The 288,358-nt window shown below is 41.7% G+C and overlaps 1 protein-coding gene and 2 long non-coding RNA genes across 8 annotated transcripts; 2 read left to right on the top strand and 1 right to left on the bottom strand.

The window, feature by feature from the left end:
- Positions 1–4,399: 4,399 nt before the first annotated feature.
- LOC128075341 (uncharacterized) lies at positions 4,400–143,084 on the top strand. 3 transcript variants are annotated; one of them, XR_008203781.1, is made up of 5 exons: positions 4,400–4,587; positions 39,202–39,318; positions 59,361–59,531; positions 134,124–134,215; positions 143,031–143,084. It is a non-coding gene; the product is annotated as an uncharacterized LOC128075341 (long non-coding RNA). The 3 variants fall into 3 exon arrangements; XR_008203783.1 differs by lacking the exons at positions 134,124–134,215; positions 143,031–143,084 and adding an exon at positions 73,445–73,517; XR_008203782.1 differs by lacking the exons at positions 134,124–134,215; positions 143,031–143,084 and adding an exon at positions 65,793–65,906.
- ARRDC4 (arrestin domain containing 4) lies at positions 136,151–145,229 on the bottom strand. Its single transcript, XM_052671967.1, has 8 exons — positions 144,746–145,229; positions 143,501–143,567; positions 143,072–143,219; positions 141,285–141,387; positions 140,425–140,681; positions 139,712–139,874; positions 139,012–139,166; positions 136,151–138,838 (listed from the first exon to the last, which is right to left on the bottom strand). The coding sequence occupies exons 1-8, from the start codon at positions 145,212–145,214 to the stop codon at positions 138,782–138,784; spliced, it is 1,419 nt and encodes a 472-aa protein (XP_052527927.1). The 5' UTR covers positions 145,215–145,229; the 3' UTR covers positions 136,151–138,781.
- LOC128075336 (uncharacterized) lies at positions 143,878–200,826 on the top strand. Of its 4 annotated transcripts, XR_008203775.1 has the most exons (4): positions 164,475–165,123; positions 165,318–188,325; positions 191,972–192,087; positions 195,363–200,826. It is a non-coding gene; the product is annotated as an uncharacterized LOC128075336 (long non-coding RNA). The 4 variants fall into 4 exon arrangements; XR_008203774.1 differs by lacking the exons at positions 164,475–165,123; positions 165,318–188,325 and adding an exon at positions 143,878–144,119; XR_008203777.1 differs by lacking the exons at positions 164,475–165,123; positions 165,318–188,325 and adding an exon at positions 145,224–145,332.
- Positions 200,827–288,358: the final 87,532 nt, after the last annotated feature.

The raw sequence follows: 288,358 nt of genomic DNA on the forward strand, positions 1-288,358 counted from the left end.
GTCTATTGTTAAAATGAAGAAAGACTTGCACAGTTGTCCGTATTGGTACACCCCAGTGCAATGGTACTTACACCATAACAGTATTATCTCAGGGAACATAAGTCTGCTACAGCATATTGCCACTTTAACCACCTGAACTGCCTTTTAGTTCCAGTTTCAACTCGGTGTCAAAAATATTATCCCGTTTAAGATTAATTTGTGACAAAATGTCATATTAATACAGCTATATTTCCCAGGGGATAAATATGGCCTTTTGAAGAGCAGCCATGGCAGAGTGCTATATAGGACTATAGAGAATTATCAACAGGCTTTTTCTTTAGCAAATGTCATGCTACCAGAAGAATGGTGCAGTTTGCAGGTAAGTGCAGTGTATGGACTGCTCTATTATGAGAGTGAGGTTATGATATTTTCTTCCTATTAATCCATATCTCATCTCTAATTATATTAGCGCCTCTCAATGACACCTGATTAAGAATCTGAGGAGAAAACTGTCAGTTACCTATAAATCCATCAGCATTGTATCACATTTATTTTTTGCACTTCAGCTATTTTGGGAGGGTGATGTTTACCTTGAGGTTTGCACATCATTGGAGGAATTACTTCTTATTTACACCACAGGGTATGCAGTCACTGTTGAGCCCTATGTAATATGGAGGTGTTTGCTTCTAAGCAGCTAAATCCAGCACCAGTACTAAGCAACTGTAATTCCAGTGAAACCAATGCCAACTGCACCTGCAGGTGCTAGGGCTGACTTTGGAACAGTATATCAGGTATTCTTGTACTGAAGTAGAATAAACTTTGTATTTCATTGCACCTTCGGTACCTGTGGAACACCATGGATATGTCTGAGCTATTGAAAACAAAATTCTTAACAGCTCTCAGATGTAAGGAAAGTGAAGATGAAAAAAGTCCTAAAATGAATCTCTTGCCTCACAGCATTCCACCAAGATGACTCAGAAAGTGACAAGGGAACCAAACTGCAAATTAGGCTCTAGTGTTTGTTGAAGACATTTGCCACTGGTAAAAATGAGTTATTGAAACACTAAAGCTGAGGACTTCAGAGAAACTTTGATTGACAACAATAATTATAGCTATTCTTGTTCCTGTAAGCAATGCAGCACAGGCTAGGCGTAATAAATGTATGAAAATGATATTCTAAATCTGAGCAGAAGCAGATATAAATCCAAACAGTTTGTGTCTCCTGTACAAATGTCTATGCATTCTTGTGTCTTAAAAGTAGCAGTAACTACCAGGCAGGTGTGTAAATGTGCTCTACAGAGATTAGCCAGCTAACCAGTGATTGTTTTCTAAATAAGCCTCTTTGAATACAGACTTGAATCGGTAGTGTTCAATTCAGTGAAAGAGCTGGGGTTCAGCACCCAAGCCAGGCTGTGTAGCAGAAGCTCAGCCTGGGGGTTCTGCAGAGCAGTTGCAGTTCACGGGACTTCTGCTTCTGTCCCTGGAGGAGATGCCTAATGAATGCTTGAGCCACCTTCAGGCACTTCCAGTGTGCTCACATGGTCTCTATCCGAGGATAACCCTATGTTTGGAGCCTGAACTTCTGCAGTGTTCCTTTTAGGCAGAGGGGATAGAGCTGAAGAGCACTGTCTTATGTATCCACAAGCAGCTTTTAGCCTCAGGTGAGGAACTACTGCAAAGACCTAGAGCTGGAAACTCTTCTTTGTGGCTAACCAGCCCCCTCACACATGATATTTACGTATTACTAAATACTAGTTTCTTCTCTAGACTGTGCCATAGTACAAGTTGGATGCAAAAGGTTCAGGAGTACCTCAGCCTCTGGTTCTCATTCTAGTGTCTGGATTTTCTACTGCTGTGGAAGTCTAACATTTGAGAATATAAAACAAATGTTTTATAGCCAATACCTTTTGTTTTTGTCTCTCTAGCTTGACGTCTGCCTCATATTTCCTTCTCCTGCTGTTAAAATCATGCTTGTTACTGAAAAACCCTGCATCCTTCCCGACCCTCTGACATAGTGAAAGCAGGCTTACAGCTGTACTTTGCAAGCAAGCAGCTCCAATTGCTCCACCAGATGTGTATACTGTGAGATCACTTTCCTTCTTCTCACTCCTGGTCTGAGATCTGGATTCACTTAATGACACCAGGCAAAGTGTGGAAGAAGGCTGTAGCTGTTCCTTTCAAGGCTGCAGCAGTGCAAAGAAAGTGACTGTAGGCTGTTGGTAGTTTTTACTGAACTTAATAGATCACATTGCTGGGAATTATTCGGTAGGATTCACATTGACAAGAAAAGGAGAAGTATGAAGTTACTCAATCCACAAGTGCTGAGAAGGAGTTAAACTGGGAGGGAGGGAGGAGGAAAAAAATAGGAAAAAGAAAATCCTTTATGCTGAAGAAAGATTATGCTGGCTTACTTATCAGGTTCATGCTGAGCCCAGTTGTAATTGGAATGTACCCTTTGTAAAGTTTATTGGGTCCTGGGGCAGCTTGTTACTGAACCGGTCAATTAATCTATTTTTTTTTTTTAATGAGTTAGGGGATTTCCTTTTGTGGAAAATCACCAGGAAACCTGACCAAATGCCCACAGCTTGGGGAAAGCATGGCCTTAACATATAGAAAACCCTTCCTACATAATTAGGAGAGGAAATAGACACCTCCCCTTACGGGCAGCACATTTGACCAATCCAGGGACAAAATAGATGGGATTTCACCATTGACTTAGAGGTTGTCCAGGGAAGATCACCATGAAACAAGATTACTTGAATGCAGCTTGGTGTTGGAGGAAATAAAACTGTTGAGTCTCCCTGCTGAGAGACAAATGATTTCCTTTTAAAAACCTGTTTGTTCCATGCTGTAACTCCCAATGTAGCAATAATTAATGATATCAGAAGGTTACTAAAGACATTCTGTTATGCTTGCTCTGTTCTAGGCATGAAATTGGATTAACATGAAGATAAACTTAGACTTTAAATCTGTTGAGGAAATCAGTAGTTATGTCAAAATTCACAAATATTAATCTTTTTAAGTGTGTCAGGATACTGTTCATCTATCAGCAAAACATTCTGCTTTGTCAGAATTCTGTTGAAATGTTAATTTCATTAAATACTTGTATTTCCAATAGCAGAGTATTGTAAAGATGCAGCTTATTGAGTAAAGGAAAACAATCTCACCTCCGGAAACATGGTTATTTCTGTTGCAGTGGCATCCCGCCAGTATCCTCTCATGAGGAAGAATCAATTTGCAAGGTATTGAATAAACCCTTGGGCTCTGCCTTGGAGAGGTGACCACCCATGAAACCAACTGACATGAAAGCACCGCAAGGTATGACAGTGAATTAATAGTGTACCTTTGCTGCAAATGAGCACATGGAAACACTATTGGCTTTAGGGGCAAGCAGCAGGGCAGTTATGAAGACTGAAATTAAGTTAGGTAAAAGATCACTGGGTAATTGGGAAGGGAAGGGACTCCTTATCTTCTCAAACGTTTGACAAGTTCAGTGCTGGCCTTGATTCTAAGGTAGCTAATATTAATCTGGTTGTTATTATAAAAATAAAGAAGTGAAACAGTTGTGTGAGTATGTGAGCAGTGGAACAGCCTGCACTGAAGTCAGCTCAGTTGTAGCATTGTTGCTACTGATTCTCATGAGATGAAAACTCTGCAGGGTGTGCCTGAATATATTGCAGCCATACCTTCCCATTGCAATTTAGCTATACCCTAAGGGGACACGTTAGCTTTGAATGCCCATTTAATTAAGTAGCCTGGTAGTACAATTGTAGTAGTAGAAAAAATAACCTTCAGTGATAGATTGTGGCCCTCCTGTGATGGGTGGGGGGATTGGAGATTCATGATCCTTGAGGTCCCTTCCAGGGCCTTCCCTGGGCCATTCTGTAATTCTGTGATTCCCTTCACTGAGAGGGCATCATCCAAAAGGCTGACAAGTATCTTAGCAAAATGTTAGTTTGCTTTTGTGATGGCAAAAAAGGAAGGTATTTGTAGCAACAAGTGTGTATCGAGAGAGAAGGGCAAGTTTTCCAGTTGCTAAAAGTCAGGTAAACCTCAGGTGAAGGCTAGCAGGTAATTCAGTGTTTTCCTTGAGCATATCTTGAAGCAGATGTGTTACCACTGTTCAAAAAATCTGCAATTTTGTGCTCTTAGATGGAAAAAACATTATAACAAGGAAATATTTTTACAAACAATGACTATTTTTAATGTGTACTCATAAAAATTTTAAAAATATTTTAATAACGTTTAGGCTACCCATGTCCAGACTTCTCTTAAAAATGTGGTGAAAAAGAGCATTCGTAAGTATTTATTATTGACAGCAAATGTTTTCTCAGTACTTCAAAATTTCTTGTTCTGCTTTTTGAAAATGTTCATCAAATCTTGCGTGTTTTTTCTCTCTTCTAGATAAGCTGCCCATCTTAATAAATCTGGGAGGGTATGAAAACACAGAGTGGCCGTGGAGGCGTTTCCAGTGTGGCTATGGAGACACACAGCTCCCATTCATCACGACTGTTTGCATCTGTCTAGCCTGACCTGTTGGCAGAATGCGGCTGTTGCATTTCTTGTCCTGCGCTGTTAAACTCGGTGCTACGCCATGTGATCTTGCTGGTGAGTTGAGGATTTCTAAATTGTGCCCTGTGTAGATGTGTCTTTAGTGTGACTGACTGGAAGGAAAATTAAGCCCAGGCTTAACCTCTGTGATAATCAGAAAACGTTTCATGCTGCTGTCGACTTGAGTGGGAACCACACCATCTTTGCGTGGAGGAGATAATTAAATCTCTAATGTTTATAAATTATCCAGGCAGTTTTATATAAAGAGTTTTCTTTGATGACCAAGTCAAATATAAAGAGGTTGTCTCATTATTTCTCATTTTGTTATGATCTATTTCTCTTTACCAATTTCTTATTCATTTTTTCCTATACCCCAAATTCTTTTCTTTATCGTAGGCTGCTCGCATGGGCTTAGCTATAAAATCACCTCTCTGTGAAAGAAACATCCTTCTATTTATTGTGTCTATTTTTTTATGATGACTTTTACTTTGAATTTATTTAACAATAGTGTACGTCTTTCCTTTCACTACATTGTAACTGCTCCTTCCTGTGTCATTTGGAACTGGCCAAAGTTGGCAGATCTCAAATTTCTTTTTCCTCTTTGAATTGTGCAGATTCTTTCTCCTTCAGTGATAATGGGCATTGTGTTCCCTTAGAAATATTTTTGGGGGCCTATTATTTCTCAGCCACTTCAGTTGGCAAACTGAAGGCCTGGAAACAAATTAGCTTGGATGGCAGCCCAAGCTGTCAAAATGAGCCTTCCATTCATTACTGAATCATCCACCTCCTGCATTTAGATCTTCAGTCCCACTTTTCCAGTAAGCTTCTCAGTTGAGTTATTGGAATTCTTTTTTTCTGTCACTTTTGAACTCGCTACTCCAGTCTACTTCACTTTCGACCACACAGCAAAGCTACTTCCCCATTATCTGGAAGTAATGAACTAATAAATGCTGGTATAAAGGGCACAGCTGGGCATTATTTTTGGTAGAAGACATTAAAATTATATTTTCCTCACATATTATTTCTCTGTGAGTTACCAGAGTCTGAGGCCTTGATCACTTTATCAGGCAAGAAACTCCATGTAGGAAAACTGATTCCTACAACGGTATCATTAAAATCATGTTATTAGTCTTGCTCTGGAAAGTTCTGGGGATGAGGTAGGAAGGTCTTGTATCCTTTACATATTTATGTCCCTTTATTCTCTTCCACTTCTTTTTCTTTTCTTTTCTTTTTTTTTTTTTTGTGTGTTTGTGCATTTTGGAATTTTTCCCCTTTTGTAAACAAGCATTTTTTAAGAAAAAAAAAATATTTCTGAAATAGATGATAGCATCTTTTTCTCTCTTAGTGTGAGTGGGGCTGTTGAAGGGATTTCAGGATGAAGTGTTTTGGTTTCAGATAGGAATTTTTTTTCCCACTGTTCTAGCCAACTTTTTGGTACTGTTATTTCAAGCAATATTTCGAAATTCTGATTGTTAGTAAAAGGTAATTGAAACAAGATAACAAATTTGAAGATTCCAGTGCTATCTGGAAATAATGCTGAACTATGTTAGGGAATTCATAAAAGGGAGTAGTGTGCAGGCAGGATCATATTGTTTACATGTTTTAATGAGGTAGACAAGGAGAACTGGTGCAGAGCTTGCAGTATCCTATCCTAAAAGTTGCCATCAATGTGAGCTACTTTTCCATGTGTCTTTATTGTCTTTCTGACAAGCAATTCTGCAGGAGGACCAAGATAAAGCCTTCAGACTTCCACTGAAATCTCATGTAAAATGTATGAAATTACCCCTAATTCTACTGTGCAGCTCTAATGGACTTACCTCATAGAAGGAAGAAAGGAGCAAATTTCGTGGCCAAAACCCATATTCTCATGTACAGCATCACTATGATAAACTAGAGAAATTTCCACTGGAGATCCAGCTGTTGGGATGAGGTGTACAGGGAGGAACAAGCATTAATCCTTGTAAAGTTTTAGAAGATTAAGTTAGAAAAAATATGTGTATGTAACACAAAAGAGAGCTTTAGTGATTACTGGTCCAGAACAGGTCAAAGATTTCATTGGGGGAAGGTCACGGCTTTCCTGGTTACTTCTTTCTAGAAACAAATATGCCCCTCCTGTCTGAATATCTAACAGCACAGTTTAGGACTTGGACATTGAAAACCTTCCCAAAGATTACAAGGACTTTGCATATCTGCAGAAAAAAGGAAAGAGCTGCTGGCTTGTGTAACAGTCTAAAGGAGGTACCTATTCCCTTTGCTACTGCTATCTTCTTTTGCTCTTAGGCAGCCTTTTGCTGCTTTGAAGCAGTATTCTTTATTCAGGCACTCTTGTTATATAATAAAAGCAGATTATGAAGAAACAGATTTTACAATTAAACGTAGCATGTGCATCTTCACCAACACTTCAAGTTCTGGTATATATAGGTACAGCACTCTTAAACTGGGTTGCAACAATGACATTTTTCAAGGACATCCACAAGCCTCTTATCACCAATAAACATAGAGCTGTTCACAGATGTGACTTCGAACATGTGCAACACCAAGGCAGGAAGAGCTTTCTTATTCTGAAATCAATTAACCATCAAATTGATAGGGAAAAGAAAAACACCATGACACACTTTTTTTGTGATACAGTTTTTAAACTGGGGTTGTTTTCTATGATGCTTCCATAAAGATGGACAGGCATGAGCTATGAGTTAGCAAGGAAAATTTGGTTGCTGTTGCATTTACAGCTATGAGACTTCATTTCTCTTGTTTAAACAACTTATTTTGAGTTCTGACACAATTGTAATTCTGTTACATAATGAAAAAAAAAACTGGAAATGTTTTTAGGATTGTTCTTCAATGCAAGATAATACTACTTACCTTTTCAACATGCAAGGATATTGCTTCCCAAATTAAATATGCATTTATCATACACTGTAGTGATTATTACAATTCAGAGACTAATGATTTCCTTCTTCTGTGGCTTTCTTGTTATGCAGTTGGTTCTGTTTTCACACTTATGGTGGTGAATTAACTCCCTGTGGTTAATATAGCTTCCCTTGTGGCAGATGTCAAGACTCTTAATCAGAATTTAAATAGCCTCAATTACATTTACTTTAATTCACTTTGAAAGTGAAGAAAGTTAAATTGAATTAGGGCTGCTTTAATTCTGAATACAGATGTCCACACAGATACTCAATGTGTTTTAGTTCATCTGTTCTAGAAATTAATTCAGATTCTCTTTGCAAGTGCTCTCCAAAGTACAGATATCTGTGAATGATGAATCCTTGGTTCTATGATGATTTGTGTATGGAATGCTGTGATGGTCTTAACCCCACACCCGAGCATGGCTTGCATGACCATTTCCCATATCTGGATTGGATCCTCAAATGGCACAAGGTCACCATTAGTAGGCAGTGCTAGCTAGCATGTTTGTCTTGCAACCTGTGTATGAGTTTGTTACCAGTGACTAACTTCAGAAAGTTTGTCTTGTAGCCCCTTGGTGTGCAGTAGGACCTGTACTTTTCATCATAGAACAGCTTTACTTGGAAGAACTTAGAGCATAAGCAGACAGAAATGGCCTGCCTGCAGCCAGAGAACAAAGGGGAAAAGACAGTGTTAGGAATGATTAGGTAAGGTGTAGACAACAAAATGAAAAATGTCCTTATGCAACTTGCAAACATGATCCACCCATGTCATGAGCAGGAGTACAATTGTTTTGAAAAGCATATTTCTGAAGACAGAAATACGAAAGGTATAGAGAAGGGCAACAAGGATGAGTATAGTTATTAAATGACTTTCCTTGGAGAGGTTAAATAAAATAGATCAGTTCAGCTTGGAAGTAATACAGGTGTGTGTAAAGTCAGAAATGACATGGGAAAAGTGAATTGGAAATGACTGTCCCCTTGTAATACAAGACTAAGGGGTCAATGAAGGGAATTTTCAGGCAGCTACTTTAGTGCACAACATCTAGAAGTGCTTTTTCACAGAGTGCATAATTCAGTTGTGGAACTTATTGCTGACAGTTATAGATTCGAGAAGCAATTAGACAAATTCATGGAAAATGGGTCCAGCAGGGGCTATTAAACATGCTGATGCAGATGCAACCTCTGGCTCAGGAAATCCCTAACTGGCAGATTGCCAGAAGCTGGAAGTGGAAGAAGCATCATGGTAGGCCTGACGTGCTTTTCTTTTTCTGAGTGGCCACTCTGGGTTTGCCAGCGTGGGTTTGAAGCCTAGATGGAAGATGGTGTCTCTCGGGCTTCTATTTATCCTTCGGCATTGCTCATATTCCATGTCTTATTTCATTGAATTCCCTCTCTTTACAGAGCTGTATTATATTGTGTGGGTTTGATGTCTGACAATAGTTGAATTATGCAGTAGAAAGAATAAAGTATCAGACTGCTCTCATGTCAGTACAGCAATGCATAAACCACCATAATTAACCCTGTGGCAGACCACACAGGCTTTCCATCCCATCCCTGCCCAAATGGCTGAATGGGAAGGATTAGCATTTCAGCACTTCCAGAAAGTTACACAATCAAGGGTCTGGCAGAAAAAGGGAGGGAATGAATTCCAAAGTATCTACCAGTAGAATTTCATACTTTTAAAACACTTTCAGATTAACAGTGAGTGATGAGACTACAGCCAAACTGCTTTGCCACTTTATATACAAAAATGCTGTATTTCTAGGCTAGACTTTGCTCCTCATAATTTCCAGGTGTAGAACTCATGGAGTGCAATAAATCATCTGTTCGTGTCCCTGTGTAGCTGAGAATGCTCACTGTCCTGACACTGACTTCTTGGGCAACATCAAGCAAATTCTCAGCCCTTTCAGCAAACTGATTTCTGAGGGTGGGTATGCAGGGAGTTGCAGTACGGCCACAGCTCCATCCTTTTGTCTGCCATTTTCTTTCTCTTGAATTAGGGCTTTTTCTTTTTTTTTTTTTAATAATAATAAAAAAAGCTACTATATCCAGGATAAATAAAAGTGGAATACATGCCAAATACATGAGTCTGTTCCTCAGGGAGGTAGTGGCCACCCCACTACATCTGTGCCCATATGCACTGGGCTGCTTTTACCTCTGAATGCTATCAGCATCTGCCTCTTTGTCATCTAAATGCAGTTCCTCTTTCATCTGAGCTCTATGGTTATTTCCATAGTGCTAAGGAAAAAGGAAAATCTTTTCTGTAACTGTATATGTGCCTGAGTCAGTCAATAAATATTGGTTTAAATGAGTGATACTCATGTGGGCAGGATGTGAACTGGGCAGAAAAACAGAAACCTTGAGAATGCAGGTCTGGTCCCCCAGGAGGTGGCTCTGGCTACACTTTTTCCTGTAGCTTCTGTAGTGGAAATAAAAACCTACATTCCTTTAAAGAGCTGAGCTTCTATTAATTTAATACGAGATGCTAGTGCTTATATGAGGCTGCAGCAGCAATCTTATTGATAACTTACTTATTAAAAACTTAGTTCTTCAGCTAATCTTTCTATTTTTCAGGTTATAAAATGGTGATTGTGAGAAATCAATGGTTTAGCAGCAGGACTGTAGGAAGAGCCCAGAACCATCAGCTTTGGGGAATGAGTGAGCTTTTCTTTTGTTGATTTGAAATATAATATTTAGCAATGACCAGGCAATCTTAATGTCTTACAGGACACTGAACTACATGAAAGCAATCCGTAATGCTTTCTGCCCAGTTCAAGTGAATTCACCTGCTGTATTGTTTACAGGAATATTTCCTGTCCTCACATGAACCTGTCAGATTCCAAGGGGAGATAATGAGAAAAGAGAGGGAGGAACAAGCTATCAGCTACGGGCTCTTTTGCAGCGTATGAGAGAAAAGTAGCAGATTATGTGCAATGCATGTAGAGAAGTGAAAGTGCCTGCTAGATTAATCATGAAGGCCAAAAAGACTTCCCAGTCTTTGAAGAAGGTGCTTGGGTAAGGAGACAGGAAAAGAGCTGGGTTCTCACCGGCGCAGTGACACACTCTAGGGAGGAGCCACAGCTCACAGTGTGAGGCAGGGGTGATTCACACAAGGCTACCTACAAAAGAGACATCAGGTCTGACAATCTCTTCACAGTAGTTCAGCATGTTACCACACTGCAGTAATAATTATTATTTATTGAGAGCCTGTTCATCAACCAATGCCTCAGGTGCCTCTTGTGATTAGAATACAAAACAGATTGGGCTGCTGCATGCAGAAAAAAGATTTTTAATCTGTTTCTATCAGAGCTACTATGTGACATCAAAGTCAATTAAGGTTAGGTGAGAGAGAGTTCCTGGAAGCTGAGGTTGTAGGATTAACACATACAAACAGTATATGCCTCCAAATACTACCAGTTTAAGGGCTATACCTGAACTTGCTAAGATGGAACAGCATGAAAAGAGTTTGAAGATTGGAAGCATATCTTAGTGCCTATTCATTACATTCCTGAGATGTGAGAAGCAACTTTTTAAACTCTACTTTTATGAACATCAAGTCTGTGACAGGTCAGTGTTTAGTCTATTATCTTATCAGCTAGTGGCTGCATATTCATTGGAGAGAGATGAGCTGTCCATTATATGTATTTTGTACTTTTATGATGAAAGATAATTTGTGTAAAAGCATCCAGAGCATAGGCATTTTGGGATGCTTTTAACATATCAAAAGAATCTGATCTGTATCTATCTTTTTCCTCTAGCCAAATTACTCACTAGGAATACTGATTCTTTTCTTTCCATTCTCTCTCCATACTGTATTAAACAGAACGTTTTATTTTTTGCATAAGAGGAGCAGGACAGGGAGTAGAAGTAAAGACAGAAATGAAAGAAATAGAAATAAGAGCCTCTTAGATGGCTTTTTTTTTTTTTTTTGCATTAAAAGAAAACAAAGAATTTTCTCCCTGGTATACATTTTTCCCCCGATGTTCGCTTATAGTTGTCAGATTGGGAAAATTCAAAGGAGCAAAATATGGAAGAGAAAAATTCTGCTTTGTTATTAGGCTTATTTTCAATGTATTAACCTCAGTATGTGTCTCCAGTTATCCTACAGACAGAATGCTTCTCTGGCTTCCAGATGGGAAGCTTGGAGGTAACATTAAGTAGTCAGGTGTTCTGTGTTTTGAGGTTGCAAATCTCATTTTCCTGGAGATGCTGTGGTGAAGCCAGATATGCCATAATACATTCTTTGAGAAGAAAAAAAAGTTATTTGACTGGGAAGCTGTCTTCCACCTTTTCTTCTATTTCATAGATGCAGTGGTTGTATACTGCACACCATTGCCTCTGTTGCTGTGGAGCTGTTGCACAGAGTGAGTAACACTGGAGTTGTTAGTTACTCACTTTTGCAAGCACTTCAAATTGACAACTGCTTTCTGTTTGCAAAGTTTCCCTGCAATATTAAAAACAACAACAACAACAAAAACACGAAAAAACCCAACTACATTTCATTGACCTATTTTGAAGGGAGTCATGGAAACCCAGGGCTCTGAACACCAGAGAAGAAAACCACCAAAAATGCTTATTGTGTTTAATTTCATGTGATTTACAGAGTGTTTATAAGAAGTATAACACACTGTTTAGAAACAAACAAGTGGCTTGCTCCCATCAACTATAAGAATGGCTGATATACAGATTTATGTTCCAAGGAAATTCATAGCTATGAGTTTGAAGTGTTTGATTGTATTCAGGGTCTTTTCTTTGTGTTTTAAGAAAATGTTTCATGCTCCTGTAGCACCTTTCACTTCCAAGGGCTTGCTCCTGATCTATCAAGATGAGAAGTAACTAGTAGATTTAAGTCAGAGATTTATGACAGTATAAATCCATGGTGAGATCAGTAGCTGCCTCAAATAGCTGAGTTTCCCCAGCAAACTTCAGCTGCAGTCAGGCAGACAAAACAGTTTTAGTGGAAGAAAGGAGAATAAGGAACATCTTCTTTGGATCCTTTCCTCTCTCCTTTTGTTTGCCCTTTCCCTCTGATTTGTGTTGACAATCACAGTGTCCTTCTTTAGTCTCATTTTCCCACTGTGTCACTTCTCTTGATTTCTGATTACCTCTTCTCCTGTTTCAGCATTTCCTGCTGTTTACCTTTGGAAATCAGTTTGCCTGGTTTTTCTTTTCCCTCCACAAACTTATCTCCTTCTGGAGATAAATCTCACCATCCCTGGAAGTTTTCAAGAAAAGAGTAGATCGGGCACTTAGGGACTTGGTTTGGTGGGCATGATGGTGAGGGGTTGGCAGTGGGACAGTTTTTAGAGGTGTTTTCCATCCTTAGTGAGTCTATGATTGTAAGACACACAGTCATGCTGCTGGGACTTCTACATCACCCCTACCCTCCTCCAGTGTGTGCACACAGCTTGGGGTCCATTACATGGTTCTTCCTAAGCTCTTTTTAACTCCCTGTAGCTCTTTTCTTGTTGAATTCAATCTCATAGGCCAACTAACAGATTTTGGAATGGCCTCTCCAGTTCTTATCTCCTTTCAGAAAGTCGTCCATCCATCAGTGCAATTAAACCAAACTTGCATCCCATTCCAGTCAGGAAGAAGGGTGTTCCTGTCATTCTGTACATGTTTCTTTTGCATGCAAAAGTGTATCTCTGATTTTGCCTTCAGTAAATAATGCTGCATTTTTAATGATCTTGTCCCTAAGTAACAGATTGTGCCACCAAAGGCTTTAACTTCCTCTCTTTTCAGGTTCTTAAATAAGTTTTTGCTGACTTTTTGCTGATAATGGCTGGAGGGGATGGTTTTCTAAGTATGTATGGCTAGCACCAGCTGAAGATTGCTTTTTACTTTACTCCTGCTGAGTGTTTTGGCTCTTTTCTCTCATTTATTCTGGGGAAACTTGTCTTAAATGTCCCTTGCATGGTGTAATTGAAGTGAAGCTTGTATCTTTCTCTGGGCTTGCAGAACTTCCTGAAAGTGATAATCTGCATTTAATGATGAACTTTGGAGTCTGAAGACTTCTGTGAGAGACCATTTAAGGAATACAACAGGAAATATGTTGACATGCTCCATTTTAATTCGAGAGGTAAATGAAGGTACCGTGAGTCGTGGTGATAGGTGTTAGGCCAAAATGCTCAGTGCATTGGCTCAGCAGTTTAAGTGTCAGCATAGTACAGAGCCTCTGCTTACTGCTTGCTCTGAACTAAAATCAGTATGTAGAGAGAATGTGATTTTTACTCTTTGGTTTCTAAAAGAGATTTGGCCTTGTGAAATCTCAGGAGTTAGATGGTGATTTTTGAATTAAACTTGGAATCACTGGCTTGATTCAGTTTGAATTTTAAGCTGTGGGACCAACATTCCAGCTGATGCTATTCAAAGCCATAGAGCCACTCACATTTAATGAATGTCCCCAAAGCTGTACTGGCTTACGCTTTTTAAGAATCAAGTCCTCTACTTACAAATATTACTTTATAAATGTTGTAATATAGAAAGATATTTTAAGATTTGGTTGCAGAATAGGATGCAATTTGGTGAAATAAGAAGGAGTTTTCAGGGAGATCGTGCACAGCCACGGTACAACCTACAGCCCTCACGTTATGCCCTAAAGATGTGAAACCCAAAAAGAACTGTCATCTGAAACCAGTGTGAGCACATGAGAATGGGATGTAACCGAGGGAAGCAGAAAAGTGTAGTTTTTGTCTTATTTCTTGTGGTGGCAATGGTTATTGGAATGCTTCAAAGGGTGGAAGAACTAAACTTACTTATACACTTCTGTTATGTGGATCTGACCTGATAAAAGTTCTGTAGCCTGATTAGAGAAGAGGTTTCTTGCATGTGCTACAAATTCCGGTGTGAAATTGGAAGAAAATAATGAACAAATTGCGTTCTCAGAGGGCTGAGGATATTAAGGATGAAAGAAAAGAGTGGGAAATGGAGAAAAAAAAGAAGTTGTGCAAGGTGCTGAATGTGAAAACAATAAGCTTTGATGTGATGAGCATTTGCTGAGAAGCAGGAGGATCTGAGGATGGCAGAGAAGGTAGATGACTCTGGATAAATGGACTGGAGGGGATGAGGGCAGAAGCCTGGAGGGGAGACAGCTTCAGTGAGATGAGGCGTGAGATGACTAAGACTTGGCTGAAAGGCTGCAGCATTATAAATTGGGCAGGCAGATTTAATGGTGGCTTTGACGTCTGGGAGAAGAGGGAGAAAGAGCTAAAAATGCCCCTAAGAATATGAGTCTGTGTGAAGGACATCGCCACTGGCAATGTGGAAAGGAAGCAGAAAATGCATTAATCCCCCAAAGGAGAACAGTTCAGAGGCTGAAATTCTGAGCGCACACAAATGGATGGGGGAACAAGCACCAACTGCCCCATTATGTTCCACTGGATCTCCTGCAATGTGCAGGTAGTACACAGTTCCTCCTTCAGTGCTAAGAAGGGGTCACACATCTGTCAGTATGGCGTGGCAGCCATTGAGGTTGCTAGAGAGGTAGGAAGTAGGTATTTTAAGGCTGAAGTGAATTACTTCTTGCAGAGCAAAAGGAAATGTCAGGGAAATAGTGTGGTTTCTGTGATACCAATTTACTGCGCAGAAGACCTGAAGTATAGTATCTCTTCTGTTGCCCTTATCTCATTCAGGCTCTGCCCTGGAGCTCTTTCTGGCCTGACTTGTACCTGGTCCCTGCAGGGCAGGCTGCTGCCTGTCAGGGCTGGAGGCAGCTTCATGGGGAGGCTGTGTCAAGTCATGGCCTTTTCTCTATTGTGTGATAGTACTTCTGAAGACTGCAGTCCCCTGAGTCTCTGCTTTCTTTCTCTCTCCCCTCCCAGTTAAATCTGAGAGCAATGTTCATCCCTTTTCTGCATCATATGTTGCTGTGTGGGCCCCATGAATGTGCACAGAGGAAGAACGTTCTCCAGAGTGGCCATAGAACTCTCCTCTCCCCTTTGGCACTACCAGAAATTTGTATCTTATGGGTACACCACAAACCCTACACCTTTCTTTGTGCTTGGAAGTGTTCTGTGGCTGTTTTTAGGTCACACGCGATGCATAGTTTAAGATAGCAGCTGTGAGGAGGAGACTAGGGTTGACCTGATGTGAACTGAAACTGTGTGCTATGACTGAACGAGCTGCGGCTTCCTCTATCCTAATTGCTCCTCAGTACCAATGTGTTTCCCTACTTTACATGGGCCTAAGATTGTTCCTCTACTTTCTACAAAACACACTGCAGCACCTGCACCTTGTCTTGCCCAACCTCTGCACAGCTCTCTTTTCCAGTGCAGGCTGATCTTGCATCTCCATTGTCAGTCCAGGCTCTTTAAAACTCAGAAGTGGGATGCCCACAGTTTGTCAGTGCTTTTGAAAATCTTGGACAGATGGCTTTATAAATGCAAGGAAATAAAATGATAAATGTCAATATGGTGAAAACGTGGCTGTTCAGGGATATTAAAAGGATGGCATTTCACAGGGAGTCTCTCGCTCCCTTTTTCTTTTCTAAGAATGCCCAATTTTTTCAACAAGCCACTTTCAGATATGCAGACGTTGAAAGATTCTGAGTTAAATTTATCCCTTCCACAACTCCTCAGACTTCAATAGAGTTGCACCAACACTTGTCCCGTCTTTTGTAGCTGATTAATTTATGTTCATTTTACTTCTCTGGTGCCAATGAAAGAATTTAATAGACCCCTATTGTTCCTTGCAGATACCCCCCCCTCTGTGCGGGGAGGCATCCAGCTCTTCTGTGAGCTGGCATTGTTGTTTTTTCCCTTTTTGATTTCCTTCATGTAGCAGAAAGAGATTACACAAGGGGAGCTAACTGTGTGCTTGGCTCTCCAGGGAATTCAATACACTCCTGCAATTAACCTGCATTTAACTGGCCATTGGATGTTGCTATTCCTCTACAATAAACACAGATGGTAGGCAGTTTTGACTGAGTATTTGTATACTGCAGGTTGGCACAGCTCAAGTCAAAATAAATACAATTTCCAGACGGCAATCCTTGCCTCTCCTTTTTGCTTTTTGACTGAGGAGGGTAAAATCTGAATAGCATCCAAGAAAGCTTCTTTTTGGCCCCTTAGATAAATGTTTCACCTAAAAACTGGAGTTGATTTCAGATCTCAGACCCATCAGTCTGTCAGATAGACAGTAAAGGGGGAGAAATGTTTAAAGCAGGATTTAGCAGGGAAAGTAATTCAGTGGGAGGGAAAATATATTTTGTATTACACTTAATATCACAAGCTCTCATCTTGCTAGGGCTTAAAATGTTACACAGCTTTACTTCTGTCATGGGCTGCTTGAGTTCTGTGGATTAAAATAAGTTCTTGTAGGTTTGTAGGCAAAAATACATCTCTATGTGTTTCTCAGCCCAGAAAGCGAGGAGAATATGTTTGTACTGGAATAGCATTTTCTTGCTTGGAGAGGGAAGGTTTGGGGCTAGAATGAGCACCTCATTAGCTATTAATTATTTTCCTCATTCACAAAAACAAGATATTTCCACTGTTGCCAAAAATGGGCTGTCTGTGGGAAAATCTGAGCTGTGAGAAGATTTAAAAAAATAATAAAATAATAATAAAGAAAAGCGCAGTTGTTAAGTTTAAAGAAATTGAGCTAAGCATATAAAAAATCTGCCACCAGGGTCAAACTGGATGCCATGTGTATTTTTTTTTTCATTAAAGGAGTGCAGATTTTGAGCCCGAGCTATTATTTCCGGTGACTTGAGGCCCTCCGGGGGCAGCAGTGAAATGGAAAAGAGCACGGCAGCCTGCTCTTGGAACTGATGCTCACTGAATCTGAAAGGTCATGTCATGTTTTCTGGCAATTGACTCAATGGGTTTGGATTCTACAACATAAGGTCGGGCCGTTTTCACTCAGCACATGTTTACTGGGGAATGTGCCTTCCAGTTGTTTTCACATTGACCTTATTACCCTGCCACACTGATGAGCCTGGCACAAAAACTACTTTTTGTATTGCTGTGTGTACCACACTCCCTCTTCGGCTCCCGCCTCCCTGTTGTTACTTTGGGCTGCAGATGGAGGATTTAGTGTATGCATTTCCCCCACTCGAAACCCTCGCTTTCTGTGTCCCCACGATGGCTTGGGCAAGAGCCCATTTACTGCATGCTTCTGAAGGACAAGAGGGTGCAATGGGACTGAGTGATGCTTGCTTCCCCAGTCTTGCATGTGTATGAAATAGGAAAGGATGTGAGATGGAGAGGATGCACAGGCTCTGGGCTGTAGACTCAAGCAGGAGGATTGGTGCAATAGCCTTGATCTGTGCTGCTGAAGTAAATGTGGCCACGAAGTGGGTATGTGCTGGGAGGGCAGGGCTCAACCCAGGGCTTGGGCATGCTCTGTTCTGAGCGATGCTAAGAGGGGTAGAGGCAGCAGATCCTTCTCCTTGTTGTAAATCTGCTCCTTCAGTGCAAAATATATTGGCCAAGCTTTGCAAGAATAAAATACTGCTGCTATTTCTGCAAGCGCATTGGCAGCTCTCCTTGCAGCCACAGAAGTTCTTGTGCTGAGAACACAATATGCGTCTCTGCCACCTTTTCAGGCTTAAAAATGTGTTTTGGGCTTCTGTCAATTTTAGGAGTTATAAGTTAAAGACAAGGAGTTTATTATTACTTGGAACTTTCCCATGTTTTAAGCAGTTTGAGATAAAAAGGAGCCGAGACATTTGTAAAAACTCATAAATGGAAACAAGGAAACAAATACATAACTACTTTCTTCTACGAATGCATTGCTTTACCTTGCCCTGCCACCTGTTTGTTGACCTTTGCTGCCTCAGTATGAAAAGAAATATTGCACTGCTTCGTCATTGTTTGAATATTGCTCTTTCAGTAAGGTCAGGGGAGATGTGCAGCAAATCCACTAGTCAGAGAGCAAGGCACACTGTGATGTTACGTGGGAGCATCAGGACTCAGGAAATGAGAGTTTTGATTCTGACTTGGACTTTGCTGTTCGGGAAAGAAACTTCACAGTCTGCTGAACAGAAGCACTGTGTAAGAGCTAGGCATCTGTTATTACCTTAGTACCAACGAGTTCTGAAATGGCTCAGGTGCAAGAGCCACAGAGAGGACTTTGGGCATGCTTCTGTCAGTTAAATGAGAGCCTGCCTCACAGGCTTCAAAGAGCATCTGTTGCACTCACCAGGATGTGAGTTTGTCAGGGCACTGTCAGCAGTGTTTGCCACCACACAGTTTGATTAAAAAAAGAAGAGAAGAAAAACACCATAGGAGTTGGTCGGTATTTTCTATCGGGATAACTTTTGTCTAGGAGTTGCACTTTAGAAGGAAACTTAACTGGAGAACCATGAATAAGGCTTTCTTGATGCCATGGGGAACGTGTCACAATTGGATTCCTCACTTGGGTATCTCCTTTATCACATCCTTGATATTTTTCAGGATAAAAAGCACCAGACAAAAGTATCCACCATAACTTTGGAACAGGAGCTAATACAGATGTATCAGACTGTTATTCTCTCCAAGATTCATAGAAGACTAAAGGGGGGATGTAGCTGAGAAGGAGGCTAACACATTAATATAGCTCTTCTAGAAGGTGCTGGTCATGCTGTATAGACATACCAGCTTACTTGCTGCATAACCAGTGGGAATTGCAGAAAAGCCTGTCATGGCAGATTGACTTCAAAGTCTCACCCAGAACACGATTGATTAAGCAATTTCTAGAATCTTAATTTTTGCAAGGCATGCAAGCTTGTCTGATTTTACAAGTCCATCTTGGATAAACAACTGCCTGATCTAAATCCTCAAATGAAGTTTTCTTGACCAAAGTCACTGCTTTTGTATTTGGAAATTGAACATGCTTACTGAAAAGCAGGAAATGTGCAAGTATAGCAGCTCTAGAAAATGTTTCTAAAAGTGTATTTGTTGAAGTCTGGAAATTAACGTTCATCTTAAATAGAGGATCAAGGTAAGGCTTGAGAGTTCACTTCACCCTGAAATAGTCAGTGATACAATGGCTCTGTATGAAATTCCCTTATTTTACAATCATACTAATCAGAGTATTTGTATTGATTCATACACTTTGAGTATTTCCCCCAACATTTCTGTAATGCTGTGTATGTGCTTTGGCTGGAAGCCCTTTTAGTGGATCAGACTGCTGATTTCACGAGAGCATCATCCTTAAGAGTAGAACTCTTGGGAAGAATATTCAAAACTTGAATGGTTTGTCTTGTAAGAGAGCATCCAATTTAAACTGTGTGATACCCTTTTTTAACTAAGATTGCAAATGACCGATGGCTGGCTGTTGTGTTCTCACTTAAGGTGATGGCTATGGATTAACAGCCTGAGGCTTTGGCTAACATCTATAGGCAAGGCAATGAATCCCCAGGGTCTAATTCAAGGAAAGTTGTGCAGGTGTCATAATTAGCAGTTTCCTGTTGGAGCTCCGCAAATAAGCCATAATCCTCAAGGCACTGGTCTCCAAAACCCCTTGCAGTTTTGTTTTCAGACCAAATAATATTCATCTGTAACCATTTTTTTTTTTTAATTGCTCAAGCTGCATATTTAACTACCCTGGACACACTGGCTTAGACTTTGCTGAAAGTCAGATGTGAACAGGGATTAATGGTTGCAGTTGCTCATGCTATCTAGCCACCATGCCGAGTGCAACTTGCCCTTAAATGAGTCAGAGGTACACAATAGGTGAGTCAGAGCTGAATGGAGGATTTCAGTTTGCTATGTTATCCTTCCTCACCCTTCAAGGCCAATAAACATGTCATAACGGGAGAAAAAATGTGAAAAGTCAGGAATCAAAACACAGCCCTTAATGGTCTCTACTGCTGCAGCCACCTTCAAGTGAAAGTTGAGGTACCCTATTTCTAGCACTTGGACAAAGAATGCCTCTCCCTCCCAAATGCAGCAGCACACAGGTTCCAACACCAGTGTTGGTGGACTAAATAATGTTGGCAGTAAGTGTGCAGGTGTGTGTGCATACATCTGCAGTGAGAGAAAGAGAGGGAGGAGCGTGTTAATTGCAGCGTGAGTACATGTCAGGCAGATACAGGAAAGTTTCTCCGATCCCATGATCAGCAGGGCATCTGAGGACTTCAATGTTTTTCACAGTACAATAAAACTACCAGTGCCAGCTGGAGCCTTCAGCCAAACTGTGTGCCTTAGAGCTTATATGTTTCACATCACTGAAGGCTACATAATACTTTCAGCTGGCATTGCGTTCCATTTGATATGTCTGGGGATGGAGATAGTTAGTTGAATAAGCACACTGGCTCATTTGTTAGCTCAAACAATGGTTCCTTCCGCCTCTCCCTAAATGCATTTTGGAAGTATTAGTTTGGGAAGGGGAGCACAAAAGCTTTTCATCTCTGTTTTCTTGCTGTTTCTCACTTTGTTTAGCCTCTAAGTGCTGACAGGTTGTGATGATGTTACTCTTCTTGGCATGAATTTTTGGGAGACGAAAAGAAGGATCTGGTCAGGTTTTTAAAACAATCAGAGATAAGTCAGAGAGAAATGAAAGCTTCAAGGTTTGTTTGTTCTTAAGGGGAGAATTTAGCCTCAGTCCTGGATAGCGTGGGTTGGGGCGGTTGAATAGAAAACCATTTAAAATAAACTCAGTGTGCTATTCAAGTTGCAATTAAAAAACTCAGAAGTTATATGCATGCAAGGCAGATGGGAACAGAATCATAATTTTACTATTTAAGTGTAAATAAAGCATACTTTGGCCAGACAAGAAAAATCCTTGGTCTTCAAAAGTGTCTTTAAACCATTAAAGCAGCACCTGGAGTACTGAAGTGTTTGAGGCCATACATACACATACCTGCTGTTGTGACTTAGTGGGTTTGGTAATGATCCTGCCATCTTCTATGTGACAATAAACTACACAGATCTGAAGAAGCTGCTGCAGGGAAGAAGGACTAATCATCACAAGTACTCATGTAGCATTTTCTTTACTAGAGCATTTTTAAAAGTCCAAGATACTTTTTTCAATGATTCAAGTGTGTACAAGTGAAACTTTAGAACCAGTTCTGCATTTGGGTCTGCCACTTTTGTTGTATGGATCTAGAAGTTAAGGCCAGCATGTGAAAGTTAAAATAACACATATAAACTCTCTGATCTTTCTGATCTTTTCACTTTGGAAGGGAAATCTGTACAACCAACCAGATTTTAGTAATATCTTCTAGTTATGGACAGTATAGGAGACTGATCTTGCACAGCAGCGGTGTCTAGGTCAGAGAGAGACTGAAGGGATTTTTGAATCATTTTTGCAGGCATATGGGGCACTGATGATGCAGCTGGAAGAGAAGTTCAAGGTTCAAAGAAAGTTGTAGAAGTCAGGCTCAGTGATACCACTAGAAGGCCCAAGTGTGCCTTCACAGAAGACTAAAAAGCACCTGAATTATTCCAAAACAGGGGTTTTCACTAAATGCAAAGAACGTCCATCACATAAACAGATTTCATGATATAGAAAGAAAAAGCACAAGTTTTTTGAGGAACCCACCACCACCAGAACCCAGAAAGGAAGAATAAATAGGAAATCCTTTATTAAGCTAAAGGAAAATAAAAATGCTGTTGAATATAGTGAATCCTATTCCGAATTTCCAAATACTAAGTTGTTTTGCTTTGAAGTTCATAGAATTTTCTGTGCTTGTCTACATGGGTGCCTAGTTGCCTGATACCTTTCACTCACAGCAGTCACAACCAGCATTTTCTACCATACAAAGGATTAGACAATTCTTAATCTTGTAACCTTATGTGTCACACACAGCAAAAAAAAACAGGGCAGATGCACAGCAACAGATTCCAGCTCAGCTGGGCACCTGGAGGGCAAATCTAACACCTTGTGTTCATTTCCTCTTTACACACTTAGGGAAGCAGCAGTATGAATGCTTGGGTGGTGGTGAGGTTTTTCATATGGATGTAAAAGCATGAGGTTGAAGGATGAGTTTAGATTTGAGTACCTAGTTTCATTCTCGTAATGTGTGTTACATACCAGTAGGCAAGAGCTCAGGTTCTGCTTTGTTGTTGCAGTGCCAAAATTGTGGAGTAATGTCTAGTTTGATTTGAGGATCAGAAACCATAAGGAGGGCAGACTGTCAGGGTTTACTTTGCCTGTGGTAAGGCAGGAAGGGTAAGGTATGAAGTGGAACAGTCACTCTACTCTCCTGCTTACCTGGAGATTGAAAGGGATTTAATGTAATGGATTTCATCCTCCTAGACGGAGCCTTTGCTTTCAGAAGTATTGATCTAGTCCATCTTCTCCATTAGCAGGATTATCTAACTATGTGTTTTTCTTCTCTTAAAGTTTTCACATGAGGAGCCTTGACAACATAATTTCCTGGCAAACCTATACAGATACATAAAAGAAGCTATCTAATGCCGTGTGTTCTTGAGCTTGCTTCCTATTTCTTTCTTTCTTGACTCCAACCTCAAGTGTTGTTAAAATGGAAGTTATGTCTAAGTTGTAAACTTTTCCCTGACACACAGAAAAATTGCAAGTTTTTTTTTGTAAACTTGTGGCAAGGTGATAAAATCTGTTTTTCTTTGTCCTCACTTTTTTGTACGGTGACGTGTGATTGCATGTAAGAAATAATAATCTAAACCTGTGTTGTGCGTGTTGCTCTACAGCTTCTTGATTCCTTTTTTCTATAGGAAATCACTACTGTAAACAAATTTTTACTACAGTATTGTGAAATATTGAGACTACTTACAACACCTGTAATTGATTATGTTAGAACGCCAGTTCCTCACTGCTTCCTACATCATCAGTGGAGAATGCTGAACTCCTTCACAACATTCTGTGATTCTATGAATATAGGTCTTTGGAGGAGCACATCTCTTTCTACTGTCTGTGTGATGAATATGGCTCCCAAGTGGCATATATGGCTCAATTGGAGTTCATGTTTCCATTGTTTTCTGTTGTTACTATCCATTCCACATCTGTCTGAAGAGAGTGAAACTTTCCTGTAATTATGGAGATGGTCCTCTGCAGAGAATTAGGGATTTCAGTGAAGAAAGAGCACTGTGCGTTGTTAGAAGTTCAGTTCTCACAGTGGCATGGCACAGCAATGTGCTTCTCACTCTCTGCATTGCAGAGTGCATTGTGTCAAACAATGAAGCCACCTTTGCACATGCAATCACAAGCTCTGTTGAGCTGTAATGTATGGCATGCTGCTGGATGATGATATTTAAGAAAAGCATTAAGCATTATGCGTATAAGATGGGATCTTTTTTATTTCTTGGAGGCCTTTCACATCTTGACCTTGTTCCAGGTCAGTCAACCTGTGAAAACATCAGCTCCTGTCAGCAGTTGCAACTCAGGGAGAGCAGCATGTTCTCCATTTGCTGGAGGAGTTGTGAAAATTCATAGAGCACTGTATTTTTGTACTTATAAAGCAGCTGTCCTTGTACCTCCACTCTGATAGCAATGTAAAAGTTTACTTAATATTCTCCAGGTCCTTTGTGCAGACACTGTGAATGCCACACAGGTGTAAACTGGGCTCTACATTTTGGACTGTTGTAATTTCTTCACCACAGTTTTCAGCAGGAGTGTGTACCATCAAAGACCTTCTCATTCAAAGTAAATATTGAAGTGGTAAATTGCTTAATCCATCTTCTAACTGAAAGCTACTGATACTGAAGGACAAAAATGGGAGATGAGTTGACAGGGCAGTCCTTTATCACAGAAATGTGAACAGAAGACCTCAGATTGTCACAGTTCACCCTTGATATCCATCTGGAATTGGGAATATCTTCTCCTTCAGACTTCAACAGCTTGTCACATTAGGCTATATTATGTCAAGTTGTGTCACTCTGGAACCCCATCAGGTACCTTTTTTATTTTTACACTAAGTGATTTAAAGGAGATCAATCAATGAAATCAATGGCAGAAAAAAGAAATGCTTTCTCACTCACTGCAGGAACTTTCTGTCATAGGAGGTTACAGAAGCAAATGCTGTGGATGAATATCAACTCCTGAACCATTTAATGAGATTGCTAGGGTGCATTAAAAAGAGTGTGACCAGCAGGCCAAGAGAGGTGATCCTTCCCCTCTTCTCTGCCCTGGTGAGACCATATCTGGAGTACGGTGGGTAGTTCTGGGCTCCTCAGTTCAAGAAGTTCAGGGAACTTCCAGAGAGAATCCAGGAGAGAGCCACAAAGACCATTAGGCTCCTGGAATCTGTGTTTCTGTAGTTCTGTGCTGATGGTTGGAGAAGATGACACATACAGGAATATATCTTGTGTTCTACCTTTGTTCTTGGTCGTGGCTCTTTTTTTGATACGTTTTCTGCATTGTGTAGCAGAGCATGTATGTACGTTAGGAATAAATATTTTTATTCTGGATCTTTAGGCACGGAATGGTCTAGGGAGCAGAACAAGCTTCACATCCCCCGGAGCATGAAGCAGGGAAAATGTGGCATGCTTGTTCAAAACTTATTTGTGCTTTATTAGTGATAGATCTTATTTAACCTCCCCCTCCCTTCAAATCTATACAAAATATTCCATCTCTCTTCCTGCATTACTGAGATACTTGTGTAACAAAAGGCATCTTTTGATAAAATTGTACAATATTGCAAGTACTGAGTGTGAGTGAATAGTAAATCATTTTGAGCCCCGTAATGAAAATGGCTTTATGAGCTCCCAAATACTTGAAAAATACTGTGTTTAGGAATAGTTGACAATTTTGAGTTATTCAGTACCTCCCTGCATATAGTTCCAAAGTTCATGAAACTATTGTGGCAGACTGGAAGTTATCCTACCATGACCTAGACACTATTTTGCTTTGGGCTCAGTATGCTCTTTGTTATTAAACTTATCATAGAAAGTCTTGAATAACCTGACTTGAGTTTCCCAATGATGAGCACTACTGGGTTATGCACTGTTTTGGTCATGAACTCTTGTCCATGAAAATAACCTGGCAGTGTCTTCTTTGAATGTGCATACATATGGAACAAGACCCATAGTTTCTGCCTTCTGGAGCTACAGGGGAGGGTACTTAAGTTTAGCAGAGAATTGTGCCTATTTTTTGTATTAACTGAATTAACTTCTAGATAATAGTAAAGGGCTTTCATGAGGAAGGGGCAATGATTTATTACTTTAGAATTTATTCTCCCTTGTATCTATGTGTTGCTATATAAACATGCCACCCCAATGCAGTTCTCTTGTGACATTTTAGTAGGGCTTGTTTCTAGCTACCTTTCAATGAGTTTATGGTTTCAGAGAAGAATTAACTCTTCTCCTAAGTCATTTTTGTTTTGCTGAAGCCTCCTTCTCGTGCTTGAATACCAGTAGTCTGCTGCTGGTTGCTGAAGTTCATTTTGAAGTCTATAACTGTTACATCAGTGTGTGGCCTCTAAGTTGCAAATATTGGAGCTGCTATACAAGTCAAAGTTGAAAAAAGGAAACCCACTTCTTCGTAAACACGGGCTCTGGCATTTTGGATAGTCAGGAGACAGAGGTACCATTTAAAAGAAAGAACAAGGGAAGTGACTTGGATTCAGATGATATGCTGCCAACTTTGAAGAATGCACTGGCTGGCTGTAGTGCTGGAGTCACAGAAAGAGGCGGATGAAATCAGAATGCCTGGACTTGGAACTCTGTTCCAAATCCTAAACTCCCTTTGAATCATGTAAATTCTTTACATCCACAGTGCCTTTGGCTGAGTTCCGCATCTGTTTCCAGTTATGTAAACAACCACCTCCTTTTCTTTGTTTGAACATTGCTTTCAGGTTTTACCTAATGGCCTCTCATTCTTATACTGGAAGAGATGCTGTATTGTCCATTTCTGTCCAACCTCTCCATACCACTACTGATTTTACTGACCCCTAAAATAATTTCTAAATCAAATCTTTTGCAAACCTCTGCTATACAGAAGTTATTCATAATGCCTTTCTGAATCTTTTCCATTCTAATATATCCTTTCTGACATGAATTCTCACTGAGGAAAAATGGGATTCAAATCTGGATCATATGGGTTTTAATTACAAGTCCTCTCTAATATCTCCATTTCAGCATTTGTGCAATATTTCAGTGATGTGAGGGTGAGCAGCTCCTCTCCCTTACTATGTTATTCTTCATCTGTGTTTTAACAAATAGAGGCAACTGGGAAGAAGATGAAGGCAAAAGCTCCAGTTGCTTCATGATCACAAGTCCTTGAAAATGAGCTGATGTTGTTTTAGAGGGAATGTACTAATGATCTTAGCAGGTTGCATCTCCAAACCAGTTTTACAGGCGGTAATTTCTGAACTGTTTCAGGAAGACCTGCTAACCAAGCAAACGTCTGCAGTGTAGATATTCAAAGCACTAGGTAAACTCAATTTGTCTTCTGAAGTTTAGTTTCAGACATCTGCAACTGTTTATCTTGGTTCATCACTTTGCATGCAGAACATTGTAAAAATGCAAAAGCCTGTAACCAGTACAATTTGCTGCCAGTACATCCCTAAATGTGGACTCAATGCTCTGGGGTTTTTTTTTCCACTTTACTATGGGAGAATTCATTCCATAGAAAACAAAACACAACTGGATCCCCCCCCAAAATCCTAAATATTAAATGACACTGAGTTTTCTGCTACCAAGGGGCAGACCCAGCCCGTATGCTGCTTGTTAAAACCCTTAAGCTAATAAGGCACTCATCCAAAGCTCTGACCTTAGGCTGATAAACACAAAAAGTCACCCAAACCTGATCAAGCTCATTATAAACATCGAATTTTTGAACAATTAAAAAGATAAAGAGCTGGAGCTTGAAAATAAAGACGTAGCCTAAGGTAATGTTCACAATTTAAAATGGATTTGAAAACACGAAGTTTTCATGGCAAAGACAATTATTTTAGCTCTATAGCTAGCACTGAGAGTTAGTCTCACTGTTACTGAGCTGAATAAGATGACTTGCATAGTGGCATTTCTTGAATAATTTTAAGAAGCAACCCTGGACCAATAAAACACAGGGTTGTTTCCATTAATAACGTCCACTGATTAAATGAAAGAGATAAAAGATAAAGGGCTTCAGAAATGGAAGTCATTGTAAATGGGCCATTCAGACTATCTTTCCTCTGTTTCTGAATCTTCCTTGGGATTATGAGATATTACAGTTTTCAGATTTACAGACAAAACATGAACAAACAATGCCTGAAAATGCTGCCTGCAATTCTAATCAGCCATGTGCCACTGGTCTTACAAAAGGATTCTGACTTCTCTTTTCAAAGCTGACTTATTTTTCCAGTCTCAGCTGTGTTTGGGAACCATCCACAAATTCATGATTTAAGCTGCCCTGTGAGCCCCCTCATCTTGACTCTTGTCAATTCTTTTCAGTGCTAGCTGGATAATACCTGCATTGAGTTACAGCAACCACTTCGAAACCCCTTTTCCACTTCTCTGGGCATTTCAAGTCCAAAAAGGCTGGGGAAGATTGGGCTGCTCCATGACAGTACTGGTGCAGATCTATTTCTGTAGTAGTAATAATAAGGCAATGGGTACTTAGCAGAGTGTGTTTGCCAAATAATGCTGTTGAGACTGGTTATTCATCATAAATAGAAACTATTTATTTATAATATTATCAAAACCATCTTATTTTCCAGGAAAACAACAGTTCTATCCAAACTTCTTTTTGTTAAAAACCACATCTCCACAAAGAGCTCTTTCTCTTCCAGGCAAACTGGTATCTTTTAGCCTGACCTACTTTTGCCTTATCTATTAACCCCGCTCATATTTTTGTTGCTATGTGTGACGTTTTGGTACTACTTAGATCAAATTGTAATTTAGACACTTTGGAGAGAAACTGGGCTCGACTCCCACTTTTCACCAGAAATTTTGAGTAATTTCAGTTCTTGTTCTTCAAAATGGGGAAACACTGCCTGTGTCATCTTGTGTGGTTAAAGCATCATTCCTCAAGGTTTTACTGTCTTTCATTACGTGTCTGTGTGGCGCCAAATGCAACAGGGGCTCTGTTGTTGGTTCTTCTGTGTGCTATTGTAACCTTAAATAAGGACATTGTGTGTCTTTAGCAGAGAGCAAGAGCGAAGATAGCTCTTACCTTTCCTTGAAACTGTTGCACTGATTAATGTTGATGAGCTTTCTGCACTTGGAAACCTAGCAGTCCTCTTTCACAAGTGGCATAAGTGAGGTGCAAAGGAGCGCAAGGCATTGCGCAGCCCCCTGCTAGGATGCCGGGAAGAAGTTTGGCATCCCAGTTCAGTTGACAGTATTTATTTCACTGCAAAATAGTTTCATGGCAAGTAGTTTCTTACTGTCAAAGGCACTTTCCATTCACTTCATAAATTACTTTGAGCTTTGACAAGTCCTTCAAATTTGTTTTCCCCTTTCCTTGCCCCAGTGTGTTACAAAAATGGCTTGATGGATATTTTGAAAGTTGACAGGCCAGTAGATCTTTCTGAACTAAAATACATTCTCTGTTTAAGGGCATCACAGAAGCCAAAAGGGAGAAGAGAATAGCACGGAATTTTATTCAAGGGTAGTTTTTTCTTCGGCAACAAGCTGTGTGCCTTACATATTATCAAAAACTTTGGAAATGGGGTTTAAAAACATGGTTCTTCCAGTCCTATCAGTAGGTTCTGGTGAAAATGTAACTTGTTGTGGCCTTACTATATATTCCTTTTTAATGACATTGTTGCATTTTATTAGTATTTTGTCTATTTAAAGCAGGGGGATTCTTACTCATTGCTTTTGAACTGTTATTTCCCTGTTGCCTTGGAATCCTTTCCAGCAGTGTGCTTCGTGTGTGCTGTGGGTTTCATTTCTTCAACTTTCCCCTTTTTGATTGTTGTGGGTTTTTGTTGTTGTTGTTTCAGGTTTTTTTTTGTTTTATTTTTTTGTGTGAGGTTTGTTTTTTCACATCTAATGTATTTGGGCCGTTGTTACACGTCAGGGAGATGCTTGAGTTCTTGATTTTCTCTCTTTTTTTTAAAATCAAATCAGAGCACACACGATCTTCTTACAATTCTGTGTTTGATGACATTAAAATAATATTCTTTCCTTAAAAAAAGATTTTTTGAATGTTACTGCTTACGTTTGACAAAAATTTAATACCTTAGATATCACTTTTGTTAATATAACTGGATGCAATGCATTATAAAATGCACTGAGGTCAATACCTGGCAAAGATTTTTATGAGAGAAGGAATTCATAATGTGATTTTAAAAAGTATTATTTATTTCTATTATTTCTAACTATTATTTCCTTACCGGGGTTTCTAATAACACTTTGGCCCAGTGGACAAACTTGAGTGAGTTCCCCAGCTTAAATCTTAGTCCCAATATCTTGTGATTTTCTTTCCATTTCAGGTACCTCCCTGTGAAAGGAAGGTACCTGAATGTATTCTGATTGTGGCACACTCCAGAAATGGGGCATCTATTAAGATAATGAGTCAGGTAAAGGGAAAAGAAAATTCTCAGCATTTTCTGGGAGTTTCACCTGAGCAGAACGTGAGTAGGAACATCAGAATATATCCCATGATCCAGATTAATAATGTTAATAAATCTTTACAAGAGCTAGCATCTGTTTCGTGACTATTCATTGTCTATGAGATAAAGCCCTGCTGTTTTGAGTAGGGAATATTGGTCAAGACACTGGAGTTGTCCCCCGTGCTTTGTGAAGAGCGTTGTGCTATCTTTAGTATCCACCGGGATGATTAGAAAGAGTTCAGATGGGATGAGTGTTGAATTTCTCATCTAAAGGATGCCATTTCCAGTATTGGCTTCACTCAACATAATGCTTCACAGATCTGAGCATCTGTGAGATGTGCCATCCATTTCTTCTTGAGCAACAGGCAGGGTATCAAATAGAAGCGATGAGAGCAATTGATTGCTTTTACTGGTTTTGGTTAGTTCCACACATACAGTGTTCTGCAGCTGATTTTAAAGGAGGGTAAGGGGTTACAAATCAGAAATATCAAACCTTTGTTTCCAGATTATCTTCCTTAGATATTTGTTTAAACTTCCAATGTATAGAAATATTAATATGAAAAAAACATTAATTAAGTCAGAGGAGAAACTTTTGCTGAAGTTCGTGGACCAGGGCAAAAGAGAACAGAACTCAGTAACTGGTGTGTGTTTGCTGAGAGTCCAGCCTCTTTTGTCCTTTGCTACTCCTTTCCTCTATAAATCGAAATTGAGGCTTTTCTTGTTTTTTCTTTCTTGATTTCATTTGTTACCTTGGCACTGTGGACTGTATGACTGTACATCTTTCATAAAATGCCTTGAGATGTCTCAGCATGATAAGGTGCTAATTAAATTGAAGCTGTTGTCAAAGTGGAAGAGGGAGTAAGAGTTCAGGGCTACCTGGTTTATACACTAGTTTAGTTGATGACTTCAGTGAAACTGAACAGGAAAACTTCAGACACTTATGAAATCAGAAAACTTATGCTAACTCATATTAGCTAGCTCTCAAAATGTTATTAATTGAGTTTGGATGTGTACACAAAAGCCTGGGAGGAACCCGAGGTAAAATCTCTTGAGTCTATATGAGTGTATCACAAAAATAGCAGTTCCAAGGTCTTGGTGGTATAGCTAGTTCTTCTTGCGTTCAGCATAGTGTGAATTTGCACCAAAACTGCCCTCATTTTACCTCTTGTGTTTTGTGGCTGCATTGCGTACTTTACACTGCTTGTAGGATTCTTCATAATAAAAAAGGTTTTGTGATTGGCTGTTATTAAGATCCAGCTGAAATTCTAAGATCTAAGGAGGGTATTCATTCCACAAGTGGTTTTGTTCATATCTCTAAATTCCTATCAGTTCCTGGAATCATGTTTTACATTTGGCTTGTCTGTCTTTATATAACAATCTAAGGTTTCTTTGAATGCATGACTAAATGTTAGGCTTCTCAAATTGGAATTGCAATCAAAAGTGTTCTTTGTTCTGAAAGCTGTAAGGAGGAGACATAGCCACTTATATTTTGCTAGAGATTTATAAACAATGCTTTACTCTTGGGTTAGTTAGCATAATGTCTTTGGATCAAGATGAAAATCACAACTTGCTAGATAGAAAAGGCGAGGTAAACATCATAGATTCTGAAGGCTTTATGTGAAGGCCTTATGTGGTTTTCAATTTTTTTCAAAAACAAATGGATTTGTGAAAATTAGGTTGTATAACTTAATACAAACGTTGGCGCAGTAAGAAAACTTTGTAAATTGATTGAAGGACATGAATTTATCACTGAGCTGAAAGAGAGAAAGAAAAAGGTAGAGGAATTCAACTATTTGCAATTTGCTTTGAACTTTAGAGAGATTTTGTCCATTTCTGAAACAAGTTTTCCCATTCCATATTTAAATAAACCCAATAGTCTAGTATTTGAGTCTCCATCTCAGTAGTACTTGGTGCTCTAATTCTGTACAAACCCCAAATTTGGCTGAACTCAATGTGTTATGTAGTGCTAATAAAGAAAGTTGTAAAAGATGGGGCATTTCTACACTTAGATTTGAAGCTGGTATGAGGGGACATAGAGATGGCTGGAGACATGAACCAGAATAGCTGTGGAAGGCTAGCCCAGTAGTTTGATGAACATCAAGTATGACTGCCCTTCAGAATAAATGGAGATGCTGTCTTGCTTAGGCAGCCTGCCCCATTGTCACGTAGGTGGGGCAGCTGTAGGCAAATAAAAAAGGCTTGTTCAGCTGTTGCTAACAAGCTGCACCTGAGCTCTTTAGCACCAAGTGCAGTGACTCTGACAAAGGTGCCTTTAATCAAATGTTTTCAGAGGAATGATGAAGATGGTCTAAAAATGATGTTTTGGAACTACTGTCCAGAAAGCACATATTTTCTATGTGGAAAGACATGTTAAAATGGAATTTTCTGTATTTCAGTTTGTGCCTATTGCCTCCTGTCCTGAGAAGTGTTTGGCTTCATCTTCTTTACTCCCCACAGTTAAATATTTATACACATGGGCAAGATTCCCCCTGAGATTTCCTTTCTTCAGGCTGAACAAACACAGCTCTCAGCCTCTCCTCATAATGACGGATGCTTGAGTTCATTCATCAACTTTGGGGCCTCACTCCAGTCTATCATGCTCCCATTCCTTAGTTATGCATGGCTGAGATGGTGGTAGCTGTGACCTTAATGCCTGGACAAGGGTGACTTCACTTGGTGTGGCCTCCCAGCTGGAGAGTATGTTTTGACCATTTGTGAATCTGCCTATCAGCAATGTTGGCTGAGAAGGATCTTTTCCCTTAGTATGCATCATCTAATAACTAAGGAGTTTCCTTCTATCGTGTTAGAGAGATAAATGTAAGTGATGAGTTGAGATGACAGAGCAGTAGCGTGTCATCTTGAAATCCAAGATCAAAAATCAAACAGAAATCTAGGAATCTACTTTGAATGTGCCACTGTTACCAGAATTTGGGTCTTGCTTTAGTGTTTTCCATGCTCCCTACAGGACTTGCACCTTTCTATCACCTCATCTTCTTAGTGATAGATATTATGTTTGCAAAAAGAAAAAAAAATTAGAGTGAGAGAAGGAGGCTTGGTATAGTTTATTCCTCTGCAGTGCTTCCAGGACCTAAAATCTCCTAGATAGAGGGTTCTCAGAGCTGTTACATGAGGACAGGATCGATTCAGTCAATCAGACGGAAAACCTACTGTCAGACTCTCAGACCTTTAACCTGCTCCTCAGAATTATTAGAACTCCCAAATCTCTTTGCAAGCCTTTTCTATTAGACAGATATTCCCATGTTTTGATTTTTTTGCTCCAGAAGTAATTTTTTTTTATAATTACCTTCATTGAACTGCACTTACCATCTGTGAAGTGAGAGGCACTTAAATGATTTATTAGCCTGGGTTCCTAAAATGTGCTGAACAGCATGAGATTGATCTGGCTAGTGACAAATACAGGATACATGACAATGGATAGGTGGTCAGTGTTTGATGAAGCATTATGCTGCTCTGGTGGGGGCTTGCTCTATGGGGGCATGCTGGCTCTCTTCCAGTTGAGCAGTAGATCGATAGAAGGCAGGTATGCTGTGACTCAGAAATACAAAGAAATCTCTTAAAGCACAGTTCTCCTCTTGAAAAAATACTGTGCCTCTTGTTTCTGAAGTAACTCTCCATTAAAAAGGCTCTAAAAAGCTTTCTGGCAGCCAGGAAAACCTTTTGAGAATCCAAAAGTTTACTCAGATTCTTTTTTCCTTGTGCACTGATTGAAATTCTGCAGGCTGATTTTGGTCCTCACCTTGTTTCTCCCCTTGCAAGTTATGTCCATGATATGTAAGATGCTTTCCACACTTTTTCCTCAACCCTGTACAACACGGTTAATGTTCAGTAAGGTTCAATAGAGGCAGCACAGTATGGAAGAGAAAGCTGAGCTGTGCAGTTCTAGCTACAAGCATAATTAGTAGCACTGAAAGGCTGTAGGCATGAGGACTACCTAAGTGGGGAATATGGTTCCTAGCTAAGCAGGAGTTGGGAAGGAGGAGTACGTGCCTTTCATGCAAGTAAAATTCTGTCTGTGGTAATAGGCAGGGGCTCCAGGCTTACATCTCCAGCTGCATTCTCATCTGAGCAGGGCTGTGAAACCCTGCCACTCACAGAGCAGCGTTTTGCTTCCCCTTGTAGCAGATACTCACAACTTCTGCTGACCTCAGAACTCGGCAGGAGCCTAGATGAAGCAGCTTCATCCCTTCACAGTGATGAGGTGCCACCAAGCAGCTGATCTCACAGATGCAAGGGACTGCAGGTGAGCCAGAGCCTTCTCTGTGCAGATTGCCTGGAGGATCATCACAGGAACACTGGCAAGGAAGAGTAGGTTGCAAAGCTAACATCAGTGGTGTGCTCCTGCTGGGGGTTAAGCATCTGCCTTCCCCCTTTTCTCAGCATAAACGGAGAGGAAAAAAATCCAGTGCAGACACCGTGTTAATCTTTTTTCCCAACACAATTTAACATATGCAAAGAAGCACAGGAGAAATTAGGGAGAATAATAAAAAAGAATGTGCGTGAGTTGGTTTACTATAAGCCCTAAAATAGCTTGGACCAACGCTGATTTAATGTGCTGGGTTCCAGATCTGCCTCTGTGTTGCAGTAGTAAATAGAATCAGTGCCGTGCCTGGCAGCTGGCACTGGAGCAGGAGGGCTGCTTTCAGTAGCAGCTAACTCAGTGGCCAAGCCTATGCAAGGTGACAGTGGCCAGCTACCAACCACCCCATGGCTTTTCTGTGCTCCCAGCACCTGCCTTGGGTGATATGGACCACGTGTGAGATGTGAAGTGTGTTCTCAGTGCAAAATTAGGCAGCAAAGGAGCCAAGAAGGCACAGAGAAGGAAAGGAGGTGAGGGATGTTGGAGAGCTGCCTGGGAAGGATGGGGTTTGTAGGGAATTTTCCCTGTGTCTTGGGCTCAGCCTTATCCTGATTAATGGCTGGCAGGTGGACAGGAGGAAAGCCCTACCATGGGGAAGTTACAAAGCATGTAGGGAACTTTGGGACTGACCTGAGTACCTGTAATTTCTGGGGGTCAGATATCATTCGAAATTAGACAAACTAGCATAGCTGTTAATTGTGTTTGTACTCTGTACTTTGATGACCTTGAGCTCAGTTTTGGAGCCAGAACATTAATTTCTATCTATGTACAGGGTGTTTCTCTGTCTTCCAGTTGTGATTGCTCTTAGCAGTCCTACTGCACTGCTTTTACTTGAAACACTATCTTCTTCATCTGCTGTATGTGCCCCATATTGTAGATGTTGAATTTGTAACTTTACTTTTTCCACTGTTCTCTCCTAAAACAAAGGTTCTCGTGTCTCACTACCTGCACAGTAGTTTTTCTCCTCTACCTGACTTTTTTTTATCCCAACTTTTCCTGGTATCCATAGAACATCAGTAAAATTGAATCAGATCTACATTCTGACCTACCATAATCCTGGAGTAAGTTCAAACTCTGGGTCACATTTGTTGGTAGGGTAGGGGTGGTGAAGAGGACAGACTTTGGGAAGCACAAAAAGAGTACAGGGAGAAGGAATCCTCACGTATTATTCCTCTTTACTGGCTGATGATTTCGTATGCCCTGAAGAGCAGCATGTGGTCAAATGGAGATGGTGAGAAGCAGAGACAGATGGCAACATGTGATTTGGAAGGAACACAGGGTTTTACACCCAGTCTGAAAAGCAAAATCAGAGCCCTGAATGCTCATGATTCTTTTGGTCTAGTTGATATCGTGTGTTTCATTATCCAAATATCAGGATTTAAACTGGCCTATATGCCAAAGATTTATTTTGATTTCCTCTTTATTTTGAACCCGCATTCCTTCAGTAGAGTGCTATTCCTTCTGACCTCCAAATGAGTGAATAGGGTCATTTTTGGTGGGCAGACAGCCCAAAGGAGCTGGGCGGAGAAGAGGACAGACTTTTGCAGGTGGCAGCCCTGGGCATAGGACAGCTGCTTTACGCTGCATTGATAAATGCAAAGAAACTTTCAGGTCAAACTCGTATCTTCTCTTCTTTATTTCCCATGCCTCCTTCTGGGCCTACAGCTTGGGCTGCAGAAGCTGAGATAGAGGTGTTTGCTGGAGTTTTCCTGAGCGACCCAATGCTTCTCAGCTCCAGGCATGGTGACAGGCACACTGCTTGCTGCAGCAGGGCCATTCCTTCTTCAGAGCTGTGCCAGGAGGCTTCACGAACTGTTTCCTGGGAGCACCCTAGCGGGGCTGGGATGATGCAGCAGGCTGGGGCTGGGGCTCCACGCCAGCAGCAGATAAGTGGTGAGGCTGCCAGTTCTGCTTACAGCTCACTCGAGGTGTTTGCTGTCCTCAGATTCAAAAGGCTTAGGAGTCCAAGGAATTAAAATAAATGAACAAGCAGGTGGGAAAGAGCTAGAGGAAAAGACCAAAATATTTTTAAAGCTCTTCTTCATCAGCAACCCATAAGTGATGAATCTGCAGGGTACAGTCCGGTTTAAACTGGCTTTGGGAAACTGAGGTTAGCTCACTTAGCTTAATAATTAAAGGAATGAAAGGCATTCCTACACACTGCACTAAAGATGAGTGAGGTTTTATCTCTGTGCTGCTAACAGTTCCACTGACATGTTCATAATGCTGTAACACATTTCTCTGCACATACAGCAAAGAAGAGGGCTGGTGGCAATGGGCCAGAATCACTTAGATCATTTTACCAGGGGCACACCAGAGACCAGGGGACCCCATCAAGGAGATGCTTTTTCCAGTCTGTAGCACCCCGTGCTGTGACGTTTCTCATACTGTTGTCCCCCCGTATTACTTCTGACAACACAAAAAGTGATTGTTGTCTTTAGATATAAAAATCAGTTTAACTCAAGCCAGGGTCAAACTGCTGTCACTGTATTCATATATAGGTTTCAACTACTTTTGTCACCGTGAGAGTTGGAAAATTGCAGCTCTGGGTAAGGTCAAACCAGGGTTACAAACTTTCTTTGTGAGCAATTGAGTATGAAACAAAATCTGATTTGCTCACATACAGGTAATGTTTGTTTCTCCTCCTCTTTAAAGTGCAATCCTGCTTCTCCATGTTCGTTTTAAATAATTCAGCGTTGTGAAACAGGAGGGCTTGAGAAATTTCAGAAATAATGCATGCAAAAGGCAGGCTTTTATATTTATGATGTCTGTGGGATTCTGCAGCATCCTGGCATGATGTGTGGGTGTGTGTGTACATGTGCTTTTTTTGTACTCGCTTGCATACTCACACACCCGCACACTGTGTATGAATTGGTTATGTTACCCAAATATCTCCTAGGGATCTCTCTCTCTTTCTGTGGATCTGGTACAATTTGTACTTGAAATTACTCTAGGAATTGTACAGTTTTGTGTTAAACACCCCCACACTGATACAGACACAGATTGAAAGCAGATAGGCATTAAAAAGTGATGCTTAAGTAACTGCTGTTCTGCTCTAAGAATATTTTCTTCCGATAATTCATTTCTCAAGAGTGATGTAGGTCACATCTTGGGCCAGGAGGAAGAAGTAGGTGACTGTGTAAGGAAATGTGAGCTGTCCAGACAGAGCCCAGTTTATCACTTCCACACCTCCAAGACACAGGTCAGCCCCAGCTCACATCATAGGGGCTGAGGCTGGTTATCTGAGAGAGTAACACAGGGTTTGCAGCTTCTCATTCCAGAGGAACCAAATGGGGCAGCTCAGCTCCACTCAGGCCACTGAACAGGAAGGAATGCAGAAAGCAAGGAAACAAAATGGAGAAACTTCCCAAAAGATTGTTTCTTTCTTGTCAGTGAGAGGTGAGGCAGAAACGTATGCCTGTATGGAAGTGTGAACTTGCAGGCTCTCAGTTCTCTGTGTCAGTCCCCTCTAAAAGTAAGCGTTAGTTTCTCATCTCCTAAAGCAGAATACCTGCTGATTGACTGAGCCTAACAATAATTTCCCACTCTGATATGTTAGCTTCTTTACTTGCTCTATTATTTCCACTTATGGAATTAATGTATTCCCAGAACTCTTAGAATTCGTCTCTCAAAATGGTACTGCATGTAGTATTTGTTCTCCAGATAGCATAAAAAGTGTGTTGTATTCAGCAGTGATGAACTGTGCACGCAGAGCACAGCCCAAATGGTAGTTAAAGGTGGCAGTATCTCCCAGGGGAGGAACTGAGTGCACCCAGGCACAAATTCTGTTTTTGTGCCTTAATACTGCTGCCAGAACACTGCTGATGCATCTAGCTTAGAATAAATATTAGCCATTGGGCATTTCTCCCAGAATGTCTTCTCTTATACATAGTGGAAACCACACAGTATTTGCCTGATTTGTATTTATTTATTTATTTGTTTGTTGGTCTCAGCATAAATAGAGTTAGGGAGATGTGGGCGAACTCACAGGTTGTTTTCAAGTTTTTGAAATATCCATTTAATTGATATTCTCACCTGGGAGGCATTTCAGTTCTCTCATTTGTTCCCTTCTGGATTTTTTTTTATCATTGGTTTGGTTCTTGTGGCACTTCACTCAAATGCTTCCTAATCTGTTTTCTGTACTTCTGTCTGACTTGTTCTATCCTCTGCTGTGTTCTCTGCGTAACTGCTTTTGAGTTTAAAAGCCTGCTTTCAACCTTCCTAATTTTAAGTACTCATAACATTATTGTCTGGTATGTCAGAGATGTCTGTCTCTCTAGCATGGGTCCCTTCCCTTCCAGAAGTGTCCCCACGTCTGAGGAATCTGATCTTTCAAGTATCTTCTCAGCTAGGTATCAACCTTAGCCTCTCTTTCCAGACCAGTGTAAGGTTATTGGGAGAGTTTTCAGAGAATGTTCCTTGCTCTGAGATTTTTTTCTCAAGAGCTTAAAGGACTTCCAGAATGGCTTTCCTGCCCTTACGTATGTAATTTGTTCCAAAACAGAGTAGGCTCATTACCTTCTAAAAGGCCAATACCTCCTAAAAGCCAATTCAGACTCCTATGAGGTCTGCCACGTTAGTTGTGGCAGTCCAGTTGCCACGTAATGCTCTCTGGGGTCACAGCCCCACGTGCCTATTTGTGGATGCTAAGAATCAGCTTCAAGCCTAAGGTACAGTTTTATAGAGATGCCTGGCTGGTGGCAGGAGACTATTGTGTAAGTCTGTAAAGAGGCCAGCTTTTGGATGTGTACTTTTTCTTGGTGTCCCCATTGTACTGGTACTGGCTCATGTGATCCCCATCAAGTCCTTCCCAAATGAACACATTACAACACAGGCCCTTGCTCAGTATTTTTAGTCCAAGGCTGGATATCTCAATGGCTAAGGTTCCTTCTTGAGTGCTGACCTGACTGATTTGGAACCAGAACTGAGTTTGTCATGTTGTTTTTCGTTTGGCAGAAGGCTATGTGTTTAACAAGGCATTCACTGTATTTTCTGTTTTGCAGATGTCTGACGGCACTCCTGGATCAGCAGCTCTTGCTACATTGTTCTGCAAGTACAAAACTTCAACTAATGGGCATTAGGAACTCATGGACAGACTCCACCTCACACGCTTTTGGCAGGTATCGTGACTTGACATCATCTGCTCTATGTGGTTGAAGCCTGACACCTGTGTAGCACGACTTGCAGTTGAGCTGTGAATTGAGCATGTGAACATATCCATGACAGCTCAAGCATTCTGGAAGTCAATGATTTGCTGTGTGATTCAGTTGTCCAGCAAATGTGCTGTAGACTGGATATAGTACATGAGCTCTATCTGTTTTAGGATTTCTGATTATATCCTCTTGGCATATCTGATTTTTTTTATAATGGACTGATTTACAGTCAGATATATCTAAATTAGAAGATCCTCTGTTTCTAGACTATGATGTGGAGTTTCTTGTTTCCTTTAATTTCTCACTCCTAGGCCCGGACAATCTTCAATTTTCTGTGACAAATCTATGTCACTGTGCAATTGTAGATTTTTACACTTTCTCTTCCTTCTGTAGCTACATTCTCTTCTCTTCCTCTAAGTGGCAGATTATGTATGAAGCACCTAGTGTAGTCCTACCAGCTACGAAGACTCATTTAAATTCAACACATCCCACTGTCCTGCTAAGTGTTCTATCAATGTGCCAACTTTGCTGTATTAACCTAGGAGCAAGGGAAACTGCAAGTCTCTCAATCCTTGGGCTACAGCAGGTTTCTTTTATTTAATGAAGTTTGAGTCATTTTATAGCAGAACTGGGCTGCAATTCCAGCTGAGCCCTTTTCAGCCTGTATATCCCTCTCTGCTGCACACCTCTGGAGTGTGCAGCCAAAATGTAAGTTAATGAAGACAAAGAGGAAAGATGTTCCTGACACGGTGATTTTTCTCTCCTGTTAGGGCACTGATGCTCAGGCAGTGCTGAAAAAAGCTGCAATGCTATTGCTTCACTCTTCACAGTAACTTTTATCTTTTCCTCAGGGACACATGGAGCAAGTAACTGTTGACCACCTTAACATTTCCTAGAATTTCTGTCTCTCAAAAAATATCCCACTCCTCCCTGCAGTATCGACTTTGGTACAGACTACTCTGAGTCTCACATTTTTTTTTCCTTGTTGCCACATCTAAAACATCTAAAGTATTTCACGGGAAAATAAAGCAAGAAACAGTGGATCAAATTAGAGAGGTCCACAACTGGCTTGTATCGGTGATGACTGTGGCCCAAGCACATTTCTTTTTTAACTTTGCCATCCTTCTGTCTTCTACAATCAAAAATAAGTTAAGTGCTTTGCAATCTGTGGAATGTGGTTTTTTTTTCACATGACCACCATCTGGGCTGCAATTCCTCTGGCCTTTTGTACCTCTCTTTGTTGTTTGGGTTACTGATAGTTGTCTGTCCAGTGATGTTTGATTTTAGCTTTCTCCCTCGTCTCTTCAAGAAGTTACACCTAGAAACTTTCCCTAATTTTATCTTTGAGGTTTACACTTGTCTTGGCCTTAACAAACATATCTGAATTCTACAGTTTATTCCTGTCAGTACACTGTGCCTCACTCTTAACATGTGAGTGTTTGTCTACAGGAGGAGATACCAGTCAGGAATAACTAAGGATTATCTGTTGGAAGCTCACATGTGGGGTCCATTGCTCTTTGAAAATGGATGCAGATTATTTGTGCTGTTGTTCCACAATCCATGTCCCGTCAGGGAGTCTTCAGACATCCTTTTATTTTTCTCCCTCCCATTTGAACTCAGTGTCCTGTGCAGTGCAAGCCTTAATTTCAGCTGTCATCAGACCTGCTTTCTCCTTCATCTGAGATTTCTTCCTAATGCAGTGGCACTTGAGGTTTCTTGGAGATAGGTCTGTCAGACTGGTGGTGAGTTAAATGCTCACTGAAATTGATGGAAACTACTGTAGTGACTTCAAGGCCTATTGGGCTGGTCCCTGAGAACACCGAACCAAACAAAATCCAGATCTATTCCAGGCTATATGCAATACTCTTTTATTGCATTTTCTATCCCCGTGTGTTACAAGTTTTTATTTTTTCTTTTCTAAACAGTGGATTCTTTTTCTGTCCTTTGTGATTCTGAAATGGGAACAGGTAATGTTGAGCACAGGGTCATTCTCTCAGGCCTAATCTACAGTATTTCTTTCCCCTAGCTGAGAACAGAGTGTTCTGAAGCTTCCTGCAGGCCTCGGTTTGCTGTGTGTCAGTGTGATGTGCTGCTTCACTTGGTTTGCTGTGCTTGTGGGTAATTTGATAAGTGATAATCATGGCCTGCAAGGAATGCCAAACCCGTTGTTCACACTGTTCCAATTCATATTTTCATTTTGCCTGGAAAAGCCACTTTGCCTGTACCAGTGTACTTTTGAGACTCTCCTGCTGAAAATAGGCACCTTTTTTTTAACTCTTTTGTGTAGTGAGTGATATTTTCTGATGCTTTTAAAATTGGATTATTGTATTTGTTAAATCATAGGCAGTGTTACCTCAGTTCCATGGGGTAAGAAATGGGTATCACTGGCTGCTTTGCTTTGTGGATGGTGGAAGTCTGCTGATAAAATAAGGCAGCATGTCGGAACGTGGTGTGCTCTGTGTTGTGCTTATAGATGAGGGTAAAAGAGAGAGACAAAAGGAAGTAGCTAAAAGTACAGGAAATACCAGAAGAGCATCTGTACAACACCAACTTCAATCCAGCAGTGAAAATCTGCCTTCCTCAGTACTCGATCCATCTCAAAATACTTGCAGTAACGTTTATTACGGAGTAAAATGAAGTTGTGAAATTATGTGATGACAGTAACAGCCAGTATGGCAGTATGCCAGGGTGTAAAAAAATTCTAATACTCCCATGTAGCAGTTAGCAAGAGCAACAAGCTGCTTTCACAAGCAGGGAAGCAGAAGACACAGCAAGGACCAAGGTCAAAAGCATTAGGCTTTTTGGCGCTTCTTTTCTGCAAAGTGCAGCACAGACGGAGAAGCCTCTAGGAACTATGCCATCAGCTGGCTTAAATGGACTGCTGGTAAAATCAGGGGGAAGGCACCACTTTAGCCCACTTGAGAAGCTGGTCTTGGTTGGGCTTCGTGCATCATCTCAGGGGATATTGCTTGTCCCTGTGCCTGCTCTATGCCTGTCCTCTGCCTGTATCCGTGTGCCTGCCCTGCGCCGCTCCGTGTGCGTGCTGCAGGCGACACTAGAGGTCACTCTGTGACCAGGGATGGGAGCCTGCCATTCGGGGGCCTTGAGAAGGTCAGCAGCTGCTAATCCGTATAAATTGCTGAACTACAAGCAAAATTTGTACCTAATTATGAGCAGCTTTGATGCGGCATTGCTTCTATCCCAACTTGAGAGCCAATTTCCTAAAGGAGAAAAACACACCCTTAAGTGGTGTGTCTGTCAGAGCTCCCAGAGCAAGGCTGGTGGTTTAGGCACAGACTTGGGACATCTTTGCTGTGTGGGCAGCATTCCCCACGGCGTCCTCCTGGCTCAGATCTACCTGCCTCCCTCCCCTCCCCACACACTGTCAGCTGTCTTATCAGCATGGTCAGGAATTCATTTGATGCTGCCTAGCAAGCCTAGGGGGAAAGATGGATTTAACACAGTCACTAGACATCTGCGTGCTAAACTCAGTGGCTGTGAACCTATATCGAAAGGATTTAATTTTATTCCCTAATAATCCCTTTTCTCTCAAACAGGTCAGACTAGAGAGGCTGCTGCTACTGCTGTGGCTTTCAGCCTCGCTGGCATTGTTGTTGGTTTCAGAGCTGGGCAGCCCTGCAAAACATCTGTCTCATCTCATGGAAAGTCTTCCTTGTAGTATCATTTTGTTGAATTCATTTACTCTGGCTCCTCAGAAAAAATAATAATAAAATAGGAAGTTATTTCTGCTTTTCAGTTCCCCGAAGTACCTTTGTAGAAGTTATTCTGAGAGGAAGATTTCACTGGTTTTTCCCCATGTCCCTGAGAGCCCTGATAGATTTGGCTTTGCAGAACCTACTTGAAAGTTGCTAGCATAGTTAGCAATAAATTCTGGATGAAAGTAAAAGAATGAGAAAAATAGATTTAAAGAAGTCATTTTAGCCTTTTTTTTTTTTTTTTTCCCCATTGCAAAATGTGCCTCATTTTGCCCAATTATAAAGCATGTTCTCACCCTTCCTCCCATCTCCCAAAGGATGAAAGGTGACACACCTGATATGAGGCTGAACAAAACATTTTAGTTGACCTAAAGCATTTTTGCTAAGTTTATTTTTTCACTTTGGCCATAAAAGGCAAAGCCGGTTATTTGCACAGCTTTATTTGTAAGCCTTTCCTTAGCTCCTGTGGAGGCCAGGTGCCTGCTGTCGGGGGAGGGAAAATGCCCAACATCCCTTTTTCTCCATGGAACATACCATTAATGACCCAATTTTGCTGGAGGTTTCTAATGCTCTCGCAAGGGTTTTGTGGCATGGGGAGGCTTTGCACTTCCCCCATTAGGGCAGGTACCTGGTTGTGGCTGGATTCCACGGTAGTGCAAACATCTCACAAATCTAGTCAGAAATAATTGGGATAACAGGGACTCCTTAGTCTTCGTTCACTCGAGGGTCACAGGACGTCAGATTTGACTTTGTTATTGAAGTCAGTTAATGTACTGGAAATGCCTTCATTTTCTCCCTCTGGAGCATGGGTTCAAATCTGCCATAAATTACAAGTGACACAGGTTCAGTAGTCTTAATTAAATCCCACGAGGTTATTTTTGTGTGTCAACACTCCTCTTCTCCTCCCTTCTGTACCATTTGGAGCAGCCGAAGGGCAAGGAGGACTCTGGCTTAGTGGTGGAAGTTCTTGGTGCTGCATACAGCTGTGTAGATTAGCTCAGGGCTGGGCTATGCCCAGGCTCTGTCCTGGTGTCAGTCTTCCATTGAGCTTGTAATGTAGTGTATAGTCTATGTACATTTAAAGCGTTCAATTCTGAGCAAGACTGTTATTCCTTGTAGGGAGATAACTGACTGTAGAGGATTTCTGTTATCTACAGCATCTCTTCAGCCTGGGATTCATTGATCTCTGATCTGCTCTCTAAAGGTGCCAAATAGGAGTGATCAATGCAACAGTGCTGATGTGAATAAAGCATGGCCCCTAATCTGCATTATCAACGGCCCACTTCCTGATATCCTGAGCTGACCTGGTCATGACTGTCTCTTACACGGATAAATACGCTGGCTGTTGCTAACATGGCTTGAAAGCCTTTAAAATAGGAACGAATCACATGCAGTGTAGCTCTTCCAGGGAGTGGCTAGTGTGATTCAAGCCCCTTTTAAGCTAATGCTTTTGTGAAGGCACTATACATTGCAAGCATTTCGCTTAGCGTGGATTTGAATTAAAAGCTTTAATCGATCTGATTTTCCTAGCATCGTGCTGTTGTTTTTTGTTGTTGTTTTTCTTTTTTTTTTTTTCCCTAAAGAAAGCTAGTGAAATAAAAGAGCTCCAAACATGCCATTTAGAGAAGAACTGTTTAGAGAGCAGGTTTTTATTTAATAAACAGTGATCAATTGAATTGATTAACCATGAACACATTACAGCAGGGTTTGTTGTTGCTTCTGCTGATAATTGCAGTTCATGTGCATGAGAATATTAAACGGCTGTTTGCAGGATCATTTTCGTGCGCTTTTCATTTAACAGAATGGAGAAAACAACAACTGTTGACAGTGATTTTGGTTAGGACTCAAGTGCTGCAGACTGTGCCCTCAGGATGCCTGTGCAATAACTCTATCAATTGTGGCCATTTACTCTGCACTTCCAGACATTTCTGCAAAACTTACAGCTGTTTTTTACTAATTTGCTTGGTAATTAGATCTTATCACACTGGCTCTATAGCTTTACATAAACTGTAAGCATTTGGAGCTGCCATGTATGACATTAAGAGTTGTCTGTGTTGGTTTGTGCTGCTCTGCAAAGATCAGGGTGCTCTCAAAAAGCAGTAGAAATAGGGAAGCAGTTGTAACATATGAGTTCCTGCTGGCTTAGGAAGGATTCCTCAAAGGAAAGGAGTCCCTTCACTTACATTAACCACTGGAAGCCAAGCAGCATTGATGGGTTTCATCCTGCTGGATGCTGAACACAAACAGGAAGCTCTGCTTCTGCCACCTCCTTCGCCCTCCAGTAAGAATTTTTGTCTCCAGTGGGAGCTGAGGGCTTCAGTTGAAGTATTTTGTTGTTATAGGTATCTCACTGATGTTAAGGAGAGCAATACCATGGTACTGTGAGTTCAGAGTCAAGAGGTGGCACGAATCGTAACCAAACATATAGATGAAAGGCAGTGAGTCCTTCTATGGCAGCAAGTCACTCTAAAATGGCTTCATGCAGTGATATGTGTAGCATAATTTGGCAATTCTGAATCTAGTTGCCACTACTGGTAAAACAGCCTTACTTGGGAAGATCTCAAAGGAGACAGTGCTCTGCCCTAACTTCACACGTGTGTCTGATTCAAACACCATTGTGTTTTTCGATGACAAAAACAAAAGATTAAAATCAAATAAAAAGGGTTACTCCTGTGCAAGCTTACAATATGCAGTGAAACAATTTTATTCTGTGGCTAAAGATGTCAGGGCCTCTAAGATCTTTCCCAGGGCAATCTCTCAACTGTGGTGGGGACAGAGCTTCTCTATGGGTTTGTCTGTACTGGTTGGATATAGGCACACCAAAACTCAGAGCAGGCAGGCAGAAATACTTCAAGAACTGAATGCACGTCATCTCAGAGCCTGATGCAGTATTGCCAATGTGAAGGAATTCTGTTCTTTGTCCTCATTGTCCTTGCTGTTTTGTTTTGCCATGTGGGTTTACTAAGAACCATTTCCCAGTGCTGGCCCTGCAGCAGACGTGCAGAGTTCGACAGCTGCAGGCTGAGAGAGGGCCACGTGTCCCTGATGGCTGAGAGCTAGCAATGAATTCAAAGACCTTTTATTTTCAGTTCTTGTTCTGCCAGTTCTATGCTCTCCTAGGGAAAGACAGAATGTGGTTTGATTTCAGGATTATTGTTTGCTGTCTGTAGATTACTTAAGTTGCAATATGGTTTTCTGTTCTGTAGTGCGTATTTCCCTTTGGGAATATAAGATAAGCTGTGTGTGCTGCAGGAAGGTGTCTTTGCCGCTGTGTATGGAGAGAGGTAGCCTGTTACATCGGGGAAGTTCCAATAAATGACAACATTGCAAGGTTTGGAGGTCTAGAGTTCCACCTAGTTAATGACGAAACTCAACTAACAGGACCCCAAAGAGAGTATGAATGCAGTAGATGTCAGAATAACGTATAAATCTTGAACTTTCTGTGTTTAAACAAATTATTACCAAGTTTTGTAAGAAAATCTCATGGAGGATGCAAAGATATTATGGGAAGAAGCAACATTTCCAGATGGACTTTGGTGATTTTATCTGTCAGGCGATACTGGCAGATGTCATCGTAAAGATGCTTCTACTGCTTGTAAAGGTAGTAGTAGTAATACAATAGCTATGGAGATTGTAACAGGTATGCGAGGAAACATCTATGAGGAGGGGGGATAACTTTTATTTGATAACTGATACAATTGGGAAAAAAGATACAAACTTTCAGTCACACAAGCCCTACTTTATTGAGATTTTCTGGAGTTCTTGAAAGTCACAGCTCAGGGACATACATGTCCTCAGGATTCACCTTTGATTGCATAGTGAGACTTTCGAAAGGATACCATGCTTGTTTGTGTTTTGTGAGGTATAACTTCTATACCCTTTTATCAGTACTGTGGGACACAGAGAGTGAAAAGGTTAGGGACCCCTAGTGCTGATCCCTTGAGGAGGAGTTTTGCCCTGACCCCCCGCTCAACAGGAAGGATGCTGGTAAAAATGGTCATTTCACTGGAATTAGAGATGGGTGGCCTTTTGTCCTCCACTACTTCAAAAAAGTTGCTGTGATGTGTTTTATGCACTGTCTTCTCAATGAAAATCATTACGGTGTCTTAGTTTGTACTTGCACCGGAAAAGATGTTAAGGGCCCTTTTTAATTTGGAGGCAATGATTTGCTGACACAGGACAAGGACTGCTTTCTCCTGAATGCTGCACAGAGCCATATGAGATGTAGATGTCCTGGGTCATTTGAATTGATGTGGGACGTGTGCATGGAGCAGGACGTGTTCCTGTGGATACAGCGCTCTGGTCTGAGCCTGGCACTTTAATCAGCTGTGCACACCTGCAGGTGGCTGCATGGCTCAAGCTCTGGTGGGGAGAGTGCTCTTTTTCCCATTATAGGAGAGCATGCAGAGAGAGAATTTACTCCTCGGGCTCTGTGTGAACTTCAATACGATGGTGCCAATTTTAATCAAAGAAATGTTCTGTGGATATCACCTGCATTTTTATCCCGTTCTCTTTGACAGAAATAGAATTTAGTGCTGTGCTAGAGATAGAAAGGGCAGAAAAACTCATTCCTAGATTCATTTTGCTTGCTGTTATTGTACTGCCATACTTATCTCTAAACATAATTATGGGCAAGACAAATGACATTTTTAGCTCCAGTCTTTAAAAACAAGAGTTAATTTTGGGCTCTGACCAGAACTATGTTAATTAGCCTCCACTCACTCTCTTTGTATGGAAGTACATCAGCCAGGACTTAGCATAGGTTGCCTTTCCTGTATCTTTGAGTAATGAAAGGACACGGCATGGCAACCAAATCAAGGGCTGCTGCATTAACAAGGCCACTTTTCTGCCCATTTATCATCTATTAGAGGTGCACTAGTTTGTAAAGTAACACCACCTTCAGCAGGGCCGCCAAGAACGGCTCCTCATTTATTTTCTGCATGGTTTAAGTTGGAGTTAGACCCACCTTGTAGCTCAGAGGTGACAGCCAGTAAGAAAAAGTACACTAATTGAGACATCTCAAGGGAGAAATAGAAGAAAACTGAAAAGGTAATTAGAATGAGAGGGTTTCAAGCTGGGTAAGTAAAATCGAATGGAGGTGCATATTAGGGGCTGTTACAGATGGGAAAGAAAGTACTTGGAGAATAAAAAAAAGAAAAATGAATATTAGAGAACAGAGCACCCTTTTCACACTTGAAGAATAGAGGAGAGAGATAAAAAATAAAGTAAAAGTGGAGATACAGGCTGGGGAAAAAAAAGGTCCGGAAATATGAAGGACATATTAAAATGTAAGAGAGAAAGAATAGGGAAAAATAATAGAGCAGATCAATTACTAGAGCTGTAGCCAAGGAAGGAGAAACTGTCAAATGAATATTTCTGGAGCTGTGGAAAAGTCTCCTTCCTGTGTGGGGGATACGGAGGGTGTATTGTCTGTGTTGGAGGGGTTTCTTTTGGGGGCTAATACAAACTTTGTTGCAGTGTCAGTAGCCTAAATGGATCGCTGGGATGAAGACTTAGCTGGGCAGAAGTGGATTAATTAAATGTTGTTTAGTGTAGCTTGTAAGTAATTCCAGACCTTTTTCTGGTCGTTCAAAGTTTAGCCCCTCTCTTTTGCTTTAATTTACATAGTTAGGCACATGTTAGGTTCTGAATTTTCCCATACTAAGCATTCCCATAACTGGTGGAAAAGAATCATCTGGGCTCCCCCAAGCCATTTGCATCTCACACACAGGGAAACTGATGTTCAAATCCTTTCCCTCCAAGAATGGAAGATGACGACTGCTTTCCATTATGGTCACAGCTAATTGTGCAGGATTTCCCCTTTTGATCCCTTCTCAGAGGCAGAAGGCTGGAAGTGAAGATGATCTTCATTGGTAGTGGAGATGGAGCATGGTTTCCTCTGTGTGTGAGACAGAAAGGTGGGACTCTAGAAACAAGGATGTCACAGATGAGTTATTATCCCTAAAGCAGAGGTGGCCTGAAGAGCCAGTGGGCTGGAAGGATCGAAGCACATCTCTTTATCAGGAGGCAATGCTGCACAAAGGTTCCTGATTTAACTCTAAATAAGAAAAAAGTCCTTGCACCTTCAAGTAAGCACTTTAAAGGAAACCAAGAGGAGTTACACGTCTGGATGTCTTTGTGGGATTGGATCAGTGGTGTTTGTTCTCACTAGATGTTGTTAGTGCAGGGTAACATCCAGCATCCAACACAGTTATTGTTATATCCTTGAAATTAATATTTGCTTACTGTGCAAATAGAATTTCCTGATCCAAGTGAGGTATTTGTGGCTTTAATTGTTTCACTGTAGCATTTTTTTTCTGCTTTTTGTCTATTAGATGAGCTTTGCTGATAAAATAGTCAGGAAAGAGATTGCTGTTTCATGAAAATTATACCAGCTTCTGCTGAAAACATTAAAAACTTTGTAGCTGCTAATAACGCACTGGGACTTTTCAACCACTTGAAAATTTTGTGCACTTGGCCATTTCACATTATTATAGAAGTCTTTTGAGTGGCAAAAGTGTTCATAAACAGTCAGGATAGACGTCCAAAGAAAGAAAATGTGGATCTGCAACCCAAGTTAATTACCTTAGTTATGGAAATACCCTAAATGTATATTTCCAGGATAAAAAGTGAGTATCTACTTTTCATTTTCAAGACACATTCAGCCTTCTGCATAAGAAAACAGTGGCAAGTTCAGTGGATAGTGACAGTGCTCTTAGTACCAGGGTTTCACAAAGATCACAAACTCACTCTAAGGACTTGAAAAACAAAGAAAACCCTGTGACAGAGAATATTCTTCTTCATTCATCATTTGAAAGCCTGCTTCTAAAAGTGCTAAGAACAAATTATTTTCAATATGAGTTAGCCCCAGGGGAGTGGATAAAAGGGGCTTTTCTTTTCCAGCTGGTAATGAAACGTGCCCTGCAGAAGACCTTAGTGACTTGGATGGCAGTTCTGAGATTCCCTGAGACTCAGTGAGCTTTTCTGATCCGGGGAACCAAAAGACAAAGATGTGTCACAGATGTGAATGAATGTGGGAGCTGGGTAGACAGAACTCATTCATCAGCTCTGTAAGGCTGGAAATCTCCTGAGGAAAGGTGGAAAACAAATTAATATCCCATCTCCAAGCTCTTGTAGGCTCTCCTTTGCTGAACTGTTCCAAGTGAGGAAAGTAACTTTCTTAGCTGGGACAGATGTGTCTCACTTCCACTCCATAGAGTTACACAGATGGTTTTCCTGAAAAGGGAACTAGTGAGGAATTACACTTTTTTTTCTTCTTTGTTTCCTTTTTTCCTATGTGGTCTATTCTACCAGTGTTAAATTAGATTTTATCAGATCCACCTTCTGAGATTCATATAGAACATTGGGAATTTAGGAAGTTGGCTTTCACTCCCCGGAAGGAAACACAGCCCTCTGTTGTCACCTACTGTAAAGAAAGCCCTATTCTATACCTGGATATTTCCTCCTGGCACCAACTGATGATATGCTTGCAAGCAACAAGAGTGTTAGCTCTGAGGAAAAGCAGTAACCATGAAGGACTGGTTTTCAAATGAGGCAGTCCTAAATGCAGAAACTGTTTTCTCTCATTCAAAAATGTTGTTATTTTTCTGCTATGCTTCTCTAAGGTGGTCTCTTAGACTATGTGGTCAGCCAGTGCATGGGGTTCACTTGAATATACTCTCATTTCCTTCAGAATCAGGCCATCCAGTTAAACCACTAATACAACTGTGAATGGCCACAGATATAAGGAAACCAATTCAAATTAGCTGTATTATCAATAATGGCATTGAGTCACATGATTCTATCTTCAAAAATAATTACCTGGCTACGCTCACAAAAAATCAGAATTGAAACAACATACTTCAGAATAAACTCAACGCATTTCAGCATTCAGTTATGATCCAATTTATATTTCATTATAAGGAGTTACTAGATGAACTTCACTGTTCTTAGAGGAGGCATCTGCTTGGCAGGAACTGCAAACCTGTCACCAGTCTGTCCCTGTTAACATTCAATTTGCATAAAATCTGCAGGCTACATTCATGAGAAGTACCTCATTTTTCCAGCTTGTTCTTGCTACCTGTGTTTCTGATAAGGAGTCTCATCAGTTATTTCCTGACTGTTGGATTCTGCTTTCTATTTGGTTTTAATTTCTCATGTATGATTAGTTATGGTATATGTATGAAATGTTACGTCATGTTTAAGTATTTATTTTCCCCATGCAGTGATATTATTGTCTCCGTCAGTGTCCAGATCTAGGCAGAGAAATGAGTTGAACAAGTGGAAAAGAGTGTCATGAAATATCCCCAAATGCTTCAACAGAATTTCTAAACAGCTAGAGAGAACAGATAACACATGCCCTCCATGCAATAAGAATTTGGTATCTTGAGCAGATAATCTCTGTGATTTCTCATCACCTATCTGGCTTTTGAAATTAACCTGCCATTCAGAAAAAAATACAGTTTAATTGGGCTGTTCAGCCTAATAATAATTAGTAATACTGGGCACAACTGCCTGTCAGCCTGTTTGTTCCCAGGTACCTGTGAAGAGCCCGTCACAGCTTTTCTGTCTATTTTTTTTCTTAAGCAGTGGGAAAAACACCTGAATAATTCAGGAAGAACCTTTTACATTATGAAAAATATAATCAGCTGGTGAGGGTGAGATACCTTATTTCTACAGGATGCTAACTCAAGTATTACAAGTGACTGCAAGATTAATGCTGAAACACAGTAGGTATGGATACACATTTTCCTCATTGTTCAAGGCAGACTCACCCTGCACAGAAGGCTAAGAGAAGACCATGTATTCCTCACCATGCCTACCTAATGCCATTTAATAATTTAAATCCATTAATCGGTTAAGATGCAAACTTAGTGTTGCTTGGCTCACCGCCGCCAAGAGTTTTCCCAGCCTGAATAAAAGATCTTAAAATATTGTCTTATGGCAAGGGAGCTGAGAGTATCACAGCTTTCCTCTTAAGAGGCTTTATCTTTTATTGTGGGTGGGGGTTTAGCTATGCCAAAAGTGCTTAAGTAAACAATAGTGTCAGTACATCATAAGTAGATGTCTGAGAATATTAGCTGTTTATTTCGCTGACGTGCTCTGAAGAGTCTATGGGGGGCTCTTTCAAGAGTCAGGACCTCAATGTAATATACAAGCTTTGATTCTGATATTTCCCTTGATAACTGTGCTCTACCATATTGGGGTTGGAAGTCAGCAAAGGTTCATTGGCTGTTGTAATGCTTACTGTCACCAGTAATAAGTACAAAGGGCTTGCTTTAAAAGCTGGCTTATAAAACTTTAAGGAAACTTGGACTGCTTAAGTGAACTTCCAAGGCTCTTCAGGGGCCGAGTGCACTTTGGTTGTCTACTTATATTAATTTCACAGAGTTTAAAGGGTCAAGCAATGCAGTTGGTGATATTTATTAATTTATGAAACACAGAATCTTGCACTATCTTGCTTTGACCACTTTCGCTCTCCTTTTAGAAAATTTAATATACATTAAAGCTTGCTAGACAAGGGCGCCCTAAAGGATTAAGCACAAAGTTCACAGCTGGACTAAAAGGTTCAAAGACATTGTATCTACAACACTGATTTGATTCCAAGTGACATTCAAACAATGGAACTAAATTGTAGATGTTTGAATGTGTAGGGAAACAGCAATTAGAGGAATACCACAGAAAGGCAAAGGATTAGAATTTATTTTCCTTACAATGGTAACAATTGATTACAATCTTGTTCTTTCTTTTGTGGGGGGATGTGTTTGATCACATCAGCTTTTGGGGTCAGTGGTTGTCGAGAAAGTATTTTGGTGTTACAGTGAAGCTTGCCAAACTCTAAACGTTCATGCAGTCTGAGTGACTTTACAGCATATATTTGGCTGTAGTAGCAATGCTGAACTAAGTTCTGGGTAGGAAAATATTAGCCAGAAGGGAAGAGGAAAAGAGAAATGGATAGCCACTAAAGTAACAGGATTAGGATTTGGAAACCTGAGATAATCCTATTCAGGCGTATTTCGGCATTCTGTTTACTTGCTTTTGAATTGCTTTGGTGTCTTGTCCAGGGGAGATAATTCCAGAAGTCATTCACACCCAGGCTGCAAATTCGATACTGCATTCAGGTGACAAATGGAGTGTGATTGCAAAGCTGCCCAGAAAATTGGAAATCAAATTGGCTGTGATAGTTGGTCTATGTGGTCTCCTTTTGGAATCAACAAGAGGGAGAAGAAAATGAAGGGCAGAAAAATGAAGTGTGTCCTACTGTACAGAAGATGAGTTTATTTAGCCAGTGTTGGTAAAGGGGAAAGCAAATTTCACATTATGTCAGCTCTGATTCCTCAGGCCTTAGGGGACACTCACCTTGTGGAAGCAGTTGTACTTCACTGGAAATTTTCTGTTGAAAAGAGAGACTCTAAACCCAGTAAGGGAGCTGCAGTGTTGAGGGCAGTTTACATTACAGCTCAAGTCCCAAACAACTTGAGATAAGATTGAGGGCTCCTGTTGTGCGTCACATGCTGGGAGAAGGTCTGTGGCTGAAGAGGATTCATAGATTTCATGTGCAAATGTGGAAAGGTAAAACAGCTGGGAGGAATTCTGTGTGCTCCACAATACCTAGTTTACAGCTGGAGAACAAAACACAAATGTCCATTTGAATTTAAGCCATTTGAACAGAGAGAGCAATGCAGAAAATCCCACAGGACAGATGAGAAAGGGGTTTTTGCTGAATCCCTGTTATCATTTTTTTGCATTTACTTGCCCACAAAAAAATATTTTTCTTATAGAATAACCTCTGAGATTGTATACTATGGGGTATTTGGCTTAGAATGTACTGCAACCTTCTTTTTTTTTTTTTAATTGATCGGATCAGTCTTGAACACTCAAAGAAAAATCTGCCTGCTCTGAATATTGCCTGAGGATTTAGAAAGGTCTTTCTTGGAAATAGAAGGATGAGATGAAACAGTCATCTGTAAAGCACGGTGAGAGAGAAAAAGAATAAAGGAATGAGTTATGTTCGACTTGTCTTCTTCCAAGAGAGGATCTTTGCGTTTTTTTGGAGTAGATTTCAGATGTGGGAGATGTTGCAGGCAATGCTCTTTGCAGTGTTGAGATGCAGATTTATCATGGCACCAGTACCATTGCAGGCTATGGACTTTGAGAAGTAGCTATGTGTGGAGGTGTAATTGTCTTCCCAGTGCTCTGCAAGTGCTGATTATTTTGTTGTGTGAAGGAGCTGCAAAATGCTATGACTGCTACTCTGTTAGGAACTGAAGAGCTGGCTCTCTGAGATCAGAAATGAGTGACTGCTGAGAGGTCCTTGTACTGCTCCATGTGCTTCCAGTGTTTCATTAGAAGAAGATTCAAAAGAGGTGGAATTTTTCTCCTGCTCTGGTAACCTGTAAACCACAGCCATTTCTGTGTTTGGCAACTTGATTTGCAGCAAGACTACATCATTTACCACTTGAGATGTATGAGAAAGCTTTCTAATGACAGGTGTCAATCAAATAAATATGTGCTATCTCCCACCTGAGCAGAAGCAACCCTACAATTTCAGCTGTGTCATTAATAAACAAGGAGCGAATGGATTTGAGACCAATGAAAAACCTATGATCACTCATTCTGAAAGGGATGATTGTCAGTCACACCTCGATGGCATCTGCTCGCAGATATAATGAAGAGAGATTATCATTGCTGTCAATGGCTGCTGCAGCTCTGGTCAGCAAATAATAATGACATTGTCGCAGTGATCAGACCTGCCGCCCAGGGACCAACAGTGCTAAGTGGTGTCTCAGTGGTATTTTGGGCCCTCATTTATGTAATGGCAATAGAAAACTAGAAGTAAAGTGCCCTTCTTTTTTATAACGTTAATTTCATGCTATTTTTTGCACTTATAAACTGAAAACTCTGTTAGTTATGACCAAAACCAGCTCACTCGTGCTCTGATGACTGAGAAGAAACAGTGAAAAACCTTTGAAGTAGAGAGCTTGTCTTGGTATGACACCCCTTTGTGAATTGTGGCTCTGTAAATATCCTCCAGTGCCTCTTTTTTGAATCCTGACAGGGGAAGGGGAGAGAGCCACTACCTGTGCCCTGTGTATGTGTAGAAAAAAAAATATTTCCACTAAGGAAATTGAGTTCTAGCACCTCTGATTAGGTTGGACTCTTCCTGCTAGTGACTGATGGGACTTGTATGCAGAATCCCTCTGTGCCTGTCCTTCCTTGCCTTAACTTATGACTGCAATTAAAGGTGATTGAAAGGTGTAGATAAATGGCATCATCTGGACCAACCCAGATCTGCTGGCATAGCTAAAGCGAGGAGGAACAGGACATCAAGACATGTTTCTCTTTTATGAATCCAATCAAGCATCCCCAAAGCGGCCTCGTTTAGCTGGCTGTTGCACCATCCTGAGTAGAATGGCTTAGGAAGTGGACTGAAAAATATAAAAGGTGCCATAGCAAGAAAAGCTTCTGTCTTTTGTATTTTCTTAACAGCCTTAAATTTCTGTTGTGTTTACAGGTAACACAATGCAGCATTAATACATTTACCTGCTCTTATATCAGACAGGTGCAAACATTCTGAATTTTGCTTTGGATTCCTTGCATTGCACAGGAAGCATATTCCATCCCACTCAGTCCAAAACAAAGAGCTAAATCTTGCTGAAATGATCAGTCCCCAGGGGCTTGAGGCTATTCCCTCTAATGTACATATAAAAACCAGTCATATCAGCTGCAGATGAAATCATAGATGAAATCTTACTAATTAATTGCATGAACTTTGTTTCTGCCTGGTTTGAGATTCTCTCAGCCTTGCATAAATATCTGGGCACCCACACTGTACACCTCAACAAGGCTGCTGTTTTCCAAGGAGGACTATCAATTTCTGCTCCTGAACTAGCCACACAATTACTTCTGCTCACACGGTCTCAGGGTAACAAAATGGTTTCTGAAAAGTGGTTTGTTTGCAAGTGATTGAAAAGTCACCCTATGTTGTTCTGCCAAGTTAGGCGCTGATTCAGGTTTATGACCATATCATTAATATTTTAGTACCGCATCACTAACTGGTTGCTATTAATATGCAGTGAAACAGTGATATAAAAAGAGAGATGTTCCCACTCATTTGGCAGAATTTGCATTACAGCTGGATGAAATTTATAACACGTCTTCTGCAACCTACTGGTCTAAACTCCCGTTATTAATTTCTGCTGTGTTTATTTCTCCTTTATGTTCACTTTGGGCAATATTCTATCAAGTTTCCTGGCAGGCACAACAGTGGATTTAGCTAATTTCAGCTGACTGCAGGAGGACTTTGTAGAAAGTGAATTTTGAATTAGCACTAGTATTTGCAGCAAAAATCTCCCCCTGAGAAGTCTATTCCCCTCAGCCTAGCGTCAGCAGCGCTTAAGTTCATGTGAATGGCCCTATTGACTTCAGGTGGGCAGCTGTTTAATTACCTTCCTGAATCGAGGCCAGGACCAGGAAACAAGCCCCCAGCAGACGACCTGGGTGCCTAGCCTAAGTGCTTGTCTCCTGAAAGCTGAGCTCCTGTGAGCGACCCATGGATTGTTTGAGCGGGTAATTTGGCAACTACTTTTCGGTTCAGAATAAATTTGAGGAAATCATTATTTGATGCGTAAAGAGAGGTGAAATTTGTGCAGTACGTTTTTCATGATGAGGCAGCTATTGCCCAGATTTATTCAGCCTGCCTGCCTCTTCCTGTTCCAGTGCTCCCAGCAATCTCATTTTCCCCCACGTTTTATTTAGGAGCTCTGAACTGACAAGTCTCCTGCCTTTCTTCTGGGAGAGCGGTGTGCTGCATGCAGCATGCTGTATATGGGTGGAGGAGGATAAAGAATGACATACTGCTCTGTACGCTACAACTATTTTTTTTTTCAGATCCGCATCTGCTCTTGTCCCTCTTCTGTTCTCAGATCACTCTTTGGCTTCCCTTAGGAATCCAGCTGTGTCATCACATTGTGTGGCATCCTAATATTTCATACTAAGCTGTAAGCCAATTAGGAATGACTACTTACCATGCTGAATCATAGGAAGAGAAAAGGATAATGTGTCCTTCATATAACAAACCACCTCTTTTTTGTCAAGACAGATAACCTACACGTTATATTTATAAGCCCTTTAGCTTTTTGCTATACCCAATTAGGATGCAGCTTCCTTTCACACTGCTGCAGTATTTTAAGGGACTTGTTTACAGATGGATGCTTACTGAAAGTGCTGACCTGCTACCATTATACCTCATGCCACCTTTCATCTTCAGAGACTGAAGCACTGGGCAAAACTTGATGTTGTAATCACCTCTAACTGGATGAGAACACGGGTACAACAAAATATAAATACCTTGTCCTGAGTTCCTAAATGAAATGGTGACCTGGATAAGGGTGTAAACGTTACTACAAGCCACCCAGGTTTGAGGGAGATGTTGATTAAAGTCAAACTGTAAAATAAAGCGTGTTACATCTAGAAGGAAGATGGATGAGCCAGTGGTGTGGGTATTTGCCTGAGGTTGTGAAGAGGCACTCGGAGGACTGGTGTACTTGGGAGTGTGTGAAATGTTTAGTAATGAGTATCAAAGAGAAAGATATTAAAATTTATTTCCCATGCTGAAGTAATTAATGGGCCATTAATGCCAGGTGTCTAAGCTGCCTGGAGGTCTGGGATAAGAAGCATTATAGCAGAAGATGCAAAATATGACTTAGGATTAAATGGAAGGATCTTAGTTCTTGCAGAGCACTTAGCATGCCCCCCTTCCTTAAATTGTTCTTTCTTTTCCTAAGTTGCTAAGAAGCTATTGATAGTATTTATTGTGTGGGAAGAGAAGTACTCCTTTACATTTGTCTTTGGATCCTAGTGGTGTTGCAAACTGAAGGCTTCCATAACCTGTGCCTGACCCCTGCATCTTTCATATCTTGTCTAATCTCATTAGGCTTCACTGCAACGCATGCAGGGCAGCACCCTCACACTGCAGAGGCCAGTCCACCACCACTCCTTGGGCAGTGGGTTTTACATACAAAGTCACGTTAAGGACTACATTCAGATAACAGCCCTGGCTGTGGATACATCCAAGCAGAAAGGGCTGTCTCAGATTCAGCTTCTCAAAAGCAACTTGCAAACCAAGCCCAGTCATTTTTGTTGTTTCTACTGCTAATGGCTACTAATAGAGATTGCAGTTAAACTAGAGGAGCCTCAGGGTTAAGGCTTCTTCAGCAAGACTTGGCCATTCGTTATTAGGGTTCAATTTGCTGCTTCACTGATCGCATCCCCTTGCTTTCCCTCCCAAATACCTCTGGGACAAACAAGTTTTCCCTCAACCTGCCAGGAGAGCAGTGGGGAGTCACAGCTGTGGCTGAAAGCATAGATGCCAGCAGCTGTGGGCCATCAGGGAGGTTCTGCCCTGCTTTGCAGTGTAAGTGATCCCACCTGTGCTCAGCAAGTTCGAGGGCTCAGAGCATCATGATGAGTTCTGGTAGAAAGAGCTAGGGAAGTTAAGGTGTAAAAGCTTCTACAAGAGGAGGACAAGAGCTTAAGGTACTTTTCTCATTAAGGGGAATTTTTGAGAAGCTGGAGGGAACTTAGTTCTGCTGAAAAGGTTTTGCATTTCATCTGAAGTGATGCTTCCTTTATAAATGATGTGGTTTTGAAACCTTTTGACCTTCAAGAGAGAATGGTCTGTTTAGGAGCTGTAGCTTTTTTTGTAATTCAAAAACGTCTCAGTTAATCACTGCTAAGGGCCTTGCTGGTGTGTGTCACAAATTTTTTTATTTTTTATTTTTTTTTAAGTGCAGCACATATATAATTCATGTAGCTCTTCTCTTTGTAGATAAGGACTCGTCTCAAATGTCAGGGTGGGAGAGGGGGAAAAGGATACCTGACCCAGAGGGCAGAAATATTGAATGTGCTGGTGTTGGACTTGATGTTTCCCTAGAATTCACTGAGATAACATCCATCTCAGGGAACCTTACTTACACAGCTACAGAGCTGTTGCATTTAATATATATTTCCAAAGGAATTTCATAGTAATTGAGCATTAAATGATGTCGACTTATCATAAAGCGTTACCATTTTCATTAAAAATTATAAATGTGCTTCAACAGAATAGGATATACCAGAATCATAGCACCATCTCTATTAGTCTTTATGCTGTACTTGTCATTGACTGCCTTTACTGTATTATTTCTAGACAGCGTTCATAATGTTCTCAGCTGAACAAATGAAGATTTGTGAGCGAAGGAAAGCACTGACTGGATTATGTAGTGCCACTGATTTTTATTCTCCTTGTTTCAGAGAAGGTGCTTAAGAATCATGCTGACCCTGTGGTGGGCCTTCATAGAACTTCGAGGAGCTGGTGTGACTTGGATGGCAGCTGTTCTGGTGCTGCTCTGCTGTATGAGAAATCCTGTCTTGTGAGAAGGAGATGTCAGAGCTGCCTTTGGCACGAAGCTGCTGGGTGTCCAGGTAGGAGCCACGCTGTGTGGGTTTTGGGGGTCTTTGTGCAGTTCAGGTTGGAGTAACCGTGCAAATCAATTTCTGCAAAAGTGAAAATCTGCATCTTTTTCCATAACACTTATTTCTCAGAAAGATGATGGCAAATATTGACGTTTCCATTTCTATAGATAGTGGCTATTGAAGCACCTTCACACATAGCCTCTCTTTGCTGAGGCTTTCAAAGCTTTTCGAGCTTGAAGAGCAAAAACTTAAGTGAACAGTGACTTTTCTTTTGCCTAGTTTGTGTGGAATGTTGTGTACTAAAATTTCCTGTAAGATAGATTTGCTGTAAAATACTTCATAAACTTGAAAAAGAGTAAGATTTTTAATTTTTTTTTTTTCAATTCTATTAATTCAGTCCTCTCAAGGCAGCTCCCAAGAGTTAGGTGTTATGGCAGAAATGATCTTAAAGAACATCGGTGTTCCATTTTATTGTCATTAAACTGCTAACAGAAGTTATGGAAAGACTAATTACTTTTCAGTATATTCTTGTGGCTTATATTAAATGATATGTGTGGGCTATGAATACAGGACTTCCTATCCTTAGCTGATTCAGTCAGGTCTGGTATGGCATAGTATTTACTTCTTGAGTGCCTGTATCTTTTATTGGATCTCAATGCATCATCTGACTGAGATCTGTTTTTTTAATTAGCAGGCTTTACAGTAGCCTGTTTGTCTCACCTGTGTTATCTCTGGAAACACAGCCCTGTGGGAAGAAAGCCAGGAATGCCTAAGACCTTGTAGAAAGTATTAACTGTTGTTTGCGTACCAGGAAGAAGCAAAAAAATCCTCTGAGATCAGTCTATAAGATTTTGGGAATTCTCTTATTTTCAGTATAAGGAAAGAACGCTACAGAGGGAAATACCTGACCAGCTAAAATGAAAGAAGAACACATTTGAAATCAGTCTTCTAAGAAAAAAGTATCCCTTCTCTCTATGCTTAATCTTTGTTTGAATAAAGCAATTGTTAACTTTTCCCATGCATCAGAACTCACCAAATTTAATGTATTTGTATTTCTGACAAATGCAAGTAAGTTTGGGTACCAAAGGAGCCATACCCTTGCCTTTATTATTTATGAATGCAGGCACTGCTCACACAGCTTCTGCTTGTTCTGAAAACATTAAATGGCCTATGTGTTCAGGTTTGTCTATGAAGGGACAGAAATTACACACTTTCACTTCACAGACGAAACTTTTAACATAGCTGTGATGGAAATGATTTCCTGGGGACTTGCAGGATGCTACCTTTGCTCTGTGAGACTGTGTGATGGCAAAGCCCCAGCTATCAGCTGTTAATCCCAATGCGTCTTACAAGACACTTTCTATCTCCTCCTGCAATGTTAATGCAGCTGGAATTCCATAAATCAAGTCTCAGCAGTAAAAAGGTTAATAAGTTTACACTATCTAATTGAAAGCCATATTGGTGATTAAAAGGATTTTATATATCAGTTTTCTGGGTCACCAGCTAATTATTTTTGGTGGCCTGTAATAAAACATAGCACCATAGGCAGATAGAGGCTGTAATCACATAATATATGGTAAAATGCATTTACATTTATTTGGGATGAAGTTGCCTATGCCAGCTTGTTGAATAGTCTTTGAGATCTTTGTTCCTTACTTCAGGGACAGTGGAAGAGCTGAATGCTCCACATGCTTGGTCAAGTCTGTACAGAGTTACTGGGTTGAGTTTTGGGGTCTGGTGCTTTTTCTCCAGAGCTAAGCTCAAGGGAATCAGCTGTTACCTGTGATGGAGAAGTTCTGCTGAGGCACTGGGGATCAGATTGCTATTATAATTCATTTTAATGCATTCTGCTTGTCCTAATCATTTATTGGAACAAGAACTTCTGTAGCAGGGACATGGCTAGTAAGAGAGAGAGTGACAATTAATAACTCTTGAATAGAAAGGACAGCTAAAAAAACCTGTTCAAGGGGCAGATGTGTGCACAAAGGGATTGGGAATGCCAAGTTAGAAAGGAAAAAGGGAACTCCAAGCATGCACTGGAACTTCTACAATTCTAATAGGCTGAAATACCCCTTATAATTAGACACCCAGATACAGGGACACTTCTAACTGAGACCTTTGTTTTGCAGGTTGTGCTTTTTAGCATGTTTGTCTGATTGAGCAGGAGCTAACAGTGATGCTGGGTGTGCATGTTGGTTTGCAGGGAGGTGCTGCACAGGGTCTGCGTGCGCACAAATAGGTCGAAGGCTCCTTTCTCAGCCCCTGAAGACTCCTTAGGTCCTGTGTGAGGCACCACTACCCCTGTGGCTATAAAACACTCTGCTGCTGATGTCGGTTGCTCTGTCTGTAATACAAGGGGCAAACTGCATCTGGTGAACAAGGGTGCAGTGAGTGTTGGGCATGCCTGTCCCACTAGTGAGGCAAGGGTTGAGATGTGATCAGCAAAAATGGTACCAGAGGGCAAATCATTGCTGGACAATGCTTGCAGGGCCACCTGGAGAAGAGGATCTACTGTGGCAAATCTATTTCTGTCATATTACATAGATTGGCTGCATTTTTTTCATTGGCTAATTATTAATCCTTAAATGCTCTTTGCATGGAAACAAAGTGCCATGAAATTACACTGTGGTGAGTGAAGATTTAAGGCATTTGTCGCTAAGATTATTTACTTGTCATGTTCTCCTGTATCTAAATAAGAGCTTGTCCACACCAAAAATAACATTTTTTAAGTACTTAAGTGTTTCCTAGCAAGATAGCTAAGGGGATATTCAGTTTTAAACACAGGCTGGGGAGGTTAAAAGGAGAATGGCAGTTGTGTGAGTAATGGCGTGTGAGTCAGCTGCTGAACTTGACATTGCAACCTCTGTGTCACCACCGAGTCAGGAGGCATTTGTGTGACAGTTTGAGGGTAAAGACATAAAAAATAAACTGGCAGTCTCCACTGGTAGAAGGGCGTATCTGAGATTTCTGAACAAAGGCTGAGAAGGTGAAAAGTTAAGCAGTAACAGTGTAAATGAGGGAAGAGGGGCTGCGTGTTTCCTAGGTGGATGTGATGCATCAGGTGTGTTCACCTGAAGCTCGGGAAGAGCATTCTGGCTGAGCCTGGCTGCTGGTGGGGCTGCTGGGCCCTTGCTGAGTGAGCCCCTCGGCCAGTGCTCTTTGCCGCTTTCCTTGGGTAGATTTATTTGAACAATCTGGGGCTAAGGAGGAGCCAAATATCACACTTGCAATCTGCTATTGTTGCAGAATTTCTCACCTTTCTGTCACTTTGTTCAGTCTCTCTCTTTGGGGAACTTTTGGTCACCAGATTGGTAATAACACAGTTGTTATTTTCTTGCACATAAACAGCAGCAGAAAGTGTGGGGTCTCATTTCAGCATCTAGATGCTTGAGGATGACTTTGTTAATGGATCATTAACCGAGGGAAAAGGATCGTGAGGTGCTTCAGACAAAGCCTACTGGCAAGATAGTGCTTGGGAAGAAAGGGATTGCACAATGGGAAAGGATTTCTGCCCCTCATGCTGTTAATCAAGTTCTGAATAACATCATAGTGATATTTAAACAGAGGGAAATAATGTGTTCCCCATAAGCGTTGCTGTTCTGTAGCACTGTTAGATATATAAACGAAAAGAAATTCAAGCAGCTGCTGGGTATGGTTCATTCCTTGGGACGTGCATTTAATGGTGGACTCTGGATAGAGCTTCTACCCTATGTGGTAGCATAGGCAAGACAGGGAAGGGTCCTGAACACTGCTCTGTACTGCCCTAGAACCAGAGGTCAGGCCTGTAGTGAGGCCTCCAGTACTCCTTGTCTCTGAAATCCTTTCACTTCATGCCTTATTGCATAAGTTCAGTACCCTTTCCAGCTGAAGCCCTCCTGAGCACTTAGCTCTTCAAACTCCCTACTCAGCAGGTGGCTTATTTAAATGTGGCTGTTGTGCTGGCTAGTGGCCAGAAGTGAGTGGCTCCGTGTGTGAACTGCAGTGTTTGGGTCTAGTTCTGCTCGTGTCTATGCCAGCAAAATCCTCCTGGCTCCAGCAGGGTTGTGCAGGGTACAAGTGAGTGCAGTGTAGGGCTGTCTGCTCAACTGTTTGTCAAATAAATCTATGGCCAATCATTTGCATTATGTCAGCTAAACATTTGCCTAGCACTCTAGCATGTGTGAGGCAATGAGGAATTCTGGATTGTTTGAAATGAAAACTGTCGTTGTCAGCTCTCACTTAACCAAGAAGCATTTCTTCCGTAGCGTGTAAATAACTTATTTTGAAATCCGTGGCCTTGAAGAGGAAATGTAAAGTTTCTCTAAACATTCAGTACAAATAGGGACATTAGCTGCTGAACTGATTTTTCAAAATTCAGATCTTTATGGCTGAACAAATGAGAGGGAAGGAAAGCACATGGTTTAAATTAAATATACGGAAAATAACTGCTAATGAAAGAAATATATTTTAAAAGTAAGCAAACCTGTTTTATCTGCCTCTCCATTAAGTGTGTCAGGAAAGGGCCTTTACAGCTAGGTGGTAATTAGAGAGGAAAAAGCAGTGCTGGCAGAACAGTCAATCTATCACATCCTGCAAAGCCTGAATGTTACTGCAATTAAACAAGTTAGTAGGGGAAAAACTTGACAAGCAAGTTTTATCATTGAATCATCTTGGTGGCAAAGCACACAGGGTGCTCTTGTTAGATTCCCTCATGCAACACCAAAGATTTAAATTATAAACCCATGAAAGCACATTCAGACTCAAGTGACTATTTTCTTTCCCAGGCTATCCAGGCGCGTGGAAGATTAGAATGCTAAAAATAAAACAACCTTTCCCACCTCCCCCTTCCTCACCCCTCCGAAGTCAAATCTGTCCAAGTTGACTGCTCCATTAAATTCAAGAACAAAAAGTTATAAATTGAACATACGGAGAGCAGTGCCTTTTCTTAAAGTGATGTTTCCTCGCCTTAATGGATTTAGCTATGGCAGGGAGTCAGAGAGAAGCTGTCTTAACTAAATCTTTGACTGATTATGCATTTTTTTTTTTCTATTCATACAAGATAGATTCATCATTCCAATTTGTCAAGTTGGCGAAGTTCCAATTAATTACACCAGGAAAAGCTCAAGCTGCATTAGGCCTCTGTCAGGCCTAATCTAGTGCCTCATTTACTGGAGCCCCAAATGAAGAGATATCAGAGGTGTTGTTCCTCTTGGTACTTAATTTGATGAATGCCCTAGCAGCACGATTGGTGGCAGAGGTGTATATGTGTGTGTCTCTTCATCAGCCACCTCTGCTGAAGTCGTCATGCTTTCTCTACTAATTTGAGGGCTCATCTGTATACCGGATGTTTTTTTGGAAGGTCTATTCTTCATAGATATGCCAAAAGGCCTTTTCTGTGCGTGCATATGTCCAGGTGGGTTTCCAGATATGCCGGGCCTGATTCTGAACTCTGTGATGAGACTGGATTCAAGGCCTTAAATAGAAATGTGAAACAGAACAAATTAGGTTGGGTGCTGTAAAGGAGCACACGCGTACACGCTGTACCAGCACACTGGATGAGTCTATGCAGGTACAGAGACTTCCTGACAACGCAACAATGAGTTATTATTGAATATATACATCCAAGACTAATTCTTAAATATTTTATAGTAAAGTCACTATGGACTAAGAACATATGTTTCTTTTCTGCAGCACTTTATGTACGAATTATTCAGCATAAGGTGCCAGAATGCCAATATGTTTAGCTTACTTTTGGCTTTTAGCCACTGCTGTGATTAAAGATGTAACTTTAGCAATGCTGTCACTTTGCACGTAGGTTTAGGTGTCTCAGAAAGGATGCAGCGTTAGCCAAAAGTAAAGTAGCTGTGTACTTTGGCTGAGTATAATGCTGAAAGCCTTCATTTGCCAGCAGTTACCATGCTGGGATTCTGAGTTTATTTTCCACTGACTGTATTTGAGGTACTGGTGTGTGCAGTGATGATTTTTAATGGCAGCTATCAGACATGCATATGGTGCTCAGTAAGGGACAGTACTCCAAACAATGCAGGAGAAAATTGATGCACTGATGGCTGGAGTATGACAACTCCTCTGCAGACAGTTTGGACCACGACTTGTGCCCACCTTGGGAAGGGAGGCTTCAGTCCTGACAGTTTTTGTCTAATAATGCATCAAATTCAGTTAGTGTGTCAAAATGCAATAAGACCATGTGGGTACAGTTGTGTTGGAGCAGAGATAGCAACCTAACTTTTTTCTTAGATGTGTTTTTGCAAGTGTTCCTCATTTGTTTCACAGAAAAATCAAGTTAAATTGAAATCACCATGGGAAATCGGTGAAGATGGGGAAAAAATACAGTTGTAATCCTGTCTTGGGACTCTTCACAAGAAGGCTAATGCTGGACATATACATTTGAGGTTGGTTCTTATATGTTCTACTTAACCATATGTTTCTTTTCTACAGTACCTTATGTAGGAATTATTTAACATAAGGTGCCAGAATGCCAATATGTTAATCTTATTTGTGTTTTTTTAGCCTTATGTTTTATGTTAAGCAGGTTGCTTAAACTCACCTGTTGAACTTTAAATAACTAAGAGCCTTCATATGGCCAGGAAAGGCAATTCTCAGAGGCTTACGTAAGGTCCCGTGGTTTTCAAGTCTCCAGTCTGGGCATTTGGTTATTGCATTTGTACTGTATTGCATGGCTGACTGTTTTTACACCCAACGGTTCTTTTACGTATGTTGGTATTTGTCTTTGGTTGGCAAGTTTGTTGGGGTGTTCTGTGAGTACTTTCAGTGTATTAAAGCCAGAGGCACCTGAAGCTGTCCTGAGCTTTCAATTGCATTGCACCTCCTGTAGGTAGAAATTATCTCAGCTGGTTATTTTTCATCTGGACAGCCAGTGTGGTACTGGAGTGGTGCTCTGTCCTTTAGAGAAAAGAGAAGTGTGTTTGTATTTCTACTGAGGAGAAGCAAGGTGGGAGGCTTGAAGGATCTGTTCATGAGCTCTCTTCTCATTGTGTATTGATTTACCTGGTGGCTTAACAGAGATGTGTCCCTGGAGCTCTGTCTGACCCACATCATTTCAAATGAAAGCTAACTGGCCACAAAAAGGAATGTACACTTGATGTTACCAAATGTACAAAGGTCTATATTTGTCTCTGTTCTGGGCACCAAAACAGGATCTATTCAGTGTTTAAGTCCCACTTAACTTTTCAAAATAGAGCTTACACAGTGCAATGATCACACTCAGTGGCTTAAAGACTCTGACTCCTGTCTGAATCTTTTAGACAAGATAGAAGTGATCTCTTATGGATGCAGGCAGTCTTGAAAAGTCCGTAATCCAACAGAAGCTCGTTTTTGTAAGGACATGATCCAGAGACTGGAACAGTTCTTTGTCATGTTCTTGCTGAGTTTTCATCTGCATCCAAAGCTGAATTCAAACTCTGTGGTAGTTTGGGTCATCACACTAGCATCTATGTCTGGGGAGTGATCATAGATGATGAGTTATTACCTTTAAACAAAGGGTAATTAATGCTTCCCGCTCTGACTTTAATTAATGAAAAGTTTTCCTGACTGGGGGGGGAGAGGGGCCAGGATGGGACGAGGAAGATACTGTATCAGTAATACCCCTTTGGGAATTATTGGCAGGAAGTCTACAGTTAATAATTTGGAGTAACAAATAACTGTGGGTAACTTGTAATGTAAGTGTAGAAAAAGAGGTGTCAAATTATTCATTAATTTGCCAGTTCTAATAGTAGCCCAGCTGTTGAGGACAGAAAGAAAGCTAGATCTGTCTGTACAGACAGACCCTTTTGCAGTAATTCTATCCCTATTCCCTTCCTCTGGGAACAGAAAATTAGATAAAGCAAGAAGAATGGGATCTCTGCTCTAAATCTTTTTCTTTAAAACTTGATGTACACTAATGGATAATAAAACATGGTTGATTAACAAATACTGGTACACCAACTGGCTTAAAAAACACATTTTTCGCAGTCAGCACTTGCAAAATCCATAGGTAAAAGACATTCAACCTCTTCCACTGCTCCCAGTGTGGTCAGATGCCCTAATCTGCGTAGAAGACTTTTTATAGAGAAGGGAAGACTTTGGTGCATGTATATGTCTGTGGATGTATTTACACAGAGAGTGCCAATCCAGTGACATCTTTATGCAGATCTGGAGGACTCTATTTACATGTAATACCTGAACAAGCTTCACTGAATGACAAAAACCATGTTGGGCAACAGGAGTACAGGTGTGGGACTTGAGAGAGGTCAGTCTCATTCCTGGAGCACCCACCAGTTGCCATCTGACTGCAAACAGGTTCTAGCACTTCCCTTTAAGCTTTTTGTTTTCCCTTCCTCAAAGATGGGGTGAAGCATTGTCCATTAATATTTACAGGCTGCTTTCTTATCTTGTTGATAATGACAAGCGTAGCTGGTGCTTTTTCAAAAGGGGTGCTGTAATTAATATTTATATATCAACCTCAATGTCATTCATGAAGAATGCTCTCCTGAGCTACCAAAGTAACGTGAAAATGAGCGGTCTGTTAACCGTTCTGGATATGGCAACTTTCTCCTAAATGCTCTCAAGGCACCAAAAGAGATTTCACTGTGTTGCTAACTTTTAAGATACAGTTAACACGGCTTGAGCCAAAGCAGTACGCTGTGAGTTGAGAGAAGATAATCAGAAAATTTCCATAGGGCTTTGTTGTGTTTGAATATATTGTCTTTAAACATACAGAAAAAAAAAAGTCACATGATGCTTGGTGGTTATGGTTAACATTCTCGTGTCAAAGGGTCTAAAAATGCTAATGCTCCTTTACTGATGAACCCTTTCCCAAAATAATAATAAACTCACCTGGCAGCCTGTATATCATCCCCATTCTCTGTCTTGCACACTGTGTTCACATCTGATTAAAATGTGAGTTGTCCAGGGCAGGACCCGTGTGTTCAGTGCTGGCTTGCTTGCTGTTACTATTATAAATAATTAAGATAATTATCCAGTATATTTATGACAACTGACTGCTTTAGGTTGGCTTCTCTGAGGACTCCTGTCATCAATGAAAATTCTGCAGATGGAGGGGTTTACAGGCTCTGGTGCCAAAGATGGATTACCTAGAAGCTTTCAGAGCTATACAGCACAATTCCATTTGCCTCTTTGTACTGTATGGACTTAATAAGAAACTGTAATTTTATAGTGTGAGTAAATGGGTGAGAGACATCAACAGCAGGAGTGAGAGAGAGGCATTGTCTTTTGCAATGCCAAATCCCAGAATATTAAGAGTTTGCCAAAGGCATTTCAGAGATAAGTTTCCTATCTTCATCAATAATTTAATACATTCCCAACTCTCCGAGTAGCTCAGAATAAGAGCTGAAGGCATGGATGTCAGAAGGCAGAGTGACTCCCAATTAGTCAGGTAGAGCGCTTTCTTGTTGACTCAGCCAGGGCAAGGGTGTCTGTAAAACCCGGGCTTATGTCCTCATAGACTCCTTAATAGTTTTTTTTTTTCCTTTTTTCTTTTTTTCTTTAAATCTATGGTAATTTGTAAGAATGAGTGGGCAGTCCAGTGGGCAATCCACTGGGGTGCTCATTAGTGCCACTGAAAAAAACACGTGGACGTTAGTGTAAGTTGGTGGATACAGCTGCTAACAGGAAAAGGGTTGGAGAGTCAGGACCATGCTACATGTGAGTGAGACCCAGAAAAAGGTATCAGCTTTTAAAAGCTATTGGGAACAGTGACGTGGCTTTGGGACATTATCAGCCAAAGAGTGTCTGCCGTGATGCCTTCTAAATTGGTGCTGCTTTTTTTGAAAGCCTTGCCATGTATATGTGGAATTATAAGGAAGTGATGGCATTTTGTTCCTTGATTAGAACGTTTTTGTTGTCATGTAGGAAATTGCTTGTAAGGCCCTAGAAGTGGATCTCATGAATGGGTTGCCCTGAGTCAGCCAATTTGCAAGAACTCGGGCTGCGCCTATCTAGATGTGTCATAGAACTCTTCAGAGTGATATCTATTTTTGAGCATGCTAAACATGTTTACTTACTGTGCATTAAACTCTTCCTCACGGCAGGCAATTTTCTAGTGCTTAGGCCACTATTTGACCCAGCTGCCATGGAGGCTATATTAAGCCCAGCTGATCAGGACTGTCTCCACAGTGAAACGGGAAATTAGTCTCTATAGTTATAGAACTCTGTCAGCTTTTCTAAACATTTCTAAACATTTCTCATAGCTTTTTCCTACTTTTTTTTTTTGTGTGTGTGGGTAAGATTTTATTTTGCATTCCCTCATGTGTTATTCAGATCTTAAGCCTGACACTAATTACATTTTATTTTTTTCCCTTTCTCCTGACACTCCTTACTGCACCTGTTTATGCGTAGTGCCTTTAACTGCACGTGATTCCATCCAAAACATGCTGGTTTCTTCCTCTGGAATTGTTTTGGTGCACACTTCCACATTTTAATCACAGCTTCGCAGTGCTTCTCTGGCCCAGTGGTAGTGCTCAACTGTGAAGCTTTCTTCCTTTGAAAAACCATCTATTTCTCAAAGCTGTAACTTGTGTTGTTGAGATTAGATTGTATTAGATGGTTGCTTAGAAAAAGCAGCAAATCCTGTGAAGATAGAAGAAGCTGTTGAGTTCAGAGGAACTCTGGAAAACTGCAGTTTGAGAGGATGGAGTGGGTAGAATTGCAATGAAGTTGAGGCTTGTATTCCAACACTGACTTGCACTGTCACATCTACGGAGCATCAGGAATCTCATTCGGAGATGAACAGGTCTTCAGCTCTGCAACAAGATTTTCAAGGGACTTGACGTTCCTATTGGTGATGCAGGCTGTGATACAGTGTCTACACATGGCAAAGTCCTTCCATGCATGCCCTTAGCTCGTGACAGGTGAAGGGTGATTAATGAATCTTAGATTAAAACTCTAGATCCTTGATGTTCCAGCACTTGTCGCTGTTTTGTTAATATGACAGAATTTAGTCATCTACAAAATACATTTTGACATTCAGTCCTTGTGTCCTATGCCCTTAAACTCCTGTGAAACTGTGATTCCTGGCGGGACCAAATTCTCATCCGAATTGCACCAGTTTGAATCTAAAGCAACTCCACTGTGCTGTGGGGGCTTTTTGTCCCTGCTCTTTCCTGCTGGAAAGTGGCAGCTTGCCTGTGCTATGTGCCTTGGGTTTTACTGATCAGGTGGCTGGAGAGCTGGTAATGTGCCACTGGGCCACTGGCTTAATGCAGGAATTACTGGAAGCAGCAATCTTGGAGTGCTTTTTATGAGGATAACAAGGCTTTTGCAGACATGAAAAAGCAGGAGAAATGCTTATTAGTTATGGGGAAGGTGAAAGGCTTAGAAAACTGATTAGTGTAGCAGTGTGGTCAGATTGAAATGAAAGCTCAGTGGCATAATCGTTAATTGGGTGCTTACTTACCTACTAATTTGAGCTTGGATGTCAGCAGTACTGCACTTCATCTCAAACCAGGGGTCAGGCTTTAATGCTACATCATAAATTACGTAAAGGCACAACACTAACAATTAGATAATTATGGAGACCCATGCTGTTGCAATTTAACTGGGCAAGTTCAGGGCAATCATGACAGGAATAGTGCTTAACCCTGAATCTGCTGCCTTTCTTTCAACCTGACAGCCAAATATATGTGGCCAAGGAGGTACCCAGCTGTCTAGCAGCCCACAGGTTAAAAGCATCTTCTCCCGCTAGTCAGGTTCATCTGATGGCCTGGGCAAACTCTGAGGTAATATTATAAAAGTGTTAATTGTGGTTCAGAAAGAAGAGCCTGTATTTCAGTCTACAGATTGTCTACAGACATTCTGGTCAGGACACAACAGTCAGAACACTTTTTGTGTGCAAGACACCATTGTGGGTTTTTGATCTGTTTCTAAGCCAAGCCTGTGTGTATGTTTGGTTTATTTATTTTGCTTGAGTAAACCACCAAGCCAAAATAAAGTTATCTGTAGGATCTCTTTGAGTGTGCCTGTGCTACACACGACAGACCCACAACACCTTGTATTTCAACTGCTAGAGTCATTCAGTTGCCCACAGCCTTGCTATTGTACCTTCCAGCCAGCTGTGCTGCCTTCTGGGGCCAGCAGCAGCCCTGCACACCAGAGATGAGCCCACCACAGTCCTGAGAGCTTTCAGTGTGGCTCCCATTGATGATGTCCAGGATAGCTTTAATGGAGAGAGAGTTCAGTCAGTGCTGGACACCTGAAAATTTAATCCTCAGAAGAGATAGTGAAGATCAGGATGGAAAATATGAGTCGGATGGATTGGAAAGTGATTGACAGTGGGATGAAATTAATAATGTGTGGATCTTGGGTTGTTTCAGACATAACCAACATCCTCCCATGAGTGTGTAATGAACAGTGATTTCCATGGGGTCTTAGGAGTCTGTAGGTATTATTGGATTTGAGTCCAGGACTTTTTTTTAGTGCTGTCCTTTTGTTTCTGGTCCTTTCAACGATCAGGTAAATCACTCACACCATAATAATTTATTATTGTTGTAAACGCTGAGATTTTGTTTGTGGGTGGGGCTGAGAACGACAACAACAGAAGAATATTCCACTGGTGTTTTGGCACCATTTTCATTATTCAGAATATTTTATACAAATCAAGTAGGAAAATGGTCTCTAAAAGGAGGATCTCTATTAATAGTCATTACCTTAGAGTATGCTCTGCAGCATTGCTGAATGCTGAAGCTTTCATTCCTGGATTGAGTGTATGTGCATTAAGTTTAGCAATTTCTTCCTCTAGTTTTGGTAGCTAAAGTCCCTTCAGGTAGTGTGTTTGCTATAAAAGTGCAGAGAAATGCTTTGCTTTGGCACACTGCTTTGAAAAATAAAGTTATAACCTTTATATACATGCTGCTATATGGTAAGGTCAAGGAACAACACATCTGGTTACCTATTACTACAGGTTCAGCTATGGTATACTTTTTGTTTTAATTAGTCTGCAATAAACAAAAACTCAGGGGCTGTTCTGCTCTGGTAGTTCTCATTTCTCCTGCAGCCTTTTCTGCCCTTACAGGTTTATTAGTATAGAAAAAATGGCGTGTTGCACTTGCACTGTGTAGACCAAATGGGAGGCTGTAGGCTTACTCTGAACTGAATGTCTGCAGTACAGTGCTGGGTGCTCCGATCTACACTGCATCTTATCTGGTAGCTACAGGCTACTGGGAATGGCCTAATGCTGCAACAGCCTAACAGGCATGTTGGCAGTTTTGCCCTCCTAATAAGCTTGATCTCCTGCAGCATGTGTAGGTATTTATTGATATGCATCATAGCATGAATCCTTTTCCAGAGGTACTGCTGTCTTCCACGCTTTTTACCATGACATGTAGAGACCAGCAATTCCTCTTGGCAGGCCCTGCTACTGAAAAGCATTTTATGAACCAACTGTACTCTTAGAGAGGTTGGATGCAAAACTGTCCTCAAGGCAGTGCAGACCTAAGTGCCTTCTGCTGCAGGCCAGAAGGAGCAGTTAGTTCTGTCTGTGCAGGTTCTGCGCAGATGCCACGTAGGCAGCTGCTCGCAGCCTCAGGTCTGAGAAAAACACTGCCAGCCCTAGGAAGTTTGCTGCTGCAATATTTGGAACTGGAGTTGTGGTTTTTGTTTTTAAAAAAGCACCAGTTTCTAGAGCTGAGAAAGACAGCTGAGAGACATAAAGCACCCCTACTTGTGGCACTCAGCATTCAGAGAGCAAAGAGCAGAAGTTAGTAATGCATGTTGTTCGTCTAGGCACTAGCCCAGGCAATGCTACAGAAACTCTGTGCCTGGAGCCCATCAAACGTTTGCATTGTGGTGTAGAGGCTGATGGAGCACTCATGAAGCTGGTGTGCTGCAGCACTAGTGCCTGCTCATGATGTTGATTCTGTAGCAGTTAGAAATCCTGTCCGGGTTTTAATTATATCCCGTTCCACTCTCAGATTACCATGGGGTTTATCACCTGAGGACTGAGTTGAGCTGAGGAGCAGCAGCTGAGCCATGCAACTAGTAAAGTAAGTTATGTAAACTCTGCATGTTGGGAGCAAAGCTACAGGTCCAACTTACTCAGCATCTGCAAAGAACTGAAAGCAGTGCCAGCCCTGTCTCTGGGTTACACTTTGGCATTGGTAGTGCAGAGGGTCACCAGTTCTCTGGGAGCCCAGCAGCCTCTGTTGGCAGAGAGATTGACCACTGTGCTGAGAACATTTTTGTTTGCATCAGCATTTCGTTATTCACAGATATGGTGAGGTTCTGCTTCAAAATAAAAAGACCGTTTGGGATCATTGCTCTAGTGAGAAGGCACATCCCAGAGGCACTGCAGCATTTCATGCCCTATGCTTTTGCTCCTCTCTGCTCTTTATCAGATCCCATCTATGCTCAGTCTGAAGCTGAGCAATGTACCCCAGGTGTGCCCTGCATGGACCCTGATGGAAAGCACAGCAGTTCTCACTATAGCTGTGTGTTATGTTCCCTCCTATATTGCAGGACAAATTTCCTGGGACTCTGCAAAGTCCTGTGTGATGTCTCAGAAGTGTGTTTAAAGTCAGTGTGCCAATCTAGCTTATTTATATGAAGTCCTGGTTCTTCAGAACGGTTGTATCTTTGATGTAAAGTTCTGTTTGATCTGGATATTTTCTCTTTCTTTGGACATTTATTTACAATCAAATGTGAAATTTCAACTGCTTTTGTCTTTGAAAAACTCTAAGTAATGTTTTCTCAGAACCAAATTCTCTGACAGCTCTGTCATGCAGAGACATACCACTACACATGAGTTCATGACTAAATATGCACTGATTTTTATCCATGTCAGCTTCCAGTTGTGAAACCCATCATGTTACCACCTTGCCAACAAATAGTACTGCCAGGCACAGTGCTCATGTGCTGCAAACTTGTTATCTTTGGGAAACTGGGTACTATGTGACCTTGTCCATAGGTGTGTTCAGGAGCAGCACTGTAGTTGCTAGCACTAAAACAGCTCTATCTTGGAGATGGCAGTGGCCAATTTAAAATCAACTGTGGTTGCAGTCAGTGGTGCCCAGCTGCAGTAACTGCTGGTCTCCTAAAAGATCAAGGTGTGAGTACTGGTGCTGCAGCTGCCTTTAATCAAATAATCAAAAGCTGACTAGTCTGTCCAGGCTGGGGTTGAAAGTCCAGAAGCAGCATGTGGGGGCTTGATTTTACTTCTTGGTGAAAAAGACCCTAGGAATTCCTGTTGCATTAACTTTTTCTTTTTAAATCCAAATGGCAAAACAATTCAGCAAATGGAATCTTTACAGCTGAGAGATTGAGTAACAAGGGAAAGAAAATGTCAATGCAAGTTAAAGCAAATTTAATAAAGCAAATAAAAGCAATATACTGACACTGAAATATAATCTTAACGCTCTGACTACAACTAACTGAAGCCAGGAAATTCTCAGCTAAGTGTTCCCTCAGCCCTCTTAAATCAACCCATTTTGCTTAGGCATTGTTGCACATAAGCGCCTTTATGAGATGGCCCCAAAACGCAGGATGGTAATATGAACACTAAGAAGATATTTATTTCGTCAGCTGTGTGCTTGGATATATCTGTGATGGATGTATTGGCCCTGATTCTGTGAGCCATTTAAAAATAAGCTAAACTTTAAGTATATGTTTACACAGTCTGCAGAACCAAGGTCACTGTGCTCCAGGAAAAATGCAATCCATAAGGTGGTACTGAAGACACAAATAGTATTACCAAAGTCCCTTTGTAGATCTCTAGTGCAGCTTTTCACAGATACTAGAGAATTGATCTTCACAAAATCTATAAGTGAAGGAACCCTCATTTTCCAGATGAGAGACTGAAATATTGAGAGATTAAGCAGTTTACCAACAGTCTCAGAAGGTGACTGTGGCTGTGCAAAGACTTGAATTTACACTTTCAGTTTATTCAGCATTTTATCTGTGAAGTGTCCCCTTCATGCACTGAAAAATATTAAAAGATTCAAAACTGGGGGAATTTGATCTGCCCTGCAGGTGTATTGTAATTTGATGAATTTTTAATACAGCTGAGAGGTGGCCTGCCATGCTGTGCTGTGATTAGGAATTGGTTTTGGGAACTGAGGGCCTCCAGAGCTAGAATTGCCTGGAGTCCTGCTTGAAGCAGAGTTGGAGGGCTAGGTCAGCGTGGAGCTGCTGCACAGACCTGCTCTGGGAGGCTTTCGTGATGGATGATGGGCATTCCACATAGCATGGTTTCCTCAATAGCAATTTTTTTCCTCTCAAAAAGAAAGTCAAAGAAAGTGCTGGCCTTGAAAAAGGATATAAAGAGTGCAGCTTGCTTGTTTTTTTTTCTTCTTCCCCTGGAAGTCTGGTCCTTAAAATACACTTGGAGATCTGATTCTTTACTCTCATGAAAAAAAGAAAACACAGCTTTCTCAAGTTGTGATCCTGTGAAAGCCTTCAGAGTCTGCTTGAAGCTGTTAGATGTGGTTGTATTGGTGAAATTATATATGCAATGTTTGTGCTCAGTGCTTGTGCTTTTGTGCCAACTCTGAGCAGATAGACAAACTGTATGGGAGCTGCAGAGTCACAGCCTGAGCCACTGATTGAGCACCTGGGGAAAGGACCCAGTGGGTCCTGGGAGCACAGGTGAAGGCAATTCACTGAATGTGACCAGAAGGGGTGGAGCCTGGCTGCACCTCTCTTAGACCTCATTGAAGGTCTGACTGCCACTGGGGAAGGATCTCTGGTTGGAAATCCCTCCTGTGTGGAGTCTTCCTGCAAGCCGAGGTCTTCAGAGGCGGGTGAGCACTTTTCATTTTCTTTGTAACACTGTTCCATCTGCGCTGGTCCCTTTGCTGTTACCCTCCTGTATTGCCCTTCCACCACATTAATCTTTCTGATTGTAACACCAACCAAATCGAGCCTCTGGATACCATTTGCTGTTCAGTGAGGAAATGCTGATATCAGCCAAATCTGTGCCTCAGTTATTCCTCCTGCTTACATTCAGGAAAGGCGCCTATTGGTTTTCTTCTGGAGACATAGATGAAAAAATGTCTTGCCCGGTTTTGCTGTTCTGCTGGATTCCACATCCATTGACCCCCTTCTACCTCTCAAGTTCTCTCTGCTAGTCCTGATTGTCTCTGTATTGAAGAGCCTTCACAGTCCATATCCATCCTGCTTATCGCTCTTGCTCAGTATTGACAAATCTATGCCCACTTCTGACAAGCCACAGCTAATTGATTCTGTACCAGCAAAGTTTTCCAGCAATCACTTTTGTGGTCTCTGGCCTCATGAGATCCCCATGGACTTGGTTGAAGGGTAGTGAGTTTTTTCATAAACATCAATTTTTGTAATATTTAAACCATGCTTCCCTCTCCTGCTTCCCCAATGAAAGTCTGCTGAAGACAGGGGAGCGGCGACACAGTCCTGTCCAAGCTTTTCATTGCTTTTACTTATTTTTCTGGTTTATGTGCTGCCATGTGCAGGTTATCTCTATGTGATGTTTCTCATTACTGCGCTCAGGCCACCATTTTTGGGATTGGTGCTTTACAGTCTCCAGAATACTGGAATCACAATGTATGCATAAGACTCCCAGAATTTGGAGTATTGAAGTCTTCTCTGCTTTTGTTCATTTGTAGAAAAATCCAGTGAGCTCGTTATAACATAGCTTATCCCTGCTTTTAGTTCCTTGGTGGTGGTCTACACTGTTGTTGTCTGCTTTGGAAAGGCTCTCAGTGCTCCTTCTGCTGATTGTTAACACCTGGTGCTGTAACAGATCTGGTCACCATGCTGAAAGAGTTAGATACAAAGGAGATATCAGTACCTTTCCAGGATACAAGGCAATCTTAGCTTTTTCCAGTAGTTTGAGGGTGAGAAGGTGTTTTCTTTCCTGAAACCCCATTTATTCGCTACAAAAACTCAAGGCTTGACTTCTCTTAGCTTTTACTTTTCTGTGACTTCAGGGCTGGGCCAAATCTCAGCGTAACCGAAGCTGTCAGTCATTTTAATAATTATTATTAACCCCCTGCTGATGCTTTTCCATATGAAAGCAGGGAATCTCTTTGGCACTCTTCTTACTTTTCGTTGAAAGATGGAAGGTGGAATGATAAAATTATTAATTAGCTGAGCTGGTGTTGGAAAGCTCAGTGTCAGATTTCCAGGTCAGTGTTTGATGAAGGAATGATAGGGAGAAGTGATGCATCGACATTGATTAAAGAGCAGTGATGAAGCAAGATAGAATTGACATTTAATTCTTCCCAGCTAAAGTAGTGTGACTGACAATAGTTAAAGGTGAATGGTCTTCTTTCTTGAATCAACAATGCAACCTGTAAAAACATCCATCAGAGCGATCTTGTCTTAATTACTAACATCTAATTAGCCCCAAATCACTGTAGCACACTGATTAAAATGAAAGATGCCTGCCACTCTTTCTATTTTGGGTGTATCTGAGAAAGGCAGAGGATATAAATTAACTGGCACTTAAAATTGGCTCATCCAGAGACCTTGCAAAGAGTTCTCGGCTTCTCTCTTTATTCTCTGCTGTTTGTTCAGACAGAATTGTAATTCCACGTGAGTCCTTTTCTTTTTTTTTCCCCCCTGAATGCTGACCACGGACAGCTCTGGAAGTGCTGAGAACCCCCTAGAGGAGTGTGGGAACACTGCAAAAAGCCAAGCTACTGCCTTTCCTGCTGCTAATGATGGGCAACAATTAACATCTTGTGGGGCTAAATTTGTTACTGCTTTGTTTTTAAACGTAACGCATCCTTAAGCTTATTTAAAGCAGCAGTTCAGTGTTTCCTTGCTTCAGTCAGAGACCCATCCCTGCCTTCTAGTAGGCAAAAGGCTTTTGATGATTGTTTCCCATCCCTTATCATTATTTCCCTTGGAAGAAACAAAGGAAATAACAAATAGAAGTCCCCCAATAATTTATTTTCCACAAGGGTTCTGGAGTGCAGCTGATTACTGTGTGAATATGTTCGTATTGCAGAAAAGAGCATTCAGGTGATAACGCTTGAAGTAGCAGTTAATGCTCATTTTTGAGCTCTGATTGAGTTGAAATATTGCTTGCTGCACCAAGGTGACTAAGACAGCAGATTAGATTCCTGAGAAGTAGCATCCTTTTATCAGTAGATGGTAGTATAACAACATGGAAGGAATGTGGCTGCTGTAAAGTTGTCCCAAGATCCGAGCTGTTATACTTGAATCCTTAGTGAAAAACAAAACAAAGAGAGGCAAGAAATAAGTTTAGACTCCTGTTACGTTTTACTTTTCACAGTGGTGGTTTATGGCGTAGTGAATTAATGTATGTTTTTATTCATGATTTATTCATGGTTTATCTACAGCAGCATGAATAATTGATTATTTTTGTTTTCTGGCAGTCCAAAAAATTAAAATAAATATGGGTTTTTTTCGAAGCTAAATAAAATAAAAGTTAGGAAATCAAACAGTGAAAAAGGAAAGAGCAGACTCTTTTGTGTCAAAATAAATGTTTTATTTCTCTCCAAAACAACTGTTTTGTTCCATATATGCTTTGCTTTTAAGGATGGTTTGAATCGTTTAACATAAAAATCAAAGGAAATTGCCAAGCAAAACAGTTGTAGTTCAATTCTGGCTTGTACATATCCAAATAATGAGTTTTAAACGTTATTTCCTCTCCTGTCACAAAAACAAAGAGTGTGGTGAAACTGGGACAAGCTTCCCAAGAGATGGATGCTGCCAAAACTGAAATCATCTTGAGAATGTTTCAAATGAGGCTGTGACCCTTCCAGCTCTTGGTTTGGCCGTGCTGTGTTTTTCTGGTGGAATGAATGTGTTCTGCGGGTTGTGCATGAATTAGCAGCTATGAAAATACACACAAAGCAGAATGAAGATGCAGAGAGGCCTTATCCAGTTGAGTAAGCCCATATTTGCAAAGTCTTTTATTTTATTTTTAATTAAAAGCAGAATTTTCCTGGATGCGAGCTCAAAGATCCCAGGGGCTGGATTCACAACGCAAATGCACTCAGGCTAAAGAGATCTGTATTGATTTATATCAGTAAAGGATCTGGCCCAGCAGCAACAAATGCCACTTTTTGGTGTAGTACTGAATTTCTGTGTGTTGAATTCTGGGCTTTTGAATTAAAATCAAGGATTTGATAGCCAAAGAAAAAAAGAAAAGAGGAAGTTTTTGTGGAGATGCTGACAGCCAATGTTTTCGTTGGGTGATGCTGATGAAGAGAAATGGTTACAAGTAGATTCTTATCCAAACCTTACTTTATGTGTTTGGTAAGGGTTGACAAGTGACAGCTTTCCTTTATGAAATTTGGGTGTGAGGAAAATAATTAATGGAAAAATTCAGATTCCAAGCGTTTTCTGACCAGGCCTGTAGCTCATTGAGGAGCAATGCTATTTTTCCTTACCAGCAGGTTTTCTTTCTTTCTCTGTCTTTCAAATTCTTCACTGCTAAGAATATACTAGAAACACTATCTATTTAGAAGTCCATGCTAATAAATGCAGCCATAAATTAAAATCAATGATAGAATGTGAATGTATGAATGAGTAATAGAAAAGAACTGCTGACAGTGTATCCACAGTAAGGAAGGGTCCATCATCAGAAGCATGAGGTGTGAGTTCTTGTGTTGCTTTCTTGCACAATTATGCACCTTTGCAGTCTAATGCTAGGTTATGTGTTTTTGGCTGAAGTGTCATCTGGGTTCAGAGGTCACAGAAAAGGAGAGCAAAAAAATTCCATTTCCTCAGCACTCTGTGGGTACTTTGGGCGATTGCCTTAGGTCTGAGATCCATCCTGGTGCCCTTGGCTGCTGCCAAGGATAGAGTGACTTGTCTGTGGAGAGTTGAGAATTTGTCACTGTCTTAAAATGGCAATTTTTAAAATATATATGGTAAAGTCTGTAAGTCCAGACCAGGTAGAGCCCCTCCCATAGTGCTCAGGATTGGGGATGTTGTTGTCAAAGGGATGTGAGGGGATCTTGGTGGATATCCAGTGAGGGGAATGGTCTTTGTGGGGAACCTGGCAGCCAGGGGTGCCCTTACAGGCTGGTTTATGGTGGGATGTTTCTTTGTGTTGTGCTGGTGAACACATCCCTGCAACATAGCCAGTTTATGTATATACATATTTCAGGAAGAAGCTCGATGAGGAAAGCTTTGTGCAAGTTCTTGTTGTGTTTGTTCTGTTAAGTCGCGCCTTGTGCTCTCCTCTTGCTTGTTCTGCCTTCCAGGAGCTGTGCTGAGGGTTTGCTGCCAGGCACACGATGGAATTGCAGGAGCTGTGGAGAGCTGGAGGGAGTGAGGCAGGGGAGATCCTTCCCTAGCAGCATACAGTTTGCATACCTGATATCATGCAGAAATAGAACTTAAAAACAAGTCTATTCAACTCTGTGACTGAGTGAGCTCAGTAATTTAGGCTGCCCGTGATAAAATGTTTTAAAGTGAAGATGCATTTGGAGCATGTGGAAAGGGAGAAGGACACGTGAAGCTTTCTCAGAAGAATGGAGCCGTTGCAGTACTTTTGCAGGGCCACTCAGGCTGCATTGCCAACATAGTAATTATGCAGGTCATACTGCGAATTTGTTGTGTGTCAAAAGAAAACCTGTTTCAGGAAACTTTGTGTTTCCATCTAAAGGCAAAGACATAGACAAGAAGTTTGGCTGCCACATCTGAACAAGTGCTCTGGTGTTAGGTTAATCATTTTCTGAATCAATTGTCTTATATTTTACATTTAAAAAAAAAAATCTGGTAAAAAGCTATGCTAATGGAAAAGAAAAGCGTGAAAGGCTTGCCCAGCTTGCTCTGGCTGAGTGTGAATTGGTATCGCTGTGTGTGCTTGGAGGAAAAGATATTATGTTTCTTATGTTTCTAAGAGATGGGGCCAGCCAAAGCCCCATCTGGAACAAGATGTGTGTCATGCTTTAAGAACTCCAAGAGGAGGATGAGGTTTCTGCCTGTATGAACTTTACTGTATGGGTAGAGATTAAGCCTGTGCAGACAGAAGGGTACATTTGAAGAAAAATCCTGTCTAATTTTAGGTGGTGTTAATTCAGATGAAACTGGTTCTACTATGACCGAGTGCCCATTTATATCTAGCCATGGAAGGCCTAATTAAAGGAAAACAGAGCATCTTGTGCTAACAGTTTAAATGCAGCATGGCAGGAACCTCGCCATTCTTTTCTGAACAGAAGTACGTGTGCATACCTGGGACTGATACAGACATGGCCTGGTGAATCTCTCTGTAGCTGGGCTGTGAATCCACAGCGTGGCACAGAGTGTGGTGGCCTACCTGCAGGAGCTCAGAGGAAGGAGATGCAATAAACCTTTCTTCCCATTCAGGTAGAGGAAGCATCAGAGGATGGAATGGCTAAAACAACTCAACTCCCATGTTATTATGGAATTGAGGTGAATGTGCAGTTCTTTGGGGAACTGCATGAAAGGCGTGTGGGCTCTGGATGTGCTGGACAGGAGCTCAGCTTTGAGCAGAGGCAGGAGAAAGGTGCTTTATGATGATACAGGAGGGCTTGCAGACCTGCAGGAAAGCCAGGCTTTATGCAGGAGGAACCAGAGCACGAGCAGGGAAGTGGCTCCGTCATGAGTATAGAAAAAGCCCATTGCCAATAGGGGATGGGAGGTTAGGAAGAGCCTTCTGAGACTCAGTGCATCTGTAGGTTTGTCTGCAGAGAACACGTTGAGAGCAGTGAGATCTCCTCAGCAGGTGTGAAGTTAGGTATGTAAATCTATCTTGCTGGTTAATTTAGCAAGTTAATGTGTGAGTGCTTTGGAGACAGGTGATCAAAAGTGCAGGCTTTTACAGCAGAAAGGTGAGAGGGAAGAAAACCAATGAAGAAGGACAGCATAGAGAAGGGAAAGGAAGAAATATAGACCCTCTGTAATATCTGTGAAAGGAGAGGAGATTGCCCTGTTAACAGCAGTCTCACCTTGGGTCAAATTTTATTCAATGATAGAAGAAAACACCTTAGGAGGAAAGAAGTCCAGAATTGACTGATAGCCTTTGTAGAGCATACTTTTTGTCCTTAACAGTGTAAGGAGGAGGCATCTGTTTTGAGAGGCCCAGTTCTGAAGCCTGGTGAGGTGGGACCCAGTTCTGGCAGCTTATTTGCTGAAAAAGGGAGGGTTTCTGGTTTTCGTTTTGCCCAGCTGTGGACCAGAGCTCTTCCAGCAATACGGCTCTTCTTGCAAGGAGAGAGTGTGTTGAAACTCAATAGGAGATTCCATTTCCTTCACTTCTGAGCTGGTGCCACTGAGGGTTTTGCACAGCTCCTCTGTTGTAATACTTGCTGCCTGCAGTAATAAATTCAGATTGCCCAGGTGTATCCAAAGCCAAACTTCTGTATCTTTGATACTAGGATCATTATTCACTTATACAGAGCTTAGACAAAGATGAGGATCAGTTCAAACCCAGGGCAAAATTCCTGTCATGCAGGTGGATGCTGAAAAACAGGATTAACTTGTATGTATGCTGTGTTCAATAACAGAAAGGCTGGGATGAAAGCATTTCACAGACTTCTCTGACACACTGAAGGCCTGACTGAGGACATAAAACTCTATGTGTGGACAGAAGTTACTCAGGATCACTTTTAGATACAGTCAAGTCATTTTCTTTGTAATTTTCCCAGTTGTTTATGTGCAAGTCACCTGTGGGGAACACATTCCATGCTCTCAAAATCAGGAGTTAAGTTACATTGCTGAACGAGTGAAATTGAACTGTTTGCTTTTGCATCATAGATGCTACCCCCCCCCTTTTTTTTTTTTTTTTGACTAATAATCACTAGAAGAGAAAAGTATGGCATGCTTATACAATCTCTGATATTAAGTCTAGTTATCTACTGTTCTTGAATCTTTAATGATTGGGGTGGTATTGTAGATAGACTCTGCTCAGAAACCTAAATAATTATTATTTCAGTTCTGTTAGTCAGTAACATATAACTGATTCCATTAATGAGATCAAGAAGATTTACCTAAACTCTCCTTCTCCCTGTAGTCATAGTTTTTCCCTTAATGTGGAAACTCAGTCTGCTGTAATACTTAAGATCAGGGACAGTATCTTGTCCTTTGGGGCACGCTGCTGCTTCTTGTGGTCTTCTACAGCTTGGCCAAGCAATGAGGACCCCAATTCTGGTCCTCAGAATTTTTGTTTAAATTAATCACGTTTCTAAAATGTGATTAATCTTAAAATGCAGGTTTAAAGGAGCGAGATGAATGACACTGTAGAAGTGTTGATTTTGGTTGTGCAGACTACCTTAGATGTAACATTCACAATCCCTGAATATAGATGTGATGGATTTGATCCTCAACGTCATTCTTTTGGATCTGATGTAAAGGCTGTTGCAGTCGATGGAAGTACTCTCAAGTAGGTGTGGTTACATACTGCATTGATCTTATTCATGATACATTACTGTGCATTTTAATTTGAGCCAATACTGTCTCTCCTTTCAAGAGGTGGAGAGAAAACACACTCAATTACACCATGAAAGCCATGTAGCTCTTTCAGTGATCCAAACAGCCTGGAAGGTTACATTTGAAACCATTCACCCATTCCTTAAAAAAAAAACAAACTACTGGGGAGCATGCATCCCTGCAAAATAATGATGGGCAGAATAAACTGTCTGAAAGTATCTCGCCTACTCCATACCATTTAATCAAGAAGCAGTGAGTGGAACTGGCCTAACATTTACAAAGGAAGAACTGACACAATGCATATTTGAACACCATGAGAAATAGCATCACCGGGGACAGAGAGTGAGTTTAGTTAATAATGAATGGCACATCCTATAAAATACCATTACACAGTGTTCAAGGCCCAAGAATGATGACATAATTATTAGGAGACTGGGAGATTAAGATATAATTTAAAAAAACATGACAGGGGAGGGTGTAATTGGGGAGACAAAATACACAGGAAGTTTGTAATTTACATGTCAAAATACCTTTTTCATGTTTTGATTGGATTGGACGCCGCCTTTCCACTTCATTTATCTTGGCTTCAATTAGAGGCAGGAGAAATGACATCTCATGTTCATATTCTTGACACACACTGCTCATAGACACTTTCTAATTCTAACAGACAGTGAGGGGAAAAGGGAAACTCGATTCTGCCTCCGTCATGGACTTCTTAGTTAACCCCTAATTTGTTTCTAAATGAGGCTGTCACTGTGGTTCAAATGAATATGCGCTTAGGAATCAGGGTGTGTGTTTGGGTATTAGCCTGTGCGCAGGGCTTGCGTATGCAAGGCTGGTTGTACCCAAAAGCTGCTTAGCTGGAGGGAAAACTGAAAGGGAAAAAAAAAAAGTAAGAGATTTTGCTCTCCAATAGAACTTTCTCATATGAATGGTGTGGACTTTTTTTTATTATTATTATCAGAACAGCCACATTCACCGTGTGCTTGTAATCAAACAGAGCCATCTCCAAAGCAGAAGATTTGAGTTGTGATTTTCCCCTGTGGCAGAATTTTTGCTCTTTTTATTTTCTGCATGTCTCTTTTATCTGGTGTCACCATGTGTTTCCCATTGAGCTCTGAAGTCTGCTTCCATTTTTACAGGAACTGTGCTGTTTTACACCCGTCCCCACCCAAACACATACACTAGAAATGTTAAAGGTGTGTTTGAGATAAAGCCATGCGTTTCATCAGAACTGAAATATCTGCTCACCTGGTGGCATGTGTTGATGTCTTTACCCCTCTTTGCCACTGTAATTGCCATTCTAATTCTTCTTATGCTGCATCTAAAAAATCTGAGGTTTAGATTTTTCTTAGAGGCTGTTTGTTCTTTTCCTTGCAGAGAGTAGGCAGCACAGTTTGAGCTGTCTAAAAGAGGACAAAAGTTTGCCTCTCCATTGGACTTTTGACCTCCAAAACTGTGCACTTTAAAAGCACCCCAATCTGGCCAGCTGCAAACAGGGATACTCAAAATTGTCAGTCACTTTTGAAAACATGGGAGGCGAGTTTCAGGTTTATCAGTAACTCCATTCATTGGACTTCTTTATAAAGCAAAATTGCTCCTGGAAATGCTAATCAGGAAATAGAGAAATAACACCCCTTGAGCGATCTCCTCTAAGAGGAACTTTCACTCGCCAGGCGGAGAGAGAAATCAGAGCAGTTGTATGAGTTCTTTGCATGCAGTGTGTGTGCCCTGAACTCTGTCAGAAACCCCAGAAGTGGCATGAAGCTGGATGGAGTGGACAGTGCTGTTGTTACTAATGCTATCGCATTTCTGAGTTTTAAGCCATCTTCAGCCATGCTGGGATCACTCACCATAAGGCTCCCTGTAATGCTAGCAGGTAGTCAGATCTGAATGTCTTACCTGAAAATTGCTTCAGCTGAAGGTGGGGAGGAGGAATGAAAAAAGCGAAGAGATAAATGACTTTATATAAGAAATATGGTTGGAGTCAGACCACCCATTCATCCAGGCTGGTTGTCTTTGGCTGCCCCCAAAAGATGTTGTCTAGGAGGAGTATGTGACTCTAGTCACCTTGTGCAGCCCTTTCCACTCATGCTCCTTCAGCATCCATAATCACTGGATTAAAAATGTTAGAGGGTATGTTCCTTTGGTAGATCTGTTGACCATGAGTTTTTCTAATCCCTTTAAAATCTGCTCGCTCTGTCTGCCTCCACAGCTGCCTGTGGCAGCAAATTCCAGTAGTTCACTAATGGTATTGGTTCACACAGTGTTGCAAACAGCTTTTCAGAAAGCAACCTAGCATGCTTCTTAAAGTTTTCTAGCCACACCTGAACAAGCTGCGTTGAATGACTTTTGGGCTAAAATATTATGAAGCTTTAAAATATATTGTAGTACGGATCAGAGAAATATTGTGATCCTCTGAAATCTCCAGGATAATATGGTCTGATTCTCCAAGTGAGCACTGGTATGCTCATGTAATGTCAGCCATGCTGATAGTCTGCAGGAGGGCAGTAGGACTGTGTGTGAAGTCACTAAGGTATTTCTTGGATAGTGGAGAGACTGTCTAACTTCTGGAAGGACTGTGGCTCCAACACTGACTGTACTGTTGCAGCTGCTTAGCAAATAAAGAAACTAAATAAGAAATAATGATAACAGATTCATGCCAAATAATTTTCCAAGTCAGGCAGAACTTTGATGTGGAAAAGGGAGATGTCTCAGGTGTTCCACGGTCTATCAGGCTGTTGTTTTTAACCCAGCAGGTGGCTCAGCGCCACACAGACATTCGTTCACTCTCCTGCTTCCCAGTGGGATGGATGAGAGAATTGGAGGGAAAAAAAGAAAACAAAAAAAAATAACTTGCTGGTTGAGATAAAACTATTTATTAAGGTACAGAAAGGATAGTAATTATGACAGCATGTGTGTATATATGAATATGAATGTGTGTATATATGTATATATGAACATATATAAGAAGTGATGTACAAGCAGTTGCTCACCACCCCCCAGCGTCCAGCTAGTCCCCCTTGTGAGTGGAAGAGCTGCAAATTAATCCTGCTCCCATCAGATCTCTACTTCCTCATGATGTCATATGATATGGAATATCCCTTTGGCCAGTTTAAGTCATCTCTCTGTTCTCTCCCAGCTCCCTTGGTCCTTCGCTGAGAACGACCTTGACTCTGTATAATACTGCTTAGCAAGAACCATAAACATTGGTGCGTTATCAACGTTGTTCTTCCCTGAGAATCCAAAGCATAGCATCATACCAGACACTTCAAAGAAAACAATTCCCTCCCAGCTGAAACTAAGACACTGACACTTGAGTTAGGTTATGGATTTTCCGTAAACATTCAGATAATCCAGTACTAGATGAATGCATGGGTAAAACCAGGAAAAGAAATACAGATATAGGAATGATTCATGGATTAGTCAAGGCACCAAATCCATTCTTAATTCTTGTTAGCTAAGTTGGGTGAACTCTGAATAATTTTATCTGGTTAGTTGGTTTGTATGTGAGTAAAAAGATTCTGGATTTGTGAAGTTGAACATGTTAATTTTTTGCTGAAGGTATTTGGGTGCTAGAAAGACTTTCCGTGTGTATGGTATTTCACAAGTGCTTTTGTGCAATACTGGGAAGCTCCAAAGTTATAAACTGCTAGTTTATGACTCATTCCATTCTTGGATCAGTCTGGCACAACAAATCCTTTCAATACATTTTCTCTGGATGATTTTTTCTTTTTTCTTTTTTCTTTTCCTTCCATTCTGTTTGATAATGCTTGAGAGTCTGGCACAAACTTGTGTGAATTCTTCTAATAAGAAAACTGAAGATAAGCTTACACTGACAGCAGACTATCCTAAGGGACCCATAGTTTATTATGAAGATTCTTGTGGTAGCAGAAACTGTTTGCCTATGTATTGCACAACCCACTTTGAGCAGGGATGGAAAGCAATGCTTTTGATAATCTGAAAAAACCCTAAACTGGGGAACAGAAAGCACCTCAAAAATCTGTATGTCTTTATTTCAGTAGTCAGGAACTAGGACAAAATGGAGAATGCAGGCTAAGGGCCTTAACTGAAGGCTGCAGAGCTCCAAAGACTCATCCTATCGCATACATTGCATACATCATTAAGCCACTGGCAACAACATACTGAAGCCCTGCCCAAATTTCAATTCTTACACTTCAGATAGTCTCAGCTCTCACCAGACAAATTAATATTTAATGCTCAAGTGCACGCTGTAATATTCCCAACTGTGCAATCTAATATTAACAGCAATTTCATAAACCAACAAGGCCCATTCAATTGGTGACCATTTAAACTATAACACGCCATTAAACTGTAAAAGCAGCCACGAAAACATGATTAAGATACATGTTTGTCAGTCCACTGCTGAAAGAGGGAATGTAGCAAGGTCAATACAAAAAGTCAGCTTCTAGTTCCGGAAGGGCTGTTGAGAACATAAAAGGAAGTTGAGGAGCAAGTTCCTTCTTGGCGTTGCAGTTTAGTTCTTAGGGCACAGCAGATCTATGAGAATGTGTAGTTTTTGCTAACTTCAAATGAAGCCTTGAAAATATATGATGCCGTCTAGCTTTCTTTAGCTTGTGCTTCTTATGTGTGTGTCTGCAGAAACCTTCGCTTTCTGTGCTAGCTCTACAAGGGCTACGTGATTCATGGATTTTTAATCAGAGTACAAGTGAAGAGGAGAGGGAAGGCAACGTCACCATTGTCTTTAGGAAACCAACCTGATTCTTCCAGTGCTCACATTCTGAAAAAAAACAATGGCAGAACAGAGTGAGGTGCCAAACTGAGACATGGTGCAAAAGGCATGGAAGTGGAGGGCTCTGATGGTCTCAGCAAGACCTAGAAATAAGCCCTGTAAGAACTAGTCTTAAAATCAAGGCAGGTCTGCTCCTGCATCATCCTGGGGCCCTTCTTTAGGGCCCTCTTAACACAGTAATAAATGAATGAATGCTGGACAAACACTGCAGGCATCCTGATTTTTCTGTGCTTTCAGTTCTGAACAGGAATAATACTTGGCTATGTAACAGTACAACACCATTCCCAAAGTTGTGACTGCTCAGTGGGCACGATGTAGGCCATTTGTTGCATGGGCAGTTATTACATCTTTGCAAATATTCATCTTTTGGGTTTTGGTGTTCTTAATTCCCACGCTTTTTCACTTACTGAATCAGCTGAAGGTAAGCCCTTCTAATGAAGGGCCGTATATCATCCATCTGATAAACAAGGGGGAAAAGGTTGACTGAAAAGAAAAGGTTTGATGTCTATCTGAAAAGACCTGTTTGTCTCACTGAAAGTCTGAGAAGTTATTCAAATTGGAAAAAACAGTACTGCAGATGGTACCAACTGTCAATCCTTGTTGACAATCACATTAGGGAGGGCAAGAACTTGAGCAGGGCTTTCCAGATAGAGGATTGCAGCTGTCTACTTGTCTGGTCTGAAAGGTAAATTTGTTTTGTGAGGGGGGGAAAAAAAAATAAAATTCAAAACCAGTTCAAAAGATACTGGTTGCTTGCTAGAAATATCATTTGGAACATAATGCATACATAGTATACATCTCCCTGACCCATTTTTCCATTCCAGTTTCTTCTCCCCTGTATATTGGCCCTTTTTTCTTTTTTCTTTTTTCTTTTTTTTTTTTTTCTTCTATTATTTTTATTCTGAACTAAGAATTCAGAGAGTAAAAGGAGGAAAAAGCCTTCCAGCTCAAATGAAGTGAAACAAAGGCATCCTCTTACAGGCTTTGCTGGGTGAAAATAGATCTTTGCATTATTAGAAATGATCTAAAAAGCCTTTTTGTAGATGAAAGTTTTGTCTTTAGCCATCTGTTTCTCTGTCCATGAGCCGTCTGTAGGAAACCACCCAGGCAGGGGAATGACCCTGGGGAGGTCCATAGTTTTGTGCTGATTTCTGCAGAACAGGCCTGTGCCATGCTGTAGTGTTTCTTCATGCTCTGAATTCGTCTGTTATCTTCTGGAAACTCCTTCTCAGAGGAATCCCATTGCCAGCTTTTTCACTCTTCAGTGAGTGCACACAATTGCCTTGGTGCATCTTGACATAAGCCAGAGAGATAACTGAGGATCAGCGCATAGAAATCCAACCGTTTTACCTGAAATCTGAAATGGTCTAGGAGGCACTGGATGGACTGTGATGATGTCCATTTCATTGAAAACACTGTGATTGTACTGCTCTTCATTCAGCTGCAGACACAGTAAATAACAGTGATGCAGCTGAGAAAAATATGCGTAGCTTGCTGTGTGTCCTTGCTAGGATGAAGAATCAGTATTTCTTTACATGATCAGAGCTGTAATGCTGATAGTGCTATCCCTGGCTGGAAACAGAGCCTACATTTTCATTTTGCTATGATAAGTGGGAGAAGAGATGCCTCTGGTAAAGCAAACAGTGAGTCAGAGGCCTCTTCAGATCACATGAGGCAGCTCAAGGGCTATGGTGTGAGCTGTATGGAGGGAGGGAGAAGCAGCTGAGAGGCATCAGCCAGGCTGAGGGGACCTGAGTGTGCTGCTGGGCCTAGGGAAGCTTCTGGGCTTCGTGTGAGGTAAAACTGAGCTGTACTTTGGTGCCCCAGTCTTCTGTCTCTACCTGCACTTTGTTTTTTACTGAACAAAAGAAATGTGTGTGCATGAATTAGGAGCTATAAGACACTCTGGTCAGGTGCCCTATCTAGATGAGTGGGGACCAGAGCCCTACAGCTCTGTAGCATTGCTCACTGCTCAGCTCAGTTTAGAGAATACCAGAGATTTCGATCTGTTCTGTTGCAGGTAGGTGATCATTGGCAATTCACTTCATGTCTCCTTAACTAGATTTCCACGCCTCTAAAAAGCAGACAATTTTTTTTCTTTTTTAAACAAACAAACAAACAAAACCCTAAAAATTTCCTCCTGAAAGTGCAAAGTAAGAAGCAGGAATTGTTATTCAAAAGTATTTTCTGCTTCTGATTGGTATTGCCTGGGTTAAATCTGAGCAGTCATCCTTTTGCCTTGGAGGTGATTTTTGCAGACATCATGATATTGCTGCAAGTGCTATATTTTTGTGCAGTATTATTATTTGGTTAGAAATAATCAGCACAAAATGATTTCTCTAGGCTTTCTAGCAGGAATCCTAGTTATTCTTTTCTGCTGCGCTACACAAATACACAACGTGTGATGCTACCTGGTGATAGCAGACAGGAGATTTATAAACAAACAGAAATGATAAACACAGGACACGTTCTGCAGTGGTAAAGGATATGCTTGTAAAAGGATTAGTATTGGTAGGAACGGGCGGCTTTATTTTCACCTGCATATGAGAGTGATTGGAATTTCTAAAATATCTAAGAAAGAACAGGAACAATCTGTAGGGAGTTGGTTAGCTTTAGAAGTCACGTGTGAAAGCTTGGCTTTGAGTTTTAAAGCCTGCAGATCTGGGGGGACTGTTTTGTATGGGCTAAGGAAAATATTTCCTCTTCTTGGCAGCTGAAGTTTTTCACTGTTCTTTGGTTACATCGCCATGCTGAGATACAGACCCCCGTGTGCAGTCAATTATATGCTCATGCTGCTTTCAGATTCACTTCCCCAGTGATGATGACTGTCTGTGAGCGAAATCCATCAGAGAGTTATTATCTCCGAAGCAAAAGCCTCAAATGTTCAGGCATCTAATCTGCCCCTGAAAATCAGTGCCTGTTCTTGAAAACACAAGACCTCAAATGACTTATTACTTCGTATGCTTGAAGGCTGGAAGCACTTTTGAAATCTTGTCAGTAGCTGAACAATGTGGAGTTGTCTCAAGCCCACTGGCCAGTATTAGACAGTGTAAGAGGCACAATGTATTTATTACCTGTGGTAAGAAAGGTCATCTGGGTCATGTTATAATTACATGAGACTCTTCATTGTGTGCTGTGATGCCCACAGTAATGCCAGATAATGGTTTAGGCAGCATGCTAATTGGCTGTATAAAATGAGTGGTTTAGGCAGTGAATCGCTAGCTATCCCACTATTTATGACATGCACGCAACTACCAAATGTGCTCCTTTAGTTCATCTAGGCTCATGATTCTAGCCACAGTTTTAAATCTGATATTGTATTTCCTTTTTCACTTTCAGGGCTTGGGTATCCATTCTTAGGTTACTGCTCTGTGGCTCTTACCCTCAACGCTTTTGGCACGCTCTTGAATCCCATCTTAGCTGAAAAGCAATTAAACCTAGTCATGATGATCCCTGTTACAGGAGTGTCCCATCTAAATACGTGGTATGGCTGCTCTTGTGCATTGCGGAAAAGCTGGTACTTCAAAGTTAACTCCTGTCTCAGTACACAGCCTGAAAAAGTGTAACAGACAAAAAGCTCATGATGAAGTAATCAGTTATTGTAACTGAGGTCCTAAGGCACCATTTTAAAAACATAATTCATCAGTTTAAGAAGAGTTGAGGAAAACAGATACTTACTTGCTACCATTACCAAGTCCCGTGGTACTTGGAAAATTGTTGTGTCACTGAGTTCAAGAGCCATACAAGAAACTTGTCTGGATATCAACTTTGATCTCATCATAATGTTGCTGAGAGAGAGTGACCGCAATCTGGAGGAGCATTTAGTTGTTTAGGATGAATCCATGGCTGAAGCCATTAAACTGAAAGATGAATCCCAAGAGAAAGGTCAGCAGAACATCTTCATTTGTATCCACGCTCTTCAGGTCAGAATACACTTCCTAGTACTTAATACCAAGCAGCAAACAGTTTCTCCCCTCGGTGGCAAGATCGCTGGAAGATTTGAACTTTGTGTGTTTTGTGTTCTTGCAAAGTTGGGGAATTTTGCCAAGTACATTGTCAGGTGATTCAAGAAGTGCTCACTTTTCATAAGTCAATAAACTCTCAACAGTACTTGCCAGCCTAAGCTGAGGGGAACATCTCTCATCTACTTCACGAATACCCTTCCCTTGATAATTGCCAACTACCATACTCACAAATTTGATCACTACTGTTCAGTTAGTAACCTTCCAGAATAATTGCTTCTTTGTTACTCTTCATGAAAAGACTGGAAAAAAGATTGTCTTGAAATATTCTGTGATTTCTGTGTCTCATTCTGTAAGCTTTTGGGACCAGAACATCCTAAACTGAGAATGTTAGAGAAGATCCTACAGATCAGCAAGACTTACTGCATGGACAAATTCAAGTGACAAAAAAGTATCTTAATGAAATGAAGTATCTACTATTTATCTTCATCTTTAAAATGTTACTGACCTTTTGGGGCACCTACCTGTGGTCTTTTTAGTGAAAGGATATTTTACACCTACTCTATCATCTTGGAGCTGGTGCAAATAAATATGCAAGTCCAGGGTAATGGAAATAGTGTTTTGAGAATGCCAAAGAAAGTCAAACTAAATCTGTAGTGCTTTCCATCAGCTCTGGATTTCTTGCTGCTGGGCTGCCCATGCTGACTGGTTGCATGTCCCCTTCCACAAAATAATGTCCTTTGAAGCACTCTTTGAAGTGTGACAGTCGGTACAGCGAGGAAGGCTCTGATAGTCCCTCCATGCAGGACTCCCAAACACCTACTGGGACTCTGTGACAGTCCTTTTAGAAATCGGGATGGGATGGCACAGAACAGGGACATCTGGCAGGTTCAGCGGAATGGATCAACTGCAGATTCCCCTGTTGGTGAACTTGGCCAGCAAGCTATTTCAGCAGATGTTTGTCCTTAGGCATTGAATGCTTTCCGGATGCATCTTTTCTCTGCCTCTCAGGAGCAAATGCCAGCACAATGGAAATTCACATAAGCTTGCTGACCAATGTTAGGAAGTGTTGACCTGTCTGTGGGCTCCAGCACATAAACTGGGTTCCTTCAAAGAGCAGAAGCTAACATCTCCAGAGTTACAGTGAAGAAATTCAGAGTGTAGGGAGCATTCATGTAGTATTTGTCAGTGGTTATTAGGTGCAGTCTTTTTTATTTTTGGAACAATTTCATCTTTCCTGACATCTTTGATTTGAATGCTATATTGACTGTGCTCTGTATACTCTCAAGCAGGTATATTGAATATGCAAGAGGAACTGCATTTTAAACGGGGGTGGGGGAAACGAAAGAAAATAATTATTGTTACACATTGGAGCATATTAATGAATACATTAATAATTGATCCACTGTTATGTTTTCCCCTAATAGTCATCAAAATCTGTATAAACCTGCACTACAATACATAACATCTCATTACAACGTTTGCTCAAAAAATCAATGCATATCTAAGTTATTTGTGTCAAAACTCATTTATTTCCACAATAACATGGACTGTCAAACCTTGACATCCTGTTAATAACATCCAGTACATTTGCATATTATTCAAATATTTCCTTTTATGAAATGGGGGACTTTTACTTACACCATCCTACTTGCAGAGCTTCATATATTTGCACATTAGCTCAATTCACACAGTTATAGAAGGGTTACCTGTGGCAACTAATTATACTGCACTTGATGCATATTAATGAGCCTTGTGAGCAGCCGTCCTCTGTTCTGTGGTGAGATGAGGGAGGAAAAAATAACGGTGTAAGTGGGAGACCTATTACAGGCAAAATGCAGGCAAGTGGAAGATGGGTATTTTATAATGTTTTCTCTTTGATGCCCACAGCCTTTTAGAACAGACTAACCTGGGTGGGAAAAATGCCTCACAGCAGTCCCAGCAGCTTTGAGGTCAGATATGAAAAATATTTCCTTTTTTCCCCCTTTCTTATTTTGCTTTTTTTTTTTTTTTTCTCCTCCTTTTTCTTCTCTTCTCCCGCTCTCCTCCCTCTCTGCTGCTCCCTTTATTTTCTGGATCCTGTCTTTGCAAGGTGCTGAGTGCTGCCCTCGGCTCCTGTTGAGATCAGCATGGCACAAGATCAGGCTTTCAACACGGAGCCTAAGGCCACCATTTGCCCTCTGATGAAGTCATCTTGCAAAAGGCTTTTTCACCTGCATAGATGAGAGTGACATATTTTGTTCTGAAGGAGCATTTCAGCAGCACGTGCTAGCAGGAGCTGAGAGCCAGCTGTAGGCTGTTCAAGCGATTCCTGTGACCAGGTGTCACAAGGACAATGAGAAAAGTTGAGCCATGAGAACAGGAAGACTTGGCAGCCCCATCACAGTACAGAGAAGGGCCACATCCTGTGCATGCAAATGAATGCACAGCAATAAAGCCTTCTTCCCCACTGCACTTTGGACAATCTGTCAGTCTGGAGGTCTTGCAAAGGGCAAAAACCATCTGAGAGGTTTGCCGTGGTGTTCTTGGAGGGCACATAGTGCCAAAGACTGAGCCATGCTCCCTTGCTGGGGTGCTGCTTGAGATTGTCTGCACCTGTTTTAAAAAAAGAGAAAAGCTCCTGCATTGACACGATGGAAGACAGAAAAGGAAGATTTGATTTTATGCAACAGCAGATGTCTCCTAAGCAATAATCACAGTGTCAGATAGAAAAACTAATCATATTTCAGTAGCTTGTTCAGATCTCTGATTAAAATTCAGTGATACCATTCCTGGATCCTAAAATGCAACAGTCATCAGAAACAAAAGAGAATGTATCATAATTAATGCAATTAAAAGAGCCCTTTCCTTTCTGTCTTTTTTTTCTGGGTAAGCTGTGCTGACCTTAACAAAGATTAAAGCCCCTCTCCTTGGAAGTGAAATCTAACTCAGTATGGGAGTAAGAAACCCCTGCTCCTTACAGCCATCTCCAGGTTATGAGTACGTGGGGTCTTGTGCACATAGGAAAATAAATAGGCTTGGTTGCTTACTCCCTTCCAAAGAGCAGAGAAGGCAGATGGAGCTGTGGATCCAGCCTCCCTTATTTTTTGCCATGTACAGCAGTTCTATCAGTGACGTGATTATTTTCTCTTAAAGCTTTAATCAGGACTAGCAGTTAGCACCCAATCTACCCTTTTGAGGACAGGCCAAATCTCTACATTCTGATTTACTTCCCCCCCACCATCATCACTCCCTGGAACACCTGCAATACAAATCAGCCAGGAATTGCTGAATAAATCCTGACTAAAACCAGAATGGGGTCCATAGTTGGAGTGTCACTGGGGTGCTCCGTCATTGCAGTGCTGGAGAGATTAATACAGGAATGGTGCTAGGGACCGCAGGACAATTCTCTTGCCATCAGCTGGCCTAGGCAGGGATGTGAATCAAGCTACAGATTGACGAGTGAAATCAGGCCGTGCTGTTTCATGCTGATTGCAATTTCAGATCTCATAATCAGTAAGTTTTCTCAGGGAAAATACACTTTTAGTGAGGGTTTATTTGGCTTTGGATATGGACTATTTTTAATCAGAACCAGAATGAAAATGATTTAAATGATGCACATTAAAAAGAAATATAGAATAGACACATGCTAACTGAATATGGGAGAATATTTTTATAGTAGAATACCCATCTTTGAGTTGTTTGGGTTGTTTTTGGTGGAGGATTGTTGGAGAGGGTCCTGCAATAAGGGTGTGTTTTGTTCTCCTCTCGCAGTTTATATGAACTGGCAATACCCACATCATTTAAAACAACCGTTACCAATTCCTTTTAGTTTACTGTGGCACTTGAGGACTGTTGTGGGGTTTAATTCAGCATCTTGGATAGGCAGAAACAAATTATTGTTTGATTTTTGAGAGCTTTACTCTAGGGAAGGTCTTCAGGGAGCTCTTCCAAGTGATTATTTTGTGCTGTGTCCCATATGAACTCTGAGAAAAGGATCACAAGGCTACTTAGGAGATACAAGCACTTATTTTACTCCAGAGCTTCTAAACTCTGAATTGCTACTATTAGCTGTTAAAAAAAATGCTCTGGTACTTCACTAGGAGAGCTGACAACCTGCTGTCTTATTAACATAACTCCAACATGTCTGAGAGATCCAACACAGCAGATTGATTATGTTCATGTCTCAGCCACAGCACTGATGATGATATGCTAGTAAATATATCAGTGCATCACAGGCTCTGAGCGCAGAAGTCTTTCTGTGACATTTTCTGAATGAGATATGAAAATGAGAATGGTTTGTGCATCTACTGTACTCAAGTAGCTAAGTCAAGAAGGCTGTGCTGTTAGGCAGGAGTGCGCCTGGTAGCGATGATTAACTGCATGGTCTTGGTAGTCTCTGTCTTGTAGAGATGTCACTCAATGCAATAGCTTCATCTGCTTATTCCAGAATAAGAAAAAGTCAGTTTAAGAAGACTGTTTTCTTCCTTGAGAAACAATGAATGAATTGTGCATAAGCCATTCACTGATTCAAGTTCTCATCCTACAAGATTGGCCTCACTGGTTCTGTTCTGTTTCTGGTTGAAGGGGGTGTGATAGGCCAGGAAAGGAACTGGATAATTATTGCCTTGGGGAAGATTAATTAGCACAGGTAAGGAGCACAGGACGGCTACAGTCAGAACTATCTGTCTTCACTTCCTTTCACTTAAAGATTTTCTATGGGACTAGACAAGTCATGTAGGTCGTTTGGGGTTTTTTTGCTTGCTTTTTTTTTTTTTTTAAACCTACTTGTAAATTGGCAATAATTTATCTATAAGTCATTTATCTGACTATCCATATTAGATCTAGCACGAGGTAACTCTGAGCTCAGATGTTCTCACGATGTGTTAAAACAATAAACTGAGAAGTACAATCATAGGAAAAGTTTGGGAGATCATGCACGGATTATTGCTAAAAGATTATCCAGGAATAAACCTTCTACTTGGCCAAGATTTGTGTTTGAATTGCAAGGTTTGAAGTTTCAAGGGATTTTCTAACCAGGCTTTGGGTTTCATACAAGGAGATGCAGTCCTGGATTAGAGATCCCTTTTACTTTTTTGTTTGCAATGACGGAACTTTTCCACTAACACCATCTGCTCTTTGGATCCATGTGCTCAGCAAATTAATTGTGTGCATTCATACAGGTCACCTTGAGCACCTACTCACGCACCCGGTTTGTAAGGCCAGTTTTTCTAGGGTTGTGATGTGATCAAAATGCAGAGCGCCCTCACAGCACCTAAAGGTTCTCCTGGTTTGTCTTCAGAAATGGGCTTTCTGTCCAGTTCTTACTTCAAGTAAGTGTTATCAGACGTGAACTTGTAGAACTGCTGGGACGATGGGCATTTGGCCTCAAAGCAAATTCTTGATGCAGATTCACCCAGGAAAGCAGTCAATGCAGTAACTGGGAAACTGTATCTCTGGAGGAGGGCAGAGCACTGGCAAGGCCAAAGAATCATTTTAGTTTCTTTTGGCTCAGAAGCTGTATCTCTGCTAATGGGAGAGGAAATGAACTGTCTTCTGCTGAGAAACATGGCAACCAAGTCAGGAAATCAAACAGATTAGGTGCTTGTGTAATTTAAGGAGTCCACGTGTGGTCTGATCTGGCAACAACTCACATGTATCCTTGTAGAAGTTCCCTCCTGAGCTCCTCTGTTCAGTTCTATACTGCCAATGTCATGTTGGTGCTGCAAACCTTACTGCAGCCTTGGCTTTAGAAGTACGAGAGCTCCTGCAAACAGCGCCACCGAAACACTGACACTTAAGGGATTTTATTACCCTTGGCAGCAATTCTTTCTTAACCTGAGCTACTGTCTCTTACAGGAAAGAACCTAAACAATGATGTATTCAGGCTGATGGGACTGGATTAACCCATTAATAAATAGGAGGTGAAGAGAGCAATCTTGTTGAACGTAATGTATGCTAATGATGTGACCTGGCTAATGGAGCCCTTTTCTATATTCTGTCATTGTGCACATCAATTATGCAGCCTCAATTATCATCCTGTTTTTGTATCGTGTGGTTGAGAAATGAGAGACTTAATAGAGATGTTTTACCCAGTAAAATGCCTGATTAGGTTATGAAAGCAGAAACTCAAGGAAGAGAAAAAAAAACCCCACAACTTTGTTACATTATATCCTGATTTAATTAGCCAAAAGATATTATTCTCAGTAAGGGCCTTTGAAGTTGTAGCAATATTGCTGTAGGCTCAGCAGCAGATATGACTAACTGTCTTAATACCTACAGCAAATACACTGACATAGCACTTACATAAAGACAGATCTTAGCTAAGCATTGCAAATCAGGCCAAGATCATTCCTTGCTCCATGTGGAAAAGGTTCTTGATTAAGGGGAGAGCAGAGGGATTCCCAAGAGTCAGATCTGCATTTTCTTCTAGGAGAAAAACAACTGCAAGCGCATGTTACTACTGACACTTTTGGAGCATGTGGTAGAGTAGTCTTCTACATTCTTCCCTTTTAATTTTATTATTATTATTATTATTATTATTCACATGTGTTACCTTGAATTTTACTGGCATTGAAATCCGTTGTTCACACCATGACCTTGGCGATGGAGGTACATCAGCATCATTGAAACCTGTCAGGTTCACCTCCTTACTGCCTCAGGAAGGTTGCAGGCATTTCTTGTGTTTCTGACGTGGGTGGAAGTGGTAGTCAGCCCTGCAGGACCTCGGAGAAAATCCAGTGTGTGATGAGAGAGAAGTCACTTCTTTTATTTTGCAGTAGCAGGAACTGTTCCCATAGTGAGAGCTATGACCCTAGAGCCTGCTTGTGCTTGCTAGACAAAAACTTTGAGAAAGTTGGGAATAAGTGTAATGGAGAAGGAATTAAGTAATGGGATGGAGGTGGATTGAGCTGAGTCAGCTCTGCAGTCCTTAGGGCAGATCCAGACTCTGCTGTGCTCAGTGATGGCTCTGCACCAGGGGCTGATCATTTTAGCCCTGGTTTTATCCCACAGCGGCAGCATCACAGCTGTGAACTCTGTATTTTGTTTTATTTTAGAAATAACCAGCCAGCTAAATCCCTGATAAAAATCATGGGGCTGAATCACAATGTTTTAAACTGAGTTGCAGTGGCACCGAAAGCTGGTGTAAAGGAGGGGTGAATCAGGTCTCTGGTGTGTGTCAAAGCCGTTGCTTCTTTCCTTCCCTCAGGGTCTCGCCTGCCATGGTAAAGGAATGATGTCACCCTTTTGCAAAACCTGATCAGAATGGCAAAACCCTCAGAGTGCTATATTTACTCACCCTAACCCATTCTTGGCCATTCTATCTTCTGGTCTCAGTAAACAAAATTGAGAGAGTCAGAGAGAAATAAACAGCAGGGCCAAATAGTGCAGCTGCAGCTGTTGGGTTGGAGTGCCTCTGCTTTTGGGTGCCTGTCTGGAGAAGCGTGTTCGTGGCCTGCTCCAAAGAGCTGAGTCTGCAGCTGAGGCCCCTCTTAACTGCAGATGTCTGTCACTTCTAAAAATGCTTGGTATTGACCTAAGCTTTTAAATGCCTCCCTTTGCAACAGACAAATAGCAATAAAGCTGTGATTTGCTAACTCAGAGCAGCATGCTGTCACAAGCTATACTTTTCATCAGCGCTGGCAGGCTGTGTAACTCAGCTTTAAGTCTCCTTATTAACATGTACTTTGTGGACAGTTAACCCATCTTCAGATGCCCAGTTCATGCCATCCTAGTGCTGTGTATCTGTGATCTAATGTGCACAAGCAATAACTCCTAAGTACAAGAGACCTGAAATTGGTCAGGTTGCTTGCTGTCCTCCTAAGGGATGGAATTTAAACACAAAGAGCTATGGTGAAATTAATTTCACTGCTTTTGTAATGAGCTAATATTGTGCAGAATAGAGCTGGCTGAAACTTTTAAGATGCTATAAGAATTTTCAGTTTGAAAACTAAAATAATAATTCAAAGGTTATTTTGCACTAAGAAAGCTTTTGTTACAAACAAAAGTGGATTGATTCCCCTACTAGTTTTTGAATGGTGACATTTTAATATTTGAAGATGGTGTTTTTGAATTTCTGCATCCCCCTCTTCTCACACCCGCGCATCTTACAAGCTTTACTGCAGACTTCAGTTTTAATTTTTATGCCTTTCTGGACACTGTGCTCTTGAAGTATACTTCTCATTTCTGCTTTGCTTACTATCCTGTTAACTTCAGCTCAGTATCGAATTTATCCCTGCTTGATCCTTCGCGATTCTCAAATGTAACACTAACTGTTAGGCTGCGTGTGTTTCCTGACCTTCTTTTCATTTCTATGCGGTGTCCATATGATCTATCATACCTTTGAAAATTGAACTGCAGGCTAGAGACTTCTTTGCCAGAATTGATCCTTCTCTTTTCCTCAGAAGCCATCAGATAAAGGAATACTTGTGACAAATAACCATGAGAAAGATCACCACAGTAAGAAATGTTTTGCTTTATGCTGTGCTAGCTGTGTGTAATTTGGATGGGTCCTCAGTTACTTGTTTTTCACCTTCAGAGTAATTATTTGGTTGCCAGTGATGAACATTCTTGATCCTTTTTTGACCTGCAGAACTTCTGATAAGATTTGCCTTCAGGCTTTGGTCCACAAAAGCCTGATACTCATTTTTCTTCCATCACCATATCATACTAGTTGGAGAAACTGTAGAAGATGAGAAGCTCATTATAGCTTTAGGATCATCACTGAATGACTTTATCCAATTGCATTCAAGCATTTTCACAAGGGCTTTCATATCTTCCCTATTATAATAATCTTGTATACATCGTTTTTTATTATTTATTATAAAACAATTATTATTGTTTTAATTTCTGTATCCTTTTCATCTAGCAACCAGAGGAAGAGTGTTTTACAGTTATTAATGCATTTAGCCTTGAAGTTTGTGAGTGAGAGAAAACTTCATTATACCCAGGGCAGGAGTGGGTGAATTGAGGTGCAGAGGAAGGAAAGGGTTTGCTAATGATCCGGGATCCTAACTCATACCTCACTCTCTCCCTGTGTGACTCAGTGATGAACAAAATCAGGGCTAACATGGCTCTGAGCAGTTCTTTTGTAGTGTTAGACTATCTTTACACTCTACAACTTCCTGAAGGGAGGTTGTGGTGAAGAGGGGTTTGGCCTCTTCTCCTACGCAACAAACAGGACCCAAGGAAATGGCCACTAGTTGTGCCAGAGGAGGTTTAGGTTAGACATGAGGAAGAACTTTTTCTCTCAGAGTGGTCAGGCACTGCAATGGCTGCCCAGGGGGGAGGTGGAGTCGCCGCCCCTGGCAGTGCTCAAGAGGTGTCTGGATGAGGAGCTGCGAGGTCCGGCTTAGTGCCTGTGGTGGCAGTGGTGATGGGGGGATGGTTGGACTAGATGATCTTGTAGGTCTTTTCCAACCTTGTGATTCTATGATTCTATCATTGCTGTTTGTTCATGTCAGAGGTGTGCCATGCCAACTTGGTTAGAAGAGGATGAGTTTTTTTCAACTTGGACCACATAAGAGTTTTCTGGTAGTTTTCTGTGTGGTTTGCACGAGAACAATAATTAATAGTTTATCCAAATATCTTTTGACAGACCCTTTCACACGTCACTCCTAGGTGGTACAGCACACAAGGCTGCTTTTTATGTTGGTTGGATGTTACCCAAGGAGACTGTTCTGCCCTTGCTTAAATGATCCATAAAACAAACTGGGATATCTAAATGCACCAGGCTGTTCTCAGATCCCACAGCAATTATTTCAGTGTTGGATGTAGAGATGTTTGCCGGAGGTGGAAAGCAAGTTGCAAAAAAACCTGTATGAAATCTGCTCTGTGCAAGTAGTGGCTGGTCCCAGTCCTCACTCACTTGCTCAGGGGGGAGGGTGGTTGAAGCAAACCATCTCACTGCTAACCAGACAGCATAGTTAGAGCCAGAACCTTAAACACTGTCCATCATGATTGTCCAGGCTGGAAATTAGACTGAAGGACAAAACAGATCTTTTTTCAGTCTCATCATTTACTTATTCAGCCCTGGTCACCTGGCACGACATATTGTCATCCAGCAGTGGAGATATGCTGAACCCTTCATTCACTCTGAAGACAGATTTACATCTTTCATTTACCTCTTTCTTCTTCACAAAAAATTGATCAAATTTCCCCCAGTCTTTCTTCCTTAGCCATCGAGCTGAAGTCAGCTGAGGAATTTAAGGAGAGAAGGAAATGTATTAAGGGGAATTTTTTTCTGATAAAAGGATACAGGACAGTGCCTGCATGTATCGATGCATGCTCTGTTTGCACAGGAGTGTACTGGAGGAATGTCCAGGGAGCTGAACTGTGAGTGCTGTGCACTGACTGGAGAGAGCCAGGCCTGTGGAAACCTTTGTTTCTGACCAAAAATGTCTCACTGAGGGTGCAGCAGAAGGGAAAGGTGGCCTTTGGTGGGGCATCGGTGACTGTTTCTATGTTTTGGGCAGTGCTTCATGAGGAAATGTAAGGAATAGGGTGTATTTCTTCTATTTCAACCGTTACTTAATTCACTGAGGAATTCTGAAATGCATTGCTGATTTTCTTTGTCTTCTCTTCTGCCTTTCTTGCTCCTTTCTGACATATGTCTTTTTAAAACTTATTTTCCCTAAGACTTCACTGTCATTGCCTTACGATTCTTGGCCTAGATCTATAGCTGGCATCTTCTTTTTACATGAAGAAATCAACTGAATGGCCAGCCAGCTTTCTGCAGGCTGTGGCCAAAGAATTATTACTACACATGAGACCAGTAGATTGCAGTCTGGGGACAGGGGATTGGGACCTTGTGAATGCTGACACAGGTGGATATAGCTGCCTAGAGATTGTGGTCAGATGTATATTTATAATACCTGTCTCTGCATGGATGCATGTTTTTGTGCATATGTTGCACATGGAGATGGTTGTTTGATGACTGCCCTGCTGTTAAGCACTGTGAGCAATGTCTCTTCTGTATCTGTTCCTGTGCCTGATGCATCTGTAAAAGTGTGTAGAGTGGATGCTCTGCCTTTGTGTCTGCATATAATGGCTGGGATAGCTGGCTGAAATTTGGACCTGTGCTTTCATCTGAAGTGTTATCAGATCATTCTTCCGCTGAACTCGTTGATCTGATTAGAGGTGGCTTAAAAAAAAATTGAACAGGTGGCAGATATAAATACACAGCTGTGCATCATTTCTGATTTTACTGCTATTTAATAATGTTGTCCATGGTTTTACAGCACTTTTCTCTATTCCTGACATTGCTGTAAATCTCATTGCAAAATTGCCTTAATGTGCAATGAATACTGTTGAGCAAAATGAAGAAACTTAGAGAACTACTGTGAGGATGAAGAGAGAGAGACAGAGAGAGCTGCAGCCAGAGGAACAGAGGAAAGCTGTGGGGAAAGAGCTAGGGGATTGATGGGCTCGTTATGTAACACGGGTAATTCTCTGCGTGTGATGACAGAAAAGCATCTCAGGAGGAAGCAATAACTGGTTTCACCCACTAGATGGAGATGGAAAGAAACATTTTCCTGAGAGCTTCCTTCCTGAATGGCTTTTACTTACAGTATCTTAAGCCTGTCCTTAAAACAATTACCAGATTTCTCCAGAGGAACATTTGGCATGTGCAGGCTATATCTCAGCTTTTAGCACTGGCTAATTTGCCTGGCCTGATTATTGTCATAAGTTCCCATTTATATTCATGGTCAGTAGCTATTGTAGTTACAGGCTTTTCCGTACAAAAGGCACCTCATACTTTTCTTAATTTTATTGCAAATTAATACAGTTTCCAGTATGTCAGCAGGCTGAGGCTACAGAATTGGGAATTCCTTTCCTCTGAAAATCATTATCTCATGGTTCTTTCCATCATGATCTTTGCTTGTTCTTTAGTACCCATAACGGCTTTTGGGGTCAGGTCCCCTGGCTGGGACTGACAGAACTACAGAATTCCCACTGCTGAGAAGTTCAGCACTGGTGTGCACTCCAACTCCAAAGCTTGGAAATGCAGTTTCTGGAAGATGTCAAAAAGTTTGAATTTCCACCCAGCAGCCCTTTTGGAATCTATGCCTACAGACCCACCACTGCAGAACTTTGCAGGATGCTTTTGACATCATTTTGGATTCGGCAAAACAGCATCTTCTACTGAGATGTGTTGCTTAAGAATTTCTGGAACGTCGGAACAATTCAATGAGTAACAGAAAGTCATGGAGAGTCTTCTGTGTTGAGAGCTGATTGTCTTCATACTGGAACAGTCTTTCTGAGAATTTCCTACACTGAGATTTAGCTAGCAGTTCATTGTGCAGCCAGGGTTGGCTAAAGGCCTGCAGTGGTGTAGCTGAGGAAGCTCTAATGCATAACTGTGTCCTGACTCACAGTTCCTTTTCAGTGTACAGTAAGCTGTGTGCTTGTACTGTACCTGATTTCTTGCCTGTAAAGACTGTAATAGTTGGACAGAGAAAGCATCCTTGAACATGGCCATGAGTATTATGCAGATCATGTACTAGGGAACGTAGTACTCCGTAGGGCAGTGTTCCAGCTAAGCTCTTCATGGTGTTTATTTCCTTGTACCGTTTCCACCTGGAAGCATTCAGTCCAGTTTCTTGCAACCCCCAAAGGACTGGCAGCTCCAGAACAGCTCTCATTCTTTCATTGGTTGCTCTTCTTTCTTTTCTTGCATGTCATTTTCTGCATGAGGTGGAGACATGCATGCGGATTTCTTCAGCCCTCAGACAGAAGATATCCATTTGGAAATGTGGGTCCAGGGCTCACCGTGTTGCACATCTGCAGGTCTAGGGCTTTGAAGAGCAGTCCCTAGTACTCTTGTTAAGCTGTTTATTCAGTGTTGCGGTTACATTTCATTCTTTGAAGGAGTGAGATCAAACTCTTCAGCAAACTCTTCTCTCTCTACAACCAACTTTATGAATTACTTTTGAGCCCGCCAAATGTCAGCAATGCAAATAAAAGTTATAATACTTAGAGCTTCTTTTGCAGAGAGGCTTTCCCACACACAGGCTTTGACTTTTACACAAGATTATGGGTGATTTTCAGCAGGTGGTGAGATACAGGATATTAGAATAAATGCTGTAGTGGTCCATTATTGGCTTCAGCTGTATAAACTCTCCAAAGGAGAGAACTAGTGCAGGCATCAGACCTCTGACAGCAGCCACAGCTTATCAAGGGTGGAGGATTCGTAGAATTGTAAAATATCCTCAGTTGAGAGGGACCTGTAAGGACCACAGAATTGTAGGAAGGGGCCTTTGGGGGTCGTCTACTCCAACTCCTCCTTCAAGTTCCCTAGAGTAGGTTGCAGAGGAAAGCATCCAGGTAGTCGTAGTGCTGTCACCAGAGCCCCCAGATCCCTTTCCACAGGGTGGCTCACTTGTCTCCCCAGTCTGTACTGATTCATCCTGCTCATGATCAGGAAACCTCGTTAAAAGAAGACAAGGAGTAGTGCTTAATTAGGTGGAGTTGTTTGCAGGCTTGAAATGCTGCTGGGCAGTAGTTTGTGGCAGGTACCATTCCTGAATGACTGACAGTATGGCTTAGCAGCACTGTCATGTAGACTACAGCTCTGGGTAGTTGCACTGGTTGCTTGTCCCTACAACTGCCTCTGGAGCCTTTCTGCCATTAGCAATCTGTTTTAATCCTTAGGGAGATTATTTATCCTCATACCTGAGCTCTTGCATCTGAGATTATGCTGGCCTTCATTTCAGAGCTGCCTGAGTGCTTGCTGTAACAGCTGCCTTGTTGGAGGTGAATTTTCAGCTCTGCCAGAACAGGCTTGCAAGGAAGTTTATGTTATACTTAGTCATGCTTCTTGGTTCCAGCCGATGTTATTTGTCCCACAAGACCACAAATGCAAAAATCACTTACAAATGTATAAAAGCCCCCAAACCACTGAGCACCAGACAGGAACGCTCTTTTACAAGCCACTGATTGCTTCAAGGGTCTCTCTGGCATTGAAAGCCCTCCATTTGTTGGCCTTTTGTAACCAAATACACAAACAGTGTCTCTCAGGTGGCAGGAGGAGTTTGTTTCCAAGTCGAAGTGCTGTTGCCAAGAGTATGTTAGAGCAATAGAAAATAAGTATTTGTTTAAAGAAGGATTACACTTTCCAACTCAGAAATGTGTAAGACTTTTCGAACTGATTGCAGCTCTCTTTCTCTGGAGAGGACAAGTGTTGTGTAGCTGTAAGCTGAACTGGAAGGAAATTGTAGTACCATTTATTTGATGATATTTGAGCAGCGTCTTTAGAAAGCCCTCAGACAGACAGAAAATTGGTCATGGCAAAGGATGATTAGGGCTCACTGGCTCTGCAGCATCCTTCTTCCTCTCTGGGAACCCAGCACTGCCTGATGTGGAGGACATGCCACTCCAGGAGTATTTCAGAGCATCTCAGAGGCAGCTCAGCCACATGGATGCTATAGGTGAAAACAACCAGTGCTCTTACTGGTCCCTGTGGCTTCCCTGGGGTGTCATCTCTGACTTCTCTGAATGGTGTGCATTCTTATAACAGTAGAAATTTAATTTATATGGAAAGAACTTGAGGTAGCTGGTATTGCATGCATGAAGAACTGAAGTATGAGGAAGTGGATGGGAGCAATACTTGGTGCCAAAGGTGCTCCTGTGTGTTGGGCTGGCCTGAAGTAGATCTAGAGCAGTGAAGCTTGTATCCACTCTATCAAAATGAAAGCATTTAAGAGAGCAATCAGCAGGCCAGGCTGTCTGACCTCCAGAAGCAGCACAAAGACGTAGCAGTTTGGTACGACTCATGTGACAGCTGTCTGTGCTGGGCGCACATGACACTACGCACCTTTAGCATCCCGAGCTGTGAGGGGGACAGAGGTAATGTGTTTATCAAAGGATCTGCCTTTTGCGCGCTGTATATTCATGTATCTATTTCAGGGTAGAGCAGCTTCATTTAAACTGCCTGCAAAGATAAAATTATATGATTCTTTTAACATGACAAGAGGGTGACAGACTGGTTTCCCTGCACAATGGTACACAGCGAAGCGGAACTTGGAACATGTACTTGTTCCCTCCCAGGGAGGAGTATATTGATTGAAGAGCTGTGTAATGCATTAGAAGGACAAGAAAGCGTGGAGTAATTTCAGCAATCTGATGTAAAACAAGAACATCCCATTCTTGAGCTCAATTGCAGAGGGGGGTTCAGGGTCTGTCAAGTATCACAGTACAGGCATAGCATGGGACTCTGCAGTGCGGAGGGGGGTGGAGGATCAGCAGAGGAACAGCTTTAGGCTTTTGCAGCTTCATTTTGTCGTCAGCTTCTGACCTCACAGAAAATCAATGCAACTTTGATTGATTCTGTTTTGCAGGTGGGAGCTAGAACAGTCTCTTCTTGAGGTCTAACTGAGGGATGTGAAAGAAATTCACATTTCAGGTTTTCTCTCTGCCTTCTGGTAGATATAAATAGGTAGACTTTGATTTTGATAGAAATTGGGAACTGAAGATCTCTTTTTCTTGTTTGCAAAACAGCATTTCCTTGCCTGTGTTATGAGAATTCATCTCTTCAGAATCACAGAATTACCCGGGTTGGAAGGGACCTCAAGGATCATGTAGTTCCAACCCCCCTGCCTAGCAGGGCCACCAAACATACACATTCAAGGATGTGAATCAGGATGGTGGGATGCCCAGATATGGGGGTAAAGAGAATGTTAGACTGCTTTGCAGTGAGGTTTAGACAAGATGAGCCAAACATGTTTGATTAAAAAACAGTTAGGTGGATGTTCAGTGGCTGGTAATGTAAACATCAAAGCTCTGGTAGAAGAACGTATTTGGTTTGCAAATCTGTGTCCTGCTCAGTTTTGACAGGACCCATAGGAGCCAGAAATCCTTCAAGCTTTTCTCTAATAACGTTTAAATGTCTACAATATAAATTTCCACGTGCTGTAGAAATCTTCATTGAACTAGGAAGAAACTGTGGAGTTGTCCTATGGCTTAATCTCCTGAAGGCATCCATGCAGGAGAAAGATCAGGCACTAAGTGAGCTCCGACAGTGAATTCTGCATGTTCTCATGGCTCGTATCAGAGATCCCAGAGGCCTTCTTAGATCCTCTAATGCTTGCTGCTTACAATTCTGCACATTACAGGGATGCTGATGGCTGGCTGTACACAGTGACTTTGATGCTGGAATAGACTCTTGCTCAGTTTTGAAAGGAGCCAACTGCTCTGGGATGCTCTCTCACTAGATGTGTGTTTGATTTGCTCTCAGGAGGAGGGAGGGGAGATTTGTCAGGAGGGAAGATGACATTGCTTATTCTTTCACAACCAGCTTTAAATATATTCTTGGGAACCTTTGTAAGCCTTCTCCCAGGTGAAAACATCAAGGTCTGGCTGTTTTGCACAATAATCATAAACCTCTAGAGCTTAGAGCATGAAGCATTTAGGAATAATGAGAGCTCTTTTTGTGTTTCCTTACATGGGATCACATCATGACATCAGGGGAAATTCTGTTTAAAACCTGGCATCACAAGACTGTGTAGAGACTACTGACTTGACTAAGTAGCTGCCATCAGTACATGTGAAAGCAAGTTTGTTTCAGAAGGTTGAGTTCCTAAATACTCAAATCATACACACAACTGCTTACACAAGGCATTAATTGTCCTTAGTTCACTAACGAGATTTGCGTGCGCTGTGCTAGAGGCAGGGACGCCATACTGTACAAGAAATGCTCTTGTCTGACAGTGGTGACTTGTGCTTTAAGTTAGACACTGGTAATTTGTCACAAAGGCTTGACAAGTTTAACAGTACATCAGGTAGATTTCCTCTCACTTTGAGCTTAATGTTCTTACATACAGAAATGACTGTTTGGTGAGGTCCGGAGGCTAGGAAGCTGGCTTAGAGGTGTAATGGGACTCACTCATGGCTATCATCAAATTTAAAACTGTTCCTTTGAATACTGTCTGCAGCCTTTAAGATGCAGACTGTGAGACTTTAATGCCACCAAAGGGTTTTTCTTGGTACAGAAAAATCTTCCTCTTGATATTCAGCAGTTTCTTTATGGGATTGTTTGGTCTCTAGACATGAGAAAATCCTGGCAATTTTGATGATTTGAAGAGAATGAGTAATGTGTAGTGCTTAGTACAGTGTGTCACTCTTCAAATCCCTGATTATGCTTTATTTTCTATTATGTTGAATGGAGTGATTCTATTATGGACTATCATTTTCTCTTTTTACTGTGGTTTATTTCAAGGATTCCTGCTGGAGCCCTATCTACTGAACGTCTCTAGATTACAATTGACTATCTAAGACTGTTTCAGGAATACGTAATGGGCCAACTCAAATTAACCAATCTAAGAAGAAGTGAATTTTGGCCTTGAGAGCTATCTGAACACATGCTATTCTGCAAGCAAAGGGAAAAGACTGCCTGCTGTCAGGATTTCAGTAGATGTCAGTGTGGATTTTAAGCTGGATGTTCAGCCTGAGTTTTATAAGTTCTTTTCTCTGTGAACTTATCATAGCTCTGTACTGAGTTATCAGCCCTTACTCTAATGGAAGATTGCTGGTGATAGATGCTCACTAACTTAGATAACAGATCCAGGACAAAAAAAGGATCTTTTGCTTCTATGGCCAAAAGTCTCTACAAAGCCATGACCCAAATATCCTGCCTTCTGTCACTGGGGACTGTAACAGAATCAAACATCTGTCTGAGGCACAGGCTGAGGTACTCCACATCCATCCTGGTGCAACCTTCAGTGTCCTCATCTGGCAGGAAATACCAAGCTGGCTTGGAGAGATCAAAAGATCTTGTCTCATTCAGCCCGTCAACATTTGGGCCTCACTGATTGCTGTTGATAGTACACCAAAGGTAAACACGAGCAAATAGGCAAGTAATGGCCAAGAAGAAGGGTTGGGCTGTCAGTGAGTGGCTGTTTGATCTTCAGCGGTTGATAATTATCAGTAACAGCCTTCTGATGGAACATTGTGATGGATGAGAGCACACAGTGAGCAAGACAGCACACAGCCTGTTTATGGCAGGAGAGATATGGCCTGGCTGGTGGTGACACCAGGGGAATAGGCACAGTGACCTAGAAGGGCCATGAATTCCTAAGCTACTCCTATGGGGGACCTCCTATGTAGGTGGGAGCTTAAAGCAGAATTGGGAAATAATTGCAACTCCTTTGAAACTGAGCAAAACTAAATATGGCTGCTTCTTGTTTGCAGATTCTGGGCAACATTTCAGCGCATTTCTCGTTTGATTTTTTCATCTAGCTCCAGTTACCACATTTTCAAAACTTATGTGATACATAGTGTTAGCGAATACATGGTTTATTGATAGGGCTGGACTCCTGAGCATACTTGTAAGGCTGCAGAATTATCTACATTATTATATTCTTTCTCATTAGCTTACGGAAATTATAAGAAGGAAAGGAGAAAAATTATAGGCTGGAGAGATATCTTTCCCCCCCAAACTCTTCTTTCACTAGTTATTAAATCTTGTAAAGGTTTTAATCTCATCAACTGTGATGGATACAGAAGCACTGATCCAATAACTTGTCTTCTGTGAACATTATTAAAATATCAAGGAATAATTTAATTTTCCCTCTATGTGGTTTTATTTTTTCTTCTGACTGTGAGACATAACTGTGTGTATATAAGTAACAGTTGAAGGGTGCTCTGAGTATTTGAAGACCAGAAGAATGTCCAGGTGACCCAACTCTTCTCCAGATATGTTCTAGATGGTGCTCATTTAAGTGGTGTTTATGAAGCATGGAGAGGATCAGTAAGACTGATATCCATTATAAAACTGCGTGGAAGCCCTTAAGAAATTAGGGCAGCAACTACAGAGGACAAGGAGCAACCTGGCCAGGGCTCTTTGTAGTAAGTCTTACTTGCAGAAGAGTTTGGATTAGGCCAGGATGACAGCAGGGTCTGTTTGGAAGCTCTGTCTGTGCACCATCAGGGAAGATCTAAACAGCAATCATGGGATGTGTTTTCTGCCTTGAGCTGTTATACGTTTGTTGTCTGATGCCTTTTCCTCCAGGGCCATTGAATTTCAGGACTGGTCTTGACACCATATCCCCTTTTCAGTGTGGCTTACCCTTACGGCACGTGAAATGGGAGCTTTTTTGCTTGCTTGTTTAATTGAAGGCGGAGTTAAAATGCGTGTTGAAGGGAGTTCCCGGTAAATTGGGAAATAGACTTCACAGAAAGGTCTCAATATGTGTATCTGTAAAATCCTTCATGTCTGATGTTGGCACTTCTGTGAAGATGTATTTTTCTAACACAAGCCTGAGTCAGTAACAGCAGTTCAGAGGGAAGGTTGGGCTCCAGGAACAAATACTGCTTTCGTCTCCTCTCTTTGAGGACTTTGGATCACCAAAAGAAATGGTTGGTTTGTTTCTGTTCTGCTAAGAAGTCTGATGCGGAGTAGCCAGAAAGCCTGCAATCAGTGTGGAGTTAATTCCTGCCTCTCTTGTTGCTGCACTGCAAACTTCAAAGAAGAAAAGCTGCTCTCTTTGCACCTACAAACACGATTTCCAGAGCTGAAACAGGGTAATTTTCACATGCAAATTCAAGAGGGGAGCCTGCCTTATCTGAGCAGGTGGACGTGCTGTTTAATGGGATGGCAGCAGCTCGCCTTTACTTCCCAGATGGGGAGCAATTCAGCAGAAATAAAAGGCTTTCTTTTGCTGTTGTTTTAGAGGAAAAGACGTGTACCTTTACAAAAGGGGAAAATGCTACCTTGTGCTTTGTTTTTATGCTTTGTATTGTGTTGAATCCTGGAAAAAATAGAATTCAGTTTACTGTCTAGAGCTTTAGTTTACATTTTTCATAAGCTGTTCGAAGCATAATGCAGAAATCAAAGACTTGGCAAAGGAACAAGTCAGCTCTACAATTTCCCTCATTCTCAAGCACTGAAATACACAGATTTGTGGACATTAATCCCAACATTATTAATGTAGTGGGAAAACAGGGAGCAAATTTATAGTATTTGCAGTTCTCACTGTTTGTTTGTGGGTTGTTTTTTGTTGTTGTTGTTTTTGTTTTCATATTCTCTTTGGGACAGTAATTTCTCTCATTTATTATTTCAGAAGTTGCCTTCAATATTTTTTTTTCTTTTGTCTGTAATCAACTGTAACAGCAGGACTATTGGAAAGGAAAGTTATTCAAAGCAGAGAAGAGTGAGTTGCAGCTGACCAACCAAGACAGTAACTGCTGGTGTGATTTAAGCAAGTCATTTTGAAGCCTAGGAACTCCTATTAAGTCATCTCAGAATGACCTGAGAGTTTGAGGTGCTCAGCTTCTGAAAACAGCTTTTCTCTGCTGTTCCACAAGGTGGTTGTGGGTTTTCTTTGCTGTAGAAATGTGGTTTTGATGCAGTGATATTTGACTCCTGTTGGTGGCATGTTGGTGAAGCAATATATCTACTCCTCCTTGCATTGCGCATCTCCAAGTTTGGCCTCAGGTATCTCTTGGCCCTGAAGCATAAGCCTGCATGCAGGATGCCATGTATAAATATATAAATAGCCAAAGGTCATAAATACTTGAAAAGTCACATTTTCACAGCAGAGCCACTCTGCACTAGATTTCTGTTGGGAAGCTGGGTGCCCAGTCAGTGTTTTAACACGCTCAGGAAAAAGCCTCATCCCAGTGCAGAGTGTTTCTGAGCAAGGATGGTGCTTTTCACTGGATCTGCTGTTCCTTGAGCAACACTTTCTGCTTGTTCCCAACCTGGGCCCAGGGTTGGCCATCACTGCTCTGCTTCCTGCCACATCTCTCCCCTCTGCCTGGGTATGTAATGGATGGTGACCTCTGCAGAACACAGGGACTTCACTGTTAATTGCTCAGGGCTCTAAGTCTGATTAAAACCAGCCTTTATTAAATTAAATAAGCTCCATCTGTTAACAGCATGTGTGCCCTTACACTGGAGACAGAGGAAGCGAGTAAAAGGGAGCATCTCTCATGTGATACTCTCACTTCAATTAAAGCGTGGAATGGAGAATGGACTCAAAACTTGAAGCCCAGGTCAGATCATCCCAAGTCCCCTGTCTCTAACGAATGAAACCCAACTCCCAGCCTAAGCTTCTGTGCACAGTGGGAATAGAAATAGAAACTCTATTGAATGGAACAAACCTCAGTGAGTATCTGCCTCTGCGCTCACTCTTTTCAAGAATGAAACATGTTAGAATGGCATTTTTTCTGAGTTTTCAAGTTCCTTTGTTAGGATCTTGGTATGAAAAAGGCAGTAGTCTGGTTGTGTAATTTTTGCCCCGATTTTGTTCTGCTTTTTCACACCGCTCAGATCCAAAAGTCAATGAAGTACAGAGGACTTGCTGCTTGTGTTGACATGCATGCATCTGCCTTTCTGCTTGATGAAACTCACCATCAGATGTGCAAGCAAAACGGCACCTATGGAGGAAACTTTACCAGAAGAAAGCCTAAGGAGGGAAGGTTGTCAGATGAGATGATGTTTTCATGCTCCAAATCTCCCTTCCCTTCCTGAAGCAGCTTCTTAGGGTATTTGGCATCTGGGTCTGAAGGGTTTGCTTTGACACCATATACAAATCAATCCAGATGAGTTGCTGATACGAATGACCTCTCAGGAGCTTTCTGATAGACCCCATATGTAACATAACCTTTGGATGGATGATAGAGAGCTCTGCAAAGGAGGAGGCATCTCTGGGTTTTCTCCTTAAGTTGCAGATTGTGCTCATGCTTTTGTTTTTGATGGCTCACCTCCAGATGTTGGACAAACTGAGAAAGTACATTTAATGAAACACCCGTTTGAAAAATTGTGCTCCATTGAAATCAGCAACAATACTCTAATTGACTTTATGTAGTTTGATTTTTTTTCTTCCTGAGTCACCACACTCTGTGGTTAATTCTCTTTGTTTTGTGGACTGAAATTTGAGGCTCTTCAAAGGCAGAGGTCCATCCCATATTTAGCTGAGCTGAAAGTACCACAAGGGTATCATTTTGTGAAGTATGTTATGCTCGTTTTCCCTGACTTTGGTCATGTGAGCAGAAAAGAATACCTGTGTGTAAGTAAGAAAATTAAAATTAAATGTTTTAGGGGGCTATGTTCTAGAATTGAGAAGAAAATACGAGGGCTTCAATGTATATTCTGTCTCAGCAAGAAGTAATCAAATTTCCTAATGGTCTCTTAAAGAGGCTATAACAAAGATAAAAGATAACAAAAATAAAAGGGTATAATGAGAGAAGGTTGAACTTAAATTGAACTTTTGTCACAAAGGATGTGGTGGTTGCCTCGCTGTTACAATAATTTTGGGCTGAACTTTTGTTCTCCTAAAAGTGAACATCAGCGAAGAGTAATTCTGCTCTTCCTCCAAGGGGCAGAATGTGGAACCTCTGGTCTTTTTGGTGTTCATTTCTGTGACAGTGTCTGGCATGTTTTGCCATTCCCCTTATCAGAGAACAGCTCTGTCCTGCCCATCAGGTCATCCAAGTCAGTATGACGTATATCTGTGCTATTAACTGTTGCTTAGTTTTAAATCAAACCTTTCTACCATCTATGTGGAAGAAATCTCCCTAAAATCTGCCTAACTTCAAGCTTCTACAGCCAAGCAAACCTCTTTGGTAGTGAATTTAGGGTAAAAACTTGATTGCTTTTGACAGAAATTAACAATAATGGAGAAGGCCTGTGGTTATGGAAGATGCGTATCTCATAAATTGAGACAAATATTAATGTTTAAAAGCTTAGACCAGGCACTTGCTGGCTGAGAAGAAACCACAAGTATGTAATTGCAAAATAAACTCCACGAGTGTCTGTAGTAAACAACGTGTTTACAGAGAAGAGAAACTGCACACTGGGAAATTGTGGATGCCCCATCCCTGGAGGCAGTCAAGGCCAGGGTGGATGTTGTTCTGGGCAGCCTGGTCTGGTGGTTGGCGACCCTGCACATAGCAGGGGGTTGGAACTCAGTGATCATTGTGGTGCCTTTCATCCCAGGCCATTCTATGATTCTGTGATTCTATGAAAACAACAGAGGAATGCTTCTGCTTTCTAGTTCAGTGACAGCCAAAACATGGGCTCATATGTTGCTGCTATATACCAGTGGAGTAAAGGATCTTCCCCAGCTCACCAGGCTATGGGGTTGACCATGTTTAACCAGAAAATTAATTAAGAAAGGAAATTCCCTCTTTAAAAACAAAGGAGAGGAACACTAAGATATTAATTTTCAGTTTGAGTCTGCCCATATTCTGTCCAGCTGGCAGGATAAATCTCATTAAGTTATATTGAAAGTTCCTGAACTCAACCCAAAATTATTCCGACAATTCTAATAGAGCCTACAGACTTTTTTGTGGTTATTGTGTGCATGGCTTCTAATGATCACCTGTTTTACTTGGTAGCACTGTAACTTCATCACTGTCACAGAGCCTTTGAAATTAAGGGATTTTTAATAGTGATTAATGAGTATGATCTTCTAACTCAGTGGGGTGCTCCAAAAATCCCAACCAATGCAGAGACTTCTTTTAATTTCTGTCTTTGTTGCAATTCCTATATTCTTGTTTAAGTCATTCAGATCTTCAACTGTGTGTCTAAAACATCTTGCTCGAGGTGTCTCCCACTATTTTAATTTTTCCTTAATCTCACTAAGTTTTGCTGAAGGAGATAATTTGTCAGTCTCCCATGCCTGTGAGGGAAGACTCGGGTGTTAGCAGAGCAATGCTGAATGATATCTGGGGAGAAAAAGGGGAACCAATCCTTAGTTTTCTTTCAGCAGAGAGCCAGGCATAACCAGCAGTTGGTCTTGAATGCACTGGCATGCTATGTTTCTGAGAAGTTCAAGAAAGGTAATTTATCCCAGTGGGGTTTTGGATATTTGCTTGCAATTACACTTGTTTTAGCAAAGTGAACAGAATTTGCTCTTTGGATTTTCATTTCCATGCCCGCAGTTTAGAGTTGCAGGTACCACCTGTTAACACTATGCAAACAAAATATAATTGACTCCCGCAGGAATCCCTCTGAAAGGCAGCACCTTGGGATTAAAGTTGCAGAGCCATCTATCTAAAATGATGTGGCAGATTTAATTAACGTGTCTAAAAATACACAGGCTGCAATCAAGCCTTTGCTTCTGCCCGTGTCTGTTCCCTGAAGGGGAATGCACATAATTTTCAAAATCTTGGGTTCTGTCAGCCACCTGTGAGTTGAATTTATTGATGCATGAGATTATCATAAAATTAATTTGGACACTGCTGAATTATGAGGTTGAAAACAGGTTGAGAAGTGGTTTCTTACCCATTTTAAGCAATATGCTGTCAATAATGTTCTTTCAAGCCCATATGTAGAGCATTACTAGACAGCTACAGTTACAAACTGTAAACGTATGGAGATGAGATGCATACAGCCCCTTGTGGCAGAGAAAGATCTCTGTGGTGTGGTACTGGGAATGATTTGGAATGACTTGAGTCAGAGTGGCAGATAACTGCAGACATCAAATATATTTCTCTACTTGCCACTCAGGGGACAGCTTTTTTGTTAGAAACAGAAAATGGCAAACCACTGAAACAGCTGAGGAGCCTTCAGTCCACGTGTCTATCCATCGCTTGGGGTTTCAGGCTTTATATCCACTTTTAATTAAAAAGAACTTGTTTTTGTTAAAGCAGTAGTGGGCAGTGATGAAATGCAATTTTCTCAGTCTGTAGTAAGGATTTTAAGGGAAAATGAGTGAATAACACATCTTAGTGTTAACATGGTCCGTGCAGGAGTTGTTCCTGGTGAGCCTTCTTTACACTGACGTGAAGTTTGATGTTGCTCTTTATTGCTGTTCACCAGGAGGTTGCCGACATGGAAGAGGCTCCCTAGGAGCTTCTGGACAGCGCTGTCAGGCGTAGGATTGGACTTCTGGGTGATTCCATCTGGAGCCAGGAGCTGGACTCGGTGATCCTTGTTGGGTTCCTTCCAACTTGGGATATTCTGTGATTCTAGATGTGAGTCCAGACACTGACATCCTCGTCCAGATATTAAGAGTCACCACTGACTTGCTGGACACGGAGTCCAATATGACAGGATGCTGCTCTGCTGAGAAAGGCATGAGGAATTCAGGATTCAGAGATTGTAACTGAGGCTCTTGGCAAGCAGAAGCAGATATTGCTGTCTCTACTGTGCTTTGTTCATGTTTCAAGGTTATCATACAATCTAGAGATCTATAAAAACACTTTTGATAAGCTTGAAATTGAGGATCTGCTGAATTCCAGTGCCAGGGACTCACAGAAGAAAGGTCTATAGTGCATACACTTTATTTCAGCCTTGGTTGCAATGGCTGCCTCAACTGCCCGCTGATTAAATGCCTTCGTTAGCACAGCAGATGGCTGTTGGTGCCCTGCTAACTCAAGTGGCCTCCCCAGACATTTTTATAACTACAGTGCAGGGAATAGATGTAGGTGCCAAGGTGACTGTTCCAATTTTAAAGCCCAGCAAGATAAGATGATTGAGAAAGCTTTAAATAAAAGCTAACCTGTGGAAATCCCTTCACAAATCATCCGTTTGTGAACTTTTACTTCCCCTTGCATTGCCTTAATCTCCTCCATCAGACAGGCTAAAGAAAGTCAAAGGGTACGAGGAACTATTTTCATTTATACACCAACCTCATCCACATTAGCAGCTAGGACTGTTTGCAAAGTTCATCTGCATGTATGATTTGCATGTGTTGTTGCTATAGGGCTAAAAACTGGACTTCCTTCAACATGGAATCAAAATATAAAATAAAAATGCGAAACTATAGAATATTTCCTTCTTATGAATATAGGGAGACAGAGAAGAGCTGTTGTTTAATGCAAAATGTAAACTTGTGCCTACCATCGGACTCTTTTACAAAGGACTGTGTTAAATTTGAAGAGTAGTATTTCTGAACTATTTTTTAATCCGTACCATTGTCAATAACTATTTTGTTTTGTATTGTGGATTGCAATAGGATTGCAGGGGTATTTCAGTGCAACTGTATGTGAACTAATCTACACAAAGTCTGGTGGACTGCGCGTGTGCTCTGTTACCCGATCAGAGCTATGCAGTCAGTTTTGTGAGGCTTAATGACTTTGCACAGTGTTAAATTGTGCATTATCAGGGAGTTCTGGCTTTTTGTCAAGACCTATAAATAGTCTGGAAGCTGGCCTGATTTCTTGCTCAGGACTGTGGACACAGTGTGTACGCACGTATGCTTTATGGGGAGCTCCTTGCTTGTCCAGGGTATGCCCTCAATTGGACCCTTTTTTTAAAGCAGGGTTGGATAACACTGCAGATGCTTCCCTCCTTGCACAGTGGTTTTATTTTTTCACCTTTTAAATACCTCACTGCAATGCCAGGGGGCCGTTACATATCTCATCATTATCCTTTGGGCATCCTTCCCACAGGTGATGAGCGTCCAGATCCAAGTCGGTGTAAGCAAGCTGAGTCTTTTGGAGAAGGACTGGGGATGTAAAGATAAGGAAAATATCCGGGAGAGTGACTAAAAGTTAGAAACTGCTATGAGGTGACATCAAAACCTGACTCTGTGTAGGAGTGCACAGAGAAAGACGTGGGTAGCCATGAAGCTCTGCAGAGCGATGTGATATGACAGAAGTAGCCCTTGTATGTGGGATTTGCCTCCTGCAGAAGTGACAGAAAGGAATGATTGCTGCAGCCTCCAGGAAGTGCATTTAATTAATTTGTTCTTGCTTTGTACCCTCGAGTAGGGGACAGAGCAAGTGCAGAGCTGGTGGTTGATTGCTAGCTGGGCACTTGCTTGATCCAGTGGCTGCGTGTCCATCTCCACTGACTGAGGCACTGCACAGTGCACTAGGGCCACCACTGGCCCAGAAAATAAGTTCTCAGAATTGTCTTTATAGTAGGCACAGAATAAGTCTTTTGGTCTCTAAAGTAAATGCTGCTTCTGAGCTTCTCAGTGGATTTCGATTACAGCTGGCTGAGGCTGCAGGAAACAGTCCCTGTGACGTCGGAGGCTTTCTATCAGGCTGTTTCCATATTTATACTGTGCTCCTCTGGGCACTGAAGGCATTTCCGCTACAGAGCAGATCAGCCTGCAACTGTTTCATTCCTTTCTGCTCTGATTTAAAGCAGATAAGAGTTCTTGCCTGTTGCCAATTAGTAGAACGTGTTTTTTTCTGTTTTGGTCTAATTTCAGGTATGGCTTGGACTTTGTGTTGAAACATGAACTTTGGGCAGACCAGGCTTCCCATAAATAAGAGAGCTAAGATGCTGACCCAGGTCTGCTGCTAGAGATATATGATCACTCTCTCCCATGTGCTGTAAAACGTGCAGCATTGCATCTGCTGGCTTGTGGCCAGGTGTTCGAGGCCATTTAGCTGTGGCTAGACTTGTTGCATGTGTTCTTCATTCATCATGAGCCATGTCTGAACTTGGCAAGTGCTGCCTAGGCCACGGGCAGCAGCTCTGCCAGGTGAGCCATTAGCGCCTGGACTCAGCTGGAATCCTTCTTCCTGCAGATCTTGAATGCAGTTCAACCGTGCTACACAGCAAACCACAGCTACACTCACGTGCATGAGGTAGTGGAAACAATTTGACATGCAAATCAGAAATGTCATTCCGTTTAGCCAACAACTGTTGGCTGAGAAAGAGCTGGGCTTGTGTTCGGACCTGCAAGAGTCCAGATGGCTAATGTGGTCATCAGCCATCACACCGTAATCCCACATCAGAACTTGGCTTTTCACAGAGGTCTGTGAATGGGAGTGAAACGCAGAATGTTAAATACAAAGCAAAGCAGAACCGCTCCATTATAACCTGCAGTGATGGGAATTCAGTGCTGCTTTTAAGCAGCAGGATTCTTAACTCCAGGCTTTTTCTATTTGGTTTTATTTCCCAAACCCTGAATTATCTTGTTAGGAGAGACATTATTTCCCTTTGGTAATTTCTCTTTCCTTCCTCAGCCCTCCCGCATTTTTTAAGCTCACAGTGGGGAGATTAAAATTTATAGTTGTTGGAGCTCTGTCTTTCTTTATTTTTCCTCTTTACTTCAGCTCATCACATTCAAATAGCACTAATTAAATCTGTTCCCACTTAAAATGTAGTCCTGCCTTCGGTAGGCAAAATTACATTTGAACTCTCTGAATCAGTGTGACCTTGGCAGTATTTCAACAGAAATCAGTGGCACTACACTGGAGTAAACTTGGTGTCAATAGATCAGAGTCAGGCCTCTGGTTATTCATGTTATGTGCAGGCAGCACTCTGTCAGAGTTTGTTAGCTCACACATGAGGTTATGTGAGCACAAGTACATTGCTCATATGGGTCACCTCGGGCTCAGCACCAGATCAGCCAGCTAGGATAGGGAACTGCAAGGAGATGCTGGGATCCTCTGTGCAGCTCGGTGGTTTCGGGGAGGGTTTAATAGCCTCTTGTCCATCCAGCCTGTGGGGCTGCATGCTGCACCCAAAGGAGAAAGCCCGGGGAAGGAACAGAGCAAACATACTGTAAGAGCCAGCAGTCAGGATCGCCATGTTACTGCTTATTGCTGGCAGGCTTGTCCAAACCTTTCAATACCTAGATAATGAAAAATTGCTAGCAGATGCCTCCTGTGCAATATTTGGCTGATGTTTATTAGGTGAGCAGGGAGCATGCCTTGGAGCAAGAGCTGTATGGACATCCCCTTGGAGGTGATGTCCCAGGTACCTGTGCTCAACACATGCTCCCAGCTGGCTGTGGCACCTTCTCACGATCTGCCCCAGACCTTGTGTCCCCAGCTGTCTTTTGGAAGTTGCTGGATTTTACAGCATGAGATTTTTTCCCTCATGCTGGAGGGTTTGGTACCAATCTTTGCATTCCTTTCAAAAAGAAGTACCAGAGTCTCTGCAAGGTCTGTAGGAGACTTTGCTGCAACCACAACAGCAGCAATATCAAATCCTGAGACAGATACGTAATTAGTAAATTGCTTTGAGAATTCTTTGGAATAGAAGATACATATACTGTATAAATGTAAGAGATGTAATTATTTTTATTGGTAGGTTTGTGCTGACCGACGCTGCTGGGAAAAGATCACACATTGCCATTCTGTTTCTCTTGAGATCTAGAATAGGCGACTTGCTGAGACCCAAGGAAAACTGCTTCTGTCCCTGCGCCTGATTCATGCTGCATACTTAAATGCCATGGGAAAGCACTTGTAATACAAAGCTTTTGGTTATAGGCAGACATTTCGTTATCATATTACAGAATTCTCAGGACCAGCTGCCACATGAGATTTCTGGCTAGAACATTTAACATAAGATTAAAACACAGCGTGACATGCTCGTTTAGCTGAAAATCAGAGCATAGTATTTTAGTATTTGCACTTTCCCACTCTCTGGAAAGAGCTTCCTGGATGATATTTCTGAGCACATTAGTCATGAGAAGCCAGCATGCTGTATGCTTGGTGACGTCCTTGAGGCCGTATCAGAGAACAAATATTGTGATCTGTTCAGCACGGGCTGCTGGTTTGAGATTACATTTCTTCTCCAGGGAATGCAGGCTGTTTGCTTCTGGCTTTATAGATACCTTGCAGTGACAGATTTGGGCCCTTCTTTCTCCGGTGTCCACGATGCAGCTCAATTCCCAGGGCCTGTGGCCATTCTAAGCAATGGTTTCCACATCTGCTGGGAGCTGGGTGGCCATTCAGGCTGCCATTTTATTTTATATTTTTTAACGTTTCCCTTCCTCCTTACCTTGAGGTTGCAAGGTGTTTTTTTCAAGCAGTGTCTTAGTATGAAGAAATCCAAAAACACTCCTGTTGCAATGTAATCTGCTGGTAGAAACCTATGAATGTTTTGAAAGAGCAGGAGTTTCTTCACAGAAAGGGCCAATTAGTTTGTCTGAACTGTAACTCCAATCGCTGAGTAGCATTGCCACACTGGATATGATGAAAAATGGCGCATAGTTCATCAGAAACTCAATGCATTCTTTAACAGCCTTGGGTTGTTTTCTTCAAAACAAAGGAAAGGAAATTGAATGAATCCATAAAATGCCCAGTGTAAAAGCTGCACTGCTCGTGACACACATTCAGGTGGAAACAAGGAGACCAGGGGCAGCTTTTCACAGTGCTGTGACCTTGGAACTGCAGTAACCTGGGAATGCATCTTAGCATTGGTCTACTTTATCTGAGGGAAAAGCAGCTGGTGGTTACTTGTGTTGGTGTTTCTGAGCTTGGATGGCTGTATCTCAAACGGACCATGGGCAGGAACAGGCAGGGTGCACACTACGGAATCATAGTATGGCCTGGGTTGAAAAGGACCATTATGATCATCTAGTTTCAACCCCCCTGCCTGCAGGGTCACGTGCTGCTTCAGGCTGTGTGTCCCACTTGTCCTAGCTCTTCCCAGGAAATGAAAAGGCAGTTTCCCAGAAGGAAAGCTTTTGATCACTACGCAGAAAGACGGCTGTCTGGCTGGGGCTGCCAAGGCATCTTTCAGAGGAACTTCCCTGTGGACTATCTAACCATCACAAATGTGATATACAAAAAGGAAATCTTTTTCTTGGAAGGCTATCCTTAGTTCCTCTTTCGTTTTGGGCACCCACAGTGCTGAGTCACTGCAAGAGTCACCACCAGAGCAGTGTGAAACCCACAGAGCTGCTGGCCTTGTGGTGGCCGGGGCTTAGTCACCACTGGGCGCCCACAGCGAGAGTGGGGCTGGGATGTGGCCATGCACATGGGCTGAGAGAGTGAACAGGGCTTTTTTTCTTTTTCTTTTCTTTTTTTTTTTTTTTTTTTTTTTTACAAAGTTTTTTTGTTTTGCAAAGCTTCCTGTTATTGCAGCCTCCCAAGGCAGAGCTTTGGGAAAATCCCAATGAAACTGATATGAAGTGGCACATCGGAGGTTGCAGTGTCATTGTTGTCTTCCAGCAGAATTCCATCACACCGCATAAAATCAGAGGTTCCTTTTGATTTTAAGATCTTATTTAACATAAAAGGAGGGAGTTTTAACAGAATGATTAAATAGAATGTAAGACATAACTAAGGACTTCTCTAGGATTATATTTGAGAAATCTTATAGTCCCACTATTTTAAAAAGTACTATCAAAGAATAAGGACAAAATTCTGTTTGAATTCCAAACAGCTTTTTCACTAAGTAGTAATATTTGTAAATTTCACATCTTTTTTTTTTTTTTTCTTTAAATCTCAGTCATATCAGCCAGTTGAGCCCTGTCAGTTTTGCTACAAGACTTGCTGTTCATTATCCTGATGTCACATCCTCATGATTTCAGTGAACTGCCATTAATGATATTTGGTATCATTTACTTGAGATACATTTACTGCATTTCAGAAATGTGTTTGTCACTTGCAGGAAGTGCTGTTAACTCTTTGGTCTTTCACTGGGGGAATTAGTCCTGCTGGACTCGTATTCTAAGCTCTGTGGCACTAGGAGGGACTGAGCTGCTTTGCTATGTACAGAGCAATGACCACTTCAGCCCATGCAATGCATCTGTCTTGTCTGCTGGACTGTGTGATTCTCGAAGCATAACATGTTAGAGAGTTAAATGATATTTAAACTACCTTAGGGTTCAGATGACTCCAAAACCCTAAATCTCTGTGGGCTCTCATAGGCTTCACTGCGTTCACAGCACTCTGTCAGCAATCTGTGCAACAGCCCATTGCCCGTGGAAACACAAACAAGGGCTGGCAGAAAATTTCTGTTCAAAGGTCAGTGGTAAATGATAGACCTTAAATGCTGTTTTGTTTCTGTTCCACAAGCTGGAAAATAATAGGATTGGATTTTGATCAAGAGCACTGCTTTATTCCCTCCAGTCATTTGCTTTCTGGTCTCCTGTACCCTGGGGCGTGTAGTTGATAGTAAAGGAAGATCTCTGATAGTTCATTTGTGGGTATTTTTTGTTTGTTTGTTTTGAAATGAACTATTTCTGTACAGCAAGCACTGTCGTCTGACTGGTGCTCAGTCTGTTTGTCCCGATGCTTACAAAGCTTTAATGCTGACATTGCTCCAGGCCCTCTGCTGTCCCATCTCCCTGTGTGCCCTGGTACTGTCAGCTGGGCCAGATCAACACCTGATCTGTGAAAATGTGGGTTTTCATATGCTTTTAACACAAGAGCACAGCAAAGGCCCTTCTGCAGTGAGCCAGTTTCTGAACGGGGACCACAGACGGTCCTCAGGCCTCTGAGCCACGGAGAGGAGTCTCCTGGATAGCAGGACTATTCAGAATCGATGTTCTCAGAATCTTTTTGACGTAGTTTCACGTGGTTTTTCTAATGGATCATTTAAACAGGACCTTTTGGTTCTGTAATGAATATCCTATTTTAGACTGGGAAATAGCTGGAGCTTGCATAAGATGAGAAGTCTCATGCTTCGGTAGGTTGTCATGTTCCCCTTGGGATGCCCAGTTATAGGTTGCAGCCCGTGTATATGCTTATATAAGCTAACAACTTTTCCACACCATCTCAGAGAACTTAGGAAACTATTTCCATCATGAGTAAGGGTTGAATGACTTTTAAAGAGCAGCAGTGATAATTGTGCATGTAATCTTACATAGTGCCAAATGCCCTTCATACCTGTTTCTAGAAGAGAGTTTCATAGATGTTTACCAGGCTCAGAATAACAGGAACATTAATTACTCTGGCTGGTGCATCTGCTCTCCATGGTGATATACACAAAGCCAGATCTGGCCTATTGCTTCATGCTAAAGAGAAGGGCATTGGTTGGATGGATTTCAGGAATCTGTACCCAAAAAAGTCCCCTGCCCTGCTGCAGGAATCTGGGATGTGATGGTGCTCCCTTCTCCTCTTGTTCACAGGCTGTTTCACACATTAGCTCCTACTTTTGAAGCTTCCCATCCAATGTACGGCTTCGGTCACTGCTTCTAGCACCCAGACAGCTGTCTCAAATGCTTTTCTCTCTCTCTCAGCCCTCTTTCCATCACAGCAAATTTTAGTCCTTCATCTGCCTGAAAATAGGGTTGTTTTCGTCTGAATGGTCACATCCCAGAACAGTTTCAACTAAAGAACATTTCCATGTAGGGCCAGATTCTGACACTGTGCTTGGACCTCAGAATTATTCCCTGTTAGGAATCAGAACCCCCATGTGCAAGGCACTGCACAAAAATAAGAAATACACGTAGCTCCTGTCTCATGAGAAATTTGATATAAATATAACAACACATTTTCCATGTTAGCATGGCATGCTCTGCACTAAGTTCTTGCTCTTCTTACATCTTCAATGAGGAGGAAATTATTCATGTTCTTCAGAACAGGAAGAAAATGTGATTTTTATTTAAATTCAGAAGTGTTTTTTTTCCCACTTTTCCACTGCTCCATCTTCATGTAGCACAGTGTGCCACCCTTGCCTGATCCAGCAGTGTGTTATAGAGGGGTCATGCTTGGAAATAAATGAAGATTGCTGTTCTCAGTCCTTGCCCAACAGCTTACCTTTTACACAGTGTGCCCTACTGGAGAGTTTGCCCTGGGTTTCAGTGTTGCTTGGTCGTTTCACTTCTAATAGCCCTTCCACTTCCATTACATCCCCTGGGTAATGCTTGTTTGGAGGACAGTACAGTAAGTGACTGCTCCCTAATCTGATTTCTGATTCTTAGTGGCCTGGATATACCAGCATTAGTTTGCTATTTCAATCTGATCCATCATAGTCCTCTGCTACACAGGGCTGCTCTTTTATATCACTTACACGGCAAAAAAACAGCTTGATTCAGTTCAACTCCAAAGCTGGGATGGCTGGTCACATGTGTGCAGAGCAGATATGATTAACAACCTCCTGCTGTGCCAAACCCAGTGCTTGAGCTGCTGGCCAGGAGCTGCTGGGGTGAAAAGGGCTTTCTGCAGGCTGTGAGCAGCGTGTGATGCAACGCAGTGGTTGCTGCTTATGTGTTGAATCAAGACTTTGTTTTCTAGATGCTGTCAGGATTCTCTTGATCCCTTTATCACCAGTTCTGTAAATAATGGCCTGTTTCTGAATGCACTTTTAAATAGAAATCTGAAGAATGTTATCCTTATAACATGTGATGGAAGTTACAGTTAAATCAGTTATCAGAATTATCTGAGAACAAGGTGAAGAGTGTCAAGGTGGGGATTGGTATGGTTATAGGCATCACTGTTCTTTCATTTATAAAGTGATATACTTCTCTCTGATGTCCAAGTCCTGTAGTCTAGAAAGAGAGAAAACAGATAGAAGAGAGGTAAGTCTCCCAGACTGAAGGAACTGAGTTTGATGGAAGGATGCTACATCTACTATTCCGTCAGAAGATCCTTCCTGGGAATTAGGTGAGGTTGGTAATGCTCAGGACATATGCCAGGCTTGTGGGCTCTCAAGCCTGGGAGGATATTGCAGACAAACATGATCATTACCACCCACCTTTGCTTCAGAGCAGCTGGCTTAGGAAAGATACAGTGGGGCAAATCACGATGCTGACAAAATAATGAGGCAAGGATCAGGGTAAGAACAGCTTTGAGGCCAGTGATTAGACTTGTTGGATCCTGGAAAAGACCTGCTCAAGTGTGATGGAGTTTGGATATGTTCCTGAGTCCCTTTGAGCTCTCTTTTTCAGGGCTCCCTGTCAGACACGTTTGTTGCTCAAACCCACTGAGATTTCTTTACCTGGTGTTGCTAGACTTCATGTCCAAACGGAGATCTGAAATTTCTCCATCCTCCCTCTCTCTATCCAGCAGCCCCAACCTGCAAGAAGGCACATAATCCTCCTGAACAGCAGGCAACTTGATTAGCAGGGCAGGAGGATACTCAACAAATTCATCAAACAAATTGATCATGTTTCTTCCATGTTTGACATGTTTGTGGCTGACAGTGGCGATATTTTTTGTTATTATTATTAATATTTAGTTTTGTCAGCAAACAAGAAACAGAGATGTTTTTGAGCAGTGTTTGAAGGCCTGCAGTCTCAAAGGCCTCCTGCAGCTTTGCAAACTCTTTTGCAAAATTAAAGAGCCTTGACAGCTCCTGGATGTGATTGCACAGCGTGTGGAGTGGCATGTGCCAAAGTCATTCTGCTGTTTGCGCCACCTGTTTCGATAAGCCAGAAGCTGTGAGCCTCACTGCACAAACCTGAGTCTGAAGTAAGGGCGTAGGTGTGTATGGAGAAGTTGCAGAATGGGAATGGGTGGATCTTCCTACGAACTGCCTCTTCCCCTTTGTTCATATGCCAGCATCAAAGATCTCAGCTGTGACCTTCGGAGGCAGCTGTCTTACTTAACATGAAGACAAAACTACCTGCGTGAAAAATTTTCCTTTGGACTGTACCTTACAGCTGTGAGTTGGTAGATGGGAAGGAGAATGGATTCCCTTCCAGCAGTCATGAATAAGCTGGCTTAAGTCAAGAGCTTTCTGAGTACCTCACAGACAGCAGTTGTGGCAGCTTCCAGTGTTACTAAAATGTGCCTGATGTAGGCATGAGGTGAAATGGTTTCTTTACCTGAGTAGCTCTTGTTTTGTCCCCCTCCATCTCAGGACCACTGAGGACAGGGATTTAGGAATTCACTGACATCATCATCTGCCAGAAGAACTACTCAACTGACACTCTGATATTGTAGACAGACTGGAGGATTGATGGATATAGCTGATGAAGATTAGTGCTTTTCAAATGTTTGGAGATCTCTGATACAAAGGCTTAAAGCTTTGCTTTTATAAAGGGACTAAACTTGGGTATCTGAAGCAGTTTTTCCTGTCTGATTATAGATAACTATGAGAAAGTGAAAAGTTGGAGCCATAGCAGGTGTGTACCCAGTGAATTTGACATACAGAGCAAGATAAATTAATGAAGATTGATTAGCAGTCTGTATTTGGAGAGTTTTCAAGGATAGGCTTATAAGAAAGACAGAAAGATCAGTAACTACTGCCTGGACTCTGCCTGGTGGGTGTGCTTTCTCATGCAGGTTGTGGGAACAGAGGTAGGTGGCCTTCTTTCTTTTCCTGATCTTGATAAACCCGGCCTCGGTAGTGATGCAGGGTCTGGTTCTGGACTCAAGAGACTGAACTGTGGACAAGATATTAAAATCTCTGCTCTCTTTTTGTGTCTGTCCCTGACACCAAGATCTTTAGGATAGGTGGAAATGCACATGAATCTTGTGGTGCTTACTAGGTCTGGAGGCAAGATCTGAACAGGGGGGCTTTCACCCATCATTCTTTCCAAAAGCTCATTGGTATTCCCTAATGTCACAGTAATAAGAAGTGTATTCAGTATCCTACAGAGCAATGCAGTCTTACGTCTGTTCTGTTTCCAAATCTTTGTCCCTGTTGTTCTACTTATGGGTGGATCGCAAAAGTAATTACCTGAATGAACCAAGCACCAAAACAACGTAAGTGATCGCCTCCTCCAAAGAATAACGACGATTAGGTCACTGTCTTTGCTTATCTCAGATCCCCATCCTTAAAATAAGGGCAACAATATTTTTCCTTTTAAAAGAGCAGGACAAACTTGTTCACGTTTGAAGTATTAATTGGTGTTATTATTGCTACTCATATGGGTGACAGGGAAGTACCTAATGAATTCTGGTTGTGTTACAATAGGCTGTGGCTGCTGTTGTCATGACTAACGCTGCATAAATTGACTGGGCTGCCTGTTGACACTAACGCGAGCTGCGCTGTGTACTTGCGGTCTGCTTCCACCAGCTCTCTGTGGTGAGGAAGTTCGGAGGGTGCTGAGCACTCTGTGTCACACCTCTGTGCTTTCAGAGCACGGTTCAGTCTGTAGGGTATCTCTGCATGCTCTCAGAGCTGGAGCTGCCCAGCATTTTTTGTACAATGGCAGCAGTGTCTCCCTTTCTGCTTTAAAGACATGAAGAGGGAAGTAGCTTAGGCTGTCATCTCTTGATATCAGATGCTTTCTATTGAGTGGTTCCTTTTGGCTATTACAGAATTGGTGCGGAAAACAAATTCACTCCAATGTGTCTTTGCTCATGACCAAACATTGTTCATTCTGCCTTTTCATTATCAGATGATATTTCTAATTATACTCCTTAAGAATTTGCTAGGAATGACCTCGCAGGTGAGTGGGTTGATAAAATGGGATGTCACGTGTATATTTGGGTAAGCAAGTGTGTCATCTTCCCAGCTGTCAGCTGGGAGTGACTCTGATTCCCTCAGTCAGTCATTGCATGGAGCAGGAACAGCATTACAAAGGAGCTCTGCCCAACCCTCGATGGGCTGAGCCACACAGCCCCTTTGCATTAGCACCATCTCTTCCCAGCACTGCTGGGTCATGGGCCTACCCCTATGCCCCTACATCCCCACAGAGGGCTTTGGGTTGGTGTGTTTCTCTCCCTCCTCTGTGTGAAGTTCCAAGCCAAAGTCCACCTCTGCAGGCTGACTATGCACTGTGTTGCATCAGTGTCCATATAGCTCGTGAGTCAGCAGCTGTACGAGTTTCATACCTGTTAGGGATGTGCCAGAAACCACAAATGTTCCTGAGACAGGAACTGGGAGTTGCCACTCAGCCGAAGACAACAATGTCTGCAACAGATTTTATTGTAAATTAGTTTTATTTATTACATTGCCAAGAGATTGGATGAGAGGAGGAAAATCAGCATCCAGATTTCTAGAGACCAGAAAGCTTGAAATCTTCTAACAAAAGATAATGCATTACTGCACTGAAGTGTATTAAAAGGATGGCTAAAGCCTTACTGGAAGAGAGGCTACAAAACCATTAAGGATTTTGGGAAAACCCCAGCCTGTCAAATCAGTTGCATCACTCCTAAGGTGCATGGGAGCAAAATGCAAACATTTCTGTGGGTGTCAGCTTGAAAATATTATTTTTCAAACAAGTGTTGGCACAAGCAACAGTCACTGTGGTGTGCAAGCCACATGTCCTGATGCCAGGCCCCAGGCAGAAGGACTGCTGGGGGTCGAGGTAACCCAAGAAGGGGCATCTCCAGTCCCCCACGCTGTCTCCTGCCAGCTCTGGCTGCCAGCAAGCCAGGGCCACATGCCAGCAATGGCAAGATTGCTTCTCACTTAGCTGGGATACAGCCTTATTAATTTCATTCAACCGTTGGCTCAAGTGCCTTCAGCTGGCACGGATAGCTGTGACAGGGAACACTTGTGTTGTGAGCACAGGAAGCCTTGTTCCTTGCCTTCCTCCTCCCCTGTTATCTGTGGGGATTCTGATATCGGTGCCATTTAGGTGCAAGGAGGAAGGGAAAGACTGTACTATTGAGGGCTGGCAAGAGAATAGCTGCTCTTCATTTGGGATCTGTAACTGCAGTGGAGATAGCAGTGATTGGCATGCAGCTGTCTGGGAAAGGTGTTGTTACCCTGTGATGGAGAGAAGGGGAGTGACTGCTGTCTGCTGGGGCTGTGGTTTGCGCTGGGGCAAAGTGGCACCACTGTAAATGAACGGGGAGTGGGGCTGGGGGATGATCCAACCTGGTCATTCCTGAATCACTGTCCTGTGTTCAGTGAACACTTCAAGGCCAAGGCTGACACTGCTGAGCTTCTCAGGCTGTTCTCACTTCTGCCTTCTCCCTTCCAAAGCAAGGTTTCCTTGCAGTGTATGTCTCTGTGTTGCCGGCAGGGATGGGGATCTCCTTGAACTGTGAACTGTAACAGGCATGGGAATCCTCCATAAATAGCCTTGAAGTCTTTTTCCCAGCGTACTTGGATTGTAAATGCCTGCCAGCTCCACAGAAGGGCTGCTTGGCTGTGATCAAACATAAGACTTAATGATGGGAGATGTAAATTATTGCTGCGGTTGCTGATCAAAGAGGACCTGCACAGAAGTGGGAGCTGGCTTTGCAGGGAGCTGCTCTGCGTTGGGCTGGGGCACAGCTTGTGATGTGCACCAAGGCATCTGGGGGGGATGTTTCAGCAAACTGTATGCAGGTGACTTAAGCAGGACTCAGCTCTGGCAATGCCTGTGGTCACTTTGGAAAAGTTTGCATATGATAATTTTTTATAAATAACTGGAAGTTGAAACTGTGTGGTAGAGTGAAGGATGGTGTTCATGTCGCTGCTGGGGCTGTCCTACCTGCTCCCATGGAGTGTAATGCAAAGATTACCTCCCCTTCCCTCTGTACCAGCACGCTGTTAGGTGACGTGTTTCATAGCAGTGTCTGGAAAAGTACATAACTGGCACCTGCCCGAGAGCTGTTTTATAGCACAAGTTCCTAGAAGAAAGTGTGTTAACTTCAGAAAACAAGGAGATGCCAAATAGTCCAGTAGGGAGCAGCAGTTTAACTCTTCCAACACCAAATCCTTGTGAGAATCAGTACCATGTGGCTCTGTGAAGGAAGCAGCACCATGATTCAGCAGGGACTGCTTGCAACCACAGACTACAGCACGGTAGTGCTGTGTTACAGACAGCAGCCCTGGGAAAAGCTGATGCAAGCCTTTGTCCTGACAAATCCTGCAGAAACAAGGCCTGAGGCCACAGACTGCGTTCTGCAGTAGCGCTGTCACTGACAGTGTCTCAGAAGGCACCGCCACTATGTGAATAGGCATCTGTCCTTCGGCCTTCCCGAGTCCGCAAATGTTGCCTGGTTTTGTTACACATCTTAAATAAACGTTCTGCTGAAGAATGAAATACTTCTCCAGTAATGCCCTCTGACAAGGCACCCATGGAGCTGCTGGCTCCAATCCGGTAGCTGCAATTTTTTTGCATTGAATGTGTTCCCCGCTTTCATTAATAAAAGACAGATCAGCTATTTCTTCAGCCTTGTCAGGATCTGCTGGAAGGCCTGCAGGGAAAGTCAGACTTTATTTTTCAGACTGTATTGCTACTGCAGCAGGGTGGGCTTCACCTTTCCTGGGTTATGGAAGTTCAGTATACAACTGAGCACTGAACCCAAATACGTGCAACACCAAAAACAAAAAAAAATCACCAAGCTAAGGCCCCAAAGCAGACATTACCTAACACGTGCATGGAACAGAAAGTCCTGTACGCAGTACATCCTCCTTCCTTGTACATCTCTGTAAACACCACTTAGGTTGTGTGTTTATACAGCGTTTACACTCCTCGCAGTTCTGCAATGCCTCCACTCGTCCCACCCTCTGGACGAGTTGTAACAGGCACCAACTGATTCCTTTTTTTGTTGCTCGCTTACTTTACACACCTGCAATTTCCTGCTTTATATGTCCAGAGACATTATGTAGCCTTTAATTTAATATTATTCATAGATTTTATTATTACTTCATAAAGCACCTTAATGAGCAGTATCTTTTTAATTATATATGGTAAAACCTAGAGAAACAAAGGAAAATTGACTCAATTTGTCATAGCTGGCTTGCAGACAACCCTCAAGGTGACTGAGTATCACTTTCCATCACTGCTGTATTTCACACGTTCCCAGCTCCTGTGTGTGCTATACAACAGTACAATCACATCGTGGCTAAATGACTGTACTAGCTAACATTTCTCCTGTATGTAGCAAAAGCTGCTGCAGCCATTGAGATCCATGCCCTTTTCAAGGTGTCCATCGGGTGCAGTCTGGCACGTTGGTGAAGTGTGAGATGCAACCCTCGTTTGTATAGTTGGAGCATGTTTGAATATCAGCTGCGCCTTGTCCTGGATGCAGCATCAATTAACAGAATGGCCCTGCTTCAGGCCCCAATGGACACGCGTCCACATGGCAACTGTGAGCCTTGTCGGCAGCAAGAGATTAAGGAATTAATTGGCAGGGTTAATCTTCGTGTCAGGGTTGGAAATGAATTGTTAATTTGTTTGGATGAACATAATGTCCTGTCCCGGTGATGGCAGGTGGGTTCACATGAGAAAAAAGCCGGTGAGGTTGCCCTTCCTGGGGACTTCTCTGTTTAACACCTCGAGCTGACAGACCTCCTGAATTCTTTGCCCCCAATGCGTGTGACTGCACAGGGCTGCAGGAGGGGGCTGAGCTGCCTGTGGGCACTGCACAGCTGGTGGGAGCAGGGCTGGCTGCAGCCTGGCACAGCCCTGTTGAGGTACAGCCTCACTCTCCCGTCTTGCTCCTGTGTGCTGAGAAGATGTGATGGCTGAATCACTGATAGAGGATCATGGCAGCCTTCTCTCTGATCTCATGGTGAGGGAGAGACCAGTGGTACCAAAATGCTGCTGCTGGGATAAGGAGGACCAGCCCTGCACACAGCGTGCAAAACTTGGTCTCTGTGTGGTGGTACCAATGTCTGTCAGAAATGTATCTCCTTATCTCCTCCTCCAGGACACTGTGGTTGGAGAATCTGTATCACATCAGCAAATGCTTTTCTTTCCTACTCTCATTTAATACTTATGACCACAGACTGTTTTCCATTTTAGTATCTTTCTAATCTGTTTAGGCTAATGCATTGGTCACATCACATTAAGAGAGATGATAAAAGCACTTCAGGGCTTAAATTACTTAAATGAAAATTAAACATTTTGTCACTTGTGATCTCTTTTGTGCTTTGATTAATCCAATTAGTTCAACAGTAAGACTCGCCTTGTCCTCGTGCTGTGGTCTGACTGTTATGACTAACATACCCAGATTCTGGATGCAACATCAATAGGACTGTCCTATTTACAGCTCTGGGACCTTTCTGGTTTTGCAACAATTCTATTTAATGCTTATGGTCATCATATCGTCCTCTTGACAATTCTTCAGTTTCTACTGTCTCTTATGTCTGTTCTTTCGTTTTTCCCAAACCAGGGTTGAAGAAAGCGTGTACTCGTGTTCCCCAGAAGCTGTCTCACTGCTCACAACACACTCACTGAGTCCTGGCTGGGAGATGCCTATGACAGGTCAGTTGGTTTGTAAGAACGTTCTGTTTATACATATGCATTTTTTCAGAAAGCCTCTGTGTGTAAATATGCATATCCCACAGCTGGGTACTGAGATACAGGTACCTTCTGTTATCTTTGGAAGTCAGTGTCAAGAATCTCTGTGCCCAGTAGCCTTTTGGGAGAATTACACTGTTCCAAGGCTCTGGGAACTAGTAGCTTTTCACAACCAAAAATATTTGGCAGTGGGTTTAGCCTACGTATCTGCACTGCTCCTGCATGTTGTGTGTGACCACATCTGATACCAGGCATCGAGAGCTACTGGCTGCTCTTGGTGTTCAGGTCAAATCCCCTCTTAGGGCACTGTTTGCTGCTTCAGCTGTGTCTTCTTTCTGACAATGACAGCATCTTCTTTTTATCCCTCCCCTACTTCCCCACTTTCCCGTTTCCGTCCCACAGCCCCCACAGTGGATGACTGTTTATTGCTTTTAACTCTATTGGTTTTTACTCTGTACTCCTTCTATCAACTAAGACTAAAATGTCCTTATGCTGCTCTGTCTGTGTGAGCACAGACTGCCAGCTGAATCTTGTGCTACAAGTGAAGTGCCAGTGAGCAGTTTTGCTAGAGGGGAGAGTAGGGGAAAGTTATCCATTAGAGGTCTGGTACATTGAAGATGGTAGAAGCAAATGGGTGATGCTTGTTATTAGGCTGTCGTAGTGATAGCTGCTGAGTGCTAAATACCTACCAATCTACCTCAACTCACACTTATTTACATAGCCAACTCTTAATCTGACTACACTTATTACTTGAAAGCACAACTAATAAGAAAACAACTGCCATCAAGCAACACAGCAAGTACTGTGTGTTAGTATAAAACCCTTTTGATCTGCATGCCTCAGTTTATTTGGGGAAATCTACTTGTAGGTGCCCATCAAGCACCAGCACCTGCTCCTACTTTCACCTTGCACTTCACGTTCTCACCCTCCAGGCAGCCAGATGGCTGAATGTAAGCCCAAACTAAGAGGGATTTCCTCCTTTCTTTTGAAGGGATGGGTGCTCAGAGATTTGTCAGTAATACAGTTGTACTTAAGCAGATCGAATCTGCCTGTGTTATAACAAGCAGCTACTCTAGTCCAGTCCCACTTGAGTTACCATCTTGCATTCCATGTAAAACCACTTTTCATTTCTTGACTTAATATTGAAATAACTTGCCTTAAAATGCCAATAACGAAATGGTAATGTAGTACGATTGTGCAATATCATTGCATGTTAATTATGTTTAATAATGATGATCACAATGTAATTTGGAGCATGGACTGGCACCCTGTCTTTGCTACATCCATACAAAATTTGAGTATTGGAAGCAAATGACCAGGCCCATGAGAGGCTTAATTAGTTCTTTAGAGAATCTACTTTACATGCCAGCCTGCATATTGATGTTAAGATATTATATAATCAGCTTTAGAAAAATGCAGCAGTCTGAAAGCTTCTTTTCATGTCCCTGTGCTCAACCACTACCCCAAAGAGAGCACTGGGAAGCAGCAGAATCTGACTGGAAAGCAGGCATTACTGCCGTGGCTGTTTTGGCAATTGATCATCTTCAAATCAGCTTTGTGAACCGTGTTCTCCACACCCTTCAGTGAGATCTGCAGTGCAGATTTAATAAAAGGAGTTAGGTGTTCAAATGGGGCAGTGAAATAACAGAACATACTATTTTAAGAGTTTGGAACGTGGCCCAGTTCAGGAGTTGATTAAAGTGGTCTCTCTTACTCTGTATGGGAATTGTGTTCCAGTTTAAACATCAGAGCTGCAAACACAAACCTGCAGTACCTTCTCTACCCTTGTATGGAAGAGGACATTGTTTATTACCTGTTTGAACACATATTTTTAAGACAACTCAAAGACAACAATTTTTCCATCTTACAGACAGTGAAACCAACAGGAACAGCGCTATGTGCCTTTTATACTTTTATTAACAAAAAAAGAACCCATAGGGCTCATATTAGTACAAAATACAATCATGTTCCTGGATGTTAAAGTTTAACAGCTTTTTTTTTTTTTTTTTTTTTAATTTGTCTCTCTTCAACTGTTTCACAGTTATCAAAGCAACCCCCCTGCTTATTGAACTTATTGTGCAAACATTATTTAAGGACCAATTTCTACACCAAGCCAAGTGTCTGAGAGCAGAACTTGATCTTGTTTTCAACCCTCCTTTGAAGGACCATGTGTGCTTCCTAAGAAACACATTTTAGTAGTTTTTTTGCAGCAAACAATCTAAGGCCACAGTTTATCTGCAAATAACGAAGAACAACTCACAGAGGAAAAAACAACAACAACAACAAAGCACATCTTTACCTTTCATCTTTTGTTTGCCTGACCATGTTTATACCAATCAAACAGCCGGATAACACACATCACCTATCAGGAATTAAAGTAAAAAACAAAACAAAACAAAACCCCACAGTCTTCTTAAAGGTAGTATTTTGAATTGTTAACATGCAAATTAGTATACAGCCACAGTATTTTTCAAGTAACCATAATGGTATCTGTTTAAGGAAATTATGCTTGTTCCCTTTCCAGGTGATATGTAAAAGAAAATCCTGCACTGAGTGTATGGGCACGCCAACACTGAAATAAAAGGCATGAGAGCTACATGTTGAGACTTAAGACAAGAAGTACTCATTTTGAGAGTGTCCTTTCTAAAACATGCACTCATTGGTTAAAGCTGCATTTGCCATAGATGACAATACTTCAGTTTGCAAATGAAAAATGTAACTGCAGTTTAGAAATGTGAATCTTCATCAGTATGTCTTTTACAGTGATGTAAGAGCGACTTGAAGTGCTAGAAATCAGACAATGTAAGGAAGTCATACTAAAAGAAGACTAAAAATATATATCCGTATATGGTTGTAGAAAAATCCCTGCTTCTTGAATGAAGATTGATTTCATAAAAAGCATTCAAACTTCTTTAAACTGCAGTTACTGATGAAATGAAAGAAACTCAATTGCTATCCTCGTGATGAGCAGAGAGTACAATGTTTTAACCACATGAAGCACCAGGTTTTATCCCAAAACCCTTCTGTAAGACATATGGAGTAGATCTAGCAGTTCAAGATTCCCTATAGTTTAAAGACTTGACTGTAAACATGCATACTGAGAATGCTGTGTTTCTGCTCCGTTAAGTCATCTGTTCATGCTGGATTACTTATTCCAATCGATGCTTGGCAGGAAGCAAACATTCTACTTTAAATGAAGGCAGCAAAGGGCCAAGTAATAAGATGTGCCTTCATTCTTAGCAGCAAAAACTTACTGTTCTACATGACCTGAGGAAGAAAACATTAAAATATTGCACAAAAAACAAAATTAGACAGCAAAAACAAACAAGGAAACATTAACAAAAAATAGGATGGATAGCAAATGACTAGTGCAGCCCCTGACAATAGATCTCTAGACAAAAATGCAGGAGTAATGAGAAGCATTGTGCCATTACCAAAGGATTTTGTTCCTCTGGTGTCTGCTTCCACTTCAATTATATGCTATATCTTTTCGGGGTATATTTAAGCTTCTCTCTATGCTTTCCATCTCATTCACTAATCACAGAAACTGTTCAGGGTCCCTTTCAGGACCCTGAAGTATCTTGGAGCTTAAACAAGACTCTTTTTTTGGTCTCAGATCTGACCGTAAGTACATTTGCAGAACAGAGGTAGGCTTATAAAGGCTTCTGAATAAATAAGTATTGTCCATACTGTGAAGTACACCTGCTGCTGGCAAAAGGATCTTCCCTTGCCATGCTTCCCCTTATTACGCTACCCATAGGCTTAAGATGCAGAAAAAGAACAATACAGTAGAAAAGGCTAGAATAATTCCCTTAAGAAATCCCTTGAAAGAAAGCATAGTGCATAAGCTCACATCCAAGTTCAGTTTTCTTTTACATACTCTTATCTTTCACTCAATAAATGGTAGTCTTCATAATATTGCATAATAGCCGTTTTGTCATCCATGACATCTTTAGAATCAGTATAAGTTATTAAAACAGTACCACTTGGCAGGCTCTCATGAAATGAAAAGTTAAGCTGGAGTGAAGATTTCGCTCCACACTGTAGTAGTGTTCCATTCTTGGATGCACACAGAAGCCCCTTGAACACTGGGACATCTTATGAAACAATTTTCTTACCCCACATTCTGTTCTGCTACCCGTGCTCTACTAAGCAAGTTCCCAACATCATCCTTACTTAAATTCTTCCAGAGTGTTCCATACAAAGTATACATTGATTTCTCTTCAGAAGATCCTCATACCTCCACTGTGTACTTTATGCAATACATCCACTTTTTTAAAAAAGCATTCAGTATTTCCCAGCTCTTCCCATGTACCCCAAGCAGAGCTGCTCCCACAGAATCTTCTGCGCAGGCTAATCCAGCAGATTCTCTTCTGCCATCAGACATTCTCATACCTCCCTCTCCATTTCTTTTGCCTTTTTTGTACGCAAACTGAAGTTGTGAAAAAGAAAACCGTCTCCTTTTTAGCTGCACTGTCAGCTGAAGCAGATAAGACATTCAACGCAGTGATCCTCATTACAAAGCCTTCTTCAAAGCATTAATGAAACAGGCTGAAATTCTTCTACATCAGTTGGATGTGGATCAACCTACAGGGAGAAGGAAGTCAGTAATTACTGCCTATAGTTCTTGCATCCCAATACTTTCCCTCTCCCATGTGACAATAAATACACATAAAGATTCAGCTGAGACTTTTCAAAAAAAGCTGGGTTTTTTTTGAAGCTTGTTTGAAACCTGTTTTTTAATTATCATTATTTTTTACCTCTGAATAAAGAGGTGGAGGCTGAAACCGGAACTCTTGTATGTAAGCAAACACAGGACAACACAATTGTTCCTCACAGTCGATCGGTGGTGGATAAGCAGTAACATGTCTGGAGAACTCTTCCTCAGACACTACATCAGCGTAATTTGGTGGTGCTGAAACACAAGAGATAACACTGTGAAATTCTGAAGTATTCTCTGGCAAGACAATATATGCATTACAATATCCTAGGACCATGAAAACTGTATATATCAAATATCTTATGCTGTCAGATTTTATGGAGTACACTATATTCATAAATACTGCATCTGGAACCATGGCATTAGTATGCTTAAGTGATTCAGGAGTCATCTACAGATGCTTTTAGAGCTACTCCAGCAATATATTGGTATTTTATGAAGGAACTTTTAGGTGCCTTAGTTCTAATTCCACTGCAAAAGTAGAACTCCTGCTATCAGAGGTTAGTTATTTCAAGATTTAGTTGAAGTCAGCTAGAGGTGAAGAGCCTCTTAAAGAGAGTTGGAGCTAGGGTATGCCCATCACTCCTTCTGGATTTTTAGTTAGATACACATGCCTTACTTCTCGTGAGTCATACTTCAGTGGTCTACATCCTTTATTGATCTAGTTCTTGAACTGCCACTACTCCCTTCTTGCTGTAAACAGTATTATGTGGTATTGTAAAAAGTTCAATATATATTACCTTCAGGGTGTTCTGGCAGGGTTAAGGCCAGCCAACTCATATCCATACTAAACTGGCTGGTAATGCTGGAGTTTCTGCTTGAAAAGCCAATACATGGAATAGTGCCAATCACTAGAGGCATTTCGATCATCAATTTCTTAGCACCGGGAATATGGATATACACCTATGTGACAACCCCCAAATAAGAGAAAAAGACATGATTAGATTCCATTGAACTACTGCTCCCAGAAGCTGCCATACTGCCTCTGTTGCAGATCATTTAGAAATTAGTTTCCTTCATCCCAAATATTTAACTAATGTGCTGGCAGCGTTCATTATTTTTCAGTCATTTCCTTTCTCCTCTACCTTGTCTCCAGATGACATTTAAAAAAAATCCAAAACAGGTTGACTTCCAGTCCTGCCTTCCCACTTCTGAGGAGAACAACTAGAAGAACCCACTTAGTGAGAAATGCTGTCCCCTGATAACCTCTGCAGGTCTTGAACTAAACTGCTGCTTCCCGCAGAAACATTTTCCTTATTACTCTTATCTTTCAGTTTCAGAATCTCCTCGTTGTTTTCAGTCTGTCACCTGCACATGACATTTATTTGCATTTACTTTTGTTCCCCAATTCAAAATTTAAGAACTCAGTAATGAAAATTCTTCTGTCCCCAACCTAACGTAGCTTTCAGCAGTGTTACACAATATTGCATTTGTAAAGAAAATCCATACTTACAGCTAATGAATATTCAACACGAATAATACAGCAGTCAAGTATAGAGGGGGATACAGGTGGGATTTTCAGAGTTTTCCCATTCCAGGTATCTGTACTCCCAGAGGCAATATGGTTTCCTCGCACATTGGCAACCATCTGACGGAAAGTTTTTGTCTTCCCACTGGCCAGGTACGTTTGTGTTTGGAAAATGGCAGCTTTTGGAACAATCAGGCGAGAAGAACAATTCTCGATTTCTGCATAGATTGGTATGGCTTCCCCTTAAAGCCAGAAAGAGTTCAGTGAATAACTTGTGTTCACCAGCTTTCTTTTAGAAACATCAAAGCTGTTTTGCAGCATGTACATCACCCATGTTCATCCCCCACCTTAAAACTGACAACAACTCTTGCTTGTTTCCTCAAGCTAGTTTCTTTACAGAGTTGGCATCCAAGCAGAATTAAAGCCACTTACTACATTTTATGCATAAACAGAGATTCATTTTAAAACATTAAGCAAAATATGAACAAGTGCTAAAAGCTTTATTTGCAAACTGCTCACCAGTCTTCCTTCTATGCAGTACTAATTGCATTCCAGAACATTCCACTTCCTCAGTGTATCCAATATTATCAAGATGTGGAAGAAGCTGCTAACGCTCTTTCTTACAGAAGAGTAAACACCCAAATGGGACATGGAAAAACTCTACAGCCTCAGCCATATATTTTATCCCCACTAAAAGCATCTTGTTCTTTATAACCAGATGTTCATGGCTTTTCCATTAAGTTTACTATCAGGGCTTCCTTTCCATTGTTGCCTTTACAGGGATGAAAAAATCATCTTAGATGTTTAATACTCATGTCCTGAAGAGTGAAGACAATTCCTCTTACCATTACAGTATCCCTTTCTCTCAATTTTGGCACTCAGAGACACTGGCCCAGAGGTGAAAAACCAACAGCCAACCATCTTCTCCTGACTTCTCAGAACAGGTGTCTATAAAACAAAGGGGTTTTTTCCATTTTATGGCATGAAGTTATCAATCACCTGAAGTTCAGTGTAACGCCTAAGAATCATTTAAATTAATTCTAAAATCCCCTTGGATTTGAATCTTTGTACTGCTCAATGGAACTGGTGTTTTGCCCACCACGTGAAATGGCAGCAAGTCTTGGCTATCTGAAGATAGGTCTGTTTTAAAGCACAAGCCTGCATTTAGAAGGTATCACATGCAGAAGACAGAGACTGAGCGTACTTGAATTAATGTTTCCAAAAAGACTGATTCAGTGCATTTTTATAGGCGTTCCTTTTTAAAAGTCTAAGGAAGAATTGTTGTATTTGTGCCCTTACGTAACCCTAGTGCAGAAAAATGCAGAATTAATTCCATCTGCAAGCAATAGTTAAACAGGTAAACTATTTTTGTCTTTGTGTATCTACTAAGAAAGGAGAAATGTACACACGCTGAGCTAAGGCGATACATCTTTGTAACTTGTAATCCACACAAACCCCTAACATTTAGCATTGTGACAGAAAAACACAACATCCAGTTTTTCCAACTGTTCCAAAAACTTTCCAGTTCTTTTGGTGGATTCTTTGTAATCTACTATGAGCAATGGCTGCTGTACGACTCACTGCCCCCTCCTGTGCAATAGCCTGCTGTCAGCTCCATACTGTCCTTGCAGTAACCAGACAGGCCATCTTCACACTGCTGACATACACCGATGTAAAAGGACTAGATTCTGCTTACAGATGTCACTGCCAAAGCAATTCTGTAAGTTCTAGCTCTGGAGAGATTAAAATGTAAGCACATAAAAGGAAGGAGAAAAATGTGCTGAAAACATCTCTTAGCTACGTTCATCATGATGAAATGTTAAAATTATCCTAGCGTTTTAAATAAAATAGAAATTACTCATTCACATTTAAATGAATAACCATTTAGATCCCGTTGCTATCATGAAAATGCAAGGTATAATTTTACATTATTTTCATAATATGGGCTGAGATAAAAGAATCCAGCTCGTTAGCATCTATCTTGCCTATTTTCTCATTGCTTAATGCCTGATCTTTCTTATTACTCTACGGTATTTCTGGTGACTATTAGAAGCTCTGCTTTAATGTGGCCAAATCTGTCACAAGGAAATAACTGAAAAGATCTCTGAAGCAGCTGCATGCACACACTTAATGTTAGAAAACGACATGCAAAATGGAAGGAGACGTAACATAATGGCCAGACCATAAATGACAGGCTGGGCATGATTAATGCTCTTCTATAATTACTGCTCCTCAACCTACTATTATTGAAGAGTTTGGGACACTGCAGCCGTGTGAATGTAGTTGCTCTGGTAAGAGTAACTACTTTAAGCTTGTGCATTATTATTATTAAGCATTTGTAGCCTGCATAACTTTTTGGCAAGAGCACCTCTGCCAGCAGGGTTGTAATCAATGGTATTAGAAAAAGAAAACCAACACAAAAAGCCAACAACCCTCTCTGTTCACTATTCACACAACCTAAGATCATCTATTTATAGAGAAAAGCTTAGGGAGCTTACATGCTTTCAGAAGTCGGGAAATGGCTCTCTAGAATAACGTGGAAATGTTTATAGCTGGATGGAACATAATTTTTTTATTTTTAATTTCTGCAGTTGGCCTTAAGGGAGGAAGGGGCAGTGGAGGACCCTCTTACCAATAAAGCTGGTGAGTTGACATCGATATGGCTAATGACCTGGAGCTCTGTCTGTACGCTTTGATCAGGTGCTGCAGGTCTTTCCAGAATTGCTTTCACATAGTACTGAATACTGCCATACTTCCCAGTGAAAGAGGTCACCAGAGGTCTGAAACAGACAAAAGGATTACTGTAGGTTTGTAATTCAGTTCCAAACACGAACACTTCCTGTATACGTAAACATTTACCAATTTACATCTTGTATTTTTAGGGCCTTAGGGAATCTGTAACAAAAGGCATGTCCACAACCCGGTGGTTGATTAAGACAAACATATGAAGCTGAGCTATCAGTTTGATATTAAAAAAAACATGAGTCAAATTACATTGAGTTAATTTTCCACAATAAGCAGTGTCCAGCTCAATCCCTTCAGGTTGTGTTATTTAACTTACTCTTGTGGGAGTTGAAAGCTGAAGGGAAATTCATGTCTTCCATCTAATAGAACTAAGCCTTCCTCACCTGCAGGATAAAAATGAATAGTGTATTTTAGTTACTCTGTAAATAGAAGTACAAAGCAGAGGCTCATACAAATTATAAACACCCAGATGCAAGGGACTGGTAGAAGTTTTTATTGATCCCAATGGGTTTTGGATTGGAGCCCACACTTCATTTATTCTGTAGTGCGACTTCAATGAAAAAAAAAAAATAAATAAATCAAGGAAACATGAAGTCCTTGACTTTCAGTTCAGGATTTTGTCCAACCAATCCAAAATGGTTTCTGGAAAGCATACAGAAAGTTTCTTCTCCTTTTCAACAGGACAGTGATTAAGGAAGTGATTATCCCTCTGTAAGCGGCGCCAGTGAGACCACCTCAAGTACAGCGCTCAGTTTTGGGCCCCTCACTTCAGGAAGAATACTGGACTGCATCCAGAGAAGAGCATCAAAGCTGGGTGACGGGATTAGAACACAAGACGTGAGGAACGGCTGAAGAAGCAGAGGATGTTCAGTCTGCAGGAGGCTGAGAGGAAACGCAACATGCCCTATAACAGCCTGGAAGGAGGGCACAGCAAGGTGGGTGTCGGTCTCTCAGGTGATAAAGAGATAGGATACAAGGAATCAGATTAAGTTGCACCTAGGAAGGTTTGGGTTGGCTGTCAGGAAGAATTCCTTCATGGAAAGGCGGTCAGGCACTGAACAGGGCAGCTGGAGTGGCCATCCCTGGAGGTATTTGTGAGCTGTGGATGCGGCACCAAAGGCCAGTGGTGGCCTCCAAGGGTTCGTGTCAACCAGATGTGTTGACCTTAAGGGTCTTTTCCACACACAGTGACTCCACAATTCTGCGCCTGCAGTTAATCCACTTTTTTCAATTAAGCTACCTTCTGCACTGAAAAGCTGCAATTTAAGGCCAGGATAATGAAACGTATTTTTATTAATCGATGTAATATTAATATAACCATCGAGGGCCTGCCGTCACAGCGCTCCCAACGGCCCGACACTTCCCCGCAGAGAAGCGCTTACACAACGCCGTGTGCTGCAAGTGCTCGGCGCTGCCGCGGGTGGCACAACGCGGCTCCGTCAGCCTCCGCACGCCGCTGCCTCGCAGAGCATCGGGGCGCCGCTGTGAGAGGAACAGGCGAGGAAACCTGCCGGCCCTCGGGGCTGCGGTCCCGCAGCGTCGCCCCCGCCGCCCCGCTCACCTTCGGCCGCGCTCTGCAGCAGGCTCTGCCGGACGTCCAGGTAGCGCACCTCAGCCTCCCGCCGCGGCCCCGCCGCCGCCTCGGCCCCGCAGGCCCCCGCCGCTCCGACGGATCCCGCCGCCTCGCTCCAGGCGACTCGGGCCCGGCCCGCCGCCTCCAGGCGCAGCCCGCGGAGCGGCAGCGGTCCCGCCAACTCCAGCAGCACCCGGCCTGACACCGTGTCCCCGCTGCAGTAGCCGCCGCGCCGGGTTTCGTCCTGCAGCACCAGGGCCAGCGTCTTCACTTTCCCGCCGACCCCGGGGCCCGGGCCCGGCCCGGCCGCCGCCATCGCTCCCCGGCTCCCGGGGAAGCCCGCGGCCGCCGTCGACGGTAGCTTTAAAATCCGCCCGTCTCCCCCGGCGCCCGCAGCGGATAGTCCCGCCCCCCGGCCGCGCCTCATTGGCCGCCGCCCGGCCGCTCGCCGCGCCATTCGTTGCGGGTGACGCTCGTTTCCCGGCGGGCGCACGGCCGGAGTGCGTCACGCTGCGTGATCGCTGCGGCGGAGCCAATGGGTTGCAGGCGGCCGCGCGTGGACAGCGCCCTGATAGGTGAGAAAACTACAGCTGCCCGGACGGGGGACCAATGGTGGGGTACGGCCACCACGTGTACAGCTCGTGGATAAACAGGCAGGGATGGGGCGGGGCGAGAGAGACGGGGCGGGGCAAAACCGAGAGGGGGGCGGGGCGCGGAGCACGGGGGCGTGAGGGGCACGTGGCGGGCTCTCCTGCTAGCCTCCGCCCGCCGCACTGTCCTGGTTCTGGCCGTGGGGCAGCCGAGCGGCTGTGTGGAGGCCGGGGCCACCCGGTGAGCCTCAGTTCCTGCCTGTGGGCTGAGGTGGGAGCACAGAGTTGTGGGCTCGGCCTCTCTCCGTGGGTAATGGCACTCACATAGAATGGAAACAGGGCGAGATGGTGCAGTGCGATGTGTTCCCTGTTTGACCTAAAAGCTTGGGAAAACCCACTGCTCTTCAGTGGTGAATGCATGTATGCCAGGAGGGGAGCAGGCCAGCCAGGCAGTGGTGTGGCCCTGTGCCCCAACCCCAGCCACAGCCACAGCCCAGCACCTCACAAAGCCAAGTGCACTCCTGGGCCAGCTGGTTTACTGAGTGTAACGTTTCTGCGTGAGGTTTCCTGTTTCGTGGTTGCCCAATGCTTCTTCTTGAAGGAATGAGTTGCCCGCGTCTACGCTGGTGACAAAGAAGTGGAGCTTCCGAGTCAGCTCTGTGCTTGGGGCTTCCATTATCTTCTGCTTCCTGCGTCATTACATCCTGGTGAGCCCAGGAAGGCACCAGCTCGGCGCTTCCCCGCTGACTCAGGTAATTACTGGAATTATCAAAAAATGTTCTCTGTAGTCAGAGCCTTGGCTTTTAAATAACTGACATGGCAGCATCAAGCGTTCCTCGCCATCCATGACATACCTCTGTGACATCCTGTCCTATGAAACGTAGGCTTTTGTTTAGGTGCTTCTGTGGTGGTGTTGTTGCTGAAGGCCATGTAGGCCTTCAGAGCACCTTTCATTGCTACAAGTTGGCATTAATCAGTAACCACATGGGGAAAAGGAACCAGCTTGTAGATGGAGTGAATTCCCTGACTGTGTCTGGAAGCATGGCCACAAGTTCCCCAGCTCACAGTGAAGGTGTAACTAAAGGAACTAACACTGCAACGACTGCACTGAAACACATTTTAGATATTCGTGTACCTTTATGCTTTCTGAATTAGTTTTCAGAAAAACTACAAACGTTGCATCACGTTTGGGATGTGCGGTTTATTAAATCTTGCTATCTTTGTTATTTTTAGTTGATTTAAATTAATGCTGCTTGAGTGTCCAGCATCTAAACCTCTTCCTAATATCCAGGTCTTCACGTTAGCAAGCATCAAGTTGGCTCTGTAGCAAGCTAACAGAATGTGTTCAGGTAGATCTGTATGCTGATTATTTATTTGTTGAATTTGCTTGCATACAACACAAATGATTTCCTGCAACTGATTTTGAAAGTACAATGAATGTAAGGAAAAACACCAAAACCTTACATTCCTGTTCTTTTTCCATATGTGAATTAGATCCTCCATGAATGTCTTATGGATATTGTATGGCTGTTAAAATTTTGCTTCCCTTTAAAGTGCCAGTGGGCTACACAAGGAAAGAAATACACATAGACATGCATATGAAACAGTGCATTATACAGAATTCGAGTTTAAAAACTTGAATGATTTGAACAACTAGGTCATTGAGGACACCATCCCTGGAGGTGTTCAAGGCCAGACTGGATGTGGTTCTGGGCAGCCTGGTCTAGTATTAAATGGGGAGGTTGATGGCCCTGCATGTGGCAGGGGGGTTGGAGTTTAATGATCCTTGAAGTCCCTTCCAACCCTGGCCATTCTGTGACTGTGACACAGTACATAAGAATGCTCACTCACAGTCAGATGTTGTCTGTTCCAGATGTTCGTTTCTCCTTCAATATACATTTTTTTCATAACAGTTCAAAGACCATAACTTCCTTGTTGAAATTATCATGGCATGACTACTTTTCATAGAATCAGAATCATAGAATGGCCTGGGCTGAAAAGGACCACAGTGATCATCTAGTTTCAACCCCCTGCTATGTGCAGGGTCACCAACTGCCAGACAAGGCTGCCCAGAACCACATGCAGCCTGGCTTTGAATCTGTCCCTGAGAATTCTTTCTTGTGTGTGAGGTGTTTCAGCTGACCAACAGAGTGAAGTTACAGCACAGATAATGGGATGTGCTATCGCTGTTTCAGTGTCTGATAAGCCAGAAGGAAGGAACAGAAGATGAACGCTCAGACAATGTGGGTGTATGTGTGTGACAGGATGCATGTGTGTGTGTGTACATGTGTGAATGAGCAAGAGATATACCAAAGTACTTGATTATACTTTGTCACTTATTTTGCTTCTTTATTCAGGGCCATGTAAGAAATAGCAGTTTGGGCAAGCTAATTGTCAGGTTTGACTGTAAGAGTAAAGAATACAAAAAGAAAAGCCCTAAAAATGAATCTGTGATCAGCTCCTACCCTGAGGGTGAAGGGACTAAAAGAACATCTACAGCTGCTGGCAACATCCTGCTTTGATGGTTAATTGCCTCTTGCGGTCAGATCATCGAACGTAGATGGGCCTGGCTGATTAAGTTTCTAGGTATAACAATTATGTCCAATTCATCTCAGTGCATGTATTTGAAAATAGGCTCGCAGGGCTCGAACTTGTCAGAAGAGCTCTGAAGGTATCACATAGATTTTGAGTCTCCTCGCAGAAGACACAAACCCGTGTTCTGTACAATATTCAAGATGAGAAGTGGTCTTAACAACAGTGACCTCTGCCAAGAAGGTCTCTATTTTGGGGGCGTCAAAGCAGTGACTGAGAAAGAAGTGAAAAACTTACTAGATAGAAGCTGAGACAAGGTTCCTGAGTCATGCACCAGCACGAGGAGGTTATCATTCAACTTTCCTGATCTTTAACCAACAGCCTGACAGTTTTAAGAGGGCCAACCTGAAGGGGGAGTTTGAGAAGTGTTTATAAACACTGCTGCTAACAGCTAATTTACAAACTGGATGTGAGGTTACTGTACTGTAACATCCACTCAAGTGTCCTTTCTTATCCAGTACCAAACATGGTAGACAAAACAGTAACTACACAGCTGTATATTTCAGTGGAAGAGCCGTGAGATACGCACTACTTGAATGAACGTCTCACAAATGCAGTCAACAACAGCTGTGTAAGCAGTGTATAAACTACATATACTGGCCCAGAACTCAAAAATAGCATGTAAATTTCATATTGACATTAATTCTGCATGATTGGGAGGGTTCATCCATGTACTCAGACCTTTATCTGCAAATAGTCTCAACTGCAATGCTTCCTGCTGAAAGAAGGTATTAAGTTCCGCAAAAGCTCTCAGAATGTAGGGCCTTTTTACAGACATTCAGAAATCCTCTTTCTGGATTTGTCCATGGAGTCAGGACAGAGAAGGATGAGGGACAATTCCTTTCTTTTCCTAGTTCCTATCCTTTTACCAGTGAAATCCTTTATCAGTGTTCTGCCAAAAATGCAGTCCTGGAATGGAGTATGAATTCTCTGTGGCGCTCCCAGTCAGCACAGGAAGGCGACAACTGGGTATTAGTGACACTTGCTGTCACTTACAGTCTTCTACTGCTTTTATTCTATTACTAGTAATTGAAAGGTCAGCCAAATTTTTCTTAGACAATTAAGTGACATTTACACATAGGAGAGTGCAAAGAGCCAGAGATTCATTTCCAAATGCTGCTGCAAACACAGTCTGATATGTCACCACTGCCAAGGTATGAATACCATTGAGCATATTTTTAAGACCTGTGCTGTATGTGGTCCATTTAGAAAAGCAACAACTGCTGTACTGGCCCAGGAGTCTATCAAGGTGCAGATTTTATCTTGACAAGTGTTTCTTCATGCAGCCTTTCAAACAAAGCAGAATCCTCGCGAAGGGCAAAAGTCCAATCTTAGTACAAGACTATGTCTGGAAATGGAAAATCACAAGTGACAGTAGGACTGCCAGGGGTAGAGTATGTTGCACTCCATCGGTGGCTGAGAACCGAACTGTCAAGGCTCCTGCACTGAGTGCTTGGACGTAGTTCTTTGCTATGATTACTTTCAGGAGGAGAGAGTGTTGAGAGGACGGATTGGAGAAAAGAGGTGAGGTGCAGACAATTGCTTCGTCCTTCAGCAGCAGTACAGTACCAGCGTGCTCCCTCCCCTCACTCCCAGATGAACAATCTGGGAGGTGGCTGCAGCAATACCGCCACAGGACAAGGATTCCCAAACCAGTTCTGTGCCCAGTGTGCCAGGGTTGCAGTCCAACATGTGAGGATTATGTTGTTTCGTGCGCTGGTAAAGAATACGCTTGTGCAATCTGCTGTTTGCTTAAATACTATGTAGTGCATCAGATTGCTGGGTCGGTTACAACTAGTTCTCTTACACAAAATGATCTAAATCCAGCACTGTTTGGATGGCACAGGATTGTTTGAGGGTGGCTCTGAATGCTTACAACTACTACAGGTCCTGCAAGAAGCACAAGTAGATTAGAATGTGGTTATAACGTCCCTCCATCCTGCTGCCCCCTGAGGACAGAACGATTTCTAGGGTTTACTGGCATCAGCACAATTTAAGTGGCCTTCTGGAAGAGCTTCCTACAATTGTGAAGTGTACCCTTCTGCATCTTAGTGACTCTGACTTCAAAGCAAGATGGTCAGAAATGACCCTAGTAATATCAGACAAAGAAGGATACAGGTCTCTCCTGCTGATCCAACACTGAAACAGCAATTGCATTATTCATGCGTGGCTCATGGTTTGGTGCTCAGGCTCAAGGGAATGCATAACCAGAAAGTAGATGGGGAATTAAACTCATTTGGGTTCTTATTTATGTGCTGGTGTAGTTGTTTCCTGTTCTTGGCTGTAATTTGAGGGTTTTGATGGTATTGTAAAGTGCGTGTTTTTACACTTAGACTGAAAAAGTTTGAACTTGAGATGAACCCAAATCTCATACCAGAAAACCTCATGCTGAAAGGAAATGCAAGTCTGGATCTGAACTCATCCTTTGTTAGAGCATTCTTGCAAACAGGAATGTGTGTGTTGTGGTGACGCTTCAACCATACCAGTTCACACCAAGCTCTGTCGTGGGTTCATATCACTGCAAAAACACAGATGGCATATCCAGCATCTTTTAAAGACAGTTCCTAGCGCTCTATTTGCTGGACAGAATCTGCTTGAAGAAGTCTCCCTCGGGGCTATGTGTGGCTCTCAGCGTGGCCCGGCACTATAGCAATGATCAGATGTAGATGTGTTCCATGTAAAGCAGTTGGTTTATTTTATTTATTTATTTATTTATTTATTTTGCAATGCCATTTCTGATTGCTACTGTTGTTGCCCAGGCTTAGGAAAGAGACTGCTTCAGCAGAATCTGAAGATAATGGAACACTTTATGCCAACAGGGAACATAGGGTGAGAGCTACAATGGATGGGAACAGGAGTCAGCAGCCTGAGGTAGCATGAGTGACTGGCAGGACAGGAAGCAGTTTGGGATCATGGTTGAGCTCTGCTAGTGGAAATGTATGCTTTGACATACAACAGCATTACTTGTTTTTTTCCTGCTTTTTTAAGCACGATTTTCAATGTAGACACAGTTTTTATCCTTAAATTGATGCGTGTGTCATGAAGTGTTTAAGCTCAATGTCGGATTGAGGTGTTTAAGCTCAATGTTGTAAGAGAAAGAATGATGTTAGGAAAGTTGTGGAAATGCATTCAGATACTCTGCCTTCTAAGCCTTGGGTAGCTGAAGTTGCTCCATGATGTGGAACCTCTTTCCCTGTAGCACCATGGGAGGGCTGGGTGTTAAGCCCCCCTAGTTAACCCAGTATCACAAACTACTAAGTTTTCCTGGAATGTTTCGGATCAAGCTTAAAGACCAAATTAGTATTTCAGTCATCATGTAATTACAGTGAAGGAGAATGAAGGAAGATGGCACCATCACTGGCAAGGTCTCTAGAAATGGGATTTCTCCATGTGGCCCTATTTAGAAATTGACCCTGGCTAGCAGAAGGTGTAAAAACAAGCTTACTCCAGAACACCCCCCCTTCTTTCCCTAAACCTTAGTGACCAGGATAACTTTGGACCTGTAAGCATATTCTTGGTGTCACAAGAAAGGACACTGAGTTCCTGCCCCCTGTGCTTTCAGGGAAGGCAGAACAGCCCACTGGTGGAAGTTGACTGACAAACCCAGGGGACAAAATCCTCTTACATTCACCAGTAACCTGCTGATGCTGCAAGGCATTAAATCTAATTATTGTCTTAGGGCAGAGCTGCACCTTTATGAGCGTGTCCCATTACAGAAGGGAGCCTGAATCTCTCAATTCATTTCAGAGGCCCTGGGGAGACCATGATGATGCCCTCCCCATTCCTCTGCATGCAGGAAAACTGTCACAAACACTGGATGATGTAGGCTACAAGGATCCTAGAAGGATCACAGAATCACAGAATGGCTTGGGTTGGAAGGGACCCCAAAGATCAAGTTCTGAGAATGCTGTCTTAAAGGTTCAGGAGATGGTAACACAATTATTCTTTCTTGTGACTTCTGACTTCATTCATTTTGCTGCGAGGAAATCATGGCTTGATTCCGAACAGAAAGTACTACTGCTATTTTCTAAATATTCAATCATTGTGTTGCTACTTTGCAGGGGGTGGAACTACTTGTACAACTATGAATTCTTCTAGCTATTTTTTAGCTATAATTTTTTCTAGCTTCTCTCACAAACCTTTCCATTGAAAAGTTGAAATATTTGAATCTCGGCCCATTTCCCCAAACCTCACCTTTAATGTTACAACTTTACCAGCCGGTTCTTTATTTGCTTTTTAAACCATTAGTAGGCTGACAGCATTTGAAAAATATTTAAACAATTATTGGAGAAATTCCTCAGTAACCAGTGCAAGCTGTGAGTAGAACAGAAATGAAAAAGCTTGGCTGACAAGAACTGGTTAAGCATGTATTTGCTTTTAAAATAAAGCGTATGAATTCTTAAGTACTAGGGCTTATTATTTCAGTTGCTGCACGTGTATTTATTGTCTGTGTGCTACAGACATATACAGGCAGCTATGCATATATGCACCAATATAAAAGAGAATGTGCAAAATTCACTTGCTGCGGTAACTATTGTGGAAGCCAATAATGGTTGGCTAGCTGTGAAAAGCATGGGAGATAAGAACATGCTTACTATTAATACTGTTCATTTTTAGAAGTGCACACAATGGGGCTCCTATTTTGACATTTTCTTCTGAAATATGAAGTACTAGGCATTGTCAGAGCCAGGATACAAGGCGAGATGGACCTTTAACTGCCTGCTGTAGTGATTCTTATCTCACTTTATGGGGTGAATTAGAATTCTTTGGATCAATGGATGTACACTGTCCTTTCTTGTATCAGAATAACATTACACATCTTCTTGTCATTATAACACACTGCAAGATTTTTTTCATTGATAATGACAAGAGCATGTCAATCACAGGAATTCCATAGTGGGAATTTGCTTCTTATTACATCTTCCACCTGGCAAAATTTCCCATTTTTTCTTCTTGAATTTCCATTCAGAAGTTGGTAGCAAAATGTTTGGGATTTAAAAAAGAGGAAACCTCTCTCACTCTGCTGCCAGCAATGGTACATAACTTACACAGGCATTAACTTCTCCTCTACATCTATGGTTATAAAAATGGCACAGGCAAAGCCCACCCCTTGTTCTGCTTAGATGTCTGCTCAGATCAAAGCTCTTCCCTGATATACACTATTGTTGGAAAACATTAGTATGCACTACCTGTATTTTTCCATGTTCAAAGGAAGCAATCACAGAGCACTTCATTTATTTTACTACGAGCTCAGTAAATGCTGCACTGCTGCCATTCTGCAACAAATGTATTTTCATGTAGAGGTATTATCTTTAACGGATTCTTTTTGAACTCTAGGAAGTGTGTGATATTTTTATTTTGCATAATGAAGACTGAACACTTAGAAAATTTGATTATTTTAAGGCCTGTAATTCCCTTTAGACTTTTTATTAACTGGGAATTTATTCTGTGTAGACAAGTTCTTCTAGACCCACTGTTAGACCCTGGTCTCAGTATATTATCAAGGAAGATGCTGACTAATGGTGTCCACAGGATCTGAAATAACGTGGATTACAGAAGATGCCAACTGTGCACCAGGAAGTTTTCTCTCATAAAGAGCAGACTTAGCTCCTGTGTTGATGGGGCAACTGAATTTAGGTGGCTGAAGTTAGCAAACAGAATCAGCGTCTCTGGAGAGGAAGGCACATTTTCAAACATATCTCAGGCACTGCTATGCATTCACAGCTCAATCTCACTCCACCTCAATGCAAGTTAAGTGTCTCAGTTAGGAAGATGTACTTAGAAAAAGGTGTCTCACCACCTCAGTTTAGCACATTATTTTTATTTTGGGCATTCCATGCATTTTTTTGCTCAGGACTGTTCGTCCTTACAAATGACTATTTTGAAAACAATTACAATTGATTAGTCTCAGTTCTCATACTTTGTTAATCTGTAAAACTTCCCAAGTAAAATGGTGACTTAATTGCAGCATTTTGCACCTTGGTATTAACTGTGTGTTAACTGTACTAATGACCAATTCAAAAATCAAAATAGAAACTTTGTAATGATCTCCTTTTACAGTTTGGGTTATGAGAAGCTGAGAATTCCCTTAGGCTTGATTGATAAAACATGGCATTTGTCCTATTCCTAGGATGATGTTCAGCAAACTTTATGACAGAGGGAAACAGCTGGTAAAGTGGGTTCATGGAAAGGTGAAGGTAATATAGACATAAAAAACAAGAGGATAATGATTTTAAAAGGGATAATAGTTGTAATAACACCATTAACCTTTTGCTTCAAATTATTGAATGTGGGGTCTCTTCAGCAGGCTAATCAAAGGTTTTCATTAAGTGCAATGCAAGAGGAAGTGGCAATATACAACCTGAGGTGATTTTTTCCCTCTTACAATTATTCACTATCAAACTCACAGTGAAAAAAAAAAAGAGAACTAGTAACCCTCTGTCTGTTGAAGACCCCTTGAAGCTGACTTACTTTCAGAAGAAACAAACTCCTCCTTCCTGCTTTCTAAGAGCTGCATTTTACAAGGGAAAAAAAAAAGAAAAAATAATTTGTTTGAGATAGATTGAAAATTAAAGTCAGAGACGTAAACAGGTAGTGAAGTGCTGCAGGGCAAACAGAGTGTCAGTACAGACCAGCTGCAAGCTGCCTTTGTGGAGGTACCACGTGGAGGAGGAGGATCAGCAGCAGGGACTGACCTGCATGGCAGTGTGTGCACTGCACAAAGCTGTGCACTTCACCCCAGCTGCTCTGCTGGACACCAGGACAGGCACCTGACTGCAGAGATCTGTGGTGGTCACCTGGGATGTGTGAAGCTCCATGCTACGCTGCCCAGCTCACTTCTGGTATTTCAACAGCTAATTCTGTCTGAATAGGAAAAAGCCTGCCTTTCCCTCTTTCGTTTTACACGTGTGCAGGGTTGGCTAGCAGAGGCAGGCTGTGCTTTGACAGTTTATTCAAATGTTAAAAGGCAAATGCATCGATGGTGGAAAATTGCCATAGATGATAAAAAAGCTTCTGGTGACTTGATGGAATTATTCAGGAATGTGTCTGGTTAGGCAAATCTCTGTCGCATCGTTTCACAGGCGGAGATCTTTACTGTTTACTTAGGGCATCTGTCGAAGGTGTGCATTAGGGCACCTCTGGCTGGAAAACTGCATTCTGTATGCAATCAGCAGGGAGAAAATCACCAAGTTAGACACGTACAGCAGGATTGTCTGACTAGCTTGCTATGTGTCGTGTCAATCTAGTATGAAAGGAGTAAGTGTAAAAGGAAGTTTGCACTGCTCCTCACTGACAAAACCCCATACTATTAACAGCCCCCTTCTGTGGAATCAGAAGATGGTGAAAGACTTGAGGAGCAGTGTGCCTTGAATTTGAATTAGCCAGACTGAATTTAAAATCAACAAGCTGAAAGGGCCTGAGATAAGAAGTCAGAATATTCAGGGGAAATGAGAACTGTTCCGGGAACTAAAGGTGAAAGAAATACTACGACACATTAAAAATATTCAGCAAGAAAAGAGGCCCCTTTTCTTTTCCTCGACACCTTTTCTTAGAAGTCATCTATAACCAGTAACCTTTTCCGACACTTTACCAGGCTGTTTTTAGTAGCTGAATCCTTTGTTTCAAAACCACCCATTGATTCAGTGCCCTAAGAGAGGAGTAATTAAGGAGATCCTGCCCAGTGTATGGATGTATGAGATACAGAAGAGAGAGGGAGAAAGGGAAGTTAATTTTTCCAAAGCTAGTTCTCACGCCACACAAGTCTGCTCTGTTCATCTTCTTACTGATCTGTTCATTTCCACGTGCACACATGCTGATACACATATGTATGTATTCCTGAAGGATAATGAACTGTTTAGGCAGTACTTTGTCAGAATGTCATTTAAAGAGTTACATCTTTTTAATGCTCAGTAGTTTAAGCAAACTCCAAGGATCTTACTCGGCAATAAACCCATTAAATCATCTTAAATACCATGTCATAATGACAATTTGATGCCACCAGATGTGACACCAGGGATTTTTTTTAAAATGCTTTCCTGCAGATACAGCTTTCTGAATTTTAAATTCTCTAGCTTGTTTGCACAGCTGTTAGATCACAGAACTCTGCCATCTTTTTGCCTTGCATCAGTTATTCACTAAATTGTGTGTGGTGTGTCTACAAACTCACTACATCTAAAATGTTTAGGCTCAGACCCATTTCACCCTCATAAGGACTCGATAGTTGGGCTTTACATGAGCGGGTATATGAGCATTAAAATCCAAGAGCAGTATCCATTCCATCTCCCTCACGGGGAGATTTTAGAGATGCAGGCAGAACACTGCCTCTCACATATCTTTAGCTGCTTAGCACCCTGGATCTATGAAGAATACAGACACCTGGCCCCTTTTCCCTGCTTTTCTCATATTGTCAGCCAAAAAGGCAACCACATCAGTAGTATGGCACCACTTCGACACAAGAGAGACTTGGAGATTGAACACATTAGCAAGATGGTGCAGGAGTCTGAAATGATCGCACACAAATAATTATTTTGCACAATGCATGTTTAAGTAGTGGAGAAAGATATGGGAGGGTGTGGAAAAACTGGAGGCCAACAACAAAACTATGCAGAATAAGCAGCAAACTGAATGGAGGATAGATTATTCGCTGCCCCTGCAACGTGGTGGTCTGGGCCAACCTTTAATCCGAAAGTCCCTTATTTTTGGCTCTCAGAAGGAGCAGACTCTTGAGGAACAATCTCTCTCTTTTCCTGACCACCAGTGCTGGACCAAAGTCAGGATGGGGGCCTTGGCTGTGATCCGCTGTGTGAGTGACCATGTCTGGGCTTCTTGTCACGCTGTGCCTGTGGGTGGGTGGGCGCCATGTGATGTGATGTGACAAACGTGGCCACTCTTCCTCTGAGACATTGTAGCAGACATGCATTTTCCCCTAGGAAAGGTGATATGGGTGGGATGTATGCTGGCAAGGACCTGGAGTGAGGTCATGAGTAAGAGTGTGGTTAGAAAGTGTGACTGCGTCAGGCAGAAGCACTGATGGCGGGACTGGAGCTGTTCTTTTTAGGCCAAAATCTCTGTCTGTGACCTGAGAAACTACTGAGCAATTTTATTGAGTCGGGAAAATGGGCACAAGACTCTGAAGGCTGTGAGTGCCAAACAGCGCCTGAATGTGATTCAGCGTTACAACAATACCAAACTCCTGTCATTGCCAAAGCATTGTGGAATCCCGATATGACATGAATTAATCTTTAAAAGTCTGATTCAAAGGCCAGTGGCAAGATGAAAAGTTGACTTGCATAGTGTTTTCATTTGGTTTGCTGTTGGCTTCGTGGCTAGCATGTGAAGGTTTGAGCAGCTCTGCAAAAAGAGGGCAGCAACGCTGCCCTGATTACTCTCCGGTGAATTGTAATTTTTGATAACATCAGTAAATACAAAACAGAAACAAAATGGCGACAGTATCTGAGCAGCTTGTGATAGCAAATGAGGTGGAAAAGTTAAATGGATATAGAAAAGGATCCCCAGAGGTTGGATCGCAGCACGGTGCTGCTAGCAACTCTACTTGTTTCCAGACTGGTATCAACATGTGGAGCTCTAAATCTTTCTGAATCGTGGCTGAACAGAGAGATTTGCTCATAGCTACCTTTTCTCTTATTCATATTGTATAAGCTGTCCTCCTCTCCTACTGGCAAACAAATAAAACCTCTGTGCCAGCTACAGCAGCAGTTTACATGGAAAAGCAATGAAGCAATTTCAGGAAAGTATTAAATGTAATTTTGGCTTTTTTTGCTGTCAGTTAGCAGCTCAAAAGAGGAACTGCACTGATGTGCAGAGACTGGCGTGTTCTATGCAAACTCATAACACAATCTCATTGACTGCTTGTGGACCCCCATCTCTCTCTGTTTCCATCTGTTGTTTTGTGTTTTAAGACTAAGTTGTTTGGAAGATGTCCAGATTTCTCTCTCTTTCCCAACTTGCATACAGTACCTGCCTGCCTTAGGCCCCTTGTGTAGATAGCAGAGGGAGAAGCTTCTCCAAAGAATGAACTGCTGGTGTGCCATGGTGCTACTATTCTCTCCCTCTCCTTTCTTCCACTCTCCTCTGACTACACAGAGCTTTTATAGGGTGCCTAAATACATTGCCTCATTTAGCAGCCAGCGTTTGATGGGATGAAGTTGTGCTATGCCACCTTCTTGTGTTGGTGATTATTCAGGATTAAGATAACACAAACTGCAAGGAGTATGAGTGGGGATCCATCACTTTCTTGTGGCTCACAAGTGGCAACAGCAGAAGCTGCCACATCTTGGTCTAGGAAATAGCTCACGGCTGACAGTATGTCAAGAGATAATAAGGGAATGTCAAGCTTATCCAAGAAGAAAGAAATGACACAGAGTATAAATAAGCAAAGTGCATAAAACATAAACCGAATCCTATTAAAATTAGCTATGTTTTAATTTCTGAAAAGGATGACATGTTGTTGTTAGAGTGTGCTGAACAGGAAAAGATTACATGCATCATTAAGAGAAACTGTTTTCAAGGGCCCTTTTAAAAAATGTGTATCTCTGTTTGCAATTGCCATGTGCAAAATATAAAAATCAGAGAAGGGGAAAAAAAAAAAAAAAAAAAGCAGTAGAAATAGCTCATTTTGTGAATTATAGGAAAAAATACACCATCTGTGATTTAGTAGAGTTCCCAAGTTCCCATCTGTGATTGAAGCAGTCCTTGCTGAGGGCTGAATTCCTGAGCCGTTCCGTACGATAAAATATTTCTCTTGGAAGAAGCTTGGGCTAATGGGTTGGTTTGTCTGGAATATGGCTCTTCTAGGTGAGACATGAAACCCTAGAGGTAGAAGTCTGCCTCTAGTGGCCAACTACAGTTCATAAACAGAAGCAAGAGAGAAAGGAGGTCAATAATCTCAGACCCATTTTTATCATTGTTTCTGTACTGCTTTTTATCAGTTTAGGTTGCTGGGATGTAAGAGGTCTGGATGGTGATTTCATACTCTCTAGTGTAAGAATGTGTGCTTGCATACTTCTAAAAGTGTAATATCTTTTAAAAAAATAATCCTATTTCTCCATTTTATCTATTTGGCCACGTTTTATGTAAAGGATGCAGGCAGCTAGCTGAGATAAGTGAATGAACTAGGGAGAAAAGTCCTTTCTCCTTTGGCTTTCCTGCATAGTTTTTATACCTCAGAAGAGTGTGATTTGTCAGCTGCATTCCCACCCCAACAGTTTTCCATGTGGGCAGATGGAATCACTGGAGTCCTTGCACAATGAGGCAGCTGCAAAACAGAAGCTCTATCCATTTCCTTTTGTTGTTGCTGTTAATTTCCCAGCAGAGCATGCCAGCAGCAGGCCTCTAATGCAGACTCACTGCTACAGCCTTCTGAAGCCTCTGTACGCAGTGTCACTGCAAACTGTGTCTGAGTGCAGAGGTGGCTTTAGCTGTATCAAGTACTTCTATAAATGCAACATTTTCCATTCCAGTGCTGTGTTAATACACACACATACACCCTGGTGTGATTTCAGTTACCACTGAAATTTATATCTCAATAATAAATGCATTAACCTATTTAATTTATGTTTATATTTTCTACCCTATATAATTATATGCTGATTATACAATTATAGAAAATACATGCATACTTTGCACGATTATGCTGTTAATGAAATAATGCCCGCAGTAGAGTTCTGCATGTGTGTATGTATGCATGTTTATGAAAATACAGCCACAGTTGGTTGTGTCAGAGTTGTCCAGAGCTAGTTTGGCTCCATGTGCAGTGAGGTGTGCTGCTCGAGCAGACAGTGGCTCAGTGGAGGAGTGTGTTTGTTGTTATTGTTATCACCTGTGGCTGAATCTAGTTGTATTACAAAATGGTTTCGGCTTTATTATAAAGCACCTCTGATAAGGATGTTCATACAACCTGATTTGGTGCTCGACTGACTCAGCTCCCTGCCCCACGTTTTGATGCACTGTGTGAGGTGCTCAGACCTGCCCCAACGGGGCACCTTGGAGCCCCTTACAACTGTGCAGCACAGGTTGGGCTGCTGGACCTGAATCTGCCCATGCCTCTGTTGGTTTTAGGACAGGTGTTTCATTGTGTGTATGCAGCCTCAAAGTAGCCAGGTACCATTCCAAGGCAGCACTACATGTCACTGTGTGAGCATGCAAGGGATGGGGCAAATTCATGTCACGGCATGCGATGCTGAAGTGCTCGGCTGCAAATTCAGTGAGTACAATTGCAGTTGGCTCCCGTACAACCCTCTGGTCTGAGTGCTCTCATGCTTGCTGCGGCTTCCTAGTCACTGGTTTAATACAGATGAATAAACAAACAAGTAGCAGCCATTGATAGCATCAGCATCTGTGTTTGCACTGATGGTGAGCGAAGCGATTCACCCAAGCTAACAGAATAAAACTGCGTCAGAGCTGGGGACAGGATGCCTCCCTCCCACCTGCCTTCCCTGGGCATCAGCTGCTTCCTGCATAGCTTGAGAGAGAAGAAAGTTCTGTTCAGTTGAGTAAATACACCATGGCCGTGCCTCTTCCATACTGTACAGGCCTTGCAGCCAAAGGGTTAAAAAGAAATGAGTGCATTTGGCATGCTCTGTGGAGTTCCCAAAGTCTGAACATGAATGACCAAATTGCTTTTACTTTTTAAATTAAGCCCTCTGTCTGTGTGCATGCAGCTAACACTGTTGTTCCATTAAATGAAAGAATTTGTTCCCCCTCGTATTCTTAATAGGGTAAGACCCTGCAGTTCCGTCTCACAACTTTACTGACACAAGATCTTATTAAAAGCAATCCTCCCCCTCTCCTCCTTGAAATCTGAGCTTCTGATAGCTTCATCCACACTGTGTTTATTTTATATACACAGCTCTGCAGCTGCTGCTTCCTTGTTCTCTAATAAATGACAGTGTAACTGTTGCATCCACTAAAAAAAAGTAAATAAAATTAAATGGGGAAGAACAATACATCTCTGGCAGAGAATAGGAAATCTTTTAAGGCATGTATCTAAATTGTACGGCCTGATCTTAATTGTGAGGATAATTCTTTCTTATTTCAAGCAACTTGGAACATGACAGAAAATGCACACTCTTGGCAGCACATCCAGAAAGATTTCTTCGGAAACAATGGAGAGAATTCTCCTGAACTGGAAAGAGATTGAAGCTTCCTTACTAGGTTAACAGTACTATACTCTGTGATGAAAGAATGGCAGAATGTGCTAGAATCTATTCGGTTGGCTTGGAAGACTTTTGCAGCACAAACAATACGGACGAGGCCCAGCAGTGGGTGTTACATGGCAGGACAGCAGTATGAAGCGTCACCATTAGCAGTGAGGAGCCCATGAGCAGCACCCTCTGGACAGCTCTGTGTCTTGCTCTGCAGAAGGACTGAGAGCAGGAACTTTTCCCTCATCCTTCCAAGCAGGTGAGCCCAGCTGAGGCTACGCTGGGCTGCTGCCACCAATGTATGGCTCCTTCTGGGCTCCAGGCCACTGCCCTGCTGTTATCACTGCCCTCTGTTTGTGCCATCACTGATGAAGCCACCAAATGCAGTGAAGGCCAGCAGCAGCACCATGGCAGTTAGCCATGCTGTGGGACTGAGGTACAATTTCAAGGTCTCTATTCAGTACTGAGACAAAACTCTTGAATTTATCAGCAATTTGTGTATAGAGCTGGGAAATAATATTAAGCAGAGGTGGAACAAAGCAAGGGAGAGTTATGTGAAACTAAGTTAGAACAGAACAGGACAATATTAGGGGTAACCTCCGAAACTGCAATTGTTTGGCTCTTCCTGGAACAAGGGGAAGCTGTGCAACAAGCAGTCAGCTTGTCAGTAGCCTGATCAGTTCACAAACTACAGAGCTGAACTGAGGGAAAACAAGTTGCTGGAGGGGAGTTAGGGACAGTCAGGTAGCTGAGGAAAAAAGAGGACCTTGTACAGTAATCTGTAAGAAGGGTGAAGAAGTACTTCCAAGCAATTGGAAACACTGACCTTGGTAAGGATGAGAGGATAAATAAATAATCCAGGTGATGACTTAAAAATGTAGAAATCATTTATTTAAAAGAAAGAAAAGAGGGAAAAAAAGCTACAGAGGGTGGAATGTGCTAAGAAAGACCCTGGGAAAGATCAAACAGGGCCAAGCACTGCATCTCTGTGTGAAGAGCAGCAGTTGACATTCAGTCGAGGTGTAAGCATTATCAAAAGGACGATGGAATAATGGCTACTCGAGGAAAGAAAAAGGTTTCCAAAACAAGTGAAGCAGCACTAGTGGGAGATTTCCCCTGGATGCTATTGGGAAATGTTTGGAGGAAGGGCTGAAGGGCACTGGCTCAGGAAAGCACCTGGTATGGCTGTTCTCAAGCTGCTCAGCAGGACTCAGCTTTCCTGCCTTTCCAGATGTAGGCGCTCACCAGCTCTGCTTCAGAGATCCATGCAAGCGATGCCCTACTACAAGAGGGGCACTGCAGCCCAAGCAGGTCCCCAGGAAGGTGCCATTGGGACACAGCTTCTGCAGAGGATGGGCTCCAGCTGTGCCTGCTGCTGCACATGGCATCTCCTTGTGTATAACCTGAGCCTTACAGAACCTAAGCTTTCTACATGTCATGTTTAACGTATAATCTGTGGCAGTTCACCCTTACACCTAAATAGATACTGGCAAGTTGTTTACTGTGGCCTCAGCCTGCTTTTGTGCCACACTTGTAGGGCACCTGCTGAGCGCAGTGCTGCCTGGAGGCCCGACCTGGGAGAGGGTGGGGTAAACCTCAGCTCCCCAGAAAGGAGGAGGATGCTCCGGACCGTGCTCACATACCTGCTCTGCAAGGCAGGCTGAGGCTGGCTGTGGGTTACTATTCTAGTGTAGCCTCAGGGGTAAATAAAAGAGGCCAAGTACCCGTGAAAACTGGCCCTTGTACCACTACAGGTGTTAACAGGAAAAAGGGCAGCTCCCTGACCTGAGCCAACCCAGAAGAAAGCATCTTAGATACCTGCAGGTCTCCCTGTTTCAATACAGCTTCTTGTGTATGCAGCAGCTTTAGGCAAAATATGAAGCAGTTTGACTGATATTAATATAAGCTAGAGCTCATCATGAAATAATCGTGCCATCTTTGGTGAAAGTGGGAATTTATCTGGGAACTGATCAGGTATTTCTCCGTGGACTAAATGCTGAATTAGGACCAGTGATGTGATGAGGGCACAGTAAGAAAAAAAGTTCTGCTCGTGAAGGAGGGCAGTAAGGGAGCTCTTCATTGAGCTGCATAAACTATTAACCTTTCTTGCTGCGAAGCGCCATCTAGTGTTCACAGCCAGTCCGGCTGGATGCGGAATTGCAGGTTCAGGCAAACAGTTTAAAAGACTGTAAGGGAGGCAGACAAACTTTGATAACTAGATATTACTGGCTGTTAATACAATTGTCCTCAGCTTCTTCATTATATGATGGAATGGGAAATGTTTCAACTGGGTTAAGAATGTGATCTAGCTCTCAGAAAGCAAAACAGAGACCATGTTGAAGGAGCATGCTGTCCTGAAACCAACCGCGCCATTTCATTCACAAAATATGTGCCCAATGATGTATCAAATCTGCACATGCAGCGAGCACTATGGTATTATGAATGTTGTTTGTATTGCAGTGGAGCTTCTGTGTGCATTAGTCCCTGCACACATGGAGTGGTGTAAGAATCTCTCTTTCCTGCAAGTTTGCAAATCAGCTGCAGTGAGTAAGTGAATCCAGGAACAGGAGAGTAGGTTAATGATCATCGTACACTGTGAGTAGGTGCATGCAAGCTATTTCTGTATGCAGATTATAAAACATACTTTATAGTCTTAAACCAGACCCAGCAAAGACACAGTTTATCATCTAAAGTCTAAGAATCGGGAATCTAGGATCCACAAGAATGGTTAGAAATTGGAGGTGGAGGAGAGGTAAAAAAGGGCACAAAAATAATCCCACCTTCAGGACTGTATCTGAGGCATCTTTCACACAGGGCTGGGGCAGTCCTCATTGGTTTGGCAATTTCTCCTGCCAGATCTGATCACCCTGAAACCACCTCGAACACAGACCTCAAACAGAAGGGTTGTTATTATTATTTGTTGTTATCTGCAGAATGCTGACAGCACTTAGAAGTGCCAGAGGATTCATGCCTTGGGTTTTGCTCTTGCAATAGCCAGGAGCACAGTCTAATTAGCCCTAAAAATGTCCATGATAGAGAACAGCCCTACTGACAGGGAGCAAATTAGGTCTCTGACCTAGCAAAGCATTTAACCATGTGCCACATATTTTAGTACATGTATCTTCAGATTAAGAGCTGGATGATGTAACCTTTTCTGCCTCTAATTTCTTTGACTGCAGTATGAAGTACAGCCCAACTTGCTTGCTGGGGAAGCCTTGCATACAGTATTAATCTGCTTTCTAAACTGACTCCTTTTGACTGGAAAAAAGATGAGGGCTTGCACCCAAACCAGAGGATCTTTGCCATTTACTCTCCTAGAATTTCCATAGGAAAACTCACCCCCTTGTCCAGCTGTCCACAGCAGCTGACGCTCAGAGTACCTTTAGCACTTCTGTGGCACAACTACTGCCCTGTCTTCTCAACAGTAATGCAGACCTTTCCATGACTACTGGTCATTTAAGAGACTCTTACTTCCTACATCACAGTCCTGTCCTTACACACAGGCAATACACAATCAGAGTCTTACAGCTATCTCAGCAAGAATGATAACAGGTCCTCCTTTCGTTTTGCTCCTTTGTGATCTGCTGAATCACTCTAGAATTCCTCGTTTTATTTCAGTAATAAACAACAAAACAAATACAACAGCAATGAAGAGCCTGGAGGGTGGCACCAACTATAGAGGATAGTGAGAACTACGCAGATTTATCTTCTTGGAGTTTGGAAAACAGCAGTTGACTCAGAGCATGATGGAGTCACCTTGCTGTCTGAGTTAACATTAACTTTATCATGTTCTGAGATGACTGTGGTAATGAGGACTTCATGAGGAGCTACATGACCCTCAAGGGAATTTTGAGTTTAAAGTTTAACCGTGTATCTTCTCATGTGATGTTAGAGGTATAAACCCTGCAGGACAGACTGGAAGCACGTCTGCTTTCCTTTCCAAGCCACATGATGACTTTGGTGGGTTGCTTCAAGATGGGTAGAACAGGTGGCTTAAGAAAGAAGCTCCAGCTGGAAGCTGGTGGGTGTTACATTTAATCTATTTGCATTCTTTGGTTCAGCAAGCCTCTGGGGTAGTGTGCCAGAAAATACCTGCTCTTTCCCCATACTCATCACTGGACTGTGCTAGTTGGTCTGACTGCACCTCTCTGCTCTTATCTCCTACATTTTATATTAATTCCAGCATCTGCTGTGTGGTTTTCACTGCTTTGACAGGGCATGGTACCATGGCGCAAAACCCTCTTTCTCTATCCTTGTCCCGTTGTGATCTCAAAGGCCCTGAAGCTGTACCTGCAGAGAGCCTGCATGAAGCTTGCAGGTGAGATATCTGCCCGTGGAGCCTGTGTGCCTTCCTTCATGTACATCCATTTTGCCTCTCTTGTACTGAGCTGGGAGGGATATGATTATGAGACAAGTCACAAACTAATCAGAGCAGGTTAGGGTCACTTTACATTCTGATGCAGAATTAAACCAATGAGGAACTTGATTGGCTCATGCTAAAATGATCATCATGACTGTTTCTCCTTTATTAGGCCTGAAGAGCCTAGTGATCCCATTTCTGAGTCAGAGCCTCAACACAGTTTTTCACACAATTCCCAATTAGCAGCAAAGAAAAAGAAAAGGCAGATAAGACTTCTGAATTACTGAGAGGGAACCTCAGTGGTTTGCACACCAGGGTAACAGCTCCTCCTGCAAGTAGAACCCTCAGTGGCATGCTCTTCTAACTGGAAATACCTGATATTTTCCTTTTTAAAAGTATGGATGCTATTTTAATTGCCAATTACTGATTAATAAAAGGAATTCAATAATACATAATGAAAATACCTTATAATATGAATTACATGTGGCCCAGCTTTACTGCTAAGTCATGCCTCAGTCACTGATTGGAATGGTTTATCCAAGTGCTTATCTTTAAGCCCCCAAATAATCCCACTGAACTCAGCAGTGGAAGGCACCCTTCAGTATTATAAACCAAATCTCCAGCCGTAGTATTTTACAATTTCAGTACCTGACAACCTAAGTGTTTGCCAACTGCAATCTTTCTTTCCATTTTGGCTGCTCTTGAGTGTATTATGTGACTCTAGTTTTACTCATTAAAGACTCAGATTGTGCTTGTTTTGTTAACAACCGTTAGGGCAGGGGTTCTGACTCTCAATTGGTACCATCTGGAAATGAGAAGGAAATTCCTTAGGATGAACGCGAAGACGAGGAAAGTCCTTACAGTTTCTCATGTCTGCAAAACTTGTCCCATTTGCAATAGCCAGATCTGACCTAGGAGCCTGCCTGCCCTTCCATTTCTGCTGGGAGCTGGTGGGAGTGTTTTCTTTCAAGAAAAAGATAATCGCCGTGTTGCCAGCAGAACTAGAAAATAATCATTTTGAAGTGGAAAGTCGCACAATTCCGGCTGCTAGCAAACCAGGCCTTTTTATGCAAATTGAATATCTTTGTTCCCAGTTTTTTCCAATCCTGCACCACTTGTTCAGCATTTCCTCATTTTCTGGCACTGGTTTCCATAGCTGCGTGCAATCACACTCTCACACAGATGCCATTCTGTGTTCAAAGCACTGAATGCTACAGGGCATATTAGTGTTTTTATGCTTTAGATCTATCTTTATGTAACTTCGGAGCTCATTAATATATACCATTTTGTGTGATTAAAAAACAACAACCTGGCACACGAAAAGCTTTGAACAGGAGAATGGATTGTAAGGAAAATGGCTTTCTTTTCATTATGCAGATTTTAAGCTAGACAGGAGATGTGCCCAGAAAGTTAGTGGAGTAGGTACTGGCTACTGCAAGGGAGTGATTCCCTGACTGCAGCCCTGCAGACTGCACGTCAGAAGAAAGAAACAGGAAAAATCAAATGCTATTTAACTGCGAAGATTTTCACATTATGATTTCAAAACAGTGGATACAAATGAATGGAAAATGTCCATGGCATTCGTCTTAAGGCTTTTTTTGTCTTAAGGTGTGCTCTTTTGCAGTGTAGAAAGACAGAGACTGGACTGAGATGTGCAGGTATGGGAATGATGGCCTCACTTTGAATATTGAATGGGCACAGAAAGGTGTAGAAGCTCTGGCTGTTGGTGAAGCACAGTTCTTCTACTTAGGTTACAGCCTGAAATGCTGACTCTAAAACTGTTGTGCCAGGAAGTATGCAGATGATGTGTGCCAGCACACAGCGCTCTAGCTGTGGATGTGGGTTGTGAAGCAGAGTGACGTGGGTGTTTTTCTGACCATCAGTTCTGACTTACAACTGCTTTCAGTCTAATGACACCAGCATGTCACCTGCTAGCCAAAGCACAGGCTGTTATAGCACTAAAAGCTGTGAGTGTCTCTTTCAGGTCCCTCTCCTTGACAATACTTACTGTCCTTCCAAGGCATCCTGATTACCTCCAAAAACACCTAATACTGACCTAATACTGTAGGTACATGTGGTTTAGATGGCATCACTCAGCAAAGCAGCAGGACAATCTCCCCACCCAGTTTGAGAGTCTATATTCATAAGGAGCAGCTTTCCAGAAAAAAAAAAAAAAAGATATATTTGGAGGTGGTTGGAATCTATTGATGCAGCATGGGCAGTGGGAATAATGTAAAATCTGGTGTATAACCCACTCAACGCTCACAAAACCCTTCTAGGAATGGTCAACCAAATCCATTTTTCCTGTCATATCTCTGTGTTAAGGGATACGTGACTTGAGCAGCAATGCAGCCCTTGGGCAGCTGGAGAGGTAAGGGAGAGAGCCACACAACCCACACAATTCTGCTTCCAAACAGCAGCTCCAAGCATTTTCCCAGTGCTGGGAAGTTTTGTTCTTCTCCTTTTCCTCCTGTGCGTTAAAAGGAAAGTACTGATTATATGGAACTATGGCAGCAAATTGCTACTAATGTATGAAATGAAAATCCACGCCTCACGGCACAGAGATCTTAGACAGATACTCTGCAATTACTGCCTTGCTACAATTTCTGCTGGGTGTTACTCAAACACAATACTGAGCACAGGTAATTTACTGCAGAGGTCATAAAAAATCTCATTAAACCCACATAATTTAAGACCAGGTAGTTTCCCAGCTCACGTTTTGGCTTGGCACCAAGCTGTGGGACCTGGCTGGGTGGCTGCCCACAGGAAAATTCTCCCTGGTGAGAGAAAAAGCAGTGGCAGTGAGAAGGGTGAGCTGTGTGCTATATAGCAGGACATGGAGGCTGACTAGCTGCACGTTTCTCTCACTGTCTTGCAGAAGCATGGGGATGTAACCAGCTGCTGAGAGTGCAGATTTGATGTGGAGAGGCTTAAGAACTGAGCTAGTCTCTCAAGTAGCCAACAGCCTGAACCTGATAGCCATTTATTTCCTGGGAATAGCAACCTCCACCCCCCCCCCCCCAAGGATTTGGCATTCTCTCCCATGTGATAATCTGTTGAATACTCTACAAGATATGGACCAGATTTCCTCCGCAGCGGCATCAGGTACTGCTGCTTGGAGCAGGCAGGGCCAGTTGGCAGCAGTGCAGGCGTCTCACAAATGTGCTGATGTAGCACTGACACGGGAGCTGCTGCCAGGGCCCTGCCTGCACAAGGGTAGGCAGGAATCAGAACTATCTTTGTGCAGTGTAATTTAGTGACAGGCCCAGCTGTCCTGACTCCTGTTTTTAGGTGGTAAATACCCCACACAGAGGTGCCACAACTGTGCCAGTCAGGGTGAATCAAACTCTCCAAGCAGCCACCACTGAGGCATTTTGCCTTCTCCAGCTAATGACCCGAGGTGTCAGCTGGTTGATGTAATAGGAGTAAACACATTTCCTATCATCCAGGTCTTTTACAGCCAGATGACACTCGGCATCTGAGTGAGGTGTCAGTCCAAGAAGAAATGCAGGCTCCCAGATCTGCCTCCTTGATGTTGGCCATGGCTGGCTGGAGCCTCTGCAGGGGATGGCATCTGTGTTCATCAACTCTGCTTCTTGCTGCCCAGCTCTGGGGCTGGGCCATGCTGCCTGACTGTAGCGGGAGCTGTGGTGGAAGCAGAAGCTCTGTGGGTGAGCCAGGAGCCTGGCAGGGGTTCCTGCATGTCTGGGAATAAACACACCTGAGTGACTCTAGGAAAGATGGTTCAGCCCAAGAGAGTGTAGCTACAGACACTAAAGAAGCCCAACAAAAAAAGCCCAGTATCGGCTTACTAACTTTTCTTCCAAGACAATGACAACACATTTTTAAAATGAGTTAATTCTCTTCCTGCAGCACCCTAGCACATCCTTTTTATTTTTCTCTGTAAGGCCTAGCTTGCCAATGGAATATTACAACTGAAAGAAAATACTTGATATTGATGGGGAAACAACACAATGACTTCAGATACCCAAGGAGAGATATTTGTATATACAGAGAGAATTTAACCTCAAAGACTCAGTTCACCTATTCATGTGTGATTTATGTTGCCCCAGGCTCCTAGGCAGAGTGAACACTGACACCCTTTGATGTTGAAAGAAGCCTAGTGACTGGCCTTTGGAGAGATTTGTGATGTCTCTATCAGCCTGTCAGTGGAAAACCAGGCAGCAAAGCCAGGCCCCCTGAAGATTTCAAGGCCTTGTAGGCAGAGGAATTGTGTAAGCATTTTACTTTCACCAAGTGCTTGAGAGGCTGAGCACAAACAGGCAGTCTAATTGAGTGGCTACAGAACACTGTGCTGCAGTCTGCATCTGCGTGGCTCTCCATGACTGATGCCCTTTTGGCCAGGGAAAGCGGCCAGCAATGGGTGCATTTAGCAATTGCATGTCCCTGGGTGATGCACTGTTTTTGCAGCATGGTGGAGACATGAGAACCCAAGGACAAGGCTTTAAAGTGAGGAATAAACCTTGCTTATTTGAAATGCAAAGCATTTTCTTGTAGTTGCAGATGGGCAGATAGGCCCTGCCCCTAATTACTGCTCATCTCTGTGGTATCAGATGTCAAGGGTTTTCAGTGGGATGAAATAGTCCTGAATAGGTTTGACATCCTACAAAGAAAAGGACGATACCAGAAGAAAAAAGAAGTGCCAGCAGTGCAATATGTGCTGTACAGCTCTGGCACAGGACCAGATCATGCACCAAGGTTAGCGATGGGAAGCAGGTGGCAGGAGGGACCACGGGCTGATGCTCCTTGTGAGGTGAATTCCCAGACAATGTGTTGAGCAACACTTTGGAAGACAGGATTAAAATTCAATATAATGCTGATAGATTGGGGTAATGACTTGAAAACAGTAACACATGATATAATAAAGACAGCTGTAGAATGGTTTACACGGAATTAAGGACTGCTGGCTAGGCACAGCAGGATCTGAGGATTACTGGGGATTATAAACTGAAGATGCATCTAAAATATGATGCTATTGCAAAAACAAACAAAGGACCAGTGCTCCATGGTTATATCGAGGATGAGAGCTCATTTGAATCAGATGTGTCCAAGATTGCAGCTCATCAGGAAACGTACAGAAATTGTCCAAGCAATTGGAGACTAAGACCAAGTGGGAGCTGCTATGTACCACTGGGCAAACACAGACTAAGAAATTGCCTTTGAGAGAGACTGAGGCATCTAGAGAGTGAATTTTCTATTGGTCTTTGAGAACTAAAAAGTGAAGCTGTTGTTAACTCAGAAACAGATGAGGAGATTGGGAAAGGACCCCAATGAACAAATGTCACTAAATGCCATGCCCTGATGATGCATTCTGCTTTACCAGAATTGTGCTTAGTCTGCTAACCTGTATCTTGTTCATTTTATATGTGGGGCAGTTGAATTAATTTTATTTATTATTATTATTATTATTATTATTATTATTATTATTATTTTGACAACCCAGTTCTGTTGGGCCACAATAAAGAGGGCAGGAATATGGGGATTAATTTCTGTTTCTCTCTGTCTGCATCTCTGATAAGCATTGTACCTGTAGCATTAGCAATGTCATTTATTGTCCTTTACTTGCACTTGTCCCTTTGGAAAGTCAAATGCTGGTATCATCCTTCCTTTCTTTTTCCTTGTGCCCTTCAAGTGAAAGGACTGTAAAGTCATAGGCTTAAAGGTTGTGAATGGAACATCTGACGCTGGAGAGCAGACATCCACACATTTACCTCAGTGGGAAAGTGGAGAGTAATTGTGGGTTCTGATTTTCCATGGAGCCTCTGTGGGGAACTAATAGTCTGGACTTGTCCTTTCTGAGGCCTAATTATGTCTCTCTGTCAAACTATAAAAACAAGAGTCTGTAGCATCACAAGGGAAAATGAAAGCTATTGGCCTGTGTTCTGCATTTAATAGGATGTCAAAATCTGAAGCACAGTCTGACTGGTTTTTGACTGGGGTTAGAAAAGAAAATGCAACTAATTAGGCTGTTCTGAATATCCCTCTTTGTCTCAGAGCTGTAGACTTGCAAACTGTAACGTACTGGGAGTCCCAAACTCTCTGATCAGTGCTGCTGTCTGGATGGGAGGGGTCTTCCCTGCTGATGGGATTCAGGCTCCACTTAAGCAACGTCACCATTAGTGAGGACAGTTCCCTGGGAAATGCTTTGTGCCATCCAACTTCTGTGTGTCAAGGAGACGGAAAAACAGAGCAAAGATTTCAGGAGTAAGGAGCTGGAGATGGGCGCTCCATTGGAAGCATCACACACAGTGGATGAAGTAGTGCTTTCAGCTTGCTTTGAAGATTATTTTCCAAAGTCTTTGACAGTGAAGAAAAATTTGGAAAGCACCTCGAGTATGAATTGCATGATGCCCTATATATGAACAATTAAGGCACTAATCACACTTTGGAGTCTGCTGTATTACATGTTAGTTGATGTCCGAGTGCCCTCCTCTGTTCTTTAGGAGTTAATTTGAGCATTTTTTTGCTTTTTTTTTTTTGCACTGAAGACATTTCTTGGAGAGAACTGCAGAAGTTACTAGTTCCTTTTACCTTTCCCTTGTCAGCTGCCCTCATTCTGAACCAATGCTACGCTCAGCTGGCTCCTCATGTTTTACAGATGAACTGAAATAAAGTGGAATTTGTCCCACTGTGAAATAAAGGAAGAGGAAAAAATAACTGTCTGCAAGATTTTTCATGCAAGTCCCACATCCTTGGTTTTGCCCTCTTTTTGACACAGAAATTTGATTGTCTTCCACTTAGACATTCTAAGGCACCTTTCTGGTTTTCATTCTTTTTTCTGATCTGACACTGGGTTAGTCAGGAAACTGCCAACTTTGCCTCACAGTCAAAATTAAACACTGCAATTCAAACTGAGAGGACATCAATGGGCAGGAAAAAAATGAGGTCTCAAAATGGTGTTTTTTGTAAATGTCACTTCTACAAGGTCTTGCACAAGGATTTGAGTTAGGAAAGCAGTCAATGAGTCTGCAAGAAAAGAGAAGGTCTTTCCAGGAGTCAGCCTAAAGAGAAAAAAAAAGAGTGGAAGAGAGAGTAAAAAGAGAATGAACAGCATAACCATAAGGAACTTAGGAAGCTGAGAGAAATGAGCACCTGGATCATTTTGGAGACTGAGAAAATACTGTGTGACAAGGCCTCAACACTTATGTGGAGATTTACAGCTGTTGTTTCCAATAACTGCACAGTGATTTCACCCACAAATAATAGTTTCTGCGGAGACAGCTAAACACTGCTGGTAAGTGTGCCTTTTCCCAGGTTGCCAAACAGACTTCCCAGCAGCAAAACAGACTCAAAGCAGTTTGGGCTCAGTGCAAGAAGCAGAAAACTGCTCACTTGGAAACCTTGTCTAGGCAGACCCTTCTTCTCTGGCACTGAACAATATCCACTTGGCAGAAGCAAGGAAAGCAATGGGACCTGACCATCACTTGAAAAACTCTTTAGCCCCTGGGTCTGTCCTGTGTTTCCAGTGCAGAACTGCTCTCCCTAGAGATGAGGGCAGGAAAACTGTCGCCTTTCTATGGCTTACTCAGTGTCTGAGCAGGAGCCAGTAGCTTCATTTTGGTCTAATCCCAAGATATACCCATGAAGGTGCTCATCTGGTGCCAAGCCTCTAGTCCAGGCAGGGACCAGTCTCACATTGTTTTCCTTGGCCCCTGAGGACAAGCTTCCCAAAGCTTATTGAGGAGCTACTTAGCTAAGACCTGTATCTGTATTTTTAGGAAAGTCTTTGAGAATGATCTTAACCTAAATGCCCATTTAAGCCTTACTGAACCGTGGTGGACGCGGATTTACACGAGCTTAAATAATTTCCTGATGCAAGCTGCAGCTCTAAGTTTTGGGTATTGTTTCCAGTTTAGCGATGGAAACCCTCTCTCAGCTTAAGTAATGTGTGAGTTACACAGCACAGGGAGAATGAAATGATAAATTATCACTTCTGAGAGAATAGCCAGTTTGTTTGCTGTCTCCCCATCAGATCCTTCCTACTGCAGGTGCTCACAGTGGTTTCTCCAATCAGCAAAAAAGCCTTCCTGATTGCCCCGTGCATAGCTTAGCCTGTCAGGAGCCACCAAAATCCCATATCTGAGCACAAAGGCGTGGGGCATTTCGAAGGTCTGACAGTTACTGAAATCAGAGACTGCAGTTAACATACAAGCCACTTACAAATGGAGGGCGGAATAATAACCACACAGCTTAAATTTAGCATAAAAAGTTATAAAATAGGTATTACGGTGGTTGGGGAGTTTGCATTTTTTTCATCTATTTTCATCCATACAGCTTAAAGGGTTGGAGGGGATGTGCTGTGCAAATAAAGGATTACTTTTACTTTTTAATCTGTGGCATGAAGATGACATAAAATCTACCCCTGTGAGTTGCCATGTAAATGAATCCAAGTCAAATAATACACAGGGAGCAACAAAGCAAACCAACCCAGCCTGCTCTGCAATACGGGTGTTTAATTTGTGCACAGAAATCCCAGGAACTGAAAAAAACTGGGGCCATTTCAAAATGCACAGAGCCATGCCACCCTCCTTCCCACAAAAGCTGATCTTTTAAAATATTTTTTAAATATACATATATTTTTTTAGGAGAGTGGGCAGGGAAGGAAGAAAGGTCAGCAAATCCGTGTTAGATGATAGCACAGATTCCTCAGCTACAAAACGCAAGGGCCGAGCAGAACAAAGAGATTTGCATTCTAAGTGATGCAAAGCAGCCAGCAGCGTTTTAATGTTGTGTTTGCTCTGTGATGTCTTCATCAGGCGCTCAAAGGCAGCGGCTCTGGCAGCCGTGGGTCCCTGTGAGCCTGTCAAACTCCGTTTCCATGGTTTTCCTTCAGGCAGCACCATCGGCAGACAGCACGGAAATGGACCCCTGCAACCTGTTTTGAACAGTGTCTCTGATGTAGGGCCCCAGAGCGGGCATCAAACTAGCAACAAGCAGCAAGAAAATAACAATTTTGCTTTTTGCAGGTGTCAGAACGGCAAACAAAAGGCTGTTTGTAGAAGATGCAACATCCCCTTTTTGTCCGTGTTGGCAGTTTAAAGTCAGCCGGGCAGCCGTTAAGGAGATTTTGGATGGGGTGTGCTGTGAGAAGGAGCTCGTCTTGAGGAATTCCAATTGTTACCTCTTGCACCCTTTAGCCTCACTGAACAGGGCCTTCTCCTCACTGAGCTAATAGCTATTAATGCTGTTTCAATTATTCCGTTTGTGTGAATGACCAGGGCTATTTTTTTTCAATCAATTCTATATATATACATATTTCCAGACAAAAAAGGCATGAGTCTCATTCCTCCTTACCTTGAAAAACACTCTTTCATTTAAATAAACAGTTCAGAACATGTTAAGCATTGGAAGCATTATTTCAGCACTGATAGAGAACAGTCTGTTACCTGTACTGGCAAGAATGGACATTCAGTGCTCGTGAGCTGTGCATGGTTACCTCGGAGCCTGCAGCACATGACCTTCACACTCAGCTCCTTCCATCACACATCCACCTGCTGGAGGTCAGCTGTACGGATGGCAGTCCAGGATTCTTGGTTCCTCTGAATCTCAATGTTTGCAGCTCCTTTTCAGAGTTCTATTAAGAATACATAACAGTGTAATTCCAATTCCTGATTTCATGGTGCCCACTACCTCAGAAACACAATCTTGTTCTTTTTAATGGAAAATATTGAAATGCTTGTGGTTGTGTTCCAAATAAGGGTGGAAACAAATAACAGGGGAAAAAAAAAAAGAAGTGCTAAGGCTCATGCAAAGCAGAGACACATTTTTCTGTACAGCTCTCAAACCAAAGCAATCTCGTTCATGGTCTGACTAAAGTTATCCAAAACACATTCAATAAATGATGTTTCTGTCCTCAGAGAACTCACTGGATGTTTTGTCACCTCCTACATTTTTCAAATACATTTAATACTTTACTCATAATTAAGGAGCTGGTTAATATTGTATTGTATCTGCATATGGAGCAGATTGAAGTTGCTAGGTGTGCTTAGAGAAACAATGCTGAGGAGCAGATATAGGTGATGTAACACTACAACTGAAATCCTAACCTCATCATCTGTTTAAAGGAATTCTCACAGTATCTAAAGAGAAAATAGGCTTGTAACTGAGAAGGCTTTCAAAGTGGTTATCATACATTGATTATTATTATTTCAGAGCTCTGATCTGCTAAATATGCATTTTTTAAATGAACACAGTTTGCATCTACAACACCGATTACATGAGAACAAGTCTAGGTACATCCATACTGACACTACAGGCAAGGTACTAACAGATACCAGTGTTGCTCACCTTGGCATATACGGTTCCCATGTTCCAAAAATAGCTAAATTGTTTTCCATCAATAGAAACAACACATTCATTCCAAATGTATTACTGTACAGTGCTGAATTTGCTCTGACTTACTCAAGAGCCAGCTGTACAGCAGAACGAACATTCAATGAAATGAACAGTGGCTGGCATGAAGGGAAGGGGTGAACAAGCCACAGACTCTAGCAGAGATTTCTTTTGATCAAAGCAACTGTTTATGACTTTTGTTCAGTGTCTCAAGATGAAAAAAATATGTCTGTGTCACAGTATAGACAGAAGCTGGCAGCTGTAGTATGCCTGTACTATTTTTAATGAATACTGTTGTTTGCAGGGTACTAGGTGATCATACAAAACATGGCTTTGTATTGTTTCTCAGTTAGCTGTAAGTGGTGTGGGTTAAAGCAAACAAACAGGAAAAGCAGAACCTACTTCACTGAAGAATGGTTTGGAACCACACACTTGTATAGCAGGGCAAAGGGCACATGTCTGGGGAATCACTGGAGGGGACTGGGAGCAGTTGCTTTAAAACTCCAGGCTTTAAAAATATATATATGCATGTTTATGGTATTTATGGATGGGTACTGGGCTGGAGAGAGGAAAGGATGCCTAAGCAGAGCTCACCTTGTATTCTCTCCATTGTTTAGTGAATGCTATTGTCAAATCAGGAGATCTGCAGATGTATTTATTTTGGAATAGAGTACTTTGTTCTGTTTTGGATTAAACCTTTCCAGAGCTGCACTTGCCACTGCTGCAGGCAAGACTTGTAAGCTGCACTGAGCAGTGTGGTGAAGCAGGCTGCAGGCATAAAAGGGGAGAAGCCACCATTGACACCAATAGGAAGAAACTAAAGGGAAGGCAAAAAGCATCACTGTTCTGTAATAAGATAATGCAGAGTTACCCCAACAGATGGGCAGGGAGAACAGTGGGCTAGGGAGCAGGTAACACCCTTAAGGCCTATCACAGGATTACTAGTGATTCTGTAGGGTGCATTCCCATTCCCACACTTTGATTTAGCAACACAGCTCTCATCATTACCATCACTCATTTTATGCCATTCTTACTTTTCAGGCAACTAGAGGAAAGTTTTTTATAGGAGAAAAACAGCCTGAAGTCTTACTCTGCCAGTAAGCAGGAATTTATCATGTAAGAAGTCTTTCTAGGCTGTCACATTTATATTATTCTTCGGAGGCCTGGTTGGGAAAGGTGACAAATAAAATCAAAAAGGACAAAGAAGTTAGCACAGCACAGTGTGCAGGAGATAACCTAAGCAGAGCAAGTAGACTGGATGACACACTTGGGGTGAAACAGAGGTGGTAAAATGTAATTTTATCTCAGCATTTTCTTTGGCTGACTTCTGAGTCGCCAACATATTAATGGCTCATCCCCTAGCAACTACAGAGCTTCCAACATGCAACTATTCTTTGGTCATAAAGACAAAAAATGGTGTTCGCCAGAACAGAGCTACCCCATTCTGGGTTGCTGACAACAGTCCCAGACTGTCCATATGCTCTGCTGCACTCAGAAGTGGTAAAGCAACATTTTTGCTCCCACTAGGGCTGGTGGTATCCCTGTGGTTGTTATTGTTCCCATCCAGACCCTCTACTGGTTCCCAGAGCTCGCACCCGTTCTGTTTCAGGCTGTACTGATAGCAATGTCACAGATCCTGAGCGCGGAGCAGAGCGAACAGATGTAGCTGCTGTCGCTTCCCTGCACACCGTGGCAGGGCCTGACTCACTTCATTCCTAGAAGGGCTCCTGTGGGATGGCTGTGGAGTGGTTTAAGTGAAAGGCAGCACGGCTGCTCCTGTGGGGCAGGTCTGGGCAGAGGTGGGCAAGTGGCCCCACATCCTGCAAGGAAGTACAGACCTGACACCTTTGGGGCTGTGGCATCTAAGAGTAATCTTTTCTTCTAATGGGGTGATTATAATAGATGAAATGAGGAGCGAGGAGTGAAGCAGCAAAGGACTAGCAGCTCCTTGACTCCCCCAGGGGTCAGGCAGGCAGTTCTTGGTTCCTCAAGCATGAATTCAAGGCTCTGGAGGTTTTGGTGCAAATTGAGTAAAAAGTTCTTATGGTGCAATTTAGCATCGCTATTTCTGCACAACTTCACAGTACTGTTCTTGATTAGCTTAAGCCTACGATGCCATTTGAAGGGGTGATCCCATTTTATCCCCCATCTCTCAGACTGACACTCCCATCTTGTTAAGCCCCAACCAAATCTAGTCATGGAATGGATTGCATGGCTGAATAAATGTTGATACATAGGTTGAATGGGGAAGTAATGCTGTTGGCAACCTGGCCTCAGGTCAGCTTAAGCTGACTGTAAAAGTGCACCCTTGGCTGGCATAATCTAATTCCCAAGTGTAACTCTGTGTTAAACAGCCTGATATGCTAAGGCTTCCAGCAGAAGTCTTTGATATTATGCTGTCCTGGGGAATCCTGATGCATTGGACAAACTCAGTTTGGTCAGCAGAAAAGCTAAACTATTATTTTCTACTTAGGTAAAAAGCAGCAGAGGGAGAAATTCACTGTTCTGACTCCTCTCCTAGAAAGACAATCGTGGGCAAAATACCAGTTTCTTTCTAGTGTTAAATCCAGTATCTTCTAGAACTAACTCCTATCACAACTTATAGTGCTTTCAGGGAAGGATACTCAGTGCTGCATGCCTTCTTTAGGTAAGGATTTGCATGTTAATCTGCACGTTCTCTGCCAAGGCACTTCAGAGACTTCATTATCTACGTTATCACTGTTATTCTCCTCCCCAGAAGCCAGTCTGACCTTAAAAAGAGAGGTAAATATTTTAGCTTCTTTTGCAGAACTGAAGTGATGCTCTGCTTGTTTTTGAACTTATTCCCACTAAAATAACCAGCTCGAAGAGGCACTTTCAGCTTCTTGGGGTAAAAACTTCCCTTTTACTAATAGTCACTGGCTCTGTTCTTTAATTCACAAGAGACTCTTCCCTCCCCTGCTTGCATGTTAGCATCTTCAATGGAACAGCTGTGTCATTGCTGAAGGGTGTCAATCTTGCCCTAACACCTTATTGACACCTAGAGTCAGGGAGGCCCCCATCTTTTCTGATTTAGGCAACTTCTCTGAAGTTTCCTTCTCATTTCCTATCAAAAAGCTTCCCACCGTAGTCTGACCTGCAGATGTAGCCACAGCCTGGCACCATGCACAATAACAGCCTGAACTGCAGCAGCAAGGTTTGAAATGTTCTGCCTGCATCAGTCCTAGCGATTATAACCTAGAGAATAACAATAAAAATTCCCTAACAATGTCAAGGGACAATAAGCCACAGCTAATCAATGAGCACAATACCTACAGCACACCAGAGCCCAGAATAGAAACTGCTCCGGCAGGTGGGACAGCTGGCTTGAATTTTTATTTAGTGGTTGTGAAAGGCACCGTGGCTTTCAGTGAGACAAGAACAGCACTGACAGTGACAGATCCCCCATTACATTGTGCCACTGAACAGAATGAGCCACTTCAGCAGATACAGTTCATTTTTCTTAAGAGTTCTGTAATGGGTTGGAATTAGTGTAACATTTCTTTTTTTTTTTTTTCTTTATAAATTCCCATTACCTACCAATGCTCTGGACTTCCCCTTCAAAGGTCACCTTGACTTTCTGGAGGCCTGGGAAGTTGCTGTGACTCTAGAAAAATCCAGGGCAAATTTGCATGCTGAGCTGACTGCCTGCACAATCTGTCTTAAAACAGCCAGCACAGCAGTGGGTGCCCTGGTCAGGATTTCTATCATCCCTCACCAATGCTGGGTGCAAGGTAATATTTCCCAGACACAACCTGTTGTGCAATGGAAGGTCTATAGGAACACCCTTCCTTTTATTTCTTATTCTTTTACTCTCCAACACTAAACGCGATGTACACATTTATCCTGTGTTCAAACAGCTCTGTGCTGAAGTTCGGAACAAATTTTCCTCCAATATCAGTGGAAAGAGATTAAAACCACTGAGCCCACTGAATGTTTGTGCTACTTTGTAGGGGCTGTGGATGACCCAAGAAATCTCAATCAGTGGTTCCTAGCAGGAGACAGTAAGCAGTTAATCAACACCAGTTGTTCTGGCCTGCTCCTGGAGTCTCTGTAGCAGAGTGGTGGCCACCAGAAGTTGGCTCTGAGTTGCCCACTGCTAATAGAACCTAAATTTCCCACAGAGCCTAAGCATTTGTGACAGTGGGAAGCATTTATTAACAAACTGCTCAGCAGATGAAGATGGATACAGGTTTTTTTGTTTGTTTGTTTGGACTTGGAGTAGGTCCAGAAAAAGGAGACAAATGGAGTCATAAAAGAAATGTAACATCTTATGAAGTGATCCACTGGTCTTACTTCTCCAGTACTTCAGAAGGCAGGTGAGTGCAGCAGGGTCTGGGTACGGACCTGAGAACCAACATGTAGGAGCTGTTGCAGGACTTGAACTGACCATGACATTTTAATTCCAGTTTAAGTGGATTTACCCAAATGACTATGATTATTAAATTTGTTAGATCAGTCAAAACTGGGACGATACTAATAGGCAATCTGTGCCCAGAAATCTTTACCTAGCAGTCAGTATACAAGACTCAATTGTAAGTAAGTTATATCCTAATTTGAAGACAGATGTGCAGACTATGGGTGTCAGTTAATTTCAACTTGACTCTCAAAAATCCTGCATTATTCCCCTTCAGATCCACCTTCTGTGAGGCTGCGATTCCAAACATCCTGCTGCTTCTCCAAAGCCATCAGCGGATTTCTCCTGGGCCTGAACTGGGCCAATGACATTTTCAGATAGGCTTGGCCAGATGTAGTCGTTAAAAAAACTAGGCCAACGTAGTGTGTGCTGTTAATGAAAGAAACACAGACCCCAGGGGAGAATATGAACATCAGGTTATTTGGCCACCAGCTGACTCCTTATCAATAAGTGCTGTGGCAGAAGGCAGAGCTGTATTATGCGTGCTGAGAGGGCACTGTTGCAAGCACAGGCACCACACTTGGGATAATAACCTAGTCTCAAAATTATGGAACCCACATCAAAGCCATACATGCCTGGCACCCAATTTTTTTCTTTTTTTTACTTAGTTCTGCTTTTGACATCACACACAAACAACAAACCTAGCTGACTTGCACTGTGCTGAGCCCTGGGAGCTGGAGCTGCCTGGCCAGAATGGCTGCAGGACCAGGACTTGCGTGAAAGCAGAACCTGCTGGCTGGGTGTGCTTGCCCTGAGTCACTCTGATATGATCACAAGCTACAAATGATTATTTTCCCCTCTCATAAGCAGGAAGAGTGTAAAAAACTGGCTAAATATTTGACCTAACCTAAAATGAAAGAAGAATATATTCAGCCTAGAACTAAGTGTGCTTTGGGAGCCTGCTTTGTTCGCTCTGACCAAACTGTGTGTCCAGAACTCGGAGCCAGACAGCTAAGACCCGACTGTTATTTAAAGGATTGGTGGGGTCACAGCAGCCTGAGCCTCTCGGGTCTGAATTAATCTCCTTGGTGAAGCAGCCTGCTCACACTCAGCTGCATGTGCTCACAGGTACATTTGTGTAGAGCAATGCCATCCAGTGGTTGCTCAGCTTCATCACAAAGCCACTGGCTCCTTCCTCAGGGACATTCTGAGCTGAAATGTTTCTGCTCTGTTCCCAGCCAAGGCAGTCCTCAGATACTGAAAGACTGTGAAAGTGACTGGCTTGATTGTTTCCAGCTTCTTTGTCCTTTTTCATGTAAAAATGAGGTATGTTTTAAATAGGAGCTACTTGATAATGTTGGAAGATGTTTTGGGGAATAATATTGTATGTACGCAGTCCAAATATACAAAGTTATGATCAGGCCTGAATTTTGGTGTAGGGAGCAACTACATGGAGACATGGAAAATTACACTGATTTCTAACAGAAAAATGCAGTCTTTGAAAGAAACTTTTTTGCTGGCCTAATCCCAGGAGATCCTGAGTTTGTTCACTGGGACATTTTTGCTTGAGGATGATGCCTAGAGATAGGGATGTACCACAGCTAAGCTGAGCCTCTCTCCATTAGCCTAACATTTTAAAGAGCCGTGAGCATTAAATTGAGGGGCATTAAATATATCTGGTTGCATCCCCTCTCTTGCCTTCTCCCAAAGAGAGAAATGTTAAAGCCCCACAGGGGCTAAATTAAGATGTCAGTAGTTTTTGCCTGTTGCACTCCCCAAGTCAGACATAATCGCATGGCTCTTGACAAGGACACTTTATCATATTAAATACCATGGTTGGAGCTGGAGCAACTGTTCAGCTTGCCGAGCATCACCCGGCCTGCTGGACACAGCCCGTCCCCAAGGCACTCAGTAACAACTTTCCACAGGCTGCAGAGCTGCACTGCAGAGCCTGCTCTCACTGAGGGGCTGCCCTTTGCAGCCAGGCACTGTACCCCACAGGTCTGACCCTCCTTCAGGCCTCAGCCCCCTCGTGTTCCACCAGGTGCCCACGTACTGCTGCGTTTCAGAGCAGCGTCACTCCTGCTCTGTAGTACAAATTCCAATCAGGCGTGACAAAGCCCACTGGGTGCTGCTGACAACAGGTGTCTCATTAAACATCTCTCAACCTTACAGGCATTCACATTGACAAGAACCAAACTCACACTCAATCACAGCTTAATCACAGCCAAACTCTATTAACAAGTCATACTAATTACCAACTTCTAACAATTTCTCAGGTTCAGAGGCAAAATATCCTTTCTTTATAGATGAAAACAGACTCGTGATACTCCAGCTCTGGCCATAATTAGGTCCTTTTAAACAAAACAAGCCAAAAATAAAAATCCAGACGGATCCCTTCGTGATAATGGTCCTGAAAGTACAGTTGTACAATGACATGTTTTGTTTGTTTTAATTTTGTATCTGCTATGTTGCCCACAAGGGTCCAATTAGCTTGTTACAGATGCTTGTACCAGTTTTATCCACTTGTCTTTTTTTATTTTTTTTAAGAGGGGTAACTTGTAGCACAGATTGCTGGCCTGCAGGCATCCAGAGATCAACAACCAGCTTTCTGTGATACCAAGCCCCCTGTGAAACAGGCAGTCCTTACTCGCAGCATTCATAATGCAAAAGGTAAAAATGAGGGGAGGGGAGGGAGGGGTTTGCACTGGATTTTGGATTTTTGTGAAATACTCTGGTGTGTTCAAAAGTGGCCTAAAGATGGCAATTCTGCCATGGCTTGGAAATTAAAATGCAGGCTTTATTTTTAATAGCATAAAGTGCTGCCTTGCAGTAAAATACACAGCTCTTAAGTTGTGGCTTTGAATTGTGCGTCAGTATTTATTCTTGTCCCCTGTTTTAGCACACATGTAATTCTGCGTTAACTGGGATGCTTTTCTCCATTGTGTGGCTGTATTGAGTGCCCAAGTACTCGAGAACTCACTTGTGAATCGATATGCTCACAAAAGGGTACACATAAGTAACAGGACGAGTCTGACTTGAACTGACAGTGGGGGTATCAAAGTAAGGGCTAATGTCTCATCCTTAACTCATGCTGTTGCTGGAGAGGAAAAAAAAGCAACAGATTGAGTTGGAGGCTAACAAGATTTCCTAACATTTTCGGAGCAGTGTTGTTCAAGGAAGAAAGCCTCCTCCCAGTACCTGCTATGCAAAACCCAGGAGGTAGTTGTTCATGGGTTTAGTTCATATTTGCTTTTCCTCTCCTTTATTTTAAAAGGAAGTTTTATTTCTCATGAAAGATTACAATGACAGCTGAGCAGAGAATCACCATCTTGAGCCTTAGTTTTGTTATGTAGTATTTAGTATTATTTTTACCTCAGGAGCAGGTAGTTTTATTTCTTCAGTGAGGCAATACAGGATGAACACATCAGGATGCCTGAAACTCCTGGGACAGGTTTGCATTTCCCAAAGGAGGGCTGGTGTGATGTGTGTGGAATCCCAATTTGGTTCACCTTGAGGTTCATGACCTGATGTGGCAGTTCCATGGAGCCACAGGCAACCACAAGGAGCTGTAGGAAGAAGCAGAATGGCACTGGGAAATGAACCTACCTTCACCCCCCTCAGCACAGCCCCATGAGCACTGTCCTGCACTTGCCTGTGGTGCTAGAGCCCAGCTGTGTGACCCCAGTGTGATGAGCAGTAACACAACAGGTAACAGTATTGGAAGGGGAGAACTCAAAAATTAGTACCTGGCAGGAGCTGGATGGCTTGGTTTTAAGGTTCAGTGTTGAAGGCTTCATCTTGTAAGGACAGAGTGTTCTCATCGTGACACTGTCATCCTCCTTCATCCCAAGGCTGACTGGATATGATGAAGTGCGCAGGCCCTGCATAGAATGAAACATAGGAGACTGTGGAGCAAACCACTGCTTTTCCAGATACCATGCATAATACAAAGCAAAACTTTTTTTTTGTAGTTTCCAGGCTGAAGATGGATTGGCACAACATTTCATTGCTCATCAGGTTCTGGCATGAGCTGGCTGAGGTATTCCAAATGCAGTTCAGCAAGGAAACATACCACAGAGGGGTGGGATACAGTTGAGTAAAGCTGCTGGTGAGTAACAGGGAAATCCTGGCGAGGGTGAATGTGGGCACATATTCTACTAGATGGCACAGAGAGTCTTATCTTTACTGGTGCAGCAGCACTGGTACTGTGGAAGTGTCACCTCTAGTGAGGGTCATTAAAAATAGGAGTGGTTGCAGTGGCCAGAATAGCAATGGCAAGAGGCACCCGTCATCCCAGGGTAGACGAGTTTCTGAGGCTCTCACACAGGGAGAAATAGAAGTGTATGGCACAATTCTGTTTGAGTAGCAAGAGGAAAAATGAAAGGTCTCAGTTCAAATCCATAGGCAGGTTAGGAGAACAGGAGAACCACGACAACATCTGTGCAGTGCTCCGTCAGGGGAAAATGGAGTTCTCTGCCTAGCCATAGTCTTGTTCCTCCTCATAGCAGGCTGCTTCAGATCAGAGCAAAATAGGCTTTTTTTTCCTAGGATTTGCCAGATTGAATTTGGAAGAGGCCAGCAGTGTCTGATGGAGGCTGCAAAGATTAGTTCTGGTTCCAGCATTTCTTCAGCCCAGACACAGCAGCAAAGTGCAACCACAGGGCTGATGTCATCTGTCTGCTTGGGGAGGGCTTGCAACCAGCAACAGCCCTTCCTACTTTTGAACTTTGCAGTGGAGACTTCTTTGTTCCCCATGGATTTAGTGTTCCTGAGGTTTAAAAAGAATAAATCAGAACAATTGGAGCTTTACTATTCTGTAGAATGGCTGCTTCTGATCAGAAACTGAAATCCCACTCCGTACTCCTCCAGTGTGGAAATCTGTCAGGTAAACAGAAATCACCTCATAAAAGCTCCTAAACAGCTCTGTTTTATATTTTAATTGAGGAACAGAACATTTTAAGTACTTTTATTGGGTGGCGCCTGCTGAATGACAGATGTCCATGGCGGAGTATTGCTGAGCACACTTTCATAAAACAGGGCAATTCCTTGCTTGAAACATTTACAATTAAAGGCTTGATTGAATAACGAGTTCTGTGCATGGAGCTCATTTCTGCACTTGTTTGTGCACCTGAATCAGGCTGGGATTGTTCGGGAGGTTGGATATGAGGTGTCAGTTGCTTTGTTCAATGACCAAATAGTGCTCATGGGCACAGCTGGAAATGTGCCTTTGATTTTTCACCGATAGAGATAAGGTATGCTGTGCTGTGCTGCACTGCGAGACTTACTCACACCCTCACTTCAGCTGGGAGGCTGAAATTACATGTTAGGAACAATCCCAGTTTGTAAACAGGCAGAGATTTTAAAATGAACAGTAATCCTTAGTAGCTGACAAAGTCTTAAGTAATTTCTGCTTTATTTTTTATTTAACTCCTGTGACCCTTATTACTTTGATACCCGAGAGCTCTCTTTGATACCCATGTCTTTGTGCATCGATTCTCACAATATCTAAAGGAAGTCAGGCCAGCATTAGTATTATTTTATCCGTCTGTATTATTTTATCCAGGGAACTGAGGCTTGGGGAGATCAGTGACTTGTCCAACGACATTCTTCAAAAAGGGGTCCCAGTGCTCTAAACACATGACCTATCTTGGGACAGTATTTATGATTTTGCCTTGTAGAAACACTCAAAGCATGGAACAACCAACAGCAGAGTGGATGACAGGGTACAAACTGCAGACTTTCATTCTAGCAACTCAGAGACTCAAGTTAGAAAGGATTTCAAGTTACACCAATACTGAACTGAAAAAAAACCCATCTCTAACCTGCTACCAACATGAAGTTGTCATGGCACAGAAAATCCTAACAGTGAACGCCTAAACATAGGAAAAAGCCCCCACACCTCTTTGAAAACTTGAATCCACAAAGTAAATCCTGTCTCAGCAGAAGATGTGGGAACAGCAGAAGGCAAAATGTGTCATGCGAAAATCTTACTGGATACAACGCAGGACGAGAACGTGCAAACTGATGCAAAATTAAATGCCATCAAACAAGATAACACATATACCAGCACTGAAGAAAATGCACAGCATGCTCACGAAAAAATATTAATTCCAAGGGGGTCTGAGGACATCTAAGCAGCCCCTGGTGACTCTATTTTGCCAGGAATATGGAAATTTCCAAAAAAGGATGCAGGAAGATGCTGCAGAAATTAAATGAGGAATAAATGAAGTGTAAGGACCGGTCAGTTACAGAACTAAGTGTAAGATGTGTCAAACCCAGCCCCAGTATGGAAAAAAACAAAGCAGGTACTGAGTGATTAGTTTGTCTGCTACTAAAAAGTGACCCTGCTGTTCATCTCTAGGATACCATCTTTCCTTCTTCAGCACGCTCTGCAGGCAGTGATTTTCAGGAGTTGCTGGTTTGCACATCCAAAGTAGGTGCATCTCAGTTCAGGGCAAACAAAATGGTAGAACAGCTTTACTTGCAAAATCTTTGTAGATGGGGGAATATTCTCTGGTTGAAAGGAAAAGGATTGTGATTCAGAGGCTGGTGTGAATATGTAAGGGGCTCAATATTTAATAAAGCACACCTTCTTCGTGGCATGAGTGACTGAGCTCATTCATGCTCAACATCCTTGAATTTTATTGTGCTACTCCACATTTAAGCGATAACACAAATCCTTCTGCAGATCTAAGAAGGGAGGAAACTTTCACAAGTTTTTTACTGGATACTGACAGTGATTCTGGCAATAGGCTCAGCTGATCAAAATCCTTTATTCTGAGCTGTGGAGGAAGATGCTCCTAAATTCTTCTGCTTTGTCTTTGGAAGGCCAATGGCTTGTGTATTCCGGTGACTCCCCAGATCTCCCATATAAATCAGAGAAGACAAATAAGTTGTAACTACTGTAGTGCCTCCAAATTCTCACAGTCTCCATCACAAGCTTTCTACTGATGAAAAGTAGTGAGCCAGACATATTTCCACAGAAAATCTTGGTGGGCCTGTCCAACAGCAGCCAGAAAAGCAAGATGCCTCTTCAGAACATGGGACAGCTGTGGTTACAGTGGGATTACAGAGAATGACAGACAAAGTGAAGACAAGTACAAGCAGTGCAAGAAAAATGAGACCCAGTCCTGAGTCCAGAAACTGTTCAGTGTCCCTCTGCCTTCTGCTGGCTGCGAGATGGTCTGGAGATTTCTAGAAATCTTATTCCACGTGCCCCACTCCCAGTGTAGGAGCAAAGAGCCATTTCCAGCTACTTATAAACCCAGCATAGTGGGAAAAATAAATCATGTTTTGGGGCTGTTATTCTCTAAAGAAAACAAGTGGCCTAACCCTGTACATACAGTCACGACACAGGAGTTAGGCTGAAGCATGTGCTGAGGGAGGAGATGAGGATCTGGCTTGCACAGCTGCCTTTGAGCAGGGTCAAGACAATCTCACACAGGGCACAACTCCGTTAGTTTTGTTCTGGTCTTTCTTTCTTTTTTTTTTTCTTTTTAAGAGCATTAGCTCTTTTCTAAAAATGATATTCTGCTGTGAGTGGGAAATGAGAACAGGCCAGTCCAAAGGGAAAGAGTGCAATGCATCGGCTGCAAGCCTAAATAAATACTGAGGTCTGAAGATGCCTGGCTCAATTTTGTTTTACAGAGTTTCATTTCATGAATCTTTCCCTTTCATTGTTAACCACTCACAGCTGTGATACAATGAATAATAATAATAAAAGAAATGTATTCATTATTCATAATAAAAGTTCATATTTCTTGTAGAAATGATATAATTGGTGATCAGGAAGTACAACTCTCCTAAAAGTTACCAGGGCTTCTTAAGTATAAGCACAGTCCCCACATGCCCTGTGTTCAGGGGGACGTGTTTGTTAAGCCTTGGTGGTGGGCTGATTTGGTGTAGCAGAAATACTAACTCATGGCCCGAAGCAGTGATTGAGCACCTGGTGGGAAGGCAGGGCCAACCCAGGGAGCTCAGGTGCATGCAATGCAATGCAATGCGATGCAATGCAGCTGAGCGACCAGAAGGGGTGGAGCCAGGATCCACCTCTTTCCAGACCTCTTTAAAGGTTGGCAGGAGAGACACAGGTAGCTCACTGAAGACTCCTGCCTATGTGAGGCCTTCTGAAGGTAAGCATTTCCATTTACTTCTGCATCTATGGCTGCTGTTTTTGGGCCTGTCCTCCATTGATGCAGTTAAAGGTTTTGCGATACTGCTATCCTGCAGCAACAGCTTTGGCTATGGAATTAGCATTCCTTGACTGTGCCCCATTGAGTGTGATGTGTGTTTCCATGAGGATGCAGCTAGGGCCTGAGTTAAAGCATAGCAAAGTTGAAGCTTTGGGGAATCTGGCATGTGAAATGTTCCTGGGTTTCTTTGACAATGAAAATAATGAATCTCTTTGCCATATTCCCCAGGTGTTTTCCTAGATGTCTACTAGTTAGCCCCTTGCTTCCTGCCTGCAATTAGCACTTACATTGTTGCAAAGGGAGATGAAATTCACTCTCTGCCATTCTCCTTCAGAAATTTCTCACGCCTTTCCTACTGGGTGGGAATATGAGCTGTGGGTAAGGGGAAATTCTAGTAGTGGAATTAGATTTGCAAGCAATCCTATCCCTCCTTGTCTCTTCTATTAGATATTGGTCCTCATCATGGTGTGTGAGCACGGAAGCCCACAAACAGGATTTCTTTCAGCAAAGATCCAAATTTTCACGACTTCGTTCTGCCCCTGGAATTATAGAGGCACAAATTGGTCTACATGCATTTCACACAGGGTAACTGCAGCTGGATAAGTGCCTGCTATTTTGGTGAAGGAGAAGGGTGAGTGTAAAGCTGGGAGTACATGACCACTGACCTTAATTAGAGAAGATAAAAAATGTTGAAACATGATTCCTATGAAAACCAAGGAAGGTCTTTATCGCAGAGTGTTTCCACATGGATGCCACTGAGAAGAGGTCAAGTGTTTTCTATATACTTTAAGTAAACAGCAGATTGAGTTCATAGTCTGGACTGGATTTGAACAGCCTCTGTATTCTGCAACATCATAATTGAGTCTTATGTACTTAAGATTTGATTGATATCCACCAATGTTATTACCTGAGATCTGCCAGGAAACACAGAGGCTATTAAGAGCTTGCTAGTGAAGCTATGCCTAGTGTCAATATGGCTAACCCCAGGCTGGGACTGGGTCCTGGGCTCTGACTTTAGCAGAGGAAGAACGATGGTTTCTCTTAGGAGTTGCTGTTGTTGGCTTTTTCTGATAATATATACCTTCAAATCTTTCTGTCATGTAAAAAATGCCCATAATCTGTAAAATTAAACTTGTTGAATGAGAAATGAGTTGCATGTCAGGAACAGAATGCTTCAAATAAGGCAGTTTATTTACGTGCCACTAATGAAGCATATCATGCCATGTTAAGATATCAGGCAAAAAATTCTTGTGTTCCTCCTTGCAGTTATGCAGGTTAAGGTTATGAAGGTTAAGACAGCTGAATGCAGTGGCTTTGTATCAAAACCAACTCAGTCTCCCTACCTGGAAATGGGATGACAACTGAATCACAAATTGCAGTCTTATATCTGCAGACTTAGCTCTAGTATCACTTATATTATCAGGTAACAGCATTCATCACAGATGCTCCACATTCCCTTCTTGTCTTCACTAGAAGTCCTGTTTGCAGATAGGGAAAAGAAGTCACAGAGCAACAATCCAAGTCCACACAACCCAGTGGCAGACCATCCTGAGCCCCCAGTTCGACCCAGCAGACCTAATAACTTCTACAGCTATTACAAGCAGGAAGAAAGGGCAGGAGTGTGCTTAGGGCCTAACTAGAAACAGATGAATCACTGGAAGTATCCCTATCCTTCACATGAGGACTGGAAGTATTGGTGCCCAAATTATTTAAGTGTATTGCTGGGAGGAGGGAATGAGGCATGAAACATGGGAACTTCATTCTCTCAACTTTCAAGCTGAGCAATAAAGGTTTAGATGCAGCCAAAGCAGAAAATCCCTCTTTCCTGGTCTGCATCTGCTTGTTAAAAGGAAAAAGAAAGGGCAGCTGATTTGTGAGTGCTTTCCTGCTAGAACTGTAGATTTGAAAGCTGTGCCCTTGATTATTGTGGGGAATGCAATTGCACGTGCCATTAATTATTACTGATAAACCAAAGTAGTGATAGTCAAAGTCTCCTGCCACTGAGATCAGGCTCTGTGGAAAAAGAAAAACCCAGGAGCCTCCAGCCTATCAGTATTTTTTTTTGTTTTTTTTGGTGAAATGTCTGAATTGCAAGTCTCCAAACTTGGTGTGTTCTCCAAGTACGTGATATCTATAGGTGCAGATCAAGAGAGCTGAAGTTTATCTACACAGACAGCAAAAAGCAACTTACTGTCCCACTAGCATGTGACCAGCCCCAATTATGGCTTCTTCCCCATGACATCAGTATGCAATGGAGGATCTCACTTTTTTTTTTCCTCTTGCCAGAGGCAAGTGAATACATTATCCAGCAGTGAGGTGTGGGGCGGGCGGATGTGTAACTCTGGGGTGATTTGGATTCCACACTCGTGTGGGGGTGTGAGCCAACCTCAGAAGTCATTTGCACTGATGCTGACACATACAGCATCCCTCAGAGATCTGTCTATCAAACTGCAACATGCTATGCAGAAAAATTAGATTACTCATGCTACAATAAAGAAGGGAAGATGACAATGATGGGGGGAAAAAGAACTTCAAAATCTAACAGCTATTTATGAAATGAGTATAAATCCTAACAATGGAGAAGTATCCTAGAGACTTATTTATTTTAGCTCTTGCAAACCATTTCAAGGAGAGTGAGTTGGAAAGATCCTATTAATTCTGACACTGCCTCTGGAAAAAAAAAAAAAACACTTCATCACGATTGTCACATTACAGTTATTGTGAAATACCATCTTAAGTACTCATTATGATTTTGCTGCTGGTCTTGCTGCTCTCAGCAGCAGGCTTTCCTCTGGATTTGGTAAGTGCAGGATCAGGCCCTCTCTCTTTCTCTCTATGAATTGCAAATGGACTGCTCGTGTGCCAGCTGAGTAACTAGGCAAAGTTCACTGTGCTCAGTTCAAAGATGCAAGATGAAGCTCAGGGCATTTCACTCACAGTATTTGCAGAGTTCAGGTCTACAAAAGTGTTAAAGTGGTTTAATACAAAATCCATAAGACAAACGTTATGCAGCTATGTGTGAAGCCCTGTCCAATAAAATCCATTTCTTTGGGAAAAAATACAAAGTAGTAAAACATATTTTGTGTAAAAAAGAAAAGGCTATGTGAAGCTTAGGAAAATCCTATAAATCAGAATGCTGTACAGCTTCAGGAAAGGAGATTTAAAATAAATCTGTGGAAGAATATACACAGACATACACACAGATAGCTGGAAATGGATCTGGACAAGTGCTGAGGTTAGAACTTCTCAGATAGCACTGTGGGACTAGTTTTACAATACCAGAGAATGGTGAGGTTTGGCTGAATGCTGATTTTTTCATTGTAGTAATAACTAACCTATGTTGGGGTTTCTATGGTATTTGCTCCTTGAGTTATTCCCCAGGAATGCTATCTAGGAAAGATAATTGAAACTTTTAACTCCTGCCTGCCCTGGATCATCCATTAGCCATGCTGCTGTCAGCTGCAAATTGTTTTACTATTGCTATTATTTCTGGAGGAGCCAGTTGTTGTATGTTGGCTTGATTTGTCAAGCAATTCCAGCCATTTCCTGTGGGGTTTATTACCCTGTTTTGGTTGTCTCTTCCCAGAGTTAAGTTGTGGTTCCTGTCCAACACAGAAGAAGAGCTACATTTGGTGGCTCTGCATCTCACGTCGCCCCTGTGCAGCTGCTGGCCTGCTGTCCAGGACAAGGAACTGCCATGTGGTACGTTTAGCTTTCCCTGCTCATTCTTTGAGTGTGTGACACTATTAAACTCTCGTGTAGATCACCCAAGCCGTGTGATTTAAGCCTGCCTGGTAGTTTTGGAGGGCTTTTTCTGGCTTTGGCTGCTTAATGCAGACATGCGATTTCAATGTGACCACACATAGTGGAAGTATATGGAATTATAGGTCTTCTTAAAATTGTCAGGAGCAAATATGATCAGATCTGGTTCTTGATCTCATTACTGTCTGAAAGATTTGACTGGCATTTTTAAATGCCATGATTTATGTTCTTCACCTTAACAGCCCTCGGTAGTGTAAACCCAGTAACTCTATTACTCTCCAGGGCAACTTCTAGGAATCTGATTGGAGAATTTACACAACGCTGTGTCTATAAGAAAATATTAACATGGATTAAGACAAGTTGATAGATATTAAACTAGGCTATAGAATGAAAACCACTGAGAATAAATCAAATAACTTTGCCTAACTACAGAAAGTATTTGTAAAGCCCTGTAAGGTTTCCATTTCCTAAAGCCACCTGCCATCTCAAATGCCCGTAATCAGTCACAGATGTTGGATACCAACCTGCTAACCTTATGGCTTTGAGAGAAAATATTGCACTTTTGTAAACTCATTCTTGGGTGTTTCCTTTATTTCTTAGAAAAAACCTAAACTTTCATCCCTTATTTTCCATGTAAATGTAATGAGTTATATCAACTCTGACACTTGGTTCTGCTTAGCCTTCCAGTTCTGGTTAGCTGCTTTCCTACCTGGCTCTTCAGATATTTGAAGATCTCAGGTTGTTGTTCTAATTGTTAGGGTACTTTCTGACTTTACAACTCACGATTCCCATTCTGGCAGTGAAGAATCCAACAAGATGCAAAATGTACATCTTTTCTGTAACCATTTGCTAATGGAGAAGTGCATATTTTCCTTTTCTCAACTAGTGTTTGTCTCCACAATGAAGATATGTCAAGTACTGAGCTTTTATCAAGTACTCTGGAAACAGGGGGGGGAAAAAAAAAGTAGCAAAAAATAATGAAAATATAAAATCCACTATGAAACAAGAGATGTTTTAGCACCTATTGGAATCAAAAGAAAGAATTTCATAGATTGGGAAAGGTACCAAAAGAGGCCAAGCTGCCAAAGACCGTTAGATGCTGTTAGGATATATTGATATTTGAGCCCAATGGTGGGTTTGGCTTGGCTGAGGAAGGAGGAATTATTCCACTTCAGCTTGTGAAGACAGACTGGGAGTGGGAGTTGTAACGGAGGTAGGAAGCAGACTGGATTTTATTAGACTTCCATCATCTTTAAGAGATCCCTAACCAGATCAGGTTTCAGCCTCTCCCTCCACTCTTGTGTCAACCTTTGGTTCTGTTTTTGCTGGAGGATAAGTTTCATTATATTAATAAGCAGCACAAGTGGTTCCAATTGTGGAAGAACCACTCTGAGCTGTCAGAAATGATCAGAGGAGAAATTTCAACCTTTCCATGATCGCAGCCTCTTCTTCTGGTGCCTCAACTCAGCGCTTCCCCAGCGCACTGCACATTGTTTAGCAACCACGACAATAATAAAAGGTACACTTACATTTTGGTGAGAATAGATTATTTTGAGGAACTTTATTCTCTGATCATGTAGTACATCAGTGCTCATGAACCAGATGTTACTGGGAATAACTAGGCTAACATCCAATCTGCTGTCTGGAAGACCAGATCTGGGGACTTACTGCTATGAAACTATACATCTTCAATTTTCTACTGCAGTCAAATTTCAAACGCAAACATCTTTAATTATGCCACTGTAACAATGAGCCTGCACTGTTTTTTTTTTCATTGCTAATATGGAAATAAGTAGGAAAAACTCAGAAAAAAGTACCCCAAAAGCTGAGGCTGTTTGGTCCTTGCTGCTTACCAGCCATAATGCTCAGCATTTGTATTCAAAGCATCTGCATGAGGGAAAGCATTTTAGGTAGACAGAGAAGATAAGGAATCCTTATGAGGGTGGAAGTACTACCAGCTTAATTTTGCAGATAGGAAAGTGGCACAAACACGAAGTATTAAATTGCTCTGAGCCCAAAAGAGCGGCCAGTAGAGAGGAGCAGGTCTGACTCAGAGAATGCCCCCTAACCATTAAGGCCATCCTCAGGTAAGCAGAAGGAGGCAGCTGTGGAACAGGCATCTGTGCCTCTGAAGCTGCTCAGGCTTTGTGCAGCACCATGTGTATGCCCTGCAGTTTCCCTCAGGCTGCAAGGCTGGGCTCACAGATCTACCCTGAAATAACTGAGAATCACACTCCATCTCAACAGGTTTCCCCACTGCTCAGGGAGGATCTGAGTGAAGTTTAGTTTTCCAATTAAACTCACCTGGGACTAGTCACTGAAATGTCATCCATGAGATAGAACAAAAAAAAAGGGGGAGAAATGTAAAAGGAAATCTTTGTAGCCAGGACTACCTGACTCTCCCACAGTAGGAGACATGAGAATACTGTTTCATGTCATGGAGATGTAGTTAAAATGCAGACTGCATATCCTTGTTCTCAGAATTTGAGAGGTGTGGTTTATGCATGTGGACAAGCCATCGTTCCTCCCTTTGATCTATCACTTGATGTAGAGGAAAGGCTTTTATGTGTTAGTCCCATATAATGGATAATTTAGTCTGAAACCATTATAAAAAGTATTACACTTTGGGTACATATGCTTCAATTATTCTTGAAAGTACATGGAAATATTTTATGACGTTCACATATAATTCAAGTTGGTTTTTTTTTCTTTTTAAACCAAACTAAAACCAGAACTTTTGTTTATCATCCAAACAAATTTGTTCTCCTGAGGTAAGTTTGCAAGTATTTTAAAAGACTTCTGCCCTTTTATGGAATACATTAAGGTAAAAATGTAACCACTGTCTTTGGATGTTAAAGAAGAAAAATGTTAGAGTCATCATTCACTGAAATTACTACTGGTACATATTGCTTTTTAGCTGCCTATATTTAATCTGTTTATGAATAAAATTACTTACAATGAAAAGTAATAAATACAGATTTAAATTCTCCTTATACAAGTGCACTTATTTCTGAACTTAAAAATTAATCCTGTCACCCCTTTTACAAACAGAATTGACGAGAGAGAGAGACCTGAAACAGTTACCCTTAAAACCATGAACTGCTGAGGTGATGAGAGATGGTGGCAAAGAGCAGAATTCCCCTTCTCCCACAGTAATAATTCCTGCAGGGAAAGCATCTTATTTTTTCACCTAGATGTTTGTTTTTCTTCTCCAGGTACATTCCTAACGACAGATTTGGGAAACAGCGACAGCTGAACACCTGCATTCTTCTCAGCCTTTGCACCTTACTGCCTCAGTTTCCCTACTGATAATTAAAGCACATTTATATCAGGAACTGTTTTTCCAACTAGGAAAATTATCTCAGCATTTAATACTGATTTTCTTTTACTGAAAGATAGCTGTGATCTTCACATTTCAGATTCCATAGCAGAGAAAGTGCTGGTGGAAGATACTGGCCTGTAACACCTACCACTGGTCCTCCATCTGCGGGGCTGTGGGCATTGCTAGTTCAAATAGTTAGTTCATCTGGAGGAAAAATATTTAACTTGGGGTATATGGGGCTTCAGAGGCAGAAGGGCACACCCTAAGAAAGTGCCCTGCTGGTCATTTAATCCCTGCTTTCTTCACTATGTGGTGCGCATTGGCTGGCTCAGGAGGTGTGCCCTGCTCCTCCAGTGCTGTGATGTGACCAGCAACCCCCAGACATGGGTGGCTCTGCAGCTGCATATCCTGCCTTCTGAACTCTGAGTCCTGGGAGGGAACTGGAAGAGCCCCCTGGTTTTAACTGCACCAGCCACCCCTACCTACCTTAAAGCCCCAAACCACGAGGGGCAGTTGGTTACACAGCATCATAGGGTGCAAGCTATTAGCCCCAAGTGTTTCCAGATTCCATTTGGTGCACGGCACAAGCCCTTTCCCACACAATATCTGAACTGAAGCTCATCAGCAGTGCCCAGGTTCAGATCCTGACCAGCCTGCACTGCAGCCCCTCTGCTGAACTAACCTGAGATGAAAGGCGTCAAATGACAGGATAGAGAGTGCTGAGAGCTGGCAGCGGAGGTTTCTTCTGCAGACATCTTGCTGGTTGTTTTAAGGTCTTCTGCCTCTAAGTGGCACCATGCTGAGTGATTGAACACTTGCTAGAATCTGTTCTACCTTTTATTGCAATGATTTATTACAGAGCTCCCAGTTTCCAAACTCTGAACTTTCACAAATGCTGCCTGGATGTCAGAGCCCTTTTGTCAGAAACACCAGAGCCTTCTGGAGTGATGGTCTCGGTACTACAAAACCCCTTTGGAAAGCCACAGCTCTTGAACCAGCATGGGGAAAGACTGAACTTTCATTTTTAGAGAAGGCTCTCACACCCCCAGGATCTGCATCTGAGAGGTACTCAAAATACAGCCAAGAGAAGCTTTCTTTGCTGTAAATTTCCAGAGGATTACACTGAATCATAGTCTTGCATAGTCCAGTTTACAGATTTGTATGTACTTAATATAATTAGCCTCAGATTATCTTTATGTAGCTTCTGCTCAGAGAGCAGGAAGTAATTTGGAAGGGGGACAGAGGGTGTCCCAGAATGGATGGGTCCAGTCTACGTCCACTACGAGACAGACAGACACACACTTGTTCTGAACATCCTGAAACTGCTTAAGCAAAGCGCTCCCCCCAGACTAGCTATGCAGTACTGGCAATGTTGTGCTGCTTAAAACAGAAGGAATTGATTTCTCTGTGCTCACAACACAATAGCATTCAGATATTCAAGCACCTATTATGAAATCTGACTTTGCTTTAGTACTTAGAAGTCCTCGCATATTTTGTGGCATTTAGGGCTGTCTTACTCTGCCTGAAAATACAGTGAGGCTTTCCTGTCCCTACATAATGAAACAAAATCCACACCCCAAACTCCTACAGCTCAAAACAACCAACCAGTGCAGCTCAGGAAAACTATGGTAAGGAAATGTACACCATGAGAAAAGTTTTCCTGTATTTGAGAGAAGGTTGTCAGGATGGTAATATAGTACAGTGTGTAGTGAGGACTGGGAGATTTATGTGCCGATTCTGTGTATGATTTATTTTGATGAATTGTTTTTTATCAATATGTAAAAATCCAATAAATATAACTCCCTTTACAAAGGGTTGCTCCAGTCCCAGTGTTTCAGTGGACAGTTTTGGCAGAAAGTCAGGATGTGCATTAAAAACACACTTTTTGAGAAGTCTAATAAATAAAAGCTCTGAAATATGGTTTCCTACTGAGAAAGGCATTTTAAATCATTTTGATAAAGAATCTAAATTAGGCCTTAAAAGGAGGGGGAAGCTAGGTCCCTGCAACTAATTATTTATAGGTATTTTGAATATAAAAGTCCAGGAAAGCCTGCCTCCATCCCCCATTCTCTGCCACAATAAAGGGGAAAGAAAAAGCCATTCCCCTTCCACCTCCCACCCAAATTATAAGGCAGAAGTGTTAGAAAGGGGCCAAAGAAAACAAAATTAAAATAGGGAACAGAGAACTGACAAAAGCAAGGAACTTCAGAAGTCCTGGAAAAAAAAAAAACCTGCACACTTTCTCCCCAAAGCAGCGATACCAGGAGGGGACAGGTCTTCACTTCTCCTCCTCATTACTCAAGAGCAGTGGGCTGCTACTCACCCCAGTCCTCTGAAGAGGGAATATACTGATATTTGCTAAGCACCACAGGGAATGTTTTTAGAAGTGAATAAACATTTGAATAGCCCCATTCTCTCTGAAAGTCAAAGCAATTTAGAGATGGCATAGAAGTCAAAACTGCTGGGGATGTCGGCTTCTGAATCACTTAAGTGCTTCTGGATATGTTAATCCAAAACGTAGCTGACGTTTGGCATGTGTACAGCCACCCATGGGCCTTGCCTTCAGGGGAGTTACAGCACAGCGACCTGCTACCCCCTGCAGCAGAACCAGTGGGGCTGAAGATGTGCTCTGTGCTTCAGTGGGAGAGTCTGTGGCTCTGCAGCAGCAATTGGCAGCGCCCTGGTTTGGATCTCAAGCCAAGCCCAGAAACTCAGGTGCAGTTCACAAGGCTCAAGGCTCTGAATGGGAAGGCTGACAAATGAGAGATTAATAAATGGAAGCACAGTGTGTGTGCTGGAGAGATTTCTGCTATGGTGGTTGTGCCTACCAGGCTTCCTACTGAACTTACTGCTATTCATCTTACAGACATCTAGAATTTCCCTCCCTGTTCTCAGCTTCACCTTGTACTCCCTTCTGCCTCCAGGCACGAGCTGCTCTTGTCCCTGCACAAGGGCCATTCATTCGCTGCTCCATCAGGAGCGCTTCCCTCTGAGTTTGGGTTCATCCCTCTCCTTAAATCTGACCTTCACATCTTCCTTCTCATTGCAGGGCTCAGTAAGGTGCACTACAGAAAGAGCCACTGCACTTGCTGAAGCAGGAGGCTGCTAGCACTAGGGAAGGAAAACACAAACCTCAGAAAATTAATAGAAGCATTTAAGAGTTGGAATTTAACAATGTGGGTCTGCATCTACCTTTGGCCTGCCTCTGTACTGTAGTTTCACAGGACACAAGAGCGCCCTTTTGTTGACTGGGGCCAGTTACAAGTCTTCTAGCATCTTCCAAATGCAAGCAAGACAAGGCTGCCCAGACTTACAGACAGCTTGCAGCCCTGATGTGTGCACAGCCTGAACTTGCAGACAGTGCCCTCTCAGGTCAGAAAGAGCAGAAAAGCTCAGCCACACAGCACCAGTGCAGCATTTAGCTCCAAAGCTGACACAAATACGTGGCCAAGTTTTCAAAATAACTGAGCAGCTTCAGGGCTTTGTTACCTGCAAACACATCAGTGGGAACTGCAGGACTCAGTTCTGAAAACCTGGGCTGGGAATACTCAAAAAAAGGGCCAAGGGCTCCTCTGAAAATATCCTAAATGACCAAATGAGAAAGAGCAATGGATAGGATGGCAGCACAAAACCAGAAGGTGCTAGCTGCAACTGAAGACAAGATTTTGTCCCCAGTTCACAGCAGCTCTGAGATTTCTCTCAACCCACCAAAAAGGGAAAAGAGAAGTTCACAGATAGTCAAAATGTTAAAAAAATAAAAAATAATAATAAAAAAAAGCAAGCAAGAAAGAAAAAAGCAGAAATCTGAATTCAAACTGAGACTTAAGTAATAAAAAAAACCTGCCAAAAATGTTCATTTGTTTCAGGAAAACTTAAACACAGGCTTCTGACATCTTCAACTTAACCAAAAAACATCAGCCATAATGATTCCTCCATCCGATTCAACATTAATATTCAGACAAATGTCAGAAGCTGTCATTTCCCAAGTGAAAGCAATCCACATTCATTTCCAGCTGGAACACCTAAGGCCACACTGCTTCTGATGAACCAGCGGTAAATTTTAAGCTGAAATGAAAGAAAGAGGTAGAAGCTGATGCCTGAGTGCCTTCTGAAAAACATCAAAATGTATTTTCTTTTCAGTCCCTAAAAAAAGGATCTGATTATTTAGGGATCCTTTCCTCCTCGCTTCATTATCATTAGCTTAGCAGCGCTGGGTTATCTAATTACTCAGCTAGAGCTGGAAACTGCATTTTCATGTAATAAGGTGTAAGAGGACTAGGCTGTCTAGCTTAGTAGTCAGTACTTGAAGAACAGCTGTAAAGAGTAGAGTCGGGAAGGCTGCAGCACAAGAGGAAATCCTCAGTAGAATTCAAGTGCTTTACATCTGTCATAAACATACTTCCAGATCAAATTAAAGGAATTTCTTTTAACTGTATTCACAGGCTCCAAACACTCCACACAACAAGCTGCCTGAGATCTTAGTCATTCTGAGAAATGAATCATTCCCCTTGTCATCTGGCTGTTCTCTGCTGACTGCTAATTCGCTGTATATTGATTTTAAGACTCTGTTAACACATTATATTTTTGTGTTAAGCCAGGAAAGCTTTTCTTGCTGAAAAATCACGTCCCATCCTTATTCCTCACAATATTCAGTTTTGTTCCTTCTCATTTATTTAGAATGACTGATCAACGCTGTTTAATCAGCTTTTAGTGGCTCTGTGAATTGTTCCATGCTATTGTAACCACCTACATGTTTTTCTACCAGCATTTAACATCACAACATGAGTTCTACGTTTTGGACTTCTGTGTTTGCCTACTGATGCAAAAATTTAGCAGAGCAAATGAACGTTGAGGTAACACCCTGAGATTTTGGAATTACTGCTCAGAGAAATGACTTATCTAAAGGAAGAACTGAAAACACAGATCATAGGAACGACACCAGCATTTTTCCTCACTGATTTGAAACAGGTCAGGACTTCAAAAAATTCCTGTAAAAACCTGTGCTGTTACAGCTGGCGATTAAAATGTACAATGAATTAGATAATAAGTATTTTGTTTGCTTCTTCTGAAATGTCATTAGCAGTGACGTCGCTCACTGGGCTATTACAGAACTGCTGTTGGCAAAAATTGAAGTGTAACACAGCAAAGCTTCATGTTTCAGATGCTTATAAAATTTAATCCCCTAAATAACACTACTAATTTGGGTCTACTTGTATGGCAGAAGATTGTACATAAATATTTTTAGTATGTACTTAGACCACAACTTTGCTTTTATTGAACTGTTTCTAGCGGGTCTAAGATCTTTGTCACTTCAAAATAAAACACGTTGGTTCCATTAAAGGTATTTAAACATTCAACAGATTTGCAGTTCCTTGCAAACATTTCTTTTCACGCTGATTTTCTAAAACCAGGGACCAAAAGCATGTCGTTCCATCACTGCTACAGAACCCTATGATTCTGTGACTCCCCATTCTACCCGAACTCTCACAGATCATTCTGGAAAAACCATTTCAGTGGTTCTCTGCCCTGCAGACTTTCACTACAGCAGGTGTTGGCTGCAAACTTCGGAGCTTTGTGCTTGGGACACTTTTCCCAGAGGAAATGCAGCCAAGGACCTTGCCCTTTAAGCACACATTAACATCTTAAATACAAAGTTTTTCGGTAGCAAGAAATTCAAAGTGGGAGCTGAAGCTCTGCTGATGAGTACATCTGTGAAACAAGCACGGACTGGAGATTAGAACAGCCAGGAAGAACCATGCCACTAGCACAGAGAAAAGCACAATTTAAATTCAAATGTGTAATCATTAGAAACAGGGCATGTGTATTAGCTGTAAGATTACTCATGTTTCAAAAAACTCCCAGTACATGAAATACAGACACTTAACACAGCCTGGGGTGGAAGAAATCACACTGAAATGTGAAGGCAGAACGCGATACATGTGCCATGAGACATCTGAAAAACAAGTCTGAGTCCGTGATCATTACATGCCAAATACATCTGTGAGCTAAAGGAAGCTGTGCCACACTGGTAGGTTTGGGGAGATGCTTTTTTCATTTCACAGGAGCCTACACACTGGATGCAAAACGTGTACTTGTAAGTATGCATGATGTACATGAAGTATATAAAAGAAGAAAATGGCCTTCATAATTTACCACTAATATGTCAAAGGAAGAACCATCCAACACGAAAATGGAGGAAGCTGCACAACCTACCCGATCTGTTTTTGTGTACGTTCCATGTAAATGGAAACACAAACCTATTAAAAGCAGTTTACTCAGTAATTCAGACTGAGGAATATGCTGAGGGGTACGTCACCCTTACCCTTAAACTGCAGTTTATTAAACATTTCATATCTGATACATGCGAGTAGAGTGGAGAACTAAATGAGAGGATCGCTTTGCTGCTAATCCTAACATTTCAGTTACTGTAAGGTTTTGTCCATTCAACACACCTTACAAATAACAGACAGAACTCTGCTTTCAATTACTGGGGTGCAAACTGACTGAAGTCAGCAGATGTTGCACCTCAGGAGCTGTTAGAAGGACTGGATGCTGAAGAAAAGCCTGGGAGAAAAACTCTGAAGAGAAAGCTTCTGATGAAAAACTGATTTTCCAAATAAAGGGAAATTCTGTGACAAGTGTGTTTCACAGGCAAAAAATGAATTGTTATGAATCAGTTTTCTGTTGAAATCTTGAAACATTTAGTTTTCATTGTCTGAATTTTTTGGAGGAAATAAGTGTAATCATTTGACACGCTGCTGGGAGATAGGGAAGGCAAATGAGAAGAAGGAAATCCACCATCTGTCAGAGAGTTCATTACAAATTATCAGTTCAAAGTTTGAAATGTTCAGTAAGAAGGATGAGATACAGGCAGGTACATGATTTTCAGCACAGCAACACGTGAGTGCAGCATGATGTGGGCATTCAGTGCTGGTGGGTTTGTTCCACAGTCACCAAGCAGAGCGTGTCTGGCAGCAACGCACTACAGAAGTAGTACAGAAGTCAGTGCTTGTTCAGAGAACAACGCACAAGAATAGAGCTCCAAAAACGGGTGGAAATTAAGCCTCCATAAATTTAGCAGTTTCCCAGGGTGTAAATGCAAGCAGGGATTTCAGGAAGCAGAGCGAGTGAAATAAGGCAGGTGCCTGTCCCTGAGCAGAGCAGTCTGGAGGTGGTTAGTACACACCACAAGTGTTTTCAGCCCACTTTGCAGAGCTGGTCCAGGAGGAGCAGCACCGCACCTGGAAAAGGTGAGCGCTTCGGACACCACGGCACAGAACTGCCCTGAAGGTCAGCTTGGTGCTCTGGGCCATAAAGGAGAAATGTGAGGCTGTCTATAAACTTCACTTTCATGGGAAGTCCGGAGAGTCCCATGAAGTTGATAGGACTATTTTGAGGACCAAGAATCACTTGAATCAAATAAAAATTTCAGGGTTAGGCCATAAAGCATGCAAAATATATTGTATCATGAAATATGAGTCAACACCGCAATGATACAGACATTACTCATGTGTATGCTAGACATCTCTGTTACATGAACAAACCCTACCTTCTATTCTTGGGAAAGGTTATTGAAAACAGAACTCCTGCAGAGGATAGTTGGGGCTTGGCTCTGACAGCTCAGCTCCTTTCCACCTCAGAGATCTGCAAAGTTATTTGGGGCAGCTGCTGTTCTGTGACTGGGCTCCCACGTGGACTCACGGCGTGTCGGTGAGATGCACCTCAGCCATTGCAGATGCTATGTGAGGAGGGCAAGCGCTCGGACTGCTCTGGTAGACAGGAGGAAGATGTGACAGAGCCCCAGGCCAGCCAGAAGTCATTGTGTGCAGGGAAATGGTACATTTACAGCTCTACTGGACGAAGTTGGATGCGGAATTAAGAACGCTATGTGGACAACTCGTCCTTGTTAGCTGCGTGTGGAGATTTCTGGGAGAAAAGATTTCTGTTAACTTCTATTCCTCTCATATCCAGAAGACACCAAGAACACAGCCCTGACTTTTCAGGCACTGTGCAGCACGTGTAAAATCCAAGTAGCCACCGCACAAAGCTTGCCTGCTATTTTAAGGCTGGCTACTGAAATAAGTGCGAGTTAGGCAGACTGTGAAAGAGAGGGAGGAAGGGAAGGAAAAGGGCTAAACAGCAGTAGGAAACATGGCTAGAGAGGACTATTTGTACAACTGATGGTTCTGAGCCGTTAGATTACACTGACAGTACATTAATCATATGTTACAGCCATATGCACACATACTGATAAATTTATATTTATGTCTGCCTGTAAATGAACATTAGATGCAAATTATGTAAAATATTGACAATGTTATATCACGTTAATAGGATAAATATATTAAATATTGTGCATATAAAAATATTTTTGCATTACACCATCAGAAGGAATTACAAAAATACGTGTGTGGGAGATGAGCTTATGGCCTACACTAGCTCCAAAGATTGGGCACAAAATCCCAGATTCCCCACAGACTCCTTCTGTAGTTTAGTAAAAGCTTCCCATTGGGTTCAGAGGATAGCTGCTAAGACCTGGATGCTGAAAGTCACTTGGGTCACTCTGCAGTGTACTTGCTCTTGAAAGACCCTCCCTTCACCACACTCACTTTGCCAAAAAAAAAAACAACCAACAACCCTGCAGCCCAGCTCTCTATACTGAATTTAAGAGCCTTGTTTTGGTCTCCTCTGTTTTAGGTGCTGGCTGCCCACGAGCAGCAGCATGTCTCCCACTAACCCAGTCTGTGGCTGTACATGAAAACACCAAATGCTTTTTGCTGCAGGAAGATCTTCCTTACAAAGCCTGGGGAGAAGGAGTAGTTAAAAAGTAATTCTAAACCCCAGATTTTTTTGAGCATGTGTATGTTGTGATTGCTTTGCTCTGGGACTATCTTCTAGTTTCTTCCCTCTTTTGCCATATGCTGCCCTGATGACACCACCTCCGGGAGGGAGTGTTTGGGCAATTTCCCTGACAGTGCTGAAAAGTCCCTTTGCACCCACCTCTCCTGTTCTGCTGCCTCAACTCCTGCACTGCTCTCCACGGATGAATTCCTGCAGCGTTTCGTTTAACCACCTCACATCTCCCTCGTTGGAGGCTTGTGTGCTCAGCTTACATCCAGTCTCATCAGGATGTCTTTTTGATTTAAGCCCTTGTCTTCTCCCTGCTAGGCCTAATACCTCATCTGTTAGCCACTGCTGCCTTTTGCATTGTTTCTTTATCCCCGTCATATTGTGTGCCGTGTCTCGGCTGACATCTTCTCCCTCACACCGCGACTCATTTGGTCCCTTTTTAGTGCTGGCATGCCAACTGCACCTCCAACTGCCTGTTAACTTCTGCTCTGAAGCTGTCACTGATATGCCCTGGGAGAAATCCCTTGCATGGAAATAGCACTGGTTTTTTTTTTCCCCCCATTTGTATTTTTCTGGGACATAAAACGTCCATATCAGAAGATCAGAAGCCAGGAGATAGATAAAGGGCAAGTGGTGATGTTTTACTAGGAATTCACTGACATATGGTCAGAAGTCAGTCAACTCTGCTTAGAGAAGGGAGTATCAGTGCAACTGTCCTCTCACTGATTTAGTCTCCACCTCAAGATGTAATGTGTCCTTTATCTTATTTGCTCTTCCCTTATCTCCTTCTCCCATTTTATATCATATTTAGGAACAGTATTCCTCTGCTTCCCCTTCCATTAGAAAGAATCCCCACAACAGAAGCACCATTGACTGTGCAGAGCAGAGCAGCAGAGAAAGTCGTGTACCTTCACGAATAGCAGCCCTGATCCCACGAGCACTTCTGCATTAACGCCAACGAAACATTCAAGTCCATAAAGCTAAGTCTGTGTGATGACCTCTGGCAGGCCAAAACCTTGGAGCCTACTCGGACATCATGACTGGGTACAGGCACGGATTTGACCCTTCCAATATTCACTGAGCTCTGAAAATAAACTATTTGAGGAGATGCTTTAGAAAGAATTATTCACAAATTCTCTAATAGTTTCTTTACTCTCTCAATAAGCTTGGAATAAAAGCTTCCTGTTACACGGCTCCCTGGTTTGTGATAGTTTCCTAGCAAAAAAAAAGTTTAAACTTAAGGAGAAAGTTTTAAAGAAACATGGGCAGCTGTCACTGTCACATTAATGTCTTTTGGAACAACAGACAGAATTAGACAGACAGATACTAAATGAAAGAAAGATCTAAATAAAGATCAAACCCAACAAAGAAAACATTCCAAGAGTGGTTCTTGAAGACTTTCAAGGGCGTTCGAGTAGCATTTCCCCTACTCAAAAATGCATCAAAAAGCAGAAGTGGATCTTTACAACAGTAGCATGTCCTTACATTTTATAGGCCAAGGTTACTGCTGGCTGGCTTAGGAAGAAAATGCTTCACCACTGAACGGTCTTCAATTTTTATAGGTCACTATTAACACAGTTTGGAAACAGAGTATCAGACCGCATTAGGCACTGGCTGTGTTCTGGTCTCTATATATTCTCCCTTACCATATATCCAAATAGTGCTTTTTTTTTTCCTATATAGATACAGGTGTTGTGTTATTTGGAAAGAGTGAACACAGGCTCTCAGTTTTAGTTCTGTTGACTGCTTTGCATAACAGGATGCCCTACTGCACATTTATCTGCAAGCAGTGACGCCAGGTAAAATTTTTACACAACATTTAGCAAAACTTCTCAAATCCAGAATGCAGAGAAAAGCTGAGCACATACAGCATAACCGTCTCCACAAAAAACATTCCCATTATGTTTCTGTTTGCTTCAGACATTCACTCTATTGAACATAGGTAACAGTGGGAACACTTGAACAACCAGCTCTGTGCAATTCTAAGCAAGTGTGGGAGTGTATTCACGGAGAAGGAGCTGCCCATGCACACAGTTACACTCACAAACTTAAGTCACGTTGCCTCCCTCATCTCATCAAGAAAGAAAAAATACGTAGCAAGAGAAAGCACAAAAGCCAGTCTTCATGTACTGCAAGTCTAAAAGATCAAGCACACAGATGCATACAGGCCCTCTACATGTAAGCACGTTGAGGTTTTGGTTTAAGATGTAACCTTACCTCTTTTAAGTATCACTGTACTCTAACTACATATCCATGGCTGGATTTTCTTGGTAAGTATTCAAGGATGTTGCTGCTAATAGCAGTCTTCATATAAAAGCAACAAATGACAACAGTATATACTGATGTCATTTCAGTGGAGAGAGCAGGAAATACTTTGCAAAAAGAGAAAACCTTCTGTAACATGATCAGCAAGAAGCCCTGATGTCGCTGTATGCACAGCCTCTTTCTGGTACCATGTCCACACCCTTGGTGAAGGAAGGAGTCAAAGAAGGGGAGGATTTGTGAATTACTGTTCTCTGTGACCCAGGGCATCCAGACAGGATAACCCAGCTCTGCATCTGTGCTGCTGACTACAAGGAGTTAAATAAGTTGTGACCTATGCTTGCCCATTTATCATTTACCTGCACACTCTGATCAATAATGCTCACTGCTTTTTGGCTTCTCTTCTTACGTCAGAGGGAAAGCCACCAGAACGGTGCCCATAGCATGACTAAAGGCACATTTATGCTTGCTGCTGACCCAAAAGTAAGATCTGTCTGCCCTTGTGCAACCTTACTCTAGGATAAGGCCTCTCTGTTCCTGCTGCTGAGTTCCATTCCCAGATGAAGATTAAGAAATAAAGCACAGAGTGTCTTCAAGATGGGAGCAAATTAGAAGACATGTCAAAAGAACAACTACAACAGGAACTCTTAAATGCCAGGTCTTAAATCATTCTGGCAAATTGTCAGTGTGCTTATATTTCTGCCTTACTCCCCCAAGTTTGGTGATGGATGACTACTGATAGGAATAAGTTGGAACTTGTGGCTGATCCCAGCATTCCCCTGCTGCCACAAGGTAAGGAATTGGTTCTGATTCAGTTTAAGAACTTAATGTAACCACATCAGAAAAACAAACCCGATTTGCAGCTCAAAGGAATACACTGTCAGGATGCAGTATACAATATTGAGAACTACTTTTAAAATTGCAGAGAGCCAGTAGCTCCTTCTATCCCACTGAGGTGCCGATTGTGGTTGGCATTAAAAAGCCTCCTCAAATGGGTGCTCCTGGGCGTTTCTCTTTGGCAAGTTCTGCATATTAAGGTGTCCAAATCAGCTGAACACATCGACTTCTCTATGAGATATTTAACAGGAAGAAGCACGCGCTGTTCTTTAAGGCTTCATTTATACTGCATGATATAGTTCAGGAAACTGACAGAGATTAGGTAACTTGCTAAAGACCACATGGCAAGCAGGTGGCAGAACAGAACTACAGCTTGGAAATGCCTCTTGCTCTTCTGTCTGCTGAAGAGTCAGACGAGGCTGACCTGTGTGAATGTAATGAGGAAGGGAACGAGGCAGAGAGTGCACAAGAACTTCTCTCCTTTTATCACACCTTTGCATGCCCGCGAGGGCCCTGACCTCTCCTACCCTGAGCCCTCTGCAAGGGGGCAGGTTCAGGAAGGATCAGGGTGAAATGTGAACTCACTATTTATCACTCTGAGAGGTCAGACAGAGAATCTGGACGTGAGGCAGAAGCATCTTGGATTTCTTCCAAGGCTGGAGTAGCTGCTGTGGTATGCGCTGCCCGGGATTTTCTGATTCAGCTCTAAGCCTATTCAGAGGCTCTGCCTGAAATTTCTTTCATTCTTATCCATTCAGCTGAGGGCACTCAGGTCATCCTGACCACTAGACAGCATCCCTTCGTACTGCAGAGCTCTGCTACTCCAGTGCCTGCAGCAAAGCAGCTCTGCAGTCAGTGGAAACAGCTTTGCTCTGCTGACACAGGTTTATAGCAGTGAAGGATCTGGCCTCGTATTTTGACTGGCACAAGCAGGACTGCTCTTTCCTATTTTCATCATCACCAAGAAGATTTTGTTTAGGACTGTGGTCTACAAAGATCTTATTATAGAGAAATGAAAAGAAAACTCATCTAAAATCTGGTTACATTGAAAAATTCCAGCTGTCTTGCAATTCAATGCAGCTGTGCTATCTAGTATCTTTTTCTCTTCCTTTTGCATCTCTTTATAGAACATTAGCTTCTATAGAAATATGCCTTTTTTTTTTCCTTACACATGGCAATTTTTTTCCCCTCCCCTCTTCATTATTTGCTGGCTGTTATTTCCACCAATCAAACCTACAGACTCTAACAAGGAAAATGCAAAGATATTTTGAGACAGAGGAGCAGCAAGGAGGAAAAAAATAGCATTTGATGTGAAGATTTTTTACTGGCAGTCGCTTGTCCATGATTTTTCCTTACAGAAACAGTAATACGACGATATTATGCAACCGCCTTCACACATTAGAATCATTATGAGCTGTAGCTCTGTGATACCATGCAGCAGGTGCTAGGAACAGTTTTTGCTTTTTTTCCCCAAAGCAACTACAAAATTACTTACGATTTCATTACAGAACAATCAACACTTTGTGGGGAGAAGTTTGTATTATTTTGTGATTGTGTTAGCAAGAAAAAAAATACGTATCTTTCTGGGGAGTGTGCAGCAGTCTGCAGATGAAAACTAAGCTGAGTTCATTTGTAGCCAAATGCCGATGTCCTCAGTCAAGCAAAACTCTGATGGAACTGGAAGGGCTCCAATCCTCACTGCTCTCAGCTCCCCCCTGTGAGCCCAAGTCAGGAGGGCTCTCTGCCATTCACCTGAGCACCGAACAACACAGAGCAGCGGGCAAAATGCAATCCCTCATCCAAGGCTGAAAGGGTCACTACAAGGGAGCTCTCACGTTTATCTCACTGTTAGGATGAACCTGAAATCCAAATGCTTTACCAAAAAAAAAGTCAGCATATGTGGGGTGAGACAGGCTCACACGCAGGCAGGTGGGAGGTGCAGCCAAAGCCCCCTGAGAGGCACCAGCCCACTTCAAGCAACGTGTGTCTTTTATCCTCTCTCCAGTGAAACCCCAGGGCTTAAGAAAGCCTCACCTCTGGCCAGCTCAGGTTACTCCAGCAGAAGTAACTCCAGGTGATGCCAGGCAGCCACAGCCCGAGCCCTGCACGCCTCCGTGTGAGGAGGACCAGCAGGTTTATACAGGTATCTCCATCCCAGCACTCCCTGCTCCCAACACCCCCATGGCACCTGAGCCTCAGAACTGCTACATTCTGATCAGAAACCAAGCAGAAATTTTTCTCAAGTTTCTCCTTTTTGGTCAGGGAATTGAAAAGCTGTGGTAGAAATCCAGGAGCCTCAGTTCCTCACCGCTTCATTTTCATACCCCAAAGACTGAAATCTTTCCCCCCTGAAGCCTACCTTCATCTGTTAGCCCTAAGATATAATTAAAATATTAAAAAGTAATTTTCCACTCAGCAAAATATGTTACCTCTCATTTTCCATTATCAGAAAATGCTTTGCTCTAATTTTACAAATACTTGCTACTAAATGTTACCTTTAAAAGCTGGGAAAAAAAATAACTCTTACATTAAGGACAGGCAGCAGAAACGGGAAAAACCATACAAGAAGAAATGGTGTGTGTATATTTCTCATTAGCAAAAGGACAGGCACAGTAACGCAGTGGTTACCAAACGACTGAAACATTTTGCCTAAATGTGAACACCTAAAGAGCAAATCACAACATTCAAAGCTACAGCAACACAGTGCAGCATTTGTTACATCTGAAAGCAGAGATACAGATCAATTATACTCAGGAGAAAATAACATCATTCCTTGCAAGGAACAGCTTTGAGTAAGACATACCACGCTTTCAGGAATGGTATTTTAAACACCGATCACAGCTGATTGTGGTTGCGCTGCCAGAGGAAAACACAGGAATAATATTGTTTCCAAGCCTCGGTGTCACATTGAATCAGCAGCAAGGCCCTGGATAGCTGCTTTAGCCACTGCTTTCCAGACAGATACGCTTTAGAGCTGGTTGCTTCAGCTACAAAGCCAGAGCATGAAGAAAGCGAGCGTGGCGATTCCTGCACACAGTGTGAGGGACTGCCAGGGGTTTTAGCAACGCTGCTCTGTAAGGAAGGGGCGTGAGGACCTGGTCATTTTAGAAGGACTCCTTGGGGATCTCTGGCTGTTGCCATTGAGCATAGCTGGGGCAACAGGACAGCTGCAGGTTGCAACCTCAGCCGCAGAGCCTGCTGGCTGTCAGACTCGGGCCCTCTGACAACCGCATGCTCTTAACAGCTCCGAGTGAAAGCAGCAACCAGTGACCTGCTAGCCAGAACATACACAACGCATACAATGGCTTGTCTTTGTAGCTGCTCCATCAGCACAGCCTCCCGCAGAACTGAGCTCAAACCGCCGATGGATTGGCGCAAATCAGCAGGCATAAGTAAATGCCTCTTTGTCACCGTTCCTATGAAGACAGTACCTGACCCTTCACTCACATCTATGCTTCTTCTCATGCTCAAATCCAGCTGCTCAGCCCCGGGTACCTCTGCATGCATCTGGCTTCCCCCAGCAGCTGTGTTACACAGCTACACATCCTCATACCTCCCAGGCCTAGTGTTTCTTGTAGAATAAATACACGGGTTCTGGAAGCATTCGATCCCCACATTCTAGGGCTGTGAATGCATATATAAATAAGGGAAAAGAACTGACAAAACGCACTCCTTCGTGTGAAAACAAACAAATTCCACGGCCAGAGAAACCCAGGTCCCACTCGAGCGATTCACGCTCCCCAGACAGCCGAAGCGGGGCGGCTGACCCAGCCAGCATCTGGGGACGTTCATGGTGCTCCCCATTCTCCGGCCCCTTTTCCGGCCGCGGGGGAAACGGGGCGGCACGCCGGGCCCGAGGTGCCGCTTTGTGCCGGGCGCCCGGTCTGCGCCACGGCCGGTAGGTGGCGCTGTCGCACCGCGCAGGCGGACGCCGCTCCGCAGCGCTGCGCTCCGCGCGCTCCAGCCGCCGAAGGGGCCCGGCAGCAGCAGGGGGAGGCTTCCGCGCCCGGCCCTGAGAAGCGGGCACTTTCTTGCAATTAAAATTGTTTCCATCGCTTTGTCTTTCCGTATTATTTTTTCTTTTTCATCCCCCCACAGGGTTTGTATTACATTTTTTTTTTTCCTCCCCTGTTTATTTATGTATTTATTTATTTATTTTCAGCATGAAAGAATCAGCTCGCTGCAAAGCCCCAGAAACTCTCGGGAATTCCCGCACGGAGATGAATATGGATGAAAATCTATATTACCCCAGGCACCAACTTAGCGCAGGATGTTTATGAAATATTCCTCAAATGCAGTTTATTTACAAATCAAGTTATCCACTTACGCGAGACACTTAAAACATTTAGGCGCTCAGTGGGCAGTTGTTATTATTGCTATTAGCAGTGGTTGGCTGCAGGTGCTCAGCGCTGGGCATGGTGGCATTGTGGCCCTCCTGCCCAGCAGGGACTGCCAGTGACCAGTTCTGACCACGAGAAGTTCCCTATCTGCATCAGCCATAGCTGAGGCCGAGGTACAGAAGGAAACTGAGGGAGGAAGAACAGCTTCCAGGACTATTTTTTTATTTCTTTCCATGGATTTCTGTTAGCCGCATTTGTTCAGTGTACCCACGCCATCAGAGCTCCTTTTGAGGAATTCAGATCAGGAAAGAAGCTGATGAGAAACGGGTATTTCTTCCCTGCTCATGTTAGTGCATCACACACTTCTTCCTCGTTTCTTTGGGCAGAAGAGATCACACGCCCAGCCTTAACACAACCCAGCTTTGCACCATTAAAAGGAGGATAAACTGGAACACTTGGGAAGGACTACACGAGCTTCGAAAGTATATTTTTAGCAAACCCCTGAGCCCTAACGATTTGTAAAATGAGAAAAATTCCTTAGCAGACTCTGAGCTGCATTCCAGTACACGGAGCTGTATTGCTGCACTGGCACTGCAAAACACGCAAACATGCTGCATTCTCTATTTCTGTCGTACGCATTTGAGCAAGGGCAACACGCAGCACTGTCCCTGTCTCACAGAAAGCGATAACTATGGTAACAGGATGTCAGCTGGTGGAGGATTTTGTTTTTACATCCACTTTCCCACACATGCATTAGGATTTTGCATCTGTAGCAAAGCTGTGCTCGCTGTGCTCGGAGCAGAGAAAGCTCCATGGCCGGTGCTGTCTGCAGCGTGCAGCACACTGAGCTGTGCGAGACGTGGAGCCGAGCACACCGCAACTACAGGGCAGAGGGAGCAACTCTTTTCATGAAGGATCTCTCTAACTCATCAAAAGACAGACTTTGCCCATACAGAGTACAAAATCACAGCAAGAACTTGCTAACCCTTTGCAACCCCTCCGGACGGAGTCTTTCTCCGTTTGGTGAGGATGGAATCGCTTGAGGTGCGTACCAGCCCTTCCTTTTAACTGCCTCGTCATCCCTGAGGAAGGGATGGAATTCTGTGTTTCAGAGCAGGGCTCTTTCTCTGTTGATTTGCCTCCCGCTCTGTTTTAAGCAAGCATTTCAAATGGAAACCCTCTGATACAAATATCTGCCTGACAGTAAAACTATCCAACAAAATCTGAAGTGCCTCTGCTCTGCATATCGCACACACACCACTACTTATTTCCCTATGCCATTTCCTTCTACAGAACCATCCCCAAATAATCTCTTCCTGCCAATTAAAATAACAATCTTTTTCATGTTAAAAAAAAAAAGAAAGAAAAGAAAAAAAAAGGTGAAAAATATATGCAGAGTGGTTGAGTCTTTGTTGCTACGTGCTGTTTCTCATCAAAGGCTTTGACTCTTCTCTCAGGTAATCTGGAAGAGGGAGAGAAATCGGAGGCATCCTGTATGGGCAATGAGCTCCTTCCTTCCCCACGGTCCTGCCTAGCAAGGCAGAGGGCTTTCTCACACATCAGTTTCACTTATGTATACCAATTAAGAAAATAATTTGCTGATGAAGAAAAATAAACAAACAGAACAAAAAAGCAATTTTAAAAGGAGCAGTGGAAAAGATCCTTGTGAGCACGGAACTCGGATAAAGCTGACCAGCACCAGAAAAACAAACGCCCCAAAACTCAGAGGCAGATGTTCTGTCCTTAGCTCACCCCTGTGCAGCAGGGCACTGCAGCCCATTTCACACTGTTTAGAGAGTCATGCTCTTTGCATGCTGCTCTCCTGTGTAAATACGAATGCAGAACAGCAGAGCTGTCATCCTGCTTGCTAAACTTCAGGGAATTTAGAGACAGACCTTCAGCAGCATTATAGGCCCTCTGAATAGAAAATTTGTCCTTTCTCTCTTGAATAAAAACCAAAAGGAAAAGCCCCACAAAACCCTCCCTGGATGTTTGAAAGAAGCTTATCGATCAGATAAACCTCAATACTGATAAGATGTGCGTTTTTTTAAAATGTAATTTCTAAACAAATATGCTTTTCTTTCCACGGGAGCTGGGCAGAAATGGGTGGTGGGATCTGAGACCTCTGTTCCAGAGGAGGGCAGATGGTACAGCCTCTCTGCATTTCTGAATTCAGGAACTGCTCAAGTTATTTGCTAGATCCTCGTCTCTTCGAGTTCTAGGGGGCGAAAATGAAGTTCAATTAAAAGCTTTTAGAAAAGACTTCTTATTTGCTACTTATCTGAAAGGTAAGCATCACAGTTTTTGTGTGTTCACAAACATACTTATGCAATACTGCTTTAACTGGGTCTTTTTAATACCATAGATCCATCTCCTGTGAAGTTATGCTATTATATACATGACCTCGAGAGCCAATTCCATGCGTGAAACTGACACAGCACTGAATGCTCATACAAGCCAGCAGCACGCATGCTAACCCTGTGTACTGACATGTCTGGATTTTTTTAAGGTTCCGTAGCAAAAACAGCTACTATTTACAGTGAAATAAATTGCCTGCCTTTAATGTTCATTTTCCCAAAGCATCTGCTGAAAAGCTTTCGTCCACGTGCTGCACCTGCTAAAATCAGATTAAAGCAAAACCAAAACTGTTTTCTAAAGGGTCCGTGTCTGGGGGAGGGTGAGGAATTCAAAAAGGAGCTGCCACCAGGAAGACTTTTTAAAAAGTATTCTGTGGTTTAAAATGAGAAACTGAATTTCTTTTTTTTTTTTTTTTCTTTAATGGAAAAAAAAGTAACTAAATTTAGACCAAGATAAAAGCCAGCAATAAAAATCAAGTTAAAGGCTCCCCCTTGGCTAGGGCTTAATTTGAAATAGAAAGAAGTTTGTAAGCAAACCAAAGCTGTCTCTATACCCAACAATCCTGCACTGACCATGAAGTGCTCTGCTAGGAATAGATGTCTGCATTTGCTCATTTTTCACAGCAAAAACACATCAGCTTAGTTCAAAGAATAAATGATTTAAGGATCTTACAGGATAAATGATGAATTATAATATTAACTGGTTTAGTGATTACTTGGTGCTTGTCTCTCAGTTTCTGTTCTGGCTGAAGGCTAGAAACGGAGAAATAAAAGCCTGATGGACAGAATGTTTGTTTGGGTAATAGCTAACAAAGCCAGCTGTGAGGTACCTAAAAAGGACAGATCAGGTATCAATTGTGCCTTAAATATTACATCTGCTTCCAATATTTGTGGTCATTTCAGGTCTTTGCAAAGGTGCTTAACACTGCCTTTCACTTTGTTACACCAACGTGTTCTGTGACAGCAGAGTTCTGCCCATTCAGATGAGATGGCCCTGTGGAGCATCCTTCTCATGTCACGGCTTTTGATTAAAGCATGCTTCCAGCACACAGTCTCATCTTCCCCACCCTCCCCCCTGCTTGTGTGAAGTCATTTGCAATATAAATTACAGAATCAACTGTTGAGTTTACAAATTGAATATGCATGAAGATATTGCATAATATTATTAACTTTTGCAGCCTAATAGAGGTAAATACATCTAAAATTTTTGTTGGTGGAAGAGCGGGTATTTATATACTGTAGGTATTAATTACAGTTGGACTAATTTAAAGTTTCTGTTATTAATTCCCTCATAGTTTTACTGCCATCAGGATTAACTGCAGCCACCTACGAGCACAACCGTTTGGTAATATTCTTAATTACACAGAGGAAACATTCTCCTTATAGTTAAAACAGCCCCTTAACAAGCACCTTGTAGTCTCGTTTGTTAAAAATAAATATTAGTGCAGAAAAAAAAAAACAGAGGCCAATGCTACGAGAATAAAAATGGGCTGCGGGGACTCAGCCTCGCCATGAATTTGGTGAGTGCTTGATTCCTTGTTTGGTTGAAAAAAGACTGGATTGGCTATCGACAGGTCCCTATCAATAGGCAGACCCCGGAGGTCTGGCTATTTGCACATAGCCTGATTGACTTGTCCTTAATAGACACATAATTGTTGACAAATACCTTGCAATAGACTGTGGCAGGCATGGCCAGGCAGACAAAAGAGGCTTCTCTGCGAGAAGAGAGAGCAGAGAAGAACGACTCGGGGACGTGGCACCTTAACCAGAAGACAGCCAGCTTCCCACAAGAAGCTTTCAGAGCAGAACCTGTAAAGCCAGCCCTGCTTTGTACCTCCAGCAGTGACAGCCAGCGCAGACATGAAAAGCAGCGCTGTCTGTAGAACGTGTGGGATCCATTCAGGGCTCCTCTTCTTCTGTGCAACTTCAAAATAGAGCTTAATCATAACAGCAAACCTCTGCACTTAATACCACGCTTTCCCCAGGGCCTGAAGATTTAAAAAACATGACTGGATTTTTTCCTATCACTGTTTGCTTTCTATCAGCATCCACTCCAGCTGTTACTACAGACCAAATCCCAGGGCAGGTGGACCCTCAGCTGCTCTTAAGGCCTAATATTTCCACCAATCCATTAAATAATACGGCAACGTTAATTGTACAAGTAGATTAACTGAATGCTGAACTGGCTGGGGCTGTGTGGCTCTGCAGCATTCCAGTCTCCATTGATTGCTGTAATCACTGTGGACTGGTGGCGCTTCCGAAAGTGAGATACAAAAGTGGATGCTTAATTCAAGTCACCAGTTGCCCAACATTTTGCCCGACCTTTCAAGGAAATGTGTGGTAGAGGTTGCACTCTACATCTAAGGATCTGGGACGAAGTGCAGCTTCAGTTTTTGTGCAGTGCCTTCACACACACAATTCAAAACGAGAGTAAAATAATACATTTACTGTGTGATTATTTTCTGCGTTAAATAAGAACGTGGAGGAAAAAAAAAAAAAGAAGGTGTAAGGAAGGGAAAAAAAGAGATAATAAACTGCATTTATCTGTCCTCAAGATAATAGTTCTATATTAGATATGTTGGGGAATTAATTACATGGATTTTTAGAATGTTTAGTACATTATAGGCATTGCAATACTTGTCACAAGACAAAAGGCCATTGAAATGATGCAGTACAGCCTTAGGCAGCCATAAAAGAACAAATTGTTCAAGTTTGTATATCAGTGCGAGATCCAAAGAAGCCTGGCTCCAAGGGAAATACCAGTGAAACGCAGAGATGTACCTACTCTGTGGATTTACCCAGAACGCTGGACTCTGGCCTTTCAGTCCAGGGTTTGATGTGCTACCTTTCCCCCTTAGTGGCAAGCTGAGAAATCACTCCTGAACGTTTGCCTTGCAGGATTTCTTCCCTCAGTCATTGTGGATTTAGTAATTCCTGCCCTGCTGGGATACAGAGCTTGTCAGGGAGAGGTGACACCGTTATCCTGTGGCGTAAGCAACTCGCAGAGAGAAGACAGAGAGGTGGGGGAAGAGGGTCAGGTCAGGAAGGGTGCTCCTTGAACCTCTAAGCTAATGTCTTCAGCTTCCCACCTCTGAGCTCCCCCACCTCTTCCCTCCCAAACTAATAAAAATAACCATTAAAAAAAAAAAGACAGGGAAAAAAAGAAAAAGAAAAAAAAAGCAGCGCAGGCCGTGATCACAGAGACAAGTAAAGTAGGTTACAAATTAGTGTGACACCATCAAGGTGACACTGTAGACAACCTCTGACACCCGACACAAAGCTGAATGCCTTGTGCCAAAAAGACCTTGAGCCTTGTCTTTGATTCTTATTGATCAAATACATAGATTAAATACAGTATCAGATGGCAAGGCTAAAGCCTGGATTCTGCATGCAGCAAAGACCCTCAGACATGAAAGACCAGATATACAACAGAGATAGGGAGACAGGCAGATAGGGAGAGAGATACAGCACGACTGTATTGTGAATAAACAGCTGTAGGCTCAGGCAGACAATTTTATCTGGCAGATGGGTTGGGCTTTTTGCACTTACTGCACTTCTTACAGGTCATGAAATCCAAATGTCAGTAATACCAGGAATAAGGGACAGTGTTTTTAACTGCGTTTTTGCAATCCCTAAACATTCCTACGCATGTGCATCCTGTAACCAGCTGCCTCAAAACGGTGTGAGTGCTTGTACGTGTGTGTATATGTCCATTAATTCAGAATTACTCCAATTACGAGCTTTTGATGCTCCAAACCCCTCTTTCTAACCCAAAAGAGATGGAAAGCCCTCGGCCTGTCCAATCAGATCATTTTCTCTCCTGCCTGTAGCAGATGTAAGCAATTTACTTTTTTATTTCTGCATATTCAGTGCGAGCGGAGCTGTTGGTGACTTCTCACCCCGGAGCCTGCAGGATTCTAACCCTATCAAATTAAAGCATTTTGCTCACTTATTCCCAAGCGCTCGGCTGCTGCTTAGCAGGCCTCCTGCTGCATAGCAATGGCGGGCGTTCGTGTCCGCTCATACCCTGAGCCTAATCAGAGATTATTAAGGAAAATATACAGTGCTTTAATTTGATGAGACTGGTTGTAGGTGCTGCAGTTAAAGGTCACACTCTTGCGTGTATCTCCCTCAGTCACTGTAATATTTTCCTCTCGCTTGACAATCCTCCGCTCCAAACAATAGGCCAAGAAGACACGTTTATTTTTGTCACGCTGTGATGAGCTCAATAGGGACAAAAATGAATTATTTAAAGTTCGCATAAACAAACAACCCCAGGCCAGGTTCCCCTTGGCCCCTTTGCCCCCTTCGCGTTCTGCGCACGCGTGTGCGCACACTCGCTTTGTCTGCCTCTTGCCTTCAGAGTGCATTCAATAAAACCCCTCTCCATTCGAAAGCAAAACCATTCTGATGTGAAGCCCAGGCACAGTGGCTGATTGGCAAGCACCTGTGGAAGCATGCGGGTACGTCCCAGCATCAAGAGCCTGGAAAGGACTTTCTGCTTTGGCTCAGAAAGCTTTCTTCACCCAATAGGAGGCAACGGGGCTGTCCTGGGCAAAAGAAAATACACATGCAAGAAGGGATGTGACAGGCACTGAGCCTGCTGCCAACACTGGGAACCAAAGGGGTTTGGTTCAGTCCTCTGCAATTCAAAGGGCTGAGGGAAGGGAATCACTCCAGCCTGATTGCGCCATGGTAATTAGCTCGTGGCCTCATCTAATTTCACACTGCTTCCAGCCGAGGCTCTGTGGGTGTGGCAGGGGGCTGCAGGAAGAGCATACAACAATTTTCTTCTTTCCTCTGCCATAACTGTGCTGACATTTGTTAAAATAGCGAGGTGCTTTGGTCTCTTCTAAGAGCTGTGTGGTGGGGAGGGAACGAGCGAGCCAGCGAGAGACGGGTGGGCTAATGGTAATCTCCTGTCGAGCCTAATGATTTGAGCATATGTGTCCATGCAGCAGACCAACAGCAGGCTTATTTACCTCCAAAATTTACATGAGAATTGCTTTATGCAGCTGTATGTAAAAATTCGAACCACACAGTGTCACTGTATCACGCAGGTCAATCCGAAGCCCAGTGGCATTATAGCGAGAGACAAAAGCCTCGCCACTTTGCCAGGGTTTCCTTTAGGATTGAAAGTTGTTGTATTAAAAATGAAAAACAACTACCAAAAAAAAAAAAAATGTGAGCCTCTACCTACCGCTGCTCCCTTTCCAGATTCCCTTTGCATTCCTCACAGGCTGCCAAAATTATGAGGACCTGGAGCCTGATCCTGCTTCTGCCCCTCTCAGCAGGCTGCGAGGAGCGCTGCGAAGGATGCCAGGATTGGGCCAGCTTCATTTTGTGTCTGTGAATAATCCTGTTAGCTGATCCCCAGGCACAGACTTTTTATATACACATTACTGATGGGCAAAGGCGGAAGAGTTCAGAGAGGTGCAGCTTCAGTATTTATCCTAAACAGAGGCAGACAGGCTCAGGCTGCTTGGGATGCTGGAGGCATCCCGGTCCGTCTGGTAAATTGCTTGTGATTGCTTGGTTGTTGGTTTTGTTTTTCTCCCTCAGATCTGAACTGACTGTGATATCTCCAGAAAAACCACAGCTCGAACTGCTGTGGAAATACACACTATATTCATTTCTACAGAGAACCGGGGAATCCTCTGCTGCCAGAGAAACAGGGATCTCCCAAAACCACCTCAATTATTTGTGTTACATTGATAATGTCTCCAATAACTCTCATCTTCTGTAATACAAGAACAGCACTCTATTTCAGGAGCTGTAATTCGTAGTGTTTCTAAAGTAATCTGAAAAGATTTGATTGGCAAATTGGATTGGTATTTCTAGCACCTAACAAATACGAATGTGGTCAGACACAGCAGCAACGGTCTGTGCAGTGGAACACCCTCAGAAAAGTAGAAGGATATCAAGGGAAAAAAAAGTTACCTTCACTTTTTTTTTTTTAAACTTTTTAGAAAGTTTTTCTGCAGAGGCTTGGGACAGTTCTTATTTTAGTCTGAACCAATTATTCAGCCTTAATACCTGGACCCCGGTATGCTTCTGTCTTTGATCAGAAAGAACTTGCCTGAAGGCCAGCTCAAGAGAGGTTCAAAGTCAAATGCTTTGATTTAAACCACTCTGCTCCCATCCATGAAAGAAGATGAGAAGAAGCTCTCTAGTATGAAGACAGAGATAAGTGCAATGCAGCATGTCACATGCACTATTACAATGCAAAGCATAAAAAAAGGTATTTCGGGGAGCACAGTGCTTAGAACACAAATCACCCTAACAATCTGATGTTTTTGGCACTGGTAAAACACCATGGGGATCACTGTACAATTCTCTAGCCTGTGAGAAACTTCACATATTCCACAGTAATGCAAGAAAGGGAGATCTTCAGCATGACCAAAGCCATGGACTCAGATGCCCGTGGTCTGAGAACCTCTGGAACCATTTATAAGAGTCTGCTATTGACATATAGAAGGTAAGGCAGTGCTGCACCCTTTCAGTTCTCTGAACAATCCTGTCCTTTAGACATTTTGCTATTCCAACACTCCAAATAACCATTTAGCTATGCGACTGTAACACCTTTCCAGAGTTTATAAAACTTGGAGCACTGAGGAAACCCCTGCCCCAGTACTGCAGTGATTAGTGGGATGATACGTACTGCCTGTCATGGGAAGGGACAGGACTCGGGCCCACAAATCAACCTGGATTCTGCAAAAAAAAAAAGGAAGCACCACTTCCTGACGGCAATTGGAGTTTGCTCTCCTCTCCTCCAGCACCTTTGAACCTCAACATGTATTTAAAAAAAAAAATGTTTTAAAAAAAAAATCTCCTCCCTGGGCTTCACACAGGAAATGAACTGCAGGAAACAAAGTATCAAAATACAGTCTTGCACTGACAGTGTCAGCATTTTATTGCTCGGGTTGTAATCACTTGTGGAGGAGCATATAGCAATGTGCCATGCAGGCTGCCCTGCCTGGAAATGCAGGGAGATGATTTTCCCCCTTGACATTCAGAACTTCACTTTGTTGACAAGAACTAAGGGAATGAAAAGGAAAAAGGCTTTTTCAGAATTTCTTTTTCTACTTCTGGTGAATGAAAGTAACTTTCCTTTAGCTATGAGTGCTGTGGTGAATATGTTTTGTCACTATATCCTGCTGTGTCTTTTCACTGGGGAGCGTTTTGATGGCAGAGCCCTTCTTTTCTCCCCTGGCTGGTACCCTAGGCATCCTCCTACCTTCTGCTTCTCATTAATGTGTCCCTGTCTGTCCCCTCGGCATCCTGCTAATTCAAACAGGAGAAGCCTAGAAATCATTGCAGGATAGCACCACAGCAAAGCACACCAGATCTGATTTCTGCCTTGAAATGGGAGCTAGAGCCTCTTTGGGAAAGGGTTCTCCAAACCCCATGCCCATAACACCAGAGATTTCAGCAGGACTACCCTTCTGTGTGAACTTTGCTGTCAAGATCTTGTTTTAAGGCATACCTTGATAGGGAACTGAAAAAAGCCATGGGAACCACGTTCCTGGATTGCTGCATCGCTAAAACTTGTGGGAACACGCTGCGATACATCAACTCAATTCAGAACACAGGAAGAGTTTGAGGGTTCGGCTTTGACACCTCTCCCTGTCCCTCCTGGTAAGCCAGCATGAGTGAGAGAGCTGACCTTCAATGCATATTCCTTCTTTTCAGTCTCTGGAAAGGTCTGTTACAAATGCATAATCCCATAAGCACAAGAAAAATCAAAACCAACATGCAAAAGGAATGCTGAAGCTGAGGAGATGCAGCACCAGAGATCAAACCATCAGAAAAATAAAACACAGGGGAGGATAAACAAGAGCAGGAAAAAGAAGGCACAAGAGAAAGAGAATAATTAACAAACAGCATACGCTATACAGAGCAAGAGAGTCCAGCTTATAAAAAGCAAACAGTGGGCTTTTTTCTCTGCTTACAGAGAAATCCCGGACCCCGCTATGCTTTGAGGGTCTGAGGAGAATTATGAGAAACCCATATCCACAATGCACCTCTGATGTCTGGTGCGGAACACCACAGAAGACCATAGCTTGCTGCTGCAAGCCAAATTGATCTTCCAAGAGGTAAAATAAAACTTTAATAGAACCTATCTTGTTAAACTGTCCAGCCAGGCCAGCAGGGTGCTCATTTTCTGCTTATCAAATACAAGTTCTGTGAATGTTGCTCACTACTCTGCTTTGTCTTATCCATCGCTTGCTGAACTCCACACACTCTACACGTACTAGAAATGTTCCAGATAAAATACAGGAGGTGTGGCACAGCTTGTGTGCATTTTGTAGGTGATCGGGTGGAAGGAAGAATAAATGTTTCCTAGTTCAAAATTTCCTGCCATACCCTCTGTCAGAGCCAAACCTCCGTGTTTTCAGAATGCTGTCAACCTCCGCTTTTGGAAACTGCAACTGACACCGGTGCTATTCCTTTTATATTTAGGGGACACTTCTTGTAGTCACAGCTTTTGGAAAAAGCAGTTTTGGGGATTCCATGTAATAACTTCCAAAGAGAGAGAAATCTACATGGACATGATAAGGGAGCTCGTAAAAGAGTCAGATTTTTGGTTGCGCCATGAAACTCTGAAATTCAAGAAGAGGTTTCCACTTGGGGGAGGGGAAGGATTGATTGAGAGTGCATAAAAATTGAGGAACCTAAGTGAACACTTTGTTTTTATTTTCTGTAAGAATTAGAAAAGAGGAGTAGGAAAGGAAAATAATGGGAGCATGAGACAAGAAAGGACAAGACATTGTCATTTAGGTGTAGGACCTGTAACTGAGCAGAGCTGAAAACAATACTGAACGTCAATGCATTTTGGCCAGGAGACTAGACATCCTCTAGCTGAGAATGAAACATGGAACTGCAGATCCAGCAGCAACTGTCAGTAGGTAGCAGAGCCAAGAGGTGCAGTGTAACCCCTGTGAAGGGAATAGCACTACTACCTCTTTTGTACCTACATGCACTGTATCATTTACTTCTGAGTCAGCGAAGGGGATTTAGGGAAGACCTGCCACTCAGTCCTCCATAACACTAAATTTTAAGAACAAATTTGAAGAAAGAAATAAACAAAGGGAATACAGAGGAAACATGTACTGTACAGGTTTCCTGAAGTTAGATTATGCCAGGCTACCCTGAGAGGTTTTTCATAAAAAGTACTTTTTCAAATAAAAATCTTAAATCATATCCACTCCTCACTGAAGTATTTCAGCAGGTGCCACTTGGGAACTACTTAGCTCACCATGGGAAAACAGAGAACAAGACAGGACTCTGAGGTGTATGAGGGTGATGGGGGAACCAAAGAGCGGGAGGGATAAATGGAAGGCTGGAGGGAAGACATTAGGAGTTCCTCAAAGATCAGCCTTCGGATGGATCTCATTTAATGGCTCATTAATAAACTTGGCACAAAAAGTAAGAGTGTTCAAATGAAATTTGCAGATTGTACAAAGTTGGGAGGCACCATCAACACAAACGAAAATCGCAATATCACACAAGAAGAATTGGATGACCTTGAGGACAGAAGTAATAGAAACGGGATGAAATTGAACAGTACAAAATGCAAGGTCATGCACTAAGGAACTAATAATGAGAATTTCTGCTAGAAGCTGTTGGGAACGACAAAGGAGGAGAAAGACCTGGGTTTGCTAGTTGATTACAGGATAAATATGTGCCTTAATATAATGCAGCTGAAAAGGCAGATGCAATCCTAGGATTCATCACCTGTAATAGTGCTAATAGCGGGAAGAAAATATTAATGCTACTACACAAAGCACTGGTGAGACATTATCTGAAATCCAGCATAAATTCTAGTTACCCATGCACAAGAAGGATGCATGCAAATTGGAGCAGAGGGTGCAAAGAGGACTATTACAATGATCAAGGGACTGGAGAATTTCTATGAGGAAACTAAAAGAGTTTGGCTTGTTCAGTATACCTAAATGATGTCTTAAAGGGACACAGTTACAATTCTGGAACAGACAGATTCCATGCTGGCTTTGTATGTACGTATGTTTAATGATGACTCAAGGAGAAATGGCTATAAAACAGCTTTGAATTTGCATAATCACAGAATGACAAAAAGGCCAAGTTTTAAAATTTAATCTGATCCAATTATAAATGCTACAACGCAACATAAGCAGCAAAGAAGTAGCAAAGTGGACTGGATATTCCAGATGTATGTTCTTATATCTGCAAGTAATCCTTTGTTTTTTTCCTTTAAAGACCAGGAAGGTGGGAAGAGACACCAACTAACAGGAGACTACAGGAGGACGTAATTCTTATTTGAAGATAAGAATTAGCCAAGTTGGTATCTCAAAAAGATGACAGCAAATATAGTTCATGGGTGTGGGATTCTAGGAAAAGATGCTTCATTTTCTATCAGATTAGAGCCATAGATAACAATTTAATTTTTGCTCATTCTCAAGAGCCCATCTGCTATCAAGAACACTCCCTTTGGTTTTCACTGGAATTCTGCTTTGACATCTGTAATTTATTAGAAGCCCTAGGTTTGGTGGTGTGTGCCATGTTTCAGCTATTGGTAACAATGCAGCCCACTGCAAAGAGGGATTCTGTGGTTTATACAGGTTTATTTTCCTGAGAAAGTGGAAACGAATAAAATCGTAGCACAATCTGGCAGTATCTGGGGGTCAAATTTCTGTGCTCTATATTTTCCAAAGGATTTGGTGACATAAAACTCTCATCTCCCTGACCTGAGTATTTTCAGCTCTGCCCTTTTTATGTACAACAGGACATTCCCCCCCAACTCCCCCTCCAGAAAAAGAAACTAACAGAAAAACTGCAGTATTTGCAAAAGGCCAGGTTAGAACAAACAAAAACCTAAGCAAAAAGCAAAACACCAGGAGAAATCGCAGAAGGAAACAAACAAGAGAACAGTCATCACAATATTTTCATCCAGACTTTACACTGCTGAGGTTTTGACACCTAAACTGGCCAATACTGCTTCTGCTAAGCACTTCATAAACACAGGTGAATTTTCCCTTGCCTAGTGGATGCCCAGGGCCAACCAAGGACACCTATGATAGGAATGCTATCAGAGTTTCACAATAAATCGGGGGGGGGGGGGGAAGAGAAGGCTATATAAAATACATAGGCATACATAGAAATACAATTATATCAACAGATAAAAAGATATATATAAATGCAGTCCAATAATTTGAATGTATGCACAAATTAAGGCCTAAAACAGCATTCTTTATTATGAACATCCTTGCTGATTTCAAACTTCACCTAAATATTACTCCAAGAAACATGCTTTAATTACAAACACGGAATGCAACAGTAGCTACTTCCCTCTGCACGGACGTGATAAAGTCATCTCACTGTAAATTTCTGACTCACTTTCTAGGGTAACTGGAATGGTTGCTGGTGTGTGAATAAGGAAACACAGAGGTATGCCACACAGCACCGCTCCCTACCAACCTCTGCACAAGAACAGCATCATGCAGGAGAATTCCATTTGCCCATTTACACGGATGTGTCTTGGAAGTGTCACTTGTCTACACTGCCAAGCACTACAGCTCCTGCTATGGAAACACAATGAAGCCAAACAATTAGTTAGAATTATTGCTCTTAAAGAAAACTGATTTGCTTGTCTGTCTTCTAAGAAAAATTCAGTTACCGTATATTGCCAACCTTGGCTTGACTGGCAATGATTTTCCTGGTCTAGTCTGCTGGGAACCTTAAATGAACATGAGCAATTATAAACCTAAAGTCTTCAGCAATTTGTAGGCATTATCTCAGGATAATTGCCCTGAAACGTTCACATTGCAAAGCAAAGGTAGATAATTTAAAAATCCATCCTTCTGTATCTACACTGTAAGTTGGGCCCAACACTATTCCCTCCTGTGGGCCCTGCAGTAGCGCAATAAAGCTTGGAATTAGTCCTTTGAAAATGTCTGTTGCTGTCTTTCAGAAAGCACAGAGGCCAAGTTTGAGTTTAACCTTTTCTGGCTTTATTATTTTTACAAAATGTAACCAAGTCATACATACTGGCAAAGAAAACACAGAAGAACTGGAATATTATAAGTCAAGGAAACAAGCCTGCCCTGAGGAGCTCTGGCCAGCAAAATCCATCGCAGGAATGCTCTCCTGCTCCCCTGCTCAGAAAGAGACACTGGGTCCTGGCCTCCTCATGGCTGCCTGTATTCTACCTGAGCTTACTATTTTCTTGGAGGTTTATCGACGAGCTTCCTAAAGCGCTCTGTTCTTAAGTGCTCAGCTCCCTCTCTACAACTGGGAAAAACCTCCTGAGAAGTGCTGAACATTTCTCTCTTCTCACGATTCACACAACTGCCTCATCTGTAGGTGGTTTCCTCAGTTCCTTGCCCCCATCCTACTGAGCAAGCAACTGAAATGCACTTATCGTCTTACTGATTTATAGCAGCTCTTCCCTCCACTGTGAGGAAGGAGCACTGTATCTGGCTTACAAGTAGAGCGCAGTGATCTCTGAGCTCCTCCCGCAAAGAGCTAGCAGAAAGAAGGATGTTTGGAGTGGGGAAGAACGGCAAGGCTCTAACTGTCCAAATGACTTTGGAGTCCTTCAGCAAAATGCAGCATCACCGTGTTCTTTCTTGATCTCACGGAATCACAGAATGCTACACAATCAATCCACAAACAGATAAACAAACAAACACAGATGGAACTGGACTTCTGCAAAACCACAACACTTGTCTCAGTAAGGAATAGAGAGTACTGAATTCTAAAGGGAGAGCAAGAAGAGGCCCCCAGAGCAGGAGCACCGGGTACAGCACTCACACAGTACCTGTATCCACCCTTCATTAGATCAAAAATGGTTATACAAAAATCAGCAAAAACCGCTTATCAGGAAGATTGCACAGAAAGACAAGAAATCGGGGAAGAATCAATACAGTAACTGGAAATTAGCAATGAAAATGTAGGGTATTCACCCAGAAACATTCAGTTTGGAGTCCTTACTTTCCTACACACATGGAAGATAATTCAAGGAACAATTATTATTACAGAAATACCCTTGTAATATTCACAGTTCCAATAAATGACCCTGGATCCTTACTCTGCTGGTCTTTCTAGAAAAGCTGCATTTAAAAGTGATCCAGTTCACCCACCATCTCTGGCTCTTCTGTGAACACCATGAGTAGAAAGGGACTTCAACGCCTTCTGCCTTTTCCTTCCATAACCATTTCCTCTTCTCTCCATCATCTCCTCATTATTCACACTCTATTCTATAACATTTCATAGAATAATTTGTACAAATTCTACGAAATGACAAAGCACCAATGATGACGTTTCATCAAACCATTCAGAAGTCAATAGCACAGTCACTCCCACTGACAAACAGCTCTGTTAGCTGCCTTTCTTTTTCAAGCAGGACTCCACTCTGTACACTTCCGAAAGACAGCAAAGCAGGACAGGAGCACAGGCTATGTTCCAGTTGCGCCAGATCTGACCCAAGAGTAGCAGAGACATTTTCCCTTATTCCAGGGCCATCTGAGTAAGGCTGGTGATCTGATTTCAAGCATACTGGCGGTACTCTCTGACCCCTGTGATTTTACTGCCTCCTGAGTTATCGCTTGTGATTTTCACTGGAATGAAATGGTACAACAGGGAACAGTAAGTATTCCAGCAGCCCACATACAGGCAGAATTACAAAGTACCTGCCAAAACAGCTGCTGTACCTCTGGCAAAGCTGTATTTTTAATCGTTTCGGATGGAGCATCCAACTGCCTATCCAGATCTTTGAGGCTCGACTAATCGAAAATGCTCAAGAAAGGACCACTCTATTTTTCTTTTTCTTTTTTAAATACAACTGTGGGCCTAGTTCACAGGCTTCTATAATAAAGCTCTGAAGGAACTCCATCCAGATTCTGATGGTCCCTCTTTGGAGTTGTGGAATGAACTTCTCTTTCTTCACGACCGTATATAACCCTGCTTGTGCCAATTATGCCATGCTCAATGCCATTGCCACCAAAAAGGACAGGCTCGTAACCTCAAGCAGCTTAACAATAAAACAGGATCAGGTTGCTTCACAAAATAGTTTCAAGGAAAATACTCATCACGAGAGAATTGATGACAGGAGATATTTTTCCTAAAAAAGGAATGGAAATTGGGCAGATAAACCATTTTTTGGGTGGAATTCCAACTCGCACAAAAGAGTTTGCTGCAGTGTTTAACCCAGACTGAAGTTCATCGTGTCTATCTTAAAAAAGCAGAAGCAAAAATGCAAATTAAGAAATGCATTCCCTATTCTTCCAAGTTAAAAAATGACAACTTTTTCAGAAATTAGCAAAGGCCTATTTCATTTCTTACTGGAAAAGAAAACTGTCTTTATTTCCCCATCAGCTGGAAAGAGCAAAAGGGAAAATGACAGGAGAAAGGGGTTTACATACACTTCCCTTTATGCTGAGACAAATGCATTGACAAACTAGCCAACACATCTCTGGCAAGATTTCTTGCTTGAATTGAAAATGTATTTTCTATTTTAAAAGTATAGGCAGGGAAGTTTTGATCGAGCGCAGTACTCACATAGCTTTCAAAAACTGCGACAAGCAGAATGCTAATTTCAAATTCCTCTGGAATAGTCCTACAAAATTATTATCAAATAAATAGAATTGTGTAGTAATGACAAGAAATCATCTGTGAAATTGACTAGAGAATTAGTTCCTTCATAGAGAATACATATAGTAAGGCAGAAAGTGCTGTTCCAGTTTGCTCCCTCCAAAAAGTGAATATTTTTAATCATTCAGTGAAAGATTTCATTCTGTATCAGTGTGACGAGTCTCAGCTCCAGAAGTGTGTGCTGAATTCCTTATTTTCAATGAAGAAATCCTATACATATCCTAACAGCGATGGCTTCTTTCTTATTCATGTACTTATAACATCGCGTTATTTGAATGCTGAGACTGATGGCCTGCTTGTCAATTAACAGATGGTCGTTTGCAACGTGGGCACCTGTTTCACTTCTTCCTCCTTTTCAAATACGTGGTTCATTTACCTCCAGCCCATGGCTACCCATCACAAGGCAACAAGTGCAACACAAGGCATAGGCCAGGTCTGATCTAAAGCTCGTAAGTATGTGACTGAAGGCCCAGAGCAGCCGGCAGGGACTTGGCTGTGGGGTCCAAAGTGAAGGCAGAACAGGTTTGTCCATGCCCCAGACAAGCAGAAGACTGCCTGTGCCCTGCAGAAGAGCATATAATGGAAATTCAGACACACAGCTTTCATGCAATAGCGGGGCTTTCAGATCTCAACCAAAGCCAAGGTTTCTAAACACAAATTTGTGTGAACTTTCCCTCTCTCCTGTCCCCTCTGTCAGCCCTGCAAAGGCTTTTGGCCATTTCAAGTTAGAGCCTTAAGGTTTAATTATTGATATGACAAGCAGAGCTTTCACAGAGGTGAAGGGGAGTGCAGAGGTGAAGTGGCTGGAGACATCCTGCCTCGGTAGGGCACAGGCAGGACTAATGCCTTCCTGCATTTCCCAGCTTGGCTGACTGCACTTGCACAGAACAGCTGAGGGCATGGTCCTCATCGTACCCACAATCTTCCCGCATTCTCTGAGCGTGCAAAACTGCTTTGGGGCCAGAGACATCAGTGTGATCTGGATATAGGCTTGTATTGTATGCAAGAACACTGTGGGGAGCAAAAGGCAGGTTTTCATGTACAGACATCCATATGCATGCACACACATGCTCCCTGGGGCAGAAATCCCTTGATGTTTTCTGGATGTCCTAGTGCACCTTTAGACTCTCATCCTTTTCAAGTCCAAGACCTACGTTTTAGGCTTTGGCACAAGACAAGAAACAAAATAACATCACTAAAAGGCATCTGTCCTGTGTTTCTCACTCTCATGTCATTTACACGCTTTTTGCCCTTGTAATATTACCGTATGTATCAGACAAAACCCCACTATTTTATTGCCTTGAACAGGAAAATGTTTTCAACTCCCCTATGCGTTCCTGCCTAGCTCATGGCTTGATTTAATTTTACAAGGCAAAAGCTGGAACAATTATCTGATTCTTCATGTACAGCAGGCTTTCAGTGGTCATTTCTGAAGTTTTACTGGTTTGTAACCTCTGTAATCAGAAGACCCAGTTAAAAAAAAAAAAAAGAAACTAAGTGAACAGGCAGGAATCTGTTCATATTATCCCTTCCTAGCTGTCCAGGCTTTCATCCTCTTTTCTCCCACACATGCCCTTATTGCTCTGCTACTCACCCACCAATGAGGGTCTGTCAATGGCAGTGAGAGGTCAACATCAAAGCACTTTTACAGCTAGCAGCTTGCAGCTAATGCTGGCATTATGGGGAGAAATAGAGAGAGAGAGAGAAGCATAGGGATTGAATGAATGGCCCTCTCATATAGAAAGAGACCGAAGAATAGAACAAAACCCCCTATTCTCCCACTCTTTATAATACTCCCAGGCCGAGTGTGTGTATGTGGTACACAGCTGAGTTTGAAGTGCATTAGCACTCTTTCAGTTTACAAACAAGAGGCCTAATTTAGAAGAAAAATCTCCTATCTGATTATTTCTTTGTGCTCACCCATGTGGTAAAAAATGTCTGTATGGAGAAGGGAGGGGTCTTCAGAGGTGGCTTATTAACTTCTTTGCCTGTCTCGTGATTAAGAAGGGCAATTGGGAGATCATTATTCATCCATAATTTTCAGGAAAAGCTGTCATAAAACAGACTTTCAAACGGAAGAAAAAAAGTTTTGCCATGGACTGCTGTTTTTCAAGGAGGGAGAAGGAAATACTGCGGGTCAGTCCCACACCAGCTGCACCACTGATGGTAGCAGTCTCCCAAAAACCCAGGAATTATTTCTGTCCCATGCAACTGACACTCTGAGTCAATATCTTTCCCCAGAAACACGGTGGCCTTAGTACTATTATTTTTCCATTTTAATTAAATTAGCACCTCATGCTTGGTGGTGTACCTGCCGTCCTCTCTCTTGGCCCACCAATCTGACCATGTGCAGGGGAAAGGAAACAAAGCTTGGATGCGTGCAAAACTACCCAGAGACACCAGCAGAGGCCAAGGGGTGAATAATCCTCCAGGACTGCCAAAGAGGAATAGTGCCCTTTTTCTCCCTTTTCTGAAGTGTGGGATACACCATCATTCTAGGATCAACTGCGTACATGATTTAACAGATTTCCTGCTCTAACGGGGAACTCCAGTTTTGGCAACATCTTTGATCTCTCCTCTGCTTTTCTAGTGCCATAGTGGAGTTACCGCATTTGTCTTTCGCTGCATGCTGTGCCTTTCTAACAAGGAGAACTGGGTTTAAAAAAATAAAGAAATAAACAAAAGAATTGCAGATGCTTCACACCTCGGCAGACTGTACTTTTTCCTCCTTAAATTTAGGATGCAGTAGTCACAGAAGGGTTGGAAAAGCTCACAAGTGATAGAAATAAATAAAAAATCTCATCTTGGAGACCAACCTGAAGAAGGTATCAGTGATTTCAGAAAACATTTGGACCATTTTGTAGGATTCTGCATTTTACTACGTTCTCAATGACAAAATTTCCATGCATGGAGTACCAGGACTTGACTTTCAACAACGTGTCAGAGATCTTAACAATGCTTGTATCCACTATTTATTGCTTAAAGAAAATATACTAAGGCAAAAAAAAAAAAGTACACTCTTGCATAAATACATCTGTGATGTGTAACTGCAGAATGCCTCAATACTTTCAATGCCTTCGGAATGTGAAACTTTCCTGATTTATCACAAAGATTTTTGGGAGTTGAATTTTGCAAGCATCATTTAATATATTTTGAATCAGAAATCAGCAGAATCTCCACTAGACAAACCATTCTTTTCACCCTGTACCTTCTAGGAGGACAGTATGTAACAGAGTAACCCCTCCAGTATTTTATATTGTTGAAGATAATGAAAGTGCAACTTAGCTCATTATATACTGATTTATTTTATACAGAAAGCACTCTCAGTAACCTGAATGTTCGGTAAATGGGAGAACTGCACGTTCAGAAATCAATAAACTAAAGACTGCTTTATCAAAATTGGTGTTAATTGGGGGATAACAGAATGACTACACAGGAAACCCCCCTACCCTTTCTGGGAGCATATGCACCTGTCCCTAGAATGGGAAATAACAGGGCTGAAAGGATTAATTAGTGCCCTTGGAGGTTAACTGTACTGGGTCTTTGAGCTTAGTAGAAGAAAAACAGATAAAAGATATTATTACTACTACTACTGTTTTGCACATGCAAGCGAGGCTAAGTAAGACTGCATCAATTTAATGGTTTGAAGTCATGACACTGCTCTGCTCTGAAAACCCACACAGTGCAAAGCAGTCTGTGCAAGAGGTAACTTTGGGAGTCAGTATGCCCACTCAGAACTTCATCTTCTTGAAGATGGCTGCGATGGTTTCATTAGTTAGTGCACATTCAAAACTGTTTCAGACAGAAAATAAGGACATAAATATTTAACCTTTGAAAAGGGAACTCATTTACTGGGAACCAACTTTATGAAGTAAGGTTATAAATATCTCTGATGTACTGCAATCAGCATAGTATAATGAGATCACATGAACGGCTGGGTCGTCTTTAACCTTTGATTGTTTAAAAGTGCAGATATTCATTTGTACTGAGGATTAGTGATGAACACTGAAATGAAGCTAAGTATCAGCCACAGGCTTGAACTGAAGACGTCCCTGCAGTAAAAATAGTCCCCTACCCTCCATTTTCCACCCCCAGCATTTCTTTCATTCGTGATAACTCAGTTGTAGTCTGTCAAAACCCTGAAAGGGACATACCTTTTCAATTTACCAATGGGGACCTTGTACTGCTAGAACAGGGGGCTCTTCATGTTACATACTTCATAAGCAATATTGAAATGCCGTGCATAAAATACGCTCTTAAAATTGTATTCTAATATTTGTATTCACAAAAATATCTGCTGTATGGTAGATGCGTAGAAGTGGAATAAATAGAGAAAAGGGAAAAAATGTAACTTCCCAGGGCCCTCCCATAACACTGTTCTTGCGTTTTCAAGATTCAAGATCACAAATGCCTCAAACATTCTCCTCAGTGAGAAGGCTGCAGGGTCAGCATTTCCAAAACTGTCACTTTGGACAGCTTTGCTCCTTCTCCTTGGAAAGCATTCACTGGTTTTGCAGGCAACTCTAACGGAGTTTATAGATGCACTCCATAATAGAACAACCAAACTCTACGAATTACTATGATGTATTTTCTGTGAAAAGAAGCAATGGCACCACTCCAAAATTCAGTGAGAAATCAAGAGAGATACAGACAACAGTCTTAACCAATCATACAAAGATCACCGCTCGTGTGTTTCTTTCCCCATAGTTCTGCTCAATTTCATCAGTATTTTGTGCTCAGGATTTGAACCCAGCTATGAGAGCTGAGAAGATTATTCAATATGTAAGGATATTAAAGCTAGCCAATGTAAGCTGCAAGCACTGAATTTTTTGTCCATTAGGAACATCTGCCTATTCCAGGAGGGATATCAGAAAACGTGTCCAGGCAGCAACACAAACTGAGCAAACGTCTGTGGCAGCAGATGAAATTACCACAACAGGATAAATAATAAAAAATTTACCATAACACAGTAAGTCTCCCTCACTATGGCAGTATAGAGCAGCTCTCCAGCAACATACTTTCGGTGTTAAGTCATGGAAGTGGTATCAGAAAATGGGTTATTGTAAATTACAGCCTGGATTGCCATATATCCACTACACCTACAGGAATCTGAACTCTGAAGTCATTTACAGATAGGGTTACATCTAGAAGAAAGGATATCTTCCCTGGGAGATAAAACAATACAGTACTTCTATGTTTTACAGATGTAGTAAGACAAAAAAAGAACAACACATTGGAAATGGACATCAAGCTGGGGGGAACTTTTCTGAAACCAGACACCTTTTTCCAGAAAAGTCAATTAAAACGGCTTGTTTCATGAGCATTACCACTAAATCTGCCCCTCATTAGGGGAGGGGCATAATTATGGCATTATACCATAACACGAAGTCTTTGTTATGATCTTTATTCAGTCTGCTCTTACCACTTTGACTGAAATACGCAGAATCTTTGCCATCATTTGACCAGGAAACGTTGGGTGCGTGCTATAACTTGTACAGAATATGCCACAACAAATACTGTCAAATTACACAGTGACTTTTACAGCAATATTCCATTACTCTGAATACCTTTCCCTAGTTTTAATTCTTCTGCTGAACTCAGAATTTTGGGTACCCAAAACAGCAGCTATCGATCTGAACTGTCTCAGCTGCAGTGTCCCACCAGCATCACCTCTGAACGGCCTTTGTAACGGGAAATAAACGAACGCCATGGAGCAGTGAGAGTGAAACTGAGATTTGCAAAGTTAGAAAACCTGATGTTATTTTTAAAACAGAAAATATTGTTTTAACACCCAGAAAAGGGGGATTTCATTCAGCAGTGTTCTTCTGTGCTTCAAATCTTCCTATCTCAATAAAGCAAATTATTGACTGAAGAAGGTAAAAAGCCCCATGCTTAGGCCTCTGAAGTATTAAGTGGTGCTGTTAAGGCACGGTTGCACATCACTGTCCCCCCCCTTACAGCATACACAAAAAGAGTGAATGATTTCCTCAATATTACACAGGCTATTGGCATCAGAACTTCTAGACAAATCCAAAACTGCCGTATTAAGCTGCTCCCCATTTTTCTGGACCAAAGCCACTACGTGTAATTTTCCCCGAGGAAATAAATTACAATTAAAGAAAAACTGAATGAGTGAGGGAAGAGACGCTTAAATATTAAACTATACATGCTAGAAGAGAATAAAACTTTTTGGCTGATTCACACTATGTCCATAAATTACAGCATAACGTAATGCATCATGTCTAAGATACAAGAACAGAACTGAAAAGAATAATTTGGTTTCTTATACACAGTTAATGATGAATTACCATTTACATGTTTCATCATTCATATGGCTATAATTCAGAATCGTGACAGTACAAAATCTATTACTCCAACAAAGGATTTGTATCAGACAATTATCTTGATGGTTCCTGTCTTGTTCTTGGAGTAGTGGTGTATTCAAAGAGCTCTGCGAGTTATCAGCCAGCTCTGAAGTTTTTAGATACCAGTGAGCCTCCCTTCTCAATCATTAAAACGTAGAAGAAAAACTAATGTTATTTTTACATGTAACCTAAGAATGCGCATATTCCCCTCTCTCTGTTCAGAAAGGCTGCAGTCACACACTCACCTACCCTACCCTTCCCTCTCCTTTAGGATGATTCCAAGGGCTGGATTTTTCCCTGGGTTTTTCTCAACTGTTGTGCATTATGCAGATGATTTTTGAGGTCCTGGCAGGACTCTAAAGGTCATTAACTCATGACTTAATATTGCATAGGATTTATTTATTTTTTTTAATATACATTACTATAAGCCCTAAGAAACCTTCACATTAACTCTTTAAAACTCAAATATGATGTATATTTTCATGAAGGCCTTTATCAGAATTCCTTTAGTAGAATACAAGCACGTTATGCACCAGAGAGGCACGCGAATGAAGCCGTGAAACATTCTAATCCTGAATTAACTCTCGAGTCATTGTGCAAGCTTTCCCATGCCATTTAGTCTCCATAAATCTAGCTATGAGACTTCAATGAACACAAAACAAATTATGTTGAAATCCAACTGGGCCTATCTGGTTTCTGTCATGGTTTGACATCACCTGCTTCATTTTATAGCTCAACTCACATTAGCAATCCATATCCAAACTCATATAATCTCATTCGTGCTACAATGTCCGCAGAGAGAAGACCCATCTCTTTATTTAGGTTTTTCAATAACTTGGTGAAATTCTTCCTGGGCATAATTTTCCCCTCATGTATCTCAGTATTTTCATCCTCTACCCCTGTCCATAAGAACAGATGAAGTTTGAACATGGTCTCCACTTCCATTTTGTTAAAAATCGTGTTTCTTGGAGCAAGAAAGAGAATCAAATCTACTGATGCTGTCTCTTTTATCTCCAGTGTCTTTTCTAAGAAATTTTCAGTAAGCCTGTCAGATTCCTTGATTAAATCATACGGCTCAGCTTCGAGCCTGCTCTTCCCTCAGTTGACAACTCACCCTAAATATAAGCTTCTGCTTAGGGCTACATCGTCCTCATTCAACTTGTCAATCCCACATTTATCAAAACCCAAGACGTGGATATCCTTTTAACCTATTTAACCACATTAGATAATTCTTGACTTCTCCCCAGGTAATACTTCTGGGAAGCTTTCCACTCTTTTGTCTGGTTATTAGACTTCAAAACTGTCACATATATGCAATTCATTTGTACTTCTGACTTCCGCTTCAGCGGATGACAATCCATTCGTTCAGTTCTGACTCAGTAAAACAATACCTGCTGTATCAGAAAGCAACCCTGTATACAATAACAAGAGTCCATCTGTGAAGAGAGAGGGGTAGTTCTTCTCCATATCTGAAAATTCTGCCATTCCAATAACAGGCTTGATTCCCTTCTGACTTACCAGTTGATTTTATTGCCATTATTGCAGCCTAGCATTTTCAACAGACTGACAGACAGGTGATGACAGGAGAATTAGGATCTATGTGAACACCTAAACCTAGAGACAATCTCGACAGTTCTGACCACAACTTAATACCTATAAAGTATATTCAGCATCAGGTAGGCATGAATATACAGACAATGGAGCCAGACCCCTTGTTGGGAAAAAAAAAAGAAGCGTAATTACTCTCCTCTTACCTTTTGTGTAGTTGCACACAGTGGATAAAAGAGCAGAAAGGTTTCACCATCATCCCCCTCCCTCACGTTCCCATCACTTTTCAGCTCTGACACTGGAACCAGAATGATAGCTTTGGATAGCCCCTGTTTCAGATCCAAACTTGATCTGGTTCAGGTCTCAGCCTGCCTATCATATACACACAGATACCTGCAGTGATCCTACTGAAAATATTTTCATCTGATTTTTATATTAGGCAATCTTACAGAATGAAATCAATAAAAAAAGGGTGCATTTATCTTCCAGATACCACACATATCACATCAGGAATAAATCTGTACATAGGTGTTCTGCTGAAAGAGTTTTCCATCTTGTCTGGAAGTATCTGGGATTTTATCACTCTTTCATACAGCACATAACAATCTCAGGACACTGCAGTGCGTAATGCTGTACAGAAAGTTCCAAAAGAATATAAACTACAATTTTTTTCTGTTATAGACGAATTCTTTAAAAAAAGAACATTTTGGATTAATGCATTTTAACATGTGACTGTTTCTTTCTCATCTGAATTTCCATAAAAAGTTATGGTAAGCAGTTCAAATAAGCTATTTATACACAAGCATTGCTTACCATATCTATTAAAGTAGTGGTTAATTGTTCCTTACATCCTTACATTTCATCAGCACAGGAGCCATGGAACAAAGCAGGAAGTTACATGGAAGTGAGCAAGAAAATAGGATTAGAAAGCAGAGCCCAAACGTGACAGCCAGTCATGGTGCTGTGCTGCATCAGTCCAGGTTACTCTTGTGGACCAAGACTGCACACACATACCGTTATCACCCATCAGCAGCAGTAACTTATTCCTGTGTATAAAATCCGATTCTTAATTTCACCCAGAATATGCCCATCACGCTAAGAGGGAGAAGGTATATGCCTGACATACACTGTTCTGATTTCTAAAATTCATTTGGAGGACTAAAAATAGCTTCCTGAATACATTAAACAAATGTGTTTCTATGTTGTTCTTTGTGACAACCGTTATTTCACTCGCAAGCATGTTGCAACACTGTCCGTCTTTATGAGCTTATAGACTGGAGAAAACACATGGGCATGACTGACTCTCTTTACAGGAAGGCTTCTCTGCACCCATCTGGCAATATAAATAAAGCTTACTAGTGAGGATAGATGACACTCAACTCCAGGCCCTTTACACTGCCAGACTGAAGGAAAGCAACCTTTGTGTAAGCAAGAAGCCAGTGTCTAGTGCTTGTCTGACAAGAAGCAAATCTATTTTTATTTATAAAACCCTGTGACAGATCATTAGAATAAGAAACCCCAGTTACTTATGCCTATTGGAGGAAAGTGAGCTGAAATACTACTGAAGATTGTTCAATCTTCGAGGACATTAATAACCAAGAACCACTAGAAATAACCATGGTAACAAACAGTAGCTAAGTACAGTACAATCACCCTGATTACCATAGAATTAGCACAAAACAAATGTTTATTTTTCCTAAATACATGTATTATGATGATGATGATAATGTTAGTAACTACCCCAAATTACAGAGTATTTGCCCAAAATGCCAAAGGCACTGCATTAAATGCTTTGCTCTGCACTTGTTTTCAGACTTGCTCGTAGTAATTTGTGTGAGTATTTATAACAGACTCTTTCCTCATTCTTTCTCCCTCCCCCACTCTCCTCCCATCGACCAGTTCCACTAATTTGAATATCAGTTGGATTCACTGATCACGTCACAGATGACCGCAACACCTTCCTGGCGTTACTCACTGCACACTTAACCTTTTTATGAGGCTCTCACCTGGGAGAGGACAGAGGCTTGATTTGAATTTACATTTTAATTTACATTATTCAGGGAATTCTATTTTCATAAATGAAAATATGAATTTAAACCAACAGAGTATATGTAGTTTGTGTTTAAGGGTCTTAAGGGAAAAAGGTACAATGTTAACAATGGTAGCACACCAGCAAAGGCTTCCGTTTGCTCTTCTTGAGTCTCTGTTTGTCTAATCTCACTTCTTGGCCTCATTCATCCTGCAAATACTTCTAGTAGGCCACGTGATTTCACAGCTGAATTTTATCTTATTTTCATTGAGCCATCTTTGATCATGTTGGTCTGATCCTGGTAAGCAGGTCTGGGACACTAAAATGGCACCAAATCCTAGTCACAGATTTGGCTGCTCTGGTTCTCTTTCCCATACCAACACAGTACCATGCAAACAAGCACTCAGAATCAAGAGCCAATCTGTAACATTGAATCACATCTTGGGCTAAGATCGTTCCCCAGTTAGCAAATTCCTTCCCACATCCCTTTGTTGCTTCATAAAAAAAAAACAACAAACAACACATCAGCCCCCTAAACACTGTGAGGAAAGTAACTCTCCTAAGGAAAGCAGATTCTCTGGTCCAGCTGAGATGTAGCTCTGTGATTCTGCTGATGCACCCAAGAGGAGGCATATGCACAAGGCTGGGAATCAGCAGCCACTGACAGAAGAAGGAAGGAACTTTGTAAGCCATCATTCCTGCTGAAGGAAGAGTATTTTGGAACTGTCCCCTGACAGCTCTCTACTAAAAATATCCTATAAAAATGACTTCAGTATCAGGAAAACATTCTTAGGAACAGTGTGTACCAGGTCACTCTAGTGACAAAGGTCTACTGGCATACTAATATCCCACTGAGGTGTAACAGTTAATGTTTTGCCTTGCAGGCAGGCATGCTGGATGGCCCCAGTAGGTTGCTAAGTGCAAATAAATGCCTGCTATGAAAGAACTTAGCCCAAAGTCACATGTGGTTCCACCACTCAGAACAGTGAATGCCAAAGCATGTAGGTGCTGACACTGAAAGGATGCTGAAGAAAATACAGAGGACCAAAGCAAAGCAGTTGAGTGTGGCAACTAAGTTCTAAATTGATATTGCCACACTGACAGACATTTGATAGACCTGATTCCTTTGTCACATTTATCTTATGTCAGTGGAACTGCATTAAGTAATACATAATGACGCCAAAGTCAGTCACAATCAGCTTGTGAGAAGAAGAAACAAAAGCAAAAAACACACAATACAAATCAGGTTTTACATATACAGCCTAAGGAATCGCTCAGTTGGTGTGAGGGTCTGGAACTGCTGATGTTAACAGAGCTGGCTCACACCAGCTGAGAGCATTCTGTATGTGTGGACAGTACACATCATATATTTCTTAGCTTCTATTAGATAGTACACATTTAATTACAACAAAAGTATGTATGTACACAAACAGACACGAGTCCCATCATTAGCTGCATACATTCTACGTAGTAAGATCCCCAGAAAGTTGAAGTTAAAATCTTGTCACAGACTACCAGGCTCACATCAGTGTGAGGCATAATGACAGCTGGCACTCGGCTGTTTTCAAAACCCCCTTTTACAGTATACAGCACCATGCTTCGACACACGATTGAAGTAATTAGCTGCCGAGCGGCTGAACGTACCCCGCAGAGCACTGGTGTCTCGTCTGACACATCTGGGCACAGAAAGTAATTGAAACAGCTGCTTCTACCCATATGGCAGCAAAAGCTGGTGGTAGAGAGCCTGCTGGCTAGGCTGTACCAACCTCAGACAAATTAGCCATCATTAATCCCAGAATCTGACCAGCATACACAGAGCCACTAATCAAGACATCTGGGGGAGGGGTGCCACGTGAGAGCGGGAAGAAGGACTGCCAGGAAGAAAGGGGCCATTTAAGATTATTCTTAATGACAACAGTGTAAGAAAAAAAAAAAAAAGTTGTGGTGCTTTTTGTTGTTTTTTTTCCTCAGCAGTACACCACAGCCCTCCCTCAGCAACACTTTTCTCAATCAGCTTGTCTAGGTGGCTTCGCCCACGCTGTTCATTAGAGGGCTGCTAAAATAGCAGCACTGCTTTCTGAAAGTGTCATACTGATATACGCACATGTCTGGCATCACACAAGGATTATAAATAGCAGAGCGTACGCTAAGATCCTGGGGTATTTTTACACTGCAGTGAACGCAGTGCTGAAGCTAAGGCTATAGATGTAAACTGGACCTACTGGTTTCTGTAGGTTCCTTGAGGTGCATCCTCCTGGCTTAAGTACAGGGCGGATGGATATGCGCTGGTTGCTCCCTGCCAGGCCTGTATTTCCTGGCTCCAAACTTCGTCACCTGCAGTGAAGTTTTGCAAAACAGCACAGCTCTTCTCAGCATTGTAAAAGCCAGCATGCAAGTGGGAGGACATGGAAAAGTTACACCTCATAACCACAGAAACAGACTGCAATATAAGAAAGCAATTCGTTCTGGGAGGAATGGATCTTGCGATATTTTGTCTCGTTTTTGGGTTACACGGTGTCTAATAAGGTGTGAGCCTTAATCAGAGTTCCTCCTGTTGCTGGGGTATTTATATTGACCCCATGAGTTCCCTGTGGTCTCTTTCAAAATAGCTGAACTCACAACACAGCCTTCACCTTCAGAAAACTCACTGACTTGAGCTTTTGTCCTACACATCCACTGGTATTTTCCAAACCCAGAGGCCCAAAGCACCTGAGATCTCAGCTCTAACATCAAACACAGTTGAAATTTACCAGGAGATTCAAGAGTTACTGAGGGAGCAGGCAAGCAACCCACTAAACTGCATATGCCACACTGCCTTGGATACAGTGCTGAAAGACCTTTGACTGATGCCAAGTGCATATACATTCACATTTGGTTTTAGTAGCGAGCTTGGGATTAATCCCACTTACTGTGCTTTGGCTTAAGTTGTGGGGTTTTGTGCTGTGCAAACTGGTTTTCTTTTGGCTGCATATTAAGCAGAAGACATGTGCCACAATGCACCCACTGCACTACAGCTGCTAATGGGACTAAAGAGAACAAGGCCAAAAGCAGCCCCTCAAAATGTGGGAGGGTGGATGCAAGGCATTCATGTTTTGACAGACCCAGCCCTACCAGGCTTGCTAACATACATTACTGTCAACAGTTTAAGACTCCACTGGTGTATAGCATGAACACACCAAATTGTTCCTGCACATCACTTTGCTGTTACCCATATTTATTCTGAAAGAAGCTGCAATGTTCAGTAACAGAGGTAATGTGCTGCAAGCACACTGTTGGCACTGATGCTATCTTGTTTCTTTTTCAGCTGCTCTCTGCATTGCTCCACAGTAGGAAGCAGGATCATTTACACTTGGTCCTGCAGTGTCTAAGCAGCAGTATGTTCCAAACTGTTTTGAGAAATCTCTTCCACTTGAAACAAACAGCGCTACTGCTTGTTTTAAAGCAACCGTGTTCCCATTCCCAAACTCAGCCTCCAATTCCTCACTTTTCAGATCCAGGCATGTAAATCATGTTGTTCTGTAGCAGGAAAAACCCCCAAAGTGGGAGATTAGAATCGATGAATTGCGTTATACCTACACACTTTGTTAACCCAAAGCAGGCTGTCTGACTCCACTTGTACTTCCTCACAATCTTAGCAGTGTACACGTCAGTATGCTCGTGTGGAATGAAAAGTTTAAAACCAATTTCACCTTCCAGTGGAAGGAGAGATGCTGCCTGGACACTCAAAATGAAGCAACATTGGCAAAGCTGTCCTCCGCTTGCATCTTGCCCCTTCCCTGTTCCTTGAATTTTGTTTTATGAAGATAGCACCATTCCTTCACACAGATTTGGAAAGTTTGGGTGCTCCTATGAAATAATAATGCGATATCTTTGACAGTTCTGAAATCAATTTTCATTGATATGCTGCTTTATGATGGGTGGGATGAAAGATGCTACATAAGTGCAAAAGTCTGCATCACATTATACCAAATTACAGCTTCGCTGTTGGCTCATCTAAAGAAAGAGAAGCTGCAAGACAGCAATTGTGCTGGTAATTAAAAGAGTAAAAGAAATCACAAAGAGCATATGAAAGGCATGCATGCTCCTGTATGCATTATTTCTATAGATGTTTCCCTTTCTTTCTTTAAATGTTATGAGTTCATTTCTAGTAATACTCTCTGGTTCCCTCAGTTCCTCACCTCCCCTCCCCCTTCTTCTGTCTGAAGAGCTCTCTCCAAAGCACATGTTTGTGATAACAAAGACGACCCATATACTCCAGTACACTGAAGAAAAATAGCACTATCAACACAACAGTTTTGGCTGCCTATGGTGTCAGTGCACTGGCTCTGCCTTGCCTGGCTTCTAACACAGCTGAAGACATACAGCTCTGTGGGATATGCCTGGTGAGAAGAAGCAAGAGGAGAGCAAGGTGGCCCCTTGTGATTTGTTTACAAGAATGTTGCTCCCATCAATCTATGTCTGTGAGGCATAGAACTATGGTGTTAATGCTTCCCCTGACACATGGATCAGGTAACGTTGCCAAAACATATCCCTCCCTTTCAGACATTCCACAGCTTCTGGATCCTAAAGGCAGATGTAAGCTGTGTCTTCTGTCAAGGCATTTGCAATGTGGTCTTTTCTTTGGATACAAATTTGCTTCTTTTTTTTTTTTTTCTTTTCCTCCTTCAGATTGCTTGGCTGGCAGGATAAGCCACTCATTTTATTATCAAGATGGCTATAAGAAGAGTCACAGTTCGCAAACTCTTCCAAAGGCTGCTGGTCATTTGCTGTCCAAGTACTTCCTATATTCTATGCAGTGTTCTTTCAGTGGTTGGGCTTTACAGATATTCTGCAGTAATTCTGTTTCAGCGCTAAGAAAGTGCAGGTGTTTTCCAAGAATCAAAAGGGAGTATACGTGAAAAAGATTGTGAACTATGTTTTCTTTCACAGTGATGACTGATGATCTGATTAGCATCAACACACAACTGTTGATTGACCACTGAATACCCAGAACAGAGGCTACTTCCTCAGATCCTACCAATATCCTGATATAGCACTTTACCTGGGATTCATCCCGAAGTGAGGAAATGACTTGCTGATCATCAGGCCTCATAGTCTGATGTGTGTTTAGCCTTGGCTTAGCACTGGAAGATTTCTGTGATTTTCTGAATCAGTACAAGCAGAAAAAAAAATACTAGAAATAAATTAACAGTGCACACTGAACTCAACAGTTGAAGTTGTTTAAAAAGTTGGGTCAAGTATTTAGATACAAGATCTTTTTGGAGTACATTCTGCAGTTCAAACAAGTGGGTAACACAAAGTATGTGTTATTGCCAATCTGATTCTACAGTCTCTGGTGAGGTAGCTTTGCTGAAAAAAACAAAATCACGTTAACCAGCCTGACAAAGGAATCTGAAGGAGACGATCAGAGGTAGGCACAAGAACAGAACTAGAATTTGAATGCTATAATCTTGAAGCCTGTGGAAAATGCAAATGTGAAGCAACAGCCAAACCAGTAAGAGCTAAAGATACTGCGAAAAACTACCCAGAGAAATTCACTGTGTCTGCCTTGTCCAAGAGACAGTGAAGTACAAGGAGTATTTTGGAAAGAAGCATGACAAAACTCAGCAGAAGAACTTTCCTGATAGCAGAACCTTTTAGCCTGTAAGGCAACCTCTGAAAATTAAGTTCTATCACACATTTAAAAAAATATATATAGATACGGTTGGACTGGATGATCTCGTAGGTCTTTTCCAACCTTGGTGTTTCTGTGATATATATCTAATGTATACCAATCCTGGCAAAAAACAGATTTCTAAGAAAGGAGCAACACAAATTATAGAGGAAAATCTGGATCATTCACATTGTTTTTTTACTCTAATTTGTCACTGAGAAGTGTTTCTTCAGAGGAAGGAGTGTCTCAAGCATTTTCTATGGGAGCTGGATACCCTGCTCATGAAATTGCACATTACTTTCCTTTGTGTAACTTCAGAAAGGTGGAACAGTGCAACTTCTTTCCTGGGGAAGAACACGGGGAAAAAAGTATATTTGTCCTTTTAAAGGAGGGCATTTAGGGATATATGGATTTGAACAATTTGTCTTATAGCACTGATATTAAATACTCAGCGCATGCAAGCACCTGCAAGGGTGCCCTGGTAAACATTTAACAAAGGGATCTTGTTTTTTCCCCTTCCTTTGTCTACTACTACATTTATGAAGCTAATTACATTTTTCAACAAGAAGATCACTGTTTTCCTTCCAATTCCCTTTCTAATTTGAGCCCTGGGCATATGCACCACACCACACAATTAAAACAGTTAGCACAACACCTGGATTACAACTCTGCAGTCAATCAGAGGCCATGTGTTACATTATTCTAAGCCGAACCCTAGCCACGCATATATTCTCACCTAAATGCAACCCTCTGCAACAGAACGCATAAAAGCTTTCAATATTTATTTCTATATAGAGAGAAGTGTGCATTACACAAACTCCAGTGTTTCTGCACTGAGTGGACAATGGCTCAAAATGCTCAGTTCTCAAACAGACTTGTTGTCAGATATTTAAGAAGTTATTCCATTTGAAGCATCTGCAGCTCTTCATGAGAAACCCATCCTGAGGGCATTTCCTGCCTGTGCCTGAAGCTTCTTGCCCAAGTACAGAAGATTATGAATTAATTATTAACCTACATCTTATGTGTGCATGCATGAAGGAGCATATATGTTAAGAGTCTATAGGATTTGTTTGTCAGGCTAACAGAATCATTTGCAACGAATATTTAAGATTTGAGATTATTCTTTTAGGTACTTTGTTAATATCATTATCCTCCAATATTTTACTGAAACAAGTTACAATCACACAGCATTCAAGTATGTTTCTTGGTGAATTACCACATTTATCCACATTTCACATTAAAGCACCACTGCATTCTAAGTATTATTCAAAACAATGAGGAAAACAAAGAAGCCTGCTCCAGAGAGATGACAATTTCAGCCTTTCCTTTTGAAGTAGCTCCACAGCTTCTATTAGCAAATGATAATTCACAAGAGTGACTCCTGCTCAGCAGGGTGCTGCTCCAGCTCTTCACAACTTGCATGGCCATTCTTCAGTCTGGACCAGAGCACATACGATCCTGACCCTGACTGCTAAGGACACGATGGCACTCTAGAATACCTACAATCCCAGCAGCTCAAATCGTTTCGTCTATAAAGCCATAATTCCACCCAAGAGAGAGACAGAGGAATTATAAATAACAACCCATCATTCCTGTCAAGTCGTTTTATTCCAAATTATGTTTCATTTATTTATTTCAAATTGCTTTCCCCCTACCCTTAAGAAATCATTGCTTTTTATGTTAGGGCTCCATTTTATTTTATTTTATTTTTTAGAAGAACTCTTAAGAGTGTTTTTAATTATAATTTGTGGAAGAAAATATATGATATTGTTGCAGACCCCCCTGGAGCATTCTCAGGGTGGTTTCCTTATAAATCAATTTATTGAGGGCTTAATTGTGCAACCCTTCTGTCTTGCAAGCCCTTGCTCATCTGAGTAAGTTCAGGGAAACTTCCCAGTGGGTAAGTACTCACCAACATGTGTGTGCAATCTGGCATTACATAAATATCACTCACATATTTTGTGGTCCAATGTATTTCCAGTATTTGCAGTGTGCTAGATACAGTTTAATAGTAAACATCTGTTCAAAATGATTTATCAAACTGTGAGCCAGTTTCTAACATTTCGACTCCTGCAGAGTGGTACCTAACTCCTTGAAGAGTCCCTTTGAAATGAGAATGAGTCACACACTGGAAACATATCAGAGTCCAGCCCTACAAAGCTCAGGTCCACCAAATACTGGCCCAGTACAACACAGCATTTAAACATATGCCTAATTTTAAGCACATATACATAACGCCTTTCTCTTCAGCTAAGAAAGCAAACAACAATAACAACAAAAGTCAAGTAAACGCTTTCTTGGTGCTTCACCTTGCAGGGTGCTGATCGTTACAGAGGTGTCAGCATCTAATCAGAGTTACACAGAAACTTAAGTAAGTTTTTTTTATTCCATCTTGGTCACCAACACCTTTCAATATTGACACCACTCAGGAAAAAAAACCAACTATTTCAAAACATATTTATCATCCACAAGTTCAGCTACAAACTAAACTATGGATTACTTGTTTTGTATCACATATAGAGGGTTGGCATACAACTAACAAACCTTGTAGATTAGGAATCTAAATGTGCAAAGAAGCTTTTTCTCAGTAAAACTACTACATTCACAAATGCTGTGGATGTGTATATATGCATACAGACTGAGATATATTTTCTCCCTGTATCTCTGCAAATAAATCAAGTCTTGCTTGCTCCTATCTTGATTTCAGCTAAGCAGATCTATTCCACCATGCCCCATATGCAAGGATAGGTATGCAGTCTCTTTATATTTTAGAATAATTTTATCTCTTATAATACAACCAGTCATACAGGAAATGCTTTCCTACCCATTGGTTCATCAAAATCTCTCTTTTCTACTTGATGTTAGCAGGAAAAAATAAATGCAAACCTAGAAAAGACAGAAAGAGGCTGACACTTGGGTTAGTTATCATCCAGCAAGCTCACTGAATAAGCAGCTGTAATCTCATTCTACCTTTCTGCTAGTTCATAGGTTAATGTCCCACAAGCACCCATTCCTGTGTGATTACTAATTGATTTCACAGAGTATGATTAACAAATCAAGTCTCTGGAACTCAGGCAAACACATTTGCTTGTTATGGAGCATACAGTTGATAAGATGCTCTGTAATAACAGACCTACACAGTCCCCACCAAAATACAGCAAGACATGTACAAAAAAAAAATGAAAATTTAACTTTTAGTGATAGTGACTGCGTGTAGAGCCTGCAGCAGTCTCAACCCTCTGACCTTGCTTTGTGAACTACAAATGACCTCACTGAAAAACAACAGAGACCTTTTCTTGCTCTAGGCTGTCTCTTGATTGTATCTCTTCCTCGAGGTTACTGTAACTGCTCTTTTCCAGGGGTTGGGAAGGAAAAAAAAAAAAGAAAAAAAAGAAAAAAAAAGAAAGGAAGCAGAGTAAAAACACTTAGCCGAAGACCCACAGGCCCCCCAGGCCCGCTTCTTCCTCAGTTCTACCATCACTCTATTAATAACAGACAACGTTTTCATTAAACGATGCACTTTCTCGCTCCAGGATAGACTTGAGTTTTCTGTACTGATCATTATAAGAGTCCCAAGAGGGCTCCTACAACCACACTGTCTTCACAACAGAGACAAGAACTATCAGTTCCTTCACAAACCATACGCTGTACAGATCCCAAGAGTGAAAGAGACCTAATCACCCCAAGTGAAAGAGGTACGGAGCCTAGTTATCAAATTCCACCCTATAGGATAAAGGCATCCTCTCATTTAAAATTCCCGTATAAGATCTTCATGGATAAAAGATTTCTCCAAGCTGCCCCTGAAAGGCAGAACGCCGCTTCTCTTGCATGGCAATTACCCTTGCTTTATTTTAAATGGAAGAAACCTCCCTAATCATATCCAATCCTTTTGCAGCTCCGAGTTGTTGCATTTAGGAAAGTTTAATTTTTGAAGCAGCAACTGTCAAATAAGGGCAAATTATTCTTTTTAAGATTCTTCTCTCCTCTTAACTACGAACTTTCTAGATAAATTTAAGTCTGCATTAGGAAAGCCAGTACATTGTGCAAGGGGCTACAAAAAGACATGGTGACACCCATGCAGTGCTCTGAGGAGTTTGCAATCTGAGGAAACACTGCATATCCTGCACCTGAAGCAGCAGCCACCATTTCTCCCATTCACAAAGGGTAGCATCTTCCTCAGTACACTCTCATCAAAAGTTACAATACCCATTTCATAATTCTTATAAAAACCGGGTGAAGAAATAAAATGACAACTTGAACATGGAAGCAAAACTATCACGAGTGACTGACTTAATAGGAAATTCCCCAAAGTTCTTCATCAGAGCACTTGCAATTAGCAGAAACATTTCTGGAATACTACTCAAAAATCTGGTTAGGATACCATCAGATGATAAGTGAAGATATTTGAGTTAGCTCTGCTAGCATCACATTAGTTCATACTTTGAAAAAGCTCAGGGATAGATTCCCACTCAGAAAATAATGAAAACGTTACAACTTCGATGAAACACTTTGTTTCCAAGAATGGTGACTACCCAAAATGTGCTATCAGCATCTGGAAATAGACTGCGTTTCCGCTGCCATAACTAATGTCCAAGTTACAGGCATTTCTAAGCTGACACAGCAAAGCAAGGCTTGACTTTTTGGTGGGTACATCAAGAGATTTTCAGAGAAAGACTGTTCACCACAGTATCCACAAAAAAAACCATGTATGCCTTTGAAGGAGATCCCTGCTTAATGGTACTTTCCATGTTAGGACTAAGCAGCCAAGAACTCGCTGAGTGTGTGCGCACCAGCACTAACCAAACCTTCCCCCTCTGACAACCACCTTTGATCAAGTCCCAGTCCACAAAAAATACATACTCTAGATCTGTAAATGTCGGTACACCTTGGAAATCCATATGACATAAGCTTTTGCCTAAAAATCAATTCTGAGTTATGATTTGATTAGCAGAAAATTGCTATCACATTTGTTTCTACATTTGTCTACCTCATGTCCTTTTCATTCATAGGCTGGCCGATTTAAGCTTTCTTTAAAAACTCCCTAAGAAAGTCTGTGACATTAAAATGTCCTTTGATGCTCTTTCACTAAGCAGTGAATATTAACAGTTATGGTGACCCTGTTCCCTAATGTGTCTCTGTTGGATCAATAGCAGTTAAGTGCCACTGTTTTACAATTAAAAAGGGGATCATTTTAAATTTAAAAGCTCATAGCTAATTTTCTTCTTGGCACTTAATAGCATAATTCATTTTTGAAAAACCACGTAGGGAGAGCATATACTTTATTCCTCATTGGAACCTTACTATGGCTGGTTTCAGCACTCATTACTGCGCTGTGTACAACTTCCAGCAAGGTCCAGACAAGATGACCACACAGCAAGAAGTGCCACTTTCCTCTTAAACAAGACTTTGGTGCACAGGCAAGCAGAATAACCTGCTGGTTCTGTGTCTCCCTGAGCATTTTTCTGGTGTGTGCTTTGTTGTGAATCATTGTTTTATGTCTGCACCTTCCTGTGAGACAAGGCCATAGCTCTTTGCAGGCCAAGAAGATTTCTTGCTCCACTTGAAGAAGCCAACAGGCAGGCAGAAGTGCCTGAAATCTGAGCAATCCAGTACTATGTACAAAATAATACTGATAATTCAATACTGAACTTTCCACCTGTCAGAAAAGTCAATTCTCAATTATTTCTTCTCAATTATTTCATCATGTGAAATTGTTTTCTAATTATGCACTTGGGAACTGAACTGAGAGATTAATGAAAAGCCTACTCCCTCTCTCACAAATCTCCCACAAGCAACATGCACTGCAGCACTTCCGTGGCAGGAGCTAAGTGTGCAACTGCACATTACATAGGCTTCAACTTTTTGCTGCTCTCACCGAGCCAACGCACAACCAATCCTTCCTGCTCAGCTCACGTGTCCTACAGGTACATCAAAACAGTTTATACAGGACTTATTTGTGAAGGAACATGTGTGGATTTTGATATGCTTTGCAAACAATGGAGACCTCAGGCAGTACGCTTGCTCCATCTGACTGATGCCATCAGGAGTACAACGAACAATGAACCTATTCCTACTTGGTTATTCAGTTATCTGTATTTCCCCTGGAACAGGGATAATGGCCTTGACCCAAGCTTACTGTTACACTTACATAAGCAGTCAGCTATGACTACAGACAGTATCCAGCAGAAGAGCAGAAAAAGCATAGAGTTGTTCAATTGGCTTAAGTGTAGATCTGTGGTAACACAGTTGTGTGAGTATCTGCAAATCCACAACTAGAAAGCTCACTTCTCACTCTGGGCTAAGGGTTACAGCATCAGGCCCCGATTCAATGGAAGCTCCATAACCTGTCCCAGCAATAATACTTGCTAATTTATTGCATTGAAATTCAAAGAGCCTCAAATTATCCACTGCACCCATACAAAAATTCACACACAGTCCTGTATTCCAACCCCAAGACAAAACATTCTACCATACTTCCATTTGTTAAACACAAAGCTGGTTGTTTTGGAACATGCTCCCAGAGTACCAAATATTCTGCACGTTCAATTATTAATGCCTGCACTGCAAGCAGACATACTAGTTTTCCTGACCCTCTGTGCTTAGTAAGAGAAATGAGGAAAAGTAGGAACTCATGTAGTTTTCTACAACTGCAAAACTTCACAATTAGTTCTTGAAGGTGAGGTTTTGCAATTCAGAAATTCAGGAGGACCTCTCACCCCCAAACAATACCAACTACTTTCAAAATGAGAGCACAGACACAAAATGGAGAAAAGTTTAGGGCTGCACTCGAATAAAAGCTGGCATTTCCTGAACTTCAGCAAGCAGACATTTGACACAACAGCTAAGAGGGGGAATACAGACACAGCAAACTGCATCAATATTGGGTTTTGTACAAGATTGCAGCTCCTGCTGGAACACTAACAAGAGCATTAAAGCAGCCTACAGTGCTGCAGAACCATTACCTGATTGTTTCAGTAACTTTGCTAAGACGACTGCTCTCCCATTCCCCTTTTCCCCTTAATAATAAGTGAACTCTAAAAGATATTTACGGAAAACAGCACTTCTGGCCTACAGCTGACACTGATGTTCGCAGACAAATAAGCCTTCCTCATTTACAGGTAAAAACTAGCTGGGGCTTTTAACGTAAAAGCCTATATTCATCCTGAATTAAATAAATTCTCTTTTAACAAATCACTGCTGTGCATTAGTAAAAAAAAAATAACTAGAGCCACTGCAGTGTGATAAAGGCACATCAAACAGAGGAGATGTCCAGGTTAATGCAAGCTGGCTCCCTGGGGACACTCTCACCCAAATGGTCATCTCTGTAACCCAAGTCATCAAGGAACGAGGACGATGGAAATGGCAGTAGATCAGATTCTAACAAAGTGTGCTGCTCTAACACGCCGCTGTACAACACAATTAACTGCTTACACCAGCCGTTGCCTTGTTTCTGCCGTGTTACACTTCTCACATTTCATGTAATAGAGTTTGCAAAGTGCTCCCAGTTTTCAATTAGTCATCCCTGCCCTCCCCTTACATTCATTTGTGCCATTCTGACCAGCTCCAGTGGACTACTCGGATGTAGTCAAAAACTCTCAGACAAAAACTCTCAAAGTGTATTTCAAAGATGCTGGTGGCAGTCCTGCTTTACTCTTTTCCAAAGCCAGTCATTAGATGCAATTTATCTTATGTACTTCTGAGGAATCAAATAAGGGATATAAGGTAGGTACCTTTGCTTTCCTGCCCTAGGTGTTCAAGAAATTGTAACAAAATAAGCAGCTACCACTTCATCTGCAGAATAACCTTTCCATGAGTGTCCTATTCTTCAAACTACCGAGCTGCTGATCTCCATCACAAAATCTTTAACTACTGCTACATACTCTGCTTTTCTTTGAAGTAGACTTATGTAACTGCATAAAGATTAAAAAAATAATAATAAAAAAAAAAAATCAAAGACCCAGGAGTTTTCTCCCCTTCATGCCCTGCAATGAACACACCATCACTTTTGGCTTTTTTGTATAATTATCCTTCTATACCCTTACATAACTCTGTGAAACACATATTTTTTAGGACAGGAGAATGAAACGAAGCACTCTATAGACTTGGTTTTCATTAGGCACTGATTTCTTTTAAGCACCTGCAAGACCGTCAGCCATCACAGAACATACAACATGTTATTCTAGGACTGCGCTGCCATATATACCATCTTGATACTGCACTGTAACTTGGAACAAGCTCATGTAATACATGATTGCCAACTTTCTGAAAGTCACGGAAGGTTCATGTCTAAGATCTGGTCACTCACTGAGAAGCAGTTTATAGGCAAAATGCAGACTTCATTTGGCTCAACAGGTCATAGCACTGGCTCATAATCTTCAGAAGACAAGAAATTTTGAAGCAAGTCTGTATCCGTTTCCAGCTTAGTTAGGTTTTTTTCTTTTTTAAATATGTCAACTCAGAAGTCTTCCAGCATATGAACATCCCAGACCACAGAACAAGAAATACTTTATCCACAAGCCAAAAAGATCACAGATGCCACTGTGGTTCATGATCACTTATTTTCAGAGTTTTGATGACAAACAAGCTAAAATAATGTCACCAAACCTAACTTTATGACAAGAAGCCAATTAATTTTAATTGCCTGATATAAAAATCAAAGAAGAGAGGATGCATCTCCCTTGCTTTTTTCTACCACACATTTCTGATACAACATTAGATGAAGAAAAGTGATAAGTACTATTTCTAGAACTTTCATGCTACATAAGTATCTGTTTGGAATGTAGTTTAAAGCCTTATTTTAGTAGGTACATTTAGTCATGCTCTGTCTTTGTGTCAGGAGCGTGCAGCATGGCACAGGACCCCTTCTGGCAAACACAAGAAAAGCTTGAGTATCTGGTCTACTTCTGGAAAGCCTCTGTTTCAAACAAGTTATCCTTTACTTGGAAAGGCAATGAACTGAAGCCGATTGCTCTGTCAGGAATCTGAATCCCTGAGAACTGACATTTTACCAGACTTCTGTGCATCGCTGATGGTAAATTTCTTCTCACGATACTTCCACCATCTGGAATTCCCCAAACAGGGCTGCGTAGGAGTCTGGCTATAACAGTTATACCTGGAAATCAACCCCATTCTTACATACGAAGCGTAAACAAAAGTATCGGTTGGAGGAGTCTGACCTCGACTCCTTGTTAGCATTCCGATGTCTGGAGAAAGAATGACATTTTTGGTCCCATGCATTTTCAAAACACCCAAGAAGGTCTGAGACACCAACCAGGCTGCAGACCTGATCTGGAGGCCAGAGGCTCCCCTGCTGATTTTGTGGATTTGGATCAGGGCCACAAAGAAACAACAATTCCTCCAGCTTGCATTAGAAGACAATTGCCATTTGTAGGCAACGTGCAAATATTCACAGGCTTTACTACACCGAATCCAGTAAAGTTTTACTCCTTACTAAGTTATTGCAATGTTTGAAACCGAGCTACAAGATCTTAATTAAATATCAGTAAATTCCATATGGCTCCCAGGTGTTCTTCAACCTGCTCCCTGGTCTCCCCTTTTCCCTTCACCAGCGAAAGAAAAAAAGGGATCTGGATTTATACATAGAGATGCCCTTCGTCCAGCCGCCATCCTGGTATTATTGTATCCAGCACTGCACACAAAGGCTGGGACTTCCCGCACAGTATGGGCCCGGCTCTGCTTTCTCGTTATACTGCATTTGCAGATGTCTCCAGGAAATTTGCTCTGGGCAGGTGAAGAAAAGGAGTAAGCTTCTTGGCTTTCTATATATTAATCACTACTCCCTTGTCCCAGTATCCACATGTAATTCATTCTCCATTCAGCCCCAGGATGCCCATGGTTCAAAACAGGCATGAAGTCAGTCAGGATTTGATACTAGACCTGGTTAGGTTATTTTTAAGGCTTGTTTATTGGTTTTCTTTCCTTCAGTTCATCTAACCACACAAAGTATTCAAACAAAACCAACATTCAGATGTATCAATTTCAAAAATCACATCCACTATTTTCTTTTTATTTGTTTTCAAAATATTGCGGGGCGAAAACAATCCCAGTTCACATCTTTGTTAGTTCGCTCATGCTCAACAGTATCTTTGTAGAAGGAAAACAAAAAAAGTAAGAATTATGTTGATTTAGAGTCACGTGCCCATTACAAGACAACATGAATTGTGTCATTCCCGCCTGCCTCTTCATACAACACCAAAGAAAGGCTCCAAGCTTTTTTAGCCAGTTTTTTCCTTACTTTAACTTCTCCCAGCTTCTACTTGAAAGTCTAGTGGCATTTTCATCGCTACATTCAGAACTGTTCTAAGCAAGTCACCACACCACTGCCCAGACAAATCTTGACACTAATGCCCACCACTTCCTGGGCTATGTTCAACTCTTGCCTTACACTGCTCTCTTCCTCCCTCAGCATGTTTCCGGGGAAGCATTGCGTTTTCACAAATCACACTCCTAAATTACCATTCAATACACTGCTCATTCAGCCATTACAACTTTTTAAGCACATATAGGGAGGTGACAGTTGTCAGGGGAGAAGTCCATTTCCTTCTTTTGGTCCTTTATGCTAGATTTGATACCACACAATTCCCTAAATATGGATATTTGCCATGGCAACAACTGCAGCAGAGTTCTGCAGAACTCACCCTTTAAGTGGCTTAATGGATATGGTATTTATACCCTTTCTGAAAATTTTGCTTCAGTGACACATTAATACAAATATAAATGGAGCAAATATTTGTGTGCTTCTTGGAAATAACAAAGGCACGTTTATCTGATACACACAGAAAAGACATTTTTGAACCTCATTAATACATGAGTAGAAGTCAATGGAGGAAAATGGATCTTGTTAACTAGCTTCTTGGATACCAATAAGCATCTCATTTGCCTTAAACATATCAACCTAGCAACACTATTTATTCAATATAGAATAATCAGTGACATTAGAGAACCTCAGCATTGCACACAGAGGAATGATTAATCTATTATTCATTCCACAATAAAGACTCTGAGGGATTTACCGTATGAAAAGTGATATTCAGAAAAGGAGACAGTATTTTTTTCCTGACCTGTATGGGAATTCCTGTCCTGTGGGATGAATACCATTGAATAATATTGAATTATTATTATTATTATTTTTAAAGTTCCTTTCCTTTCTTCAAGGAATAAGGCATTTCAAAGGACTAAAGCACTGGTACGTGGCACAGGCATACAGGTTCTGAGACATCTGCAGGTACATTTGTGGTTAAAAGCAATCCGGTCTATTGAAATCCTTACTGCATCCCAGATCCAAGAACTTTGGAGAACTTCTCTATATGCTTCAGCATAAGCTAACATTAGCTTCCCAGCTCCCAGAACATTCAGCCAACTACCCCCTCAAGGGCTAGGAAGCAACCAGATTCTGCACCTGCTTTACATAGTTCAGATACAGCAACTAATTTCCTTCATTAACTGTTAAATAACTATTAGGAATCATTCTGCTTACTCTGCAGTAACAGAGATGGCCAACTTACAACACTTCACTAATCTAGTCCAGTCATGCCCATGAGCAGATGCACAGCTGTGTGCTTAATTGGTGTCAAGGTGGCACCTGAAAAGCAGTTGCTTGAATACAGATTTAAATAACAGACAGGTGACTTGCAAGATCTACACATGTGTTTGTGGGGACTGATTAAGATTCTGCTATTGCAAAGACCAAGACTTTTTTTAGTTTCTTTCTTTCAGTAACTTTCTTCCAAAATATATGGAACATTAAAATCAAACAGAAGTTTTGCCTAAGCAAGCATCAAGTAAAAATTACAGAACTGGGATTTAGATCATGAAAAATGTCTAAAAGGCAACTTCTTATTTGATTTTGAAATGTAATTGAAAGTAAGAATAATGAAGATAACTTCAATTACTTTGGAATGGCCTTCTGCTCCTTGCAGGGTGTGCAATGATTAACTCATCTTCTACAGCACTTCATTTTTTTTTCCCCAGGAATCACTCGGTATGAATCATTTGTTTTAGCACAGGTATTTGTACTAGAGGCAAGGGAAGGTGCAAGCCTCTTCCTCAGCTAACCCACCCACTCAGCTAATCAGCCTTCCTGTGCCCTGCTAACAGGAGATTCTTCACACCAGCTCTGAACAATTTAGCACAGTAGACAATGAAGACAACAGCAACTTCTACCATTCTGGCTAGTGTGACACTGACCTTAGGTTCTACACCACTAATATACTCTCTTCAACATACCCACGAACACCACTGAACTGGGCAAATACCAAGATGCACATTTAAGAACATTTGGGGAACAGTCACAGCTGACAAGGTTGGACTTCGAACAGGCAGACCTCTCAGTACATTTATTTTCATTTCACTGCTCATTTTCAAAGATACAGCCACGCGAGCATCCTAGTGGAGTTGTGAGTTACTCTGTTACCTTAAAATATACCGACACCAGTAACTGGACTCAAAACAACACAAGTTTCTCTCCTCAGGAGCTCTGTATTGTATCACCACCCATTACACACATTCAACATAAAAGAACCCCCAACACGGCAAGAAAAGAAAAAAAACAAAATCTTGCTTTTTGATGACTGAAATAAGGGCGCTGAGTCATTTCATACTGTAGATTAAATCATACAAAACTCTGAGATATGCAAGGCATAATGAAAGGAAAAACAAGGCCTTTACTTAAATTCACAATCCATTTCAACTGAACTGAAAAATCCTATTGCAGAAGAACAATTTTACATTCTGCTAATATAACATCACAACCTCAGTGGATGGGATGCCAGAAAGCACCACACAGCAAGCAGCTGGAGCAACATGTTATTTCAGACCTTACACCTAACTGTGAAAATAGTGAATATTAAGAAATGAGTACTCCTACTTAGCTACAATTCACCATCAGTGATAAGAAACAAAACATCTGCACTTGAACATTACAGTTACGTACTAACAAACAACTTTTTCCTTCTGTTAACGTCAACAACAGCATTTGCTTTAGACCCTTCTAACAGGGCATTTCAGAAACTCTGCTGTTACTCAGCCTACAGCAGAGTAATCCAACCCATCAGGCCACTGTTTCTGTAGGACAGAGCATTTTTGTGTCACCATTCTCCCAAGTCAGCTCACAGCAGGGGCAAACCAAATGACAAAGCATCAAAAAGCAGAAGCATCTACCTTATGACCAGAAACCCAAGTCCTCAAAACATTACCTAGATCCTTTAGAACAGGGCAGAAACATGGGCTGGAAGCAGCCCCACAGGAGCATTTCCTTGCCAAAGGGCTGATGGCAGCAGCACGCCCTGACCGGATACGCCTTCCCCCTTGGAGGGGAAAACCTCCAGCCCCATTTCCTTGCACAAGGAACACAACTCCACGTCCACACTCATCACGCTTTTGCCTCCTACCTGCTTGGTGCTCTGGTTTGCTGCTTCCCAGGGTGTCCCAACTCCTTGCTGTCTCTGACGAGTGTACTCCCTTGCTCCCGTACGCACAGAGCTGCATTAGCACCTGGGAAGGTGCCCCACACTGCTCCCTCCTTCTACCCCCTCCTCCCTACCAACCACGTGGCGCAAGATGGCCGCCGGAATCCCCAGCACGAGCCCGAGGAGTGGGAAAATAAAACCTCGAGACTGGTCACGTGGTGGCGCTGGAGCCCTCTGATTGGCTGACCGTATGCAGCAGCGCCTCACTCAGTGGTCACCTTCCCTGAGAGCTGTGAGAGTCCTGGCAGGTGGAATCTGTGCGCTGGGACAGAATTGCGGAAAAGAAGGTCCAAAACATGTAAATGACCGCTGTGAAAGTTGCGAATTTTAGACTCCAATCCTGAAGGGTGTCTCTCACGTGCCATACAGATAGGAGGCAGGTGGGAGAATGGTTCCTCACAGAAGCTGTCGCTGCCCTTGCAGCTGCTGGTGGCAGTGGGAGAGCTCATGAGTCGCAGGGGCCTCCACCAGTGAGATGGGGCTACATCTCATTGTTCCCGCTCAGTAACGATCAATAGAAGTGCAATTACTACTCTTCCTATTTGGCATAGCTAAAAAGGGTAGCGCAGCTTTGTGCTGGTTCTCCCATTGAGTATGCAGCTCTGCAAAACTAGTCCTTTTATCCTTCTTTACATATTTATTACAACTCTTTAGACTGATCCATGCAAACTAAATGAAAGCAACCAATAGAAAGAGGTCGGCTTGTGCCAGCAATCCCCAGACTGTCAAGCGATCACTGAAGATTGGACAGGTCCTGATGAAATAAATGTTGGCTGCTGACTCTTCCAATTTTGCAACACTCCTCTGTGTCACTGGAGCAGCCTTGTCCAAGATTGAGATATTTGCAAACTGTCATCTTTCATAAATATCTGCCTTGAGTGACACTTTGCCCCCCTCCGTTTCCCTTTGAAATGTACCTAGCTGGCACGCAGCCTGTGGGATTTCATTGCCTGTGATAGGTGATTAGCAAAGAGATGATTTCCTCCTCCCTCCCCCTCCTCCCCTCTGCCAAAGGGCTGAGTGACAGGTCCAAAAGGCGAAAGGCAGACTGGGGAAGCAAATCTGCCAGAGGCAGGAGTGATGACACTCTGAAAACACTTCATTCATCTTGCCAAATTACAGGCTGGGCTGGGAACTGATGGGGACTGGGAGGGGGAATAATCCTTTGCATTTGCCTTGTATGCTTGCAGCTTGAAAATATTGCAAAGCAGCTCACGATGCTTGAAGGACGCACCCCAAAACCCGTCAGTTTCTTGCTCTGTAATGCTAACAGGCAAACTGCTACCTGGCTCCCGTTGGCAGCTTTCTGACGCAGCATATTAACTGTCTTAGTCATAGATGTCAGATCCCTTAAGTTCTCAGTCTTCCTGCCCAGCCATCAATAAAAGGGGAAGAGAGGGAATTTCAAAAAGCAAAATTAAGTAGTAAGCATCTGAGCCTTGCAGAGCTGGAGCCAACCGTATTGCATACCTTTCCCTGCTTTGGTGGGAAACTGTGCAGGGGGCAAACTAGGTATTTGTGATTGAGAAGTTACCTGTTTATCTACTGGGAAGGCTCCAGCCCCCAAGCAGGTAACTTGGAAAGTAGCACAGGTGCGAGGCAGTGATTATGCTGGTTCTCTGCAAGCTGTGATGTCTTCTGAACAACAGCTAGCATTAATTGTGTGCTCAGACAAAATTCTGCACAGAACTTTCTTTTTTGTCAGGAACAGTACAGATTTGGCAATGCCAAATACGTTGAATTTTCCCCCCATGTCCCCCAGAAAGCACTGTATAGAGAATGGCATGACTGGTGGTTCTTAGGTTAAGAAATTTTTTCATTTCTTGTTTGAAGTAGATGTCTACCTTTAATGTAGACATTTAATTACATTTCCTTAAGTCACTCAAATGCTTCAGACCTGCCAATTAATTACTTTAACCCAAAGTATTTTCTCAACATTTCCCAACTTCATACTACTTCCATTTTCAGACTTGACAATTCTTTTTAATACAAAGATTACCAACAAAGGAAATTACCCTTTTTCTCCTTGCTTTGCATACAACCAGTGTAAGCTTTAATATATCTCTGAATCTTAAACTCACTCTTAGAAGTGAAGACGTCAGTTATTTCAGCTGGTACAATTGAAAGTCTCTTCTGTCATCCTGAAGTACTTCAATAGAGACACAAACCACTCCTGAGGAATGAGAAAGAATGATTTTATTTTTAATAATACATGAGCTTTTAGTTATATTTCAAAGGCTGCAGAGCAGATTCTGGTCTCCCCCACAATAGTCTAAGGTATAACGTGCGCTTAATGCAGGCTTAGTGCTAATGTAATAACTTCTGTGAGTTTTATCATATCAGAAACTAAATCTCAAATAAATGCTGATGCCACTTCTCATTTTCACTTGTGTAAATGAAGCCTTGGCTAGCCTTTATGTAGCATCATCTGCTGATTGTATCTCCAAGGATATAATGAAAATGAAGATCGGGGCAGAATGAAGTGAATTCCTAATGACAAAAATAGACTCTCTGTACAGGATGGAGTCAACTGTCTACTCTGGACTGGGAAAAAATAATCTAATGTGAGCTCACCTGATCATCGCAGAATCAAAGATGTCAGACATAGAAAAGAGAAATTACACTGTCTATTCTAGAACTCCTTGAAATAAGGATATTTACTAGCTATTAATTTGCTAACAGGATTTCTACTATACAGTGTTCTATGTAGCAGAATTAAATACGAGTTACTTAAAAACATTCTGACAGTAGAAATCAAACATAGCATGGTTCTCTATGTACATAGAACACGAAAGGTTTGCAAAACAGAAACTCTGCATGTTTCTTAGTGTTGAGTTTCCTGCATCTGAAAAGGTATTCAAATAGCAACCACTCAGTTATGTCAGCTGAAAAATAAATGCCAAGACAACAAAATGATTAGATTTTTTTCTTATTCCATCAGATCCAGCTCTTGTTTATAAATTGGAAATGCTAGAAAATGACCATCATTTGGTGTTGGAACAGGAGAGAATCATCAAACATGAAAATAAAGCACAGTAAGGATCAAAGTCAGCCAACTCTTTCTGGTAGATTTCAGTACTGAAGAGTGTGCAAAAAATATGATGCCATTTATTTTGATAAGTTATGTCTGTCATCAGTCAGCAATTTGCAACTTCAAACAGCTAATTGAGTATCACATACAAAGTGAGGTAGGCGAAAATGGTAACATACATAGGTTGCTCCAAAAGTAATGCCTCCTCTTTATTTCCACAGAAAATCCAACAGCTCCAAAGAGCACAATAGCACTATTTGATAGAGCAAATTCTCAGCTACAAAATGCTACTTTTCAGAACAGTCACCACCGTTAGCTGTGCATTTTCACCAGCAACAAACAAGAACCTGCACTCTGCGCTGGTAAAAATTGCACCAGTGGAGGTGACCCACTGTTGCTGCCTCCAGTGCTGAAACTCAGCACTCGCTGCCTCACTGTGCTGATATGCACTTGTTGATCTCTGTGAACATTCAGCAAGCATCAGTAAATGTCAGTGGGTGCCATTTTTTTCTGCACAGAGGAAATCAGTAACGCACCTGTGATTCATAAGCATGCCCACATCAGCACCATTTTCTCAGACCACCATCTGCAGCTATCTGTGGCATACCAACAAAATATGATGAAATACTGGCTGGAAGGTTCAGACTCTACTATCAAGCCACCAACACCCACCTGAAACATCATGGGCCAACATAACAAAATAAGAGACTTTACTTTCAGAGCAGCCCTTTCCCCCAGTACAGACTGAGAAACCCAGAGAGAGAAATTAAAGTGAGCTTCTTAAGGATGGTCTCAAGGACTGATTTTGTGACAGAACAGAGACTAAGACTTGGAGGCCCTTTGTTTCCCTTCAACAATGTTAACTATGTTTTTATATTATTTTTTTTTGCATGCACCCAGATATACAGAGTCACATGTGTATACTCAACAGAAGAGAAAACAGAAAGGGAGCAAACAGATAGACAAAGCTGAATATCAGTACAAGGACAAGTAACACAGTTCTGCATCTAAAGAGGAGCTTGTGTGAACCTGAAGCATCTCAATCCATAGTTGCAATTAAAAGTAAAAATCCTTCTAGCTGCCATTTAACCATCCCTCCAGCTTAATTATTTTTCTCTGTAAAATCAAAATAAAAAAAGACATAGAAGAATTCCTCATCCACAACTATATACTGCTGCTGGAAGCTTTCTCTTGGGAGTAGGAGCTGTGAAATATAACCCTGAAATCAGCTCAGGTGACTGTGCCTCCCATCAGAAGAGCAATTAAGGCTATTTCTTTCAGCTGACATACCATTCTGGAGCTGTGGATGACATTCCCAGTCCGTAGAGAGGAAAAGGATTAGTGCAAGTGTTAAAGATTTCCCAGTGGTCACCTCCAAGGGATTTCTTAGTGATACACTGATTGTAGGTGGTTCTGCACTAAGCTGATGGGCTGCCTAAGGATTTTAGTAGATGTAGACCAGTATCCAATTCTGAGGTTAGGAAAAAGTAATAATTGCTATACATGTGAGTAAGAGACATAGCGTAACCCATCTGTCCACCCCCAAACACATGCACTGTTCACATGACAAGTTAATTGTGCATTAATCAGGATATAATCTCCTACTGCTAATGCAAGTTATGATGTAATTTTACCTTTACTACTTATACAGTCATGGCTATTATTATCAAGTAATAAATTGTATCACTTTAGACTGATGAATAACACTAGTTAATGTATCTCCACCTAACTTGTATATTTCACATGGTGATGCAGCAGTACTCTGATTTTTTCTCACCTGAAGAAGCCGCAATGTAGTTATCTTATGTCTTCTTTAGACTCTCCATAACTCTTGAAAAAGAAGAGAAAATATTTGATGTTTGATTTCATTACAAAATAAAAATGGGAAGATCTACCAGAGATGGTGATTGGCTTTTGTTAGGAAAATAAGTCCTTTCCAGTGAGCCCAGTCCCACGTGGAAGTGCATGTACTACAATCAACAAAATCCCAACGTGCTGACATGGAATTTGAGGGTCTGCATTTTACCTTTGTAATGTTTGATGCAAGAATGTAATGTCTGATGACTAGTTGCACATCCATGCCACCCCTACAGAGTGTGCATAGCTCCACTTGTTAAAGTGAGTCACAAACTCACTTTTTTCTTGGTAAAAGAGAAATCTCTGTGTTAGATTTACATGTTCATATTTTTCCTAGCTTTTGCAGCTCATCTCTTTATGTGTACAGCTGTGTATCTGACCCTCACACCTCAAAGCTTTTTAAAGTTCTGGATTTTACTTTTCTTAGAACACTTTAATTTGTGATAAGTATGAAAATGAAAGGAAGGGATGTAGATCTAGAATGAGTTATTTTTCTTATTTTGTTCCATTCAGCAGCAGCTGCTGTTACCAAGCTGTCATCTCTGTTAATAGGGAGATTAGGTGTGCATGCCAAAATGGGACTGGTGGGTTCAGGGCATCCACCCCACTGCTTGGAAATGTTATTGCATTGATGAGCTTCTGGATGTGAGGCTGTGCAAACTCCTTCCTGCAGCTTCAGCAGGGAAGAGGCTGTGGGAGCAAAATTCCTTGGAAAGATCATAAAAGTTCTGCAAGACACTTAGTGCTGCTTTCCCACACCAGCACAGTCTCATCTTCTTCCTCTCCTGAAGTGAAAAAGATGAAATGTTTCATTTTGACATTTTCAAAATTTACATTGTTCTGATTTTTCATTTCCAAAACAAGCTTTAAATTCATATACACTTTTCTGCCTTCTCCTTGAAGGAAACAAAAACAGCTAACTTAAGCAAGATGTGAAATTTCAGTCAGTGCCAAGCAATGTATTCTTATTCTTGCTCATCTATCAAACTAAACCCAGTAATCAATTGCCTGCACAATGCTGACCAATGTCTTCTATAGAACTTCTGCTGGCTTTAAATGTTGTGCAAGTGTCCAAGAGCTTTGGTCTGTACAAAAGGCACAGGAGTCACATAAATAAGCGTTTACAAATTGTGCCTTACAGTTACTATCGTTCTCCAAACATAGAAAAAGAGGCTCTATTTTATTTCCTTAATATTAAACTCAGTGAAGCTGAACTGAGCACATATCATCTTCAAAGGGCAGCATTTCTCCAGTCTACAAGGTAGACAAGACGCGAAGAAGCATAACTTCTTCCTTGGTTAGCACATCGTGTTCAAGGTATGGTTACTGAGTGTGCCATGAATGCAGTAAGAAGAGTACTATGCTCACAATTCTCTAAGGTACTGATAAGAAAACCTTATCACTTTATTAGTGAATCACAAATGGCAACAGTTCAGATCAAATTTCTCATGTGGCATAAAGATCATAAATGCAGTTCCCAGGGCTACCTCAGGTTTAATAAAATGAAGTCATCCATGTGTTGCTTTGTATTAATATTGCAACTAGTTTTAAACGTATATAAGAGATGATTTTTCCTCAAGTGTTAAATCAAATTGAATCACAGATTTTTATGAGTGATAAAATGATAATAGACCAGATCTGGTCAGCTAGGATAATAACTTGATTCAGTACTTTAGATGTAAGTGTTTAAGGTTCCCACAATAAAACTGTAATGTTATACCCTAAAGTGTGTTAATAACATTAAGTGATGTAACAGTGAAAGCGAACTGACAGAATGTAATACCCATAGGGCCATCATAATAGAAATAATTTATAATGTAGCAGCAATAAAATCTTTAATGTTATCTCAATCCAGTCCTGTCCCCATGTCTGGGGTTTCATATTACACGTGATTTTTTTTCTATGCATTTAAGTGTTAACTTAAAATAATTACGAAAATGGTTTTCAAAGTGGAAACGCCTTTCAAAGTTGCTGACCTGATAATCATATTATTAACTCTTTCTTTCCTAACAAATTCCCATGTGGCTGAAAGCTGATATAAAAAGAAGTAAATCTTTTGTACTTCAAATATGAGATCATTTTTCCCTTTAAAAGCCATTTACAGAAATCAAGGAATATGTAGGGCTGCCTTGCTAGTATAAAGATAATCTCTTTCTCACCTTTCTCACACCCAGGTACAAACACAAAATACATTGTGAAAGAGTTTGAACAGCCGAATAGTAAATGTCATTTCACTGTAAATGCATGATGTTCACATATGGGACTGTCTGCTAATAAGTGGAAGGCAAAAATAGTTTTCATTCCTATGGTGGCAAAACAAAACATGTCATGGAAGAGCCTGACTGGATATATGAAAATGTTCTTCATGGCAAAGAATTGGGGTAAATTGCATGCAGGGCCAGTGGGTTCCACACTGAACATTTTTAGGAGCAGAAATGATCAAATGTCTGTGAGGTGTGAACACAGCGTCATTTATTCGACTTCTTGGCAGAGGAGTATGTCAATGAATCTCATGTAGAATCACAGGATATCCCTGGTTGTAAGGACCTCACAAGGATCATCAAGTACAACTCCACATATATCGAATACAGAATCAGTCCTTCCCTGTTTTGCACCATAAATATCTTCAATGTGGAGTGATTTCCAACATCTCTTAAGAGAGCTGCCTCCAGGAGTTAAAGAGCTTCTTTGCTGTTTGTTCTCATCACAGTATTTGAGAAGTACCAACTGGACAGACATGCACAGATAATAAGAACATGCATGTAAAAATATCTAAATGGAAAATAACCTTTATGACTTAAAGCAGACTTTCTTTGATTCAAAGTATAGTTGTATTCCTCTTGCTGGCCAAACTGCCTCCTGAGAATATTGACTGTTTAAAGCAGACATCCTGAGGTCTTACTGTAATGTATGCCATGGCTCAGAGGAGAGAAAATAGAATAAATTCAGCATTTGAATTCCCTTACAAACCCATCCAACCCAGGACTAATAACCTGTGTCTTTAGAAAGCACTCCAGCATCAGACATCCAAGATATTTATTGTGCAATTAAGAAAAATTCTCTGACTCTCAGGTTCTCTCTGGATCCACAAGGGAATCCAGAAAAAAATAACTGGAACTGAACAAAGAAGCAGCTTATCATCTTGAAATATGCAGGGTTAATCATCCTCTTGAAAGCAAATGTATTAGGAAAACATTAGATCCTTAGCCCTCTGTGACATAATTACACAGGCTTCTGGTTAAACAGAGGCGCTCATTAAGTGAAACATTTTATTTTAGTTTTTTGTTGGTTGCTGGTATTGTTGGGCTTCCTGCCCGATTCCAGCCAGGCTACCATATGAACAGTGAAAACAGCCAACATTGTTAATACAATAACAACAACAACACTTGGCACTTCCATCATTCTCCTGATCTCAACGTCTTAAAGCAATTTACAGATATTACTTGGTTTCACCATGTGACAAAATTGTCAAGGACATAAGATTGATCACCCTTGTGTTATGGATGGATAAAGCTGGGCAGAAAGGTATTCAGCTGGCATTCTCTGGCTGCTAAAAAGTTAGTGGGAAGACCCAGAAGTCCTGAAAAGAAACCTCTTGGAATTACAGTTTCAACAGTGACTCAACTTTTTTCCTCCCTCCTTAATTGCTACTGTCCCTTAATGGTTTCCTATAGCAGAAGGCTTGTGCTAGGAATAATTAATAAGGGTTGCAAATCCTACTGAAAGGGGAATTATAGGCATCAGTTATTATTTGTGTCTTACGAAAACTTGGTTTAATTTCACTCCACATAGGTCTGCATTGGCTTATGTGAAAGTAGGTCCAGCGTTTGGTGAGCGAAGACAAAGTTTGCAGTAGAAGAAAAAGATTTAAATGGGGATAAATTTTAGTTCCTAGTTCACCAAATCTGGCTATTCAAAAATTTATCATGAGACTTCTTTACAGAGCTTCCAGTAATGGAAACATAAGGGGAACACTGTGCACAGGCTCTAAGACTACGTTTATAAAGATGCAGCCCCTGAGTTGCCAATAGCAGTTAGTCTCAAAACCCATCCCATCTTCTCGATCTGTTTTTGTCAAAAATATCCTTCTTCAAGGAATGCATCTGGGGGAGCTCTGCCAGACATGAATCCAGGTATGCATTTATGTGGCCAAAGTTACACAACGAGGTTCCCATCTACAGATGTACAGATGTACATCTTCAGCCTGAGAAATAGTGGAAGAGCTTTTCTCTTCTATTTAAAAACACCTCATATGTTGAAAGCTAAACAGAGCTCACATTTACTGTTCATGGTATTGCTTCAGGAGAAAAACTATGTAGAAGATGGTTTCCTTTCACACAGACAGGGTTTCATCCTGGAGCTCATCTTGATACATTTCTCAATACTGGACAGTAGGGAAATCCAACTGTCATTTGCCAGTTTTCTGTCATAGCAAAATAATTGTTTTTGTCCTTAGTCTGAAAGAGAGAACTTTGATATTTCGATGTTTAACACATCTTAAGCTCTAAGAAACAAAATCTCATTCAATGCATATAAATACCATCTAAACCCAGATCCAGTCAACGTGGATTGTGGATTGTTATCAGCACTGCTGTAAATTATCTGCTGTGGACACATCAGCACCCCCTAATTTGTAAGCTCAGTTGCCCTATCCTGGGTACAAAAATAAAAACATAGCAAGAAAAGCTAATGGAGCTACTACTGGAACAAGCTTTTAGGTGTAGGTGTATGTGTTACAAGAGTAAAAGAAGTGGGAATCAGCCTGTCACTTATTCAGATGGATATGAGTGACTAGCTTCAAAAGAAACTCAAAAGTAAAAGATTAAGGAGAAGATGACCATGAACTCTCCTTTCCTAAAGGAAGTTCAAAGCTTCTTGATTTAGGTTCTTATCTCAGCATAAAGAGGGCAGTGAGGAAGATAAAAATTTAAAAATAAATGATCTTTAAGAAATTATCCTCATCTGAGTGTCCTCCAATATGTCTGGTCCTCTAAGTGTTAAGTGAATTGTAACTAGATCCTAGAGAGACAGTTGCAACCTGGTTATCAGTGGCAGTAAATGGAAGATAATAGCCCCACTAGAGAGTTATGAAATGGCTTGTCTTTGAGCTGCCAAAGTGTTTAGGCTCTCTTTTATTGTATTCACAGCAGTAATCCGATATGTCCTGACTTCTGTCATCTGTATGTAATGCTTATCAACTCTCTGCCAGTGATTCACCCCCTTGTCAGGGACAATTATTCCTCAAAGTGCTGAGGTTATGACTGAAGCAATATTATGACTAGAAAGAAAATATGAAAGGTGCAGCACATCACAGCAAGCAATCTTGAAACTGACGTCAAAGTGAAGGAGAACATTGTTGATAAAGAAATAAGGCATAACAGGAGTGTTGCACTGTTGCTCCCAAGGCAGTCTGGGGCATCACTAAGGTCATACATACATATGACTATGGTAATGGAAGATTTTCCCTTTATTTTACTGGAGCTACATTGTCATACTTCTCTGGTTAGGTGTTTGTCCATTTCCATTTTAAATCCCCACTTAAAGACATTTAAAACTACAGAGGCTGAGTCTGCCCTAATTCTCTAAATTTGCAGGCAGGAGCTTAGACCAGGAAATTAGTTTTACTCCAAAGGTTTATGAAATGAAAAGCATGATGTAAGGGACTGAGGGTCCAATTTGCATTTTTCAAGTTGCCTGAAATTACAGTATACCTGTGGTAAGGTTCTGATCCAAGCATGTTCAGACCTATTTCATCACTCTTACATGCCTCAGGCAAAACTTATTTAAGCTTTGTCACTCTCGTATTGCTTACAAATTCATTAATTTGTGGAAGTGGAATAGATTACCTTGGGCTTGTGGTCAGGTGAGCAATAATGCACTAGGGTAGCTGAAGTAAATGTCCCAGTTACTGTGAGAACAGCACTAAAGAGGAGAAGGCAATCTGCAAACCAGGACAAGGGCCTCAGGGCACTAGAAACTCAGGACTGTGGCTTAGGAAGGTTTGTCAATGGCAACAAGCAAAAGCAGCTGGTCAGTAAACATAATGGCAGAGATAGGGAGGCCAAAGAGGGGTGCCAGATGGTCCCAGGGGCAGTCCAGCTGACCAACAGCAGCACCTATGCCCTGTATGCATATGTGGCTTCAATCCAATATGACTTGTTAGATGTCGGTTAGCACATAATTCACTCAACTAAGTGTTTCAACCTGCAGAGTAGCAGAAGAGGAGAAAAACAATCCCTCTCTGCGGTACTCTTGTAGTTCTCAGGCTCTGAAAGTATAGCACAAACTTTGTTCTTTGCTTAAGGAGTGCCATTTCCCAGCTCAGAGGGTCACACCAGTCAAACTGAGAGGCCAAGAAGGGCCCAATGAGAGGGTGAAACAAGTGGGATAAAAGTACAGGAGAAGGGAGAAGGCAGTCAAGGTTGAAGATAATTAAGTTACAAATCAGCCGTCCGGTCAAAACCTATCCTTAAGCATATGCACTCTGACCACAGAGATTAATGCAAGCCAGGTCTTTCTCTATTGTTTGGTGCTGTTATTTGGCTGGCCTTCCTCACTGCTGAATGGGGACCTACATGCACCAACAAGGAGCCTATGTTGGTCTCAAGGGTCATGAGCAGCATAGACAGCTGTGCTTCCATTGAAAGAGAGAAGGAGCATCCTAAAGCAATGAGGAAGAAGAATGAATTATAGCACCTTGTCTAATATATTGCAGTAATGTAATATAGCAGCAATAACCCCCAGAGTAGCATCTGGTGAATCTGTGACTAAACATAGCTTGTTTTGCTCAGTGCGCACAAGTGATGAGGATGCATTTTACTCCTCTGCTTCACTCTGCGAAAATATAAATGGTAACAAAGCTACTTTGGGGAAACTTAGACCATCTACAAATCATAACTGCAAGCAGTTACTTCTTACCCAGGAAGCACGTCGCTCATTCTGCAGGAGAGTGCCCAGGAGCATAAACTCCTGAGTCTCAGTTGCAGCTACCAAAGTAGGTAAAGATCTGCTCTCAGCTACTCACTGCAAAATTCCCTTTTAAATGCCGGTGTGTAAGGGGATATTTCAGGTGATATTTCCCAGGGATGCAGAAGGCCTGACTCTGCCATGAAGACTATTAGTGACTAGTTGCTCTGTCCGTCAGAGTTAATCCTGCAGGAATGAAAGGGTTCAGATTTCAGTACTCACAGGAGGAAAAGAGAAGGGAGGAGGTGTAGCCCCCTGCTAACATAACAACGTGACCAGTGGCTCTGCCATCAGTTATAGCATTGCTTGTATTTGGCATTATATTATGAAAATACCTATTCAGAGTGGAAAATAAGATCAAAGACAACATTTCCGTAGTGATGACTTTAGGTCCACTTCACTCTGCTCCCTCTCCTCCTCCTGTCCTTCGTGTTTCAAGGCTCTTGCTCTATTCATCCACTCTATGCCACCCCAGGTTTATAACATCACATCAGCAGCAGCACTAATAACCCATGATTCTTTTCCCCTATTGTGTTTGTCAGAGTCAGTAATCTGGGCACTACAGTAGCGCAGCACTGAAAAGCTACAGTGTGTTCCTATAGCAACCAACTAATCCGCAGGTGGAAGGTGATTGGGCACCTTTTGCACCGGAACAATAATTTGAAAGATCTTTTTCAGTGTGCTGTTCTGTGGCATGAGTTCATTGTATTGCAGCCCACCACGAATCATTATAAGCTGTCATGAAAATGCAGCCATAGCTGCACAAATCATAGCAAAGAGAGGTGCGTCTTCCAGCAACGAGCCCTTGAAATATTTCACAGCAGGTTAAGAGGCCAAATTGTGTACAGCGAGATGTATTGTACAGGATAAAACAAAGGGCTTGTATAATAAGCCCACGCTGACAGTTTCCGAGTTGGGGAATCCCAGTGAAGTGTCTGTGCATGAATATGTGTTTTCCTGAGCCGTGGAAGGTAAACAGGCATAATGAAAGAAAGTGCTAGGCAGAGCTCCCACATACAACTCTTGCAAAACCAATTACTCCCACCTGGGTATTCCCATTTCTCCTAAAACTTCTCCTTTTACAGAAGAGAATTTAATATTCTCTAATTGAAACCTCCAATTTAAGGCATTTGTTACTATCCTCAAGGTCTGAAATCCTGGCCTGGATTTTCAAAAGGTGATGAGAGATTGTAGAAGTCTCAGATGTTTGGATATTCAAATGAATGAACTTGCAAGAAACACAGAACACCTTCCTTCTGAAAGTCAGTTTTCTTTATCTTTCTAACAGTAAGAAGTCTGAATTTTGGATAGAGACTGAGCTTCCAAAGTAAACCATCTCAATCCATGCAATATATGTAGCACAGACAATGACAGTATATCTCTATATCAACCTGAAGAAAGGATGGCTGCTGTTTCAGTGTGTTCCTGAATTCTACTCTTTTTTCTTTGAAAATGATAGAATGAAAATAACTCTTTAAATCTAAGATGTTCAAACACATGTATTTCCAATATAGCAATGGCAGTAGTTGTCCAACCTGTTTTATTGCCTGGGCAACATTGACTGAGGAGGAATTGTCTTGGACTGCCAAGGAAATACATAATACAGTTCATTTCTGTAAGTAACAAAATTTCTACTTCTTATTTTTTATTAGAACATAGGAAAAAAGGGACAACAAAAACACAGAACTAGCAAATTGAACACGTATGGACTGTAAGTGATGGAATGGAAAGTGTCACAGGAAGGTTAAAAAAGGAAATCTGTAAAAATCTTCAGTTAGAAGAACATAAATAATAAAACTGCTTTTTAAAATTATTTTAAATTTTAAATAATTAGTTTAATTATATTGTAGAGAGGATATGTTTATTAAGTGCCTGGGCTTCATAAGAACATCGAAAACTCGCACTGTATCAATCAGCTCTTTCAACATTTGTTGGCATGATGGAGGAAAAAGGACAGACAGAAGTATGGTTATGGTTCAGTTGTGACTTCTAAGACAGCCACTTAAAAGCTTCCCAACACAGACTCCAACCTGGGGCAATTCAATTTTAAACAAATTTCCTAACTGGAAGACAATGAAGTCACTGTCTCATTTACAGCTGAAGAGTTTTATAAAGGAAAGGATCCCCAAACTAACAGACTAACAAAACAGAACAGATTCTGCTTTCATGGTGTTATTTTTTACTCCTTCCAAAGTAAGATGAGTAAAATGGATGAGACAAGTTCACATACTCAGTCTAAATCAAGTAGGAGAAAAGCTTGAATGAGGAACAGGGAGATCCCCTAGGAATCTTATTGAGTATTCTACAGCAAATATCAGTTTATTTCTCTCTGCTGTCTTTCATCAAAGAATCTTTTCTCAAAAGAAGTTTCGTTTAAACAGGCAAATTTCTCTGAAAATATCTTAGTCAAAATTTTCCAGCAAAATATTCAAAAATTTGTGACCATCCTTAATTGTGATACATATTGATGTTCCTTTCAAGAAATTCGTGCCTTACAATGACATATTTTTGTTCCGTTCAGATTACTTGGATAGATAGCATTGTTTTTCTTTCCAAAGCACATCAAAGAGTCCAAATTTTGGCAGGCTGTCTGTTTTCTTTTTAAAAAGGAGAAAAAAGGAAGAAAAACATCACTAAAACAAAGCGAAGAATAACTACTCCCTTCTGAAGAGTTGTGTTTCTTCACTTTGAGATTCGCAGTCATGGTGCTCACTTCAGGGAGCTGCTGAAACAGAAAGCCTGGAGGTGAGGAGAGATGGAAAGATCAGAGAACTGGCACAAGATAAACAGCCTTTTGCTTCTTGATGTTCAGGATGAATCTAACCAAAGTCGGTCAAGAAGCAAAGTCATCGTTACTGCTAAGCACTTTCATGATGGGCTATGCAAGTTGAGGCTGTAGTCTCTTACTAATCCCAGTGGATTCCAGGTTTCCTTATAACTGCAGCTAGTATTTCATTGATAGTGTTGGGGATAGTTTTAGTCTTTAGTTTGTGTTTAGCTTGCATTTCAGTTTTGTAGTTGAATAAATTTTATACATTACATAAACCTGGGGGCCTTTTCCTTCCAGGACAAACAGCTACAAGATGTACATACCTTCATTTGTTGGAAAAAAGCTACTCTGAGTAGCTCCCCCCTCTGTTGAATTTTTGGAAGAAGTAGGTTGGTTGTGTTCCCGTCTTAAGCATCTTAGATGGCCCCTAGATTATTCTTTTTTTTATTTCACGTCTCCTTCTCAGCCAGCAATAATTTACTCAGCACAGACCGGTACTTTAGCCTGTATTCTTTGTAAAATATCAAGCTCAATATTAATAAATGGCATTAGAAAAACACAACAGAAGTACAACCATCTCTTATTCTGTGTGAAGCTTTTCTCTCTGTCTTCTGCAAAACCAGTGTTTATTGGTTTTAGAAACAGATTATGAAAATCTCCTCATAGGAGAAATCTGATCTAGATAGTGGAGAGTGGTAGAGTTCCCACAGCTTCCTGAGCAGAGATGCTTTGCTCTGTGTTGGAAATAAGATACGAGGAAAGACCAAGGAAAGAAATTACACTGGAGGTAGTCTAAGGAAGATGCCAGGACTCACTACTGTATTAGACAACTGTGCAACAGAACTAAGTGGGCAACCCTTCCCCACAATGACCTGTTCTGGGGCAAAACTTCTTTAGACTTTTAATGGGATCTTTAATAAGACTTCTGTTATCTAACAGATGATAGATGTATTAATGAAGAACACAACATCACAGGAACTGTCACTGAATGGTACTTCAACAAGAAGGTGGGAATAGAATGATAAAATTCATAGGTGTATGGTATGGAGCTGCACCCCACTGCAGTTCATGCTGTCCCCACACTTCAGGCTTTCAGGAATATGGCCAGTTGATACTAAATCCATGGCTCAGAGGGATAAATAAAAAGTGCATCACATAGCTAATTTGTAAATGGCTGGGGTAAAGAATATGTCCTCAGGATAAAGATGACAAGGTTCATTGCTAGCACGAGTCAGACAGTATGTGAAGTTAGGCTGTGCCCTATTGCTCAGTACAATTATATGACCTTATAACAAAGCATGGTCAAGATGGCAGTGATACTGCATATAAAACAGCCTGTTGGAAAGTTGCTATTCTTCGAACTCGCTTGCATCTAGACATCTTTCAAGTGATTTCAGAATTTAGGGTGAAAGTAGATCTTAGGCCTTTTTTAAAAAGCCATTTCAAATCCTCATTCATATCATAAATGCTTTTTTCTCCTTTTTTCTGCAGGCCACTTAAATCTCTGAGGCCATGACATTGTCTGGCACTGAATGCAGCCCCTTTTTATCATTATAAAGAAATAATGAAAGCATATGGTGGAGAGGCACTCATATTTCAGTGTATGGTGCCTTCCTCATTCTCCATAACTAAGCACTGAAGAATATATAGTATGATGAGAACATTAATTATTCCAATATACTAACAGAAAATTCTTAACAATTCAGTCATCCCTTCTGCCGAGCATGAATGTAAGTTCAAAGTCAAAGAAACCAAATATATTTCTACTTTTGCACATTAAACATCAGCAAGTGACCTGTATTTTATTACAGTACACAGCTGTTTTATCACAAAAGTAAATAAATCACCGTTGAACCAACTTTGGGAACGAAGATTTTGAATAATAACACAATTAACTTTTCCCACAAAGTCCAAATAGCCCACTTGCTCATAGTTGCTACAAGCTGTGATTCCCACGTGAAAGATATCAACTTATTTCCTTTTCCTGTCAATCATCAGTACCAAGTGGGGCCGTGGTATGTCAGGTCATGACCTTTCACTCTGGGCATGAGCCTGAAAGCCACTAGTGAATCAACTAGTTTAATTATTTAGGCTGTTTCTAATAAATATAAAAATGTGGCCTTAAATATTTCACATGCTTGTTCAGTTTGGGTTTTCAAGTGCCTCTTATCAAGGCCACCAGCCTGAAAGTGTGCTCTTATTGGTAGGAAATCAGTCAATTAATAACCAAATCCAGCTTTTGGAATAAGGTTTAGATTGTTGATTTTGAGCTTCCTGGCTTGGATATCACTTGCTTTTTGGTGTAGATGACAAGCTTTTCATTATCTTTTTTTTTTTTTTTTTTTTTTTTTTTCCTTCAATTAGATTGTTTTAAGCATTACCAGGAAGGGTTTATTTTCTTACCTCCCACAAAGCTGTCCATTAATACAAATGCTACTGTAGGATGCATACTTTTCCATATATACTTTACAATCTTCTTCAACTAAGGAGAAAAGAAGTCAAGAAATAAGAAATCCAATACAGTAAACTTCTTATGATACAATTCTTCTAAAAATATTCTTGAGTAATGTTGACAGTGTTTGACTGCATTTCTGGTCAAAGTGTGATGACAAACCTCCTCTGCTAAAAATCCCAGGCTTTTCCAGCTTATAACTCCCAAGGCTAAAATCCCAAACTTCAACCAAACTGCTGACTTCAACTATCATTTACCACTCTTAAAAAAGGATTGTGCATGAGCTCTGCAGTCATTTAAGTAGAAAACAAGTAGTAATGCTTTCTGTGGATAGCAAGCTAGTTATGTGCAACGATATATAAGCATTTATGCTCACTTCATAACAAGCTTTCCAGCTGGTCATGTCAGGACAGAATCAAACTTGAGAAATGAATTGATGATGCCTTTTGAAAGACTAAGTCTCTAAACTTCGACTGCCAGAGCCATTTCTTTCTTTGGAAAATTCCTGAAATGTACAGAACTTTCCCAAGATTTCATAGGACTGTTTTGTTCTACCTTTGCTTAGTGCTCTAAGAATACTCAGGAAAGTGAGTGTGAAGGACTGTCTATTTATAGATGATAAACCCAGCTCTTATCCTTCTCCCTTCTCTTCACCCCACACTCCTGCATCAAAGAGAGGGCTTGGAGAAAGGAAAGGGCTACTCCTGCTGTCACTTTTCCGTTCACCCTCATGAGATGCTGGTTCTGAAATACCAGCATTTCAAAATTTGCTTTCTCTTGAATCAATGGAAAAATATAAATGACAAAACACATCACAGTAAAATGAAATTGCTGTGCCACTAGATATAATCAAAACTACCTTAATTGGAATGTTTTTGCCTTGGGAGAGTTGAAAACATTTCATTTTAATACTTTTTGAATTCTTCGTTCTTTTTTAATTACTTCAAAGTACGCACAGTAGCACATTATAATTTACAATACGATCAAACAGAAGTCAAATGGAACATTCCATTTTGCTGAAGTGTCCCCACCTTGTTATGCTTCTTCCCAACAATTTCAGCAAAATTGCTCTTGTCCTGAGAAATCCTTCAAATTCATCTCAGTCAGCATTTACTAATGAAAAGCAATCTTCTAAGTAGTTTTCAATACTGTTTACTCAAGATGCATCAGGATGAGAATATGTTTATCACTTGTGAGCAACCCCCTGATCTCCAGGTGGATGAGGGATCAAAATCAAGTATCGATCCAAGGATCTACCACTTTGAAATCAGGTATGGAAAAATGCTAAGGAGCACCAGCGATTCTTAGGGGTTTCAAGTGCATTTAGAGTACACGGTATCGCCTGGAACATGCTTCAGCTTGCACTTCCCTTATTTAGCGTTTCAAAGGCTGACCTTTCATGCACCAAGTTCAGCGACATAGCAGTCAACCTATTAATGTCCAAGGAAGCTGTGGACCAAATCAGACAGTTTAAATAACTCAGCTGTGAACACAGAACCCCATTATCATTTCTGTGAGGCTAATCTGAACAGCTGATTCATCTTGAGCAGTTTACTATGGACGACAGGTCTTCACAGCATCCATTTTAAGTTTAAAATCAGATGAGGGTGAAGAACTTTGCACTCAGACACTATGTTGGGAGGTGCCATATGAAAGGACAGACAAGCAGAGAGGATCACGTAAAGGGCCTTATTTCACATTATGTTTTCATTGCTGTATTCTGATGTAATTCCTGGTTTTAGTGGAATAAAAATATGTAATGGAGTAGAGAGTTGGGAAACTGTAATAGCCTTTCTATACCACATATATAGAACATCACCCTGTTAAAACATGTCTAGCTTTTGCATGTATCTTGTGGTTTTAGTCAAAGAAAGCTGCCTGTATTTACCATAAACATCTGTTAGTAGCACAAAGCCTAAACAACTTATGACAAGCCTGTCTTTTTGATGAGAATGAGAACGTATGGATCTTGACATACCTTTTCCTTCATCCTCTGGTGGTGCTTCACACCTTTCATTACACAAACATACAGGCTGAGTAGAAATAATCCTTCAATCACATCTTCTGCACTGCCTGAGATATGATGCCTTTTGAATACCACCAAATTATAAATGAGAAAAAGGAAACCCACGTGTGTTCTGAAATCAGGTTGGGAGATGACGGAAGCAACTACATCTTACAATTCTTTACTTCTCTTTCAGTATGTACATAGAGGGAAAAGGCTGTAATAACTGAAGAGTGATGTCACTGTATTACTCCTTTACCCTTGGTCTACTAGTTGCTTGAGTAGGCTGTTGCTTTAATAGAGATTATCTGAGTTTTCAGCAATTCCATAAACAATATTTTCATTGTCAACATTGAAATCACAAGCAGTTTTTAGCTTGTAATGAGGTTTTCATTTTTCTCAAAGCTCGAAAAAACCTTTATGTGATAAGATGGAGATGTAAGATGATCTTAGCAATGTGTGTGTGTTGCCAAAGGCATTACTTTAACACAGTCCTGTATTTCTTCATTCAAACAGGTGGCGATCAGGTTCTAGAAAAAATAGACTTCAGGTTTTTTTCACTTACCACTGGAAAAGGAAGGGGGGAAAAAAAAAAAGAAAAAAGAGAGGGAGTTACTAGAAGTTCTTTTACAATCTCCAAAGAGCTCAATAAAACAAATATATTTGGAAGAAAATTTCCAGTCTTCCATTGATAGATTATGGCTTCCTGCAGGATATTTCGAACAACTCGTCTAAAAAGCTTAAAAATGGTACTGCTTAGGAATCTAGGAAAAGGAAGACATTTGATATGACATAAAAAATTAATATATACAAAGTGGGCCCCAGCATTCACATACACAAATCCAAGTGATGGTGAAGACAAGGACAGTCCCCACAGTGCTGAGAAAAGACAGGCTAAAGCTGACCTGCAGTATTAAGTGAATTATTTCTGAGAAGAAAGTAAATGTGGATTCAAATTCTAAAACTGCCCCTGATACACAGCGTCAACATGCTGGGTTCATATTCTAACTGAAATTTTAGGCCAAATTTTGCACTGCAAGCTGATCTGTAACTGAGGAAAACAAGAAATTTCATATTTAAGCTAAAGTTATGTGCTTAAAAACATGATGAGCATTGGAAAAGTCCTGAGAGACAGAGGTATCTCATGTGACTGTACTCAGTAAAGTGGTCAGACTTTCTCCAGACCTTTTGACTCACCCAAAACTGAGATGTATTTTTACCACTCATACTTTGTGTTACGAAGCAGAGGCTTGGGCTGCCTCCAGAAGCTGAGGTACTGCTACTAAGGTCCCTTCAATGTGTGGTCAATTTTCAGATGCCAAGATGACCCTGCAGGCAGGAAAAAACAAAGGCACTTAGCAGCTACAGAAAGGCAAAGCCATTGCTAGTCTGCTTTAATTTACCGGATGCTGAATGTATGGAGGTCTCAGATTCATAGAGCATACTTATGACCCTGAAAACTTATGATAACCATGTAGGGCAGTCTGATCCTGGCATCAATGATGATTTTGAATTTTCAAAGCCACAGTGAGTTTTGTGGCTAAACACCATTGTGTTCTTTGAAGATTTAAGGAGCATTACATTTTATTTGAGATAACTTGCTTTCGGAGTCGAATGGCGAGTTCCATAAATTCTTCTTGGATAAAATCTGAAGTAAACATCACAAAGTTTTGCATGTGCTTCTTGCAATTTTTTAGGAGCTTTTATGTCAGAGGGCAGTGGGAAACGGCTGGCAATGTTATATTTCACTTCTTAAGAATAGTTTTTGCGTATGCAAGTTTAAGCAAGAAATATTTGGAGAGTGCAACTGTGTTCCAGTCTTGCTGGATTAAGTGGCAGTTTTAATTAAAACAATTATACAAGTCTTTGTTTTCTTCAGCTTGTTTGATTTAGTTGGTTTCTTTAGCAACAAACAAAGCTTTCATGGCTTCTTCACATTTGCACAGAATATTAATGCTGCTGCTTTGATTTTAGAATCTTGGACACTTACACAGTTTCTTAGCATTTAAGTCTCACATCACTGTTAAGATTATATGAGCAGCAGAAATGAGAATGTGGGTATTTGTATCTTGATACCATTCAGTTACAATTGGAAAATCCAGGAAATGGCTAAAATAAGTTTGACTGCGAGGACTTGCAGAACAACTGCATCACATTACAATTATGCAAAACTGTCAGACCTTGTACAGTTTCAGCTCCATTGTCCTTTCCTTCCCTCTCCCAAATTCCTTTCTTAAAAATGGTAGGACGACGGCATACTTGAGGCTGTATTTTCATACAGTCCTTGCAGTGTCTGATACGACAGACAATGAAAATATATAGTTCCTCGACAGGCTGCTATTTGATACAGTACTGTCACACTGCGACAGGTAAGCTAAGGTGGGATTAGCAACTTCAGGGTTACATGATCTAGCACTAAAACAACCAAGACTCTAAATGAAATTTAAGAGCTCAACCGTAAATAAAAATCAATCTGAACGGTTTGGGTTTTTTCACCTTTCTTTCCCCAGACAGTGATTTATTTTATGTCAAAAGGGTAATTTTGATATTTAAAATGTCCCAACTCACAAGAAGTGACCCTCAAGAATTGATTTTGCTTTCATTTTCTTTTGCTGAAGTTACTCCTTCCACCATAACCCTGGTGCACCCCTTTCCTGAGATGGCTCCTTGCGTGCAAACACAGAGCTGTAACTGTCTCTTAGCTCCTGGCCAGAAAATTAAAGCTCTGACTGCCAACCACAGTGCCATCTCAGACATATGTTTGTATAAAAGCACCTCTCTCTTGAAAGGATGAAGGGTTGTCTCTGTCACTGTGTGCGCAGAGGCTTTATCAAGGCATATGTGATGCTTAGTAACACAGCTGGACAAAAAGGAGAAAAGAAAAGGTGGCCTAATATTGAAAAAGACCACCTCTGTCTGAGAATTTCATAATTTGGTATGTCAATAACCTCCAAAACCTTCTTTATAGTTGGCCTTCCCACTTTATAGTTGGCCCAAAGTGATGGCAAAGAAAAAGGTTTATGGTGGTGATTTGTTTGTTTTTTTTTCTGTAAAGCTTCTCATTTTCTTCCTCTTTTTTGAACATTTCTGATCAGCTCTGCTATAGCACATCGTGTTTTAAATAGACTTCATGTTTAAACTATCAATGAATTTATCTTCAGAAATGTTGACAAAAATTGTAAGAATCAGCACAAAATATGTTTTCATTTGGGTGTATTTTGAAAGGAAGAGGAAGTTAAAAATGCATTTCTCTCTGGAAACAGAAGTTCTGAAACCCAAAGAAACGGGGTAGTATTTTGTTTTACATCAACAGTCTGCACTGGTGGACTTTTTATCCTAACAAACAAAAAAGAACTGCAACTGCTGGGCGAGTGTGGCTGAGACCTCAGAGGTGGCCTTTGGGGTGCAGAGGCAGAAGCAGGCAGCCAGGCACTAAGAGCAGAAGTGCTGCAGGGATGGCCTGGTGCTGGCAATGGCCCAGGCAGTGCTGGGAGCAGCAGCGTTTGACCAGCACGGAGGGTTCAAATCCATCATGTGCCAGGGGTGGATTTGAGGGAGCTAACAAATAGCTCTCTTCCTACTTACAGCATGTCTTTGCTTCAATTCACTGTGAATTCATTTAAAATATCTAATTTAGTTGATGCTTCTTGCTGTTTTTTAACATACACAGTGCTCTCTCCCCCTCCTTTCTTTTTTTTTTTTTTTTTTTTTTAAATCTGCTTATCATGAAATCAGTACATTTTCCTTTCTCGGACCTGTAACTTAATAAAAACCAAACCATTTCTTCCCAAAGAGTTACAGCTCCTCCCAGATGAGTACATCTAGGTCAGGTTTCAGCCTGGCATAAATATTTTATGTTTGGGAACTAAAGGTCTCCAGAAATCGGGGTTCATATTGGAATGCCTGACGTAGCCTTAACCATACCAGCACATGCGGGTGCTTGCTTTAATAAAAAAGCCCTTAATCTCATTTGGCTCTACCTCACTGGCAGCTTGAAGCACTTGAATCAAACAGTACAGCTGTGAATTGTGACACTGGCTGGACGGAAGCCCAGAAAACTTTTCCCAGAGAAAACCCTTGAGGGAGGAAAAAAAAGAAAAAAGAAAGAGAAAACATAAGAAGGAGGAGGAAAAAGGTTTGACAACCGAAATACAATACAGTGGAGAATGAAAAAAACCACAACCAATCCTTGCCCCCACCTCCTCCGAAAACATGAGACAAATCAGAAAACCAAAAGGAAGATGGAAATCTTCTTAAAAAGGTTAGTTTGTAAGGCAGAAAGGCCAGCCTGAACAGCCCTGAGTAGTGGCCCCTGTCCATATTCTCTGCTCAGCGAACAACCAAACTCAAGCAAATATGAAAGCTGAATTACAACACTTTTTCAAAACACACTGAAAAGAAAAGGCAGAAAAAGAAGGCAGCTTTGATTTTTTGTGAGCAAGAAGGAAAACATCCAACCGAGGAAATTTAGAGAGGGTTTGGAAGCACAAGAGCCATAAACAGACCTAGCGTAAGTGTGCTTGCAGTAACAAACAAAAAATAATTTTACTTTTGTTTCAATCCTGAGGATAATACCTTCCCTAAAGGAGATAACTGAGCAATATGAAAAAAAAACCAAACAAACAGGAAAAAAAAACCACAGCACAACACAACCACTGAAAGCACATCTGAATGGGAGGAAATGCTCTTTTTTTCGAAGGCAGCAGCCGTACTCTGGAGTCATAAGGTCAAAGGGTGAATTTCTACTGAAGGAAAACATTAGAGCTAGATATTTCTCATCTGTCAGTCCCATTAAATACCATTTTTTAAGGATTCAGGAGTTTGCAATGCGCCTTTCTTCAAGTTAGCAGGATAATAAAGATTCTGTTGCCTTTTGCAGATGTTTAAAGACATGATGTGAAAGACGAATTCTTCAACTAAAACCCTCAAGAAATGTCACTTCTGTGTCTTAGTGAAGGAGCTCCAGCACATTCTCCACATAAACATCTGCTGGAAACGTTTTAAAAAGGAGGATGTTTAAATAATAGCTTTTGTAGGCTTTCTGTGTGTGTTGTGTTTTTTTTTTCTCTCTCTCTCTTCTTTAAAGAAAAGAAAATGAATTTGTGGAAAGTTCTTTCTTCCCAAGCAACTTGCCTTTGCAAACTCGCCTCAGCTAGGATGGTCTAAAGAAGCAAGCTGTAAAATGAAGGAGAGAAGAAATGTTGAAAATATTCCTCCAAAACATTCTGTATCAATCACACCTCAGACACAGTCATAAATTAGCTCTTTCTCTGACTTCAGAGAGTTGCTTCTCTTCATTTTTATGCTAACTTGTTTGTGACAATTACAGCAAGGCTTTATTTACATAATAATTGGATTTTTCTATTAAATTTAACAGAGAAGGGAAAAAAAAGGAAAAATAATAACAAACATTGTGTCACAAAGTGGTAAATATGTGGCATAATCTGAGGAAAGGAAAAAAAAAATTAAAATAAACTTAGCATATAGTCCACTGTATTTTGACCTTTCCCTAGAGAACCACTGTAAGTCCAGCAAGACTTCCCCGCCATTAAATGCCTTCCAGTGAGCTGCCCTGCAATAGCTGTGATTGTGTACCAAACTGGGGTACATTTTTGAATAGATCTGTCTTACTTCATGCTTATTGGAAGTCCCACACCTCAAGATGAAGTGTGTCTATTCAGAACTGACAGAAATTAGAGACAGTTGGAAGTTCCTCCTAGAAACTCCACCTGTTGGCGCATCGGATGGTATTTCACCTAATTACAACTACGTATCCATCTTATGGATCAGGGGCTTTTAATGCAGTAAATTAAAAGCCTCATTAAACCCAGAAGATTCCATGTAAGATTCATGAAAAATCCTACTCCTTTCCTTCCCAAGGATTTTGCACACTCTGTGTGTGAAAATGCTATTGGATTACCAATATCATCATCCCTACACATAATTACTGTCTTCCCTACACATAATTATGTATTGAGACTTTTCACAACAAATATTATTATATAAAAGACAGAATTGTAGATGAGCGAGAGTCAGGTGTCATCAGCACTGCTCCAGCAAGTGATCAGGAAAGAAAAGAATCTTCCACTACTGCAGGGCTCAGAAGATCGCCTCCATTATTAATGCAGATTCCTCAGCATTCTCTTTGCCTGTGGATTCACACCCACTATACACCAAACTTTTTTTCACAGAGGCCTCAAAGTTTTACCCCTGCCTTTGGTAAGGTACTCGGATGGAAATGAAACTATTTTGGCAGAGATCTCTCTGAGAGGAGAGAGATCCAAGAGATCACACATTCACTTCTATCCCCTGGCTCTGGCCTCTCCTGATGCCTTACAGTGATGGCATCATTATTTATCTCCAAGTTTCTTGAGCTGTACAGAAAAGGTCCTAAAGTGTTAACAACACACTCCTTCCATTCTTTCTAAAATCAAAGAGAGGTGAAGACCTGATCTCCTCATTGTTTAACACCCTTGATTTTCTTATTGAGGAAAACTGCCTTCTAAGCTCAACTAATTTAGGTGCAGAAAAACAGTAGTATTTTCCAATTGTTTCTTATCTGTTGGAGCTTTATTTCATAAGTCAGTAACAATTGTCTATCTTGATGATTAGTTGTTACTGTATATCAGCTTGAGTTTTGTATTCATATCCTTTTACAAAAAAGGTTGAAAGTTCAGTCTTTCCCAGTTTTCCCATCATGTAATAAAACATCTTCCGTGTGATCTTAGCTCCCAGAGTCCCTTGTGACTTTGACTTCACTGCTGGACACAGCCTTGTAAAATTTGAAGTTCGCTGGGTTTGTGAAAAAAATACAGCCCTTTCTTTGTGCATTCCTTACAGATGCATCAAGAAGTCTGTGCGATGTGATATCCTTGGGCTGAGAGTCAAGACAACTTCCCCCGCATGAAAGTTATAAACATTTCATTTAACAATTCCTTTAATTAAACTATTTGCTTTTCTAGCATATGTATACTTGCACGTCTGGTGACATAAGAAAGGAAAATAACTATCTCTGATTTAAAAGGAAAGACACCCAAATCTTCTGTATAGAGGTAACATAAGTAATAAAGGATAGGGAAATGGAAACTTTTGTTCATCCCTACAAAGGAGCAACAACAAATTTGGCTTACTTCTAATTTTATTTGAATGGTGATTGCTGATATTTACTCCACACTTTCTCTACAAAAGTCTCTAAACTGTACAAACCTCCCCACACCAATTTAACACAGCTGACAGACACCAGCTGTATCGTAAAATGAGAAGCTTCTCAACGGGCAGTGATTATCTGCCAGTGGGTAATATCCTGTCTTGAAACACTAATGCCCCTCTGCAGGTTCAGCAATGGGATATCAGAACATGGATAAGCATGGGTTTAAATATTTGCATGCAATAAAAGATGCATGAGAATGATGTATGTATTAGAAATTTCCTGCTGATGATTTTTGCAGGGACTTTTCTGCAGAGTATAAGACCCAATCATTTTGTGGAACAGTCTACCATTGTGTAAGATCTTACTAAATACTTATGTGTGCAAGCCAGACAGTGAATGTACCTTTTTATGAACAGAGTGGGTGTGACCTAGACAGATGCAGCTTGATCTTTCCCATGCTGACCTTCACAGAACTTCATACCTGACCTGAATGAAGCACTGTCTCAGGGGTGAGACACATCTTGCTCAAGGAGAAGAAAATGAAAATGCTGCTCAGTTATGTGATGAAGCTTTACCAAATTGAATGCATTTTGAGCATACAATCACAAAGTCTCAGGTTTTGACAATTATGCAGCATATATGAATGCCCATTTCATTCACTGCAAGCCACCTTTACTGTACAAAGCTTTCTAGGAGCATAGAACCATGGGCTACATCCTTTTCTGAAAACGTGTTGCATTCTTTCTCAGGAGCTACAATTATCATGTTTCAGTAAGTAAAATCAGAATAGTTTTATATTTGATATAAAATTGGAATAGCTTTGCATTTTTTTCCTATGCTGTTAAGTTTCAGACCTTTCTGAGTTAAGAGAAAAAATCCCCATGTCTCCATATACACTAAGTTTATGGATTTATTTTACTATTTTGTTCCTTGTTCATATCTATGAGTGCTGAGGATATTCTCCTTTCCGAAAAGATGGAAGCTGAGATTTCCAGCCTGCATAATTTTTCTCAGCAAAGGAGAAAAAGCACCTGCGTAGCTGCAGCTTCAGGTCTCAACTGCTCTCTTCTGTTTATAACATCTGGCTAATAGAATTCAAATAAAAGGACTGCCACTACTACAAGGAACAGCTATACCGTTTGGGGTAATGGGCCAGGTTCTGTTGTAGGGGCTGTTAAAGACTTACCAAAGACAAAATCTCTTCTGACCTTTGGGCTCTTTCTGCATTTCAGTCAAGTTTCTCTTGCAGATACCATAGTGATGGCTGCACCCATTTCTAAATTGCCAAATGTTTCAAAAGCTCTTTGAAGGAACAGGCAGAGTAGACTAAGAGTTTAAAAAAGAGGAAAAGAAAAGCCCTCAAACTTTCTCAGTGTATTGATATTCTTCAGGGCAATGAGGGTGCAGTGAAGGAGGCAGAAGAAAAACCATTACCATGTTTAGTTCCAGAAATGCTTCAATTATTGCGAGAGAAGCCGTCTAAAAAGCACTAGAAGTTGGTGATGTGCACTGTTCACACACTTCGGGAGGAAAAAAACTCAAGACAACAACAACAAAAAAGGCAAACGTCTTCTCCAAAGAGGGGAAAGGTTAGAAATTATTTGTGCTGCATTGATCAATTTACCTGAGTTGTCTTTCGATGGATTGTATTAATGGAACTTCATTTTCTTTTATTCAGCTGCTGGCCAATTTCATCTCGACTCTTAAAAAGATCAATGAACACATCTCACTATCTTTGTACAAAATGAGCCTCTATTTTTCCCTTAAAGTTTAAGAGACTTTATTATTTTCATTTGTAATGGATTTTTCTGTCTCCTTTTTCTTTCAGCTCCTGTTGTGATTTCTGTATTGCCTACCTATTCTTTCTTTCTCATGGATTTTGTCTAAACAAATCAAGTTTGCCTTTCTGTAGGGTACATGGCAGGTAGGAAGTTATAATTTAGGTCAAGTAATGTACAAACATTTAAGATTAAGCACAGCTCCTACTTTAATGCTGGTGTGAAGAGGACGAAGCATCACTAAAATAAGACCAAAAAGAGAGTGTATTGTTTGAGGAAATTCAACCAGCAATGTCAGTGAATTGTACTTGGAAAGAGTCTCAGTAAAATCAATCACTCAAGTATTACTCAACAGGAGAAAGGCTAACAAGTTATGTCCACAGAGGATTAATTTTAACCAACAAGCAGGGTTGGTTGGTTGGGGTTTTTTTTCTAGTTTCGATTGATCTTAAGTAGACTTAATCCTATATTTTCATTCTTTTCTCAGATAGAATTACAAAATTGTAGCAGTTCTAAAATAATTCAGCTAAAGACTCCTGAAAATGTTATAATTTAGTATCTGGTCTTGCAGAACTTTGTATACAGAACAAAATTAATAACATGAATGGAACAACTCATTGAAGTAAGATTGCGTGCTTGAATTCTCACAGCCCAAATGCCATTATTCCTTTGAACTTCATGTGTTTCTTCTTATTTTCCTAGTCTTTTCACCCATACCAAGTTTCATTTTTACATTGGCACGTGATAGAAAATGTGAACATTTTGTTGCAAAAGGCCTAAAAAGGATCTGTAATGCTCACCAACGAAACTGAGACACTAAGCAATATTCAGGTGGCTTGTCATTAATTGCACATTCATTTTGGCTTTAACACATAGCATGAAAACTCCGGGCTATTTTTCAAGACTTTTTGGAGACTGCAATGAAATGCTACTCTGTATGATGGAAAGCATCATAGGCAGCATCACTATTTGAGTTAAATCTGATGTATCATTCTGGAGCAGAAATGACTGGCCTTTAAATGCATTTTGCCTGGGTCATCTCTTTGATTACCCACATGCAGCACACATCACTTAAACAGCGACAAAGAGCTTGCACGCTTCAGTTGTTTCTTTTCATATGCACTGAAATATTAAACTGTGTAGAGAAATTCAGTAATGTGCTTCATCAAAATTTTGACACAAGTCCAGTCTTCTTAACGAAATGTTTACAAATGAAAACTAGCACAGTCTAAACATACAAGAAAACTCCAGTACCTTCCAGCTCTATCAGCTAAGGGAATTTTTATCCCAGTAGAAGCTCTAATATTGAAAACTCTGTTTTAAGGCAGCATTTTTAAAGCACTCTGCTCTCCCCAGTAATGCTTGAAAACTTCCTGTAAAATGAAGTTGTGAGCATGAAGTTGTTACAAATCACCATGAGTGTTTTATCCATAAAGAGTTGGGAACATTCAATTCTGATTATTTTTAACAAAAAGAACGTGAGTATGAAGTGACCATTTGAAATGCACTGTTCTGAACATTTCAAACTTACTGGTAACATTTTATTGAAATTGATATGCTCACGCAAGGCATTGTGACTTAGACAAAATGGCATTCTCTGTGCTAAAAAGCTTCCAGCGAACAATACTCATCCTATTGGATCACTGGAAGTTACAGTAATTGCATTATAAAATTCAGCAGCTGTTTGTCTACCTGAAGATGCTTGTGACTGTTTCTCATACAGTAGGAGCAGGCCACGTTTGCAGGATTCAGTTCTGGACTTTCCAGACTCGTATCTGAGTCTGTTTATCTCCACAACACCTAGATGATTTAGCAGTCTGCACAGATGCGGTAATGAAAAAGAATAAAACAGATTTGCTTCTAATGAATCAATACGAAAATATGGTTCAAAGAAACAAAGACAAAGCTCCCCTAGGAAAGTCCCAGAATGCCTGGAGTACTGCAAAAGTGGCAAAAAGACAAGAAAAAAGAAAAAAACGAAAAGAAAAGAGAAAACCTTTGGCAGCATTGCTACTCTCCATTTTCCCCATGCACAAGTCTAGTCCCATATGCAATCCTTGCCTTTCTTTGGCTACTGTATTGCTGTTAATAAGCATGTGCTGTACATTTGGCATGCTTTCTATCTTCCATTTGCCATTTATTCCTTTTACAACCTCCTTTGTTATAGGTCTAGCGTAGCAAACTGCTGCTTTATGGGAATTTGCAGCCCACTTGACATATGGTACAGGATCACTGGCCAAAATGGCATAATAGTAGACAGTATTTTACAACCCAAGTTCATTATCTATCTTGTTCCAGGACTTTCTTTGGTCTGTAACCAATAGGAGCCCAAACTCCTAATCATATGATAACAAGACTGGCTCTTCTGTGCATTTGTTGGACATCTCAATGGCTTCCACTATTCTTGGAAGCAGTGACGGACTGCGCTGCCGTTCTCTCCCCATGAGCAGCTATAGCCAAAGTGTGTTGGCCTTTGCTTTTTCTTTCTTTCTGCTGGTGATGATCCTTTGACAGTGAATTC

Source organism: Tympanuchus pallidicinctus, unplaced genomic scaffold, assembly GCF_026119805.1.
Source record: "Tympanuchus pallidicinctus isolate F22 unplaced genomic scaffold, pur_lepc_1.0 scaffold12, whole genome shotgun sequence".
NCBI classification, from domain to species: Eukaryota; Metazoa; Chordata; class Aves; order Galliformes; family Phasianidae; genus Tympanuchus; species Tympanuchus pallidicinctus.

Coding starts and splice junctions, on each gene's coding strand:
- ARRDC4 (XM_052671967.1), bottom strand. CDS start 145,214: ATGGCGCGGCGAGCGGCCGGGCGGCGGCCAATGAGGCGCGGCCGGGGG. Junction 139,875..140,424: donor GTGTTGAATATTCATTAGCT/GTAAGTATGGAT, acceptor GTTGTCACATAG/GTGTATATCCATATTCCCGG. Junction 139,167..139,711: donor CCTGCCAGAACACCCTGAAG/GTAATATATATT, acceptor CTTGTGTTTCAG/CACCACCAAATTACGCTGAT.